The 273,332-nt window shown below is 40.3% G+C and overlaps 5 protein-coding genes across 11 annotated transcripts; 4 read left to right on the top strand and 1 right to left on the bottom strand.

Annotated features, from left to right (window-relative positions):
• The first annotated feature begins 38,046 nt into the window (after window positions 1-38,046).
• Window positions 38,047-106,675, top strand: RNF19A (ring finger protein 19A, RBR E3 ubiquitin protein ligase). 5 transcript variants are annotated; one of them, XM_063327269.1, is made up of 11 exons: window positions 38,047-38,184; window positions 46,718-46,816; window positions 85,038-85,792; window positions 91,675-91,883; window positions 93,863-94,007; window positions 94,563-94,725; window positions 99,420-99,534; window positions 101,612-101,773; window positions 102,439-102,652; window positions 103,919-104,062; window positions 104,450-106,675. In XM_063327269.1, exons 3-11 carry the CDS (start codon window positions 85,176-85,178, stop codon window positions 105,138-105,140), a joined length of 2,460 nt encoding a protein of 819 aa, XP_063183339.1. In that variant the 5' UTR covers window positions 38,047-38,184; window positions 46,718-46,816; window positions 85,038-85,175; the 3' UTR covers window positions 105,141-106,675. The 5 variants fall into 5 exon arrangements, with proteins under 5 accessions (XP_063183339.1, XP_063183340.1, XP_063183338.1 ...); XM_063327270.1 differs by lacking the exons at window positions 38,047-38,184; window positions 46,718-46,816 and adding an exon at window positions 47,854-48,112; XM_063327268.1 differs by lacking the exons at window positions 38,047-38,184; window positions 46,718-46,816 and adding an exon at window positions 47,854-48,121.
• A 5,562-nt stretch (window positions 106,676-112,237) lies between these two features.
• On the bottom strand, window positions 112,238-156,987 carry SPAG1 (sperm associated antigen 1). Of its 3 annotated transcripts, none has more exons than XM_063327266.1 (19): window positions 156,859-156,987; window positions 153,768-153,909; window positions 153,013-153,172; window positions 152,520-152,645; window positions 147,883-147,950; window positions 145,644-145,762; window positions 145,038-145,143; window positions 139,391-139,521; window positions 138,623-138,729; window positions 136,104-136,266; window positions 130,399-130,827; window positions 129,916-130,015; window positions 126,809-126,961; window positions 122,238-122,413; window positions 120,333-120,474; window positions 119,304-119,430; window positions 115,884-116,048; window positions 113,575-113,937; window positions 112,238-113,427 (listed from the first exon to the last, which is right to left on the bottom strand). In XM_063327266.1, the coding sequence occupies exons 2-19, from the start codon at window positions 153,905-153,907 to the stop codon at window positions 113,296-113,298; spliced, it is 2,907 nt and encodes a 968-aa protein (XP_063183336.1). In that variant the 5' UTR covers window positions 153,908-153,909; window positions 156,859-156,987; the 3' UTR covers window positions 112,238-113,295. The 3 variants fall into 3 exon arrangements, with proteins under 3 accessions (XP_063183336.1, XP_063183334.1, XP_063183337.1); XM_063327264.1 differs by lacking the exon at window positions 156,859-156,987 and adding an exon at window positions 155,438-156,030; XM_063327267.1 differs by lacking the exon at window positions 156,859-156,987 and adding an exon at window positions 155,211-155,285.
• Window positions 156,988-169,549: 12,562 nt separating this feature from the next.
• FBXO43 (F-box protein 43) lies at window positions 169,550-173,599 on the top strand. Its single transcript, XM_063324040.1, has 4 exons — window positions 169,550-171,024; window positions 171,959-172,061; window positions 173,074-173,259; window positions 173,351-173,599. Exons 1-4 carry the CDS (start codon window positions 169,550-169,552, stop codon window positions 173,597-173,599), a joined length of 2,013 nt encoding a protein of 670 aa, XP_063180110.1.
• A 13,239-nt stretch (window positions 173,600-186,838) lies between these two features.
• RGS22 (regulator of G protein signaling 22) lies at window positions 186,839-253,449 on the top strand. The gene is made up of 27 exons (XM_063324039.1): window positions 186,839-186,863; window positions 187,508-187,536; window positions 194,294-194,356; window positions 202,283-202,504; window positions 206,304-206,389; window positions 208,195-208,357; window positions 208,666-208,841; window positions 212,396-212,659; window positions 212,774-213,022; window positions 213,586-213,747; window positions 214,677-214,857; window positions 216,530-216,606; window positions 217,161-217,266; window positions 219,157-219,282; window positions 220,832-220,933; window positions 226,792-226,986; window positions 231,240-231,332; window positions 231,855-232,021; window positions 235,148-235,310; window positions 235,920-236,078; window positions 239,948-240,109; window positions 243,090-243,269; window positions 244,812-244,952; window positions 248,751-248,849; window positions 250,496-250,598; window positions 251,066-251,175; window positions 253,398-253,449. Exons 1-27 carry the CDS (start codon window positions 186,839-186,841, stop codon window positions 253,404-253,406), a joined length of 3,612 nt encoding a protein of 1,203 aa, XP_063180109.1. The 3' UTR covers window positions 253,407-253,449.
• Window positions 253,450-266,755: 13,306 nt separating this feature from the next.
• Window positions 266,756-272,704, top strand: LOC134512157 (cytochrome c oxidase subunit 6C). Its single transcript, XM_063327263.1, has 4 exons — window positions 266,756-266,879; window positions 267,883-268,010; window positions 269,641-269,779; window positions 272,578-272,704. Exons 2-3 carry the CDS (start codon window positions 267,897-267,899, stop codon window positions 269,758-269,760), a joined length of 234 nt encoding a protein of 77 aa, XP_063183333.1. The 5' UTR covers window positions 266,756-266,879; window positions 267,883-267,896; the 3' UTR covers window positions 269,761-269,779; window positions 272,578-272,704.
• The last annotated feature ends 628 nt before the right edge of the window (window positions 272,705-273,332 follow it).

Below are 273,332 nucleotides of genomic sequence, written 5' to 3'. Positions count from 1 at the left end.
GTATAGTCATAAATGATAGAGCTTTGCTTTTGTGTCTCATGCAGTAGTTATGTATTTGATCTGAGCAGGGACTTCCCACAGAAAAAAAAAGCAAGAATGAGACTTCAGGCTTTCAGCTCATGTGGTCATCAGGCGTCTTGTGACAGTGGCGCTTTTGTGTGTGGCAAGAGGGGCAGTGGTAACTGCAGTTTTGGAGCAGATTTTGTGACCAAGATTAGAATGCTTTCAGTGATAAAGACTGTGGTGTTATCTTCCTTGCATCATTCAAACAGTGCAAAGAGACATGAATCTATCCTAAATATCACATCAAATCTTTGTTGGCTGCGTCTTCACCACCTCTTTTGCCAGAGATGGTTAGTTACAACTGGAAAGTGCTCCCATCTGCATGATAGTGTCCTGGACATCATCCTGTTGGCCAAGTCTGAGGAGTGAACATGAATTCTTATTGCTGTTGTGATTCTTATTGCCTCTCTTTCAGTTGAATACAGACTGCATTCAGCCAAAAATTTGATATTTTAGCTTTCCATTTTAATCTGCCATTGCAGTCATGAGCTCTTCTGGGTGGGCATTGCCTCTGCCTGGCTGACCAGTGCCTATCACAGCCCGTTCCTGGCCTCTGGGCACTACTGCAATGGAGTAATACTCATCCCCAGCCACCCAGATGTGGGCACAGTTGTACTGTGGGTAGCAGTGATAGCAAAGTAAGAACCAGGAGGAAATTATTTTTATGCTGCAGGTGACACAGGGCATTTGGGGAGAGCATCTGGAACAGGAAAATCCATGCTGCCATGCTGTATGTTAGCTATCAGTGTTATACTATGCTGTCTTGAATGTTATGAAGACTTTTTTTCCAGTTCCCAATTGCTTGGTGAATATAGGGAAGGTTATGCTGAATGGATTTGATGGTCAAAAATTGACCATCGTAACTTGTAGCCTGTAGCTTGGGTGAGTCCCAAGGAGGCCGAAAGCTGCCCTTTGCCACCACAAGCACATTTTGGAGTTCCCAAGGAACCTAAAGAGCACTTGGCTTCCCACAGCCACCCTGGGAATCCCAGGAAACCTTTTGTTACAACATGTTTGCTGTCTTGATTCTGGTTCTGCTCAATCGCAGATCCTGGATCCTTGCTTTGACCCGCGGATCCCACTCCCCTCCCCGTTCTCTGGCTCCTGCCCCAGCCCTTTGCGCTGGCCTTGCAGCCCGCCCCCTGCAGCCCACCCCTGCAGCCCACCCCGCACCCTCCCGCGGTGCCGAGGAGGCAGATGGCCCTGCCAGACCCCTGACAAAGGTTTGCTCAGAAAAAGCTTCACCACATCCAAAGCCAGGATGTAACTCCAGAGAAAAACGCTTTCCTGAACGGGGCCACTGTGCTCAAATCAGGCAGGGAAAGTTTTTAAATAGCTTTAGCAAAGCCTGTTTACCAAGCCTGTGAACTGTCAGGCCATGAGAGGGAGCTTTTAAAATGCTTTTCATATACAGGAAAGCCTTTTGTCTTCACGAGTTCAACATGGCCCGGTCCTGGCTGCGCTGCCCAGCTCACCAGCAGGCTCCCATCCCTCGTCCCTCTGCTCTCCGCTGCCTGCTGAAAGGGAAAGATGCCGGCAGCGCGCAGTGATGCAGCCACACGGCTTTGGAGCAGTTCTTATCTCGTGTTTATGCTCTCGGCGTACAGTGCCCGGTCGCAAGAGAAGCCTGCTCCAGATCTGCCTGCCGTGCCTGGCGACAGAAAACGTGCTGCCCGATGCCTTCAGAGGGGTCACTAAGTCAAAGGGGTTTCGTTTGCTTTCCGTCGCCCCAGTGTTTTCATTTCTTCTTTCACTTTTAATAAATCTTCAAGTTTCGAGAGACGTTGTGTGTGAGAGGTTATGCACAGTTTGGCAGAGAGTGTTAGTTGTTAAGCTATTAGCCTTAATAAATAGTTTTGCCTCACGGTGATAAGAGCAGTATTTCTGATAAGCCTATGGCAACGGACATAAGAAATCTCATAACCACAGTTAAATAACAAGAACTTCTTAGAGCTCAGAGCCAGGGGACAGGGTGAGGCACCCAACTGCCACGGCACCTTACATTTTAACAGTCAGCTATGCCACCGGGGTAGTTGTCACCAGGGGCTGATGTTAGACACAGTTATTCTCTCCTGTGGCCTCGTTTCATGTCTCTGTAACCCTAGGGTCTTCGCCAGGGAAAAGATCGATGTGATACAGCGAGGAGCAAGGCAGGGTTTGAGATATTTGAGTTTCTGGATTATCCTGTGTTCAGCATTGGAGAAGGTGGTCTTATTAAAGGTGTTTAACTTCTGAAGTTTCAGAATTTCTCCTTTGCAAAACAACCCTATCATGTTTTTTACGTTTTGTACCTGTAGGTGGATATACCTATGTAACAATCTGAGGCTCAGCTGGAGGGATTATTCTTCTCGAGCTTTTGGATGGAAATCTTGAGCTTTTTAAAATATTCATGACTGGATTATAACATTTTGGTATGTGGTCTTTTTTTTGGAAGATAGGTTGGAATGTTTTTAAGCGTATGATTTTCCTTACTGTGCAAATCTCCCTAGAGGAGAAGGCAGATTTAATCTTTTTAAGAGGTTCCCTCACGCTCCTAACCACCACAGGCTGTATCCTATATGGGGACCCTTTGACAGTGTCTTGGACCTGCAGACTTATCAAGCTCAAATATCTGATCAGTTCCAATAGAGACAGCCTCTGCTCAGATGCTCCAGTGTCCACCCAGTACAACTTGCTTCTCCTTCGTTTGGATCAATAATGGCTAATAAGGATGAAAGTAACACATCAGGCTCCTTCAGCGGACTATTGCTGCTGTCTGACAAGCTGTTGGCTGAAAGGAGGGACCCTGCAGGCAGTTTCTGTTAAGAAGAAAAAACAACAATAAACAGGTTTTTTTAATGCAATCCCTTTCATTTAGAAAGCATGTGCAAAAGTCTGTTTCTTTTAGAGCAGAAAAAAATCAAATAGGAGTGACAGCGTCTTGGAGCTGGGAACAAAGACATTATCTTTCAGCCAAAAGTCTGTGGTAGGGTGGGGGGATTTTTCCTGCCATGAAGACGTCTATGTTTGTCTGCACTTCGTTGCTATCTTTTTTTCTCTGCTGTGTCTGCATGTCTTTCACATCACACAAACCACCAGAGATAGCAAAGGAGCCGCTCTGCCTTTGTTATGAAGCAAAATCTTTGTTGTTTGAGCGATTTGGTTCCAGAAGGGAGCCTAAGCCTTTCTGTAGCGATGGGATGTGGCTACGTCCAGCCCCTGATGTTTTTTAGCGTTGTAATAGCTCTGAAAGTCTAAGGACACAGACAAGGAAAGGACTGCAGATCTAGTTTTTCATGAAACCACACACTCAAAACTATACATAGACCTTTGGGCAACCAAGTTTTTTTGATAGGTCTGAGACAGAAGCTGCAAATTTTCGTGGTACTGGTTGGTAACGATCGCTTTGAGATCAGTTTACTTTCAATAAAATAATTTTAATAGACTAAGGTAATGACACCCGTGGACCACAGAGGGTGTTATGCTTGGGGGAGATGGTGACAGGTAGGGAGCACTTGAGGACTGAGAGGGATTAGCGCGTGTGGGAGGTGTGAAACGTTGCAGGATGATGTGGAGCAAACGTCTCCGCTGATCTGCTGATTTCTAGTAGCTAGTAGAGGTGAATATTATTTCCTAGCCTTATTTTTGGTACATCTTTCTTGCGACCTGGCGAGTAGAGATGGGGTAGCTGTTTTGCAAAAAATGTTGTCTCACGGGAAGCTGGGTTAAAGGTTGTCTTGGAGAGGTCACCCCGCTGGGCAGTGGCCCTGGGCTCGCGTCTTCAGAGACCGCGGCACATCGCAGCTAGAGTCTTCTCCCTCAAATTCTGCACTGGGGAGAGTAGTAAAAAAGGAATCCAAAATACAGTCATGTGAATTTTCTAGAGATTTTAATTATTTTTTTTTCTTGTCTTGTCTTGTCTGATAAACTTGTCCAGCCATCCCCAAGTAATTTTGAGTATCATTTCTGGCACAGATGAAAAAAACACACGCTACCGATTCCCTTCAGGTTAGTTTAGCTATGAGAGGGCGTGAGTGTGGTTATGTGTGGGCGTGGTGCATGCGTACGCTTATCAACATCAGATAACACCAGAAAAACTAATTACAACTTTTAACTGTCGTTGCAATCTCTGCTGTGGAAGAGAAGTTTTCACATGAATACTTCTTGCATTAGAGGTGAAATCAGATCCCCGTCCCGCACTTGCTGTGCTTGGAGCATTGCCAAAAAAACTCTTTTAAAAGGCATTCCTTCTGGAATATGTCACGGACTATTCCCGCTCCCAGCTCTGACGGGCTTCAGACGGGGAGCTGGAATGCAGACTTCCCACTCGCACACAGGAGTGGCGGCATTCGGGGGGCTCCCGTTGCAACCTAGAGAAAATAAGCACCAAGGCAGGGGCAATTTCGCATGAAGATGACAGGGAGAAATAAGCAAATGCCATGTGCTGTGTGTAGGGAGCTCAGCAAATCCACGGCTCTACAAATCTGCGTTTAACGCTAGCCAGAGCTTAAGTCAGTGGAATGATTAGCTGGAATTTACACATACGTACTTCTACTAAAAAGTTATTTTTATTGCTTTAAAAGGCAATATCCCCAGAGTATAATGGGCTGCCTAAAGAGTACAGTGAAAAGCAAGGAGAGAAGGAAACACCTGAGCTGAGTAAGGTGAGAATTAGGTCATGGAAAATTCTTTAGGGCAGAGCATTAGATGTAGAGTCCTCTTCATTCATCTTCTGGTTAGCCCATCTCTCCTAAAACTGACTACCCTGCTGAGAAAGAAGTGTAAATGTAAATATTCTGAGCTAGGGATAATTTCAATTTAGGTTCTTTGTTTCCCAGGATTATTTTAAACAAGCAGACCCACCCCCTCGCAGTAAATGTTTCCTACTTCCTTTGGTGTCATGTCAGATTAAACCTGGAATATCTTTTAGAGATCATGTGAAAATGGTTCTATTTTTGGCGGGTAACTGTCATGAATATCAACAGACTGTGATAATAAAAATGTTGATCTCTGCGGCTGCTGAAAGAGCGACATTAAGTGAACCTCTCTGATATTTAATTTGCAAACTGTATCGCACCTATTTAGAGAGGGGAAAAACAGCAACGCTCATATTGATGAGAAATTCTGCATTTAAAAACGTTCCTTATTAATGATTCAAAACATACAGTTCCTAGGAGCTGTAAACAAGTTCAGTATTCTGTACACTAATCCATAACCATTATCATATGTAGAGAACAAGAAGTTACTCACAAACAGATGTTCCCTCTGCCAAACCCATTCATTTAATGCACATTTTACTTTCCAAGTCCTAGTTAGCAACTTTCTGTGGTGGGCGGGTTACATGAAAGGATGGAAAAGCAGGGATTAGTTTGCCTGCAAAGGAGCAATCTCTTCATGTTTGTTCTGGAGCCTTTTCCATCTTGTCTTGCAGTGGAAGAGTTATTCCTCTTGGACTTGCTCTCACTGCCCTGGAGGGCACTGAGCTGTATGTTTCCCGGCACTGTGAGGCACTACAAGATGCCAAACTTGTTCTATTACCAGAGAGCCGCATCATTAAATGTGCTCTCTGCACTGACCGGTAATGAAGCCTGGCATTCGCAAATGCTTATGCCCAGAGAAGGCAATTACCTTGCCTAAGTTACAGGTGAGCTTTCAGGGAAAGGTATGCCAAAAGCTAAGGGTGGAAGAAGAATTACTGCTCGAAGCATGACTAATTTCAGAGTTTCTCAGGGCCTAGTTCAGTCAGGTTTTAAGTATCTCCAAGTATGGAGATTCCACCACCTTTCTGGGCAATCTGTCCCACTGGTTACGTTCTCCAATGAAATTTTTTTCCTTATGTCCGGGTGGAATTTCTCTTGCAACTTGTAACAATGTCTACTGTGCTTTTGCTATGCACTTCCAAGAAGCATGTAACTCAGTCTTTGCTGGAACTCCCTCTTAGGTGGGCGTAGGCAGCAGTAAGACCCTCCCTCAGCCTTGCCTTCACCAGGGTTAAACGAATCCAGTCCTCTCAGTCCCTCCTCCTACACCATGTGCTGCAACACCATGACCATCTTGGTGACCCTCCACTGGACCCCCTCCAATTTGTCAATGTTTTACTAGGAGCCCCTTGCTAGACCAAAGGCAGTCAAGTGAGTACTAAACGGAGGGGATCCTTACATGGATCCTTACAAGGAAAGGGGCTGTCATGAATTAAAAACCAGACCAGGCTGTGCTGAGCTCTCTGAGAGCTCCATCACTGTAATTATTTAAAGGGGGCTTATAGGAAAGATGGGGACAGATGTTTTAGTAAGGCTGCTTGCAATAAGACAAGGGGTAATGCTTTAAAAGTAAAAGAGGGAAGATTTAGACTAGATACAAGGAAGAAATTTTTTTACAATGGGGGTGGTGAAACACTGCAACAGGTTTCCCAGAGAGGTGGTAGATGCCCCATCCCTGGAAACATTCAAGGCCAGGTTGGACAGGGCTTTGAGCAACCTGATCTAGTTGAAGATGTCCCTCATTGCAGGGGAGGGTTGGACTAGATGACCTTTTAAGGTCCCTTCCAACCGAACACATTCTATGATTCTATGATTCAATTAGCATGTTGCTAACCTTTCTGTTACCTGAATGCTTTCTGAGCAAGCCAAAGAAAAGAAGACGGAGACAGACTCTTCTCAGTGATATTCAGTGAAAGGACAAGAGACAACGAGTGCAAACTGAAATACAGGAAATTCCATTTAAACATAAGAAAAAAATGTCTTACTGTGCAGGTGGTCCAACACTGGAACAGCTTGCCAGACGGGTTGCGAAGCCTTCATCCTTGGAGATACTCAAAACCCAACTGAACATGGCCCTTGGCAACCTGCTGTGGCTGACCCTCCTTTGAGCAGGGGTGGGTTGATGAGTGGGTCTCAAGAAGTGCCTTCCAACCTCAACTGTTCTATGATTATGTGAACTGCTAAGTGAGGCTGAAGAAGCTATACGTTTAGGACAGGTTATAGGAGGAAGGAATTTCAGTTACCCACATTTGGATCAATGCCTCATCAACATAAAATGCAGAGACACAATAAATGATTATTTCTTAAAAAAACTAGCCATTGAACCCACAAAAAGATGCTATTCTGGATTTGGTGTGGGGTGGTGCACAGAACCTACTTCAGGTGTTAATGGGAGAGCAGTTCTGTGATAATAATCATGGTATAGTTACATCAGTATTGCAATGGGAGAGAACAACCCCAGCATATTCAACCCATGGATATTCAGTTTCAAGAGAGGTATATCAAAATGAGATTTAAAGGAAAAATAAATAAATAACCTTAAAAAAAACCTTAAAAAGAGCAGTCCAAAAAGCAAGAAAGGAACCAACAGCCTAGATGCTGTTAAAAAATACTAAATTAAAATCCCAGGTAAAAGTTATGCCACAATTTAAAAAGAAAATAATGATGTGGTCCGAAAAGGCCATTTCACAGCTCAATAGCAACATTAAGGATGCTATTGCAGGCAAGAAGTTAATGTTTAAAAAATGGGAAGCTCACCCAAATTAGGAGAACAGGAAAGCCCACAAAATATGGCAAGTCAACCATATACCAGAAATTCAAAGGGCTAAAAAAGAATGTGAGTTGAGCCTTGCAAAGACTCATAGTAAATAATTCTTTATATAGCAAAGGCAGGAAGCCAACTAGTTTAATGACAAATATGTAAAAGGGCACTTGGGGAAGACAAGGAAACAGCAGAAATGCTCTGTGAGTTTTATGTACCAGTCTTTCTACCAGTCTTTCTTTGGGGCATTCTACCAAATGCCCCAAACCCAACATATTCTTGATAGCAATTCATAAAAAGAGCTAGAGCAATCTCAATTGAATTCACAGACATACCAGACCAAACAGATAAGCTGGAGGTCAGTAAACCAGCAGGACCAGGCACCATTTACATGATAGTTCATGTATGAAGAATGCCAGAACTGCTGGCCAAGGTGTGTAAACTGTCATTGCAAATGTCTTCTGTGCTGGAGGAGGGCAGAGTTGCCAGTGTAGCTCCCACTTAGAGGAGTCTTGGGGAACAACAGACGGGTGAGTCTGAATTCCAGCAGAGCCATAGGATCACTGCATATATGGGGAAACGTGATGTCGAGGGGAGCAGGCAAAACAAATTCTGTAAGGGACAATCCTGCCTCAACAGTGTGCTAGAAGTCCATGGAGGTGGTAACAAGTAGATATCTAAATTCGAGATAAAATGTTTGGATTTTCAGAAAGCTTTTGACAGTTTCTCAACAAAGGCTATGAAGATACCAAGTGACCATGGACTGTAGAGAAGGTTCTTTTGTGATTTGAAGGTGGAAAGAAAAGCTTAGGGATCAACAGTGACTTTTTAGGATGGAGAAAAAGCAGCAACAGAATACCTAGGAATCAGTTCTGGGTCTGGAATTATTCAACATCTTTTCCAGCAGCCTGGAGTAAAGGTGTGTGCCATGGCGTGCCCAGGTTTGCAGTCAATAGGAAGCTCATTTGCCTGCTGAAATGCTGAGCTGTTGGTGAAGAACTTCAGGACGACTTAGCAAAACCAAGTGAGGGGGCAGAAAAGTGGCACAGGAGCTTTGGTGTACAAAAAAGCAAGACGATGAACTTGGGGATACTGCTGGATGAAAAGCTGGACATGAGCCAACAATGCGTGCTTGCAGCCCAGAAGGCAAATTGCATTCTGGGCTGCATCAAAAGAACCATGGCCAGCAGATCCAGAGAGGTGATTCTGCCCTGCTCTCGTGAGACCCTACCTGGAGTACTGTGTCCAGCTCTGGAACCCTCAGCGCAAGAAGGACATGGACCTGTTGGTGTGGATCCAGAGGAGGGCCACAAAGATTATCAAAGGGCTGAAGCACCTCTCCTATGAAGATAGGCTGAGAGAGCTGGGGTTGTTCAGCTTGGAGAAGAGAAGGCTCCAGGGAGACCTTATAGCGGCCTTCCAGTACCTGAAGGGGGCCTACAGGAAAGCTGGGGAGGGGCTGTTTGCAAGGGCATGTAGCGATAGGACGAGGGGCAATGGTTTGAAACTAGAGCAGGGTGGGTTTAGATTAGACATTAGGGTGAAGTTCTTTACAATGAGGGTGGTGAGACACTGGAACAGGTTGCCCAGAGAGGTGGTGGAGGCCCCGTCCCTGGAGACATTCAAGGCCAGGCTGGATGAGGCTCTGAGCAACCTGATCTAGTTGAAGATGTCCCTGCTTACTGCAGGGGGGTTGGACTAGGTGACCTTTAAAGGTCCCTTCCAACCCAACACATTCTGTGATTCTATTCTATGATGTCTTGGGTAGAATAATCTGAACCATGTTGACATGGCACTGAACTCACAACTAGTAGCCACCACTCAAGAAAAAGCTCTTGGAGTCACCATTGACAGTTCCCTGAAAACCCCATCTCAGTGTGCCGTGGCAGCCAGAAAGCCAGGAAAATGGTGACTGTCCTCAGTGGGGCTACTGAGAAGAAGAAAGAGAGCACCATTTTGCTGCTCCAGTTTGGTGCACCCACATGTGGAGCGGCACGTGGGGTTTTGGTCTCTGCATCTGAAGAATGATACAGGTGGTTAGAGAAGGGCAACCAAAAGGGCCATGGGGATCAGTTTCCTTATGAGGAGAGACTGTAAAGCCAGAGTTGCTCACATTAGAGAGGAGATGGCTGGGGCATGGCCAAGACTTTTTTGTGAATTTATTTTTCAAAGAACAGAGGTGGGTGCGAAATCTGGTCTCCTGGCTGTGAGGGGGTAACTCGCTAAAAAGAAAAGCAATTGTTTCCAGGAAGCCAAAGGCTTTGTTGATGGTGTAGGTAGTCCCCCAGAGGAACTTGTTGTCACAGGGACCAGGATTGCTCCTGTGACCTCATCACACCCTGTGCCCAGGAGACTCTGCAGATGGCTAAGGAACGTCCTCTGTTCTGCAGGAAGTCAAGTTTTTGCTCTGTCACTCTTGAGCCAAGGACTGATCCCGTCCGTGGGTGTGCAGTAGTGCTGGAGCTTTTCCTTGAGAAGAAGCAGAGGCCCTGGGATCAGCAACAGGGCTGAGGCATTTCCATTAGAGCCAGGCATTTGCTCTAGTCTTCTGGCCAACTTGTTTTGAGTGTCTTTTGCCATTATGTGGTTTGCAGTTTTGTCCCAAAGGCCAAGAAATTATATGCGTGCCCTTTATGCTCTTCACAGTATATTAAAAAAAAAAGGGGGGGGGAACCCTTTGTTTTGAGTTTCCTTCCAAACAGGATTTTTTTGGTTGTCTTTGGATTTTTTTGCCTTGTTTTGTTTTACTGGTGAATGTCATCATTCATCTTTCCTGTTTTTGCTGTAGGACTTCTTAGATGGTTCACAGATGTGCACTGGAAATTCTCTCACTGGAAATAAAAGGTACCATGCTGAATCTTGAACACAAATAATCTTTGTTGGTAACTTGACTTGTTATTGCTCACAAAAGCAGACAGAAAAGAGATTTCACTAGATCTTGCTGCTTTGGTTTCCCTTTTCCCTGGAATTTTTAAAAACTGCTTCCCAATACTTGCGCAAGACCCAAAATAGGTTTTTTACAATAACATCACAGCTCAGTTGGCAGCTTTCCCCTAAACACATCTTTCCTCATCCCATACTTTCTTCAGACCTTTGGTAAACGCAGTGGAACTTTCTAATCAACAAAACCTGTTTTTTTTTCTTTTCTTTTCCCTTCATCTCTTCCCATTTAAAGCAGCTTGTTGCCCAGCTCAAGTATCTCTTTATGCTGTTTACTGCAAAAAGCCAGGATGATTTGTAGACACATTTCCCTGGTTCTCCATGTCAGCTGTTCTTCTCAGGACCCCCTTCATATCTGTTTCTCCTTTCAAGCTTGGACTTGAGCTCCCAGACATGACTCTCTCTCAACTTTCCAGGTCTAAGCAGAGTTTCTGCCACATCTGCTTCACATACTGAGCATCTTTGGAGATGCTGAACCTTTTACCTTTCCTAATTTTGCATCTTCCTGTTTCAGACAGGACATCCTCTTTTTAGCAGACAGTCATGACTCTCTCGGCCAACAGTGACAGCCCTATGCCATCTGCCCTGGTAAAATAATATTCCCAACTATTTCTATGTCTGTGTAATATGTCATATTTTCTTCATAACACGTGGTAAAAAACACTTGGTTGGAACGTGAACTATTCACTGGAGATGGTGGCAAACATCCCCATGCCTGCTGTCCCACCAAGTGTTAATCACGTTCCTCCAGAAAAGCTACATGACAATTCAGCAAAGAAAGGTGGCTGAGTATCAAGTGTATCGAGCATCTCTGCAAATTGTATCATGTTGTTTTCATTAGTTTCCAACCTTGGTCAGCTGGGATTGACTGAATGCTCTGAGGGAGTTCAAAATGAGCAAGGCTGAATCACAGCAGACTCGCTGGAGTGATCGAAGGAACTGCAAACAGAAATCTGCCTGAGTCACCCTAAAGAAAGAGGCCAGAGAAAAGGGTGGGTGTGCTTTGTACAAAAGTACATAACTCTTCTGGGAACATGAACTTCTCAGGAGCTTCTTCTGCTTTCCTATTCTAGTGTAAATCCGAAGGGAATCTACTGATTTCTATGAACTGCTCTAGATACGGATGAGCTCTGCTGGGAACCTGAGGTACATCCCAAGCTCTTACACCTATTCTGTCTGTAGACCTGCCTTTTTTCTACATGCTGCAGATCCATGTATGTGTACATGGGAAGGCATCACTCCAGAACAAAGGCCCAGGGCTGAGCAGGGACAAATGTGTACCCAGAGACATTATGGGACCATGGCCTCAGCTTCTTCCACTGTGTTATCCCGAATGTGTGGAGAAAAGGAGCTACTCTCCTTGGGCAGGGGCTGGGAGCACAGTGCCTCTGGCAGTAGGGCCGTGCCTTGCCCTTACGTTGCTGCTTTGCACAGCCTTTCTTTCTTGCCCCTTCTGACTAGTTGTGCCGTTTGCCCTTCCACACCTCCCACGCTTGCCAACATGGGCAGCAAAGAGGACTATCAAGAGCTAGTTGGCTTGGCAGGGGGATGTGTGGCATTTTTTGTGCAGATCGAGGGACTGGCAATGCCACGAAGGGTGTTGGTCTGAATCCCACACATCAGCAGTGTCCCAGCACCCTCGCACTTTGACAGGAGCTCTATGGTCTTTGCAGAACTGGTGTCATCTAGTTCATAGTAAGCAGCTGCCTAGTAAACACAGCCGCCACCAAGCCTTTGCTTGAAATCCCAGAAGGGAACTAGCTGCCCCAGCCTCTACCTATCCTGCGGTTGTTTCTAGAAAGGTTGTGGTACGTCTGCCATCCTCAAACCAATTAATGGTTCCTGCTGTTCGTTTCTGGTGGAGAATGCTGTCCCTTCAACATGCTGAGCTGCTGGTGAGACCACTCCCGAATGTCCTGTCGCAATGAGCTGGCTGAGACCAGGCAGTTTAAATCATCTGTCACCTTGATAATTTGGCTCCTTTTGACCCAAGAAGGTGAGGGATAGCCGAGATGAATACCTGCCCTAGCAGTCTCCAGTGCACGGAGCGTGAGCAGCCAAGTGTTCGCTCACGTGCTGCCTGACGCTGAGCACTGGGCAGTGTGTTTGAGGGACCCCTTCACAGTCACTCCAAAAGCTTCCTCCAGCCAGGCTGCTTCTGAATTTTCTGTTCAGGACACCATTAGCTATAAGGTGTTGTGCTTCCATGGAATGGTGCAAACAAAGGTCTCAAAGCTCTTTACAGGTGGAAATGATCTCCATCTCAGCAGTGACCTTCCAAGGTGGGGAAGCATCCAAAGCCTCAGCTTGGAGCTGTAGTAACGGAGCTGTTTATCTTGGGGGGTCCAAGGGTGCACCACTCTACCTCCCATCAATGGCAGGACACCCCCAGCTACAGCCAGTGGCAGAAAGAGCTGAGGACATTCGGCACACTGGCAGTATGGGCTCCCAGCTTGGCAGGGAGAAAACAAAGGGCAAAAAGCAGCCAGCCTGTCAAGAGCATCCCACAGTTATACTCTTGCAAAGGTGTCCACAGAGAAACCTCAGCACCTGCAGATACCCGTCACTCCTCTGAAGGAGCCGCTATCAGGGGGCTCAGGTGACAGAAACAGTCCGTCCGCTGTCCCACTCCCCCAGCTGCTCCCATAGCTCACCTCCTCTCTGCCTGGCTTTATCTTCCTGGGTTTGTTGCTTTTGCTGCACTTTCTGTTTGTCACAGGAAAAGCACCAGCGTGACCCTAAACCCTGCGTTCCCCTGTGGCGAGACTCGTCCACAATCAAAGGAACGAAGTTAGGCTGATATTTACAAGAAATATTCTAATTCCAGCGTGTGAAACCATCGTCTTGACAACAACTTTCTGTGGCTAAGCATTAAAATGTTTATTCAGACTGGACCAAGGTCTATCTCAAGTCAAAACCCCACAGTCAGACATTCCTGCATCCTACAACCGCATTCCCTCAAGGCGACCGTGACAAGGCAAAGGAGACTGTAGGTGCCCAGAGGACGCTCCTCTCCTGCCCATGCACCGTCCCCTTGTTTCTGAGAAGTGATGCACAGTGACAGTCAGGGCTTTGGTCGCTCAGTACCTAAGAAACATTGCTGCTCTGCACACGAATGAGTGCCCAGCACTTCCAGGAAACTACGAGATGGGCAGTTCCCCTTTTTAATTCCCTTTGATGTCCAGTGAAAACATATATAGTAAAATATATTTTACTATATATTTTCTAGTTTCCCTGTATCCTATATTTTACCATATATTTTCTATTTTCTTTGTATCTTGTTGTGAAAAACTAGTGTCTGATGAGATATGAGAACTGTTTTTTTCAGGCTCTTTTTGGCTTTTTTAACCACATTAATAGATGTCTCCCAGAAAGTTCCTCCTCATGATCTTATGGTATGAATACTCTTCAGCGTATTATGGCATGCATCTTCCCAGACTAGTCCAGGAAATGTAACCGGGTGAGCAAACAGAAGTATAATTACATATTCCTGCACCTTCTATACATGTAAGGGTCCAATAGGTATGTAAAAATACAAGGCTTGCATGTATAAATATGATAAATGCAAAACCAAAGGATATTCTCTGTAGAGAGACACTGCAGTGACCTGTACGTATGTGTACGTGTATATTTGTGCCTTCCTGTTCTGGATTGCGGTATTACTAACTTGGAAAACCAAAAAATAACAAGAAAATATTACATTTCTTTAAAAATGATGAGATTTTTAAAAAGTCAATACATAGTGAATCCTCTGTCTTCCACTTTTTCAACCTTCAGGTTTTGTTCTGAGATATACTGTCAAGCTTAAAAAAAAAAGCATTGTTGAGATTCCTATCTAATCAAAACAGGGCTTGAAAAGACACCATTTGTCATGAGCCACACACTGAAGCTGTGAGAGCTGGCAGCAGTGACAGTATTACAATTAAAAATAACATTTTTTTCCAAATAGGATAAACACCATTTGTCACTTCATAAGCTTTAGAATTTGAAAATGGAACTACAACTATTTCCTTTTCTCTTCCAGATGTAGATGATGTTGCTTCATCTTCTGACATTGCAAGTATTAGTAGACATCATTAAATGATGCCTCTTTCTTCTCCCCTCCCTTATTCCCCAATTTTGACAGTGTTTTCCTGAGCATTAACGTAGAAGCTATCCAAGTGCTTTACTACTGATTGGTTATATCACTTTAGATCGAAAATGTGCTATAATAGACAAGAAAGATCTGAAAAGGATGACAGAGAAGTCTGTGGGAATACTTGAAGTTCTTAGTATCCATACTGGAAAAATCTGGTATTTGTTATGGCAGCACATTTCATAATTGCAGGTCTAGGGTCTGTATGACAGAGGTAAATTTGCAGCTAAATTGGATGCCTGTGTATCTTTTTGTTATGACAGTTGCACCCTGTATAGAAATGCCAATAAATCTGTTAGCCATTAGTTCCATATGTCAGTGAACAGGAGAGGGATGTGACCGTGTCCACGGGTGCAGCTGGGAACGCTTACCGCAGCACTGCGGAGCAGAGGAAACCTAGAAAGGATCCCTGCTGGGATTTCCAAATATTCACAATTCAATAATCTGGTGCGCATCACCCAGGAAAGCTGTGGGAATGCTGGACGTTCAATGATTTTAAACACCTTTGACAATCCATCGGCCAAAAGTGTGTCACGAAATAACTGTAACTGCAGGGCGCTGGATAGACCACTGTTTTTCTCAGCAAAGTTAAAAAGAGCTTTTTAATGACAGCAGATAAATAGGATCCAGGTAATGCCTCTTACTGCTGAGATGGCATAACAGGGTGTCCCCTAAGGGACACAGAAGAAAATAGGCCAAACAAACAGCCAGCAGCACTCCCTGTAGTTCTCATGTCTTTCTGAAATCTCTCTCCTGTGGCGTGTGCCCGGCTCGGAGCCACAGGGGCATTTCCAGGCTCCCCAAGCTGCGGGGCTTCTCAGTTACCTCCCCCAGGGCCTGTCAGAGCTCTGCTCACTGGCGTGCTCTGCTCCTGCCTGGGCTCTGGGCGCTGACAAGTCATAATATTTCCAACTGTTTTTCTTTTATTGGTCTTGATTTTGATTCTTTTTTTCCCCAGGCAGTGCCCTCCAAAGCCTCTCCCCAGGTGAGAGGCAGCCTGGGCGCAGATGGCCAGGCCAGAAGCGTCTCCCTCTCGGCAGAGCCATCGCGAGAGATGTGCAGGTCCCTTCTGCCCACCCCTGCCCTCACACTGGGAAAAGATGGTGGCCTTGTGTGGGGAGAGAAGCGCTGCTGGGCTACTTCCCCCCTGCCCTCCATCGGGGAGACTGTCCCTTCTGAGCCCCAAGTCGGTGCCTGTGTTAGCCTGCACTTGATGCTCCAGCGAGGAGCAGCATAACGTGAGTACCAACAACTCGGTCCACCTAAAGGAAGGTTAACTTAAAAGAAAACACTGCATTTAGTTATGGCTCCAGAGAGAACAACATCCTGGAGCTACTGCTAGGAACAAAGCAACAACTCAGTGGAGGACAGAAATCATATTCCATGTACATGAAGATGAGATGAAAAATTGTTAGAAACTGCAAAGTGACATACCCCAGAAACCTAAAGTAAATGCTGAACCACCTCAGCTTAATTTTGTGCGTTACAATAGCCTCCTCACACTATCACCCATGAAGCCTTCACCAAGGCACGGGCACACGGTGATGGGCTGTGAGTGAGACAGGGGCTGTGCCCAAGCTTCACCCCACAGTTCAAGGCCTGGTTCCCTGCCCCACGGGCAGCCCCAACCTCGCTCTCTGCTCTGACCCCCTCTGCTCCGACCCCGAGAAGCAGTGCCCTCAGGCAAGGACCTCTGCTTTGTCCCCCATACTTTGTCCCCCCAGTTCTGAGGAGAACAGGAACCAGCCAGAAGAAGGACGGACCTTTCAGCCTCCTCTGTGCCCGAAATACCTTATTTATAATCTTAAAACAGCCTGGGAACTTGGCATCTCCACTGTCTTTGATCATCTGACATTCACTCTGGCTGCCTGCAGTTTCCAACCTGGGAAGGATGGAAATTTCATGACAGTGCCCCTCCACTTAAGCCCTTGCCTGCCTTGGGGTTGAGTCATCCCTGGTGAGATGATTTGCAAAGCAAAGCCTTCCTGACTGGAGCTCATTGAGGTTTTTGGCCTCACCACACTGCCTGGCCCCCGGGCGGTGAAAAGAGCACTCACACGTGTAAGTTGGTTTGTGATGCACAATCTCAGAAACAGCAGAAAAAGCATTAGACGCCGTGTGTCAAGTGTGCTGGAGACAGATCAGCGTGTGGCAGCGAGAGGCACAGGTGCCTCTTTGCAAGGAGGAAAAAAGAGCATGGCAAGCCTTTTGATGTGTCCCAGAGAGTGAGCAGCGACGGCAACAAAGACAGGGAAAGATTTAGAAAGGAGTACTTGTAATAACTGAACACAAAAGCGTCCAAAAGTGGCAATTTTGACAACTTCGGAGACAGTTTGCTTTGTGTTGTGCCTGATTGGCCTGTCATTTCACATAATAAGAAAACTTGAAAATAAGGCATAGACAAAATGTTCTGGAGAGGTAAATGGCTGATTTGTTTCCCCAGTGCTGACATCCTGCCTGGGGTGAACTTGGTCCATTCTGCAGTCAAAGGAGGGAGGTGTCCGTAGGATTCAAGATGGGGACAGTTTAGGCTGTATTATTCAGGGCACTTCTGAGACAGGGGAGAGACAAAGAGATGGCAACAATCCTCCCCTTTTACCTGAAACATTTCTGCTTGCCCTCCTGCGGTGAAAAAATCTCCACCGCCATTATCACCCACCTCCACTGGCTTTGCTGTGACCCTGGTCCAGGGAGTCCTCAGCTGTTTAACCAACAAAGTCGAGCAAAGCAGAAACTCAAATAAAGGACTGTGACTAATTAAGATGTTATCTTGTGAGCAAGTTCAGATGAAAGTTCCTGGGAAGAGAATACAAAAATCCTAAGTAGCTGTAAAGTGGCTCTTTTCACCAACCTTAAAGCACAGTACCACATAATAACTCACAGCTGCGCATATTAGATCATCATCTAGCATCAGCTCATGCATTATTTACAGCCTTATTACTGGCAGAGGAGCTGGGCAGAAATGACGGTAATATCTGGTACACCTGATGGGAGACGAAGCATTTTGCATAGCTCACACTTGTTGCGGAGCACAGCCCCTTTGCTGGGAGAGAAAGGCAGGGGAGGAGGAGCTGGGAAAGCAACTGAGCTTGGAGAAACTGGAGCCCTTTAGAAATCAGAAAAATGTGAAGAGGGAAGCATGTTTTGGAGTGTGAGCAGGCACTCGATGTGTGGGAGAAAGAAAGAAAACTTGCTCACTTTGCCTCTACGCAGTGCTGCAGCGAAGAGCAAGTGATGCATGGAGAGGCACAGGTGGGAAGTCCTGCAGGATAACAACACTTGAAGCATCTGCACACTCTCAGAGTGAGCTGAAGTCTTTGCTGTAGTGTTCTTTGATTGACACTTGATGGCCTATGATAAAGGTAAGGGGTCAGGCAGGTTTCTTGACTACCAGCCCAGGGCTCCCTGGCACGGAGCCCTCTGATCAGCACAGAGGGCCCAGGCGTGCCCCCAGAAGAGGCGGTGAGGCACACAGCACCCCGTGCTGCTCAGGCAGCCTCCTGAGCCCCGGGACAGCTGTCACGTAGCCTGGTTGTGGAGGTGGCTGGTGGCAGCTTTTGCATGGATGACAGCCCATTGGCAAATGGATGGAAACCAGCAATTACACTCTTGCAAAGCACCCGGCAGATGAAAACTTTCCCTCCTTTCCAGGGAGGTCAAGAACAAAACCATGAAAAGCTGTGTTTTCTGTGCCTGAAACCTGTTCGGGCTCCTGCAATGCTGTCCCATGGGCAGCCTGGAACAGATTATTTCTGCTGTCTTAAGCCACTCCGAAGTCCTTGCTGCGCAGCAGGGACAGCCTTCCCAGACAGGCAGCCAGACACAATGGTTTGGTGCCTCGTGAGGCTGGTGCCTCATGGTTATCACCAAAATGATATTCCAGGACCACATCCAGCTGCAGGCAGAAACAGGCAGGAAGCTAACAAACAACGTCTCATACACCATCTGCTCCAAATACCGGAATAAAAACCCCTAAGCAGCAGCCGTTCAGTCAGCAACGTGACTAAACCCAGGTCAGCTGAAGCCAAAGTCTCCATTTAAATATGCAGACCTCCAAATATTACTTCTTTGACACACGTGGTAGCACCACGCTTGATCATTGTGCACAAGATGAAACCAGCCTTTCTCCTGCCCTAAACCCTAAGTCAGAGGCAACTTTTCAATGAATCATGTATCGGTTTGTCCAGTTGTGTCTGACCCATGTGGGTCACGAAACAGGAGCACCACATTGCAAAAGCTCCATGTGCTGGCCTGGCTGCAGAGGAGGAACGTGAGTAAGGAGTCAGCGGTTCGAGGCTCACGTCAGGTCAAGTTCCTATATACATGGAAGGTTTGGACTGAAGTATGCTACCAGCTGCAGCCGCCCAAGGCAGCCAAGACTCAAGGACAAGCAAAACCTCTGTGGATGAAGGTCACGGGAAGAAAAAAAGGTCCAGAGCTGTACGAAAGCAGCCAGCCCATTTGGAGGACCTCTGAGCAGTGGCCCCCAGGGAAGGCATAGCTGCCAGTGTGCATAATTGCCAAGAGTTTTAAAGGGAAAACCCACAGCACAGCATGACTCTTGATGTTGTCCAGATCAAAGCAGCTTTGTGGTTTAGAAAATGTGTCATCAGAGGGAGGGGAAAAAAATTAATGGGAACCTCTTCCAGGACAGCCTAGCAGTAAGTTACTAAGGGATAACCTGCTTGGTAGAGACTCCCCATGTGAGATTATAGCCCTCACTGACAGCCTGGCAAATCACCAATGGGTTTGGCAAAAGAGAGTACAGTGTGCCCCACACCAAAAACAAGCTTGTGTGCATGAGCTAGGTTTGTAGGCTACACCACATCGCAGCTAGTTCAGCTGAATTCCCCCTTCCAGGGCACCCGGACAATTTTGCCTGGTCTCGCATCTTCTCTAGTGTCTTATGGTGATTTAAGAAAATGAAGGAGACGTAGCCTCAGCTTTCCAGGAGCTTCCCTTGCAAGGTAACCTTGCACAGGACAGCTACAGGAAAACTTATATTCCAGCCCTCCCTCCCCAAGTACTTCTGTGCAGAGGTGAGGTACAGATGCACCTCAGCATTAGCTGCTTGGAGACAATCCCACTTTACACCTTTATCTGACTCACATGATTTGCCATGGCTTCAGCATGTGACTGATGTAAGCGGTAGGACAAGCTTGGTGCAGGAGAGTATGTTTGTTAGCACATTCCGTCCATCCAATTGCCCACAGATGCCTAACGAGACCCAGGAAGGCAGCCATGAAGCCGGGCAGCTCAGCCCTCATCCATAATTGCTTCCTGTGCAGCAAGTTGCAATCATATGGGAGCTACAGACATTAAGACTATTGCCCCACCAGGAACACAAGCAGGAGGAGACACCTCCCTGACACGATTTTCGTTCAGTCATCTCAGGATCCACATGTGCCATGAGAATCACAATTAACAGGCTACATCCTGAAGACCTTGCTCAGTATTTTTTCTGGAATTGAAAAGCACTTGTGGAAGTTTACCTGGCTAAACGCTTTGAGACCAGGTGTCCTGCTTTCCCTCAGCAGGTATCTAGCACCACAAAAGCCTGCCTTGCTTTACAAAGCACAGAAGAGATAGGGATCCTCTGCCCTGAGGAATTCACAGTCTAGGAGGTGTCAATATGAGGATGGGCAGTCTCTTAGTCTTGTAGCAGATTAGTCTCCATTAATCTTTAGATCTTTCACATTTTGCCATTTTTTGAAACAAAAAATAAATAAATCCAGTGTTGTTGTGAATCCCTTTGGAAACCTAAGGTAGCAGCCCATTCTTGCATGTTTGCTGGAGAGACTTGACAGGAACGATGGGAGGGGAGTTTGGAGGAGCTCGTGCTCTGGAGTTCATAAAGCGATGGCAGGCGCTGGCTGGGGATACGTTTTTCAACCTTACCAGCAGGATGGAGAGAGAGCTGGGAAAGAACAGGCATGTCATTCCTTGCATTAAAACAGACAATTTCGGTACTACTTGGTGTAGAACTGTGCGTGTTCCGGCAGTGCCTGCTGAACCCAGGGAAGGCAGGGGGTCCTGTGGCACTCGGCGCAGGCACTTAGGCTAATAATAGGCTCCCCCATCATTTCTTACAGAACATGGCAAGAGGTCGCAAAGATGACTCTTCTGTTCAATATTTATCATTAGGGCTGAGGCTTGTTCAAGGACTCCCTGTCCTCCCCTCCCCAACGGGCTGAGGTCAAATGAGAACACAAATCTCGCTGATAAGGTTGTCAAAACATGCCAATTGAATGTCAGATATGATTAATAAGGAAGATAACAGTGATGTGATAGGTCATGGGGAGGAGACTGCTAAACCAGTTGTATTAATACATTAAAGAAGGTAGAAGAGCCAAGTCAGAGTGAAGGGGTTTACACTGCAGAGCAAAAGTCAAATCTGGGTGCTGGCACAGGAAACTTTAGTATAAGCTCACCGGTGACTATGGGAGGGCTTGGAGCATCTGCAGGAAACTCACCCTCTTATAACATCCGAATGGTTTTGGGATAACTTCCAGAGACACCTGTGATTTCATTGCCTTAATGTGTTGCATGGCGTTCCTTGGTATAGTGATATTCACCCTGGACATCTATCTAGCTGAACTATCTCTGAGTGGCAGTGGGATGTGTCCTTCAAGAGATTAATTCTTTAACACTGTGACTAGGGACGTAGGGTGGAGTGGAAATCCCCACACATACACCACTTGCAAGATTACAAGGGCAACGACACAGGCCACAGCTTCCCCAGTCCTTACCAGCATCAGCTGCTGCAGCATACATGCTCCAGGTCACCCAGGAATGGCCATTTGGCTCCTGTCACTCAGTTACTCTCATTTCCAACCCTACACATGTTTGCACAAGAAAGGGCTGGAGGCTGAGGTGGAGGAGGAAGAGAAAGGCTGGGCATTGAGTGCTGCACTGCTCCAGCTAAGCGAGTAGGTGAAGAGCAGGACAGGTTTTACAGTGCCCTTTCAGCCATCCCAAAGCACCTCTCAGCAGAACCAAGGGGTGAAGAGCACATCACCTGTAGATCAGAAGAAAGCAAGGCACCGGGAAGAGCTCTTACTTTCCTGGCTCATGATTTCTTGCTTATGCTGCTTCTGAGACAGTGGCCCTACACAATGCTTCAGGCACAGAACAGGCCACTTCACCCCAGTCTCAGCCGCATTTATTGCTTGGGATCAAGGTAACACTATTGTGAAAGAGTTGGAGAGGGCAGACCCTGGCAGCTCAGCCTGGCACACCCTTGGGCCCTTTGGGTACTGTGCCCGTCCAGAGGTACGCCCTGCCCCAGGCACTCTCTGTGAGCTCTGCCTTTCCCATCCCAAGCCCCTCCTCTTCCCCATCGCTCCTGTGCCCTGAGACCTGTGGGTCTCCACTGAGCCAGTGCCACCACCTTGGCTGAGCTGAGGAGTCAGCAGCGGAGAAAGCAAGAGCTTTGCACCCATGAGAGGGTGTTTCTATGTCAGTGGTCAGTACAGCAAGTTGTACTGATGCCCAACCCTGGCACAAACACACGCAGCCGTAACCTGCACACAACATAACTCCAGACAAGCATTAAGTTGATGGTGGGAGCTGGGGTTATGACAAGGAAGTAGGTTTCTGGCTACCAGCAGCAGAAATTTAGGTTAATTTTTATGCCAACAAAGCTTCTGTTTAATTTAGAGCGCTCTCATCTTTCTGCCTTCCTACTCTAAACCAATCATGCCTTTACCTACTGGAGACTCACCGCCAGTGAAACAGATGAAAAAAACATTTTTCTTGCAGTGTCACAAAGCCCCATTCTGGGGCGACTGCATGTGTGGAATTTTCCAGGTGGTTGTGATAAGCAGCCCATGTGTACAGAAAAATAAACATTACAGCTTTTAGAATTGCCCTGGATTATTTCCGCAACACCTGTACAGGCTCTTAACCAAAGCCTCTGCCTGCCTCCAAATGAAACAGGACTTCAATGCGATCAAGACAACCAAATGCCGAGCAGAGCATTTAGAATGTGTCAGCAAACAATACTGGAGTTGTTGGGATATTTAAAAGGGTCTCGAGCAGCTGTAGCCAGATAAAGTACATAAAAGGCAATAGCAATCAATTCACAGTGGTCCACACCACTGATTTAACGCACACAAACTGGAGAAGCAGGGGCCTAAATGTCATGCTCCATGCGTGTTTCTGAAGCCCAAGTAACAGATTTCCAGTTCCTTACCAGACACAGTAGAAAACAAATTGTGCAGTGATTTACTGCAGTGGCTGTGGAGTTAGATAACTCTACTATGAGGGTTTATTTTCTCTGATCCATAGAAAAATGAAATAAAGTTCCCTGCATCTATGCAAATACAGAAAAAAAGTCAGCTGCTTCCCTCCTATTGTTTTCTTGAATATGTTTTAATTTTCAGGTTTAGTTTAATTATTTCTAACTGGTGGTAAATTACATACCCAAAATTAAATTTCACAGATTCCTTGATCCAATCCTGCTTTTCTTAAAACCAACAGGAATTTTGTTGATGGTTAGTATGAGAACTAGTTCTAGTGCAGACCCTGATCATGAGATCCAACGTATAGGCATCAGAGAGGTGAAGACCCACTGTATTCAGTGTTGGTGCGGCCTCACCTTGAGCACTGTGAGCAGTTTCGGGCCCCAACATCGAAGAAGGATGTGAAGGTCCTTGAATGCCTCCAGAGGAGGGCAACAAAGCTGGAGAAAGGGCTGGAAGGAATGTCCCATGAGGAGTGGCTAAGGACATGGGGCTCGTCTAGTTTGGAGAAAAGGAGGCTGAGGGGTGACCTCATTGCTCTGTACAGCTTCCTGAGGAGGAGACATGGAAAAGGAGGTGCTGGTCTCTTCTCCTTGGGATCCAGTGACAGGACGCATGGGAATGGTTCAAGGGTGTGCCAGGGAAGGTTTAGACTGGACATTAGGAAGCATTTCTTTACCAAGAGGGTGGTGAAACACTGGTACAGGCTTCCTAGAGAGGTGGTCGATGCCCAAGCCTGTCAGTGTTTAAGAGGCATTTGGACAATGCCCTTAACAACATGCTTTAGCTTTTGGTCAGCCCTGAATTGGTCAGGCAGTTGGACTAGACGATTATTGTAGGTCCCTTCCAACTGAGTCAGGTCAGTTCTGTTCTGTTCTGTTCTGTTCTATTCTATGTGCACTGGAAAACTGCGTGCCTCCCTCCAACACATCTCTGCTTTAGCAAAAGGCATGGAAAGGGCATATGTAGAGGTCCATCCTGCTTCTCAGCTCAGTGGGGCTGCTTTGTTTGCTGTATGAACCAAATGCACCCAGAGGAGGTGTTGGGCAGTGATACAATTGCCCAAGCTAGAGAAAGGGCTAGAAGGCGCTCCTGGGATCATCAAGCTGACTGCCACAAGCACTGCATTTAATTCCCAGTATGAAGAGGGGATATACCCCCCTTCCCCTTGCACCCCAGCCCCATGACACCACACATCACACGGTGACCTGGCTGCTCAGCCCTTCCGTGTGCATGGCAGATGGACTCTCACCGTGCACCCACTTGTCAGAGCCCCTCTGAAATGTGCCTGGGGTTTTCGTGTGTTCCTGAAAAGCCTCTGAATGTCCTGGCAGTCTCATTCCCAAGCCGTCAGCATTAAGCTACATAAGGGAAGAAGGCTGTACACGTTGTTGCTCCTGCAGCCAGGCCTGTCATACTGGCCTCCCCTCCTACCCCTCTTGAAATCCTCGACTGCCACTGTCCTACAGTGGACCCCCACTTGACATCCTTCACAGCCTGCCCCACACCAAGGGCTCTGTCCTCCCTCATCTCCTCTCTGCTGCACACCCGAGCCTCTCCGTCCCTCATGTCTCCAGTCACTCACACTGTCACCCTGCACACTCCTTCCCCAGCGATCTTCTGCGCTTTCAGCCTTCTGCCTTCCCCATCACCTGGTGAGCATTTGGCTGTGGTGCCAGCTCCATGGCCCACAGGTGATCCAAAGGAGGTGAGAAGAGACCAAGCCCTGTTACACCAAAGCCTACATCTCCCTCTCTTTGCATGTACCATCATATGGGACAGAAGGGTACCAGAAAGGTGCAGGCATGGGGCACCATCCAGACACAGGTCACTTCTCTTCTGTGAATTGCAAGGAGGAAAAATTTCTGGGGTGGTTGTGGGTAGTTTCCAAAACCAGCCTCCGTGACCTTGTTCAGCTGGTGCTGCACCTCAGGTAGTCTTTAAAGGCTGGAGCTGAGGCAGCATGCAGCAGCTTGGGGCCCGCTCTGCGCGTGGGCATGAATTCAAAGGTCACAAGAAATGCAGAGGCTCTCGCAGTCACGCACAAAGCCTGGCTGTGCCAGCTGAGCCGGGAACAGCTCGCAGAGAGCAGACAGCAGAGCCAAAGAGCCTGTGAAAAAAAAAATCAGCCCGAAAACTTCAAAGGAAATAAATTTCTTACAAACCACACTTTCTCTGCAATGCTAACAAATTGTGTTCAAGAAATCCACCTCTTTTAGAAAAATTCACCCAACTTGCTCCTTCTCTCAAGAAATGTTTCCAAGCCCAAAGTGAGCGCAAACAGATGTGAGTATGTCAGAGGCTGTGAAAAGATGGAGAATCTTTATGGGAAATGGCAGCCCCACAGAAATACACTCAAGATTGACTTTGAAACCTTATGACGATAAGTCTGACCTGAACACCAGGAATGGTGTCAAGGGGGATGAGGTTCATGAAGTATGCAGACAGCTCAGCCATCCCACAGCTCACAGGGCCCCTGCTACCTTCCCAAGGGCCAGCAGCTCCGATTCTCCCTGCCTGGATGCCAAAACCTCCACCGCCGCTCCCAGGATGTAGCCCAACATTTTCGCTTTAGCATTCTATAGTGCAGTGACAATGTAATATTTAAGAGGAGGATGAAATTAAATGTGATCTCAAACTAGGTCTCCCCAGGAGTGCTGCACGAGGTGCATTATTCATTTTCATATTTAATTCATTCCAAAACTCCGTTTGTGGATCCCGTGACATGTGTTAAGCTGGAGCAGCACAGAATCAAGGTTTCTCACCACGGGACATACGGGGACACACAGCACAGGATGGAGAGAACTCGGAGAGCCTTCTTCTACTTCTTGGGTGTCTTGAACATAACTCCGTGGCACACGCCTGGGTTCCCATGGCTCAGCACTTGGGCCTGTGATCTGGGGTTTAAGGTCTGTCTTGGTGCTCCTTAGGCTTATTTTTCAGAAGGGCTGAGCACCAAACTGAAGTCTTCGAGATTTGATCTTTGAAATTATAAGTATTATTTCGTGATGGATACTGTGAAAAATTAGTCATATCTCAAACTGTGTCCTCCAAGTTTTTTAATTTTTCACCTTAATCTATCTCAATTTCACCAAATCAAATCTACATTACCTTAATCTAGCTCAGTTTGCCATCAGTGATGGACATTGCTCCCACCGAAGAGAGGATGTTCTGAACAGAAACTCATGAGGCACTCCAAGGCAATAGAGATGAGCACCAATGATAATAAAGAAATGAGGAAACAACAATTTCTTCTTGGCAGCGGGGTTTGAACAGCAATCAGTGAAAAGGATGTAAATTCATATGTGGAACAGTCAGGGGAAAACCAATCTTGCATCGTTGCTCAATAAGTTAGTACTGCACATTTCATACACTGAATGAGGCAATGAAAAGGGAAAAGCAGAATATATGATCAGGTAATTAGAAATATGCAAAGGAGACTGAATTAAAGTGGCACAGGACTCCCTAATCTTGGTCTTTCCTGTCTTTGCCTGCTTGACTTTGCAGCCTTAGTGTTCTTTGAACACAGATTTTGGGTTATAAATCAGTATTTATATAACAGGAATATCCTCATTTCCTCCTGAAGGCAAGATGCACCAGTACAGGCACAGCATCTGATCCAGCAAGCTTACAATACAAGAAGACTAGCATAGAAGGAAGAGGAGGAAAGAGAAATAAAATAAGCTTAAATGCATATGGCTCTCTGTGTGTGTATATATATATGCGCACACGCACAGACACAAAAATGAATTTATATATACATATGTTACATATGTACTGATTTAAATACTCAGCATTTTAAATATGTATGTATATGCATAGAGTATCTGCAGAATTTTATATATATATGTCTATATGTCTTCACTATTTAATGAAGCACTGCCTTTCCCTAGCTGCCTTGTAGCCCAGCAAACATACAATGGCTGGTTTTCCTGCTGGCATTGTAGTATCAACAAGCTGCGAGAGGCATGTCAAAGACAAGGCCTTCCAGATTTCTTCAGGGAGATGCTCCATGCATAAGGTGAAGTGCAGTAATATTGCAAAAATGTACGTGAAAGGAATGCGCAAATTTTCTGAAAGCTTCTAGGAAATTACCTTTCTAATTAGCTTTGGCTGAAAAGGTTTTGAAGAAGCATTTCAATGGGAAATGATTTTTAAATTTCTTCTATTTACTTGTCTTCTGTAGAAATTGTCCATTTTGCTTACTCTGTTTTAAAGGAGGCAAAACAAACCCCAATTTTTATTTTCCAAAATGATTTGAGTGTGCATTGCCTGAAAATTGAGACTTAATGTATGAATTTTAACATAAAAACCCACTTTTTCACTGTGAGGCTGACCAAGCACTGGCGCAGGTTGCCCAGGGAGGTTGCAGAGTCGCCTTCCCTGGAGACATTCAAAAGCCGTCTGCAACCAGCTCGAAGTGGCCCTGCTTGAGCAGGGGGTTTGGACCAGATGACCTCCAGAGGTCCCTTCCCACCTCAACCACTCAGTGATTCTGTGATTCTGTTCATCTAACTCTGATGATTTAGATTTCTCATTTATATAACGTCATTTACTCTCATCTGCAAATGGCAAAAGTGGTACTCAGTAGTTTTCAGTTCTTTTCAAATCATTAAACCCTAAATGTTTTCCAGTAGAAATACAGATTCATCTTCAGTGAAATGAAACCTAATCACAGGAAGTTTAATTTTCTTACTCATGGTTTACTGAATCTCCTGGTCCTGGGTCAGAGGAGCCCAGCAGGGCTCCAAAGACCCCAGTAATGTAATTGTTATCATTAATAACTACTTATTTTCTTAGAGGGGCTTTGAGCTCTACCAGGCACATTCAAATATCTCCCAGTAAGTAATATTTATCGTACGTATGTATTGAGGCACATGGCACTACTCCCATCCTTCGGGTCCGAACAGAGATGCCCTGTAAACAGCTGTGGGCTATTCTTGGGACGCATGTATTTCCTCGTCAGTCTCGCACACAGCAACCCTTGCTTCTAACCTCCAGTGTAGTTTGTTTCTGGAATTTCATTGATTGATATTTGAAGCGGACAATTAGCTATTTTAACCAACCTTACCAAAATCAACACAAGGGTTTACAAGAGCACTGAACGTCCCAGGAAACCCACGTAAACACTCTCTTGCTTTCTTGAAAGCCTGATTGTGCTGTGTACAGCTAACAAATCAAAGCACCTGCAGCGGTGACTAATGCCTCCCTTGAAGAAAAAGACTGGTTTCGTGTGATCTGCTGTACTTAGCAAACCTGCCTTTCCTCATACTCACCAGTGTAAATAAAGACTAATTCAACTGAAATCAGTGGTTATACCAGTGACAAACTGGGATGTAGTAGGATCTGATCCAAGCCCACGGGGATGAAAATACAGTTGTTGACAAGTGCGCATATGACAGGCCTCAGCTTTCAAGAAGACTGGGAAGCTTTGAAATTGTGTATTGCATCTGTACCGACTAAAGCCTGCTCTTTGAAATACCCTTCTCACCCTGACCCGAAAGGGAAAGGAAGAGAAAAATCCCCCTGTTTTCTTCATTCTGTTATCAGTTAGCATTTCTCTACATATTAATAGCACTCAAAGTGCCCACCATTCCTTCAGGGCCTGCTGTGAAGGGGTGAGTGAGTGAAGAATAATTTTTCAGTGGAGGAAATGGATGGACCGATGAATCCTTCCAAAACATGTGGGGAAGACAAGGAGGGGATGGCTGAGAGGAGGCAATCACTCACATGCCACTTGCTTCCGAGAGTCTTTGTGAGTCTCATTTTTTCATTCAACCTTATTTCACAGCTGCATTCAGTTGCTCTAGCCTTCGCACAGACTTCCACGAGCACAGTTGTCAATCGGTGCCACAAATGGTCTAGCTCTCAGTCTGCAGTTGTCTGCCGTCACACAGATTTTGTATTAATCCTGGCTGCCTGGAACATGTGGCTGAGTCCCATCTCGAGCACCTTACCTCAAGTCTGAGGTTAAACGCAGGGTTTTTTTACCTATTTCTGATATAATCTACTTGAAACACATGTACTCGACTCAGGAAATTTCTGCTACTTTATATTCCTTGATAAAGGCATTTCCAAAAAAAGCACCTGTGTGCGTTGCAGTGTTTGCTAGAGGCACACCAGTAAATGGGTACTCTGTGTCCTTTCGGTTGGCATTAAAATTGTAATGAATCATTGATAAAGCTAATAATGTACTCGGTTTAATCTAATATTACAGCACAGTAGCTGCACCCAGTGCTTACAGCACAGGAATATACAAAAGAAATTAATTTTTCACTACTGAAGCTAACTGCAGTTGAACCTCTCCAGGTTATGAAAGTTTGCCAAAGCGAGTGGTGAAAATGATCACCATAGACGATGCAGGGGCTGAGTTTTAAACAGCTGGGACAGACTCAGTGTCACTTTAACAAAAGAGGATATAATACACATCTGATGTATCCCAAGCAGCCCATAAAAGAGCTATTGACACCTACATGTGAAACTGAGCTACATGGGAGCATGTTTCAGGCAGGCATTGCTGCTTCCTGAGTCTTTCATGGTGCATGCTGGATGTTTACTTTATGAGCAGACTCACTTCATTTGCAAAGTAAGGATAGATAATATGGGTCAAAAGTGATCATAGCCCTGAAGCCAGTCCCTTTGTTGGTATGTACCACAATAGCTCTTTGATGGAGTTACACAGTCATGGGCCAGCTGAAGCTCTGATCCACTCACTCCCTGAAATGGCAAACTAAGCATTTTCCATTAAATTAACATTTTTAACTTAAATCAGAATACTATACTCCAGGTTACTATATCTTTAAGTAGTATCCATAGACAGACAACTCTCATCAGGCATCATATCCTACCCAGGTGGAAAAATTTAGTTGAGCTCTTTCCTATAACAGCAGAAGCCACAACCCAATTCAACCCAAATTTATGCTGGTCTGTGGATCATCACAACGCAAGACCTTCACAAGGGCATTTACTGCTACCTCATTAGCAACAACGCTGCATTTTCTGCCTCTTCAGAAACTATAGCATTAGCTACAACATAAGAAGCAGGGTAGAGTGGGAAAGGAGAATGCAGGACAGGACAAGTGTACCTGACTGGTTTGAGCTTGTGAGGCCATCAAGTCCTGTCTCCCACCACATATAATTCTTTCCGGAAATGTTTCCAGCTAGGAGACTAGCATCAAGTTACCCATCTGCCAGGCTCATTCTCAGGGGCCATCAAGGAAACATCAGCTCAAGCCTCCAGACAGCCTCTGAGGAAAACCATCCTCTTCTTACCCAAATGCCCAGCATGTCACATCTCCAAAGGAAAATCAAACAGATGGACTTGACCAAACAGGAATTTATTGGGCAGGAGAGCTGAAGAGCAGAAAAAGCTCCCCAAAGATAAGCAATCATCCCACAGCCCCAGATGAGTAAGGGCTTGCCTCTTGGTGGAGGCCTGTTAGGCCAGATGGCCACTATCCCTCACTGCATAGGGCAGGCTGAGCAGAGATGTCCTTCTCCTCAGCGCCCTGCAAACTGCTCCACTTTGACTGCAGCTGTTCTGCAACAATTTGGCGGTGTGCAGGGAGAGCAGTGAGTCCCCTGCCCGGGAGGAAGGCTTGCTAAATGGTGTCACTTTCACTCCTTGTCCATAATTTGTTTTACCTCAAGATGAGAAGCTACAACAGCAGTTAGTGTTACTACTCACCCTACTCATGTGGAGTTGGTTTGCCCTCTGATATCATAACAAAAGGATGTATTTCACAGTAGGTTATGATGTGGCTGCTCTTCTTCCTCAGGCCTCCAGGGCTAGGTCAAGCCAGACATGCTGGAACAGAGCTGGGCATCAGGTCCTAGCAAAGTCAACAGTCCCCAAGAACATCTACCAAGCTCCTGCGTCATGTTTAGTAGCAATGCTAAGGAAGCAGGAAACCTCTGTGGAAAAAGTAGTCAAAAGACAGATATAAAACGTTAACACAGATGGAACAACATCAGGAAACAAGAGTACTGTAGCCAACTGAAATAACACTGAACATTGGAAAAATGATATTAATCTAAGAGACAGCCTATCAGAGCTGAACAACAGGGCTTCAGCAGAGTCCCCCCTGATTTTACCACCTCTTTGTTAGAGCTTTAAAGCTAATCTACTTTGGTGTATTTATTTTACGAACCTTGTCCAGCTGGGCCATGGATGACTTTTACAGAGGAAGTTCACTGCGTTGATCAACAACGTGGTGAGTTTTGCCAAAAACACAACTCTGCTGGCAGTATGTTGAGTTTTATAGTGATAGTCATTTTGGACTGTTGTTTTCAGCATTGTACTGTGAAGCCTTTATCACCAGGACCTGTTGTTTAAACAGAGAAGATTCTTACAACCACCCAAAGTGGCTTTTTAACAGGGAAAGTTTCTACAGACTCACTGTTTTATCTCTAAAGTTGCCATAAATTTACATCAGCTACTTTCCTCTCTCTTTAGAGATCTATAACGATAGCAACAATAATAATAGATTACAAAAAACTATGAAAGGTCCTAGCCAACTCATTTCTATCCAGAAAGATAGGACTTGCTTTGACTATTGTCCCTGTTGTCCACAATTCCCTTCATCAGTTGAAGTCTCTTCTGTTCCTGTGCTCATTTTCTTGCCATTTGGCCTGGCTTTCTTCAGCTTCTCTTTGGCTTTGCACAGAGGGAATAAAAAGAGAAAAAAGAATAACGAAGAAAAAAGACCCAATTGCTTGAGATGATTTTTCTTCTTGGTGAGAACGTCTGTCTCTTCAGAGACACCAATTAACATTCTCATCATCTCTCTGGACCTAATCTAAATATGAATAAAATATCAAACCCTTCCTAAAATTGTTCTTTGTTCTTCTTACCGCACTGAAATTAACTTTTTGACATGACGCCAGGCAGAACTTCAATGCAAAATGCACGATTCCTCCCCCTCCACATTTGCATACCGAAATGCCACTCCATGTGTCACTGGGCACTGCTACTGTAACAACGGACACGCAGTCTTCCCCCCAAAATCCCAGTGGTCATCTGTAACAATTCAGGACTGTCCCCAAAGTTTGGGGGGTTTGGGTATCTGGATTATGACACATCATTTGTTAACATACGACAGACTCTTTGATCTAACCACACCTTTTTATTGGCTTAAAGAAAGAAGCTTGTAGTAAGCACTGAAGATGTCATAGAAAGATGAAGAAAATCTTGTATATGGGAACATTTGCAAAATTCTTGCTCATTTCTGGCTAATTATGGTCATTTCCCCATGTAATTACCCAAATTGCTCTTGCAATCAGTGTAATTGTGCTAAGTTGTTTAAAAATCAGCCTCATTAGATTTTGCCTGGTAAAATATACTGTTTTTCAAAACCTAAATTTTGATGTTATGTTAGCTGCCAACAGGCCTTTAAAAGTAAATAGGTTTTCTTTTGTCTTCCTCCTCCCTTTTTTGTGTGCCGGTGTGAGGTTTTTTACATTCATTACAGCTTAACTGTAGTCAGAAAATTGTCTATAACCTCCTGTAAAAAGCTATTATGTGTGTCTGCAAGTTATTGTATGGTTCTCTTTCATTTTCAAAACTGTAAAATCTACTGTATTTATGGCTGTGGAATTAAAAGAATATTTCAAAATGTGAATATTGAGCATTTAGGTAATTCAACCCTGAGTCTGCGGTGGGCTGGGTATTCATTATTATGAATAGTGACATAATAAGCAGAACTGTTCCCTGACTCCTGCTACAACCACATAACCACGTTTGGGAGGAAGAGAGCAATATACCAGAATCATGCTCTCTCTCAGTGGTATCGATTGTGTTTTCCTAGGATATAATACACTGCCTGTCCCTACCTGCAGCATCTCTGCCTGGCCATCCACCTTGCTGCTTTCATTTCCTTTCCAAGAAGTTCCCTCTCTCTACTTATTTATTTCCAAGGAGAAGCTGTAACTGCAGTAGGGTGCCCTACGTGTCCTTAACTGCGGCTAGCACTGTTTCATAGGACCTGCTCGGGCTGTTAGCAAGCATTTTGGCTGGCATCATAAGCACCTGCTGCTCAGAACTAATGAGAAGTGGGGCTTGTGCTCTGGGAAGAGAACGGTGCTGGGGTGAGAGGGAAGAGCGGTGCTGCGGAGCTGCCTGAGAGAAGGCTGAGGCTGGCCACAGCTCTGCCCCAGCAGCACATCAGAAAGACATTGGCCCTTCAGTGGTACGTTTAACCTCACTGGCACCCTCCGTGGTGGGAGAGCCAGCTCTGTATCAGCTCAGCAGCCCTGGGTTACGCCAGGAGGTGATAATTGTTGAAAGGGTAGCACTAAGTGCCATGCTGAGTGTGAACATCCACTGATACGCCTCCGCAATCCTCTGTCTGAAGGGTACTTTTTCGCGTCATGTTTTCTTTTGGAATAAAAGTTATTTGCTCATCAGTAGTAGCCACTTGAGTCTCTCTTCTCTGTTTTATTTTAGCTAAAATAAATCACTTGTAGCGCCAAGGACATGCCAGGGTAAGGATTTGTTCTAGAGAGGAAGGCACGAAACAGGAGAGGAAGAGAGATACAGAGAGAATAGTATTAAATAGTACCTTGAATTTGATGTGGGGTGCTGTCTGAGTACCGTGAAAGGGGCTGTAGCGTGAAAGGGGCTCTCCCCAGCTTCAGTGCTCGGAGGCAAGGGGGGTGTCAGGAGGCTGAGCCACTCCACTCTTCAGCCTGCAGAGCTGTCCCATGGGTGCAAGGGCACGTCTTCTTCTGAAAAAAAAAAGAAAGTGACGAGCCTAAGCACAGCTACAAGTAAATTTTCTCTTATCTGAAGATCTGTTATTTTCCATGCCTCCCTTTGATTGTAAAGGAGGTTATGTTGGAGTCATCTGTAACAGCTGCATTGTAAAATACCTCAGTCATGTGGTTTTAAGCAACCCAGACAGAGAAATCCCAGTTCTTTAAATAAAGATACATGTATTCTTGTGACATTTCCATACAATCGCAATTTTCAAGGGAATCAAACACTCATTACTACACAGGCTGTTCTTTAGGGGCCAAACCTGACCTTTAGTCAGATAAAATTCCCATTTGGCTAGGCTTATTCATACAGCCTACAGTTTTGTTTGAATTCTGCATTGACTGAGAAAATTTTAAACTAGACTGGAGAGGTAACTAGATTAAGAGTAAGACTATTTATTAAAAAGTCCTGCGTCGGCAGAGAAATGGCCCTGAGTCAGGAGCTAAGGATCTTATTCTACATGTAGTTTCCAGGGATCTAGATTTACAGGAAAAGTGTTTTGTAACAGTGTGTTGCAATTGTAGGGAGGAAGATGAGGGTAAAGAATGGCCCCGAAGAGGTTAATTGAAGTAGGACTTAAAAGGCCACTCAAATGTCCAACTTTCCCATATGGTAGATCACAGGTCAACAGAGAGACTGTCTTGCAAAGTCTGTCTCCCCTGCTTTCAGGGTTGTGGAGATCATCTTTTCTCCAGTACACATTCACATAATACCCCTGGGGCAGCCATATTCGTTATTTCTGTGGAATACCATTTTTCCCCTGCTTTTATTAGAAGCTAGCAGCTGGAAAAGATGAGGAGCCAGCAACATGTGATTAAACCAGTCTGTGGGGACCACCAGGCAGCTCTCCATAGATCGCAGTTGGATATTTCTAGACAGATTGAAAAGAATTGGTCTCACTCTTGCTCTCTGCACTGACAGAGACACTATCTTTAGTCATGCCAGGAAGGATATTTAGTAGAGTATTATATGGGTTGTTATGGTTTTTTTCTGAATTTTTCTGTTAATCATCTAAAGGCAGGCACAAACAACAGGCAAATGAAAGTTCGCAGCATGCAGTATTTACAAAGCTGTACTGAAGTCTTGGCCTTTTGGATAAGATGTTAGTAAGCACGACTATTCATTTGAAAAACAAGAAGGGACAGAAAAAACCTGCAAATCACCAAGGGAAAATAATCTAATTAAATTGGAAGGGATATAAGACTTGGGGAAGTGACCAAGCTGCAGAGAACTGGGGGTGCATGGCAGGGCTGTGCTCTGGCAAACTCTGCCCAAGCCAGTTGGAATAGCTCCCTATGTTTTCCAAAGGAAAGTAAATGCCATCAACACTCTCCTCGAAGCCTATTTGTGCATGTGAAAGAAAGGGAAGAGTCTTCTTTTCATACAGATATTTTCAAACTGTCTTTCATTTTACCTGGCTCTAGAGAATGTCGCTAGGATTAGATACATACCAAATGATTGGTTTTATTTATTAATCAAAAAAAATTGCCGTGATACATTCTAATGTGAAGACATCTTTAGGCAATATGGATGAAGGAACTTTGAAATGGAAAATGCCCAGAAGGTACATCTAGGTGCTTTTCCTTAGCAACAGGAGCACTAGGCAGTTTGGATGCCCAAAGATTTGCCTAAATCCTGTTAAAACATTGCATATGGTTTTCTTCTTGTCCTTCTAATTCATTCCATACATTAATTATTGTGAATATTTCTTTGACAGTTGGTGTAGAAGTACCTTATATTCTGCTATTGTCAACTTCAGTTTCAGGAAACATAATTGCTTAGATATTATGGATTATTCTTCTTGCAATTGAACTATCTCAACAAGTTTAATTGCTCAACTTGTTTAAGCTCAACTCCATTTGTGGCTTAGAACTTCTGTTTTCTCCAAAACAGGGTATACTTTAGTGAAGTTCCACTTGCGCTTCATTTCCCCTTTTCTGTAGATAACAATCTATTTTCTCTAAGCATTTTGCTTAAATTGATTTCTCAACTGAATGCAGCATTTTGTCATCTTCTCCAGAATTCTGCAATACTACTGAGATGGCCAGAAATGATAGCCTCATTGCCCTCGTTATGTATGTGTGTCTATGTGTAAAACAGAACACTAGATCTTGCAACAAAAATATATATTCAAATTACAGGTTTACTGGCATCATGTCTTCATACTGTGCTAAAATAATCTCCTGCAGTCTATATTCAGTGTTTCTATTTATGCATCCTGTATTTTGCTTAGCAGTAAGACAAAAAGAAAGCAGGCCGACATGGGCATAGCATTATGAGGATGTTAACACTCTCCTCTCCAGAGTCTTCCTAACCTATCTGTATTGAGGGTGATTCTTGTTTTTAGCAATATGTTTAGAATTATGCTTTTCTGGCTTCTGTGTGGGGAACGTGGGCTTGGACTGAGAACAGTGATGAGGCTCAAGAGCAGATGCTCCTGAATAGCCTTCTGTCTTCTGTTTTTATATCATTCACTTGCTCGAAGCCTCAGCTATAACTGAAGGGAATCATGGAAAACCTCTTACTGACAGTTTATTTGCTGCTGAACAGCCCTAGCACTTCTCTCTGAGGCTGGCTTGGAGCCCCTCAACAACTACACAGCAGAGCCAATGCCTGGGAGCTGTTGGGTCTGGGTGCCCGTGCCAGCTGCATCCTACACACGCCAGCCCCTTCCCTCTCTCCAAGAAGGAGACACAAATGGTCTTTTGGGGAGCTGTACCTCCCTTAGTTAGCTTTATAGCTCAGCCTGGACCCTTCAGGAAAAAGGGATTCTGAAAAGGACAAAAATTAGTTCAGCATGGTGTGGAGACCTGTGATCTTGTACTTTCTCCTTCTACTCATTCTAATCCTCCATTAGTCCTGACATGCTTTAATCCCACATGTGGCCCTCTCAACGCCTTTACTTGGCTGTAGTGTCTCTTTCTTACACATCTCTGGTACTGCACAAGCACTAAATCAAGGTTTCATGTGCGATAAAGAGGAATAAAAGACTAGAGGGAATAGATTAAAACTAGAGATGGGTCAATTCAGATTGGACGTTAGGAAGAAGTTCTTCACCATGAGGGTGGTGAGACACTGGAACAAGTTGCCCAGAGAGGTGGTGGATGCCCCATCCCTGGAAGTTTTTAAGGCCAGGCTGGATGGGGCACTGAGCAACCTGATCTAGTGGGAGGTGTCCCTGCCCATGGCAGGGGGGTTGGAACTAGATGATCTTTAAGGTCCCTTCCAACCCTAACAATTCTATGATTCTATGATAAAAGCTACCAACCAGCTAGCTCACATCTTTGCACAGAAAAAAAAAAAAAAAGATGCTTGCAAAGAGCCCTTACTGCTTCTCTCCAGTTGCCTGTTGTGATCTGGCTGACAGGATCCTCCAGCTGGGGAAAAATTGGTTTAAGGGTCTTAGAAATGGGATAAGAGTTTATTTGCAAATTAAACTACATAAGCTATCATCACTGACTAATTATAGCACTTTGCTTTTAAGTATGAGCATTTATTATACCAAATAATTCTGCAAGAATCACTATCTAGATTTTTAGTAATGCCGTAGAGGAAGGAAGAAACAAACATTTGATATCTTTTCTGATACTTGACTAATCTGAGGGCAGAATTCAGCTTACCTAACCTTAACTGTTCAAATGGTAAGCATGAATCTAAGATCATAATCTGTGCTTTCTCTACACTGAAAGAAGAAAGACAGACACAGCCAGAAGGTGATTCATACAGCTTCTTCATAGACAACTAGTTGATGTGAGGCTACAGTACGTCATGGGAAAATGGCATGCCTCAGATATATGATAAAATGTTTACATCAACCTATGACTTCAGTGTCAGAATCTAAACTGTTTAAGTATCTATCTCGAGCGTTCAGAACAGTATGGTACGCCCCTCATATCCTAATTGCAGGTTCTCAGTCTCCAAGTGTTTTGTCTTACCATGGTAAGTAAAAAAAGATATTAAAAAAATCAGTCTTCGTGCATTCCTATTAACAGATGATAGAAACACAATTTGTGAGCTGGATTTTTTTTTCCTTTTTTGTCAACAAAACTAAAATAAGCAAGCATCCCTCCATATCTTTGACAACTACCTTAAACTCACTTTTGGGGTGGGGAGGTGTTTCACTGGTGTAAATTGCAACCTAGTAAAATGTTAATGGTGGCACTGGATTCTAACTTCTAGCAGCACACAGAAAGAAATTGCAAACTGGAAAGCGATCACATCAGAGCAATGGGAAGTTACAAGCAATGAAAAGATTGAGCCCAAATAAACGTAAAATCCTGCAAAAAGGAAGAATAAAAAATACAGAAAGCAACGAGGAGATTGCAAAGAATCCAAAGATTTCAAGAAAAATAAGTTTATTGTCATTTTGTCTTCCTCTTAGGCAGTGATGTTGTTTTTTTCAGGTAACCACGCAAGAGAGTTGTCACGAGGCAGGTGGGGAGTCAGAAGCAGGAGTGTGTCATGAGATCTCTGCTGTCAAGCTGTAATTCAGCCCTATGAAAAGGATTTAAATTGACGGCATTGGAGTATCTGTCATTATGACTCAGGTAATTACTCCATTGAGCCTTGTCTCTAGCAGTGGGCAATATCAGAGGCTTCAAAGGAGCTGCTCTACTATGAAGACTGAATGCACGCACGGAGGTGCAAACTCTTCCCTGGTCAGTGGTTAATAGATTGCATCATTTGCTTATTGTCTCCTTCAGTTCTGTTGTTATGTGAATTTCTTATCGATCATAACATCATCCAGCCTTTTGTGAATGTCAGCTAAGTATCTGGGTGTAATAATGAATTCCAGTCACCAATAATATCAGATTCTATATTGCCTGGCCCAGATCTGACAGATAAATAGGTGGTGAACTGAGGCGACCTCAAGCTTAAAACCTCCGCATGAGCAGAGACATGTGTTGCCAGTTACTGTTCCAGGGAATAATTTTGCACCAAATCTCATAATCTTTGCTTTTTTCTAAGTCAGCATTCCCTACTGAAGCAGAAATGGCAAGACTAGAATCTCAAGGTCTCAACCGACTCAGTTACTGCCAGTGTTAATGCTGCAACAGCACAGAACACTTCGCAGCCCGGAAGGCTGGTGAGCTGTTTTTCTTCCCTGGGCTCTGTGCTCTGTGGTCGCAGAGCCGGCTGAACCCTTGTAGAGCTAGCTCAAGTGCATTTACTTACCTTGCATTATAGATAAACCCCACAACAACATCAGAGAGACTGCTTACTGCAGGGTATGGCTGCCCTTTCGTTGCTTCTAATAGAAACCTGGACTATCTCAGTGGTTAAACTTTATAGAAGCTTGAAACAGAAAAAGCATTGAACAAGTTTCAGTGTCAAGTGTCAGTTCTAACCTTTAGGGATAAATGTGGTACAGAAACACTTTCCAGAAAGCAATGAGTAGCACTGCAGTCTCCAGAGAGGACTCACTTCTGCAGATCTTGTGGTAGACTGCATCTGCAGTGAGTACAGGATTAGGAATGGTATCTTAAGGAGAAAATGATCTCCCAAAAGGCAGGTGAAACCCTAACCCTTCCTTCTAATCATCCAGACTTTGTGACTTGTTACCCTTGGGTGAGAGGAAATCTCCGTCCGTATATCTTGGCCAGAATTGAGTGCAGAGGGTGGAGGGGGGGCAGTGAGTGAAGTTTTAGGTGTCATGTGTTTAGCTGATCTAATGCAAAAATAGAAAGGAATCAAAGGGAAAGAAACCCTGTGAAGACAAGCCAAGAAAAAAAAAAAAAGGAAGCAACACCAACATACACAGTACCTTCTGCAGAACTTGAGCAGACACAGTCCTCAGAGAAGGCAAATCCACTGATTCCTGCCTTGATTACTTTGGGATAGTAGGCAAATTCTAGCATGAAAGAAAGTAAGAGGCTAACTCAAAACACTTGGTTTTAGAAATTAACAACTGTGGCCTAAACTATATGTTAAATATGTTTTAAATCAATTCAGTTGATTGTTTGTTTTTTCAAGAAGGACAGGCAAAGTGGGCACACCACCCAAGAGCTGTATGGCAGAATGGCAGAGGTGAAGCCAGATAGAGGGCCGGCTCCTGGGGACCTTGTTGGACAGCAGGGAGAAGAAAACGTATCACAGCATTTTCCTCACCTTGCCATCAACGCAAGTGCACATAAAGTCCCCTGTGTACAAACTGCATAATATGTGTTCTAGTTCTATGGTTTTGAGCATGATAAAGAGACTGAACTGGAAAAGACTCCGCAAGATCTGGTTCAGAGGATTATCCCACAGCTGATTCAGAAGGTTGTTAGCACGGAAGCTGTTGTGGATAAAGACCCACTGTCCATTCTCGAACCATGCACAGCTGATTCTCTCCCAGATACCATGGTCAGTAGACAATCTGAGATATTCCCAGGAATGTTCTGCCAACTATGTAGTTAAATGGCTAATGGATAGCAAAATCTAGACCTTCTCAATGAACCCAGTGGGATTCACATCTTGCCTTTCATGGATCCAGAGCACATCGGTTCTTTCACTGAGTAAAGGTGGCTCGTTCATCCCTGTGCAGACAAGAAACTGAGATGTCAAAGGCTTCTAGAATGCAGAAAGGAGCTAGAAAGTAGACAGAAGTACTTCAAATTCCAAAACAAATATTAATAGTTTGAAAAAAAGCTATTTAAAATACCCTTTTACCCATGAAGTAGGTTGGTCTTTAAGCAAACTAAAAGAAGAAAGGACATCCATAGTGTTCCTGTGGCCTTCTCACCCCTCACAAACCCTCTCGGTGTGCAGTCTGACTGCTATGGACCTAGAAGGAAGCAGATTGTGGGACGTGCTCCCTTCCTCTCTCTCCAGGCCTGGAACTTGCAAAAGCTGCCCTTGAAGTCCCATACCAAACACTTCGTAGATCATCTGCTGGTTCAGATTCCTTTCTTGCACATGTAGGAGAAAAGATTCCCATTGGGGATGGATCTGCAGCTGATGGTAATACTGCTGGAGATAGCTCTGTTGCCACTCCTCTGCTGGGATTTCCTTCAGGCCCCACTGGAGCATGTCTCCTGAAGATACCTGTACCCTCAGGGCCAGCACTGCAACCTTGCATATGGATGCAGGGATTTGGCTTTGCAGATTGCATCACAGGAGCATTACTTGGAGTTGTTCTTCAAAGCTAACTGCCCAGGTATCTGGGAGAGGTGTAAGGAACTGAGACTCAGCCCTAGACAATGCACATTTCTGTGAGCACCAGCTTAGTCTGGAGGATAAAGAAGCTTGGTAGACAGAAGGTCCCTGTCAAAGGTTTGGGGCATTACATTAATGGTCTTCATTGATATTTCTCTGTAGCCTGGTCTGAGTGGTGACTAGAGACTGAAAACCTTTGGCTGCTTCAGATATTTCCCTTGCATGTGGAAAGGACATTTGAGACCACCAGTTATCTTCCAGTCACGTTGCCTCATGGCCAAACTAGGCACTTCCTGGTATGCTGCCTGCCATGAATCAAAACTATTTAGAGTTCTCCGTCAAAGATTTAACTATGTACTTTTCCTGGGTAATCTCATGGCCCTGCAGTCACTGCCCTCTCTCTATGCAATGACTGCACCAAAAGGGCCTTGAAATCTTGGGAACTATTGTAGAGATTATTAGACTTGGATGCTCCTGACCATGGGAAATTGCTGTTACTAACTTGTGTCTTGAGTCAGCTTCATGTAAGGAAGCAAGAGGTTCCCACCTCACTCTATAGCTACTCTGGGTGGCCTGCTCCCAGCCAGCCTGAGGAAGAAGAGGCAACAGAGGAGACTTCTGGGCAAGAGGTAAAAGCCACAATTACTGCTTCATGAGGGTCACACTGAGAATAATCACAGTAAACAGTAAACTTGCCAGAGACATTGGCAGGAAGACAGCCATGGTCACAAGTGCAATGCTCATGGCGAAACTGCCACCCTGGCAGTGGCTCAGCATGTAGAGGAGAGCGGCTGTACATGGCATGGAGAATTCACCCGCTGATGCTGGGGAGGACCAGGCTGCCTCAGAGTGCCCTGGTCATCTCCTCTGCCCTTGGGCAGTGGCTGGGGCTGCAGGATGTTTTATTGCAAGCGGGAATCGCCAGACAACCTGGTAGAGCTGTGTGTGCAGCTCCCCATGCAGAGCAGGCAACTCTCCCCCACAAATGACCCGTCTGCCCTGGTGAGGCCAGGAAGGATGACGCAGTTCTGGAAAGCTCTCCCTGTACAGAGGTCCTGTGTCAGTTGGCTCTCACAGACTTAGCCATTGTATCAGAAATCTCGTGCCCTCTATGCGGGGGCTAAAGGCAACCACTCCTCACTGACCCCCACCTCTGTCCTTTTCCATCACCAACGTGACTGCACACATCAATGCTCCCACCAGAGCCCTGCTTGTGTGAGCTCTTCTTGAAGTCAGGGATGGTCAAAGAGATGTGGAGTCTCTGCAGAAGGGTGTGTTGGGGCCCTGAGGGCAGCCACAGCCCTGACTGTCCCTGCCCAGGGACCTTATTTCAGCCTCTGCCCTGGCGACGCTGAAGCAGGGACAGTCTCCAGCTCCCTCGGCCCTGTCTGGCCGGGCCATGGGCCCCACCGAGACAGGCCCACCTGTGGGCTCATGTCCCGGCCTGGCCTCAGCCTGTCCCCAGGGAGGTGTCCGATGCCCAGGGCTGGGGCTGCCCTGGTGCCCCCCCAGCTGCCTGTCTCAGGGCTGGGGTGGTGGGACGGGCCCTGCCTGCCAGGCCCTGCCTGCCGCCGTGGGGAGCCTCTGGCCTTTCCTCACTGACAAGATGGTTTTGTGGCCATAGGAGAGTCAGAGGTTGTACACTACAGGTCCTCTGACGAGGAGGACACCTCCCTCACTGTCTTTATCCAACACATGCTCATGCCGGACATCCAACGCCTGGCACAACCGCAGGTGATAGCGTGTGACAATGGGTTGTGTGGTGTCATGCCTGACTAGAATCTCCTCACACACTCCAGGCTGGCAGTTGTCACCCTGGGTGCAAACACATGCTGCCTTCAGGTCCACTGACCTCCTTCCAGTTGACCTGAGGCATCTCACCAGACATTGTCAGGTGCTCGTGGGGAGAAGCACTCTCCTTCTGCATACCCCATGTATACCCCATGGACACGGTGACAGAGGCTCCCTTTGGCCCCTCGTTGTCACACAGATGGCACATTCTTTTAAATGCCTGTGAGTAACTGATGATACTTAACTGTGGCATAAGGATATGCAGAGAGACAACGCCTCCTGACACTTTTGGAGGTCCTGTACTGTCAGTAGCAGACTATGGCCATTGTGTTCACTGAGGTGGGAACCCCCATGGGCACCAAGCACCTCCCTCACCAGCCTCCCCCATCCAAGTTTATTCGTGAAGGAACCTGTAGGTACACTGCAGATGAGGCACCCCAGGAAGGATTATGCGGTAATGGGACAACTGGTGGACTAGGACTTTGGGGTACAGTCAGCGTGTCACCATGAAAATATGGAGGCACTATTTGTGACTCAAAGGACAGATAAATCTGACCAGATATTAGCTCCTTACGGAAGGGTAAGTCTAAATGTTCTCTGGCTCTGCCAAAGATGGACCGTACGTGCTGCCTGAAGGACCCTCTGACTGATTTGAGACCAACTTTAGAAAAAGTATAGGCCTTTCCTGAGCAGGGTTATTTCCACCAGGACTTTAATCTTTCCACATTTAGTCATGTTGATGAAAATGTTATTTGGAAAACCCTCAAGCACTTTTACCTTTATGCAACTTTTCCCCCTACCCCGCTGTTCTCACACTTAAAACAGCAAAAACATTCTTGCTCAAGCTTCCCAGAAACATTTTCACCTTTGAGCAGAGACAAAGCACGTAACTTCTCAACCCAGAAAAACAGAAGTTTCAGGCTGTTCTGAGTAACAGAGGAGGAAAGCCCATGGGACTAGAATGGAAACAGTGTTGTACAATAGAAATGAGAGTCTGCTGCTTTTCACAGTATAACTAACTCTTATTTGATTTTCATTTCTTTTTCTAACAAATGGAAGCTACCTAAAGATACAGACAGTGATAGCAACTGACCTTTAAAAAGGGCTAGCTCCAAGAAAATACACAGGTATTGCACGTGTGTCTTGCAACTCCTCACCTTTAGGCACCTGATTTCCAGAATAGTCTCCAGATCTTAAATATTACATCCAGGAATGGAGTTTTAGATATTCAAGAAATGTTAAGCTCATAAACAAGTCTACTGCAGACTTTCGGAGCCTTACAAGTTGTGTGACATCCGATACATGTTCAGGAGCAACTTTTTGAACTCAGCTACACAGGGTTAGGGTTGGAAAGAAACCTATTTAATTGATTTAAACAGATTTTCTTTCTTGCAGTAGGCATGTTCTGGGGCCTGTAGTTCTAGATATCTTAAATTTTCTACCCTTGCTTTTTCTTTGTTGACTACTACAGAAACTGATTAGATGAGATGATGTAACTCTAAGATATCTGGGGTGTTTGAAACGGCTATGGAAGCCTTCATCTTTAATGTTTTATGATATGCCAACAATTTGAAAAGTTCTCAGTCTGCACTTTGTTTACTGGTGTCTTGCTGCTTTGTAACTTTTATCAGTGAGGTTTCATCTACATTAGATAGCTCTATCTGACACTAATCCGTTACCCTAGGCTTCTCATCGTGGTACCCTTGTATTTAAATATCCTGTCATTTTATCTTCAGGTTAATGATGCCTTTTGAGAAAATCCTAATCTGGATTTCTTCCAGAGTATGTATTTTTTAATCTACTGCGCTCAATACAATTGATGAAAATCCGTGCATGGCAAATAATCTTTCACAAAGGGTAAACAGAACCCTGACAGAATTCAACACCTATTCCTGTCCCATGTGATTTTTATCTTAGCTATAGTCATATATAATAAGATATTTATCAGTTATATGCTGATAGTTATTAGCGTTACCAATTTTTGTGTGGCCAGTCTAAAGACATGTTTTGCTATCAATGGATATTGCAGATATTTTAGTTCATCAAAGGCTTTTATCCTTCTTTCTTTAATTGCAAGTCAAAATGCATTTCCATATTATATTTTCTCCACTGGCAAAATTGATCTAGACAGCTCTCTTCCTTCCCTATGCCACTTCTTCCTGCTGCCACATCAATCTTCTGCTATGCTTTTTGTGCAAATGCAGCCATCTGTGGGGCAACACTGTAAGACAGATCAGTAAAATCAGGGGTGCTAAAAATAAACTCTCCAGAAAAAAAAAGAAATTGGCAAGACAGTTGAGCTGGAAAATGTAGGAGCGTTGTGAATCCCCAAACAAAGGGTGCTCTTCAGAACAAGATGAAAGGAAGGTCAGGGACACAAATGTGTGTGTCAAAAGGGGAAAGGTTGAGGATGTCTCTTTTTCCCCTAAAGAGGATGGACTGGAGACCAGATGATGGCAGAGGCTGCAGGAAATATAAACTTATCTATAGAAAAAAAGGTTGGCTTTGCCAATTTTATGCTGAAGATGATGGTTGAAATTTCAAATAAAGATTTCTAAGAGACACTGAGATCTGGGATGAGAGAGATGGAAACATTTACCCATCATATTTCATATTTTTCCAATGTAAGTTTAAAGAAAAAACCATAAACACATCAAATTCTGGCCCAAGGCACCGGATTTTACAGTACCCTTTCCCATGAGATAGCAGTGTTGCATATGTAAATACCAAAACTATACTGAGGCCAGCAGTCCATACAAGCATAGATTATGAGAAGGATACACTAAATTAAGATAAGGTTGTCCATGTCATACCCTTTCTCCATTCCCTCCCACTGAGAGAAAAAGCACCTTTCTTCCTCATTCCTGTCTGCTCACCTTTCTTCACGCTGATGTGATTTTCCCCCTTCCACGTTTGACAGCATGTTGTTGTGTGCTTAGAACGTACCAGATGCTTTGCTTGGAGGCCAGTATTTTTGTATTCTGATATGATACTTTGTACTTTTCTGCCAGCAGCTGAATTAAATAGCCAGAATGTTTCAATCCTAGATGTTGTCCAGAAAGTGTTTTGGAAAGGCAGGCTTGTTTGTTTTCATAAATCTTGTATGCTTCACAAAATGCAGCATGCATGACGTATTTCGTCTTTGTTAAAGGGTTTGGGCAGCCCCTACTTTTCCTTAATACCTCTTTGACATCCTGTTCTATAACAATAAGCAAGCAAGCAAGCAAACATATCTTCGCTACATATCAAAACAAACCACTGTCAGTTTTTGTGTATAGCTTGCGCAGAAAAGATTCTCTTTCCTCCCTGTGCTTTCTGCATTTTGTTAATCGACTATTTTGAATGCTTCTGATGAAAAGCACCTACTTGGCTGCAGGCTCTCTGCTGCAGAGCTCTCAGAAGGGCGGCTGGCTGGAGGTTTCCTTTGTCCCTCATCAGCTTCGGAGAAACCATCTGACCACCGCAGTGTCCGCTCAATCTCCCAGTGCAGAATTTTAAAACACCTGGGCTCCGTAGCCCTCCGGTTCTCCACCATTAGCTGAGAGACTTCAGAACATTTGTACTGATTTGCTGGATCCCTCGGGACATTCAAAAAGTAATACATTACTGCATTGCTTTGTGTTTCTTCTTGCTGTTTTTTTGTTTATTGGTGGTTGCACATTTGAGTTGGTAAAATGGTTTACTGTTCCTTTTCCAGGCAAAATTTGTTCACCTATCCTATCGTGCTATTCTATACACTAGTCTGTCTGTTCCCCCTTCGTTTTCTTTCTCTCATTCATCTCTGCTCTTGCTGTCCCTTTTTCCCCCCTCATTTTATGAACTTTAGTTCTCCAATTCCATTTCTCGGTACCAAATCTCACATCAGAAAGTGCCCAAGACTTTACCCTGTAAACAGTTATATGTAATATTTTCTTGCATAGCTTGTACAGCTGACTGCAATGGCACTGCTTACATGCCTTAAGTGACATGTACATGTTTGCAGTGCTGGAGCCTAAGCAACTCACCTAGCTACCGGCTTTGACAAGCAAAGAAGAAGCTGCCATGGTTTGTACACAACATACATACCAAAATTCCAGTATAATCTCGTTGCTGTTACCCTCATTTTCCACTTCCCCTCCCTGTTTGTTGCAATTGCCTATTCTGTCATTTCAGATGAAGCATCGCACCATGGAACGAACTTGTATTCACTCTTAATTTGATGTCCTGGAGGTACTCCTATTGACTTAAATGGAACTATGCACGTAAATAAAGGTAAGTGTACGTGCAGGCCTTCACCAGACCCTACATTGCAAATCCAGCAGGGTAAGCATGGTACTTTTTATTCATTTTACAATATTTGCACATGTTAAATACAGGTTGGGTAATTAGTAACTTTTTCCAGAGTAAGACCAGTGTAAACGGAAGCACAGGATAAACTTCAGTTCCAGAGAACTCAGAGATGACACGAGACAATATGAACGATTAAGTAGAGAAGGAAAAAAATAAAAAGCACACAATTTAAAACCAATGCAGTATAAATGCATGCAAATAATTCTTAAAATATGCCAGAGGACAGGGGCGAAGGATTCCCAGTTGGCCCAGAAGGGGAGGTGGGGAGCAGCGGGCAGGCTGCAGGAGAGGGCAGCAGCCGGGGCAGGACGGCTGTCCCTGCAGAGGGAATCCCGGGAAAGGCGGGGTGCAGGTCGGTGGCGACAGCAGCCGGAGCAGTGAGCGGGGCGGGGGGGACGCCGGGCGGCACGACGGGACTTCAGCTGCGGGACGGCGGCGCCCGGGGAGCCGGGGGCGGCCGCAGCTGCCCACGGAGAGCAGGGTCACGCCGCGGGAGAAAAGTTGGGGGCTTCTGGGCAAGTTCTGAGAGAGGGCGCGTTTCAACCGGCACGAAGCGGGGCGGAACGCAGAAACGTCTGTATTTTACAGCACGAAATCGGGGCTTTGCCGTTTCGGCGAGTGAATCAGCAGCCAGCGACGTGACCCTACCGCAACGCCTACTGAAACAGCGCGTTCTCCGCCCTGCACGTTTACGTTTTAACGGGCGTGAAGTCCAGGGAACAGTAAATAATTACTCTGCGCTGCCGCCGCCGCTCTTGTCAGCGCTGCGGGCTCCCAGCGCGCTGACCGCCACCGGGGCGCGGATACACCGCACTCCCCGCGCCGGGCCAGGCCACCCCCGCGCCCGAGCGAGCGGGAGAAGGTCGCGGGGGGGGAGGGGGTGGTCGCCGCCCGTTCCCACCGCGGCCGGTGGTCTGCAGTGCCCCGAGGAGAGCGCCGTGCCCGCCCCACCCCACCGCCCGTGGGGGGAGGCCGCGGGGGCGGTGCCTCCACCGCCGTACGCGTGAGCTCAGCGCGTCGCGGAAACCAACGGCCCGGGTGCCGCCCCCCCCAGCGGCGGGCAGGACCCGCCCCGCCCCGCCCCGCCCCGCCCCGCCCCGGCCCCGGCAGCGCCGCCCCCGCTGTTCCCCACACACACACGCACACAGGGAGTCGCTTCCTGCGCGAGGCCGGGCCCGGGCGGGCGGAACGGTGGCGCTTCTTCCCTTCGACTCGCAGGTGCTGGGGGTAGGTGAGCCGGCGGTGGGGCGGGGGCTTCGAAGGGGCCCGGCGGCGGCGCGGGGCGTCCCCCACCTCAGGCCTCCGGCGGCGGCCGGCAGCCGCCGCCCTGAGCGTGGCGGAGGGTGGGGGGGTGGAGCGGAGCCGTCGTGCCGGAGCCGCCTCTGGGCGGGGGCCCGAGCCCGGGTGGGAGAGGGCCCGGGCAGGTCCCCGCTGCGGCCGGGGGAGACGCGGCCCAGGGGGTGTCCCGGGGGGGGAGTCGGCGGCGTCCGCCGCTGCTCGTCACATTGCTGGAGGGTGAAGTCATTGTGCCCATTGTCTCCCCCTCGGCTCCCCCCGGGCGGAGCGAGGGGCTCGTCCCGCCCCGAGCCGCGGCGGAGGAGCGGGGCACGGCCGGCCTGGGCCGCCCCCCGCCCGAGGGACTGGGGGAGCCGCCGGGTGGGTTTCGCTTGGCCTCAGCGGGGCGGGCGGGGGTGTGCGGGTGGAGCTGCCGCCCGCACGGGTGGGCCGCGACGCCGCGGGGGGCCCCTCGGCGGGCGCCTGGCTCCCGCCGCCCGGCAGCGGCACCGCCGGGGCCCTGGAAACTCTTGCACTTGAACTCTTAGGGCACGGGGAGAGCGGTGCAGGCAACTCCCGGGCCTTCAGCGCAGTCCGGGGGCAGGGTTGGCACAGCTCCCCGCCCCCCGAGAGTTTCTCTTTTACCTCTCCGTCCTCTGTTGTCCAGCCCGGATCCGGTGAACGGGAGAAGCGGAGGGGCCTGGAGTGACCGGGGATGTTGCATCTCGGCTGTAAAGGCGGTGGGGGGACAAGCAGTGGCGATAGCCGGCACCTTGCCGAGTGTTTTCCTTGCACAGGTCCTTCTGCAGAGCTGGGAGTCTTCCACCTGGCAGTGAACTATACTCACAGCAACTATTGCAGGCGCATCTTGGAAGGATAGGGAAAAATGGGTAACAAACAATCTGAAAGCCAGCGTGCGTGTAAGTGAGCTGAAGAGGGGATGGTTGGCAAGGTGTCCTCCTGCTTTTCCCCCTCCTGCTCCAGTACTCTCTGATGGAAAGAAATGGGGGCTTTGCCAAAGGGATAGTAGTGTAGATTTATGGGGATGTGCCAAAGGGACAGTAGTAGAATGTAGTTATTGCTGAGCAGAGAAATCAAAATTTGAAGCCTTCATGCCCTTGTGGTCGCTTATTGGAAATGTGCCTGTGTTTCCCTGTGAGGAGCACAACAAATCTTGTTTCTGTTAAAATACTGTAGTTGGCATTGGTGCTTTATCTCAATTGTCATCAAGGACGCCATTATTTTTAAAAAGCAAAGGGCAGTTTGGGAAATGGGCCTTGCAGGATTTAATTCTGTGGACAAAACTAACCATAAATTCAGTTTTAAAAATTAAATTTTTTCCTTCAAAGCTTTTTTTTTAAAATAATGCCCTTTTTGTCAGACAAAGAATCATATTTCAGTGCCTGATGAAATGTTTTTTACGAAGTTCATTGGACAAGGCGGCTTTCAGTTTAATATTCAGGCCAGGCTGAAGTACAAATTCTGAATTGCCCAGCTGACACAATTCATTTGTATGCTTAGAAATGATGGCTGTGTAACATTACTTAACGATTTCCAAAATCTTACCATTATTTAACTGTGAACATTTAAATGCTTGTACTTAAATCGTTGAGAAAGCTGATAAAGCACTTTTTTTTTTTTTTAGATTTCACGTGAACTAGTTGTATTTGGTCCAGAAAGTAAAAATGAAAGTTTCACTTTTGCATAATGGCAATAATGCTCCTCTTAAAAACTGGTTTGGTAAAAGGCTGATTTTTTTTTTTTTGAATATGCGTAACTCTTCTATACGTGCATTTCTTGAAGTATGACACAATTTTAATTGTGCTTTATACAATTCAGCATTTATAAAATGTTGAATTCTAGCTGTTATGTTTCTGTTGTCAGCTTTTTCTGTTTGAGGATATCAGATCATCGTTTCTAAAAGAGGGAGAAATGTTTATTTGTAGTTTTCTTCTCTCCCCTTCCCCTTAAATCTACCAGACAAATGACACATTTCTTATATAGAGCAATCATCAGATTTTGATTAGTTATGCTAGCTGAGGCTCAGGAGGAAGGAAGATGCTTGACAGGTGTATTTGTTTACCTTCACAGTGTGTACAGTCCTGGTGTCTCTATTAGTAAATGAATCATTTAAACTCTCTTAGCAATGGAATTCCCCGTTATCATTAATATATGCATTAGGAAGACTTGTTTTATGTTAACATTATCAACCTGTGAAAGAACACAAGCCCTCAAATTCTTTTAGCAGTTGGGTAGAGCCTTTTGTGATGGAAAGTGTGTATAGTTTTTTTTTCTGCTATTAATTACCATCATTTAGCTACTATTCCCCATGGCAGAAACTTCAGACTGAATTTGTTCAGTGGGTAGGTGATTCTTCTGAACTGGTCCAGTTTGGTTTTCTTTTTTTCCTGTTTGCTTGCGCCTTTATGATGCTTACTTAGTCTTACTAAAGTATTTCTTACTAAGATTTCCCACCCGCACCTCTCTCTTCCTGGCAAATAAAGTAGGATGCCTACATCTTTTCACAGGACTTGTGAATCCTGGTTTGGAAGCACTGAGAAAGATCTTTGAATTCTGAAGTACAGCTATACTGTTCTGTACCACTGTCCTCTGATGGCCTTTAGCCAAGCTTGTGGTCTCCATTATGGGGTCAGTTTACTCTGGCCTGTGGTCAGGCATCCATAATTAGCTTTGTGATTTGTTTTCTGAATTGTACGTAAACACCACATACCAGCCTTGTAGAATAAATTTTAATACCTGACTAGCATGAGTTGATGGATACATGTTTTAGGCTCTACTCTTCTTAGTGTGGTTTCTGGCTTGCAGCTGAGTTGCAAGTCAGTCTGATTCTTTTTTAGGGTCAGTGAGTGCTTTTGGAAGGACTAATAAAGATATTCACTCTAACACTAGCTTATGCATAAAGAAGTTGATTTCAGATTTTTCTCTTTTTGCATTTGTCTTAGCTCGTAAATTTCTATCGTCCCTTCTGTGTTAACTGATGGAAGATGTGTAGCTGAATGAATCGGTTTACGTAACACAGCTTCAAGATACTGAGAACGGTGTTGGATCTTAAATTGCTAAAAGCATCTGAATTGCACCTAGAGGTAGACTTCCACCAAAAAGGTAAAAAGTTATGTTGAGTCCTAGAGAACTGGTTGCTTTTATAGTGTTGCAGTGTATGATTTCCTTCTCCCCCTGAAGGAAGAATATGGAGGAGGCTGTATCAGGAGTACCTAGAAAACAGTTGGGTGTGTTTTTTTTTTTTTTACATGTTCACGTTTTTTTCACAAGAGGAAACTTCCTTTTATTTCTTATTCTACGAAGTGGAAGTTTTATTTGTGATTTAGTCTAAATTTAGTTAATTTCTTGTAGTTAGTCTTTTAAATCTCTAGTGAAATTGTCTTTATGGAAAAATTTAAGCCTTTTTGTGTTGTGTATAGATTAGATTTCAGATATTGTGTGTTCTGCTTTAACTCAGAAAGAAATAAAAGTCCAAATAAACAAGTGTGACTTTGAACTAAAGAGTAGAATTTCAGTCTTCCCTCTCAAGTATTCACTTGAAGGTTACTTCAGAAAATTTCTTCAGGCACTTTTTAAATTTATTTTATTTCTTAGTGATAAGTCATTATATAAGTAGGTATTTGGTCTATTGCTGATATTTATGGATTGACAGTTTTCTTCCAAACTTCTTTAAACTGATGTTCACCTCATTATCCCAGATTTTCTTGTAAGGTTATTTTTTAGTTGATGAGAAGAGACTTTGCTTATCTGAGTCATCAGGCGATTTAGTCTTCTTTCTTCAGTGATCTCCGGTTGTTCCATGTACATTTAGGGCAATTCTCAGGCACTGCAGAACAGTGGTTTACCATGGTTTTGCTTGCTTGGTCCTTCACTGGCATGGGTTGCTTGTTTTTTCTTTTTTTTCCTCTTAGTGCACGTACTGACTCAAGGACACAAAACAAAGCAATGGTTATCTAAAGAGAACTGTAAATGGTATGTAGGACTACAATCTTACAGGCCTCTACTAGCGGTTTTCTTCCTGTTGTGAGCATGGCTTATAACAGCTTTAGAATAGTCTTTGAGTTCTTCAAAGACAGTAGAATTCAGAGAAGGAAGGAAAGCCCCGTAGCCAAGTTGTGAGATCTCATTTGTGATATCACCCTTAGGTCTCTCCTCATTAAGGCAAGTGAGGAGGGTCTCGACTGTCTGTTTTGCTTCACTGTTCATGGAAGTCGTGGCACACCTCTGTGAAGAAATAACCTCATCTCAAGATTTATCCATGATATAAGATAAAACAGGAGTGCTTCCATTACCTTTTTGTGATGGAAAGATTACTGTAGGCTTTTCCCACTCTTAAACTGTGGCTTGAAGTCAGTCACCTGCTGGGTTACTCTTAGTATCTTGTTGGACAGGCAGCCAGAACACTGCAACTGTAATTGCCATTTACAAGATGAGAATAGCTGTAGAAAACATATTTTTTTTTTTTCTGAAGGGCGTGTTTCCAACAGGTTCACTTCACATCTAGATATACTGCACCAGTCTGAAAAGCTGATAAAAGAGTTGCTTTAATTTAAAGCAACTTAGTGAAGAGACCTAAAGAAATGAGCTTAAATAAAAGTTACATATACACAGGTGTTTCCTTAGGCATTAAAACTTCCTCTCTAAGAGGCCAGCATATCCCCATATGATGTCTTCTGCAAGATGCCCTTCAAACATCTTGCTGAAATAAATGTTTGTACCAATTCAGTTCGGTATAGACACTTGTGTTTGCTTCCGAAGTAGAGCACAACTCTCTTAGTGCAAGTATCCTGTTATTGTTCAGCACAAACTGTCATTGTGGGACTATGTCAGTTCTGTTCTGTTTCTATTTATAGTTGAGACAAATGACTGTTAAACAAACGTTTTTCTATAGGTCCTTTAGCTGCTCCCATAAGGCAGATTAGAGCTCTTGTTCTAAATTGGAGGCCCTGGCTGTCCCCTTCAATTGTTCCAGTTAGTGAATGAAGAACTGCTTCAGCAAGAAGACTAACTCTGGAGAAACTGTCTGCAGTAAGAATCATGTTGCTTTGTTCTCATTGTGTTTCAGTGATGCTGCATATCCCTAATAAATACAAGCATCAGTTTTAAGTTTCTCAGTTAACAAACAGATTTTTCATGTAAAACCGAACTCCGTGAGCCACATTGCGTTAATGAAGTTCTGTTTTTATCTGAAAATGCTTCATCTGTAAGACAGTTCCGGCTATACTGTTTAGCGCACTGTGTAAGGCTTTGGGTGAGACAGGTTTACCTCGTGTATGTTTTCAAGAAATGGTTTGTAGGGAGTGCAAAGTGGAGGTTCACGTGGGACTGAAGACTTTGGTTGAGGCATGGGGATTTTACAGTGCTACCTGGCTAGCGGTTTGGATATGATGACATCACGGCACTAGTGTTGCTGCACCTTGTTTTTATTTTTAAATATTTATATAAAATACCCTTGTTACCTGTCTGCTCTTGGGCAAATGAGAGTCTGTCTTAGCACCATCATGGTTGCGTTCCAGAGGAAGACTATTGGTGGTGCCATGCCTAAATGCCTCCATTCATCTATTTCCTTTGCTGAAGGTACATGGTGCACAGAATTTACAGTGTATTTCAGTGAAGCTGGAGAAAGGGAGGGATGTTTTGGTAGATCTTCTGCAGTATTGTCATTCAGAAAGTCTTGGGAAGAAACATTTATACCTTTTTCAGGAAATGAAAGGCTTTTATTATCTCTAAATTAGATAGTTGATGAGTGCTTTGGGCTTTTTATGACCTGAAAATTGGGGCCATATGCTCAGCTCATATTCAGTGCTGGAGCTCTTCCTTGTATCAAGATCTAAATGTACCTTGACAGTAAATGTTTTAGTAAGTATTAACTGAACATCTGTAGAGGAACTGTATATAAAGTGGAGATGCTGATAGAGGGTGGTCGTTGCAACATACTGTTTGGCTTTTCTCCTTCATATCAGAATGTTTTATGTAGGGAGCACCCAATTGTCCCTCAGACATCTAATAGTGGAAGAAGATTTGGATGGGAATAAATAGTGGCTGTAGTGAGACCACCCAACTAGCAAAGGTGAAGTCTGCTGAGAAACTCTTCTTTCTGATCAGACATTGGGAAGTATCTTACTTTGGGTCTGCTTTTTGTGTATCTGTAATAAGCAGTCTAACATGGCGATCAATGCAAAGAAACATGGCTGTAAGATGAAATGTGTTCAAGGTTAAGGACTTTATGTTCAAGGTAAGGACTATATATACTGGAAAAATAATTTCTATCAAAGATTTCTCTTCTGTGTGTCCTGATGGAGGTACTCTGACTTTGTGTTCCTCTATCTTAAAGGCTTTATTCTGTTTATACTTAAAATTACTCATTTTTTGCTGAGTTGAAGACCTTGCTACAGTTTCCTGAGAAGAGCACTTACCTTCTCAGTTTCATTTTACCTGTAAAGCTGCATCTGATACTTACTTTTTGGTTGACTTTGCATTTTCAAAAAAAGGAGTCAAGCTTTTCTTTATATGACACTGCTAAAAATACATCTTGGGAGACCAGGAGCCCTTTTACTCAGGGTCAGAGATAGAGGTATCAAACTTCTAGGTCCTTTTTAAGCAAAGAGATCTTTAGTGCCTATAGCCTGTGAAGACAGGCTGTTGCTTTCCTGAAATGTAGCATTTTGCAGTCAATGCAAGTACATCTGTGGGACAACAGAGAGAAGAAACCTGCAAAGCTACTGTCCTCACTGTTTCTCTTAATTTCACAACGCCCTGGTTTTAAGCCATCTCCACTTGGACTGAGGGATTTTTGTATCTGGGGACGAAAAATACTTTCCTCCTTAAGTTCCTACCTGACTAGTTACTTTTTCCCCCCCCTTTCTTCCTTCCCCTTCCTGTTCCTATTTGCTGTTGCTTTTTTTTTTTCCTTCCCCCCCTAATGTGTCAGTACACTTTTGTTCACTTTGTCTGTGGTGGTGGTGCGTAGCTGCATAAAAGTAGACTTTGCCTTCTGTGACCTGACACCAGGCAGAAATTCAGCCAGGGTAAGAATAGAAGAGAGGCCTGTAAGCTCAGCACAGGAGTCCCGAGTCTTTCCATTATTAACAATTAAAGATGATTCCAAGATGAGTTAGGTAATGGATTAACTAACTAATGAAAAGAGAACAAGGATAAACAAAGAGAAAGATCCTGCCTTGCAAGAATTCAGATTATTTGGATTACATGCTGCCTGCCTGTCTGGGAAAGGACGAACAAGCTCCCCTGCGTTCGTTGTTAATTTAGTTAGCAGATAAAGTATATGATGTGCCAGATAAACTTATCTTTTGCTGCTGAATTGAAGCTTTGCAAGGAGGTGTTGTTTACTGGGGAATGGGTTAAGAAATAAAAGCATCCTGTTTAGTCCTGCCCAGCAGCTTTTCAGCTTTTTCACTGAAACAGTAAGCAGTGAAAACGGTTTCTTCCCACCTCCTACACCCTGCCCTAATCAACATAATATCATGGCTGGATCTAGACCAAGCAGTGTTGTTTGAGTAACATATGAAGACAAGTGACATGGTTTTGTTTTTATTGTAGCTTTTTTCTGTTTTGTTTCTGAGGTGTGAGATATTGCTGTATTTTTTTTTTTTTAGGGCTATATAATCATATCCTTTTTCTTATCTCAAAGGTCAAACCTTTCTGTTTTCCGGGTAACAAATAATTTCTAAGTCTCAGTTTCAACCTAAATTATTTTCTACAAGCTGTGGGGATCTTTGTGCCTTTTAAAGCCATTATACAGAAAATGGCATATGCCCAATTAATGTAAAGCCACAGCATACAGCATTTATGGTATGGGTTCTCTTGAACCTTTTGTAAATTTGTTTTTGTTCATCTCTGGTGGTTAAAAGTAAAAAATAAAGAAGAATGTATTTTGATATGGTTTGTGTTCCTCCTGAAATGCATGAAAACACACCTCTAAGAGTAGGCAGAATAGTTTTATTGTGCAAAAAGTCATTCAGTAAGAGGACAAATTAAGAACTCTGAAAGAAGGGAGCTTCCAGTTGGCAGTACAGTGAACAAAAATACTTTCTAGAAAGCCTCGGTAGATTGTTGCTTTTATCTGCAGAAAAGCAATGTAGGTACTGAAGCTCTCTGTAAAATGTAGTCCTTCTGAAGTTAGAACTACTCACCTTTAAAGTTCAGCTCTCTGAAATGTGTGCTTTGCACAGTGTTACTGTAGACTAGTAACTGAATATGGGTGGTTCTAGAATATTTTGTGATGAAGATAAAACCTTGTTTTGGTGATTTGATTTCCCTCAAAAAAGGAGGTTATTAGATTTACTTTCATTATGACATAACTGTTAAGTCATCAAAGTAGTGACTGGAGTATGACTTAGAGTAAGTATTGTCTAACTCGATCTGTACTTGCAGTAACTTGTTTGGTGGGCATTCTGCAAAACAGTGCATTTTGTAGGTGAAGGATGGCTCAGGTATTAATAGTTGTGTAGAATGCAAAAAGTCTGTTGTAAAGTCAAGGAAGATGCCTTTAGGATGCTGGTAGGTTTGGTTTTGTGTTTTTGGTTTTGGTTTGTTTTTTTTTCTCCCAGAAACCATGATAATGAGTGTACTAAAATACTAGAATCAGGTAGGTATGGCTTCTGCAGCAATTAGATGACTTACTCGCCCTGTGTTTGTAATGGTGAAGGATTGTACATGTCAATAAAGTGAAATTGATTCTGCCATTGCATGCAGTTTACTGTCATTTCAAGGTTTCAGGTCAAATTCTCAGATGTTAAGAAATGCCAGAATTAAGGTTGAAGAAACAACTATAGTTTTATCACCTTTTGTGCCTACCTTTATTAAGTTATAGTCCTTAATTATACAGCTCTGGTTTTTTGGTTTGTTTTTGTTCCCCAGAGAAGCATTCATGAGAATACATTTGCCCTGTCCACTGGGGAGTCTGTCTAGCTTGGGCCAGCAATAAATCTAGTTTTGGGGGTGATTGTTCCCTTTGAATAAGTTTGGAGATATAATGCAAATAAAGCAGAAGACTGAAAATATTTTCTTCCTGCCTGATGAAGGTATCTGAATCCTGGCTGTGTATTATCAGTGGTATTTCTTTGTTGGGGGGGCGGAGGTTTGGTGTATGTGTATGCAGTTGGTACTGCAGTTATCTTTGAACATATAATCTGCTGTGTAATAATAGCCTGAAAGAAATTAACTTCTTGGGTATCTCAGATCAGGCTCCTGAGGTTGGTAAATAAATCCATCCTTAATCATATGCTTTAACATTGTAGCTGTTAATAGGGATAATAACCATGCTACTTCAGTGGGTTGAATATAGTATTTGACTATTTCAGCAATATTATTCTAACATATCAGTGCTCTGCAATGACCTATGATAAAATCAATTCTTGCTTTCGATGTAGCATTATATGCAGTATTCTTTTTTTTTTTTTTTAAGTTACAGGTAACAATGAATAAGAACAAACAAAATACTGAGTACTGACCTGATAAGTGAAAACCTGGCAAAGACTCCATTATGGGGAAAGGGATAAAAGCCGTGCAATTAAACCATCATAACGTATTTCAGCACTCATTTCCAAACTCCAGGGCTTAATTTTGTTTACTGGATTAAGTTATTTCTAATGTAGTTTGTCTGCTGTTTCCTAGCTGTTAAAAATAATAATTGCAATCATATCAGCAAGTCTGGAAGCTACTCACCAGGCAGGCCGCTGCTATTTGAGCTAGTGGTATCTAATAATACTCTGTCATGCTTTACAGGGATCAACCCTAGACAGTATGATCCATGTGCTTATGCAGAGGGTTTTGTGGATGTCTTTGGACTGTGGAGGATGAGCTCTAGAGGAAGGCATGCTTTGACAGTACAAGCCGCTTTTGCTGCTTTTGTATTTGTCATCAGCAGTGTACCTTTCACTTTCTGCATAGTTAGCAGTGTTTTATCCAAATCCTCCTATTCACATTTAGTCAGTCATGATTTTTGTTAGGCAGATATCTTAGCCAATCTAAATTCATACCCTTTTCAATACCTAATCTGATGTCTTTGTCTTTCTCTCCGTGGTTTGGAGATGCTCCCTCTTTCTCTTCCCAGCTCAGCTGCTCTTTTGTAGGGTCTCTTTGTTGTCCTTGCCCTGTGCTTGTTAGCTCGTTTTCCTCTAGTGTTTGTGGCCAGCCAGTCAGTTCTCCTGCCTCACTGCGTTTCTCATGAGATAGATTGTCTCTATTACTTGTGCCTGGAGTCCCCAGATTACTTTCCTGAACAACTCCTGTTGGCCTCCTTACTCTGCTAGTCCCTGTTTTTTCTTAGATTTTTCTCTCTGGCACTCTCTGATGGAGTCTATGTTCAGCTGTCCAGTTGCTGTTTTGGTGCAGACTTCAGTCACCCTTCTGACAGCCACCACTTCCACTGTTGTTAGCACTACAGCATGGTTTGGGTTCAAAGAGACTTTCAGAGGGCATGGAGTCCACCCCTGCTCAAAGCAGGGCTGCTCATAGGTCAGGTTGTTCCAGGACCATGTCTAGGCAAGTTAGGACTGTATCCGTTCTGTTTTCTTCTACCGTTGCCACTCAAGCCCCTTCTCTCCATGAGTTTAATCCTGCCCCCTCCACATTTGGTTAGAGTATCTTCTACATTGCTATTACTTAGTAGTGGGATCTTGGAAATGATAAGGCAGTTTCCTAGCTTTATTTTCTGGTACTTTGACCCAGCATATTGTGTATCTGGAAGAGAAAGGGAGATCCTGTTCGATTCTAGGCTGGATCGAGTTTGGGAGAGATTTTAGCAGATAAAATATATGCTCTTTGCTGAAAATCATGTATTATTCTCCCATTCCCCAAAACTTGCAAGCATGGCTATATTCATATTGCTGAAAGGCCAATAACATGTACATCGTAGATACACAGATCAGAATTCCAGCCTCAAAGTGCTGAATCTTTCCAGAGGGAATACTGCAAGTTTTACATTTATTTTCTTTTATAAGATAACTTTCTTCATTAAAGTGTTGTGGTTTTCTGGGATTTGTTTTTTTTTTTTATTTGTTACTGGCTTAAGTAGTTTGGTTGAAATAAAAGCCCTGAAGAAGATTTTAGTATGTAACTTTTCAGCCCAGTTTGCTTGAGAAGATTCTACGTAGATTTGATATAGGATGTCATAATGGGAAGCGTTAGGCAATAATAGTGTTACTAGGCTTTCTTTTAACGATAAATCATTGTCTCCTGAAATAAATGACTTACTAAACTGTAAAAATGAGGTGAGTCACAATGCATTTAACTTCTTATTACTTTGGTTTCTGTTTTCAATAGCACGCTTATATTTTTCCAATTTGACTTAATCTGACTGTCTGCTTACATTCTCCTCCCCCATAACATCTGTTGTTTAACTATGAGGTGCTATATCCATGGTTGCTTTAAGCCTGATGCTGCCTTCTGTAGGACTTTAGTACTCTTTTATGCACTGCTCGTATCTGGACTGTAGAGTAAGGTCTGGTAGATGATTGCCTTTTGGGAATTTGTCCCACAGAATAGTGTACCAGGCTACTTTGGAAGCTTAGCTGCTATTGTAAGGACATTGTTCACTTAGCAGTGGTTTAAAATGTTAAAGCTGTTATCACCTCCTATTTATTAATGTCCTCCTCTTGGAATTTGCTAACCTATAGCCATCAATATAATTAAATGAATGCCCTTGCTTCCATTCAGATCTGGAGATGCAGTTTAAAACTATCTTATAGGCAGTTTAAACTGAACATCTGACCTTGCTCTGAAGAGGGCAAGGTGGCATTTCTGCTGCAGGGTAGGTTAGCTCGCAACAGAAACAGCATGGACAATTACTTGTACTAATGTAAACCTTTTAAGCTAGTTCAGCGGGAGCTTCATCTGTAGGACTCTCAAACTACATAGTGAAGCTTACTGAGCAGAACCCCTCTGTACGAGAGCCTCTTGCTCTGGATATTGGATTGCATTCCCTTTAGTATTCATAATTTTAAAATAACTTTGTATCTATCTACATCCCTGTAGAACTTATCTGCCATGTTTCTTTTGGCATCAAGTTGCTTTGTGCGTTGTTGTAGGAAATTTTGTTAAAATATAAAAAAAAACCTGCAAGCTGCCTAATTGCACATTAATAAAATTTTGTAAGTGTATTTTTTTCCCCTGCAGAAATAGATTTTTAGTTATATATATAGCTTAATTAGTCTTAAACAACTCCCGGTATTATTGTACCTGAAGTGATAACTGATTTATAAAATAAGTAAATTTGAACTAAAACTGAGGGCACAATGAAAACAAATGGCATAGTATCTTATGGAATTCTGCAGTCTAGCTCAAAGTTTCTTTTTTTTCTTTAACTGTCATGTCCCTTGGCATTTTACCATTTAATTCTAGTGATGTTTTCTTCATATATTTACAATTTGAAGTGACGTTGCTATTTTCCTGGCACTGTGATATTTAATTTTGTGCTTAGGGCCATAGAGCAGTGCTTGCTAGTACTGTGGAATAATACACTATGGTTGCTTTCCTTTTGTAGAGTAGTAAGATAAATATTAAAGTGTGTCTTCCAGCAAGTAACTTAGGGAAATGTTTGAAGGATCACTGTGCTGACATAAAGTTCCTTTTTAAGAATCTTAAATAGCTTGTCAATGAAATTATACACCTGCTTCCTCTAATGTATTTGTGTAACTGTTTTCTTTGGAATTGTAGGAGGAAATAAATGGTTCCAAATAAACAGTGAAGCTCCTGACTTCAAAGAACTTCCTTCAAAAGTGAAATAACTTCACTTTCCTTTCTCAAATGGATAAAAAACAAACATACCTTGCCTTGTTACATTTTCTTATCCATGTGTATAAATCTACGGAGACTTTCATCTTGGGTCTTCTGTAGAAAAAGAATTATTAGTGTAGGATACCTTGAATTAGGTTACATAAGGAACATAGTTTAGTGGTGGACTTGGTAATGTTAGGCTAATAGCTGGACTCGATGATCTTAAGGGTTTTTTCCAACCTAAATGATTCTACAATTCTGTGAATTACTGTTGGAAAAGATTTACTGGATTTATTCTCATCCGTTGCATATCACTATTACGGTGATGTAAAAAGAAAAGTTCCCCTTGCAGATGAACTCCCTGGATGAGAAGAGGCAATACAGCTAAATTTTTCTGCAGTGATGCTGCAGGGCAGTGTCTTTTCTTCTTCAATGACTGCTTACCTAGAGAATCCCAAAAATAGACTAGATAGTATCTGTTCTCATGCTCTGCTTAACCAGGACATTACTTAAGGAATATAATTAAAATATAATAGTTTTTACTGGCAAAGGCTGCTTAATTAGGATGCCTGCAGATATCTGATCTTCAAATAAGCTTATATATACACACAGATCAAATGTTCAAAAGTGTTGGACACCCATTTGTTTTCATTGTTCTCATTATAACTACAATATTGAATGCTCCTGAAATTCTGTCTTGTTTAGATTTCACTGGCAGTTCATTTCTTCTGCAAATCTGACCTGTGAGGATGGCTTTTCCCCATCCTCTTAGGATGCCGAGCGTGTGTGCTCTTGTTGTGTGTGTAAGTGTATGTTTAGTATTTTCAAAAACTTGGTTTGCTTTGGTCTGTTACCAAAACTTTTTATTAAAGTGTGCTCATTTTAATATTATGCTCTGTAATACAATGCTTTCAGCAACTTCCTGGAAATACCAGCATTTCTAAGACTTATATCGGTTCAGGTATACTTCACAGCATTTTTTGGTAGGTTCAGAGAAACATTTTCCAAGTCCATGATTAGTGAAATATTTTACTCTTATTGACAAGCCAGACCAGGTGTGAATTACATATGAATACAAGGACTGTGTTTTATATACCAAATGCTCTCCCTAGGTCTGACTTCCTCTTGCTTTTAATCAGGGCATATTATTAAATGTTATAGCATCAAAATCGCTAATTTATTGGGGAAAAAAACCCAACCCTGTTGCAGCTAGACAAGAATGTGCTTTGTTTCATTAGAATAAAGTTACTTTAATTCTTTTTTTTAAGGAAGGTTTTCTTCACAAGCTTCTTTATTATTTAGAATAGGGTTAGTATGCTTACATTGTAATAAAATACATCGCTTTCCATCCTGTATCTGGTATTTTGGGAATGATTTTTTTTTTAAGAAAGTATTTGTTAGAAAACTGAAATTCTAATGTATATTGATGTGGCTAGAAAATTTTAGCTTCAGGTTATATGTTTGGTTTAACACTACTAACAAGCTTGTTCTAGATATGAAGAAGTTTGCATTCCTCACCAAAAATTATATACTAAAACACTTTAAAAGGCAGATTTGAATTACTGGAGCATCTGACATCCAAGGCATCAGCTTAAAAAACTTCCCTCTTGCCAGTTGTTAAAATAGTGAGGAAAAATTAAGATTTAGAGTAAAAATAATTCTTTTGAATAATCAGGTTGCTATTACAATATTACATAATTTTTTCTTTAATTCAACGATTTTGATAAAAAGTGTGGGCTATTTTAGATGTTATATCTAAATTTGACACTGTCCCACATGACATCCTTGTCTCTAAATTGGAGAGACATGGATGTGATGGGTGGACCACTTTGTGGATAAGGAGCTGGCTGAATGGTTGCACTCGAAGAGTTGCAGTCAATGGCTCAATGTCCAAGTGTAAGGTTCTGTGCCTGGGTCAGGGCAATCCCAAGCACAAGTACAGACTGGGGGGAGAATGGACCGAGAGCAGCCCTGAGGACGGGGACTTGGGGTTGTTGGTGAATGAGAAGCTCAACATGAGCCCGCAATGGTTTATCGCAGTCCAGGAACTCAACTGCATCCTGGGCCGCATCAAAAGAATTGTGGCCAGCAGGTCGAGGGAGGGGATTCTGCCCCTCTGCTCTGGTGAGACCCCAACTGGAATACTGTGCTCTGGGGCCCCCAACACAAGAAGGACATGGACCTGTTGAAATGAGTCTAGAGGAGGGCCATGAAAATGATCAGAGGGCTGGAGCACCTCTCCTCTGAGGACAGGCTGAGAGAGTTGGGGTTGTTCAGCCTGGAGAAGAGAAGGCTCCAGGGAGACCTTATAGTGGCCTACCAGTATCTGAAGGGGGCCTACAAGAAAGCTGGAGAGGGACTTCTTACAAAGGCATCTAGTGATAGGATGAGGAGTAATGGCTTCAAACTGGAAGAGGGGAGATTTGGATTAGATATTAAGAAGAAATTGTTTACTGTGAGGGTGATGAGACACTGGCCCGGGTTGCCCAGAGAAGTTGTGGATGCCCCATCCCTGGAAGTGTTCAAGGCCAGGCTGGATGGGGCTTTGAGCAGCCTGGTCTGGTGGGAAGTGTCCCTGCCCATGGCAAGGGGGGTGGAACTAGATGATCTTTAAGGTCCCTTCCAACTCTAACTGTTCTATGATTCTGTGTAATCAGAGGGGAATATGGGAATAGTAGGGAGTTACTTCACCCTGTGCTGTAAAGGAAAACAAAGGGAATTCACCTCTGAGTCAAAGTGTGGTACCTGGTTTAACTGTGTGTACCTGGTCAGGTATCTAAGAAATCTGAGTAATACAAACTGTACCAGAATACTCCTGTGTCCTTTTTTTTGTTGTTTTCGTATCAGATAATCACGACTGGCAGGAGGTCAAACTTCCCCTTTACCTTTAAAACAAAACCAAACCAAATCAAGTCCCTTCTGCAGCTCAGTCTTGGATTTGTACAGAAGTTACCATTGGGTTAGGGAGGCATGTTCATTTCTGACCCCTGCAGGTGGCCGGTGAGAACTTTGCAGCCTGGGATTAAATCACTGAAACAGATACCAGTGTCAGCTGAAACGCATTCAGCATGCTCCAAGGGGATTTTATCACAAGTTTAATAATGCTTCACAAATGAGAAAAAAATATGCTGTCAGTTTGCTGTAAAATTTATTTTTAAGACAAAAACTGTACCTGGTCAGGATGCATTTCTATTTGTTTTTTTCCCTGTAGACTAATTTTGATTATGGGGTAAAAATATCTTATATTTTAGTCCAAAGTTGAAATTCAAGTGATTACTACAGTATCTAGTTGGGGTTATAGCCTGGTTTTGTTCTTCTGTATATGCATTAGACAACTGTCTTAATGTCCTGTGACATCCTTAGTCAAAATAATTTGGTTTTTTACTGTCATTTTAATTTTTTGTGGAAAGACATTTTCCTGAATAGTTGGTTTCTCTATCTTTTTTTTTATGTGGTTATTTTTTTATTCCTCTTAAATAAGAGATGGCATGGTCCGGAGGAAACGGTGCTCAAGGATGACAGGATTTTGCAGTTGCACGAGAAGGTTATTTCAGAACTTGAGGTTAATTTTTTGTTGTTGCTGTCATTGTATCTTATTTTTTCATTTTCTTTGAAGGAAGTCTTACTGCATTTCCATTCCACTATCAACAGTGTATCTGTAAAACGGAGGCCCAGAGTTGTTCGAAATAAAGCCAGTCGTGTGGCAAAGCTGGAAAGAAAATGAAGGGTTCACTGTAATTTGGCTCTAATGCTTATTTGGCAGCCTTCCCGTCTTTTGCTGTCTTGGCTGGTGTTCCATCAGTCAGTGCACTTATATATGGATCGCTTAAATTCCATTTTTTCAGTAGCCAGCTGAAAATGTGATGCATCCGAAAGACTATGGAAGAGACCTGTGATATGTTATAATAAAGAAAAACACCCAAATTTGTTTTCCTTTTCTGAACAATCCACAGTTACTCTACTATCTATTAAAGTCGTGATTTTTTTTTTTAATCAGTTTGTCTGTTGAAGTTCCTGTCACTTTAAAAAAGAATGAATCTTATGTAAGACCAAAAAATTTCATGGTGTTTCTTCTCAAGGTTTATTGTTTCAGTCTGATTCATTTCCTGTTTTTCTGCTAATGCACTGACAAAAGCAGAAATAAGTATGCTTCAACTGTTTGTAAATCTAGAAAATATGTAATTTACTGTATTAAAGTGACTGTGTGTAGCTGTAAATGATGCAGAGATTTATACAGTACTTCCCTCTGTCAGTCCCTGGTCATGCACTTGCTTCCCTGGCTAACCCCAATGCTCCAAGGCTTTGTATCTCTCGATGGCAATTCTCTTCTGATACGAGGCAGATGAAGATAAGTTAAACTTCTGTTCTCATATCATAACGTGAGAACAAGGAGATAATCAGTGAGATTAGTAGCAAATTAAATACTGATTTTAAAGGAGTGATATTTTTGAGCTGTGTTTTGTTAGGCTGTTGAGCTTATTACCATAGACTTTCTTGGGGATTCACAGCATTGAGAGGGAAGAGATTTGATATTTCTATGGATGGCAATATACAAAGTGCTAGAATATACTGGCAGGGAGATAAACTTTTTTGGATTTGAAAGCAGTCTGACAAGTTAAGAATTCACGTTTAGGACGTGGGCCCAGTGGCAGATTTCTTTCACCCTCTCTGCACCATGGAGTCTTACATGCTCTGGACACAGGATCCTGTACTTGTGGAATCCAGTAGAACTGTTCTTACATTCTGGTGAACTTTGAGGGTAGTTAGGAATGTCGATGATTATTCAAATGACAGTGTGGTTTTTTCATGGTTACTGATATTTTGAAATGTATTAAAATTGTAACACTTTAATACACTCTTATAAAATTCATGATGTTTTAGTTATGTATAGATTGGTCTTTATATGATATATATTAAAGGTATATTGAAAGGGTATGTCTTGCATAAAAGCTAAAACCTGTTCCTTTCAAGCAAATGCCTGGAAAAAGAAAGCACTTCCAACAGGGTATTTTTTTAATGCTGATGTATGTAGTTCATGCTGTAATTCACAAATTTATGAATGAGGAGACAGTTGGAAGTTTGCAGTTTCTTTTACAAAATGTAATCAAATAAAGTAATTGCTTAAATAGCTTTTTAATTAAATTTGGGATTACAGTAGTCTAGTCTTTAAATCCTTTTTGAACTTGTATTTCAGAGTTTGTATGAGTGATAGGCTTGGTCTTGTGCGTGTTTGTTTTCTCAGTTAAGGAAGACTTTGGAGAAGCAAAAGCAAGGCCTTCATTTAAATTCTTTTTAGTGAGCTTTTCTATGTGTAGATTAAGTTTTACTAGGTGTTTAACTATAGAAAATTTCATCTAAAAGTATCAGCCTTTCTGTTACAGTTAATGAAGTTAGTACTGGAAGCGTCATTGAGTTCTTTGTGATTGTGTTTGTCCTTTTTTTTTTTTTTCTTTATCAAGTACTTGTCTTTCCTTCTAGATATGTGGGTCCTTCAAGGATGAGAAAAGCATACTCTTGAACGGTGTTAAATACCTCCAGGCTACCATTACAGACTGTATTTTGCTGAGCAAACTAAAATTTAAGGGCTTTTTCTTCAGTGATGTCTGTCATATGGAGGATACTCTAGTGCAAAATGAGCAGTGAATAAAGGGGAGAAACATAATCGTTTTGTACTGACATAGTCTATGGATATTTGAGAGAGACTACGGGAATACTGTGATAGAGGAAAAAAACATGCTTTATTTCTACTCCAAATGGTAGTGGGATTTATAAATGCTTTGAAGGATAGCCATGGTGATGAGAGACTGGACTGGTGTGCTATTTATGTTAGAGTACAGGCAAATGAGTGCAAGTTGTGAAGTTATTGTGGCTTAATGCTTAGTAGCCCAGATGTAGCAGGCTGACAGTTCATGCAATCCCAGGATGACTGTGAGATAAGAAATATTCTCCTCTGTTCTGTGCATTGTCTGTGTGAGTTTGGCAAGTCGTATAGTATCTGTCTGCCTCCAGCTCCTATCTGTAAAATAAGAGCAATGCATCCTTTCTCTCCGTGCTTTGTTTTTAGAATTTACACCATATATGGAAAAACACACACATATGCTAAATATATGATGTAGTTGAAATGGTCCTGTTAGCTATTCATTTTGACTGGGGCCGCTATCATCAAGTAAGCAACAAAGAATTCATCTTTTTAGGGAGTGTATGGGTGTATGTGTATACAATGCTTGGAACTTAGTGTATCTTCTGTAAATAAGATTGTTTAATACTTCACATTATGAAATCAAGCATTCATGGTTTTATTATTTTTAATTCAAAATGTTGTTGGTCTGAAACACTTATGTTTTGTTCCTCACCAAATACTGTTTATGAAAACACAAAGGAAAGGTTTCTTGTTGTTTAAATATATAATCTGTTGCAACTGCTCTGAGGAAGCTGTAGTGACAACCAGAGGTGGTTGTCTCTTTTTTTCCTTCAAGAGAAGCCTTGCTCAGTTTTTATTCTGTCCCTGTGAAAATGTGCAAAGAATGGCAATTTTTTAGAAAAATGTTTTGAGCATTTTCTTTAAAGACTGGTTGGTGTGGCACCTAAATTCCTGAATATTTCACATACAACCAGACTTTTTTCAGTCCTTGTAGCTATTGGTGAGATACTTAAATGTTGTTGCCCAGCTGCCAGGCATCAAGTCAGTAATGAGAGACTCAAGTGAAACTGGGGAGATACTTCCCCTGCTTTTGACTCTCTGATGGGTTGAGAGGCTTGAGATAAAGTGGAGATGCCTACCTCCAGTTCAGAGGAGGTATAGGAAAAGCTGGTGGAAGGAGATAACAGAGGAGGGCGAAGTGTATGCCTCGAGGAAGAGTAGGAAGAAAAGGCTGCATGCTGGGATACAGGAATTGAGGGTGGTGAAGGCTGAAACTACTGCAACAGCTGCTTTAAAACTTTTTCATAAAAAGAAGAGAGATTTGATCTGATAGCTTTCCTCCGCTTTTCCATTATTGTTCCCCTCCTGCCATACCTGTATTTTTGTAGCTCTCAAACTTGAGCATCTGCAAAAGAAAATGATAGAAGGAAAGAGGGGACTGTTCACAGGCATGATCCTTAACCCCTGCTAAGTATTGGCCAACATCTGGGCCAGCACAGTGTCATGTGGGTTTGGTTCCTGGGGAGGGAGGGATGGGAAGGCTAAATGAAACTTAGCCCTAGATAGCCCTCTAAGCTGTCACCCCATGTGTGTTGTTACAGGAGCGTGGATTTATTGCAGTTTCTTGTGTTCCTCCCCTGAGATCTAGTTCAAAAAGCACTGCAGCAGACTGTAGTCTCCTTGAGGGAAGGTATTCTTCTAGGTTTGTTTTCCTCTTTAGAAACCCGTTAGCCAATATTCATCAAATCTATTATGGGAATAGAAGGCTCAAAAAGAAACTAACTCTAGCTAATGCTAGCAAAGTCCTCTCATTTGGTGTCTGCACATTACAAAATTGTATAAAATTTGTAGAAGACAACTTTTTCATGCCCTAAGCACAGGAAAAAATATTGTTGATATTTAAATCATTATAGAGAACAGCTACATTTTTTGGAGAGTGCTGGGATATAAACTTAGGATGGGAAATACTAGAATGAGGAGTCTTGGTAGTGTGAATTGTAGAATGTTTTATGTTTTTTGGGCAAGGGCCTTATGGAGTAGTTAGGTGTTTTCCTGTATGCCCATCTTTAGATGTGTGGATGTTGAGCTGCAGGTAGCTGCTGCTGTCAGTGCTGAGCATGAGTTTTGAATCTATACAGGTCTATACTGACCCAAAACAGCCTTACAACTTCGGCAGCTTGCAACATCTTAATCGTATTTCACATGGCAGTTTTAGCCTTGGCGTCTGTTTTGAAAAATAATCTTCCATTGTAGAATTACTGTGAAGATTTCACAGGAGTATTCTGAAGATTGATTTGTTAATGTTTTTGAAGCCATTAGTCTGCCATTAGTCTGGGAAAAATGGCTTATAGATTTGTGTGGTATTTGTGAATTCAGTGTTTTATAATGTTGTTGTAAAGCAAAAAATGTATAATACATAAGGTATGGGGTCTCATTTAATAGGGAAATGAGAAATAGCCATCCATGGAATGAGGCCCGCTCCAGAAAAATCAGTATGTCTGTGTGAACCACCAGGAATTTCAGATACGAGATCCAGCCTATAGGATACTTCCATCTGGCTTGGTGCCCTTCTCCCCAAGACCTAGAAGTGGTTGCTAGAGCACCAAGTGGCATCCAAACAGCAGCAGTTCTTCCATCTTCTCTTGCTAGAGTTCACGTACCTCGTGCTTGTCCCTGTAGTAAGCAGCCAGCTCCTCGGGTGGGAAGCAACTGGCCCCACTTAAATTACACATGAGCCTATAGCACCCTGATGGTTGGATCTCTGTTGTGGACAGGGGAAGGGATGTCCCAATGTCCCTGAAAGTGGTGGCAAGGATCAAATACTCGCATCCAGCCATCATACATGCTGAGATTGAACCAGCATTTTAATCGCCTTCCAGTGCGTCACCTACACAATCCAGTGGATGGACAGGGATGCTGAATTTATTTTATGTGGACAGCTTGCATTCTGATATCCTTAACTTTTGAGCACTCATTTGTGCAATGTTCCAAGCAGTTCTTAGTGTAGTTTTGTGTGCCTGTATTTTCCATAGAGTATTTGTTAATGTATGTCAGATGCAGATAACATATTTTTGGGGCAAGGGCTTTCTGGGAGGCAGAAGGAGGATAAGAATTGTGTCTCCTGTAACCACATTAGCACATGTGATGTCATTACTATTGCCATGAGTTGCTATTGCTGTGCAATTCCTGCCAGGTGTGGCATGGCTGTATTGGACTTTTATGTGGTATAGTTATAGTTCCCATAGTGGGAAATACTTGATTCTACATGAAAAAAATCTTCTTAATACAAAAATTTTATTGTCCTGGTTGCTAGAGAAAGACTTGGTCTCTGCTTTCTTGGTGTATCTTGATACTCTAGACAAATGTAAAAGGATTAGAAAAGGTGTCCTTATTGCAATAGAAAGTTAAAGTAGGAGCCCTAGTTGTCACAAATACTGAAACACAGGCGTGATCCTTGTATATTAATTTCCTCCTTTGTTATCCAGCCAAACTTAAGGAGGGAGTAGATGATGTCACTTACACAATTATTTTACACCAGGCTAAGAGAGTACCTAATGAAAGAAGGGCAACTTCTAAAAAATGATTACTTTTGTTTTTCTTATGGTCCTGGGAACAGTTTGTGTCCCGTCTTCCCCTTCTTTCCCTCCTCTCAGTAATTTGTGTGCCAGTGTTAATGGTGAGGTGAAATTAGTGAATAATCAATATTGCATCAATGTGCCAGTTGGAGAGAGTTCTGACTTCTCTGGTAGCTTATCTTTTGCTCCACCCATTTCATATTTCTTCTGTCTCTCTTGTTTCCTCTCCCCGCTTCTGTCTCAGCAGCACAGTGCTCTCTAGGTTTGTGGTTCCAGAGGTTACTCTGTAGCTGGACATTTGGAGGGCATTAAATAGAAAGGAGAGGGATTGTATGCAGACAGGGAAAGCTGTTAAGTTTTAATAACTTGCTAGTTGTTTCGGACACAAACTCTTTCCTGTTCCATTGAAAAGCCACAAATGTAGCTGAAGCTGCTGTAACCTCTCTAAAGGGGAAGTGCGGGCGGATATAAACTACTCTATATCAAAATTTAAACAAAGCAGTATCTTCTTGAATGTGGCTGTTATCTTCCTAGTATGGAACAATGTCAGCCTGACCAGTAGTTATTTAAAAGGGCTGCACTCAGCATACACTTCAGTTTGAGTTAAAGCCTGCTAGTGTAAGTAAATAATGACAGCCTGGTGATGCGACACGGAACAATTCCTTTTTGGACATAGTGTTGTAACATGCGAGTTGACTTGACAGATTGTTTTTCTAATTTATTTGCATTTATTATTCATATTCCCTACCTGTTTTGATGTTAGAATCCTTTAGTGTGCCTAGGCCGTTCTGCTTCCTTACATTCCATTGCACAGCTCTTGGTTATACAACTGTGATAGCTACAACGTGATGATTTTCTTTTGCTGGGTGACAACAGTTTTGTTCTTCCAAGGAGGATTCTTTAATAATGCTGGCTAAAAGTTTGCAGCAGAGTACTTCTGTAGTTGAACACAACTTTAAAAGAGTGAGGAATCGTTTATGTTCTTTCAGTCCAGTATTTGATAGCTTTCAATTGGTAGAATGATTTGAAGATGGGCGCTTGACAGTGGGATTGCAAATCAGAAGGATCAATAAGGACAGAAAGGGAATTGTCATGAATGCTTTTATTGATAATGGTGATCCTACTTAAAAGATAGGTGCAGGAGAAAGACTTGAGGAAAAACGAAGGAAAGAGCAGCTAAAAGAACTTCAGAATTAATTTGAATAATTTTTCAGTTACAGTTTTTGTAAATTGTGTCAGTATCTACTGTTTTGAATCACAGACTTGAAGTTTCTAAATAACTATCAAATCGTACAAATTCCCATTTTCACAACTTCTCTATGTTAAAATGATCTGATTGGAATGTCTCAATTCTAAACTCCTAGAACTTTTTTGACACTTTATATGCCTTCTTTTTTGGGTAAAGTTGTTAAACTTCAAAATCATTGAAAAAGTTGATCCCACACTGGAAACAGATGTGCAGCTGAGGTTTTTGCAGGGGACTTTCATTCCTTAATAACACTGATCGGGCCTGTTTTATTCCCTGTTTTGGCACTGTTACAGCGTATGATTCATTTGTCTCATGCTAGCTGTAGCAAGGAAACCACACGCGTATTGCAACGTAATAAGGGTAGAGAAGTACATTTCAAATCACATACAGAACAGTCAACAAGGCTATTTTTTCATTCCGTAGAAGTTTTGCCCTGTATTATAAAGCAGACTTGGGGAAAAAACTAATCTCTCTCACAGATGTTTCACCTTTGCTGTAGGCAGTTCTGTGCTGCCTGAAGAATGGAGCTGGTGATAATACTCCATTCTTGAAACCTTAAATAGTTTTGGTGTTTGTTTACCCTGGCTGTTTCCTCCCCCTCTCCCCCCTGAGAAAACATACTGCATTTTTTGAATTTGTTTGAATAGCCAGCGGAAAGGTCTGGATTGAGACTAGAGCCTAGGGTTTATACCTGTGTAGTGATCCCTACAGCTGAGGGGGAGGAAGCTGTGGTAGCTGGACTTCCCAGAGAGCAGCTGGCATCGTGTCCAGGTATTTTTGTATTGATCTTGCTGGGTTTGTCCAGATCACAGTCCACTGAGTTGGAACAGGATCTCTTAGTAAACTCAGTTAACTCCAGGTAATGTTTGATAGTGTCACCAGGTTATCTAGAGGCAGACGTGGACCTTTGTGAGTATGAAACTTGAAGTTCTTTGCGTTAGGTTTTCGTTCAAATGTCAATATCATCTCTGGTTTGTCTGGTTTCTCTGTCAAATGCTCATTTTTCTCTCAGGAGCTGATTTTCATTCAAGAACAGAATGATGTTGTCAGTAGCTGCAGAAGCTAAATGTCATTATCCTTGAATGTTCGTGTGCAGGTTTGTAAAATCCATGTTTTAAATGTTTCAGCTACTGCTGTCCTCTGTGAGGGTTCTTCTCTTTCACGTGGTGCTCGCTATATGTGAGGCAGAAGCTCTGGTAGAAGTGAGGAGTCTTTTATTACAAATGTATGGGGGTAGCTGAGAGTAAGGCATAAAGACAGCTCACAAGGTCCTTGTGCAGTGAGGTGACTGCAAGTGTCCTTTTGCATACAGGATTGAGTTTGAGGATATGAGCTGTCATGCTCGTGAACGTGCCTTCATGTCTGTGTGTGGCTTGCTGAGAGTGAATGCTGCCTTTCTGAGTAAAAATTCAGAATGTTATTGGTGTTGGGTTGGAGCAGAGGTGGTCCCTGTAGCTGTAAAAAGCTGAGTGAATGGAGGAGGCTTTTGAGTTAATTTTTTGAGATCTTTTTAGTGTTATTTTTCGTTCCCAGATAGCCAGTGTGAGGTATTCTGCCACCATCATGGACGGCAGGCGGTTTCAGGAATCCCTTAGTCTTAAGTGATCTGTAGAGTATACAAACTGTTAGCTTTGGCTCCAGTTTCTGCTTTTAGAATAATTCAAATGACTGTTTCTTACTCGAGGCATCTGTTTTGTTTTTGAAGATGGAAAAAAAGACAAATGCACTGCAGTCTGCCCTTACTCTGTCTGGGTCAGGCTGCCTGGCCCGAAGGGACAAGGTGTGCTGAGGGTTTGTGCTGCTTCCCTGCCAAGCCACTCTGCCCGGCCGGGAGCACACAGGCAGGGCAGCAGGCTGTCCCTCTGCCTGCTTGCTCTAGCTGACCTCTTCGGCTCTCCCCACCGCTGCTTTGTTTTCTTCCTGGCTCTGGCTGATACAGAGAATTCACCTGAAGCCTGGAAAACGAGCCAGTCACACGGGGAGACTGTGCCTGATACAGCCGTAGTCTTGGACTGAAAAATTTAATTTGCCCTCCCCCTCTTCCTGCTCTTCTGCATTTGTTTTCCGATTCAGGAATCTAACCTCTGAGTTACATTAAGTTTCTCCATTGTGCTATGTTACTACTTCCAAAGCATCTGTTGGCAAGAAAACTTTGACGTCAGCAACGTTGGGGTGAGGTTTTGCATTGCGCACGTTCAGTCGCTCCGGTTGGTGCGGATAACGGCATGCTGGAATTCAGAGTTTGGAGGAGGGTGGAGGGGGGCAATGGGGATCATTGTGAGTGGTGTTTGCAGCCTGCCACTCAGTGTATAACTTCTGTGGGTAGAAAATGTACTTGACAAACTATGTATTGTCCTGTTTGTTTGTTACAGACATTTCAGATTATTTTGTAAATATTTGTGCTTCTGGCTTGCAGGAGATTGCTTTTGGCTCTTTAAACTGGGATTACAGTTAATGGTTCTTTGCTAGTGTTCTAAGAGAAGGTATTTTTCAGACGCAAACTACACGTATTGCTCAAGGAATTTTTTTCCAGTGTTTACGCTAGGTTTAGTTAAGCAAAAGGAAAAGAAATCGGTAATCATCTACTGCAATTTGAAATTCATAATGGTTAACTTGCAAGTAGAAAAAAAGCAGGGACTTAAAGTCACTGTGTGAATTCATGATCTGACAGAGAAAGTGGTATTTTATTTTACAGAGGATTGACTTTTGTTATTGCTAATTAAACAAATGTCTTTGACTTGGAAATAAATATGAAAGCCTGTGTGTTAGATTCAATTTAAGATACTTCCTTCATCTAAGATTTTTCTGGATGCAAACAGCTCAGGAGAGCTATATTTAAGGCCATCAGAGCAGAACTGTGGGTGTCACTGTGACAGGATTCAAAGTGAAGCTGGAGGACTGCAGCTGATTTAAAAAATAAGAAGCATTTGTAGTGTTTACAAATTATTTACTCTGCTTTTTAAAGGAAGAAGTCATCCTGACATTTGAAGACTGTGTCTCAGGTTTAGCCTAACAAGTACTCTTGGCCTGAGGCAGTGTCTTCTGTACTAATTCACTGTTTCTGTGGTCTAGGAAGCTTTTAAATCTGACTTAAGGTGTTGGAGTTTAAGTTCTACTAAAAAGGGTACAGTTGAAGGCATATACTAGTGTTACTATTTAAAAACCACGAAGTACGTTTTTACCTCAGAACCTGAAATAACACAGGTTTGTTTAGAGACTATAATTAGAAAGTGTTTAGCTGTTCTAAATAATGGAGAAAATAAGCACAGTAGCTTTTCTAGGAATTGCATTACTCTTGCTTCATTTTTTTCTTTTGTGCCTGTAATTGTTTGAAATGGATGATGTGTCACAGTCTGTCGCACAAAGGGGCTTAACTAATGATGTTTCCATAATTGTGTATAAAGAGCTTTTAAGATGTTGTGTGGAGGAAAAAAATAACATCCAACACAGTGTATTTAAAGATGTGTTAGAATATGTGAGTTTGCATGTGTAAATGGGGGGGGAGGAGTGGAGGGGGAAAGCGTTAGCGGGGGAAAAGGGGATTTGTATTTCAGCAATACTCCCTGTGTTGTGCGGCCTGGCAATGGAGGTGTCACTTGCTAATTTAAAAGCCGTGGAGTAAGTGAAACAGTGCAAATACATCTTGACCCGCACTTATTTTTCTCCTTTCCAGCAGTTGCTCCCCGAGTGTGTCACTAAGCACTGCGGCAGCACTCCTCAGCTGGCAGGGGAAAATCACTGTAGGTCCCGTGCATTTTTGCCTGACTCTTGTATTCTGCTGTTAAACCTATTAAGCACAGCAGGAAACCTTTCAGTACTTTTTTTTGTTTGTTGTGAAACATTCTGACAATCCAGAATGTCACAGCATTGCCAAGGTTTCATCAGCACCGTGTGACCTGGAGTTATATTGCCTGATGTGCAGGACTGTAGGGCTACTGGCTGATGCACAGATTCACAAACTCCCCGTGTTGCTTCTTGCTTGGATGTCATTAACGAGGCAATGAGGACGAAGAAAGTTTCACAAGAGTAAGTCTTGAAAGCCATGAGTCGGTGTTCTTGCACTAACTTTTCTAGCTGTTTGAAATACAGGTTTTTTGCATAGAGAAACTCTGCCTAGTCCTCAGTCTGTGCTACTGTTACACTGCATCGCTGTCAGTGAAAAATGTTTGGAAAAAAAACTCGCATCAGCCTGCCTAAATCCTGCTGTGTGCTGACATAGCATATTTTTTGGCATAGTATATGATGTTGTTGTAGGTGGAATAACTCTGCCGGTAGAATAACTCCTCCTGTTGGCATATGTTGTATTTCCAGCATAGGTACAGCATGGGTTGTACTTTTAATGACAAGTATTCAGCTTTTTCTTGCTTTATGCCTTTTAACTAGTATTTACGCTAGTTATAATGCCAGTGGAGTCTGTCTGTAAAGGCTGCTAGATCATTCCACTTCTCTTGCCCTGTCTATACCGAATGGGCTGTCTTTTCAGCCATTTTTTATTTATTTATTTATTTTCAGTGGGACTGGAAGAATCCTTTCCGCTAATTCTTTCCCTCAGAGAAACATCAGTAGGATTGAACTTTTCACCTCATGTATTTGTAAGCAAAGTTCTGTGTGTTTGGTGGCAAGTTGGTTTGTCTTTACCTTCCTTTTCTAATGTTCTCCTTTCGTTCTACATTAGGTTCAGCTGTGAGATAAGTTTTGTGGTACTGCTGCCATTTCCTGACGCCAATGGTTTTTCTGGAGGGAGTGAGCGTTTCCTGTCTGGAAGCTAGAGGCAGTGTTCCTGGCAGGATGGAGTATTTTTGTTTCCCTGGCTAGACCTTTCCCTGTCTTTGTTTTTGTCTCTTTCTCTCAGTTTTTCATCCTTTTTTTTTTTTTTGGTCTTGATCTGTATTTGAAATTGCACCAATTTAACTAGAGCTATCATTAAACAAAAATGGAGTTGGTGATTTGACATACATCCATGCAGGATTTTTTCAGTTAACATACTGGCAGAATAAATTCATAGGCCAGGCAGCAGTAGAATTGGACACCTTATACTAGGTTTTGCACTAATCTTGTTTTTTGAGCGAACAGGAGTGGTTAGTTACGCTGGTGTAACTTTGTGCCTGACCCGAGGGCAGTTTCAGCAGTTACAGCATTAGCCATAACAGAATTCAGAAAACCCTGTCATAGTTCCCTTGCTCTATCCTCGTCTTGCTGCTGCTAGAATAGACTGGCTTGGATTATTCACTCGGTCACCCGAGTTTTTCTGAAAGTTTTATATTGAATTGTATCTACCAAAATCATTAGTTTCTCTATGAAGAGACTTCGATCAAACGAGACCCGTGCACAGTAGCTACTCAGCTCTCAAGGGCTGAGATACTGTCATTTTATAGTGGCTTAGTAAGTCGCTGTGAGTTGTTGCAGTGTATTCCAGAAACTGTGACCAAGTTCTTATCCCATTCCGTGGTAAGGTAACACAGTCTAACTTGATCTCACTGGAAGAATTCAAAACTCTTATTAACTTCCTCTCTCTTAGTTGCTTTAGTCAGTTTGCTTTATAAGTTTTATGCAAAGTATATCTGTGTATCAGTTTGGTTAATAAAACTGGTAAAATAACACCAGAGGATTAAAAAGTAATCCATTAATGGTTTCCAGCACTTCTTATCTTGAGGCAAAGCTAGATGAGTATGTATTTTTGTTGTTGTTTTGGTTTGGGTGTTTTTTCCCTCCCCTGCCCTGAAAATAGAGGTTAGTTACACCAGAGGAAAAAAAGAGATGGAAAATGCTGCCAGTCAGCTGGTCAATAATATCTTTCCTCAGTGCAAGACAACCCCCTGGCTCTTGCTGAATTTTAAAATCAATAGGAACTGAGATTTGTATATCCCCCTCAAGCTCCTGTTTCTACGCTCTGTCTGTGTGCTCTCTCTGGAACTCCTGCTCTTAGTTTCATATCCCTCTACTACAATACTTGTCCCACCTTTTATCTTGGTACGTATTATTTGGTTTATTTTTATAGTAGGGCAAACTTTAAAGCCTGCTTGAAAGCAAAGCTCGTCGGAATTCGGTATGTAGCCATTACTGTTTGATTGGGTAAAATTACAGACTTGAAGTTACATCTGTGTATTCTGGAAATTTGTGAGTCTTGGTTATTTTCATTTTGGAGCAGTTCTTCTGTAGGAATGATCTCAGCATTCAGGAGTGTTGGAATGTTTTCCACTTGCAGGATTGGTGACACTGCAGGAAACAAAACTTTCTGATATTATTTCACTGGTGTATGTATTTACTCTGATTATTTTGCAATGTAAAGTTTATAATAAAAAGCAGCTGCAGGAAATTCTGAGGTGTCATTCAGCAGTAGTTTTTTTAAAAAGAGTAAAACCAAAAGTGGGGGGAATACTTGCTTTCAACTGAAATGTAGAGCTAAATTTAAAAAAAATGAAATTTTTCTTTGGGATTATTTTGCTGTTGCCAGATAATTTCCTTTGTTTCACTTATGCTTTTGTTAAGACTGCATTGATGAAGTATCTGCATCTGTTCATACTGTATAAGCACTCTCAGAAAACAAAATTCAGAATTAAGTTCCTTAGCTCTTTTTATATTGACTGCTCTTAGAGATCATAGAGTCATAGAATGTGTTGGCTTGGAAGGGACCTTTAAAGGTCATCTAGTCCAACCCCCCTGCAGTAAGCAGGGACATCTTCAACTAGATCAGGTTGCTCAGAGCCTCATCCAGCCTGGCCTCGAATGTCTCCAGGGACGGGGCCTCCACCACCTCTCTGGGCAACCTGTTCCAGTGTCTCACCACCCTCATTGTAAAGAACTTCTTCCTAATGTCTAACCTAAACCCACCCTGCTCTAGTTTAAAACCATTGCCCCTTGTCCTATCGCTACATGCCCTTGCAAACAGCCCCTCCCCAGCTTTCCTATAGGCCCCCTTCAGGTACTGGAAGGCCGCTATAAGGTCTCCCTGGAGCCTTCTCTTCTCCAGGCTGAACAACCCCAGCTCTCTCAGCCTGTCCTCAGAGGAGAGGTGCAAGATGATAAGGATTTTTAAAGGCAGAATTTACAGTATATTTTACTTTAGGGATGGGAAATATTTTAGGTTTATGGGAATTCTTATCTCGGGCAGGTTAAACAGTCATTTGTCAATCTGTGAATGATCCGTTCGTACAGGCTAATTTTCAGCTGGTGGTCAGAAAGAGTGCTTAGTTTAAATGAAAGTTTTACTCTAACTGTATTAACACTTTTTTTTTGTGCATAGGCAGCTTGTGCAGTTTTTAATCCCTTAGTGTTTCTTCTGCTTTCCAGATGACCATCTAGTCAGATGTTTTAGAACATTACTTTGATGTATATATATAAATAAATACCTCCACAATATTCAGAAGTGAAAATTCATCCCCATTTTTGCACAAAGAGTATACATTCCCATCACGTATGCAAGAAAAAAAATTGTACTAGCGTGAGGATTTTGATGATTAAAGGATTAAAATAGTTAAATGTTCTGATGATGCTTTGTTTTTCCTTCCTTCCCCCCCCCCCCCCCCCCCCCCAGTGTTTCCAAGACTTTGGTTTCTGTTGGCTGAGTCTGGTGTACATTTGCTTGCAGTACAGTGCATAGAGGATAAGCTTTTGACACAGTGAGCAAGAGCGTAGTTGAACTAAGACTGCTCTGCTCAGTTAGATAAGGGAAAATTGATCCCGTTAGTCTCATTTGCAGCAGATGTAGGCCTGGAGATTCATGAATAGAAAGCATCTCTCCACTGAGTTCTTAGCTTTGGTAAACTGTTACACTCAATATACTTAGATTTAGTGGTGCTGGTTTGGAAAATTAACTTTTTAGAATTTAAGGAATTCTTGCCTGTTTGCCATTTGTTAGCAAGAGTACAATGTGGGCCCTTAAGAGGAGCTCCATTTTACCATGGCCAACCTTCCTTATGAAAGCGCTCATGAAGTCTTTTACTAAACATTTCAATCATAAAGGGAAAGATGTTTCTCTTCTAAGCAGTTTTGATTATGGCATGTTTCTTTAGCATTTGAAAGGATGGTGATAGAAAAAAAACCCAAAACCTAACCAGGCTGAGGGGAGGCACTTTGTAAGTGCACTCCCTTCTTGACAGGTGTTATCTGCAGGAGGAACAGCTTTGCTGGAGTTGTCAGTCAGTTGTTCAGAGACTTTCAGAATGAGCTGAGCAGCTTGTGAGACTTCCTTTCCTAATACCAGCTGTCATGGACACATGACACAGGATGTATTGCACATACATTTCTAAGGAAGAAGCATAACTCTTTTTTTTTTTTCTTTTTTTAATAAGCTGTTAAAGATTTTTCTAGCTGTCAGGGTTGGTTTGTCATGTGCTACATTCTGTTGTGAATTTTAAAACAGAACGTTGTATATCAGTTAACTTTTGGCATTTCTGCAGTGTGTACTCTGCAGGCTTCTGTGTATTTTAAATACTGTCAGTCTTTAGATTTTGATGCCTGGTCGGTCTGACTGTCTCAGGCTTTGAGCCCAAGCAGGTTCATAGTTTGTCTGTTTGCTTCATTGTTTTACAAACAATATTCTTTGTTCTGTAAGTGAAAATAGTATTTCCAGATAATTGACACAGCACTTAATTCTGATTGCACTTTATTTGTCCTTAAACTTGGCCATGGTAATAGTGCTGTATGTAGATTTTTAAGAGTTAAAGTATCTGCCTCACAGGTGTGTTCTTATATAATAGTCTCTGTGAATATCAGGGTTTTTTTAATAAAATGATTTAGAATATGGAGTAATAATCTGGACATAAAGTTGATTAGAGAAACCATAGTGTTTTACTTTCATGTTTGTTGAAAGATGCTTTACAAACAAATAGCAGTCTTGGTCTTGCTTTAGTGAACATCCCAGTTGAAGTAGCAGATAAACAGCTGAAAAGAAAGGCTTGCATGTGATGAGGGAATTGCTCTTACCTTTTGTCTGCTTGTGCTATCTAGTCTTTTGTTTAATTTTTACAAGGCATTACATAGCATCTCTAAACTAATCCTAATTATCGAAGACTTTCCTGAAGTAAACTGACTCTGCATTATAGACACTCCTGTATGTTAAAGCAAGTCCTTTTGCTCCTGGAAGATCCCTGGTTTCCCATTCAGCATTGGTCTAATGGCCTTCTGTGTCAAGCTGGCTCCTCCCAGAGGGTTTAAGTTCCGTACAATTTAGGGATAAGGGCCCTACTCTGTTTTCCTTATCAGTTCTTTGCCGATACGGGCATGTCCCAGGTCTTGTCAGTGCCTTGACTGAGCCTGCCGCAAGCTCCAGTGTGAAATTAGTGACTGAATGCTTGGTATGGTACTTGTTGGCAACTCAACTCCCAGTCTTTTGAATTTGCATAAATTAAAAAAATGAAATTATTTCACTGAAGCTGTTCTTCTGTTGTTTAAAGATGATGTGTAAAGTTTGAGACTTGACATGGCAGATTTCTAAAGATTTTGAAAAACTTGTCTTTGCTCGGTTGTGGATTTGGGAGTCCTATTTTTGAAATAATGACTCCTGCAGCTATCAGTAGTCTATTGTAAGCATAAAGAAATGAGAGCCAAATTAACTAAATGATCAAGTAATTTTCACTGAAAAAGACTTACTACTAGTAGAAGCAACTCTTGTAACTTTCATATTGCTCTTTTCCTGCAAAATCAACAGAGTTCCACTCAGCTGCCCTGGTGTGTTTCCTAAAAGTTTTGAAATTGGTAAGATGAGAGAAGCAAAGATATTTTTCACCCCAGTCATCTCTGAGTTGAAAACTTCTCCCTTTGCAAGATTATTCCCATTTCCTTTCTTTCACCCTCCATTATATGGTCAGTGATAGCATTTACTTAAAGCAGCACGGTCGAAAAGAATTGTAGAAGGAACTTCACTGCGTGTTAGTTAAGTTTCCCCAGCAAACAGTTTAGGAAGGATTACTGAAGGAACAGATAGCAGTTAAGTACTGAGCTTTACGTGAATTACATTTGCAAATGTCACTTGTGCTTTTGGAAATCTTCAGATGACAAGGTGTGTTTGTGCTGTGGTAACCGGTGTTTTGTGGTAGTCTGTGGCGCGAGCAGAATGCAAAGCACGGCTGGAATTTGGGTTTGTGGTAGGGCTTTAGGTATGGCGGGAAGCCAGAAACATGGTCGGTAAGTGCTTTTGAGGAAATGTTGAGGACAGTGGTGAACTCACATTTTTAGGAGTTATGCTCTGCGTGTGGTTTTTCTGTCCCTTCACTGTTGCCCATACTAGTTTCTTCTGTATGTTGACAGAGTTTATACTGGTTGGTGAGAGTGGTGCAGGACTTGCGATGAATGTTGCCTCTCAAAATCAGATTGTTTGTTATTATTACCATAATTGTGTGTCTCAGCTCATTTCTAGTCTTCTGATTTCAGAGCTTCATTTTTCACACAGCATATCTCCTTCATGTGAATTCATTGTTACTGGAATAATACAGACGTTGTGTTCTCTGGCTGTACAGAATAAGATATTTTTTCCTTCTCTTTGTCAGCAAAAACATACAGATGCAGTGTTGGGTTGGGCAATATGAGAACTGGCCAGTGCTCCAGATTGCGCTAGTAAGGCTTTTATGATTTTATACAGCTCTGATCGTTATTAGCTTTGTAACATTTGTCTTCATTTTTTCCTGTAATAAATGATCTGCTGAATCTTTTCACTTCAGCAAAGTCATCTTTGAATGTCACTAAAATGGCAATCCAAAATCACTATATAAGGAAGAGTATGGCTTTTAAAACTAGCTTTATGCATTTAAATCTAGAGACCATAATTGATGATTGTCTGAAATAACTGGCAACTTCTCTATTCAAAAATCCTGTCAAAGCTTAACCATTTTCTTTAGAAGAGCAATCTGCTGTTTCTGAGAGACTGCTTATCAGATCCCATTACGCAAAGAGAACTATAGGACATACTGGTCTCTTTCTTTAGAGCACGGAGAATCTTTGTTTATTTAAAAAAAAAAAAGTAAACTGGTTCATCACCAGAGCTGCTATTTCTTGATTTTCTACATCTGTTGGAACTGGCAAAAATGCTGTAATACGCATTCTTTCCTCTCCAGAGAAAGGGAGGAGGGGAAGGATTGTAGTCATAGGCTTGGCTGTGTTACTGTGTTTACTTCCTACTTTTTTATATATTTAAAAAAAAAAAACAACCAAAAACTACCTTATTGCCTGAAATGAGTGCTTTGATTCCCGTTCATGTTGTGTGTGGCTTGGGGAGGATGGCATGTTCCACTGTCCCGGTAGCATCTGTGCATACAAATATTAGTAAGTATGTAGTTATAATAATGCTTTCAAGGTTATTCTTGCACTTCTAGACATATATAAACTTAATTTATTGTCAGACACGGGCTATAGGATTTGTGTATCTGTATTATATTTCAGATACCGCCTACCAACTGCATGTATATATGATACAACATCATGCCAAGATCCTAGAGAGGATGTTCCCTTCTGTTGTGATTGCTGAGCAGTCTTTTCAGTTTCCCCTTTTTTCTTTATCTAAAGGGAATGTTTTAGTTCATTTAATGAGAAACAGCGGCTGTGAAATGATTAAATTTGTTTTGGGAACAGAAGCAGGTTAAAGCATCCAAGATTCCTTTTGAGTACACTTTAGGCTGAAAACATTCCCTTAGGAGGGAAGGCAAAGTATGTTATGTTCTTGAAATATGCTTTGTTTGAGACAGACCCTGGGAATAAAGTAAGAATTTTTGCATAGTGTTCTACAGAGGTAAGATTTTCCCAGGGGGAGGGAGAGAAGAAGAAAAAGTAGTAATAATTCAGCATTTGAAAAAATAAAGTGGCTATAAATTTTTTCTTTAAAAAAAAAATGATAATGTAAGACCCAAAAATGTAAGACTTCTCTTTAGCAAAACCAGGGGATGTGAGAGGGTTTTTGGTTGTGTTTTTTGTTGTGTTTTTTTTTTTTCCTTTTAAATTCTTTCTCTTGAGGAAGGTAATATCTTCTGAGGTGCTACTGTACTGCATGGTAGTAAAAAGAGTATTGTTGACTTGGCTATCTGCGAGTACGTATATATTATCAAGCTACAGTAGCCTCAAGAGGCCCCAGCAGTGGGTTTGCACACATCTCTGTGGTGAGCTGGACAGCCTGTGGGCTATTTCTGTGTTTCCTCTTTGGAGAGGGATTCCTGTTTCCGCTGCTGGTCAGTCTTCCTCTGAAACTTCCTACTCTTGACCCAGTCATCTGGGTGATCCTGTCCCAGAGACATACTGCACGTGGTTGTTCTTCGGCCGGTCTCTAGCTGGTGTGCAGGCTGCCTGGGCTCTGGTAAATAGAGACATTCACCTCAAGCAGTGTTAGGTTTTTCACCTCCCTTCATCTTCTCCGTAACAAGATGTGTAAGTTAGAAATTATATTTTTGTATCATCATCAGTGGCCCTCTACATTCGTTTGTTTCTATCTTTTGACTTATTTTTAGTATCCAGTTTCTGATTTTTATCATTCTATGGTAAAATCATAAAAACCCAGTGTGCCCATTTCTGGGAGGTAAGTTGGGAAACACTGAGGAAAGAAGCGGTGCCAGCAGTAGTTGCATCCAGATATGCAACACTGGTGTCTCATAAGAAATGCTTCTCATTCTTCTGTTACAGCAGCAGTTCACTGAGAGTTAGAAAAATTCCTCTTGTACAATCAGGCTTGCGAGAAGTGGGAATATTTGCATGTTTGGGGGAAGTTAGTGGTTTTCGTTGGAGGTGATCTACAACTTCTTATAGTAGTCTTCTCTGTCAGAGGAAAATAGGAAGACACCTTTCTTTTTCTCTGCTCTTGGAGCCAGTCTGTTAAGCAGCAGGGAACAGAAGGAAATCCTTGCCATCATCTTGCACATAGGGAATAATCGAAGCTTGATATGTGATGGGAATCAGTTTTTTGGAGCTTTTTTTAAATAAAAATCAGTATGATGAAAAATTAAAATATCACCACCTTAACTTTAGTCTTTGCTTGAATTGTAATATGGAAGTTGAAGAGCAAGACAGTGTTGGCTGTCACTCACTCTGCAGCTCTGCTTCCTGAGATATTCAGGTACCTTACATTATAAATATGCATCTGCGTACTTCTCTGAGAACCCTTAGGTTTTGAGATTATCTCGAGCTGTTTAGCTACAGTGACTTAAATTCTGCTGGCAGTGTAAATGGATTCAAAACACACACAAAAATCTCTCATTTCTTTTAATTAACTATGTTGGGTTTGTACATGACCTTGTCACATGTGTGGAAAATGTAAGGTAGAGAAAACAGAAAAGTTTCCAATGCTGTAAGCCTGTTACTGTGCTTTATAGAAGAACTTGTTATATGTTTCCTTAGTTGTCACCTTGGGTTATGGTAATTTCCACATGTGTGTACACACACACACACACACACCCCACCGCCTTAGGGCGCAGTGGAGTGAAGATGCTGTTCTCAGCATTGCTTAAGTGTAACAAAGATATTACTTGGCCACAGGGAAATTTCAGGCTTGTTAAGATGAGAAGGATGTAAAGGATAGAAAAAGCTGACAGAAATAAGTATTGGTTAGATGGTGTGGAGAAGATGGTAGTAATATGAATAACAGGTCATTAGAGTGCTGTGATCTTTCAGAACCAAAAGTGATGGATGTGATTCTAATCTACCTTTTTTTCATCTTCCCTCCTAATATAGGGAATTTCTCTGAAGAATTTGCTGGAAGCGGATACAAGTGAATTTTCTGCATGAAGACTCTCAAACTGGATTACGTAATAATATGCCTGTATCCTCTGACTCTATTATTGTGATCCTTAAAAGTGCTTAGGGTTGTATATGAAATTTAACCCATTTCTGATGAGTGACCTAGACATGAGTTTACATCGGCAAATGGGCTCTGATCGGGACCTCCAGTCTTCTGCTTCCTCTGTGAGCTTGCCATCGGTTAAAAAGGCACCAAAGAAAAGAAGAATTTCATTGGGCTCTCTCTTTCGGAGAAAAAAAGACACAAAACGCAAGTCTAGGGATTTAAATGGAGGTGTTGATGGAATTGCAAGTATTGAAAGTATTCATTCAGAAATGTGTATGGACAAGAACTCAATTTTCTCCACATGTACCTCTTCTGATAACGGAACAACCTCTAGCAGCAAACCAAGTGGAGACTTCATGGAATGCCCCTTGTGCCTTTTGCGGCACTCCAAGGACAGGTTCCCGGAGATAATGACTTGTCACCATAGATCTTGTGTGGATTGCTTGCGTCAGTATCTCCGGATAGAAATCTCCGAGAGCAGAGTTAATATTAGCTGTCCAGAATGCTCAGAACGATTTAATCCTCATGACATTCGTTTGATATTAAACGATGACATCTTGATGGAAAAATACGAAGAGTTTATGCTTAGGCGATGGCTGGTTGCAGATCCTGATTGTAGGTGGTGCCCAGCTCCAGATTGTGGGTATGTATTTTTCCGTAATATCTGTAAAAAAGTGACAGCATAAATAGATAATGTTCATAGCTTTATGATTTTTGAAAAGCTAATTGCTTTACTTTAGCATTTTGTTATGTGTTGTATGAGTAGGTAGCAGGCAGAATTCTCTTAAAAAAAAAAACCAAACACCAAAAAACCCTCACCAAAACAAATGAAAACCAGAACAACAAGAAATGCCGAACAACCAAGCCTCAACCCACCTTCCAAAATAAAACCCTTCAAGTAGGATTCCCCCACCCCCCCACCCCGCATAGAGGGAACTTCAGCAATGTCATGAAACTTATTGGTAGGTGGTTGCTATGTATCTACTGCAGGCAAAAATAATTAGATGTTGCACTGCCAAGGCAACAGTGCAAAGCTCAGACTATACAGAATTGAAAATTTGATGACTTAGTCCATTTATTAAAGCACATTGGGTATTTGGTTTTGGTTTTGTTTTTTTAACTGTGAAAAATGATTGAAGGTTTTCTTTCAATGAAAAGGCCTCTCCAGCTTCAGATATCTTCCATCTTGTGGTGTCTCAACCAACCACTTGTTGCCCGTCAGCAGGATTCTGATGTAAGATAATAATCAGTTTGTTCCTGCTTATTATCTGAGGAATGTAATGTTTTAACATTGCTTTAATACTTCAACAGTTCTGAAACCATTCTGAATTCTGACATGAGTAGGCTGAGTACTACTGAGCAGCTCATCACGCTTTTCTGCTGTTGGTGTCTCATAATGCCATTCTTCATCAAGTTGCTTTTTTAGAGATTGTTTACGTTATCATAATGTCTAAAGGTTATAGCCATGACTGAGATCCGGATGTGCAGTACACACTAAAAACTCATGGAAGATGACATCTCTGTTTCAAAGCCTCACAGATGAGCAATAAGTAGAAAGAAGAGAAGGAAGAATGATGAAGAGAACAAGCAAAATAAGACTATTCCAATATTAATGTTTAGGAGGCTTTCAAATTTAAATGGTATGTTAAGAAACATACTTGAAATACAATTTTGCTTTCGTCCTTTAAATGAAACAGAATTTGCTAATGTGGGTGAACAGTAGGGACTGGAAAGGTGGTTGTTTCTGCAAATCGTTTGGTCCAAAGTGAATGGCATAGCTGTGGCATAGTTGGAGCAGAGAAGGAAAAATGACTTGAGAAATGGATTGGTTGCATGAGCTTGTAACAAAGTCACGTGGACAAAACCAGTACAGCTTGCTCTTAATATTTCGATGCTACAAAAGAAAACAACCACTAGAAGGCATTATTTCATGGGCAGGAGTATGCTTTGCTCAAGTTTCCCTGAGTTTTTGTGTTCTGAACAAACTGTTGTTACTCAAGGTAAGGGGAAGCACGTAAGAACTGTTAAACCATATTTCAGTGATTCAGGTACTTTTTTAGTACTTCAGTAAGTAGACTAAGGCACATTTGTTTAATGGAGACTTTTCACCTTGCTTATTTCTTGTGCCTCGCTTTCCTCATCTGTTTTAAAAAAAATCCTAATTAAATGGTCAGAAACTGCAATGATAATTGCTATAGGTAATACCATTATAAAAATAAAAAGTGGGTCTTCAGAGCAAGGTTAGAGTTCCATGCAATCGTGTGGGACCACAGCAATCCATTAGTATATAGCAAATATTTAAATCATTGTTCCAGAACTGACTACTGTGTGCTCCTAACTCTGAGTGTGGAATCCTGTGGAAAACACAGTATATTGCCAGGCAGGTAAATTACGTCAATGTTTGTGTGTGAGGGGAACAAACTAGTGCTGTATGGGTGACCTTAACTGTACCTTTGATGGCATGACTTTTTCCTAATACATTTTATGTGATGGGGAAATGCTTTTCGGTGATAGATGGATTCTGTTTTTAATGCACAGATAGTACCCCCTCACTGAATTCTCGTTACTAGTTTGAAATCGGATCAAGATGGTTACTTGGATACTTCTCAGCAAGATCGTTCTTTATGGTTGTCATCATAACGAAACAAGAGCTCCTGCGATCCTTCTGCTGATTGCTTTTGAAACCTTTAGCACCTTCAAATATGTCGGGTGGAGGGGGTTGAGTGTTCAGCATAAGCTAATCTAAGAAGTTTTGTGGGGAAAAAAACCCTATCATACTTGAGCAAAAGAGAGACCGTCAATAATGCCTCCAGCAAGAGAAATACCTGCGTATGAATCCTCCATTACCTTTTTAAATTTGGTCTTCCAGGCAGCCACTGCAGCACCACCTGGCAAGTGGGATGTGGCTCACTGGGAGCCTGCTGCAGCACTGGTCTCTCGCCTCGCTGTTGGCCAGGGGAGCTGGGAGAAGCACCCAGAGAGGTGGGAGGGAGAAGTGAGAGCGGTATAGAAAGTAATAATGGGGATTTAATATTGTTGTGGGCCATAGGAGGAGGATGGAGGAAGGAATTGTTCAGGCATGAGGTCTAGAGAAGCAATCACTATTCAGACTTTCACTGAACAGCCTATGCTAGCAGTGTTTAAAGATGAGGTATCACATACAGATGCACAAACTTCACATCAGCAGACACTTGCTTTAACAATTACATGGTACAACAGTAGTCACAGTTTCTAATTGCTTTGGCAACTGTAATATGCAATTACAACTGAGGGCTTTTTTTTTTTTCAGAACAGTTTTTGATGTGTAGTACTGGCAGAATGCATTAGGATTGTGATGGTAGTTGACCAGATTTTTAGCGTGGATCAAATATTTCATGGAATGCATTTACTAAATTTGCAATTAATCCCAAAGCAGGAGAGGTGCAGTAACTTCAGAGGGTAGCATTATTTCCTGAAGTTGTCTTTAAAGTTAGAAGCAGGTACTGTAATAAGTAGGAAATAAGTGCAAAGTGAGCATTTTGGTAGAAAAAACTTACTGCACAAATAGGTGAAAGAAGGAACTGAGTGGCTGGTGCATGACAGTGCTTCAGCTCTCCTCAGCACTGATCAAACATCCCATGTAATACTGTTTCAGGTTTTGGGCATCACATTTGGACAAAGATCTGGACCATATAAAGAGCAAATAGTTATTAAAAACTTTGATCCCCGAGAAGGAATGAGGAGGGAAAAAAAGGAGGGAAGTTATAGTCTGTTATAATATGGGTTTTGTACATCATCAGTGCCTGTGTTACCAGAAAACAACAAAGAATAGTTAAGAAGTAAATATCTGTTTTTCAGCTGTCTTTCACTCTATTTGGGTCCTAGAGATGGCAAAACCGGAACCAAACAGATCTTGAAACAAAGTTAACCGCAGTATTAAGTGTATTACTACTTCTCCTGTCCCAGTGGAGAACTTCTTATGATCTTCCCATCGAAGGAACTATGGATTAGTTTGGAGGAGAACCTCTGGTGCAGTAGCTCTGGACGAGCTGCCTGGGAGCTGTGGGGCCTCTGCCACTAAAGCAGTCTAATGCCACAGATGGTCCATACTGCTGGCACCATGGTCCTTCTGACCCCAGGCCACTTCATCCTTGGCTTTTGTTGCAAGCTCAAATGCATCCTGACTGCTGCTGTTACCTGAAATACTGTGGTAGTCTGGTCCAGCTGGTGGGGGATGCTGGCAAATAGGTGATCTTTCCCTGGGGAAGGAGCCATGGGTAAGGGAACCTCTTGGGCTGTGTTACAGACTAATTTTTTGAGATTATGTTTCTTCATATCAGTTTTCTGATGTCATTTTAAGAAACCTTAGTAAATCAGTATTCTGAATATGTTCTGATTTTTCTTCTGTCTGAATTATTTAATGGTTTTGCTCTGAGATTGTATTGCTGGCATTATTAGAAGAGAGTGGCGATTCCTAGATTTTTCTTATCTTTGTCAAGCAAAAAGCAGATTTGGCAAAACAGTACAAATTCTTCATTCCTCTTCTTACTGTACATCCTTTCTTCTATTAACTGCTCTTTGCCTCTGGTTTTTGTTTTACTTGTTATTACTTTGAATTTGGTTGATTGTCCCTTCTCTCAGCCTAACAGGAACTTTTTTTTGGCTTTCGCATCACCTGTGAAATGAATACGAAATGTTCAAATTAAACCTGTAATCTTGCACAGTTTGAACTGAGATTTGCTCTAGTCTATAAAGTTGCTTTCTAAAGGTATGCCAATACATGAATCCCAAATGGGGAGTGCTTCCAGGGATGTGCCCGATCTTTATTAGCAATAGGAGGCAGGACATAAATTGATGCTTCATTCGCTGGTCTATGCTTGAGATTCTTTGATACAATGTTAGTGAGTCTTGGATGTATCCCTGTATATTGCAGAAGCGTTTGGATCAGAATCTCTTTGTGTACATACAAAGCAATTATCTGTTCAGTTGCTGTATGTGCGAAAATAGAGCTGATTAACTTGGCAACGACGTAGAAGAGTCTAGCGATTATTGAAATGCATTTTTATTTGGAAAGTAAGAAATATTTGAAAATAAGCACATAAATCAGTTTTGTTTGTAACTGCATTATCTGTAAATTAAAGGTAGAATGCTCCTGTTTGTTTGTGGATCTTCTAGGGTGGGGGAGGGAACCCTCAAACATGCTGTTTTAAAACAATGAGAAGGGCAGGACTTGCATTAACTTTTTACAGAGCTTACTCTAAAATCAAAACAGCTAAATTTTCAGATAGATATGTCAGTGGTTTTAGTTAATTTTATGCAATGGCTGTAAATTGGGCAGGGTGTAAAAAATAAACAATTTGGTCTTTTAAGACAAAATTGCCTTCATTTGAACAGCCATAAATTTAAGCCCTGCTGCATTTATAAATCTGTTGCAGTCTATGCAGGGGGACTCTTCACATGAGTAAAACTGTAGATCTGTTTTAAATGTTCATCAGTGGACCTTGTGTTGTTTTCTATTTAAAAGAAAGCTATTGCATAAAACCATTGAAAAAAACCTTACAGTGGGTAGGAATGAAGGTGCATGTGTGTTTTTATTTAGTGTATTTATATTTAGTATTGATATGAACTATATTACACATTGTATTTTTATCATCTGAACTTTAAAATGCAAACCTGATAGAATTGAGTTGTGGCGACAACTCTGTCATTGTATAGAATTGTTCACGTAGTGTCTGATTACAAAATAGTGTAACACAGTTTTGAAAATCTCAGTGGTTTTGGAGCTTTTCATTCTGTAGTATTTCAGAGTAAAGGTGGCAATGAGGCCCTGAACTCTTCTCAATTTCTGCATTTACAGTTTGAAATATATTTTTAAAAAATGGTCAAAAAAATGAAATTGTCTTGAGAAACCAAAGCCCTTATTTATTATAAACCAAAGCCCAAAACCAAAGTAATTGCTTTGTTATTTTTACATTTTAAAATATAAAGAGTAAACTATTTAGATAGTGGTGTTTGTAATAAAAGACAAACAGTAAAAGACTAAAACGTTGTGCAGTATCAAGTCATGCTTTTACAGTAATAGATTACACTACAGATCACTTAGCAGGGATCCTCCCAGATTATAGAAAGGGTCACGCTTAGACATGCCCATAGTGACTTTTGAAACTCTAACCTTTTCTAGTTGCTCAGATACATTTTTTGGTTTTATTGTCCCGCTCTTCTAAACTGTGGTTGTTCTGTGACTGTACACCATACAGTACTGCATTCAGCCATAAATACAGTATATTTCAGCACTGCACTAAATTATTCAGATGGGTAGAGCAAAGTGTTACACTGTAGTATTTCTAAACAGTCTTAATCTCATGCAATATCGATAGAGTTGTGGAGGGAGGTGGTAAGGAACCTGTGATGGCCATCTAACATCAGCTCCTCATGTCCACTGCCGTTTACCTGCTTCATCTCTGGCAGCTGTCTTGTCTCCTTCAGTCTATAGATCGGACTGGTTTTATTAACAAACTTTTGTCTTGCCCCTCTTGATTATTCAAGATATGCTGTGATCGCTTTTGGATGTGCCAGCTGTCCCAAACTTACGTGTGGACGAGAAGGCTGTGGAACAGAGTTTTGCTACCACTGTAAGCAGATTTGGCATCCCAACCAGACCTGCGATGCTGCTCGCCAGGAGAGAGCTCAAAGTCTGCGCCTGAGAACAATTCGTTCTTCATCTATTAGTTACAGCCAGGAATCTGGAGCAGCAGGTATTTATTGGGATTGGGATACCGTGTCTGTAAAACATCTTTTTAGTACATTTGCACAATTAACTCTAAAAGTGAAAGAACTGAACAGTAGCATGGTAGATACTAGCTACTTTGTGTTTCAGAAACATAAAATGTACAATTTTAAGTTTGAATTCAAATTTTAAGTGTTATAATGTCAAGTACTCTGTGACCAGAGCACCTGAATTCAATCTTAGAGGCATGTCAGCATTTTAAATTCTTACTTTGTAGCTGAAAAGTATGAAGTCAAAGAAACTTGCTGCAAAGCATTCTCTGTGTTTGGCATGCTGACTCCATTAGTTGTTTCACTTACACACTGGGAACACTTATTTTCTCCACTGTAGGTGAAATTTCCCAGGGTTGCTAATAATAAAAGCCCTTAAAAATAAAACTCAAAAACACTGTTTTTCTCCTTTCAAAATAGACTGTTAGTCCGATGCCAGCTCTGATGTTTGACATCTGTGTTTGTTAGTACTAATTTCTGTTTTTGCAATAAAATACTCATCTTTCTAGTCTACCAGAAAGCAACCAATTCCCTCTTTTAAAATTGAGCTTGTTTGTAACCCACCAAAAAAAGAGGATAAACTATTGAGAGTAGTACTTTGCAGAGCAAGAGTCCAATTTGCTGTTGATAAGAACTGGCTCTGAATTGCTCTAAACTCTGATCTATTTGGCAGCTTTTTTGTCTGCCTGACCAAACAAGGTAGATACTTGAGGGAAAGAGTCTCTCTTGCACCTTGTTAGAGCTGTTGTCCTCCAATCCAACCCTACACTCGGGAGTCTCTAATTTGTTGTTTGCGCTGGCTTATTTTAACAAGGCACCCCACGTTGCCTTAAGAATTGGCATCTTGCTCTAGTTTTTCAAACACATTTAAAAATAAACTTTAAATAAATGCGCATGCTAGCTCCTGTCCTTTTCAGTCCTTCCCAGCATGAACAGCAGTAGCTCCACCATACCTGTGCTGTAGGAACTTGCTCAGTTTAGTTACTGCCCTGTAGGTTGTGCATCGGTTCCCATCTTGGAATAGCTAGTGCATCTGTTTGGCTGCTCAGTGTCCCTGTGCGCTGGAGTTCGTAGAGGTACTGTTTTCTGCTGGTTCTGCACCTCTTTGGGTACTCTTTATACCAAGTATAACCCTTCTTTTCCCTTTGTCCTACCTAGTAGCACAGAGGCAGTAAACTTGGACTTCTGCCCTAGGAGCTGCAAGTTATTTCTGCTGCTCTGAGTCAATAGCTTGTCCCAAAGCGCAGATGCTAAGCAGTAATGTGAAGGAATGAAGATCACAACTGTGTTGTGTCAATTTACAAGTATTTCGCAGTTGCTCGATGACCCCTTGTTTGTTAATGATAGAGCTAGTCACTTAACTGCATTTCTCAATATTTGACTTGGGAACAAGGAGAGCCCTCAGAATTTTCTTTTTACCGTAGTATTTTTTCCTAGGGATTAAGTAATTAGGGCTGTGAAAAGGACTTGAGGAGGTTGGTGATACCAAAGAAATGCACTTAATGTGGAAGGGGAGATGGATTTAAGATAAGAAGAAATAACAGGGTGGAGACTGAATATTTGACTAAAAGATTCATAACAGCATGATATGTAGAAGAGGATTATATTTAAAGAGACCATATTATCAGTCCTGTATTAACATACATTTTTAATGTCCGACTAATATATATTGCATTAAATTTAGAAAAACCTTGAACAGAGTGTATGCATTAACTATTCAATTACTTGAATGTGATCTAATATGCCTTGTTTTCATTAGTTTTACTTGGTCCAAGGTTTACAAATGCAAACAGCTATAAAGTCATTGCCAAATCAAGATTCGTAAAGCAAACTTATAATACACTTCTTCATTTTTTCAGATAATGGCTCAATCAGTTTTCCCAAACGTATGTCTATATTTTGATTGAATCTGCTTGTCTGAAGAACTGATATGATCTTAATATTCATTTTTAAACAGCTGATGACATAAAGCCATGCCCACGCTGTGCTGCTTATATAATAAAAATGAATGATGGAAGCTGCAATCATATGACTTGTGCTGTCTGTGGCTGTGAATTCTGTTGGCTGTGTATGAAAGAGATCTCAGATTTACATTATTTAAGGTACATTTAAGAAAAAAGATCTATGTGGTTGGTAATTTGTTTTCTAAAGTATCTCGAAGTAGATTCCTGGGTGCTGTAAGTTTGGCTTTCTTCCTGTTGGAGTAGAGAATCACAGTTGAAGTGTCTGTATCTGAGAATGAAGTTAATTTTCAATGTGTGTATTTAAATCAGTTCTTTGTTATTTTTTACTTTAAAATATTTTTAAGTTTCATGCATGCAATGTATATTTAGCACAATAAATGAACTGCTTTAGATGAACATACCCACTATTTTTATTGATGTCTTAATACTGCTGTATTGTCTTTGTAGTAAGCAATACAACCTGTGAATCACAGGTTGGCATGTGGTCATATACAATATGCTTCTTTTTATATTGCAAAACATGCTGTAAAGGCAAACAAAAAATCCGAAGAAATAACTGATGATTTGATATCCAAAACATCTGTAACTTGAACCTAAGAACAATAATTTTGTAACTAGAGAACAGTTCAGTAGTGTATAGTTATGTTGATGTATTTACAAGTTCTTTACAATTTTCTTACTTCTTTCTATTAGCCCATCAGGTTGCACATTTTGGGGAAAGAAACCATGGAGCCGTAAGAAGAAAATATTGTGGCAACTAGGGACGCTTGTCGGAGCTCCTGTAGGAATTGCCTTAATCGCTGGTATTGCTATTCCTGCTATGATTATTGGAATTCCCGTGTATGTGGGACGTAAGGTAAAATGTGCTACAGCTCCTAACATGCTTCAGGTTTTACCTTCTTCGTTGTACGTCTTGGGCAATACTACATTCAGTTGGCTATCTTCACCAGCCCTTAAAAAAAACCAAAAAAACCAAAAAAACCAAGAAGCAAACAAAGCAGCCCCTGAATTGTTTAAGGATGTTTGTTTCAATTGTACAGGAAGGAGAAGCAGTGTTTTTAAGAACGTAGTTCTTCTTAAAACAGGCAGAGCAAAACACCAAACAATTTCCAATTTCTACATCTTGCAATGGAAGTTCTTGCATACTTTTTCAAAATCGCTCTTTTTTTTTTAACCTCTACTTTCCCTTAGAATTAAACAATATTCAGAGGAGAGGAAGGCAAAATGAAAATCCTTATTTTTCTTAGAAGCAGATAGTTACCAGTATTTTAGTATAAAATTCTGCTAGTATAGGTTTGTGCATGCACACATTTAAGCATTTATACTCAGCAGCTTGTTAACTGCCTTAGGCCAGTCTAGGATGTGGAGCAGTTCAGTGCAGGTAGCGCAGCATCTGTCTATTTTAGTGTTTGTGGGAATCGACTACAAATGACCATGTTAATCACAAGGCAGCTGATGTATTTCCTTTCAAAAATATAACAGATATCTTTTAATATAAAGTGACAAATTGCAAGGAAAACAAAAGATAATTACATCTCCTATTTGTAATTTAGGATAAAAGGGAGGGGGGGAGTGTTTTATGGGCTGTTGCTGCTAGACAAAAAGTCCAGGGATGTAGCTCTTCCACTGTATTATTCTTCATCCTTTTCTTTCAAGCAAGTACTCCTACCTTCTACTACAGTTATTTTTTGACCTTTCTATTCTGTTTTGTCTTAGTCCGTACAGTCATTGCAGCCTTATAAATGATAAGAGGAAGAAGGCAGCAGTTACCTGCTTTGAATTACTATTGCATGTTCTGCCTTTCTCATTAGATTTTGGGATTGGTCCCCATGTATTCATGGTAAAGTCTCAGAAGGTTACTGTGAGGGCATCCCCATGAGAATATCCATTGCTCTTTCTACACTAAATTCTTATTGCTCTGTCTTCAGCTGACATAAAGAATCCTTTTGCTTTGCCGTATCCCATTACATATTTGATGATTTTTTAAGTCCACTTTCATTCTTATCTCTAAATGAACCTAGCGTTTCCAGTTTTTCTTGACAAATTGTCAAGAAAACACACTGGTTTAGACCTCCAATTCTCATCCTCTTTTCTGGACTTCCTTCTGGTTGTTCATACTGCCTTTGATTTTGTCCATTTTCAATATAGCAGTGAAGCTGAAGCATTAGTACTGGTGAGTTAAATGAAAGGGTCATCCTGTGCATATAACTGCCAGTTACCTCTTTCTCAACAATGTGCTATTTTCATTTTGTGTGCTCTAAAACACATAGTGTTCTGCATCGTATCGGTAATTAGGCAATTGGTCTCTTCCTAAGAGTAGTCTTGAACTCATTACCATTGTGCTGCATCTTAGTCATTTCAGGCCACTTTGTCAACTTCTCAAGAAGAGTATGAGTTCTGGCATTCTTGCAACCCTGCCAGATTGTATTTATTGGCCTGAAATTCAGCACACACATTCTTTTCCTTCCGTTTTCCAGGTTAATGACAATGTTGAGTACTCTTGGATCTAGGGCATATCTGTTGGAAAAAGTATAGGGTAAAGAGTTGCAATTTGGGGACTGAAAAAACCTAATGTCAACTCAGATGTTTTCCGTCAGTTTTATGTTAATAGTAGATTTCTCTAGTCTGTTTTCAGACAGACTCTAGCCCAGATGGACTATTACAACCTTTTTGAGTGTCATACAAGAAAATACCAAAATTTTGTTCAAGTCAGCGTGTGACATCTGTTTCTCCTCATCCTCAAGGCTAGTTATCTTGTCACAGAAGAAAATTCAATCAATGTGACTTCTACTTGAGAAAAATCAGTGTGGCCTCTTTATTTCCTGCATTTGCTCTGGTATCTATAAGTTCACAGTTTTCAGGAAACTAAGGTTCAGTTCTTTGGTCTTAAATTCCTCAGTTTTCCTTATGGTTTTTTTAGACATCTTCAGTGAATAATAAATTTCAAAAATTATTGTTAGTAGCTCTGAAATAGGGCCTGCTGAGATTTTTTTTTTTTTCAGATCAGCTCGTGTAAGAACACTCTAACCTGCTGTTTTCCTACAGATCTTACTCCTTTGTCACCAGTCACAGGGCTCACAGTTGATCTTTAGTGGCAACTGAAAGGAAAAAAAAAAAATGAACAGGCCTCCAGTTTCATCCGCTGGCTGTCTTTCCTTTTTGTTAAATAGCAGAATGATCCATTTTGGTCCTCCTCTTACTAGCAGTGTACTTGTAGAATAATTTCTTGTTGACTTTGATGTCCTTTGCTTTTTGTCTCCTCTATTTTAACCTTTCTGATTTTGTCCTGACGCCCTCATGCTGTTCCTTTGTACCCATTCATAGTAATCTGACCTACTTTCTATTTTCTTAATGCTGCTGCTTCTGTAAAGGAAGCTTCGTTGTTCTTTTACAACATTCTGTCTGTCTTCTGCATTGGAAGAGTTTGTGCTTGTGCTCTGATAGTTTCCTTAAGGAAGTGCTAGTCCTCCCTTCTTACAGATACAAGTCTTGTTAACCTAACAGTTTTTCGGCATTTATTGAAATCCCTCTTCTTCTGGACCAGTATTTTTATTTGGATATTCTTTGTTCTTTACTCAATATTCTGAAGTCTCTTATTTCATTGTCATTCTTTCCAATGTAACCTTCTATCTTGATGTTTTCAATAATTTTCTTCTCTGTAATCACTTCCTTCCGTTCCTTTTTGTTGCTTTATCTTTAAGGAATCCAGTAGCCTTTATAGATCTCTGTGTGTTGCCACGATTGAGAGACGGGACGCTGCTTGATGCAAGCAAGATGTCCATTTATTAGACGCGTCGGAAAGCTTTTTATACAGCTACTTAACAGTTACATAAATTACACAAATTCTATCATTTCTAATTGGCTTAGCTCTAAATGTTTCATTACAATAATCCCTCCTACTTGCGGTTCCGCTACATGCTAGAAGCTACAGTTTTGGAATGTGCTAAAAGCTACAGTGATAACTTGTTGCCTAACTCCCTACTTCTTCAAGGTTATTTATCTCAGACCTGCAAGGCCAGTTGTTCCCTGGCTCCTCAGAGTTATTTGTCTCAGATCTGCAAGGCCGGCATGCCCTCGAGTTTCTTGCATACTTGTACTTTTCCGTTAGCCGCCCCGACAGTGTGTCATATGCCTTTTTTTTTTGGTAGTTAAAATTGCCCATAACAGTAAAATTCAGTACCTGAGATGATCCTACTAATTACTCAGAGCCATATGAAACCTGATCTTCCTGGGTTTGTAATTCTTACATGCTTGTACTATGAGAGTGTTCATGTTTGATTTTTCCTTTTTAATCCATGGGTATATTCTGTATGCAAGTGCTCCCTTAGTCTGTGTTGCTTTTTTGTATAATGTCCGTCAGAGCAAGTAAATGTATTCTCTTCAAACGAAGTGCAGTGCCTTCTCTGCCCTTTCCCTGCCTGTCTTGCCTGAACACATACAAATGCTTTAAGTTTATTCCAAAATGAGAGCTATCCTACTAAATCTCTTCCTGAAATTACAATTTAGAAAGCACAACATTTACTAAAAATTCCAGCTCATTTTTTTTTTTTGGGTTTGGCTTTTTTTTGCAGTAGCATATTGATATAAAAATATTGCGATTATCCTCTGAAGACTCCTTTGTGTTCCCCCTTAGATGTAGTGAGGATTAACTTAGCCTTATGATGACAACCATTAAGATAGTGACCTATTGTTCCTTTGTAATTACATCTTAACCAAACGCGATGACAGATGAAGCATATATCCCTGAAAAGCCGTGTTCCTAGAGAGAGTAAATGAAATTCATGAAGTGGGAAATCTCTGTGAAACAGTGATCTTCAGAGGTCTTTCAGGTTCACGCAGGATTTGCAGCAGATAAATTTGAGGCAGTCACATTTCAGAGTTATTGCAGAGTTGAACCATCAGTAAAGGTTTTGGTTAGCAGATTCCTCGGTAAACAGTAGCACAGCTAAAACTCAGGTTTGCTAAAATATTTCCTGTCTCGACAGCTTGTCACGAGAGGGTGCCAGAGCAACGAAGCTCTTGCTCTGCCCCCCTGCCAGGCTATGTTTGGTGAAGGCTGCCTTTCTACAAGGTTTTCATGGCTCTGTTATGTCAGCCTCTGTTTCCATAGATCTAATAATCTGTGGAAGCTTCACTCAGTGTTGTTCAGGGGAAAGATGGCTGGGAATAAGAAGTGTCAATTTGATCAGATGCGGTAATTCTTTGATCCTCAAAACTGTCTACCTTTCCTAACCATGTAAGCTGGAGTAATGATTAAACAAATAAACAAAAGAAGCCTGTTCAATGATTTAGCTCTTTTAACTTGAGGCTGAAAGTAAATGCTTACTTGCTGGATGGGAGGATTTCAGACTTTTAAGAAGTTTCCTAAAATTGGGGAATGTGTAGATTTTCTTTATAAGGAGTAAACTGTGATTATAGAATGTGGGTCTCTCTGGAAGAGAACGGGGTACAGATTCCAAAGTACTATATGTCAGTTCTTCCATCCTTGCAGCAATGTATTATTGATGATGATAATACTCTAAAAACCTTTTCTTCTTTTCTTCTCTCAAGATTCACAATCGATATGAAGGCAAAGACATTTCAAAGCACAAGCGAAACTTGGCTATAGCAGGTGGTGTAACCTTATCTGTAATTGTTTCTCCGGTTGTAGCTGCAGTAACTGTAGGTAAGTAAATGCTGCTGTTTTGTGTATTGGTAGCACCTTGCCACCAGAACTCTATAAACACGCATGAATAAAACAGCAGAGAAAAGTCCTATAGTTTCCTTTTGTAGGTGAAGGAACAGAGACAATGAGGAATCTGAGGTTATACATTTATTGGGGCAGAAAGGAGAATACAGTACTTCAGGAAATGCTGCATTAAAATGAATTAAATAATTTTTGTCTTGCAAATTGAAGTTTCATTGTCATATCTGACTTTTAAAACTGAAGTACTGAAAGCCCTTTTAAATGACTGACCAAGAAAAAACTGTTGCCACAGAGTCTGTTTGTATTTGAATAACTTCATATCAAACTTTTCTCCGCACAAGAAAAACACAGTCTCTTACACCTAGCATGACAGTCGTTGTCAAGCTATTTGTTATGCTCTGGGAGTCAGTTTGAATTCTATCACATTCTTTCTCACAGGGATTGTTGAGGCTAGCAGTTGAGGAAAATCTGGCTGTACGTTACAAAATACTTGTCATCTTACCATGTAACTTCAAGATCACTGTAAACAAACCCTGGGTTTTCTTTGAAAGGAGTGGACATGCCCAGCGCTGCCTTGCTTCTCCTTTGTTGCAGCACAGGCATCTTTACAGTTGCGGAGTAAGCTGCCGTGGATAACTGATTCATGTTAAGACCCATCATTTAGTTTTAGGCCGGATCAGTCCCCTGATCCGATTCATCACGCAGTTGTGCGTGCAGTTGTCCCCCTTGTGCTAGAAGTAATGCTCAGAGAGGAATTTGTGAGCCCAGGAAGACAGGGCCGCTTTTAGTAAGCGATGGTTTAAATTGGGCATGAAGCTGTGGCTTAAAACTGCTTGTTAATGGTGGACCACTGTGCAAAGCCAGATATGCGAGTCACGAAACTGCCTCCGGTGTGTGTCTGCATTGCATTGTTCTCATGTAGCTGTGGTGCCAGATCCCTGCTAAAGAGGTAGTGGGACACAAAGTCTCACAGATGTATCTATAGGTCTGTTTTACCTCTTTCTTTCGAGCTGTTTCTTATTTCTGACCAGAGATAACTTGGCTTTTTAGGGAAAGCGGTTGGATTTTATTTTGTGGAGTTCTTGCTCTTGCCCCATTGCCATTAACACACGGCCTCCAGTCTCAGGGCATTATATGGCTTCCAAAATAATGACCTCAAGAATATGGATTTCTTCCTTGGTTGTGGAGAAATTTCTAGTGAAAGGAACTTCCTGTAACTGGAACCCTTCTTTTAGGTTAGCTGAGGAGCCTTTGCATTGGGTCTGCCTCTGTCCTGGCTTTTTCAGGACGTGCCAGTTTGCCACTTTTCAGTCTGCTGTGTCTCTGTACCTCCTGTGTACTTCCATCAGCAAAGGTTTAATTCATGTGCCAAAGGAGTAAGTTTCATAGTCCACTAGAAGTGGTGGGGTGGATGTGTGTATATCTGCGTGTGCTTTAGTCCATAGTTCCTTTCACTGGTTTCCCTTAACTCTTGCTGCCCTGCTCCACAGAATTATTTACTTTCAAGGAAAACTTGTATAACAAAAATTTTTTAACTTGAATCAGTGTGACACAATAAGTATGAAAGATCCCACGGTAATAATAATGTAAAGTCCTATTAAATTGATAGCAAAGCCCTGTCTGACTTGAGTGGATGCAAAAATTAAGCCCCTTATTAAATTAGTAGAATTCATTTTTAATTGAATAACATTTGAAATAGATCTCTGCTATTTCTGCTTCTCAGGTGGAACATTATTACAGTCCCCAATGGAGCTTATATGAACCTTTAAAGTATTTTCCTTTTGTTTGTAAAAGATGTTATGGACATACTGGAAATATTAATTAATCAAGCATTAAGCTTCTCTGCGTACCAACGTTAATAGAGGATGTTCTGCCTGATGAAAGTACTTTCCTGTTGTTTCACCATAGTGATTTACCAGTATTTCTTAATTTTGCTCCCTCCGGATTTTCTTTCAAGTGCGAAATACTAAGTTAATCATGGAAAATGAAATTGCTTTTATGAGAGGCTCCAAAAATATAAGTCACATTTAATGAAATACTGTACTTTCCTCTGTAGGTATTGGTGTTCCTATTATGCTGGCTTATGTGTATGGAGTTGTTCCAATTTCCCTCTGCCGAAGTGGGGGCTGCGGTGTGTCAGCAGGCAATGGAAAAGGTGTCCGGATAGAATTTGATGATGAAAATGATATAAATGTTGGTGGAACAAATGCAGCTGTAGGTAAGAAAATTGTGTGTTTCATTTTATATAAATTTGGGCTTCGTGGCTTATATTTGATGGCCTTAGATACTAGACTACTTGTTTGCAGAAGAGGTACAATACAGTTAGGATTACCTCCAGTTGCTGCTGAAAGACCAGCTCTCAGATGATGACAGCTTCTCTGTGTTTGAGTTGTGCTGTGCTGTGATACAAACATTAAAGCCTTTCTTGCCCATTTTAATCAAAGCCAGACTCCAGTAAAGCCTTTTCCATAGGTAAAAGTTTTAAGATAAAATTAATGCTGCTTTTTCAGAATACTGGTTTGTGGAAGTTTGCTGGCTTTCTTCTTATCTATAATAGGGGGAACTAAATGCTCATCTGGTGCTATTTTTATTTTAATTACATGGCAGTATCCTTTGTGGTAAGGTCTCTGTTTTCCTTGGCTCCATGTTTCCTGTCCTGTTGATAGTTAACTTTTTGGTATCTTAAGTATGTGATATCAGGTATAACCATTATAGCAACTCAACAGTCCCTTTTTTTTTTTTGGACAAAGTTATCTTTTTGTCACAGTATGTTTCATAAATTCTTTTTCTCAGCATAATTTCAGGAACAGTTTCCATGGTCACATTCTAGAAACTATGAAGTTTTGCTTCCATGACTGACAAGCCGTCTTTATTTCTGTCTAGATACCACTTCAGTAGCAGAGGCACGTCATAACCCCAGCATAGGCGAAGGAAGCGTCGGAGGACTGACTGGCAGCTTGAGTGCAAGTGGTAGCCACATGGACAGAATAGGAGCCATTCGAGACAACCTAAGTGAAACTGCTAGTACCATGGCCCTGGCTGGGGCTAGTATAACAGGGAGTCTCTCAGGAAGTGCGATGGTTAACTGCTTTAACAGGTAAGAGCTGCTTCCTACTGCACAGTATCCTGCTCTACGTGTAAGCAGAGGAAGTGGTATTAACTAGGTTTTTTGATTTTTATTTTTTTAAATTGGTCCCTATTAAAAGGAATTGTCTCTGGGAGATAGACACAGTTCATCTCTGACAAACTTGCTGATTTCCAAGAGATTCTGCCAGACTACAATCCTCAAAGAAGAGTTTGATTTTTTTTTTTTTAGGCTGAATGGGGCCTGAGATCTTGTTGTCCTGTGACCCAGAGGGAGGTGCCTTAGGGTGGTTTCAAAATGGACTTAGGCAGGAGAGGAGGCAGCTGGGCACCTGGCCTTGCCGAGGTGGCAACTTCTTGTCACTTAGTGCTCAGTGCCTCCTGTGAATTAGGGCCTTGCTGTTGGTTAGCTGTCCTGCACCCTGAAGAGAAGGGAATGTCTGGAAAGGATTGTTAACATCTAGGGTTCAGGACGGAATTTGCTCCTTAAATCAAGTGCTAACACTATTCATTTTCTTTTGTAATTTGGAAGTCCAGGCTATATAAAATAAGGAGTGCAGGGCAGCATCAAGGGTTCCCTTATGCTGGGACAGGTGTTTCAAGTTGCGGCTGCTAAGTGAGGAATACTTATCCTCTTTAAAGGGCTGAGAGTGGAAAACAAAACAAAACAAACCCTTCTAATTCACTGTCAGAACATCGATAAACAATGCATTTGGAAAAAAGCTTATAATTCAATTTCTAGCTTACCTGTTCAGCCCAATTTAGGATTGCTCAGGTTTCTATTATTGCTGTTGCAGTTGATAACAATACAATATAAAGCAGAGTACAGAACACAGCTTTCTGCCTGTTGTTTCATCAGTAATAATTTTGCATCTGGAGAAACATGGGAAATATGTCTTGAATTGACGTACCCTTCTGATTGCTTTTTCTATTTTTAGAGTACAGTACACTATCTGCAGAAGAATTGTAGCTAAGCCTGGAAATTGTTCTTGTAAATCTCAGGGAGGAAAGAATCCAGAAGCTCTGGTTAACATGCAACATTTTGCTTTGTTGGGAAATTAATGTGGCTTTGCTTCGGGGTGTTCTTGGCTTTTTATTAAAGTCATTTTTGACAGGGGCAAGAGAGAACCTGTTTCAGTAGGGTAAATACGCACATCTGCACGGGAGTGACAAACTTACTACTGAGTGGTGGTGAAACTCTACAAGGTGACACCAATTTTCAACTAGTGTGCTTTAACTGTAGTAGCAGTACATGCAACTCTTTACTTTCTCTCCCAAGGCTGGAAGTACAAGCAGATGTCCAGAAGGAACGGTACAGTCTGAGTGGAGAATCTGGCACAGTTAGCTTGGGAACGGTTAGTGACAATGCCAGTACCAAAGCAATGGCAGGATCCATTCTGAACTCCTACATCCCTTTGGACAGGTAAGAGAAATGTGGTGAAAATAGAAGATTAATAAGCCTTGCCTTAAAAAATATTCTAAGCATGCCTCAGCTGTTCTACTTTAATGACTACCCTTTGAAACTGCAGATTTTGTTACAAATTGAATTACATGTGACTACTTAGATTTTGCCAAGGTTATTTCCAAAGAACACCACAATTCGCTGTAGCTCAGTGAAGCGTTTGGTCATTCAGACTTTGTGTTTTTCTTTGGGCTGTTTTTTTTGGTTAAACACTAAACTTCTCTAAAAAAATTTAAATCTCTAACTTTCTTTGCTGTGTATCTTGGAAAGCAGCCAGAGTTTGGTTTGCTGGGTTAGCTGGCTTGTCTTAGATGACCACTTACACTCACGGATTCTTTCTTCTTGTAGGGAAGGCAACAGTATGGAAGTGCAAGTGGATATTGAATCAAAGCCAGCCAAATTCAGACACAACAGCGGAAGCAGTAGTGTTGATGACGGCAGCGCTGCAGGTCGTAGTAATGCCTGTTGTTCCTCAGCCTGCTTGCCAGAAAGCAAATCTAGTGCCACCAAGTGGTCCAAAGAAACAACAGCAGGAAAGAAATGTAAAGGTAAACTGAGAAAGAAGAGTAGCATGAAGATAAACGAGACAAGAGAGGACATGGATGCTCAGCTGTTGGAACAACAAAGCACAAACTCCAGTGAATTTGACTCTCCCTCTCTTAGCGATAGCATTCCATCTGTAGCGGATTCTCACTCAAGTCATTTTTCTGAGTTTAGTTGCTCGGATATGGAAAGTATGAAAACTTCCTGTAGCCACGGTTCCAGCGACTATCATACTCGCTTCACCACAGTCAGTGTTCTCCCAGAGGTGGAAAATGATCGCTTGGAAAACTCTCCACAGCCAAGTGGAATCCCTGTGCCTGTTCCAACAGCCCCAAGCACTGATGTTCCACAGCTGAGTTACATTGCTGAGGAAAGCATTAATAATGGATCTTCGACGGATGTAGATTTAGGTGTTGGTGAAGCACTGAAAGAAACAAACAACAACCATTCACAACATGCTGTGGAATTAAGCACTGCTATTCAGACTGAAATTTAAGCCTGTAAGTGCTGCAAAAATATACTTACCACTAAAGAACCCTGTCTGAAAGCTGGTTGAATTACATGCGACTTCCCTAAGTCTCAGGTGACCAGCAGAAGCAAGGTTTTGATACAACTGCATTTTATATATACTTGTCTGATAAGGTGAAATACTTCATGTGGATCTTAGACCTGTGTGAAGAGACATGAAGGCTTTAACCAAGTGCATTACAGCAGTACAAATACGTCCATGTTTTGTATTTTTGCCACAACTTTGCTTGAAAGCATATTCTTGATGTATTTAGATAAAAATTGGTAAATTCTTAATATGTTAAATGCTGAAATGAATAATACGTGCTGCACTGTTCACTTGGAAAACATGGGTTTTCGGATAAATGGGTGTTAGCTGAGCGTTAGTGACTTAAAACCATTCTTGTGTGAACTCTATTTAAGGGAAGCAAAAGTTTTGCAGAGACCTGTACAAACATATTTCAGCAGTGAATATTGGTAATGATAACTTTGGTAACTGGACGTGCCGTATTTAGAATGCATGTAGAATGAACCGCATTATCTTCCGAGGGATGTAGCCTGTGTCAGAAGCGTTTGTATGTGTGTACACTTTGAGCAAGGTTATGGCATTTTACGTAATTTTGAAACAGAAGAAATTGGTACTTAATATATGGTGGAGTGGAGGCGTCACCTGTGAAGAACAGTGGGGTTACTTATTTATTCATGCAACCAACCATGCAGCAGACAAGGCTACTATATAGTGTATAAAAACTGTAAAATAACAATCCAGTGATTTATAAGCATCGTAGAAAAGCAGATGCAGTCACCTTTCATTAGGGGGGAAAAATGGTGCCCCATCAATTCTTGGTGCCTTTGGAAAAGACTGGGTTTGAAGTGCCTGGTCGTTTGAGGATTTTACTGTAATGTTTTCCAGAATGTCCTCTTTGGCCACCTTGGATCGCAAAAGAAAATCCTAGTGAATAAAATGACTGTGGTAGATAAATGTATCATAATATTGAAGTATTAGCCTACCAAAGACTCACTCAGGCTTTAGTGGACACGACATCTCTTTGCAAGACATGCATATCTTCAGTCCCAGAATCAAAGTGCAGTGCAATGACTGCCCAAGTGCAAAGATGGGTTCCAAATATGCTGGCTTTTTTCTTTTTCTTTTGCGTATGGAAGATGTACAGCTGAACACAAGCTGAAGTTGGCCAAAGCGCCTGCGCTGTTACCATTTTTTTGCGATGTAATTCACTAAAATGAAAAAAAAAAAAAATTGTGAATATCAGAATAACAGTTAACGATGTTCTGTCTTGTGTTTCATGTATTGCCATTATGGTGCTACTGGAAGTTTGGTTGGGTAAAAAGAAAATGCCATGAGCTGCAGTCCTCTTCCATGACTTATCCTCACCAGTTTTGGTAATATGCTTATAACACTAGTGCCAGTTATGTTATTTGGTAATGCTTGTTACAGTATTTGTATATTTGCAATTCAGTTTTGCTCAATAATATGCGTGTAAACTGCGTATCTGAAATAAATGTCTAAATACTGACTTCTAGTGGTCCTTTTAGTGTGCTGATTAGCCTTAAAAAAAATGGCATATGTTCCCGGAAGGTGCTGCTTTTTTTTTTTTTTTTTTTTCAGTAAGGTGCTGGCTGCTGTCATCTCTTGTTGCCTTTAAGCACTTTCACTTTGTTAGGTCTGCTTTGGAAGTTGAATGCTCTGCTACTTTGAAATAGAAGATCTAACGTTAGTTGCATTTTGTACAGGACTTCAGCCTGATTCCATCTGACAGAACAGCAATCCGAGCTGCCTCCGTGGCAGGAGGACAGTAAATGGTTTTCCGAGAGGATGTGGCTCAGGCATAAGCATATTACTCTGTAAACAAAATCGCACCACCTTGGTCCGAGCGGACAGGCTCACATTGCTGAGCTGAACGCAAACTCTGCTTTCTCCGTGTGAAGCAATGCTTTTCTCGACTTACGCGCTCTGTAAGAAGTTCGTTCAGAACCACTGCGGAGTTTCTGGGTAACAACCGGTATTTTGTGCTTGGCTGAGCTGCCCGGTCATGAGGCTCAGTTCCTCACCTGCACCGTGACAGGCTCGAAGTAAGAAACTAAGGCTGATTGGGATGCAGTACAGACGAAATAGCTGGATCTGCTTCATCCCAAACCCATACGTAAGCTACACTTATATCGGAGTGAATAACAGGAGGGTAATTGTTACGCTGGGTCAACTCTAAAGCTACAATTGGAGCATTGTTTATACCATTTCCAATGGCAGAAGAAATGGGAGGAGTAAACGTAGCGTACCCTGGAAAGGGTAGCAAGGCTTTGTAAGGATAACCAAGCAGATGGTTGAAAAACATTAACTGGATTTAGTGAACTTAAAAATAACTTCCTAATAATACTTTGCTTGATTTAGGTGTTTCGGGGAGAGATTTTAGATCCTTTGCTGACGTTGCACTGGAGGTTTCAAGAAATGAAAAGGTGCCGAACATGGGGAGAGGGGCAGGAGGTGGACAGGTGCAGGGAGCTGAAGGAGGCAGGAGATCACCTTCCACGTGTCCTGGCAGATGAGCGGTGGCAGCACATCACTGTAAAAGGCACCAACATCTTTGGATGCCTCTGCCTTGGGTGGGGACTGATCAAAGTGCAACTAGAGCCTTAAGTGGTCTTTCTAAAGATTATTTTTATTATTTTTTTTTTTAAATGGCAGAAATTCTTAGTGGATCCACTGCCACAGCCTGGGATCTGGTGTGGATCCTGCTAACCAGAGGCAGCCCTCCCTTGGGAATAATACTATTTGCCTGTGCCTACTGCCATCTTGTTTTCTGGCAGTCACATCATCTAAAACTCTTGTTTCTTTGAGTGTAAAGGGATAAAAGCTACATGACATCCTCTTTCCTCGAGTGTTGCTTTGGGAGGAAAAGATACAAATATTAATATTCCATCTGATTCAGGTGAAATTGAGGCAGCTGAGCAGAAACTGTGGACGGGTGAATGTGATGTCGAATGAAGAGCTTCCACATCTCCCCCAGGAGGAGACACGGTCGTGCACTGTCCTGCTCTCCTGTGTGAATGCTGCCCTCACTACCAAAGCTGCCAGGGACCCGCGGGGCAGGCGAAGGAGGTGAGGTGCCTGGGAGCGCTGCAGGGTAAGAGCATCCCCTTGCCAGCCTCTGGCTGATCCCTGAAATGAGATCAAACAGCTGCACTGGGCTTCCCTGGAAGTTTCAGGTTCAGCTGAGGCAGCAGAGGGAACAGGTATCCGCCTGCACAAAATCCAGCCTCCTCGCAGCAGCTGGAAGCTCAACCACAACCGTGAACCTGCTGTGGCACCTTGCTCGTGCGCCAGGCCAGGCAACCGCGTGTCTTTGAGACGTGACCGCTGCCGGCGCACGGGAACCTGCAGAAATCACAGTGCCGGGCAAAGCCAGCAGGCTGACAAGACACAGCTCTCCCTTCGCCAGCTCCTGGTGAGCCGGCTTGACAAAAGGACTATTATTGCTCACCATCCCCACAATAAGGACATTAAAACTCACACCAACTGCAGTTAGAGCGGTTGGGTTTAGACACCAGACCAGTGAGTGCTGGGGGGGTTTGTGTGGCTCGAGCTGCCCATTCCTCACAGGCTGTATGCTCAACACTTCTGAACGCATGCTGGGCCCTGGGCACTTTATCCCTCTATAATCCCTCTCACTTACTAGCAAAAACACTCTCGTGTTGCTGAATTTATTTACGAGGGTGGCATTTAGAAAGCAGGACCTGAGAAATAGCACCCGGCTGCAAGGAAGTGACACCGGTGCCCTGCCCGCCGCGGCTGGAGGCTGTGTCTCGCGCTGAAACGTGTTACATCCCAGCGGGGAGGCAAACAGGGACCCAGGGAATGATGGCCACTCATGGGTAAGTGACATGTAATACCCCACTGGGGTTTGATACCCAGCTCCGGCCGCCTGCCCTTTGTCTCCTGGGTGGCTGCAGCTTGCGGGCGGTGAGCGGAGTTACACTGACTCAGGTCATAAATCTTGATTTACAAGTGGGGAAGGCGTCTTGCTCCCTGCTGTTCAAAAATACATGTATTTGTTTATTGCGAAGAACAAGTCTAAAATCCTTCAGCCCGGCAGCCACAAAGAGTAGCTCTGTATTTGTGCAAGTGGGGTATACAGAGCAGAGCGGTGTGCGATGAGTGGAAAAACCTTCTCAAGTAAGATGAGCGCAGAGCGTGGTTGCCTGTAGCTGGGCTCCCGCCGGCTTCCACTGCCTGTGCCACTGCGCAGGGAGAGCAAAACGAGCGCTGGTGAGGATTCTGCATTAAAGCAGCTTTTTGGCCAGAGAAGCAACCGCCCCACGATGATATTCATCCCTGGTAGCACCTCTTACTGTTGCTCTCTCCTACCTGGAGCTGGCTTCGACTAAAAACTTCAAAGATGTGATGAAAGGAGCAAAATGACACCAGCGCCAACCCCCATTCCCTGGCACGCGCTATTCCCTACCCACTAGCCGCCTTCTCAGCGGTAACAGAAAGACACTCCCCATCTCTCCATTTGCGTTAAAAACAGGGATTTGTGTCCATGAGCAAACGCGTCCCTGCACGCCTGGTCAGCTCGGCTGCACGGGTTAGTGTCGCTCTGCCACTTGCTGTGTTGGGGCTGGCCAGCTGACGGCCACTTCGGGACCACGTTTCATTGACCTGTGCCCATCACCTGAGTAACCAACGTTCTCCTCCTAAAGCAGGTATCATTGTGGGTTTTGGTTTGTTCGTAGTTTTGTGTTTATTGGTTTTGGGGTTTTTTTTGTTTGTTTGGTTGGTTTTTTTATTAAAAAGGTGGATGTTACTGCTAAGGGGGTGAGTGACAAGTCCCAGAGAGAAGCACTGAGCTGCCATTTGGGTCTCCCCGCCACAAAGCTAGGTGTGCTAGTTGAGATTCTCTTGCCCTTGTCTACAAAAAAAAAAACAACAACTTTATTCTTAAAAGGATGTAAGAACCAATACCAATAAAACAAAACAGGTCCCCCCCCCGCCTTGTCCACACTATTGTTGAGTGAGGTGATCCTGCCTTTGCTGTTATGCTGCAACTATTGAGGGCTCCGAGGTTTCTCCCTCTGGCCCTGAGGATGTTCTCCAGACTAAGACAAGAGAGACACCTTCAGGCAGCCCTTACCTGCCAGCGGAGTGGTTTTAGGAAATCAACACCTGAAATAAATACTCCCTTTCACACCTCTAAAATGATTTTCAGTGGTGTAACGCTGCCCCACAAAAGGTGCAGGTTTTGGAGCCTGGTGGCCTTGGCTTGAGCTGTTCAGGCCAAATCAGCAGCAGTGTCCCTAACAAGGTTCAGGTGCTGGAGGAAACTGGGACATCTCCCAGAGTGGGGCTGGTGCCCAGGATCTGCTGGGAGCTTAGGCCCAACCTGGGGGGCAGTCCCAGGAATGCAGGACTTCATGAAAGTGAATGAGCTTAAAAAAATTTTGAAAACAAGTGCTGGGAATATACTGGATCATCATTTGAGATCAGTGTCAAGCCATACCAGAGGAGCTGCCTCCTAATGAGTGTTTGGGGTAGGTTGAGGGGTGTCTAAATACTCAACCAGCCAAACCTTCAACCCGCCTTAAACCAAAGGGGGTCAAACTCATCACAGGGAAAGCGAAAACCCACCTGCTGCCCAGGGTTTCGTTAGGACTGAGTTTAAGCTTTCTAGCCAAACTTGCCCTCTTATTACTGTCCCCCGAACAGAGAACAGACTCAGCAGCAGCTCTTCGCTTTAGAAGATGGGTGACTTCACGGCAAAGTGCAGGTTTTTCAAATGGGGATGTTTGTTACCTGGCTGGCTGCATTAACACATGAGGGTACGGAGCTCGGCTCCCTGCCCCCGGCTGGGTAACAGCTTCACTCACAAACATTGCTGCAGTTCTCCATTTAGAACATCTTAACGAAGGGTAATTTTAGCTTCCTGATCTGCTGGTCTCTGTCATTTTTACCTCAAACTGAGTTAACCTCTGTTTCAGCTGACATTCAAGCTGGAAGGTATTACAAGAAAAGGCACCTTCCTGGACTACTGGACTCCTTTCCCCTGCACTACTTCTCGGTTTCCAGTTTAATCGCTAGGGATTGATTAATACTGTCCTAATCCTACCTGTGAGACTGTATACCCAGCTATGAAAAACCATTTGTCTATTTCTTCATAGATAAATGATTTGTCAAGAACGCTCCGACAATCTCTGGTCTTTCAAAGCCTTTTTGTCTTTTCAATAATGTCTGATTGTCTCTTAAATTTACTAAATTATATTTTTATTATGGTTTACTGCTGCAAAGATTCTGATTTTCATCTTCATTGTCAAAACAAACTATACAAACGAGATAAAAATGTTAGCAGTCAAGACTGCTGCTTAGATCTCTAAAGAGCTTTTAACCCTTGGGGTTTTGGGTGGCACAGAGAAAGATTTAACTTCATCAAGAGCTTTTGTGATGTGGTGGCTTTTGACATTGGCTCTTACTCAACTACAGTTTTCAAGCAACTAAGACTATTTTAAAATTACACAGCTGTTTTTTAGGCTTTCTTTTACCAAAATAACTTTTTCCTAATCCATGTATTATTAATACAATCCTCCAACTTATTGTTATTAAAACCACTCTAAACTCTACTAAATCAAAAATTGATTAAGTTTTCTACACCATGTCAGTAAGTTGCACGCATACAATGTATCTGCTCTGAACATGCTAAACTGCCGTGGAAAAAATAAAAAGACTGAAATCACGAACACCAAAGTTAGTGGATGTGAATACCTTTCCCCCACAATTGGAGAATGAAGTTGTCCCTGTGTCGGTTAAGTGTAATGGGTTAGGCACAAGTTAGACGAGCGACAGATCTCTCCTGAACACATGACAATCTCATAAGAAGGGGGCATTTAAAAAAAAGTAACCATCAGTTGTACTGACAGTGCTTTAGGAATTAAAAGCCTCATTCTCCATACTCCAAGACAAAACTCATAATGCACATGTCAGAATTATAAGCTTAAAGAGTGCGGAACCAGAAAAGAGAATTCCATACTTGTACTTTTCAAGAAAAAAAATTTATTTTTTTAATTAATATATACCTGAGAAAAATTTTCATTAAAACAACATTCTTAATATTTCTGCAGTGCTAGTGAGTTTGATATACATTTATATCACATGTGCAAAGAAGGCATTTGGGTACTTGAAAAATTTAAAAGCTTCATCTTGAAAAAAGGAGCTTTGTCAGAATCAAATACAAAACATAAGTACTGCCTGAAATAAAAAAAAATAATCATACTGGTCCACAAAATGGTTTTACTTTTAGCTTTATGCATACATCTGTAAACAGAAATAGCTGGTGTTTTAAATAATCTGATTACAAAACTCAAGAGTTAAATATTTTTATTGCTAAGTGCAGTCACTTCTCCTGTTTACCACTGTCACTCCAAAAGCCACGCAAACCACAGAAAAAAAATAATTCTCTGTGCACTAAAATTACTCACTTGTTAATAATTTTAAAAACATACCCATTTATTTAACAATTAATTATTTTGATTCAAAGTGTTCCAGGACAAACTAATGCATTATCCATTCACCTTTGCTGCGAAGCTGTATTGCACCAAAAATATTTAAATCTGTTTTGTATAGAGCAGGGATAGTGAAGAAACGGATGGCCTCTAGTAGTTCATCTAAAAAACGTTAATACTTTTTGTAAACTCATTTTAGCAAAGCTATTGCTAACTGACCCGTTTATCTTGAAGACACTTCTTTATCACAAGAACATACAACTCACAAAATGGTATAACAAGTGATGACTAAAAGTGTTATTATCTATCGTACCATCAAGATATTTCACATTATATTTATAATGTAAAATATATTTTTATATATATATAGTTAACACAGTCTAAATAAAATCAGTACGCCAAATAACATGAACTCTGTTACCGAACACAAAGACATGCATTAAATTTGAGAGATTAAAAATGTATACAACCACAAGAAAAAGAGAGCAGCAAGTATTAAATGTGCATATGCTGTCAAAACAAAATAGAGTTCATACAGTCTGGGTAAAGACCAATTTCAACCCATGCAAGTCTGCAGAATTCATATATCCACCTCATAAACATGAACTGTATGCATGCAACCAATGAATTTTAACTTCTTAAAGTTCATAAACCGTTTTAAGGCTCTCAAGATCCTCCAAAGAGTACTGATTATTCCGGTTTTCTGAAAGTAAATCAAACAGCTGCTGAACTTGTTCTTTTTCATTTTTGCTAAGAAGGGCCAGCACCACCTGAAAAAACAGATTATTTTATAATTAGCACAGGTTGACTGAAAATTTCGCAGAGATAAAAAATCAGGGCATTGTTTCCTTTTAAGATATGAAAATGTCCTTTAGATTTCTCTTCAATTTAAGTATGCATTCAATCTAGGTTCTTACCTTAAATCTTTCTGCTTTGCTCAAGTAGAAAAGATGCTGATATACAAGGCCAGGATCTTTTCCAACTACGTAATATTCCAACGACTGGATAAAAATCAAAAAGGTTTCTCCTTCAAGTTTGTTACTTAGCAGCACTGGCAATTTTTTTGGATCAGTAATAGTTAAAAGATCTGCACAAGCAGCTTTATCCTTATTGGTATTCACTGCATTTATAATCTGACCAAAATCATAAGCATTAGCTGGTTCAGAAATATGCAGTTTCTCAGAGGTCTTCGGTGGCACACTCTTTTGAACTGCTTCGTTAGAAGCAACATGATCGGTCACAACATCTGATGTAGCAAACTCTTCCTGTTCATCAGTCACCTTCACAAAGAAAATGGCGACAAATCATTTTAATGTGGACATACAGATAACCTGAACCTTCATAAACTGCATGCTTATATCCATCAATAATGTCACTAAATTAAAGTTACCATTTTACTCTTTGTAAAAGAAAGGCACCTATGTTCTTTTATGTCCTACTTCCCCCCAGAATAGTACCTCTCTAATTCATCTTTAAAGGTTTGTAGTTTACATTTCCTTTCACTGCTTGGCACTCCACTGTAGAAAGACAACCGAGGACCACTGGGAGAAAGCTAAGGATGATGTATTAAACGTGACGCTGCAGAAGACAAGCAGAACTGAAGTCAAGTCACCAGATACCCATGTTTCATTTCACTGCTGTGCCTTCAGAATAGTACGGGTAACACAGCAGCTATATCAGGTTGCTGTTGGGAGTCTTGCTGCGGAAGGAGAAAGCTCAGCATGGTCTAACTGCCTGAATACCCACTTAACTTCTCCCAAGTTTGCAGCCTGTACCGAGTTTCATGAATCAGTTGCTAGAAAATTAACCATGGGTTCAACTACATTTGCTAAAATCCTTTTCAAGCTATCAAGCATTGTGGAATTAGTACAAACTGACTAAATTCTTACTGAACGTGGTCTTTTCAACAGAGGCGAAGGTTTTTGAAAAGTCTGAAGATACTGTACTGCATAGTACAGTGTTGTGCTGTGAACTAGACTAGTCATTTTTGGGAAATACTGCATTGGGCTTATAGACATTTTGTTCTATTTTTAAAACAATCCTTAGTATCAAGAGAGAAATCTCGACTGTCTTATATATAACGATTAAAATGCAATAATATTCATAAATCCCAGCTTCTAATCAAATTTTCCTTGCTCTTCTCTGCAGTCTGTTTTCACAGAACTACCTTGTAACTACAGCAGATAAGACAGGGAAGGCTCTCTAAGGGGGCAGCTGTAATTATGACAGCAAACAAATGCTTCCTGCCCCACCCCTGGAAAAATTACCACTGCCAGTAATGTAGTTAGCTGGTCTCTGAACAATGCAGTCACTTCCCAAACCTCCTCCAAACGCTCCCCAGGTCCCTTTGTTTGTCGCAACTCAGAGCTTAACCAACACTGTACCCGGCTTACACTAGTTACATAAAATCCCATGAACTCGTGACAATGTGAAGTGTTTCAATAAAACAAATTGTTTCTATATTAATAATTGCAGTTTCCATCATATCACCATTTTGAAAGTACATTATCAAATTACAGTATCACTCTATGGAGTCGTAACTATGTGTTTTAACTATATATTTTAAAATGAAAAGGAAAAAAAAAACCCGTTCTTAAAGGACCAGCAAAGCTACAATCCAAAAATATCTGATGACTGAGAAAATCCTTTCATCGCCTAATTCTACCCAGATCTCTGCAAGGCTAACATTTTGATCCAGTACATAACATATCACATATTTCTTTTATAAGATCCTACAGATGTTTTACCCATACTCTTGCTCTTTAAGGCAGGGTTTCATCCTTCAGACCAGTAACTTTACTACTAGCACAGGAACAGCCAGCACGCCTGCTGACAATGAACCTTTGCCAGCATAGCCCTGGAGGCTTCCCGAGTAGCACAGACTTTAAAAGCAAGATTGCTATTTAACAGCCACATTTCATAAAACAGGTAGTTTTTGTTTACAAGGAGCATATCCTCAAGTTTAGAGCGGTCTAAATGCACTTTTTTCTTATTTCTGCTGTGGTTCTGAATACACTTCAAAGCAGTCCAGGCTCTACTACAGAACGTAATGGACACTGAACACATCATATGGAAGATTCCTCCAATATGCCCTCAAAATAACAGGAAAAATACAACCCCATCCCCAAAAAATACAGAGTTAAGAAATGCAAAAGAAAAGCTTTAGTACTATCTCTTAAAATGTGTGGCTTCTGTGCTGCCTGCTTTTAAAAATGAACAGGTATACCTCTTGTATGGTTATTTTCTTCCTTTGCTTTTGCTGACTGCCAGGTAGAGCACTGCTGTGAAGGTTAAGCAGTTGGGTTACCTCCTCTAGTTCATTTTTTGCTTCAAGAACATTCGGATCTATTAGAAGTACTCTGTTGAAATCATCAACACTGGCTTGATAATTCTGTAAATAGATGGGAAAATTATTTTTTTCATAAGCACATCATTAGAAAAATAAAAATGCTAGGATCTTGACATTAAGCACACAAAAATAATCTAAATACATACGGTGTAATTTCATTAGAGGGAATAAAGGAAACCGAAGATGAGTTTGAGTTACTATTTTGCAACTAAATACTTCCCTATTAAATATGTAATGTGAAATAATTTATTCCGAGAAACAGAATTCTGTATCAGAGGATAGATTATTGAAGATTGCTGCTTTTAAGCATAATTGCTTACAGTGCAAAACTTCCTCAAGATTAATACAATGTGAGCCAATCAACAATTTGCATACTTGCTTTGCCAATAAGAGAGAGTTAAATCACGCTTAGATTAAAAATATATCTAATCTTCGTGGGCTTCAATCCCACAGACCATCTCTTAAAGTTTGAGAATTGAAATTTTTGGTAATACATGAGAAGATTTGGATTATGTTACGAACTCTGGGATAAACAGGATTAGAAAGACAAACACAGCGAGAGAGTGGCATTAGGTCAAAGTTCCTCGATAATCAGACTTATCATTTGTTTAATGGTTTTATTTCAAATTTTGACATTAGGAATCACGATTTTTTAGACTAAATTTTCTGGAGAGATAAAGTTAGTAGCATCAATTCTGAGGAAGACTGGACTATCACATAGAAAAATCAAGACACCTTGAGGGCCGGAGTATCATCATAAGGATGAAATCTAGCAGTAAATAGTAGAAGACCATGCACACAGTAAAGGATCAACACAATTTCTTTGTGTGAGGGACCCAGTATTTCTTCTGTTCTCAAGCAGTATCATAGTGTTACTGTAAGTCATTCGTATTATCATGAAAAAAATCCTCATGTGCCATTTGAGGTACTTCCTCAGCACCTCAGCTGTAATAAAAGCACCAGTGTACAAGTCACTCATATTCTCTTTCCTACACGGAATCTTTTGTTCGATACTGATGACCAGTATTCAAGGTGCAGTGACATTGCAGTAAGCCTGTAAGTGAAGTCTGCTATATCATGAAGGAAGAACAAGAGAACCAGAATTATTTAGACCTATCAAATGACTGCAGAAAGGGGGCAGACTGCTTTCATCAGAAAACAGCTAATAAGGCTAAACCATTTGAATTACAGTTGTGAAGATTCACAACTACAGAGAAATGAAATTCTGGAACAGACTTCTGAAAACAAGCAGAAGGGTCAGCAAACAAACAACCCTCCTGGATTTGAACTGCAGCCTGACAGACTTCTCAACAAAAATCATACAAGATGGTTGCACCCAAAGCAAGAGACTGGACTATCAGCTGTAGGAGATGCAGTCTGGGGTCCTGTGTCCTATGTTACAGGCCTAATTCATCACACAAGCATGATTTTTTCCTGATCTTCCCTTAACTACATCTCAGTAAATCTATAAAAACCCCTTCATTTACTACATTAAATTCCACTGCAGCTTTTGTGGTTAAATATCTGGATAGTTATATAAAAATACCACTTCCCGGCTTAGTTAGGACTTTGCCAAACTACACGCTTTTAGCTCTTAAAATTTTTCATTACAGAGTCATTTGTCAACCTCAAATCACTTTTGTTGCTTCCTCTGGTTTTATGCATCACTCACATCCCTGAAATTAGCAATAATGAAGGCATTAAATCCAACCACAACAAAACATTTTGGGAGTCTCCAGATCAGACTGTTCTGAAGGAATCCATGAAAAATGTGTTTCAGGTTATGTCTTCAATAATACAAAAATAACATTTTTTTCTAGGATATTCAAAAAAGCAGAAGTTATTTCTCCAATTCTTGACATTTTTTACTAGTGTGTAATTCCCTTTTTTTGACTGGTAGAATCACTATGTACCTTTGCTCATATTTATACTTTTTTTTGTTATCAGCTTCAACAACATAAGGTTACAGATGATTAACACCAGGTAGCTTGGTACAGTTACAGAAAAGATTTTACACGAAATAAAGACTTTTCACCTGCTTTCAAAATTAATCAAAGCAAACTTTTAAAATTTCATAGCTACTATAACAGAGGAACAAAATTATCCCTAATGAAAGATCCCATGGTTCCTACAACTTTCACTTGGAATTGTAACATTGGATGAGAACAGGCTAAGCACAGACAGGTTGTCCTCAGGTGATTTATAAGCCGAGAAGCCGAGAGACAGCCAGGTAATTTTTTATTGAGGCATGAAGCATAATGGAGGTCTGAGGAAAGTATTCATTTGATGGGCACTGCTGATATTTGGTAGATGTTTGGAGTGATCACCTCCAGTTACAAAGAGCAACATGGGAGAAAGTACTTAGGATGCTTGTTTGAAGACACCGGTAAAATTTATTACAAAATAGATTATGATAGCTGCCATCATGAGCCAACAGAAGTGTAAAGCTCATAATTCAACAGCAGGTAAGAGATGACAGGTAGGGTAAGGATTGCTTTGAAAGAATTATGAAGCGTAGAGGCTAATTAACATCACTGAAGAAGAGGAACAAACAGAGGGATGGACAAAAAGAATGACATGGTTTAAGTGATGGAACATGAGATTTGCAGTCACATTCAGAATGGATGTGAGCAATGTAAGTCTGCATTAATGACGATCAGGTAAAAGGATACTCAAAAACCAGTGTGTAAGATGAGTGCAGTAGAGACACCACCACCACCGTGCAGATAGAAAGGGAAAGGTTAATTACCAATACTGTCGAGAGAGTGAGAAAGTAGATTACTTACAAAGGTTCATAACGTGTTTGGGGAAGGAAGAGAGAGAGAACAAAAATAATTAAAACCCTGGTTTAATATGACAAGCACTCAAATATGAGCAGATGCCAAAAGACAGCTTCAGACTGTAGTTTGGACAGATGAAGACAGACTTGGAGAGAATCCATTTGTCATCAGTAAAGATATAGTAAAAACCCTGACAGAAAAAAACAGACTGGGATACCCAGAAGAATATTAGATCATTAGAACAGAATTGAAACTTGCTTAACCAATCTCCAGTCAAACCTAATTTATTCCAATATTCTTGTATTTTCTCAAATTATTACAAGTCAACATGCAGGTTTTTATGTTGCAAAAATATTTATGTAATATTTTATGTATGTCTAATACTCTACAAAGTAATAAATCATCAGCACTGCACACTTTTTTTGTATTCACCCATTGACTGCAACTACCTGATTGCCTTTGAAGAGGATAAGCAAGTTTAGAAGTGCTTAATACCTGCCATGTTCTTTTTCCTCACCTGTAATCCTTTGTATGCTAGCGCTCTTCTATAAAAAGCTTTAATATTAGAATCTTCTATCTGAAGAACATGATCACAATCTTGCTTAGCCTCTTCATATTTATACAGTTTCAAGTAACAGAGAGCTCTAACACAGAAAAACAGAATACACTGCAATATAAGTAAATTCTACAGTGCTGTAGTGCCAACAGCACCTGACTCATCAATGTTAATTACAATACTTCACACAATTCAGTCTCAATGTGGTATTTTTTGAAGTACATCAAAACCAGTAAGTATTAATAACATCATTGGATGGATTTAGAGAGTGCCAATTCCTGCAATAAAAGTCAAAATTCCAAGTATGACTAATGCTTGAAGTTAGGCAGATATGTAAGTATTTTAAAAGCACAACCTATGTTAGTATAATATGATAGCAGAGTAGTTGATGTAGTACTGGGTTTTATACAGCCATTCTGGGTAAAAAAAGTGCTCTAGATTAAATAAGCAATACTGCTTTCTGCACCTAATTATTACTTGGAAGTCTCCTATTCAAGTACTGGCCTACTCAAATCCTTCTTAGTTTGTGAAAGCTGATAAGATTACAGAATAAAGAATTATGCTGCAGAATTAGGTCAACCTTTAAAATAATGCTGTTGTATGACCGTGTTCTTACTTTAATTCTCTCATAATGTACATTTTCTCTTCATATTTGACATACTGCTACTGCCCGTTAGTTTTAAATTAAAATCATACCAGTATTCTGAAAAAATGCTGCAAAATGCTACGCTAATTGTAACTTTTACTATTGCTTACTCTATTTATATAAAGATTTTTAGATATATATCGGTGACATTAATACTTACTCCCCTTGGAAAGTAATGTGGCTTAACAAAAAATTGATTTTGTTATTAGAAACAATCACCAAGTAGGAAAAAAAAATAATCCTTTTTTTACAACAGTGACTGAAGGGATGCGATATCTCTATTTGCAGTGAGAAAATACAACTATTGTGATCCCACAAAGCAGGGTTAGATTTTACATCTTTACCTGTTAGTGTAGATCGTACATTCCTCGGTATTTAACTTCATGCATTCGCTGTATTTATTTACAGCTTCTTCATATTTACCCTTTTTTACAAAATCGTTCCCTTCATTTTTTAATGTCTTGAACTTCTCCTCAGCTTTCTCACCTGCATTACGAAAGGATCACAGTGTTACGTAAGAAGGTCAGTTCATTAAGGGTAGCTGAATAATCTACCCAGACTAAGAATAAATGCCTGACAACTGGAGTATCTTTATTGGTCTGTGCAGGAGTGCACTTCATGAAGACCGCGATGGCCAGTTTTGTTAACTTTTCTAACCGGCTAAAACATGATCACTAGTGTTCTCAGGACCCACTTATCTATGCACTTTTCACTACAACGATCTTCAAATTCTCTCTCTTAACAAAGTTACCCAAGGTTATATGGATCCAAATTTACTACTTAAAAGGTTAAATAGGTTGCTTACATATTGAAATAAAAACCCAACACGTTGTATTCCATAATAACAGAAAAAGCCTGGAGTACAATCAACAAAAAGCACTTTTCAAGCAAAGCATTTATGTTTAATAGCAACAGTTGTGCAAGATACCAGTTTTCTACTTCATTTGAAAAAAAACAAAAGTTAAACCCAATGGCTGCCCAATCCTTAAGACTGATGATTCAGTAATGACACATACTGACAACAACTATAATGAAAATACTTGCAACTGGACGTTTTTAAAAGTGTAGAGAAAGATTTTTATCAATTTAATTCAGCTTAAATTATACATCAACATGCCTCATGTTTCTTAAATGAAAAATAATTTTCTGCAGCATTACTGAAATCTAGTATGTACTACTATTCAAATCATACATTACAAGTTTCTAGAACTATGTTGTATTCTCGAGAAAAACGTCCAATTCTCATCAACACACGTTTGCAAGTTGTTTGTGGTTTTACATCAGGTACAAATAAATTCAATGCTATCTGAAAGATCACTGTAAAGTCATTAAATCTGTAGTGCCCAAGAGTGCAGATTATTTGAGGACATGCATTATTGCAGTAATGCATTACGGACAGATAACCCATCACTGCTGCATATTTGGCCAGCAACCCAGTTATGTATTGCAGCCTTCCCTGTTTTAATCAAGGGATTATCTTCAGCACTACGTTTCTTTATATTGAAATAAACTCAAAGGGGAACCAATTAATAGTTGAGTAAAAAAATCATACAATTAAGGCCTTTCCAAAAAGAATGTTTAATCTCAATAAAAACTCAGAAACGTTCTTGCACCTGATTTACTAGAGGAGAAAAATGGAAACTGCAATGAAGGGAAAAAAGGTCATGAAGAAGACAGCGTCCTAAAGGAGTTAAGCACTCGGTGCTTATGTGTAAACAAGTCCAGAACTAACATCTGTGAAAGGTGACTACTAAAAGGCCACTGTCAAAGTTAGAATCCAGCGTAAAAAAAAAAAATTAAAAATCAGGAGTGCTTTCATAAAAAATTAAGTGACAACTACAGATTATGCATCTGATTATGTTACTGAGGATGGGTGTTTGTTTGGGTGGTGTTTTTTTTGGAGAAAACTGTTACAACTGTAGTATGATGTCAGGGAAACTACTGATACTCGTGATAGGACTCAATATACTGCTGATGAGTATTTCTGCTGTATTTTCTTTTATTTTATATAATTTCAGAAATTATATGCTGCAAACCACACCGCTTGGCTTAAAAACATTTACCATAACTGTAGCTCCATAAAGCACGTAAAACCCAATCATGTAAATGACCATAAGCTAACAGCTTTTCACAAGGGCCTCTGATAAATACTTTCTAAAGCAGCTTCTTTGACATCATTAAATAGTATTCCATTTTTCAACTAAAACCATTTTCTTTTTTGTCTACATATTTGCATTAGCTATACATACGATCCATCTGCAACTGTTCTTCTCTGGTGATATCTGTAGTACTTTTTGGCTTATCCTCTGAAGTAAAGTTTCCTCCATCCCACCTGTGTAGCTGGGCAGCAACTGGGACAACTGGAATTGGTGGCAGTTTCTCCCTCCAACTGGAACCATCCTGATCTATTAAAGTCTTTGTTATTCTGAAAGAGAAAAGCCACACCAACATGACTTTCATATCTTTAACTCATGCTTTAATAACTTACACCCAAATTAAATAATGCAATGTTCCAACTGTTCAAAAAACAACTGAACCATTATCCTTAGGACTAATTTTAAAAAGGATTGTCGCATCAGTCAATGGTATTGCACTCACTTGAGATTTAGACTTTTTCAACTTTTTAGAGTATTTATACTAGCATTTAGAAAACAAGCAGCTGACTTCAGCATGATCTGTAAATACTTAAATGACTGATTTTGCAACTAAGCTCTAAATGCTGCCTACTACATGCAGTAAAAAAATAGGAAAAAAAATTATTTTGTTTACTTTTCTCAGCTGTTCATAGGTGTTATTTGTAACAAGCGTAGATTACAATATCAGACAGTGCGGTACCTAAATTTGCCAATGTCAAATGAAACCTCTTACACAACAATTCTCTAAATAACCAATGCAGGTCATAAAGTAGGTATTAAGTTGCATTTTATGGAACAGTCAGAAATTCGTCAATCAATCATTCTTTATCCCCATTAAAAAATACTAAGAAAATATATAAAAACTGCTTAGTCTTTCCTAAACCAACACATACATATATAGGTGAACTATTTCGTACATGAGAGGTTCAATCCAAAAATCCATCCAAGTGGGAGTTTCTCATTGCTGTGATACATTTTGGAGAAAGACCTAAGCAAACATAATGAGCAAAGCCATACAAGATTTCATGGTTCCATTACAATTTTTCTAGTGTGTTTTTTTTAAAAAAACAAACAAATATTAATCAATTTTGAGAATAATAGTGAGATAAACATCTTGTAGTCTCAAAATGAACTCAAGAGTCAAGTTCAACTGATGATAAGTCTAATATCTACTTTAACAAATGAAAATTCTGAATTGAGTAGTAAAGGAAGCCACATTGATGCTATCACCAATAAACACCAATATAAACCAATAAAAGTTTGTATTTTAGGTGCATTTCCACCTAACATGGGTGTAAAAAACATACTAGATGAATACACATCCAAAAAAAAAAAATTAAGAACCTTGAATGTGACATGAAGAATGAGACAGAATGAGCATAAATTATCCAATCAAGTGTTCCTTCTTAGTTTTGTTCTTTTTAAATATTTGAATAACAGCTGTAAAACAAACAAACAAACGGCCTCAGTATAATACTATGGCAACAGAGTCAGAGCATTCAGGAACAAATTCTTTTCCCAGTAGGGACTGATAGGAAAAAAAAATAAATACAAGAAGCAGCACCTATTCTAATCTTCTTTATTCTAAAACAGAAATTACCAGAATAGTTTAAATAATGATACAGTCTAAAAAGGCTGTTTGTAGAGCTATATAATGTGTGATTTTATGTATTACATAATGCTGCATGAAACATACCATTTCTTGTATTTTTGAATTGAAAGGAAGTTTCTTCATACACAGAATATCACATTTCATAGTACGATCTAGTTGCTTTACTTGTTTTCTAAATGAACAAGAATAATATTTTTCTGTGTGTAAGCTGCGTATGCCCTTCCAGGGGCTCTCCTCTACCTGTATCATTCCTAAGCAGTATTTTTGTAGGACATACCAATGAAGCGGCTTATTCAAGTGCTGTTTTGCTCTAATTGTACTAAAACTTCTGGGATTTAATGATAGTCTGAATTAAATTGTTAAGAAAAATGTGGCACACCATCATAAATTAAACAGCCCTAAAATTTACTCAGCTTATTTTATTAGAGAACAGAACTGTACACTTCATGTTAAAAAGTCGATTCATTACATTTTGTATTTCCCATAGAAAGTAGCAGAATAATTCTACAATAAACCATGGTCCCACTGACTCCATTTAATTTTTCTCCATTTATCATAATGGGCTTTAAAAGTTGGAGAAAAAAACAGATCTAATTCATCAATATAAACAGAAAGGATCCTGCAGTATTTGATGATCAATCAACTTGTAATATAATAACCTAAGCATAGTCTTTTGCAAAAATTCATACCTGTATGCCATGGTTAGTTTAAAAAGCACAGTTATCTTACGAAAGAGATGGGACAAATACACTCATTCCCTACCACCAACACCCAAACTTGACCCAACAATCCTGCAGTTTTGGAGTTTACCACAAATTTCTTTGTACAGTACAATACTCATATTGGACTTTGTGATAAAAGCTTCCAACCTATCTAATGCAATTTGCAAGCTTCTATTAAGGGAGTTGAGACAACTGGAATGAAACTCCAATTTAGTAAAGGGAAATGCATAAACACATTGTCCCACATAGAGCTTTTGTATTTCTAACAGCAAATAATAAAATACTCACTCAAGAAGAAATTAAAATACACAAAGTAGGAATTCATTGATGTTCACAAAGGTAGGAAACTGACGCTAATTAAAAGTGTGCTTGAAATGAATTCTCCTGCAACTTGGCACAGACCATTACAAGAAACAGTCCTTTCAATTTATCTAAAAATCACCTCAGGGTAACCAGTAACACCAATAACCAGTATCATCTAATCAACATGATAAACACTCAAATAACTCTTTATACTTGTTTTCAGTTCACTTTTCATAAAAGTATGTACTTACATTCTTAATTATTTCCTTTTGATTGCAAACTGATCAGGTAAAGGCTTTATATTAAAAATTCTACTTGTTTTTTACATGAGAATTATTAGAAATATTAGACTGAACACTCATTTGATTCTAAGATTTTTGGAAAGCCTGCTTAGTTAGGTAAGTACAGAAAGACAAGCCTTAACACAATTTGTCAAACCCTTAGACACGAGTAGGATGATGAGTTTTTCCTGTCAGCTTCATACAGCATCACCATCCAATTTCCCACAGGAACTTAAAACCAAAGAAATCCTCCAATAAAAGCAGGTTGTTAAGACACGATATTCGCAGTATAAAAAAAAATTTAAATTACATTTTGGGGTTGTCCCTTTCAGTTAAAAGGCAGTAAGGGAACTAACATTTTTTGTTAAAATTATTTTTTTAAAAAGTCTATTACTTTGGAAATGAAAATGAATACTTTGGCAAACAATTTCAGTTTAATTCATAAATGATAAAATATTAAAAAATAAATTATAGTAAAATTTCAATTACGCGGGAGGTCTATGCTTTAGAAACTAAGAATTTGCAAGCAAAAATGAATTACCAGCAGAAGAGAAGAAGGAAGAAGCAGCTGAAATAAGGTGATGGGTTGCCAGGGAGGAAAGAGTAATGAGCAGTGAAGCTAAAAACATAAGGAAGGCCTAGAGAGGAGAAAAGGAAGAGTGTTAAGGGAAAAAAAGGAAATAAGCTTATTACTAGGCAAGTTACAAGTCAAGGAGAAATATGAAAAGAGTATCTGCAGATAAAATAAGCCAAGATGATTAAAAAAAAGTATATTAATCACACAGATACCAGGATAAGCAGTTATCCCACCAATCCAAGCGCTCTATTATCTGCGTAGATACAGGAGATCAGTAACAATTTGTTGTGTTATCAAAAATAAGACTCCTAAGAGGAGATAGTAAAGTGTTGTGATCTCCTTTGTCCACCTCTAGTCAAATAAGCAGAAGATATTACGGACTTTTTAATGAAGTAATAATGTAAGCGCTCATGGCCTTGCCTTAAAAAGAAAAAAAGTTACTAGATTCCATTGTTAAAAGTTGCATGCATGTGGGTTGGTCTGCTTTCATAAATACTTTTTTTTGCCCATTAAAAGAAAAAAGGAATGAAAAGGAAGTGGAAAATCCTATCATTCACACATTTAAGTATTTGCAGTATGTTAATGAGAACGCAATTACAATAGTGTGTATACACTCAATTTTACACTATTAAAATAAAATTATAGAAATTGAGATGTCTGTCTTGGCATCGAGAATTAATGTTGGATGTATTAACACGTAATTTAAAAATGACATTTATATATTTTTTACACCTCTAAGCTTTGTAGCTAACCACTGTATCAAGCTACTTCAGTGTTTACACAACTGCAGCATACGGAAGGTTTCACACTTAACATAAATCTCCAACTGACACAGGAAGACTGCTGATATGAAAAGGAAACAGACATGTCAGAGAAAAGGTATGGACCTTAAAGTATTACTTTACATGGCAACAAATACAAGTTAGGAAAGAAAACAAGCTGAAGAGCCAGTAAAAAAAGCCTTTAAAATATTACATTTTTAAAACATAAAGTGACCTACTGCTGGCAGAGGAAAACTGTGAAGCTACGGGGAAACAACTAAATGAAACAGCCAGTCTCTAGTTATAACGCACTAGTTGTGACAACCCTGCCTCTGAGGGATACAGAACAGAGGGAGCATATAAAACAAACAAAATTGAATTCTATTTTTCTACTTGGATGAGTATCAGAAAATTTGTAAGTGGAGTTACCTATTAGCACTATCATTTGCTGCTTGGATGCTGCTGTCTATTTGTAGGACTGTTTTATAATCAATGTATGCCTGTCGATACCGCTCCATGGATTCATTTGCCATTGCTCGTCGCAGGAGAGGCTTAAGGGAAAATGGCTGAAGCTCCAGAGCTCTGGAGAAAACAAAAGAAAAACGCAGAATTGAAACAGAGTAATTGAAATAATATTAATAAAACTGTTTTATGATATACACAACTATACATAACAACTTTGTGATTTCAGATGGGCCTTACAGTAACATAATCAAGGAAAATGGGACTAAGTGGTTTATATTAATACCCTGAATGACATGCAGTTATGATACTGTCAGTGCTTTTACTACAACTTACGCTACTCAAATCCCTATCTGGAAAACTGCTTTCATCACCAAGAAAGAAGATCTATGTAATGTCAGCTGTTTAAGAGCAAAAGCTATTTTTCTTAAGTCATGCCTAGATCTATGGGGATTTGAAGTATATGGTATTTTTGTCTACATGATTTTCAGTTCTTCTTCCTAATGTATGCATGTAAAAAATACATTTAGTGAGACATGAATATACACCTGTCTTTTTTTGGCTTTTAGGTTTTTGCTTGTCTTGCCTGTTTTCTGATTGTGTGCCTGGTCAACACTGAGCTCAATCCCTGACACTATGCAATCAGAACTCCTTCCAAACACCATGCGCTTTTCCAGCAATATTAAGAAGCAGGCGACAAAGGTTTTATTTATTTGAGATTACCTTTTATTAATCAATGATTCTTGCTAAAGAAAAAGAGAGATAAACTTTGAAGTACTGAAATTAAGATGCGTCTAGTCAGATTTCATGGAATCATGAAGTAATTCAGGCTGAGAGGTCCCTAGTCCAACCTTCTGCTACAGGTAAGAGTCAGCTTTGCGATCACACAAGGTTGCTCAGGGCTTTATCCAGTTGGGCCTTGAAAACCTCCAAGGGAATCTCTGCACAACATTTTTGGGCAACCTGTTGCAATGCCCACCACTGTTCATGGGGAAAAGGTTTCTCCTAATACACAGTCCAAACCTTGTGTGGGTCAATTTTGGCTGTTGTCTTGTGTCCTCCCACAATGCACTGCACCAGAAAGCGCCAGGATCTCTGGATAATCTCCTCATAGGTACTGGAAGGCTGCTGTTTAGACCCCTGGAAGCCCTTCTGCTCTAAGCTGAACAAACCCAGCTCCCTTGGCCTCTCATCTCCAGGCAAGTGCTCTGGAGTTCACAACCACCTCAGTGACACTTCACTGAACTCATTCCAGTTGATCACTATCTTTCTTGCACTGGGAAGCCAAAAAACCAACACATTTATCACAGATGTTGTCTAACAGGTGCTGAGTCTAACAGGATAATCACTTCCCTCAATCCACTGGCTGTGCTCCTGTTTATGAGCCCAGGAGGCGGTTGCAGCATTACTCCTCCTAAATGCTTGACATTCTGTAACTTAGAAGAATATTAATGCAATTTCAGGTTCCTAACATCAAGAATGAAGAAAAAAACAACCATAAATAAATTCAGGGGAAGACAAGACTACTTGAAGAATAGCATCAGTGGGAATGGAAAACGACATTTCCAGGGTAGAATGCAAATATAATACAGCCAGGGACCAAACCACAACACAGTACTAAATAAAATAACATTAGTGCATAGGGGTCCTATTTCACTCTCTGTAACAAGAATCAAAGACTCCAAATCAGAGTCTTGAGACAAAGAGAGATCCAGCAAAGAGTTTTTGATACACTTCTAAGCCCTAAATAGCTAAAACTTCGTAAGAGATAAATGTTCAATACTTACTTTTATATCACAAATATAAGCACTACACCATTTTTACTTTGAAATCAGGTAACCTATTCATGGGTGATCCTTTATGTCATGTTGCCTAGAGAAGATTTAATTGACATTGCCTAATTCATTTGTGTTTGCAGTTCTGTTTCCCAGTCTCTAAATTATTTCTACCTCTGTTGTGCTCACTAAGAATCATGGGTCCTTGTGTATCCAAAAAATATGTACGACATTAAGGACACTATCATTAAATAGTAAGAAAATAAGCTTCCAATTGGTAAGAATACAAAACCCAAATCCTTTGTATTACTGATTTGAGTTGAAATCTTACATACTTCAGACCTACTGAACAGAAAAATGTGATGGCTGTTAAGTATGCCATCTTGTTTTATCAACCAGCTGCCTCTGGTTCTACATCTGTTTTAACAAAATACTGTTAACAAGTAAATTTTTTCAGATGACATTTTCATAAAACTTTTCTATCAGGTGGAATATATACAGTAAGTCAAATATTTGGTTAACACAAAGTTATATGCGTACTTTATTTTTAGTTTTGTGGGGTTAACAGTTGGGTTGTGCTGTAAAAAACCCAACTGATTCATTAATATGATTTCAAACTGTCTTGGGATCCTTTTTTGCACCTTAAGCCTCAGTCTTACTAACACTATCTATGAAAATATAAAAAAAGGATATCTAGAAATACAGTAATACTGTAGTGGAAGGCAGTGTTTTGGAAGTTATTCAAAGTGTCTGATCCTCTCTAACTCCTGTATCCTTAAAAGCCACAATAAGCAGAAAGGATTTTAGCTCAATTCCTGAACAGCTGTAATTACTGTTTATAACTATGTCATGTGTATATTTAAAAAAAACAAACCAACAATGAAACAAGACAACAAACCAAACACAGAGAACACACAAATATACACCGTACACATGCCTGAAAGCAATTTCCAACACTGTGATAAGCATCTGGCTTTACAAAGCTTTTACATATGAGTTACTACAGAACATCACTGAAGGAAGCCTGCTTTTATATTAAAAATTTTAACCCTGCTATCCATTTCTGTGTACTCAAGAAACTCAATAACTGCCCTCACACAGTAAGACAATAATTTAAAAGTTACTCCTTTCCTAGGTTCCATGTGGTTGTTTACATAACTGACAGAGATACCTGTCATTTAGACAGGGAAACAGACTTTACTGGATTGTTCTAAGTCAAACTGCAATAACAATGTATCAATTAAAATGTTTAATCATCATCAGGAATGTTGCTGCTCTACATGGGAAGTTGCAATTTACCTGTTACAATCCTGGATGCAGGCACTGCAGTTGCCTTCTTTGAGATAACATGCTGCTCTGTTTGAGTACAAGACACTTAAATCAGCTGGACTTTGTTCTCCTAAAAGAAGTCACAATTAAAATCAAAGACCATTACTAAAATGACATTCAAGAATTAAACACTTGCATGCTGTAAGGTGCACTGCAGTGATGCAGTTTGCTGACAATGCAAAGCTGTAAGGAGCTTTCCTTTATCATGTCACCTAGAATATGTAATTATTCAACACTTAAAATAAAAACTAACAGCTCTGCCCCAAGGAAGTTAACAGATTATTTTACTCATCTTCCTATATTTTGTACCATGTGAATTATCCTCTACTGATGACAAAGAATTTACTGCACAGCAACTCCTGCCAAAAATCCAGGGACAGGCTAGTTCATTTGTAATTCCTTTAAATAATCTAAACAATAATCCTAGATTTAAGTATCAAGTATTGCACTCACCTAAATCGATGACATATTCAATCGCTTCCGAGTATTTCAGCACAGCTTCTCCAAACTGTCCACTCTTAAACAGCTCATTTCCTTCACTTTTTAGTTTTGCTGCAGTAGGAGGAAGTGAAGTAGAACTGCCACCACCAGCCGACTGAGACCCTGCTCCCTGAGATCCGGAGATCTTCTCAGCTTCAGAGCTTTCACTCTTTTGATCACTCTGTAAATAACCATTAACTTCACCTTCATGGTCGGATAAACGCTCTTGTGTTTTTTTCTCCGATGTGCCTTTTTTTAATCCGCTCTCAGTGGACTCCCTCTGCTTCTGTGTCTCTCTGCCTTCCGCCTTACTAGCACCTCCTTTGCTGTGAAACTTTCTCTGCGCGTTCCCCATGGCAGCCTCCCCAGCAGCCGCCTCTCCTGGAACTGGCACGCCAATTTCTGCAAGGAAGTTAATGAGCTGAGTTAGAGCTTGCATCATCAGAAGAAACTATCGTCCTGGCAAAAGAGGGGTGTACAGCCAAAGAACACGGTACCAAATCCTCCAGGTATCTTAATGTTACAAAGATCTATTTTCCTCAGAAAACACTTCCAAGAACACAGAAAAAATCCTCCTTAATGTAACTTGGAATTATCACTGAGAACATGGAACTAATGAAATCTCATTCCTCCTTGCCTGGCACATTGTGAACCCCCGTTCGTAGTGTCAGAATGGTACAGAGTTCACCTTGAAATTAACTCTTTCAATACTGGCTGTTACAATACTGATACTTTGATTTTCCCTGACCAAATCAAAATGCTTGCATATTAAAATTAGAACACACAGCTAACAAACCAGTGGCAGTGCACACTTCAAAACTCTCCTCAAATATAACATAGAATAGGAGGGATAAAATCTTATAAATCATTCTCAAAAGGGTTTCATTTAAACATAACGTCAAAAAGCCTTTATAGAGAGTTCAGATCATTCAATTTTCACTATTATTAATTTAATTAGGAAAAAAACCCATACAATAAGAGTATCAGATATTAACCTATATAATTCCCTTATTCACCTGAATTCCCAACAGATTACCACCACAATATTCAAGCATCTATTTCAACAGAAAGCCTGACTCCTGATTGTACCAGTCGCACAAAGGCAACTCCGTGTTTTTGTACTATCAATTATGATGCTGGTGTTTCACCTTCCCTTAAGTTGATGGGCTCATCTGTCCAACAGAATTTTTCCATGCCCTTATATATTGGAGTGGTACCTCCAGTTGACTCAAAGTAAACTTCTGAAGTTGACTGAATACGGATGAACTCCAGGTCGTTCCAAATTACAGAAACTATTTTTTAATGCACAAAATGTTACTGAAATCAAACTGAACAGGTTGGGAAAGAATGAGATTTTATAAACAATAGATTCTCTAGTGCCTAATAGACAAAAGCTTCAACTGCATCCTTCCTAGTTGCGGTCTCTGTTTTTGAAATACTGCATTTAATAATAAGTTCAAACTCCACAGTGGGAACTTCCTCAGGATACATACTAAAATACTTTTACGTTACATACACCAAAACAGAGAATATTATGTATACCCTCTATGGGGGGGAAAAAAAAGAAAAAAAAAAGGAAAAAAAGAAAACACAATTTTAAACGTCACAGACAAACGGGTCATAGGACAAGTTTTTAGAAAAAATTCATCAAAACAGCAAAATTCTTGAAAAGCGTCCCAACTGCGAGAGACAAAGAAAAAGCAAGAAAGGCAGATAACGTGTGATGCGAATGTGAATGTCAACATTTCCTGATTACAAGAGAAAATTTGCTAAAGATGAAGTGCACAGAACCAACCCTGGATTAAACAGGAAACATTTATAGCATTTGGAGTCCCACTGAAAATAAGAATACTTGTAATTAACTTGTTTAGCTGTCAGGTTATGCTAATTGCCTAAATATTTCTGCAGTGAGTAAACACACAGAATTGTCCACAAAATTGTACAGATATATTTCTCAAAAATAATTCTGTCTTTCAGTTTCAGTGTTTATAACATAAACAATATTCCTGTATTGTCTCTACAGAGAAATGTATGCATGAAAGCCATATTCTGGGCTTTGCTTTAAAAAAAATAAAACATTGCTTATGAGCTTTTCCAAAAAAAAAAAAAAAAGCTAGGTACATCATAAATTCCAAAGACAAGTTAAAGAAAGGTACTGAAAAGCATGGATACGATTTTGACCAGAATGACAACAAATACAAACTAGAAAGAATTCATGTTAGTACTAAACTAACGAACTTAAAATGGAAGGACTGTCGTAAAACAAAAGCCATTGAATACTCCAAAAGGAATATTTGAAGTGGTTTTTTTTTTTTTTTATAATGGATGACATCACCTTTCATTTAAAATTAATTAAAAAGGATTTATCCTCCAGAAGCATGGCACAAAAATAGTGGTGGCAGAGTGAAAAGCAACATATCTAAGTTTAGTTCACAATGAATTTCATATAATCATAGAGAAGCCAGGAAACATTACCAAGTCTTTAATCTGCTCTGGACTAACTACATATGAAGGCAACTGGAATGGTCCAAATCTCCACAGATTAATTTTTCATAATTTTAAATATTTTTTTGCTTTTGCTCCACACACTGTCACCAAATATCTGTTTTGTATTACATGTTCTTGGTTTAGCTGATTGAGATTGTATCTGGCTTGTTCTGAGCCAAAACATATAATGAGCAGATTTCTGAAATAACTCTGGTCTCTGACTGCTTAGGAGCAGTCTTTGTTCATATAGAATGAAAAAAGATTTACTGGTTAACATTTATACTGACACGGTAATTGAGGAGTTTTCTTAACTTCAGGATATGCACTACACATGCAATTCTAGATTTAATTTTCAATGCCGTTTCTTTTAACATGATCTAAATTCTCATATTGCTAGCTTGCAATAGAGCCTAAAAGCCACAGTAGGTTGGGCCCTATTGTGCTGGACATTATACAAATTAATTATAAATGACAGCTCCTTCTTCAGAGAGTTTACAATTCTAAAATTCAAAAAAAGCAAATGAACAAGCATACTAGAAAGAGGATCAAGGAATACAGAATAACTATTATATTGGATAACAAGGTGGCCACATGTCCTCATACAAGACCTCATCAATAAGGCTTCTAACCATAAGGAGAACAGACACTGTCAATTATTCAAGGCTACAATGGAAAAGAAACTTCGTATTACAGTCACATTCTAGTCATAGAGATTACTACAAATTAAGATTTGGGTAGGTGCAAATTCATATATGGCATAAAGGCCAAGTGAGTGAGGATACAGAGCAGCCAGTAAGCATTAATCAAGAGATAACACCTCAATTATCTTAGAGCCTCAGCAGTAGAGAAGAGCAGAAAGCAATACCAGGAATGCCGACAATACAACAGCAACCACAACTGATCGCTTGAGTAGGAAAGAGCTCTAATTGCCTCCTACCCAATAAACTTTGCTTCTCAACAAATCAGGAACATCAAAATGCAATTCTAAAACCTTACTGTTCTCTGTGGGGGAAAAAAAAAAGACTGGAAAAAAATAATTCTCTGTAGCCAACTGCTGTGACATCAAGTAAATATAACACCACATAGGCAGCAAAACTAGAAGTCAGATGAAGGATTTAATACAAAGGAAGAAGAGGCTCTCTGATAATTCAGTATCAAGTGTCAGTGTACCAAACCAGCAATCTCAAGGTGTAGAAAACAGGAGGACACATACAAAAATTAAAAAAATACATCTCCTGAATTGGGAAAAAGGTTTCATTCAGAAGAAGAGTATTCTCTTCACCTCTAAAATGTAATAAATAAACCATGCACAAAGAAAACACTCTACACAACAACTTTTCCCATGGTCAACTCACAAAACGTATCTTCATCTGTTAAGAGGTTTCTTGTATGCGCTCAAAGTACATCTTTTAAAGAGAGATCTGTTGTCAACTTTGTAACAGGTTGAGAAATACTAATTTTAAAGCTAACTTAGGCTTTTTTTTTAAATGCACTTTCCTTTTTACAAATAAATATTTACTAAATTTCAGAATTGTTTACTACAATTTTTTTTAAATTATTGTAATAGATCAAGTAAATCGAACACAATTAATCAAACTTTTATTAATTAAAAGGGGCTATTTAAAATATATTTATTTTATTTATCTTTAAACCATATTTATCACTTGAGATTATCACTTCTCTAAACATGTCAAAATATCAGGCACTTTGTCAAGTACATACATGATTTTTAGTTTTTACAGTACCTTTATACTAGTTTTTACAGTCTCTAGGACATAAGCAATTTTCCATTTCTGTTGTACAAAAAGGATTTTATTTACTTTTGCTTTCAGATACATAGAAGATGAAGAGACACTACACTCTTGATTTAGACTGTTTTGTTCAAAGATGAGAAATCAACTCTTCAGAGCTAAAGGAAAAAAAATGAATTTGTTGTTTTCTTCCAATCTCTAAATTATAAGTTTAGTAGGAATGCATGAGGCTTGCCAACTAGGATGTGAAATAAATGTAACTACATGACTGGACTGCATGGACTACTGGACTGACTGTGACTACATGTCTAGATGTACAGAAAAGATGTATAGGATGCTTAGTCTACTTATTGCTGTTACGTTGACAGAATGTATCAGATTTATTCAATAACTGATTTCATATTTGTTTCCAGTTGTACATTAAAACACAGAGTAATCTATGAAGATGCTTGCCTCCTACATCTCAAAAATACTTATGTATATCACACGAACACACGTGACATTGACGTCAGTTGGCAGTCTTCCCTATGTTTAAAAGCCTAACCTTTCATCAATGGAATGGGAGTCTTCCTATGGAGCTAGAAGGCAATTAGTCATCTGAATGCTCCCAACGGAAAGCAACCCCAAATTAACTAATATTTAAGGCTAGGGACATGATCCATCCTTTCTTCCAGGGTTTTAGCTGAGAAGACTTATTGGATACCTACTGATTTTGAAAAATGTATTTTCCTTAAACGTGTGCAAATAATGCATTATTAAATCAGGCATATACAGTCTAATATTCACAATTAAGTTGGAAAACCCACAGACTGATTTAAATTCAAGATAAAGAACTACGTAGGCCATGGGAAACACAAAACCCACAGTTTTCATGCCACATTACCTTAAAGAGCCAACAGAAAGGGTGAAAATCAACCCAGGGATGTTATTGTGTTGCAGGCTGGAGCCCAGACATGCAGTTGAATCTAAAAGCAACCTGCCATTGCAAGCCTCAGTAGCCCCTGCTGTCCCACTTCACACCCTTTGATCCAATCAAGGGAGAAAAAATGCAGAAGAAAAATGTGATGGTGGGAAGGCAGAAGAGCTGTGTGAGAAAAAGAGCTAAGGAACACAAAATGTTCTCTAACACCAGAAGAAATTCCCAACTGGGTCCACATCAAAGGACAGGTATAAAATTACACAGGAAAGTAGGAGATTTATAGCAACATTTTCCATCTGTCTCTGTTATACCCATTATAGAAATAATTCCAAACATGTAATAAAACTGGATTCTACATTTCACACACAGATCAACTTTAAGTAGTGAATGTAATTTTAGTCTTCAAACAGGCAAAATTCTTTGCAAGCAAATATAGATGAATTGTGTGAATAAACACTGCAATATCAAAGAAATGTTTTTTTCCTCTGGTTAAAATTAAGTAGGAAATGACATGACATTACTTTTATCTCTGCTGCATCTTTCACATTCTTCTGTATTTTCGCCTCTTTCTTCATCACCTTCTGAATCCTCTATATCTTGAATAAGTATTCTTTTTCCTTTGCATTGAGTCTCAGATACAGGCTTTAAACCTTTCAGTTTCTTTTCAATCTCTAGCAGATTTTTCTGCAACAGAGAAAAACCAGCAATAGCAGAAGCCTTTTTTCTATAGGTATACAAATGGTACTTTATATAAAGAAAATACATTCTGTTAAATAATCCACATAAGATGCTGAAGAACTATTGAGATAAATGTTACCAATATAAAAACAGAGAATTAAACGTGACTTTTTCCAAAAGTCAGTACCAAAACACTCAATTTCTCTCTCTTAGAAACTCAGAAGATATTACACAAATAAATAAGTACCTTTCTCGAATGAACTGCTTAAGCAAAAAAAAAGTTAAAGGAAAAAAAGTAGATTGTACTAGTGTGGTATCTGGCATGGTCTACTCAGAAGAGACACATGGAAAACAGCGTCTTTCCAGACTCTCCAAAAAAGCCTAAAATCAGTTTATCAAACTTTATGCCATGGAGAATTTGGTGTCCGATGGATATCTGATGGAAGTGTGTAACTGATAGAACTAGGACTAGCAGTGTAGCAGAAGGACACTCTTGAATAATGAAAAGGTTTGCTCCTCTTGTAAGAACTGCAAATTAGATGATCAAACAGCTTCTCATTCCATAAACATTTTTGATTACTCCAAAAAACCCTCCAACTGCACCTTACACTTTGAGAGCAGAGTAAGACACACCCAACATTATGCACTATTCTGAATTTAATCCAATGCTGTACAAGGAAGTGACATTCAGTACTGACTTCCTCAAAAAAAGATAAAACGAGGACAGAAACAAGCAAGATTCATGTAGACAAAGTACCTTGAAGAATTCCAGTTACTGACAAGCAATTTACCTTTATTTTAGTGACTCCGCACATAAACATTCACTCTGCATGTGTACCATACATTCATATTTAGCTCAAGAGGGTTTTGAGGATTCTCCAAGCAAAGAGCAATTCAAAAAATGTCCTGCCAAGCACTCTGTCACCTCTAGATGTCTCAGCCAAGGCACAATAGCTGTTACAGATAAGGACAAAGTACAGACATCTGCTTTCAGCTACAGAAGCATTGCTCAGCAAAGCTACTAATGTATTTGGATCTCTGGATGAGTGTGCTCAAAATGAGTAAGTATCTTATGTCTGGTACTATAAGAAGTCTCAGCACAGCATACTTGATAATCTTTTCACAAAGACTGTTGCAGAATTTGTCAACACAGACTCACAGGCTATTTAGTGTTTCAGTCTTGTAAACAGAAAAAAAAAAAAACAAACACAAAAACTCCTTTAGAACTCAAATCTAGAGAGACAGGTGTTTAAAAAGAAAGGAAGAAAAACCCAAACCAACAGGCACATTGATTCCTTGGTTGATGTGAAACTCAGCAACTATTCTGGACAGAAATCTAGCTCCAAGAACACCCTAAAAGGGATAAACGCCGTATGTAGGTAGTGAATTTGAAATAACAGGCTTAGGCTTGTCTTACTGGTGCACGCAATAGCAATGATCAAATAAGTCCATGGAAAGAAGCTGCCGGTGGCTCAAAATGTGCCAACAATAAGAGCTGAACAGAATTCAGGAGATGAGGCATTTGCACAGCATCCAAAAGTCATACATAAAATTGGGAAGGTAGCAGTATGATGGACTCCTAACTAACAGGAAAAGAGCAGTTTAGTATCAGAACTGCCTAATACTGAAGATTCTCAGGACACGTAGAGTCCAAATCCAAGGACTGGGTTCTAACCCACAAAACACCCAAAGAACATACCAATGAAATGACATGGACCAGTCCTCCCCTAAATAGCTTAGGTAATAGTAGTACAAGGACTCATTCTGACCTTGAGTTTCCAAAGAAAGCATACAGCTTTCTTAGATCCATAATTGCCTAAGAAGGGTACAGATTCATCAGGGGTATGAAAGGTTTTTCATTCTAGCCTGGAGGTGAGAAATGAGGATAATAACATCATGCTGAAGTGAGGACAGAACACAGATCCTCTCCTTTTGGGTCACTACAACAACAAAAGCTTGGCATCTCTTTTGAATTTTTCTTGTGAATTATGTGTCAAACTTAGATACACGTATCCCAGTGGATCTTTTTGAGAGAAATTTCCAAATAACTTTCATCATCTAAGACACTAATGCTGTAAGCAAGTTTAGCAGCATACTTTTAGGCACCAAAATTATGTTGATAGAGAAGACTTGAGTACCTACGGGTTCTCACAATTAAGTAGTGAGCAGAAGATCTGGTCACATTCAAGTACCTAAGTTCTACCACAGGCATCTACGTGGTCTTGCAAAACTGATCATTGGCACAGTAGACTGAGTGTGTCCTCAAAACTCATATTCAAATCAAACAATGTAAACTGTACTCACTTTGTGTTACAACTGCATACAACCTTTTTCTAGTCATAGTCAACTCATTTATCTTTACCTTAGCTATAGCGTTTTCTGGTTCAATGCATAATACTTTGTTCAGATCCTCTATAGCTGTCTGGTAATTCTGCAGCTGATTGTGTACAGTGGCACGGCGCACCAGAGCTAGAAAAGAACAAAGTGTATTATTTATGTATTTAAAGCATAAAGTGGATAACAATACTCTATTTTTTCTAGACATATTAAGTGTAAAACAGTTTTTAAAATCCTGTTTTACTTCATAATGACTGTATTAGTAATAACTGTTCTTCTGATCATTTTCAAAGATGCAATTTCACATGACACCTTTTGAGATAGCAATCATTAATTGAGAAGCATCTTTTAATATTTTTCCAATTTCCCCCCTCTTCCCATACAAACATAGTTAGCTACATTCAAGCCCTTGTTTTCAAAGAGGATTAAATCAGCAACTTTCATTTTTTTCATGTCACTTTTAAGGTAATTAAATACTTCAGTGTGGGTATTATGGAAACAATGCTCTGCACAAGTACAAGAGGGCTCACAGTCATCACACAAAAAACAAGAGTCAGCCCCATGCTACTGCATAAGAATTCCCATTACCGATCAACAGGATGGACTGCAGAAAACTTCCCCGACCCCGAAAATACTGTTAAAATTACTTTGGGGAGCTGCTCTGTTTCCTTCTTTGTACTTGCACTCAATCTAAAGCTCACTGAAGTCAACTAACAACATGAATGGACATGTACCATTTGATTTGCTAGAAAGAAAATAATACATAGAAGGGTGAGTTTATGTTCTACTGTACCTTTTACATTGCCAGGTTCCATATCTAGTACCTTCTCACAATCCTGCAAAGCACTGTACCAGTCCTGAAGTTTGATTTCCGCTTGAGCTTTGTTGTTATATGCAGCTGCAGTGGGTATTACTGATATACTCCTGAAAAAAGGGAATATTGACTATAGTAAGCTCACAATTAGAAAACCTGAATGTAGAATCACTTCACTATTGGAAGCTGAAAACAGTATTATAACAATATTAATACTGATATTCTAAACACAATAGTGGTTAGAAGCTCCTTCCTGCGAGACCAGAGACAACCACCCACCAACTAGATTTACCATGTTCAGAGGTCTGTTGCTTGCCAGGATTTAGAACTGAGATGTTGCAGAGAAGATGCCATGGCTCATCTGTCCCTTAAACTATTAATTCCTGCTGCCATCCATGTAGACTCAAATGAAACTGCCAAATTAAACCTTTTAGAATATCAAGAGCTACTGCAGAGCTCTGGAGGCTATGATGAAGAGCATGGAGGGCCACATGGGCTTCTCCTTGATCTTGCTTGTAAAAGGGGAAGACTCAGGTAGCAGTGGTTGAATCATCCAGGTCAACATCTGGCTGTGTGGATGGTATTGTAGGCAGGGCTTTAGCTTCTATAACAGAATCATCTCTGAGGAATAAGACAACTGGCATGCATATGACAAAGTGGTGCAAGACGATCTTTGCCAACACTCTGTCTAACCTGGCAAGAAGGACTCTAAACTATGTTCACTGGGAAGAAGGGACAATAGAGAAGTGCCAGGGGGACAGCATACTGGAAGAGACTCACACTTCCCTTGTGAAAAAAGCATGACTGGAGGACAATCTCAAGTGCTTGTGCACAAATGCACAAAGCATGGGAACCAATAAAGAATATAAGGTCTTGCAGCTACGATCTCATGGGATAACAGAAATGTGATGTGATAACCTGTGTGGCTGGAGTGCTGTGACGGGGGCATGCAGGCTCTTTAGAAAGACTAGGAAGGTAAGGAGGAGGAGATGCATTCTAATCTAAGTGGCAATTAAATGTGTGAAGGTTTGTCTTGAACAGGCAAGAGACTGACAAGCCCATCAAGAGAGCTGATGGGTAAGAGGTCAGACTGACATGGTGACATCATGGTAAGCACCTGCTTCAGACTGCCTGATGAAGAAGAGCCAGCAGATGAAGTCTTCTTCAGGCAATTAGAGGAAACCTCACAATTAGAGACAGGGTCTGGTTTCCATGGGGGACCTGAACTACTGTGGTATCTGCTGGAAGTGCAAAATGACAAGATTTCTGCCCAATATGAGATTTCTGGAACGTATTGAAGACAAATTCTTGACACAATCAACAAGGTGATGAGGGGAAATGCTCTGCTGGAATTGTTACTCACAATCAAGAACTGGTTGGGAATGCAAAAGTGGATGACAGCCTTGGCTGCAGCAACCATGAGATCATAGAGCTTAAGATTCTGAGGGAAATAAGCAAGATGCAATGAGCAAGAAATGAGCAAGAATTATAGCCCTGGACTTCAGAAGGCAAGATTTTGGCCTGTTCAGGAATCTGCTTGGCAGGATTACAGCGATAATGCCCTGTAGGGCAAAGGGTGCCAGGAAAGCTGGTTGATCTTCAAGGCCAGCTGCCTCAAAGCACAAGAATGATCCTTTCCAATATGCAGGAAGTCAAGCAAGCATAGAAGGGATGAACAGAGAACTCTTGACTGGGCTGAAACAAAAAAATTAAATACACAGCAGGTGGCAATGGTGATGGCCTACTCAGGAGGAATATAGAGACACTGGCTAAGTGCAAGCGATGGAATTAGGAAAGTAAAAGCTCAGCTGAAGTTGAAACTAGAAAAGGGATATGAGGAGCAACAAGAAAAGTTGTTTTGTTTTTGTTTTTTTTTTTTTTTAAAGGTCTATCAGCAGCAAAATAAAGATTAAGGAAACTGTGAACCCACTGGTCAATACAGCAGAGGACCTAGTGACAAAGGACGTGGAAAAGTTTGAGGTACTCAGTGGCTTCTTCGCCTTGGTCTTCATCAGTAAGGTTTGCCCTCAGGCTTCCTAGGTCTCTGAATCTAGAGCTAGATTCTGTAGGAGTGAAGCAGTACCCCACAACAGAGGAAGATAAAGCTAGGAAACACTTAAGAAAATTGGATATACATGAGTTCCAGATAGCATGTTCAGGAAGCCAGCCAATGTCACTACGAAACTGCTCTATATCATCTTTGGAAAGTCACGGTGATTGTGACAGGTTCCTGGTAAAGGCTAATATCACATACATCTTCAAGAATAGCAAGGTGGAGGACCTGGGAAACTACAGGCTGGTCAGAAAGATTATGGAGCAAGTCTTCCCAAATTCCTGTCCAGGCACAAGAAGGATAAGAAGGTGACTGGCAACAGCTAGCATAGATTTACCAAAGGCAAATCATGCCAAGACCAACCTGATAGCTTGCTTTGCCGAGTGGCTCAGTGAAGGAAGGAAGAACTGAGGATGGTGCTTACCTTGACTGTAGCAAAGCCTTCAACATGATCTCCCATAGCATTCTTATAGCCAAAGAGGTAAAACATGGACTAGGTAAGTGAACAATAAGGTAGACAGAAAACTGATTGAACTGCTGGGCTCAAAGAATTGAGCAGTCCAACTGGTGACCAGTTACTCATGGCCTCCCTTTGGGATCAATAGTTTTTAACACCTTTATCAGGAGGGTATAAGATGGAACAGAAGGCACCCCCAGTTAGTTTGTCAATGATACAATGCTGGGGGGCGAACAGTCAGCAAAACTCCAGTCAAAGGGACCTTAACAGGCCAGAGGAATGTGCTGGCAGACTTCTCAGGAAGTTCAAAAAAGGCAAGTGCAAAATCCTGCACCTGAAACAGAATAACTGGCAACAGTACAGGCTGGGTGCCAACTAGCTAGAAAACAGCTCTGCAGGAAAGGACCAGAGGGCTCTGGTGGACAGCAAACTGAACAGGAGTTAACAGTGTGCTCTCAAGGCAAAGGTGGTGTACCACGTGCTGGACCATATTACAAGATCACAGCCAGGCGCTTGACAGAAGTGATTCTTCCCCTCTCTTCAGCACCTATGAGACAACAGGTGGAGTACTTGTGTTCAATCTGGGGCTCTCCTGTACGCAAAAGGCACCAAAAGACTGGAGTGAGTCCAGCATGTCATGAGGATAGTTAAAGGGGCTGTATTACATGCAAAACTTATGAGGAGAGTCTGAGATAACTAGGTTTGTTCAGCCAGAAGCAAAGGCTCAGGAGAGGTCTTGTAGCTGTTTTCAATTACTTAATGGGGAGGTATGGAGAAGACTGAGCCACATCCTTCTCAGAAGTACACACTGATAGGACAAAAAGGCAACAGACACAAGCTGCAAAAATGGAATTTCTGATGCCATTTTAGGAAAAAATATTTACTGTAAGGGCAGTTAAGCACTGCAACGGGCTGCCCAGAGAGGTTGTTAAATCTCCATCCTTGAAGATATTCAAAACTTAACTGCACAAAGCCCTGAGTAACCTCATCTAACTAGGCCCTGCTTTGAGAGGTGGTTTGCAGAAAATATAATTCAGAGGTCGCTTCCAACCTGAATTATTCTACGACTGCAGTATAACCGTAATGACTAAGCAGAGTGATTTCACTAGAGGTATGCAGAAAAATAGGCAAGATCCATTTATTTTAAAATGACATCAGCATAACAGAACTATGTCAGAGCATGTCCTCTGCAAAAGTTTTGAATCTCCTCAGAAATGAGAGAGAGGTTTAAGGTTTTTTGTAAAATAGAAAGTACTCCCTATGTTCAGCTTAGAATAGCAGGCCTTATAACAAGAGAAACAGAATGAATAACTGTACCCTAATTATTTTTATATAGAACTGTACTCTTTTTCCCTTGTTAGCCATACACAAATAACCCCTTCAGACTACTATGAATTTACTCCAAAATACGTTTTATTTAAATATTTCTAAATGTAAGAAAATAGGAATTTTCAGATGGTATTATTAGAAAAGTGCCCAGTTTGAACAGTATGCAGTGTCAATAGCATATATATTACAAAAGGTGTACAATGCCCCATGGGGGTTGAATATGGAAAGACTTTCCATTAGGAAGAATTCTGTCCATCCTTATTAATTAATACCTTTATTTATGCCCCCAAAGCAGGTACTTATTTTTATATTATGGATTTGTGTTTTATTTATTGTATATGAAATAAGCTATGGATGTTTTTTATATTCATGTTGATGTATTAAATAAAACAAACAAGGAAGATGTTAAGCCTGCAAGTCAAGAACGAAAATAATACACATCAAATGCCTCAGTTTAAACAGCCTGTACACTATGAATATCAACAACCTTTGTGCACATATATACATCAACAATCTCCAGGTAAATTTTCATAAGCTGTTCTACAAAGCCTTGCCTCCTTCAGTGATAGTATGAATAGCGCTTCCTAAACATAAATCTGTTCAATATTTTTTTTATTGCTGTTGCAAACAATTTATTCCTATTCACTATTTTCTCCATACTTGTCTGCACTGACCACAGACATATTAACTTCCTCGTAAGTGTTTTTTGAGAATATCCCACTATAATATCATAGCCCACGAATTATCTTAACACTTCATCTCACAGAAGTGCTGTATCATTACCCTCAGTTTACACTAGCAATTAATACATCAGGATCCCCATTTGGTCTCAATTTTTAAGTGACAACTTTGACACTTCTAGGGCTTGTGGGTTTTTTTAAAGTCCTTATCATTTTAAAGCGCAGAATTAAACATGAAATTGAGTTTCCTTTAACATTAGTTTTATGTGGGAGCATCAGCACTTTTGCAAGTCAGACCTCTAGTGTCTCAAGATAGGTAATCTGCAAACGGGAAACAAATGTTTGTCTCATGTGAAAATCCTGGTTTGTATAAATGGCATCATATTTGAACACTGTGAAAAGGACAGAGAAAAAAATTAGTTCTCCCGAGGCACCATTCAAATACCTTAACTGAAACACTATCCTTCTCTTCCTGTCATAGTCAATTCCTTTTACCTTGAACTTTTCTACTTTTGAAACAAATACAACAGAGGTCCTGTAGCAACAACCTCTGTTTATATAAGCAAAGAGAAAGTTTGAATGTACTCCACTGTGCACTAAATAAGGCAAGCAACCTGTAAAAGTCTCTTTTTTTTTTTAATCCTGTGTTTATATACCTTTTTTCTGGACTGCTACTAATTACAGACAGTGTTGTGATGAAGCTGCACACAATTATTTTTCTTTCTGCTAAGAGGAGGTCATTAAATCAATTTTATTAACAATTGAGACTATCCTACTGATACTGCTTATCATTTTATTTTTGTAAACTTTCCCTTGAATCTCAATGGTTTTGAAAAATCTGAAAAAGTTTGTGATTGCAGCTCATCACTATCCACTTCTCTTCCTGATAAATAAAAATTTATACCATGATACAAGTGCTTTAAGTATTCTTCTGTCAAATATTTTTGCCCTTTTGAAAATAATCTAATTGTCGCTAGTTGCTTCAGTAAGAAGTTGCTTTAATTGCACTGCTTTAAAAATAATATTCAAAAGTAACAGTGAATATTATTTTATTATTTTTATTATTTTATTTTATTAAAATAAAAGAACACAACAGTATTGACTCACCGAGTGTAATAAGTTACTGCTTCCACATAATCGCCAGTGGCAAAGGCTTCATTGCCCTTTTCTTTTTCACGAGTAGCGATAAAAATCTTCTCTTTCTTTGTCATGCCTAGAAAAAAATATTTATACATAACAACAACTAACAACTTGCATTGATGCAATCAAAACACTGTCAGCTAAAATACTTTGAATGTCATAATCCGTATATTATTTTTTTAAAATAACATGGCTTACTAAAAGATAGATTTGTATTTTATTTTCTATAATAAAAACCTAATTCTTCTGATAGCCATACAATTCAGAATGCAAGACAGAAGTGGTTGGCAAACTTCTACCATTGCTTTATAATAGCAGAAGTATGCTTTACTTCTTTACCTAGCACTCGACCTAAACAAAACATAAATGTTTTAACTGATTATTAACACCAAGACTAGATTATTTCCAAATACGGCTTCAGGCTCAGTTAACTTCCTAACAACTTTTACCATCTCTAGGGGCTAAAAAATAGATAAAGACATTTTTAACTCTATAATATGCTGCTTCAATTTGCATTCACACTCTACAACACAGTATTACAATTAAAGAAAAATTATGTTTCTAAGACATTACCAGTTGTGTCTATTTTCTTTTCGATTACAGGGATACTTGGTCTACTAAAGAATCTTGCTTTTGAGTTATTTTCTTCACAGCCTTCATCGATTTTAGAACACTCCTTTTCCACATCAAACCTTAAATTAATTAAAAAAAAAATAAAATTCAATAATGCTGCATAGCAGGACTCCTCTACTAATAGAAAGGCATACTATATTTCCATTATAAACCAAAGGAAAAGAGACATAAAGGCTGTGTTCAACTATCTACGACTAGTTAGGAAACAGATGTTTAGTCTTATCTCCTTTCCTTGTGTTGTGGCTTTTTTTCTGTGCTTCTCTTCCTTATACATTACCTCCCCTCTTCCTCCTCCCTTCTGGTTAAAAACAAACAAACCAAATGAAGAACCTCCTCGCCATCCTCCCAAAAAAGACAGGTAAAATTTAAGAAACAGTATCACCAGCCTCAATTCCAGCCCTATCAAACTTTTCTATTAACCTTTGCCAAAGTACCTAAGAAACAGCCTCAAAGCAATTTATACTATAAACACGAGAGAGATTTCAAAATAGTCTCAGCCACTTCCAAGGCTACTGAGAAGCAGTTTTTGAAAACAGTGTTTAGGAATTTATTTCAAATAAATATTACTGCCATAATCTTATAAAACAAATACAGTAATAACCAATTCCTACACTATCTAGAAACACTACACTCACTGCTTTTCTGTTTAGGATTTAATGAAAAATAGCCTTTGCTTTCCACAATAATCTTGACAATATGAATAATTTCTATCTAAAACAGAGATATAATTTTCAAAATTTATCCAATTCAAAATGTTTTCAGGTAAGACTAATTGCTCTCCATTTTGATTCTGATCTTTTGCCCACTTAGCTTTACCTTTTTATTATAAATTAGCCACATTTCAAAATAACTGTTTTTAAAATATGAAGTGAAATATTTTGTTCAGAAATTGCCTAAACAATTATTTGAAGGTTTTGAAATTATCCTCAAAGGGTTCTGAAAACACAATATGCTTCAGACCAGAAAATTTCTTTCAAACAACTTCTGTTTCAGTATACTCGTATAATACAAAATAAATACATTATACAGGAAAATGCACAAACTATAGTATTATCAGCATGCTAAAACACTTAAAGATTGAGTACATAAAACTAAACAAAATCCTCAAACGATTACTTTAAAAGATACAGAGGAAAGAAAGAATAAATTGTTACAGAAGTTATTTTAATAACCTATCTCGTTTGTCCACATTTGAGCAGGAAGGCCCCAACTTCCGAAACATACAGGCAGGAAAATAACTGATATGCACAAGTGTGTGTAAGAACAGCATCTTATGCAGGCAGGGGATTTGCAGGGGTTTTGGGGTGGAGTGAGACATTAACAGTTTCATTACCCATACCCCACAGTCTCTAGAACTAGCTCCCCGTCTACTGCACTGGAAACATGTGCCTCCTCACTTTCATTCTACAGCATCATATTCCAGATTTCAGGACCTAGAGAGAAGCCGCTACCATGCAAAACTGAGAAGTATGTGCATTTCCTCCTCCGTGTTCAACAATTTGGGGGCATCAATCTGTCAGATAACTTGGGAGGGTAATATGCCACCATTATATGATGCAGAGAGTGTCTTTGTATCAGGGCTCCATCCACACTAGAAATAGTCAGTTACTGTTTAAACCTCTGATTATGTGTAATTGAATCTGAGCAAACTGATGCACCTGCCTCAAGCTCATTCTTTGAGGTCAGTGAGGCTCAGTGCAGGAATAAGGATTCATCAGTTTTGTTTTTAATTTAGAACCCTGGCTTTAGATACAGAGAAGATCAAATAAGCCCATGTTAAATAACCCTAGAAGTGCTTTCAAAATGATAAATTAAGCTAATGGTAATTCCTTGGTTTTACATACCTACATAGATTTTATATCTTAGATGTTGAAAGGAAAAATGAAATCTGAAACAAAATCACTTATTTGTATTTTCTGCTGACTTGCTCTATTCCACGCAGCTTGTACAAAAGTATAGACTAAATTGTTCTCAGCTGTTAGCATGACGATGCATTATTTGCATTTTAACAGAACACTTATTATGAAAAATCTGTTTCACCAACAGTGTTATAATTCCCTGAAATGTTGACCTTAATACTATATTTCTGGAAAATACTTTGAAAAACAACAACCATGTTCCGTTATTAAACATACAAATGAGATTCAATAAAAACTTAAATATAAAGGATTTAACATACTTGTCCCATTCACTGTAATCCCGTGGTATGTTTTTCTTGTTTCTTTGTTTGTTTTGTAATTTTTTGTTCTGAAAGAGAAAAAACCAGCCTGTAAGACATTTTATTAAAGTGAAAATTCACAGCCTTTTTGTTTTGTTTTGTTTCTGCAATACATATTCCTAGAAACTAACACTATTCATAACTAATCTCAGCATAGTCTTGAAAACTTGTCTTGCCGTAAAGAAAATCTTCATGTATTTTACATATTATTGTAATCTGAGGAGCTCACACTTTCTCTCCACTGCCCTGTTACATGTCACAGAGGCACTGAATAAAACTTTTAGATAGGAGACTGCTCTTCTTAATTAGTATCTTGTGCTGCCATGTTCCAAACCATCCTTTCAACACAGCAAGGGAGAACTCAGTCTTGGGAAAACCCAGCCTTGTGATGAGTTTGAGATTTAATCAGTAACCTTAGTTTGGGCTTGCCATTCCCAAGAGCACAGATTTTTATAGTCCCTGGAACCCTCACAACAAACTTACAAATGTTTGACTTCAAAATAGCGTCTGGACTTCTTTTGACTGTTTTACACACTCCACTCAAGCTAATTCCCAAGATGATTTACACTCCTTCTAGCTTTTAGACAGGCTCCATCATTGAGGTTTGCCTTACTTAAAATTTATCCTTAGGACCTTCATGCAACAATCAGTCACAATAACAGATTCAACTGACTTGTATTGCAACCCGTCTTCCTACACTAATGGAACCTATTTCCACAGCTGGCACCTTTGGCATCTCTTCTACCTCTATCATGAGACTGTATTTCTGATATGTCCCTCCCTGCTTGTTGACTTCAACAAAACTTAATAGCAAGGTGTGGTTTCAAACAGGTATTCCACAGTGGAACAGCCAGTTCAAAATATTCCCACCTCCTCTGTCCTAGCCATTCAGCCCTCCTCTTACCTTGCAATCCATCATTCACTGAGTTAGACCAATGTAATTTTTCGTGGAGTTGCAGATTTACAATTATCGTGGTTAAAATAAACAATTTGATAGAGATTACAGTACAATCCCTAAATATCTGTACCAGTTCAACTGAGTATGTGATAAACTGGACGAAAGAAACAAGCAGCAACTTCTTAAACTAGCTTTGCCAGTGGTGACGCTGAAACAAGGAAATACTTCTGCACTTGGATGTAAACACCTAATTTATATAATGCAAATGTGACCCTTCCTGTAAACACTTCTAACTATCCATAATGTTAGGTTACACAAACTTTTACAGTATATAACTTCAGAATTACTCTTAATGTTCCCAGTCTTTCAAGAAGCTAGACAAAATGACAAATATATTTAGTGATCAGTGCATGTTTGGAGGAGGTAACTCCTAAACATGGCTCCCAGAAACATGAGTTATCATTATGTATGCATCCTGGTGTATATTAAAACTTGCTAATGTAATAAATATCAAATCTTGTTTTCAAACTATAAGTCCTTAACTTAAATGAGCACAAAAATAGTGAAAATGTCAGAATAAAACTCCTAAGGTATTTACACTAATGCAACTGTAATTTAGGGAAAGAACTACAGCACATCCTTTTAAGGAATAAGGCAGAAATGTTGACTCAGAAAAGCACAATTTTTAAAATTCTAGGTCTCATATTCTTGGGACCATTGTAAACAAGTTGCGGCTCCAGCAGAGTCAGGAATTTCTCAATCAGTAATTATTTCAGAGCATCGCATCCAAGAGACTTTGATGAAAAATATACGTTTGCATGCTGTGGAACCAAAAAAAAAATAAAGGATCTCTGTCCTTGTCATTTTGACCTGCAAATTTTGAATTTGCCCTTCATTCTCCTCTGGGCCCTGTGTGATGGCCTAAGATTGCCATTGTGTGTCAGATAACCAGTATTCTTTTTCAGTTCAGAGTATCCAAAATAATATGAAGGCTATAGAGATGCCATCACAGTGGATTTTTATAACAAAAAACTTGGAATGTGTGTTGCATGCCCTGGACTGTAGCACAAAGAGGTATCTGAGGACAGAATTCTTTCTCAAAGAGTATCAGGAAACCGTGTTTGGCAAAGGAACCTAAGTCTGCTGAAATCCCATACAGTCTTTTGGAAGTGAGTATCTTTAAATCTACGCTTTAGTTTTTTCCTGGAAAAAGTGAGGCAGAAAAAATAATAATTAAGCAATGTGGACAGTTAAGAACAGAAAAACTCAAGCTGTCTCTCCGGACCTCTTTTAATTTGCAGTATAGATGTAACCTCGAAGTCCTGGGCAGTGTGAAAGAAAAACAGGGGTGTAAGACAGAAATTTCCACATTGTGTTAAAGAGGGAAATATTGCATAAAGTTCACTGTTTTTCTATTCATTTTTGGAAAATATTCCCCATGACTTCACAGGAATAAAAAGAAAACACCATATAGAGTTATAAGCTCTTAGTAGAGAACTGAAACTCTACCTACATTTAATATCAGCAAGAAAACGGGGTTACAGACACAAGATGCTTCCATTTACAAAACTTGTACCCACTGGTGCAATCCACTGTTTCAGGGTCAATAAGGATTTCCAGAATTGTCTTAATTGAAGATAATGAACTTTTTGTGCATCAGATCAGTTGAACAATCAAATAACACCATAAAATTATAGAAGGGTTTATGGATTTCTTTCTAGCAGAGGGGAGAAATTTATGATGCCAACTTTATACTTAATACCACATTACAAAATTATGTGACGCCAGTGTAAAAAAATAATTACAGTCGTAACTGATTAGCAAAACATGTTTAAAAACTATAAGATTACACATAGTTTTATCAGCAAGAAAGAAAAGAAAAAACTGATTAAGTATATTAATTGATTTTTTTTTTGAGATTTCATATTACAGGTATAAATTTAGTGTATACTACAGAAACAGCTTCTTTTTATTCAGTAGTGATCTAGTAGTGGTATAACTGCACTGCTACATAAAAAGACTGAATTCTAAAACTGAATTCTAATTTCAGGCCTCCCTTCTCTTTTCCAGGACAGGTTGCAATTACTTCAGAGGCCATTTGCTTGGACAAAAGGAATGGAAATCACATAACACAGATAAAGCATAAAGCTGTATCTAGGTTATCTAGGTTTCCTGGGTAACAACGGTAACACCTAAACCTTGTGTGGAGAACAAAAGTGATAAAAACTTGACCTGAAGACTGCTGCATGGTTTAAAGTAGGAGAAAAAAATCTGAATAAATATTTTGTCTTTGAATGGAGAATGCATCCTCTTTAGTGAATCTGTATATCTTACATTTCAATCCACTTTACACCATTTTATGCTTATATTCTAATCTGGATTCACTGAGTTCACGTGATATTTTATTTATCATTTTCTGTTCTAGGAAACACTTATACAGGACATAAATCAAGAGTAAAGTTACAGTGACACGCGTCATCTCAACAAAATAGGACAGTCGAGCAACATACATTGCAAAATGTGAAAGAGGACAGATTAATGAAAAAAACACCCAAAACAACAAAACAAATGCACACCTTAGTCTCAATACTAACCACTTATAAAGCATTACGCTGTAATTCCCAGCCTCTTTGTATAACACATAACGGAGAGTGCCTAGTTATTACAAATGTCTTGGTCTGATGCCTGAGTACCAGCTGACAGTAAGAAGCAGCTTCTGACAACACAGGAACATAAATCAGGCATTTACTAATACATAATTATTCCAATAAAATTTGTGAAATTAACAATTAATAGGAAATATCACAACCTGTAAGGATCCTTTCATAACATTTCTCACTTCCACAAAGAAAAATCCTTCCATGAGTTTGTTGTAACAGCGTCCCAAAATTCTAAAGAAAACAGTGGGAATCAGGCTGAAGCCATCCATGATAACATCTGACAATTCAAAAAAATCCCATCCCAAAGCTACTTTTCTGACAATCCCTCCAACTGCACTTCATTTAGTATTAGTAAGAAACGCTGGTCACAGATAAAACAGATTTCAGGCAGATAAATAAAGGGAAAAAAATGAGGAAACTAATACCTAGGAAAAAATGAAAATGCTTATTCTGTAGTTCTGAAGATTTGTTAAGTACACTTTATGGCTACACTTTATGGCTAAAGCTGGAATAACAACTCAAGGTATAAAATAAGGGGAATCACAGGCTACACATACACCACTGCCACCCAATATAAAAACGGCTATAGAGTGAAACAGTTGGTGCAGAGGGTCCAACATCCACACTGTATGTGTTTCGGGGTATTTGTTTTAGACTAGCTTCTGTCTGGTCTCATGGAACAAAAGCCTACTGACAGCCGGAGAAAATTTCCTGGCATAATTTCATCCAAAAGGAACCTAGTTCCTATGCTTAAACACCACTTTGAAATATGATTCAAAGAACATAAAAGGGTGTTTAAGGAGATTTGCTCCAGAAGTGAATTCTTGATCAGAATTAAAACATTATTACAAGACACATGCTAGTACTAACAAGGCACTTTTGTTTGAGCATTGGTCTCTTGCAAAGGAATGTAAAGGTTTTTATTTTCTGCTTTACAAAATAAATCTAGTAAGAAAGACTCAATGACTAGAAGTTTGTACATATAAAATTTCCTGATTTTAGAATGACATATAATTAACATATATTAAAAAACGAGATACCTGATTATCAGAAAGACAGCTGCTGGAACAACGAATAGGAGGCAAGTTATCTTGTCTTTCATGCAGTGTGTCTGTTCTCAGGAACTGTGGTTTCCTATCATCTTCATTCATTTCTGTCACCCAGCTCTAAAAATAAATAAATAATATATCTGTACCATAAAGCAGTAGAGCAGATATACTTCATACTCTAGAAAGACCCTAACAACTATCCTTATTGCTGCTTTTAATGGGGAAAAGCAATTAAGACAAAAAGCAATTGTGCTTCTTTGAACAAAATTAATCTACAAAAAAACCTATAAACTGTTGAGCTAAAATGGGCATAAAAGATTTAGTGACATTAATTCAAGAAAATAATAAAAAAAACCCAACATAATCCTTTGATCATTTCCTCATTTAATGAAATAATTACATTCTACTTAGGCACGAGAAGAGGAGGATTGATATATCAAAGTGATTATATTACTGACCATTATAAATTAGAGTTATACTTTACCATCAGTTCACTATTAATTGTCTCCCATTCTTCAGCTGTGAAATCAGAAGGTGTGGCTGCAGCCTTATCTTTTCTCAAAGCTCTACTCCTTGGATCTAAATGCTCAATACGCTTTTCACAAAACAATGTAAGTTCAGGATAACATCCCTCTTCACCAGACCTTTAAAATGCAAAGATATAAAAGTTACAAAAAAAGAACTCAACTGCACTGTGTCCTCCATATTTCTCCCCATGTGTAGTCTCTGTGTAGCCACCACAGTCACTGCAGAGGACTATTTTCCTGTTACAACTGAATTCTGCTATCATCTAATAACATTTTGATCAGAAAATTCCAGTGAGTTAACCTTCAACCACTTTCCAATGGACAGACATTCACAGTTCAAAATTATCCTCACAGTGCTCATAAAAAAATGCTTGTGTCTTATTCAGCAAAAGTTAAATAGGCATGGCATCTGAAATTGCCACAAACAGGCAGGCATGATGGCTTCACAACAGAACAAAAACCCAGCAGCAGCATTTGAGAAAAACCTGGCATTGACTTACTCAGACCTTTTAGTTGGTTAAAACAGGACTTCGATTTCTAGCATTATCATTTGGACACTTTTAAAATTATTACTTTAACTTTGTATTTTAATTTTTAAATTAGAAAGTCACAAAGAGGTTCAAGACAAATAGAGTATTTAGGTACAGGTTCCTTCAAATTTTACAGAACAGGAATATGATTAGTAATAAAGTTAAGAAAATATAATGTTTACCTTAATACCCTGAGAATCTTTTCCAGGTGTTTAACATCTGTGCATTTTTCAATGAACTTGTAGTCCAGATGACCAATAGGTATTTGATATGTTTTAGTGGTTCCTTGGTCCAGCAAAAATGGTACTGACTCATCGCCCATAGCTAAATATTAAAAGGAAAAAAATTGGTGGTTTTGTAGGCACTTGGTTATATTTTGAAGCAATGCTAATTTAAGGAATAACACTGCTCATGCTCCAAAGCACTACTGTTTCGCAAGCAGACCTATTGCCACAAAAGAAAAATTTCAAATTTGAAGACCTGATCACACAAACTGTTCTTGACAGACGTTTACTGACAGAAGTATGGCTATACAAGAGATATGTTTTGTACAAAGTATATGTACAACTCTACTGCTTCTGCAAGGCAGAACAAGTCAAAAAGACTGCTTAAAGAAAAATTGCCAATTTTTGCCTACCACATTCTCTATTTTTCTTTAAGCATGCTATGGTATTACCTATTTTAAGCAAGTGTAGTCAGGATGAAGGAGAAGATGGTGCAGGACTCTACTATTTTCAGAGGGAAGATGTCAACAAACTCTGTGTATCTAATGGAATGAAAACTTTTACCTTCTCTGTGGCCAAAATAAAACCAATTGTTTGTCTTTCCTCACTAACTGCATTTTCTGGGCCTCTTATTATATTACTGTACTAATCTGAATCTTTTCCAGTAAGTCTGTAACTGATGGACTGAGGTGTTCAAATTGGACACTTCCTGTCTCCCTGTACCTTTGATATGCTTATTTGCATCTTTTCCTATTTCGGTTCCAAGCTCTATAGAGCAGATTTTTTTTTTTCTGCAACATGTTATATAGTGCTTAAAGTGATCAGTTATTTTTAACAAGTAGATTAGGGCAGCTAGCTAGAATGTGATAACAACTGTGTATGGATATAAACCAAATTTAAATAATTGTGTTCTAATGTCTAGCATAATTACACATATTAATTTGTAGTTGCACAAAAACGTTTCCAGTACAGTATCACTTAAATAATAACCGGTCATAATCAGGTATTGCATAAAGACAGGATTCTGGCCCAAAAATTTACAGTTTCAGTACAGAAAAAGAAACAACATGCAGGGAGAGACAGACAAATGCAGGAAATTATGGGACAGGAGTAAAAAGCAAGAGAACCACTCATCACAAAACTGCAATATTTTCTCTCGTATTTTCATAAACGTTAGGAACAGGGAATAAAACTGCTCGTTTCTTCGAGTGCCAGAACAGCTCTTGGGCGACACGGTAACAGGGAGAGGAGACCTCGGTCGCACGGCGGCACAGCACCGCCTCAGCCCCAGGCCCTCCCCTCCTCCCGCCGGCTGCCGGCAGCTCCCCGAGGCCGCAGCGCCGAGCCCTCCTTCGCGCCCGCTGACAACACAACTTTCACCGCCCAGAGTCAGGAATTTACCTTAAAATCCCACAAAAATGGGCTCCCCTCACACCACAGCCGGAGCCGTGGCAGCGCGGCCAGCCCGTGCCTAGCAACTGTTGCTATGTACAACATGGCGGCCGGCGGCGCGTGCAGGCGAGCGGCCGGGAAGCGGGCTCCGGGCTGCCCTCCCCAGTGATTCCCTTGCCAGGCTCCCACAGAGCCCCGCCCAGCTCCAGCGTCGTGTGGCGGACCTCAACACCCACCTGCCCGGTGCGAGATGTCTCCGTGAGACGGACACGGCCCGGTCCGCGCCTGAGGCGGGGGACGCCGGCGCCTCACCCGCCACTGCGCACGCGCGGCCGGGCTGTGGCGGAGGGACCGTGTGGGGGAGCGGGACCGCGGACCGAGCTGAGGGACCGCCGGGACGGGCCGCGGCGGCGATCCCCGCCCTCCGCCTAGGCCTGGCGGGGGACAGAAATGCAGCTTTAATAAAACATCACCTGCTTGTTTCCAATGTAGTATTTTATTTCGAGTAGAACAGGCGGTCCCCCTCCACTGCCTGTCGCCCCAGTTGCCTACACCGCCATTGCCCGTTAGCCCAACAGGCCCAGCACTGGTTTCTGAAGCAGGTCTGCACCCATTCCCAGGGGTCTGGCAGAAAGAGGCACCCAGCCTGTCCGCAGTCATGGAATCAGGAAGGGACCTCGAAGATCATTGAGTCCAAACATCAGCCTGACACTGCCAAAAGCACCACTAAACCATGCCCCTAAGCAACACGTCTACCCATCTTTTAAATACCTCCAGGGATGGTGATTCCACCACTTCCCTGGTTGGATTCACCATCTAGTAAAGCCCAGTCAGCCCACAACCCAGCCAAACCCATCCCCTGCTCCCACCAGGCCTTCTGTAGCACTGGTACTGCCCTCTCTTCATGGGCAGCCCTCGAGCTCACCCTCCCATCAGTCACATCAACAGCTGATGCCATGTCATCAACTTGCTTCTGTTGTGCAGGCACGTGGTGCACACTATACATGCCCATCTGGTCAACAAACTGATAGCAACTGTGTAGTAGAAGTGTTATGTTTATACTCAAGTGTATCTGGCTTCCAAGGAAAAACACAGATAAGGAATGTCATAACAGCTAAGATCAGATAAAAGAAAATCTAAACCAAACAGCTCCCAAAAAACCCTTCAAGAATGCTTTTTTATCCCCTAAAATGACGCACTGTATTTCATTTGTGAGCCAGTACATGGTCACGCAGTCTGTAACAAAGACACCTTACTACACTGATAAGAGTTAAACACATTAGCTCAACATCAAAAGCATCATTAGCACCACCAAAATTGATATTTGGAAGCATTTAAGGAGGCTAAATTATCATCAGGCACAATCCAGCAGTATTCTGCAGTACACCTTAGTGATATGGGTATTTTAGTATTACTTAACACATACTCCAAATAGACAGATGCGAAAAGTTTTGGCTTATCAATACAAAGTAAGCACTTCGACCTTTTTAATACAGACCCCCAAGAAGTCATCTGAAAAGCAAAACAAGACACTGTTTTAGTTTTGGGACACTAACCAAATTACCTTTATAGCACAAACCTAATTCCTTCCTTGAGTACAACCAAGTCAAGAAGCACTTTGGGAACTTCTGTTTACACATTGTTTCTTAATATTTACCTTGCCTCTCTCACCTCTTCTTTTCTGAGAGATGATTTTTTTTTGACACTTCCTCCACAGCTGGGTGCCTCAATTGGGTGCTCTCAAGTCTTTTGAAATTTGCTCTTTTGAAATCCAGGTATGGGTTTCAGACGTAGCTTTGTGTAGCCTTCATTTTCAGTCAAATTTATTCAAACCATAGTTATGCAGTTCATAGGGGTCCGAAGAACATTTAACAAAGTTAAAATGCAAATAAAGTTTAGATGAGAGTAATGAAGGCAAGGTTAAGTCAAGAAGAATACAATACTGCTATATATTCTTACAATTTAACCAACAGCTTTAGAACTATATTGCTGGAAGACAGTATAGACAAAATTTAGCATCACAGTAAACTTTAATATTTCAATATCTTAAAACACAAATAATAGCGTGCATTTGTACACCAATGGATTTACAGAGCAAAGTTATCAGAAAGAGTAAACTGCAGCATAAAGTCACTACATCTTTGGCAAAAATCATCGGGCATCAAAAACAACCACTGGAATAGTGCAGTTAAAGGAAAAAAAAAATTATTGAAATGGTTGAAAAAAGATTAGGGAGAAGAAGGAGGGGAGGAAAGGGGAGAAAAAAACAAGAGAGACTGCCTAAATCTAACGTCACAACTAACTATTTAAAAGCATTTCAAAACTCATCTTTAATTAATCCCACAACACTTTCCTTTTGTTAAAAGGCTGACTCATATCAACTGTTCATAGTACATCACCCAGCAGACTATCACAACTTACTATATTTTGCATAAAAAATTGAAAAAAACAGAGAAAGTGACAGGACAGAAAACAAGATCCCCAATCACACTGCAGAGATTTCTCTATGGTACTCTGGTCTGCTGTACTGATTTTTGACTTTGAAGGATTCTTACAGAATTACTCAAATCTTCCATTTGGTTTCCCTTATAGACCTTGTCTCTATCCAGAGATTCCCAAATGTATTCAAGCGTCCGTGTAAAAGGATACATCTTTTTGTTCTTTTCTTGTACATTATTCTGTAGCCACATTCTCTGCATCTGATAGGATCTCTTGCCTTTATTTCATTTTCTGTATGACATTCTGATGCGATGAAAGAAAAGAAAGGGAGCAGGTAAAAAAACCAGCATTGTTAATGCATAGATAACTTTCAAAAGTTGTAACAGTCAAATTCCTGTTTGTGGCAAACAAAACATAATACAAAAGTAATTGTAGTGAATTTGTATCAAGAGTTGAATGATATCAAGATACTGTGCAAAAAAAATTAGCAAACTTCACTTAAATTAAGATCAAAGAGGACCTTGCTAGAAATCACTAAGTTATTGCTGCGCAGAATACATTCCACTCTTGATTCAACTAGACTGTATACTAATGAAAACTTCAGCTCAGCCCCCCAAAGCCCCAAGTTTATTTTCTTAAAAGACAAAATATTTCAGAGATTCCTGAAGTGACAACTCAAATTCACCAATTTTTAAGTTGTTTGCTTATATATAGATAAGAGAGAATCTGACTACTGCACTTCGATACAAGCTGAGTGACCACACAACATTTTCAAAAAAACTCTCCAAGATGTACTAAATAGAAGGTCCACTATCTGCACCACAAGCAGACACTTGGAGAAAGCGTCCTCTGAAGATGGAGGACTTCCACGGAGCAACACAAGCTCTAGTGAATTACTTCCAGATCGCTATCCATTTATACCCCATATATGTGGTACCATCAGTGTGTAAAGCTTTAAAGAACATCAGGATCCACACTGCAACTACTTGTATTTAGGTACTCTTCACTATAATGATTATGCATTCTTGATTATTAAAACACGCAAGTAAAACAGATTAAAAAAATGCACTGACGTCTTGTCTTTACCTCCACAAATGTAAATCATTGGCTGCTGCTTTGGAGGTTGAACATCCTTCTGTGAATCCATGTTCTAAACAAACAAAAAAAAAAAACCACAACATGCACACCAGTGTTTTGTTTTGGTTTTTTTAATTATTTTTTCAAGGCCTACCACAACCATTTCAATATTGGGGGCCTACAGTAAAGATGGAGACAAACTTTTTAGCAGGGCCTGTTGCAATAGGGCAAGGGGTAATGGCTTTAAACTGAAAGAGGGGAGATTTAGACTAGACATAAGGAAGAAATTTTTTACAATAACGGTCGTGAAACACTGGCCCCGGTTGCGCAGAGAGGTGGTAGATGCCCCATCCCTGGAAACATTCAAGGTCAGGTTGGACGGGGCTTTGAGCAACCTGATCTAGTTGAAGATGTGCCTGCTCATTGCAGGGGAGGGTTGGACTAGTGACCTTTAAAGCTCCCTTCCAACACAAACTAGTCCACGATTCTATGAATATCTCAATCTAAAGCTAACTGAAGATGAAAAACTTCCTTAAAAGTAAATATAAACAAATTCCATCTGTATTTGATACACAGGACACTGGATAATTAATGTTGGAAGAGACTTCAGAAAGTCATCTCGTTCAATTTCTCAAAAGCAGAGTAATATCAGGTTTCTCAGAGCTTTGACAATCTGGTATAGAAAACCTCCAAAGATGGAGATGGCACAAACCAGGATTTTAAACATTAAAGTCCAATGAATATTTTATTTCCTCCCTCCTGCCAATGGTAAGAATTTCCTTGCTGGAAACATAAATAATTTCTTATATATCACTCATATAACAACAATGCTATCATAAACAAGATAAGCCTTGTTATATCCCCCCTCTCCCCCGATACAACACTATCTAACCTAATCTACCTTTTCATTGAACAATGGGATTAGAAATCCTGGGAACACACTGTAGGTAGAAGAGTAATAGGAATTTAAAAAACCCCAAACAAAAAAAATGAAGGGCCAGAGAGAAGAAATTCCAGCCTAAAAATCCTAGCATAGGCGTGTATCATTATCAAACTGATCAAGAGTTTGGTAACTCAGTGGTACCCTTCAGTCACCTCTTAATGCCCCATAATGGTTTTGATTGTTCAGACTTATTTGGATACAAATATTCCTTCACAGTATCAGACTAAATAGTTACATATACTCCACAAACATTCTGTCAAGCTCACAGTAATCCTTTCCTAATACGTAAATATGATCACAAACATAAATTTTAATGTTGTTGCTGTAACCACTAGATATAGTAAACCCTTTTTTTCCGCCCAGTGCCAGTCTATACTAGAACGTGAATATCTCCTTGTAGGTTTTTTGGAGGTTGCTGCTTTCTGTGTCGCTGTTCTGCCTGACATAGAAGCCAACCCTTATGTCCAGTGAATAGCCTTCATGATACTTCTTCATGAGCATGACTTTCCGATGCTTTCGCTTAATATTACAGTAAGGATTATTTCCCTAATCTTCACAGTTTGTTTCAGTATAAATTCAACTGGGAAAAGTAGGGTCTTGAAAACAGAAGGACAAGCTTGACAGAAAAAAATCATTCTTTTGTTTAGGAGAGTCTGATCAGCACTTGACAAACCACTTTGTTAAAACACCCACTATGCCACTCCATTTAAGAGAAACTTAATCCACGTGTGTTGTAGTCTTTTTATCGGTACATTATAGTAGAATATAAGCAGTCATTCATTAGCACTGGAAAACAGCAGCATCTCCAAAACAGAACGCTGAATGAAGGAGGACCACGGTTACAGCTACATAACTTGAGTTACTGAGCTCCTCCACGGCCCCCTCAGAGCCTATGAAAGAGGTCTAGTTCAACAAGACCAAATGCAAGGTCCTCCATCTGGGTCAGGGCAATCCCAAGCACTGATATAGGCTGGGCAGTGACTGGCTTGAGAGCAGCCCTGAAGAAAAGGACTTGGGGTTGCTGGTGGACTAGAGGCTCAACATGTGCCGTCAGTGTGCATTAGCAGCCCAGAAAGCCAATCGTATCCCGGGCTGCATCAGGAGAAGCATGGCCAGCAGGTCGAGGCAGGTGATTCTCCCCCTCTACTCTGCTCTCGGGAGACCCCACCTGGAGTACTGCATCCAGTGCTGGAGCCCCTACTACAAGAAAGATATGGAGGTGCTGGAACGTGTCCAGAGAAGGGCCACGAGGATGATCAGAGGGCTGGAGCACCTCTCCTATAAGGACAGACTGAGAGAGTTGGGGTTCTTCAGTCTGGAGAAAAGAAGGCTGGGAGGAGACCTTATAGTGGCCTACCAGTATCTTAAGGGGGCCTACAAGAAAGCTGGTGAGGGACTTTTTAGGATGTTGGGTAACGGTAGGACTAGAGGCAATGGATTAAAACTAGAGATGGGACGATTCAGACTGGACGTTAGGAAGAAGTTCTTCACCATGAGGGTGGGGAGACACTGGAAGAGGTTGCCCAGAGAGGTGGTGGATGCCCCATCCCTGGAAGTTTTTAAGGCCAGGCTGGATGGGGCTCTGAGCAACCTGATCTAGTGGGAGATGTCCCTGCCCATGGCAGTCGGGTTGGAACTAGATGAACTTTAAGGTCCCTTCCAACCCTAACAATTCTATGATCCTATGATGCGCCACCTTCCTCGGCGGCCCCTCGGCTCCAGACACCCCATCCCGCCCCAATTCCACACCGGGGCCTCCCCTACCGCCCCGCAGGGCTTTTACGCAGGAGGGAAGGGGGCCACCGACTCCAAAGGGAGAAGCCCAGAAGCCCCGGGGGAGCCCCGACCCGCGCCCACCTGCGCAAGCACCGCCACCGGCCTCGCCGTCTCCTTGCCGCCGCCTGATGACGACACATCGGGCGCCGGCGAAGGCGGGGCCGGTGGCGCCGCGTCTGTCGGTGCGCGCCGGTCGGTGCGCGCCGGTCGGTGCGCGCCGCTGTGTCGCCGGCTGGGGTCCTGCTCCGTCGGCTCCGGCCTCTTCCCCGCGGGGAGAGTAATAAAGACTCCGCTACCGGCGTTACCCACTTTGGGGAAAAACACAGAGCATTTGGTGGCGTTTGTTAACGGAGAAGCTTTCGTGTGAACAGCGGCGCCGGTCCCCTGGGAGGAAAGAGAGAAATAAAATAAGAACCGCCGTTGCCGGTGTTTTTGTTTGGCCGTACCGGCCTCGGGGAAGAGGACGCCCCGTGCCGGGCCTGGCCGTACGGCGGCGGGGTTCCAAACCGCATAGGTGTTCGACTCCACCGTCCGGTCCGTTTTCAGAAGCGTTTTACCTAAAATCCGCGGATAAAAAACACATCTCGGTATTTTAATCTGGTGGGCGGCATCGTATGTACCCATATTAAACCAAAGTGACAAGCCGCGATACTGTGTGTTTTAAGTGTGCAAGGTCGTATCACGAAAGGAGTTTAACTCACGGCGATTCTCGCATGTACGGAACCGAAGTAGTGCAGACGACTAGTTAGTTAGCTCAGGTTAGTTTCACTAGTCTGACACGGTGCCGGCTGCTCTCAGTCACCGGCTCAACCTCACTGGTGGTGTGAATTCGGAATCTTCGATAGGCATTTTGTAGAATTAACTATCTTTGCTTCATTCCTGGGAAAAAATGTTCAACAAATATTGTGTTTTGTGAATACGCCGATTTAAATTACTTCAGCATTTAAAAGGTTCCCCGCTTAAAGGAAAGGTCTTTCTGTTTCTGAATACTGAATAAAAATCATTTCCTAGGTACCCAAATGCATTGATATCTACGAGGTCTTACCAGTTGTTAACTATTGGTGTTGTTCTCATGGTAGCAATTCACCTTCATGCATGACCTATAGCTTATCTAAAGTAAACTTAAGGAATAATAAATAGTTGCATTTTTCCTAATTTTGTATTTAAGTTAGACAATGAAAATACAGTAATGATTTTAGGCAGCTCACCTGCTTCTCCATACTATCCACTATGTGTAGATAAAGTTAAATATAACTCTTGGAGTGCCAGAATAAAGCACATGCGAGAAAAACGACATGTGAAAAGCAGAGTTATTCATCTCGATTCTGACCTCATCATGCCATCACTACCCGCCTCCTCTTGTCTTCCCGCTCCTCGTAGGGGTGGATGTGCACCAAGAGTTTGAAGGAGAGGGGGGAAAATAGCCTGAAACCTGGTAAACGCACACTAAGTAATTATCATCTCATGAATAAACAACAACAAAACAAAAAGCCCCAACCAATTGGTATTATTTCTACAGGCTCGTTTTGTATTTAAAAATGCGTTTGACAAATAGATAATTTTAAAAGGACTCAGTAATAATACAACCGTGAAAAAGTCATTTAAAGTTAATTCTGTGAAAATAAGGTCTCCACTATTAAGAAAGAAAACATGTAATTGCTTGATTATTGGCGTCCTTTAACTGTTCCCTTGGAAAAATAGGATATTTTACCAGATCTTCGGTTACTTTAGCCGTTTCTGACAAAGTCCGCCTCCTTTCAGCAGAGCGCTTTAACAGTAAAACTCCCATTCTGATGGGCCGATAAACACCAGCCCTAAAGATGCTCCTGCGATTTGGAGTCGCAGAAAGTGTCGGGACGGTGTGGGACACCTTCACTGCCCCGCCAAGTGAAACAGCTCCCGGGTAACTGGCAGGACAGCGTGAGGAAGGGCTTGCGGGGCAGGTGGGAGCCGCAGGGGGGCTTTTGAGGTGGGAGGGGAACGCGGCCGTAGCCGAGCGCAGCCCGAGCGGGATGCGGACTGTTTCACCTCGTTTTGTTTGTTTAGAAGCAGCGTTGTCAGGTTTGGGTTACGGGTTTGTTTGTTTGGTTGGTTTTGTTTGTTTGTTTGTTTTCTGGTTTTGTGACGCTTTTTGTTAAATCGCGTTTTTGGAGTGTATTGCATTAAATGCCACAGCTACAACTTGTTACACTTCTTGTATGATTTTGATCCAAGTCACATAAATCCAACCATGTTTGAGTGACAGAGAAAGAACTTGCAGCTGCTGTGTCCCGCTTTAAGGAGCTAACAAATTGTCAATTTCACAGACAAGGCAATTTATTTTATAAATAAATACAACGTTCTGGAAAAGAATTTCTTCCAGTTCATGTGAAATAGATGATACTATAGAAAGCACTTTCAGAAAACTTATGTTACTTTTCTGAAAGTTTCTAATGATTTCTTCTTCTGAAAAGGAAGGGGGGAGATATCCCAAGAGCCTTTCTCTTTTTAGCCGTAACGGTTACCTTCTAGTCACGTAAAATAATATTCTTTATCTAGAGATGTCAGGGTTTCCCCCGGCTCTGGGTAGGTAACTTTTAACTCCGGTTCCCCTCGGGCCGCCGGCTTGGCTGTGGCAGGCTGCAGGGTGCCGCAGGGGAAGGCTGCACATGCCGAACCTCACCTATAGGAATTATGTTACCTAATTTCGGCTTTTCTTTGGAAACCTTCTACTTTGCTTCTTTGGACGTAGGTGCTGCTTTTAGAGTCGCACACGACGTTTTGAAATCTCTCGTTCAGATCGGACGTTGTCCGGGTGGAGGGAGAAAACTGGAAGTGTAAACAGTGAAAGACGCAGAAAAAATAGGGATAACCCGGGTTAAATGTTTTATTAGTGAGGTGAAGGAGAGTAACACCCAGCGGAAGGAGAACAAAACGATGATTTATTTGTCCGTTCCTCTGTCACACAGACTCACAGAAGGGTTTGGGCTGGAAGGGACCTTCAAAGATCATCTACTCCCACCATCCCATCAGCAGAGACACCTCCCACTAGACCAGGCTGCTCAAAGCCCCTCCAACCTGACCTTGAACACTTCCAGGGATGAGGTATCCACAGCTTCTCTGGACAAGCCGTGCCAGCGTCTCACCGCCCTCAGAGTAAAACAATTTATTCCTTACATCCAATCCCGCTCCCCGCCCGTGGCGGCCGCTTCCCGCCGGCGGCAGCGCCCCCGCCTGCCCGGGCCCGCAGGTGGCCTCCGTGGCTGTACCGAGCCCTGGAGAAACAGGCAACCAAGTATTAGGTGTTGGGTTCTTTTTTTTTTTTTTTTTATACAGTTTAACTAAAACACGGCAAAAACTAGGCGCCATCACTGGGCATCTCCCACCCGGCTGACAGCTGACTGAAAGGAGACGGCACTTGACAAACCCTCTGTGATCCTGGGCCGTCGGGTACAAATGCACTAATTAACTCGAATTAATTAACTCAAGCTTAAAGGTTGCCGTGCTGATAAGGTTCGTCATCTGTGAAAGCCTTCGGCTAGCCGTGATCGCCCATTGCCCCTGAAGCCGCCCCCAGGCGCTAGCGCCTACCGGCAGGGAGCTGAGGGGGCTCCCGGAGAGGCGGGAAAACCTCACCCTCCTCAGGCACCTGAGAAGCAGCAGGGCGGGGGCGCAGAAGGGTGCAGGGGTGCTTTTAATGGTGGGCCGGGAGGGGGCCGCAGAGCAGGGGTATAAAGTGTGAGGAGAGAGACAAGCCTCGCCGGTACCTCTCCATATTCCTGAAGAGCGGGCTCTCCCGTTCGACGGGGCCGTTCTCCTTGGGCTCCCGTCCCTCGTCCCAGGGCGGTGCCGCCGTTCTCCCGGGGCCCGCAGCGCGGAGGGGGCGGGGGAGGCAGCGGTTGGTAAGGGCGGGTAGTTCAAATCCAAGCGAGGGAAAGCAGCGGCGGCCGCACGCGAGGAGCCGGTGTGGGTGGAGAGAAGCGAAGCGGCTCCTCGCTAAGGGCAACGGGCCCCAGAGCGGGAGGCGAGCTGCTGAGGCGGCAGGACTCCTCTCCGGCTCTAAGGGAGCCCCGCCGGCCGCCTCAGCTGTGGTCGGTGGTGCGGGGCCTCCGGGCTCTGTTCTCTGGGCTGGATTTGCCAGATGAGGAGGTGAAGCTGTTGCTTTGCTCGTGTCTGGCATCCCAGGTGACTGAGAGACCCTCCGATGCTGGTCCCTGGGTAGCCACCAATAACCTTCATTGCTGGGTAATTAGAATTTGCAGTGAATGCCTATATAGACTGCCTGAAAACCGTGTCTCACCTGGGTAATGTCTCTCTTGCACCTCTCTGTCTTCTCTCTGCATCCCTTCTCACTCTAGGTTATCAGTAAGGGTAAACATTCCTTTGAGTACAGCATCTTTGCTTTGGAAGATCTCAAGTTGCTTCACAAATTAGGGTAAGTGACCCATATTTTACAGATAGGACTTAGCTATGCCATCGTATGTCATGTTAATACCTGTGAAGGTATGAATGACTTCTGTGTCTTTACATCTGGGTGCTCAAAGAGCAGAGTCTTCAGATAGTCAGTTTTACTGCAAATAAGGTATCTGTTTAAATAACGAAGAAAATATCCTTGTATCACCAAAACTTTGCCTTTATCTGTTTTGTTAACAATGGTGAGCAGTGACAAACAAGGACAGAAAACATCTTGTTTGAGGCATAAAAGTTCAGTGTGTGTTACTGGGGAATGTAAATTAGTATCAGGAACAGGTGTGACTCCACCCTAGAACTCATGTCAAAGTTACAGGCACCATTTACATTGCCTTCTAGTAACCAACATTTTTACCTCTTTAGAACACTTTATAAGATTAAACTTGTTAGAAATTATTTCTTGTCTAAATATTTGAATCCTGTTCTTAATTTAGTTTGGGTCTCTGAATATGAAATATTTTATTCTGTAAACTGCCAGAAAGTTTGCAGTTGGCTTGTTGATCAATTTGAAAACTACAAAATTAGTAACGATAGATATATTATTACTAATATACATATAATAATTAGATACAAGAAATATATAGAGTACATGAAACTACACTTAGCAGATATGGATTTTATTCCTTCCTCTGTAACTGACTTGCAATGTGACCACTCTTTTCTTCCCTGCACATCTGTTTCATGATGTCTAAAACAAGGTTAACAGTGCTTTCAGAAATTATTTCAAGATTCCTAAATGAAAAGGGCTTAATATTATGTGTCAAATCTAGTAGATAAAACTTTTCTCCTGATAAAAAAGGAAGTGCTCATAAAACACTAGACAAGTCATAAGAGGTCTTACTAGGCAATTCTTGTGAATATAAGTAGCATCTCCTTCTACTATGAGAAAGGCTTGAAAGGCTTTTCTTTCTGTAGTGTATTTGTAAAATGAGACATTGTGTTAAATTAAATCTTAATTTGTACAAGTAATACGTTTTGGGGAAAAAAAAAAAAAAAGAATGTGTATACCTGAGGTGTATACTGGGATTTCCTGTAAAGAAGTATAATGGACATTGCTCACTGCATTTGCAGTGCCTTCCCTACAATTTTTTTCAAAATTGTTCTCTGTCAGAATAGTAAGCCCACAGGCTCCTCCTGCTGGACGTTGGCGTATCTACAGCATGTTTTTGGCGTTTACTTGAGTAATCAACAGCTCTGCTATTCTGTTCTCCCCTACATGCAAAAACTTGCATTTCTGTGATTTTGTGTTACTTGAAACATCAATTTGCTAAAATTCTTTTATAGTGTATTATTTTAAATTTCCTTTACTCCAGTTGTTAATAAGATTAGATAATTTCTTCCATGGAATATCTGAAAATGAAACTGCAACCGTGAGTTTTCCTTTTGTTGTTTCTTCAGTATGCTGCCTGAACATCATGTTTCTTCACCTGCCTGTGCGTTTTTGTTAATTCTGTGGTTAGTTTGACTGTGTTTAGGGAAAATATTAGTTTTTCTAAAGGTAAGTGTAGGCATGTGGTTAGTTGGTGTTCTTTTGGTGGGATTGAGATTTTGAATAGCTGTCTCTAAACAGTATTCAAAATTTAAATCTCTGACCATCAGCATTTTTGGTAGGAATATCTCCTGGTAATGTTTGCTACCTAACTGCAGTTCACCAAAATTCATCATAGAAAATGAAACCTCTATTCTTTTTGTAGATTACACAAAGATAACGTCCTTTTGTTACTACAGGTCTCTTATAGGTCTTCTTCCCTTTACAAAAAGAGGCGCTTTGGTGTGGTCCTCCGCTCATAGTGTGAACAATCAACTGAAGAGCAGCAATGTACTACATAGAGTTTTTATACCTTTTTCCTGTCTTTTAAATGTTATTTCCTAGTTCATGACACAGCATTTGTAGAGGTAAATGGGAGAGGGAAAGGAAGCAGGGTTTGTTGTTGTCTTGGAATTATTTTCACATATCTTTCTTTCCTGGAAGAATTTTTCTCAATTAATGTGGATGAATTTTTTTGTTTCATATATACTTGTTTTCATACTGATATTAGCATGATTCTGTAGACCTTTATGCCAAGCTCTCACAGTCTGCTCTTTAATACCCTGTTCCTTTTGAACTTCTATATGTTGCTGTCTCTTCACAGTAGAAAATAACCCAAAGCACTTTCTATAATGAAAAGATCATATAAAGTGCCTTCAGCATGGCAAAAAATGCTAATTAAATGACCCAAGATCATCAAATAATAGTGTGTTGTTCCCTCTCCTCCACCTCATTCCCCTACAAATTGTGTTCCCACTGCTTGTATTTGGTGGCTTAGGGCTTGACAACGTCAGGACTGCTGGGATATTGGCAATGTCTTAATATTTGGTGTTTAAGCCACCTTTTAACAATTCCTATTTTTGTCTGTTCTGAAAAGTCAATGACTGGAGATATTAAAAACCCGCTTGGATGCGTTCCTGTCCAGCCAGGGTGTTGGACTAGATGATCTCCGAAGGTCTCTTCCAACGCCTACCGTTCTGTGATTCTGTGATTTCCAGGCTTATGTTCCAAAATGCCAGTTCTAGAGGCCAGTAACATACCCCAGTAAAAGGCGCTGATTCCAGCTTTGAAAGTCTTGTAACACTGATGTGAACTACTATGGTTTCTGTGAGAACAGCCCTCATGCTGTCATTATTCATGATATCTTTTACATGGTTACTATGTCTTGTGTGTAGAAAGCAGTAACCTATTGTTACTCTGGTTAGGGTGTAGAAACTGCTATGTATGAGTAGGGAAAAAAAGTAAGTCTGTATTCTTACATCTCTAATTTAAATGGGTGCATCAGCCACTTGTAACTCTTCTAGGAAAATATATAGAAGATCTTAAAAGCTTTTATGCTTACTACGTTTAAAAGGAACTTTCTTTCTGTGTACATGTTGAGAGGATGTATAATCAGTCCATCAATTTCTTTACACTTTAAAGCTTCAGAACATTCAGTTTACAGGCAGACCTGAGCAAAAGCAGAGAGCTCCTTTACAAAATAATATTTAAATATTAAGGTAGATAAGAATGCACTGTTCACTTTGGAAATAGAGGTCAAGTTTTATTCTCTCCAGGGACTGTAGGGATCCAAATAATAGTGAGACCTGTAGACTTGTGACTTCATGATTAGTCCTCTCGTTTTCCTTAAGGAGAAAATGCCTTTTGTCTAAACTCATCTATTGCCTGAGCTGCTGCTAGTTCCTGAGGACTCAACTGTTAGGGTTGAATGAACTAATAACACAGTGCTAATGGAAAAACTAGGTCCTATTGGAATGAGAGGGAGTTCTGTCACAGATTTCAACACAAATGAGACTCTAGTTGCTGTGTCGCTTATTTGAAGTGTTTTTCCTTGGATGAAGATTAGCAGATCAATTAGCTAACTGGATGTATGTTTTAAGTTGCCTCACTTATGGTGTACTACGCATTTTAATCACTCATTCTAACCATCTACTTGATTGTAACTTATCTTTGTGTTCATGTATAAGCACTGTTGATACTAAGACTAATGAAAATACTTTTGCCATGGCTGCCATCTTGGTAGACTTACACAAGGCTTTCTCACTAATCTGAAGGTGTTTTGGTGACTGCTTTTATCATTTGTTTCAGAAATAACACTGGTATCTTCACTTACAAAGTCAAAGTGCCAAGCAGAAGATGTCAGACAGTCATTCACTAATGTTCAATACTCTTAAAAGAAATAGATTAACATCTCCCAGCAGCAATTTGAAATATTCAAATTTTAAAGACACATGTTGCACTCCAATATTTCTGCATAGCAGATGCAATGAGTCAGTAAAAGATCCTGATGTAGAACATAAAGCAGCACTGAGTGTAACGAGTTTATCATTGCTACAAGAGCATTCTGAGCACATTCATCCAAGTGCCCTCTTTCCTGTGTTGTCATCTGTTGAAAATGAAATGAATTCTATCTCCTTATCAGAAAGAAGAGAGGCAAATAGAAGTGCAGATTTTTTTGAAACTCCTAAAGTGAGTAGAAAAGGCTCCTCACTACGCAGGAGACTGCTTTTATCTAAGACTGTTCCAGCTGGCACAACTGCAGGATGCTGTGAAAGACAGCCTGGTTCTTCAGGAAGCATCAGGAAAAAAATATTCTCTTGCATTTTGAGCTCTGAAGAAAGAGTTTCACAAGCTGCTTCAGATTCTCCAAGAGATAAAAGTCACAAACCTCTGACAGCTAGCGCTTCAAAAACCGAGGACTCCAATCCTGATTGCCCAAAACGGAGACTTTCCTTTTCACAACAAAGGACTTCTACACTAGATGAGTCCAAATGTAAGGACTCCTTATTGCTAGAACCAGAATGTTTATCTCCAATTCAGTGTAAGAACGTTATTGCTAGTAACACTAATGAATTAAATGGAAGTGTCCTTGCGAGTGATGGGTTGCTTAGGACTTCTAGTTACAATGTGTTACCTGAGACCAATGAGGGTAAGTTCCTGACTTCTGTCAACAGTCTTGTAGAGAGCTTTAACTTTGAACTAAGTGAAATAAACTCTCCCCCTGTCAAGCTGGCAAGTTACCCAGATCTTTCAATACCTGAGGACAGTGGATATAATTCACTTCATCTGGACAAATCAGGAGACTCATCATCTGATCATGAGGGATCTTTCCGAGAGTTCTTCCAAAAACATAAAGAAGGTTCCAAAATTCTGGATAGTAAAAGACAGACAAGAAAACTTGAAAAAGTTAGAAAGTTATCCACTCTTCAGGAACAAGGCTCACAGTCAGAGACAGAAGATCATCACAGCAGTCCTTCTACTTCAGCATGTATGTTAACAGAAGAAAGAAACTTTGACAGTGAAGACCCTGCATTAGTTTTAGAAGAACATCCTAGTGGTGACCTAGTTGTAAGTCATGGAGATCTTTCAAGAACTCCAGCTCTGAAAATAGTTCATGAAATTTGCTTGCAAAGACAAAGATCAGACCAAACTCAAATATCACAGAATATTGGTGGAACAGAAATATTTGCATTAGAACATGTTCTTGCTGGACTTATTGGCAAGAAAATGGGCCTTGAAAAATTAGATATTTTAACAGAATTAAAATACAGAAACTTAACACATGTTCTTGCTATAGTTTTAGGTGCTTTAACAGTGGAAAGTCTGTGCAGGTAAGTACTACTGCTTTTTATTTTTTCACCAGAAAAGGTGAAAATCTGTATTTCTGCATAAAAATAAATTATAATAACTTCTGGAATAGCAGATGTTGTCAATAGAATTTGTTTCTGGGGAAATTGAAAAGTTTTGTCACCGTTAACCAAGTGGCTATTTCTATGTAGTTCTAAAAATATATTGTATGGGGGGAATTTAAAAAAAAAACAAACAAAAAAAAAACCTGACAAACTAAACAAACAAAGTGCCAAATATGGGAAGTAGTAAACTTAAAACCAAATCACAGTATTTGTCTGTTTTTAAATATATTAAAATGTCTTTAAGCATAGAAAGTAACTTCTTCCCATTAAAAGTGCCCCAATAATACATAGTACTCAAAACACACTTTCTAGATTTTTTTCTTGCATATTTAGTATTCTGTTATTTCTAAGCACAAAGATGCTGAAAGAATTTGACTTTGTGAGTAATGTTCTAGATTAATTTTTAATCAATAGAAACTGTCATTTATTTCAAAGAAATTAAGAGTGCTGTGGGTGTTAGTTATAAAGGGAATGGAAGAATGGATGAAAGTATAAGGGCATGGATGTTTTTAGAACACTTAACACACAAAAATGTGGCTTTAGAAACTTGGTAAACGGCTTATGTGGAAGGAAGAAACTTACTTAATCTTCTAAGTCAAAGCTATGTTGTGTTATTTATATTGCAATTCTCTAGACTCTTCTATTATTCTATGCAGTGGTGCATAAGAGTACATGAGATCTATGTTTCATAACAATATGTTGAACTTTCGTAGTATATAGCAGTAATCTGTAAAATGACCAATAATATATGAAATCATGCAAAAATCTTTAAAAGGTAGTCTTACTATCGTGACTTCTGTACTACTTGGCAAAAATGCGGAAGTGGATAACTTAATTCATCCATTTATTGCAGCATTTGGAAAGTGAGCAAAAACTGGCGTGAAATCATTGTGCAAGATAAAAGTGCAGATAAGAGGAGAAAGTTGTACATAAAACAACTGAAAGAAGAAGCTGGGGTAAGGTTTGTTTCATAGGTAGTATTTTTTTTCCAAGTGTGAAAGACAGGTCAGAGGAAAGAGGAAACATCTTGTAAAGCTACAGAAAGGTAGTTGATGGTTAACAGTTGGATTTGATGATCTTAAAGGTCTCTTCCAACCAAAACTATTCTATAATAGAGGCAGTTCCAACATGAGTACATGAAGGATTCTAACAGGAGAATGTAACAGCTTTTATTGATCCCACCCTCCCCCACTCCAACTTTCCACAATTTGAGCACTAGTCTTTCAATTATGGGAGACTTTCTTTTTCATTTTCTCCACCCCTCCAGCCCCTGCCTTGGGAATCCTGTAGGATCCCTTCCTCAACTGATTCTGGCTTTAGATCTTAAACCCTGTTCATACCTTTGTACCATGCTGTTCCTCGTTTTCCATTTCACTCTAGCCTGCAGTGCTGTAGGACCCACTCTAGGCTAATTCCTGATTCTTTTCAGGACTGCTTGTGGCTAAGCTTCTTCATGGTGTATTTGTGACCATCAGAAGGATATACAGAAGTTTTTTAAAGGGTATCTAGAAAAGTAACCATATTAATAGCAGTCTATTTTTTTCATATCCTCCACTTGTGTATACGTGCACATTTCAGTATAACTGTGGTTTAATTGTGACAAAACTTGTTTGCTATTTCCATGCTTGCTATTGAGATGTGTCCTAATTGAGAAATATGAGGACCAGCAGAGAGTGCTAAAGGAGAGTTGGCTTTTTACCTTGCTCATGGGATTTTGTTTTTAATGGTTTCCATCTCTTGTTCCCTTGTTAAACATAAACTTCTAATGGGAAATACATGACCTATACACAATTTCCTTTTCTAATGTGCTGTTGCAGAGGGAAAACAAAAAAAGCAAAAAAACCAAAACAAAACAAAAAACCAAACAAAAAAAACCCACCAAGCTACAAATCCCAAATGAAATGCAACCCTGATTTGCTTTCTTTTGTGCATTTTTTTCCTTTTCTTTATAATTATAAACTTTAACAGGAATATTTATTGAAAGCTGAAGATGCTGCCACAAGACTTAATGTTCTCAATAGATCTGCTCTAAGGCCTGTTCAAGCTCAAGCCAGAACTTCTGTAGTGCAAACACCAGCTTCATACACTGAACTTGCACCCAGGAGATGCCGTTCTGTTCCCCATTCAACTTGTAGACAGGAAGAATACGTAAAAGTAGGTAGCTAAGAAATTCTTCACTTTCAGTTTTTAGGAAATTTTCATTTACAAGAACTAAGTAGCTCTTCTCTCCCTCCTCTTGCTACAGGTTGCTAAAACTCTGTTCACTGATGAAGCTCTAAAACCCTGTCCAAGATGTCAATATCCTGCTAAATACCAATTGGTAAAGAAACGGGGACTATGTAGCAGAGGGGCATGTGCATTTGAGTTCTGTATTTTATGTCTGCATGCTTTCCATGGGTCAAAAGAATGTAGCAGTTTGTCTGCAAAATGGAAGAACAAAAAAGATGCTCCTCCAGGAAGTGCCCAAAGCAAAAGAAATTTAAAAAGACTCTAAACTTGTAAGGCATGTAAGTCCTCACATCTAAATCCTTTTCCCCTTCTCCTAGATTCCTGATCTTGTTCATATTCTTCCTAATTATATGCATTTTGAAAGTCTCAGTCAATGTGTTTTTGCTGACTTATCAAGATAACTTCTTATGTATATATCTTAATCAATTTAGAATATTTTTGTTTTTGAAAAAAGTGAAGATTTTAAAACACTTTGTCTTGTTTTACCTGTCGTGTTGTAGCTAGGCATTTACTAACATCTTCATATTTAAATAAAGTATCTTAAATGTAGTCTTCAATATCTAGCTTACACCACCTCATAAATGTTTAAAAATGTGATTCCTGTCTTAATGACAAATTAAAGAAAATATTTTAAAAAAAACTTTTTAGTGGGATTTATTTATTATTCACTTTAAATTACAGTAAATGTTTTTAAAATAGCTTAAAGTGGGGCACTAGGGTACATATGTAAAGAAATAATTCTACCTATATAAATTATGATACCTCAAAAGCAATATATTAGTTGTCTGAATTTTATATCAAATAATTATTTTGTTGTTCTCTTAGCCTCTGTAATGCAAGACAATAGAATAGTAATTTCTAAATCAAGAAGATACTGTGTGGATATTCCATTGTACTTTTTTTTTTACAGAGTTTTTTGTCTTTACTTGAAAACTTCAGGTGATATAGAATATATTCACATACCTAGATATGCTGTTGCATTACCCTTGCTGTTGTGAACTTACCTTTATACTTAGTCTGACTTTACTTCAGCTTTCAGATACTGGATTATCTTCATATTTCTGCTTGATGTAAAGGATTACCTACTGCTAGGAATCATCCTTTCTCTATCTGTAGATTTCATTAAGGGCATTCACTGATTTTCATTTGAACTAGGTATGCTGATCCTTTACAGGAAAAGAACTCAATCTGCCTCTCAGACCTCAAATTATTTTTGTGGTTTGTTTTGTGTTGTTTTTTTAAGAAACCTCCTAGCAATTGTAAACAGTTTGAAATACAGGCAACAGAAGTGGACACAGTACTTGCTCTATGAAGATACAATAACAAATTACTTCTCCAATTCAAGGAGTTCACTTGTCTCAAGTATCTTGCAGAACACCGGTAGTCACCTGGTGTTTCTTCCCCACTCTCCCTCTGATTTTGTCCTATGTGTTATATTTGTTGCAATTTTACTGTGTGTATTTGTAGGTAAGCCTTATCACTGGGCTATTTAAAAAGTAGTCTGACTAAAGAAAAAAAAAAAGCTTTCAACTAAGCAATAAGCTTTGTATTTGCCTCTGTTAATACATATTCACATATGCCTTTATTTGTAATTTTTAGACAATAAAAATAACTTCTGAGATTTTTTTTCTTTCCACACAATCTGTAGATGTTTAAGACAAATGGACAAGGATAATTCACTTCAGAATGTTCTAGAAACATCACTTCCTATTTGTAATCTCTAACTGTTGTGGTTTGTAATTTGGTCAGTACTTTTAGCATACTTGATTTCTGTGACAGTAGCTCCACATAGCATTTTGAAGGAGGAGGAACAACATGGTTAATAAAAAACCATAGAAATTTAAGTTAACCAATCATGGTATCATTAAAGAAGGGATCAACCCAATGTATCTGCCAGAAAAATGTGTTTATTTCGTGAATAAAATAATCAATGCATTCATTCCATATTATTTGCATTTGCTAAGCCTTTGCATTATTCTTGTCTAGGGTTAAACTGGTAGAACTTGAACTGGAAGACTGAAAAAGAAGTTTATATAGAGTCTATTCTGAAGGAAAAATTGAGGGGAAGAATTTTGGGGCAATCTAGGGAATATAGAGGTATGTGTGTATATAGTTTTTGTTTAGGAAGAATGATAATTCATAGAGGACGCAATTCAGAGGAGGAGACTGCACGCAGGAAAATAGCTAAAATTGCTAAATTATAATTTGTTTAATATTTACATTTCTCTAATTGTTTGGAACTTGAAGTGTTCAAAGTCTACTTAAAAGTTAATTTCTTTCAGAGAACTATTGGATTGGTTCTTTTATTCTTAGGTATAAAGTAACTAACTATACATTTTCAGAAATGCTTAATAGTTTCTATTAAAAGTTAAACTGACATAATGAACAACTTTCTAGGCAGGAAGTTATATTATACAAGAATCTGAAGGTACATAGTTTGTAACTTTGATAACTTAATTTTAGATTAGTTTTTGTTTCTTGCCACTGAACTATCAAATAAAATAGGGGATGGTAGTAACTGCAATGCAGACTAAGTACAGCATGTTATAGCATGTGAGACTGCTATTGGCATCACTGCATTTTACCTTTGCTAAATATCAATGTATTTTGTCTCAAATATTAAAAAAAAAAAAAAAAAAAAAGAAAAAACGAAGCTTTAAATGCATCCTTGAAATTGATGGGAGAGTTAGGACAGGCAGTGAGAGGATTTAGCCAACTTTCTGATGTGTGGAATTGCAGTCCACTCCAGAAATTCATGAGGTGCAAGCCTTGTTTTGAAAACTTTAGCAATAGTTCTGAAAGTATTTCTGAAACAGGTGCTCCTTTGGATGGAAAGCCAGTTTAAGAATCAGTATTGTTTCCCTTTGAGGAAAAAATTCTGGTACAGTGTCCATACAACAAGGAGTAGTTTTGGAGGAAAAAATACTTGAATCTTATGTCACAACTTAAAGTATTTTTGTCTCTGTTTTGGCATGTTTAAAACTTTTTTTCCCTTCTAAGTCTGCCCCAAAAAACCTCTTGAATCAAACGTCTCTTGTTCAGTTAGGTCTATCATGAATGCAACTATGCTCTGGTGTTCGGGTGATGCGAGTTCTCTGTTATTGTCCACTGCTACTCCAGAGGCGGGGGGAAGCGAGAAAGCCAGACTTCTCGTCTATAGGTAATGGTCCTCTCTGACAGTGGATTTTTTTTTTTTTAAAAAAGAACAAACAAACAAGTTTTATGCCTTGACATAAGGGAGAAATAAAATCGTGATATACTTAATGTGTGGGTAAAGGATAACATATCATGATGGAACACAAAGTATGTTATAGTTATCTAATAGCCTCTAATAGTTTGGGTGAAAGGAATCAATGTTTTTTCCGGATATTTGATTGCTTTATTGACAGAAACAAAGTCTTTTGGATAGGAGAGTAGAATAATTCTTTTTTGGGTCCCTGTTAGTAAGCTTTTTTTGTATACTCTATTCCTCAATTAGTCTCCATCGGATACCACTAAGTTATATGAGCCTGGACTTGAATGAAACAACAAAGCAGAACATAGGCTCCTACTTTTTAAAAAAAAAAAAAAAAAAATCCCCCACAAAACAAAAAACACAAAAACAGTCCATGAGTGTCAGGGAGTCTAGGGATTCATGTCCCTACGGCTGAATTAATTCTCGGAGAACCGAGGTCAGGTACTAAAACTTCTAGCTAGTACAGAGAAGAAGGATGCAAAAGTGGTCCTTGGGTAGAAATTGTAATGGTGAAGAGTTTCCTAAAATATCCTGCCCATAATTATTCTCCAGCTCAAAAATTTTTCTTGCAATTGCCAACACATTGTTGGAAAGGGAAGAGTGAATTGTCTTTTGCTCTGGAAGATGGGGATAATGAGATTAATGTTCAAGGTAATATTGGGTTTATTTGCTGCTGAAAACCTTATTTTTGCAATCCTTATTTCCCTTCAGACAGACATGATCTGTAGTGGGAGGAGTGATATTGCCTACAAAAGATGCCTGGGGAATGTGTTTAGATTTCTGAAGGTGATGGTTTGAGACAGGGCTGTGGGTTTAGATTCTAAAAAAGAATTTTTAGAAGTAACCATTTGCTGCTGACAGATGTTGCTGCAAGAATTGTACTTCATAAATCTTTTTTTTTTTTTTTTATTTTGGAGCAGCAGCCATAAACCTCAAGTGGTCTGTGAGAAGGAAATTGAAATTACTTAAGTCTCTGATCGTTCTTTCCTTGGTGACAAGTATGGAAGAGCTTAGGCAAAAAAATGTTATAAATCTTTAGAATTGTTTATAGGATAGAGAATGTTAGTGTGTTCTATCACTAACTAGCAAAAAATGATATAAAATTTTGTTTGAATTAAGGAACTCATCAACATCTGTTAGATTATTTTCCTATTCCATATATTGGTTATTCATTGACCTTAAGCAATTTAGGTCATGTAGGTTAATTTTAATACAAGATATAATTCCTTTTCTTTCTGTTTTCATAGGCATATGAGGAAATACAGGAGTGCCAGATTAGGGACTCCTGGAGTGTAGTGCCAAACTCTTATGTGAACTCATCAAGTTGTATCTTAAGACTGGATAGAATACTGTCTCATGACCTTTATGTTGGAGACCTAGTCCAGATTTCTGTACTATTCACTTCATCAGTTGCCTTTTTTTTCCATAGCATTGCTATTAAAATAGCTGTTCTATACATCTTGTTCCTCCCCTTAGACTTTTCCCCCCGATGTTATGGTTGTGTAGTATACACCCTCACTCTTTATTTCATTGGCAAAAAAACTCTGAACTTAGTCTTGTTTCTTAGATACAACCTCTGTCTCTTGGATTGTCTTAATGACTCTTCACTGCTTCCATATGAATCTATTCTTTGAATCTATGCAACCAGTATTCCAGGTTAAACCTCCTCAAGACCTTGAATAATATTAAAGCTTTCTTTTCTCTACCAGAAATACTTTGACCAATGCATTTGGTCAAAGATTAGCATTTTTTATGTCTTTCACACACTCGCAGTTTAGTAACTAGGTGTAGTACTCCCACATTCTTCTCTCACAGATTTTAAAAAGATCCCAGTTTTTTCCACAAATTCTTACTGAACCTTAAGTGTATAATGTCATATTTTGTACTACTAAGCTTCAGGCCTCTTTTCTTTCTCTACTTCAGTCTTGTTGTAATTTAGTATTTGATGTGATTATATTACACTTCTATAAGTCCATTTTTTTTCGTCTGTAGTGAATCTTAAAAGGATTTTTTGATGCAAAACATCTAGCAGATTCTGTTATCACTTGTCAGATGCACCAACAAAATCTGACTGCTTCTTGAGAATGATGTATTTAGTTTTAGTTAAACAAAAACAAAGCTTGCTTTTACTTTCTGACTTTCTGAGATCTGATTAGTTGAAATTCTCATTAAAAAAAATTCTCATTACAAAAAGAGTTAACACACTTTTTTTTTTTTTTCCTCTTAACTTTGACAAGCCTCTTAGGCTGTACTTAGGCAAGTACAGTGTTAGAACTTGCCTAAACTTGTTGGAAGCCTAAACTGTAAGGCCTTATTGACCTGGTTGTTAATGGATGAGTAGTAAAGAAACCATCTCTTCAGCTGAAAATAAGGATGGCATGGAGTTCTGAACGAACTCAAACTAGAAGCTTCATATAAAAGTAGATCTCTGACTTGGATACTGGAGTTCATGCATTAAAAGCCCCTCTAATCTTTCCCCTCTGTGTTCTAAAGCTTATTCTGAAAACAGTTTTGCAGGGGTTACTGAACTGTTGTGTCTTAATTCTGTAGGCACCTTCAATCTTTGGCAAACGGGATGTGGAAACTGTGCCTGTATTTTGACTGCTTCTTTTCAGTCCTGAATCATAGTGAAAAACCTATTTCTGTAAGCTGTTTAAGCTTAGACATTGTGTCGTGACTAGAACCAGCTGAAGTGGTAGAAGGATAGTAACCTCTGTCAAAAGAGGGGCAGCTAGATGGGAAGTGATAGTTCCCTAGATAACTTTTAGCAAGCGTTAATATGTTTATCATTAGGAGCTGCAAGGCTATTGCAGAATGAGACAGCAGTTGTGCAGTGGTCTTCCACTTTAGCAAAAATGTTAATTATCATCCTAAAGTGCTGCTGTTGCCTAAATGGAGGATTCCTACTATCTTATATTCACTGAGCAGATGTTAAAGTTCCCTAAGTACTGAATTAATTGTTATATACTGTTTGGGGCCTGAAGAACACATCTCCTGGAAATGCCTTGTTCTGCCAGGACTAGGTAACTTAGTACCTAGCCTGGAAGTAGACAGTTGGGATACAAAATGAAGTTTTCCTCTGGTATGAATCCATCACATTTTCCTGGTGCATGTTTCAATAGACCGCATGCTATACAGATTGTGGCAATAGCAACATTTTTGGCTTTTAAACATAAATTTTGGTTGTGTTGAGAACATTCTCCTGGTTTTGGAAAAAATCTTGTACAAAAGAAGCACTCCCACAAAATATTGAAATTTCAGGTTCAATTTTCCTTTACACTTTTCCCATTGTGTACTCTATGGCGTACAAAAACTATTATTGGGATGCAGTTATTCTCCAGCCTTGCTGTTGGAAGTGTTTCTGTCAAGAATTTGTTCCAAGACTCTGTATCCCAAATGGGCATATTAAGAGGGAGCATGATTTTTTTTTTTTGTGAAGGGCAAGATATGGGTCCTGTTTCCTGCTCACTTGTGCACTGCTTAAGTTCATGTTCTGGACTTTTTCTGTAGTTTAAATAATTGTAATAAAGTATTCCAGGGAGAATGTCATACAACACAGAATGGATAACAAGAAAACTAATTAATTCTAGAAATACTTTGCTCAATTAACTAGCTTAAGTGTTGAACTGCTTTTCTCACTGAAAATAGTCCTTTATTTCTTACATCCTGTTGATAAAAATATTTTATCACAAGGGGGCACCAAAGATTTTTGTTACTGACAGAATGTTAGTTGTTTTTCTTCTTGCTTTAACCCTTACCCACTAACTCAATGTTACAAATGCAAAATGTTTTGAATTGCTTAAAGCAAGGCTGACCATAATTCCTACCCCCAGGAGCTGCATACCAAAATCTTCAAGTGAAGATTGGCATCCTGGGAAGCAATTCAGATGGTATTCCTTCTCCAGAGCCTCCTTTCCAGGGTGAAGCTGTGCTGGGCACACAGCCAGGTCCTACAGCAACTGGGCAAGATTGGCCTAAAGAGTGCCTGCTGGTTCAGTTCCTCCCTCAGCCATGGATGGCAGTCTCCATGCCGGCCTGGTGTGGCCTACAAAACCTAACTCTCTCATGGAAGTGTTACAGTTGAAGTATTTGAGAATTGATAGTTTCAGGAGCTGCACAGCCTGGACTTTTATTTCCCAACTACAGAAAATGTATTTGATAACAAAATCAAATATAATTTTGCAAAGTACAGATAATCTACAAATGCCTCCTCAGTCAATCACGATTTAAAATGATCACAGGAAAATTTATTGTATGCATTTTGTTCATACATCATTGATGTTGTGGTGCCTTTAGTGAACAAGAAAAAAAATTAACTTTTTTAAACTCAAAATTGGGTAGGGGCTAAGTATTCCCACATAAGATATTCTAAACAATATCAGAAAGACAGTGTTTATTTTTGGGGGGGGGCGGGGTGGTGTTAGTTTGTTAAATGGAGACCGGATGAGAATTTGAGCACTCAATGTGTTCTTTATTCTTTAACTAGGTACTTCTGGAGTCCTGGAGAGCAGTAGGTAGGAAAGTAGAATACCTACAAAATAAGAAGGCTCTAATTTTGTGTGCTTTTCTTAAGCATTACTGAAATCTTAAGGAGCATCTATTAGTTATGGATTCTTATACCATTCTTCACACCTGTTGTGTTGACACCACTGTGTTCTGGAAGCTGATGTACATGAAACCTTTTTCGACTTTCCTCCTGATTTTTTTTTTGTTTTTTTTTTAGCTGGATCACTCTCCCAGTCTGCTTCATTATACAGCTACACAAGCAGCCACGGCAATAAAACACAAGAAGCTGGGAACTGGTGGTCAGCAGGTTGTGCTGTCTCAAACAACACTGCTGCTATCCACAGGCTCAATGCATCACTAATATCTTACATGGATAACTTAGCTCCTAGATGGGGAATCCTGGGTCTGGGGTTTGTTGTTGATGTCTGTTTGATTGTAGCAGCGTGACTGGAAAGACTTGCATGCATTTTGTGTTTCTTGTTGGGTATATGCCACGTACTGCCAGGAGTTGATCTTAAAGGATGTGTTTGGCATTATTGGCATATGTGATTCCTATCTGCTGAAGCTTCTTCATATACGTCTTGCATTGGCCCTTTAATTGGGTAGAACACCTGTTAAGCCTGGATCAAGGAATTGGCCTGACTTACACCAAGGGACAAGTAACCCCAGAAAAAAAACCTATCATGAAATTTACCATCACTTCTTACTTCTAGTTGCGCAAGCAAATTTGCAAAGCTTAAATTAGCACAGCCAAAATGTATTACAAAACATGACTCCATTTTATCTACATGAAAAGTGGAGAATAGACAGTGACAATGCAAGCTTTTGTACATAGTGCCAAAATTTGATACATCCCCGATAGTGAAATCTCTGTGAGATATAACTGTCATAGTTTCTTCTGATCTGTATCTTATGTTTCAGGTGAAAGCTATGCTACGTTAACTGTAGTAGGGCTGCTAGCAATAAACTCTCTCTGCCTTGCTGTAAACTTAGGCACCATGCCAATTTTTTTATCTTGTATGTGGTTTGATAGATATGGGTCTAGTAGTTCTTTCCCGATTTTCATATTGTCTTCACAGAATGACTTTATTTCTAATACACTTCTTCAAACTGCCACAATCTTGCTGAATAGTTTTTTCAATTAAGTTTTAATGCTCCTTTCAAAAATCAGAAAAGATAGTGTGGTGCTCTCCTAAAGTTCTAGCAGTTATCTCTTAAGACACTAGTACAAATTTCTGAAGGTATCAGATGACTGCAGGTATGAAGTATGAAGCTGGCATGTATGCGTTAGCAAGTGTACAAATGTGTATCACAAATTGGTAAGTGGTCCTTCCAAATTCTGATTCACTTTCCAGGTATGCCTCTGTATTCCCTTTATCTTTCCCAAGACCCATACTAAGCAAAGGGAAATTAAACTTTGTTTAAAACCTTTAAACTTGATAGAACACCTCTACTTTGTCCTGGTAGAATAAGATTGTTATAGGAATCCTCGGGCCATTGGTGACGTGGACAAGTGAAGGAATATTCTCCAGTGACTAACCCAATAGGACTTTTGTAGAGGTCAAGCTCTTTGGACCTGCATTCCCTCTGACAGTCTCCTCCACTAGTAAAAGGTTCCTAACGTTGATAGACTAAAGCTGTGTCACATCTCTTCCTTTACTACTTAGCCCTTCCTATCTTACTTTTAAGTACCTTCTTTTTTTCTCTTCACCTAGACTATCTTAAGAATGTTTGGGTGTTTGTTTGGTTTTTTTTCCTCCTTTCAGAATTTGCTTGAGGTCTCATATGTGCAATAACTGTTTCCTTGGGTGTCTGCATTAACTTTTTCTGACAGCCACAGAATTGCATTAAACTGTGCTGTAAACTAGAACTATCAGATTCAACATACAGAGGCTGTACTACCACAACAGGCAGCTTCTGCCATTTTGCCAACAGAAAAAATTTAAGGCACTTAAGGGCCAGCTATCTGATGATCAATTTGTGCTTTCCTCTCAGGATCTGACTCCCATCTTGGCAGTTCTGCAGTCAATATTTAAATAGGTTTCCTAGCACCTGTTTCCAGTTTATGAGATTGCATCTGAAAGCAGCAAAAGCTAAAATGTATGTGGCAATCATCCAAAGAAGAAAGAGTAGTTACATGTAAGCGAAGTTGGATTTCTATAAAGATATTTAGGTACTAAAGATATCACAAGATGAAATGACCGTCTATATCTCAGATAGGGACTTCCTATTGAAAATCCATGGGAATTAGTTCATAGGTGCCCTTGGAGATCCCTTTAGATGCCTATCTGCATTTATTTGGTTGTTTGTTTGTTTTTTTTTTAAAATAGTATTTGCTACTTTTGGAATGAGTAATTAGTTATAGGGATGTTCATGACTTCACTGTGACTACTGCCAGGAATCAAACACAGGTTAGCACCTAAAAACACAAGTGCACATTTGGATTTAATAAAGGAAAGCAATTTATGTCTTGTCTTGAGCAAGTCGCAAGGAGGAGACTTGTTCACTCATCAAGCTGGCATAGCTTATACATTTGTTTTTTTGAATGCAAAGTTGTCTCAGCAGTTTTGGTCTGATTTGCCTGGCTGATGCTCCGAAACACTCCCTGGTAAATGTTTGAAAGCATAAATTTCTGAGAAGTGTGGAGGAAAGGAACAATGCCAGATTAAAGTCTTGACTGAAAGTTCACCTCTCCAAATGGCTCTTCAGTAATGAGCAGAGGAGGGAGATGCCAGTAGGGATGGAGAGGACCAATCTATGTTTTTTTCCTCCCATTTGTCTTGCTGTGCAGATATCTTCCTGTGCTGGCCTTCTGCTAGATTACCATTTCTCAAAACGCTAATAACTTGAAACCTACTTCTAGTCTTTTTGCATTCTCTTTTCTAGAGTTTTGCTGGTATCACCTTTTTGAGAACTTATTCTCCATCCTGTCTAGCCATTCATCTTTTCTACAAGATCAGATGCTTTTTGGGAGAGATCATGGCTTTGACTATATTTAAGAAGCATTCTATAGGTCTGCAGTTCTGCTAAGATAAATAATTATCAAAATGAAAATGAGAGAAGAGCATGGAAAGAGAAGAAGAGGAAAATGAGACTAATCTTTATATCTCAGCTTCATCAGCTGGTGAACATTTAGCTGGCAATATAAAATCAGCACACACACACAAAATATTTGACCTAAATTAGTGTTGTTAACTAAGATAATGAGAAAGTGATGACAACTGCTAATAGATTTTCTGTTAGAGAATACAGTGGGTATTTCCTGATGAGCTTAATCTAAAATGCAATCTTTGAAGCACATTATAAAGAGAATAAAGACCTGAATTTTATATCAAAATATACCAGATGGCGGAAGGAGAGAAAAAGGACATTTTTTTATTTTATTAACTTATTTGCAAACTTCAATTCTAGCTAAACTGACTTGTGGCTTCCATTTCTAATTTTAAGAGAGACACATTTGTCATGTTTCTGTTGTTTTTTCTTCAAAAATTACAAGCAACTAAGGAAGCTTAGGAGAACGTTATACACCAAGAAAGAAAAAGGGGCAGGGGGAAAAGGAGCGGAATGAGTATTAGCTTAAATATTTGAAATCATATTAAATAGTTTGGTGATGAGACAATGCATTTTCACGTACAATGCAGTGCAGTTCTACCTGTTGTAAAGGTTTCACTTTACATTTTATGGGCTATCTTGTTATATGTATTTCTCTTATATATACATAAGGTATACGTATTTGAAATACTTCATAAGCACAATAGAACGTATCCTGATACATGGCACTAAGAAATCATGTGTTTAAATGTATGCCATTCAGTTTTAACCTATTGTTTGTCATGTCTTATTGAACAGAATTTGCATACAGAGAACTTTAGGGTAGTTAATACTTCATCAGAATACTGATAATGCTATTTAAATTGTCCATTGCTCACTTAAGTTTAATCTTTATATTTTATTCTTTGCTTCTGTTGAATATGCTCTTCATATATATCAAACTTTTGGCTGAAATGTGTATCTTGGCTATGATAATATTCAGCTTGTCTCTTAGGTCTTTGGAAATACTGTTCTTCCCTCAAGTGAAAAAAATCCCACAAAACAGTTCATCCTGAAAAGCTAATCAGACACCTAACAGCATTCCACCAAGATAATCAGAAGAGACGTTATCCTGGCATTTAGTAATTAGAGTGGTGATTTGGGCAGGCAGCCCCAGGAGTGGGAAAGTACCTCTAGAGCAGAGGGTGCAAAACATCATGTGTTTCTAGGAGATGAAGCAGTTTTCCCTGCCTCTATGATATTTGATTTGCTGCTTATTCATTTTTGAGAGTCATCGTTTCCTGGACTGTAAGCTGTAGTCCCTGAGAACATGCATTTATTATGTTGTTACTTGATCATGGATTCCACCAAAGTCATGTATGAAATAAAATAAAACTTTTTCACAGTTGAAGAGCATGACTGCAGATACTAAACAGTTCTGTGAAAGAGGGCACAAATGACAGAATTTATTGGGAAGGGGAAGATCTTGGTGCATTTTTTGTGCACTTCCTGAGCACAACTGATGGATCAGGCTTCTCAAAGGAGCCCTTCATGTAACTTGCACACATGACGTTTTGTACAACTGATGCCAGTGGGATTTATGCCAAGCCACTGAAATCAGTGTTGTTCTGGAAATAAGCAGCAGTAGAACCTTTGAGGGAACTTTCATGCCAAAAAACCTGAAGGTGCCTGAAGAATTTAAGCAGTTCTAGGATCAGATACATACTAGGTAGTATGTTTTCAGATCCCAGTTGTGGAATACCTGAAGTTCACCAAAAACATTAGACAGGAGCCTGAATTCCTTCTTTGTACACAGCTTCAGATGACCAGAAATGTGACTTTCTCTCATATCCTGGGATACCCCCTTGAGCTGAGGAAGACACGTTCTGGGAGTAGACTCGCTTCTCTGTCTCTTAATGTCTTTTTGCCTTCCACATACTCTGTCTATAAACTCCCTAACTGAAGGAAAATGCAGCTGCCTTTGGATTTCTGCTAGGTCTGGGCCACAGCAGCAGGAAGAAGGCTGTTACCAAGGCTGCAGGTTGTGTTTCTGGTACATCGCAATGGAGCCATTTGTACCTGTGAGGAAACAGCACACATGAGAAACATCTTGGCCTTGTCAATATGAAGCTCCTTGTCTTTTCTTACTTAGTTGCAGTGGAAGTTCTCTACCATAGGTAGGACTGATTTTGTTACTTGGGATGAAGCCTCACAATCTGCTTACAGGTGCAGAATTATTTGATACATGATGTAAATCCATTGGTTGTATGTTTTGAGATCTATTTGTTTTTTTAAGGCAAAATCTCATGTGGTTTTGCTAATGTTGGAGAAGGTAGAATATCATTTTGGACTAAGAACTGCCTAGGCCAGTTAAGAAAAGAGCATTTAATTTTATTTTTTGCTGCAAATATCCTCAAACTCCTAGTTCACAGGCATCTCTTTTGGGACTATATCTGCAGTGTGCCTGATATCTGAATCTGCTTTGCACCAGCAGTGGAAGTATTTGCCTACCACTTGGCTCATCCCGTGCATTGTTTGCAGTGCCATAGCAACCCCGCTTGCTGTGAGCCACAGCAGCAGAGCCAGCCCGCCCTGTTGCAGACCAGCAGTCCCCAGGCAGGCCCGGGAACTCTGCAGCTTCTCTTTCTGGTCTGCGGTCAAGGATTTCACCTTTGCAAATGAGGTCGTAAGCATGCAGGTGTGGATGCCGGCTATTACGTGTGTAGATCCGGGATGCGGTCGAAGAGGCTTACCACTGGTAGGTAGTGCTTTCCAGGCAAGGTGGTGGACCGACTCTGTGTCATGCCAGGGTGATTGTCTCAGGTGGAGAGACGGTGATACAAAAGAGGGAGATTTTGAACTGCTAGGTTTAAACTGGCCCAGCAAAATTTATCAATCTGAAGAGAGAACTTTAGTCCTTTCAAATGGCGTCACAAAAGATGAAATATTCTCCTAGAATGAGTGAGATTTGGTTATCTGGGAACACCCACAATTACATTTTTTTTTAAAATTTTATTATATAATTTGTAATAATTGCTGTTCGAGGCTCCCAGAGTCTTGTACAAATCTGAGTTTTCATTAAAAACAGCAACCTCCTAGTAATTAATTTTGCAGAGAAAAGCTGACAAGAAGTTAACTGATATGTATGTGAAATAATTTAGTTAAATAATACTTTAATTATATTTAAATCATTCTTGTGATACTCAACCTTTTTACGCGTGGGTCAACATTACTGCATTTTGTTAGAGTTTATTTTGTTTCCTCAGACTGAGTCATTTTATTTCAGAATATCCAGGAAGGTTGTCATGCCTCACTACTTTTTGTTTCTATTCAGTAATCATAGTTGAACAAGCTTGATTGTATTGCTTGGATAACATATGATATTTCATTTTTGTATTTCAGAGCCTCCATGTATAACAGAAGAAGTGTTTGTAAGTATGCTTTATAAGGCTTGATCATTCATTTTGTCATACAACTGTAGAGCAAAAAAAAAGTTTGCAAACTGTTGTCTGGTTTCTCATTTCTTTCCTCTGTGTAAGTATGGAGTACTGAGTAATTTCTTACAATTTTCTAAGACAAAAAAATACTTAGTTTGGAAATAATTAGGAAAAAAAAGGTAACAGGAAACTATGTAGAATAAGGATGGAAATGGAAAGGAAAGTGAAATAGGATGAAGGAAGGAAACAATCAACTGGAAGGTTCAACATGACAGGTTTAACCATCTTCTTACTTTACCTTTTCTGCCCTTTGCTCATAGCTTATTGTAGATTTCACTGATGTTTGTCTTCTCATTTGAAGGGTAGATATGTTTGAAATGACACCTTAAATCTTGCAGCTTAGGTAATGTTTACCTCTTCCCATTTTGGATGCTTTCGTAACTGTGTATTTTAAAGTATTGCTATTCCTTTTGGGAGCCTCTAGATATTATTTTATTTATACTGTTTATTATCATAAACAGAATCAACATGAATTCAGGTAGATGTAAACGATATATATAGCAGATATTTAGCATGCGTAAATACGTATGTGAGAACATCTCTCAACTGCATATTTACATCGCATTAAACCTTGATTCTGCAGGCTACTTAATGTGACTAGATATGTCTGACTCCAGGACATGAAGCTGTCTATTCAGGATTTGGGTTTTATACTAACTTCAACTTTTGATATTTAAAGATACCATTTATTATGTATTTTTCAAGAGTGGAGAGGTATTTATTGTTTTAGTACTGAAATGTGAAATGCAAGCATTTCAAGATGGTGCCACTTTTACCCACATTCAGCTTCTCCTTTGGTGGCTAATAATAATTCTGTGTTTCTGTACCTTTTCATGATGGCAGTAATAGAGAAAGCTATCAAATACTATAAATAGAAATTAGGTTTGTTTCCACAAAATATCTGAGAAATGGTTGTATACCATTGCCAAAATGATTTAAAAATCCCTTTCAATTATAAACGAGTGACAGAAATCACACCAGGATATTCCTATTTGCACACAAATTGCATGAAGGCAAAACTGCAGTTTTGGACCAATTTTTAGCACACCTTGATGTCCAGCTGCAATTATAGAATCATAGAATCTTCATGGTTGGAAAGGACCTTTGAGATCATCGAGTCCAACCATGCACACACAAAAAAACCCCCCTACAATCTCTGCCACTAGAGCATGCCCTGAAGTGCCAAATCTACGCATTTCTTAAATACCTCCACGGATGGTGACTCAACCACCTCCCTGGGCAGGCTGTTCCAGTGCCTGACCACTCTTTCAGTAAAGTAATTCTTCCTAATATCTAATCTAAACCTCCCCTGCTGCAGCTTCAGACCATTTCCTCTGGTCCTGTCATTATTTACTTGGGAGAAGAGGCCAACACCCATCTCTCTACAACCTCCTTTCAGGTAGTTGTAGAGGGCAATGAGGTCTCCCCTCAGCCTCCCCTTCTTCAAGCTAAACATGCCCAGCTCCCTCAGCCTCTCCTCATATGACCTGGTCTCCAGACCCCTCACCAGCCTGGTAGCTCTCCTCTGGACACGCTCCAGCACTTCCATGTCCCTCTGGTACAGAGGGGCCCAGAACTGAACACAGCACTCGAGGTGAGGCCTCACCAGTGCCAAGTACAGAGGCACGATCACTTCCCTACTCCTGCTGGCCACGCTATTCCTGATACAAGCCAGAATGCTGTTGGCCGTCTTGGCCACCTGAGCACACTGCTGGCTCATGTTAAGCTGGCCGTCCACCAGCACCCCCAGGTCCTTTTCTGCTGGGCAGCTTTCCAGCCACTCTTCCCCAGGCCTGTAGCGTTGCTTGGGGTTGTTGTGACCAAAATGCAGGACCCGGCACTTGGCCTTATTAAACCTCATACAGTTGGCCTTGGCCCATTGATCCAGCCTGTCCAGGTCCCTCTGTAGAGCCTTCCTACCCTCAAGCAGATCAACACTCCCACCTAGTTTGGCGTCGTCTGCAGACTTACTGAGGGTGCACTCAATCCCCTCATCCAGATCATTGATAAAGATATTAAACAGAACTGGCCCCAAAACTGAGCCCTGAGGGACACCACTGGTGACCGGCCGCCAGGAGGATTTCACCCCATTAATCACAACTCTCTGGGCATGGCCATCCAGCCAGTTTTTTACCCAGCGAAGAGTACACTCGTCTATGCCATGATTCGGCAGTTTCTCCAGGAGAATGCTGTGGGGGACGGTGTCAAAGGCCTTACCAAAGTCCAGATAGACAATGTCCACAGCCTTCCCCACATCCAGAAGGTGGGTCACATGGTCATAGAAAGAGATCAGGTTGGTTAAGCAGGACCTCCCTTTCCTAAACCCATGCTGGCTGGCCCTGATCCCTTGGCTGCCCTGCACTTGCTGTGAGAGCTCACTCAAGATGATCCTCTCCATGATCTTTCCTGGTACCAAGGTCAGGCTGACAGGCCTGTAGTTCCCCGGATCCTCCTTCTGACCCTTCTTGCAGATGGGCGTCAGATCAGCCACCCTCCAGTCATCTGGTACCTCCCCTGTTGACCAAGATTGTTGATAAATGATGGAGGGAGGCTTGGTGAGCTCTCTTGCCAGCTCCCTGAGTACTCTTGGGTGAATCCCGTCCGACCCCATACACTTATGTGTGTCTAGGTGCAGAAGCAGATCATTGACTACTTCCTCCTGGATTATGGGTGGGTTGTTCTGCTCTCCATCCTTATCTTCCAGCTCAGGAGGCTGAACACCCTGGGGATAGATGGTCTGACTATTGAAGACAGAGGCAGAGTAGGCATTAAGTATCTCAGCCTTCTCCTCGTCCTTGGTTGCAGCTTTCCCCCCCTGCATCCAGCAAGGGATGGAGATTCTCCCTGGCTCTCTTTTTGTTGATGTATTTATAAAAACTTTTTTTGTTGTCCTTAATGTTAGTGGCCAAGTTGAGCTCCAGCTGGGCTTTTGCCTTCCTAATTTTCTCTCTGTAAAACCTAACGAGATCTCTGTACTCCTCCTGAGTTGCCCGTCCCTTCTTCCAAAGGTGGTAAACCGTCCTTTTATTCCTAAGTCCCATCAAAAGCTCCTTGTTCATCCAGACTGGCCATTTCCCTCGCCCTTTAAACTTGCGACACTTGGGGACAGCCTGCTCCTGGGCCTTTAAGATTTCCTTCTTGAAGAGCGTCCAGCCTTCCTAGACCCCTTTCCCTTCAGGACTATCTCCCAAGGGACTTTCTCAACCAGTGTTCTGAACAGGCCAAAGTCCGCCCTCCGGAAGTCCAAGGTGGAGGTTTTGCTAACCCCCCTCCTTACATCACTACAAATTGAATACTTGACCATTTCATGATCACTAAACCCAAGACGACCTCCGACCACCACATCTCCCACTAGTCCTTCTCTGTTTGTCAACAGTAGGTCTAGCGAGGCACCTCCCCTGGTAGGCTCACCTACCAGTTGTGTCAGGAAGTTATCCTCCATGCACTCGAGGAACCTCCTAGCCTGCCTGCTCTCTGCTGTGTTATATTTCCAGCAGATATCTGGCAGGTTGAAGACTCCAACCAGAACAAGGGCTGGCGATTGCAAGACTTCAGCCAGCTGCTTATAGAATACTTCATCTGTCTCCTCATCCTGGTTGGGCGGTCTATAGCATACTCCCAGCACAAGATCTCCCTTATTTGCCTTCCCCTTCATCCTTACCCATAAACACTCGACTTTATCATCACTGGAATCTAGCTCTATACAATCAAAACATTCCCTAATGCACAGAGCCACACCCCTGCCTCTTCTTCCTTGCCTATCCCTTCTGAAGAGCTTATAGCCATTCATCGCAGCATTCCAGTCATGACAGTCATCCCACCACATTTCCGTGATGGTGACTACATCATAGCTGTCCTGCTGCACAATGGCTTCCAGCTCATCCCATTTGTTGCCCATGCTACGTGCATTCGTGTAGATCCACTTGAGCTGGGATACCGATTTCACCCCTATCCTTGGCCCTTTATCCCTAGGCTCATCACTAGTGGGCCTGGTTTTATCCCCTTCCTCCTTCGATTCTAGTTTAAAGCCTTTAAGTCCATGAGCCTTGCTAACTCTTGGCCTAGTACCCTTTTCCCCTTTTGGGATAGGGTTTTCCTATTCTTAGCAAGCAGGCTCAGTGTCCTGTAGATCAAACTATGATCATAGAACCTAAAGCCCTGATGGTAGCACCAGTTTTGGAGCCAGGTGTTGATCTGTCCGATTTTCTTGTTTACCCATTCGTCAGTCCCCAAAACTGGAGGCACAGAGGAGAACACAATTTGTGCTCCCGAACCCTTGACAAGATGTCCCAAGGACCTGAAATCTTTCTTCATTGCCCTCAGACTTCTACTCTCCAGCTCATCATTGTCTACCTGTAAGATCAAAAGAGGGTAATAATCTGAGGGCCACATCAGGCCAGGAAGCTTCCTGGTTATATCCCTAACACAGACCCCAGGGAAGCAGCAGACCTCCCTGTGGGAAGGGTCCGGCCTGCATACGGGACCCTCAGTTCCCCTCAGAATGGACCCCCTTATGACTATTGCCCTCCTCATGCTCTTTGCAGAAGCAGTTTTAATGCGTGGAGCTGGCTACTTTGGCAACTCCCTGGATGGGGCTTTATCAGCATCCTTAATTCCCTCATCATCTATCTCCAGAAGCAGCTTCTTCTATTCATAGTTTGGACTGTGCAGCAGGAAAGATGGCATGGGAAGATATGAAACAAAATGCTTCCTGACATGAAAACCTAAGCTATAGTATTGTACATATAACTCCGTAACCTACAATGTGCAAATATGAAAGTGCAACTATGCTTTCAAATGAAAATGACTGACCACAAAAAACCCTCCAAAACCCAGAGGAAAGTATATTGTGTATAGATGCAGTAAGATTAGTAAGTAGTAAAGCTTGCATTAATAATATCATAAACATTTTATTGATTAATCAACCACTGTGTTTACATTTCTTGCTGTTATATGGGACTTCAGAGAATTATATGCTTGGCAAATTAAAAACGTATGTTACCTGCATATTCTTCAAGAGCTTATACTTCAGCCAGTAATAAATGAATTGTTTTGAGTAAGTTATTTAAAACAATAAAATATTCACATGGGGTATTATATCTAGCCATCTTCAGATTCATTCAGTGCCAAATCCAGTTGTGCATTACCCAAACCAAATGTGAGGCAGACTGCAGCTTGTTTCTAATGACTTTTTTTGTTCATTGTGTTAACACATGCTGAATTGAGATTTCTGGATCTGATTGATTGCTTAGCGACATTAGCGAGAGGATTTTCTGTTGACTTCAGAATGCTTTGGGTTAGACACTTTGGTAAATTCTCCTATTTAATCAGTGCCGTAACATCTCTAGGTCCATGACACTGCAACTGCATTGGACCATGGCCCTGTGATTCAAATAAAGCACAATCTGTGTGATGCAGAAAGCCTTGCTTTCGGTGTTGTCAGCGTTTTCCAGGAATGAGCATGAGATAACTTGCCTGTCCTGTATTGGTCATAGCAGCAACCACAAGTGCTAAGGAATAAATGTTGGCAGACTATGGCTGGACAAACACCATCATGTCTGGTTCTGTCTTGTCATGCAGCGCACAGGGGCCTTCCTCAGCTCATATTAAATAGGTTAGCTCAAGATTTCTTCCTTACCTAAATACAAGCCGTCTCTAATTAGGTTAGACTCTGTGGAGTTTGTATCAAGGTACTGCCTGCCTACAAGTGATACTATGTACACTGTGCATAATCTCTCTTTAACACACTGTTCCTCCCTAAAACATTTCAATGCAATGAACTGAAGAAAGAGAAAAAAGATTTGTGTTGGAAGACCTTTACTGATATCAGCAAATGCATTTGATTTAGGTGCATTCTCCTTGTGTTGCAAGGCAGAAATAAAAGAATATTCAAGAAACTGACGCTATTAAAAACTGTTCAGGAGTCTTCATTATACCGAAGACAGATTTCTGAAGACCAATGGAAAAATGTCCTACTTTTACCTTCTCTTGAATTGAAATGGGAGTGGTGGTGGTATTTAGTGCAATGGAAGTAAGATTGGGATCCACATTTATTGATTTGTCAATAGCAAAAAAATTTTTATTCGGAAGTTTTTGAGTCTTATCAACAGGATTTAAAATGCAGGGGTCAGAAAGGGTACAAAGCCACCTGCAGATGCAGTCTTCATTTCTAATGAGATCAACAGGATGCATCCGAGTTCTGTCAGATTTCAAGTACGGCATATAGTGCTTGCTTGGTAAGCCGCATTACAGATCAGTGAACTCCCTTTTATGCCAAACATCCCCCCAAACATCCCCAAGCAGCAGTGTGGGAGAAGAAGCAGGCTCTGCTGAACTTTTATTCTCCCCTTCTTCCCAGATGTGAGAGAGAAAAGTATAATGTGGGGAATTTCTAAACTGTTAGCTTATGCACATTGAAGCCGCTGGGTTTATGAAGGCTTTATCTGTAAATATCTTGGCAAAGGATTTACCTTCGTGTGTGTTTTTTAAATTGCTAAGGACCTCAGTAATGTGCAATGGCTAGAATATAACAAAGTTGCAATGATTATATTCTCAAAAGTGGGACATAACATTTTGCAAAAGTTTGCGTGTCATATCTCATGGAAAAGTCATTGTTTGAGGTAACAGTGTATTCAAACCATGTTATCACAGATTAGTACAAGCCTTGCTTTGTGTTTTTTTCTCTCTATAGGAAGAATGTTTAGCCACAGATTATACACTTGTGGACTACTTTAATGAATTTTTGAGTCTTCCGGTAAGTACCTTACAGAAACTCCTTGCAAAACGCTTTTATTCCAGTATCACAACATGCCGACATAACAAATGTTTGTCCTTTGACAGTCTTCTGGCCATGCACTCAGTGATTAATAACAACTTTACCTCAGGAACAAACTCTGTTTCTCTTCATGGCTGTGAAGACCTCAAAGTTGGTGCTCCACTTCTCTTTCCCTCTCATCTGCAGCTAGGAGGATGCAGCCTTACGCTCTGTTCTGTCTGCTGATCTGATTGCAGTCAAATCACCATACCCAGTGCCCTACATTTAACCAGTTGCCCTATATTTTGCTCCTATTCCCCATCAACTACCCTGCCTCCCCACACTCTCATGGGAGTCATATGTATTGTCCTGCTCCCTCAAAGCAGCAACCTCACACAGCTTCATCTTAGTAGTCTCTGCCCTGACTATCCCCTTTCTCTCCATCCCCACACCTCATGTCCATACTCTCTTGCAAGGCAGCACAGACCTTTCCACAGTGAGAGAGAAAAGCTCATAGCTCCCATGGGGCCCCCAGACTATTTACCCCAGAGCTGCCCCACACCCTCTCCCCCTCCTAAAGCACTACAGCCTAACTGGCTGCACTATGAGAACATAGACACATTTCTGCAACTTGCTTGGTAGGAATCACCACCAGCGTTAGGAAGGGACAGAATATTTCTTGATGCTCCTTGGAACTAAGACTATGGTGCAGCCACTATTGAAATAAATTCAGTTATGATTCGGGTTTACCAAACTGAATTTGACATAGATGTTCTCTCTAAGCCATATTACAGATTCGAGTAAAAGTACCCATGATAGGAGTTGCAGAACTAAGGGTGGTACAATGGGCTCCCCGTGCCAATTTTTTATCTTAAAAGAGAATCTGGAGGTATTAACTCTATATCAGAGTGTGGGTTTTGCGCACAGCAGCGATACTGACTTCTCTCAGGAGCTCAGCCTTTACAGTCACCACACTTCAAGATTCCTAAGAATAATTTTTACAAAGCTAGGGAGACACAGATGGAAGAAAATGTGTGGTGAGAGGGCTGTGTTTTTTCCTCTTTCTTGCCCACCCCTCCCCCCTTGCAGCTGCTTTAGGATATCTCCCTAAATCGAAGCCTAAGTACATAGTTTTTAAACCCAGGCCTCCTTTTGTGTGCCAGATTGTTCTTAGCACAGGAATACCATCTTCCATGCCTTTGCTACTTATTTGGAAACTATGCTTCAAGTTTTCCCCAAATCACAGAGGATGGAGCGGGTAAGAAGTTCAGCCGGCTTAGTTTCTGGGTCTCCTTGGACATGCACAGATTTCAGGACATCTATTAGAGGCCAAAACTCTCCTTGGCCTCACAGGGCTCCTCAGCCCGCAGTCCTGGCGCAGCTCAGCAGCTCTGAACTGCAGCAATTGTCCAGGCACTCCTCACGGCTCTGGAAGCCCACAAAACAGAGTTCACAGACACTCCTCAGTAAACAATGTTTTATGTTGGTAATCTTGGTAGGTTTCTATGATGACACACGGTCTCTCTTCTACATATTTACATATCTTCATGAAAACAGATGCTCTATTAGCTATTTTTATCCGTAATGTTCTCATAATTGGTTTTATTTTCTCTTTGATTTTTTTTTCCTGAGGATTTACCCTCTTCAGGATTAAGTTCTATTAATGCCTTGAGTTCTGTGGTTTGAATACCTTATATTCCCAATTTCCCTCTCCTTCTCAGAAGCCTTCTACTAAAACACCACATTGAAATTTCCATTGCTTTATTCTTGTTGTGCTTATACGCTGTTGCCTAGAAACAGTATTACCCAGGTGTGCTAGTAGTTAGGCAACAAGTTAAACTGAAAATACTGTGTGACTTGATACAAGAAATCAGGGGTAGCATATGCTTATTTTAAGAGACAGCCTCTGCGTTGATTTATTATGCACCACTAGCGTATGGAAAATTGTATCACTGGGGACTTGCTATAGCAGCAGCAGATTTTTTTTTTCACTTTGATTTACAGTATATCCTTTAAGTGATCACGTTGTCATAATAATATTCAATACAATCTGACACGAATATCTAGGTACTCCAAAGATCTACCTACTGTAATGAAGGGTAGTTTGTACAGAAAATATATCTGAAAGATAAAATAATACAAAAACCCTCATTAGGGCACTTCTTGCCAGTATCATAGTGATTTCACAGTAGCAGAAACAAATTACATGACATACAAATGAGTTATACCTTCCTTAGTAACTAACCTAAAATGAAAGATTTAAGAGAAACATTGGCCTGGATACATTTCCATTTCTAGCCTGTCAGGCATCCCTAGAATTTGAGTCTTTGATCCATGTATTTAAAGCATCCAAGAACATATTTATCCATCAATGAAAATTCAGAAATCAGAAATAGCCTTCCAGCTCAGTGTTGGAGGCCTCAGCAAGAAAGCGCAATAATGTCAACTTGTTTCTCCTCTGCTCTACAAGCTGCCTGCTGCTCCTTCCACCCCAAGCCCATGCTGGGGTCTTACCCCTCATTTTCCAGTTACCAGTGGAACAGGTCCTGATGAAGATACACCCCTCCCATTTGGAACCTTGAGGAACTGCACTAGAGACAAAAGAGCTGACAGCACCTCAGTTGAAGCATTCAAGAGATGGCACTCTTGTTGGCAAGTCCCTGTCTGTGGGCTTCCCTCGCAGTAGAAAGCTACCAAGTGACCACAATTTTATGAACTTCAGGTTTGAACACGACTACGTTTGAAAGTCATTCTCACTATAAAAACTCTCTGCTCAGTAGTCTAGGATCCAGGATTTGATACAGGTGATGATTCTGAAAATAATTAAAGCTCATGTAATAAAGTTTGGGCCAATCGGTCTTTCTGAAACCAGTGTGGTCCTGAAAATCTGGTGCTGTCAAGAGTAAAATTAGGCCTGATCTATGAGTAGCAGATGATGGAAAGGGCAAAAAGCAAAAAGCAATCCACTCTGCTGTACGGTTCAGGTCCTTCTCTGCTTTGAAGATGGTTGTGAATAATTCAAAGCATCAATTCAAGACATCGATTCATGCTCATTAGTTTTCTCTTGTCTTTTCCAGGTGTGTGGAAGGAGGCTGCACGTGCCAATACAACCTCCCTTAAAAAGGCTTTTACATCAATAAGGCCCTACATGCATGTTGAGTCTTGCAAGACAAGATTCAACAAGATGTCTTGCTTGGTATCTTTGACATTCAAGGAAGCAAAAAAATCCCTCCTGACTTCTTTTCTTATTGATAGTGGGTTTACCCAAAATGCTCTCCTCTTCTCTCTTAATTAGATCGTGGTATGTGATTGTGACTTGTGTCTTATCAACAGAAGGGAAATCCTGGATTCATTATAGTCAATGGGAGATTTGCCATTGACCACATGCAGTGTGAATTTTCCAGGCACTTCCTAGGGCTGCTCAAATTCCCTTCTGGTCTGGACTTTCACTGCTTTTATTTATGATACACACATACCCATCTTAAGGAAGTTTTGGCAATGCTCCTGGATGAGGACTCTATTCATTCCCACCCTTTCAGGGCCTTAACCTAAGAGGCGGCCAAGCTGTGGTCATTCTGTTTCTCTTGGGATCAAACTACATTACTCGGGGTGGGATGTGGCGAGCATATTTACACATTTGTTAAGTGTATCTGGAGTTAAGTATATCTGAAAACTATTAAAGCAGAGAACAGTGAGATTTATATGTCTGATATCCTGGCAACATGGTGATGGATGCTGTTTTGGTTTCTGTTTTGGGAGGACTGAGGGAAATTTGCCTTCTCTTCAGTTAAGTGTGTAACTTTAGGTTTCAGAATTATTTATTCTGTTTATTCTTCAGCTGAAACCATAGTCAATGTGCACTTGACAGCTAAGAAATTTTATTGCTGTCAAAAATGTACATGCGATTATTTCATTAATAGTATTGCTATACCACAGTGTGAAAGCAGCTTTTTGTTTGCTTGGAGATTTTTTTCTGAAGCTGAGATTACTACACTGTTACATTGATTATACTGGGTTCAAAGGGAGAATTGCCTGTGAGTGAAACAATTTGCAAAGTCTGTAGACTTCTTATTTATTGGTATTCTCATGTCTTTGTTGATACTATTTATTGTGCTAAATCGATGATGTATGAATCCCAAGCTTCAAGGCTCCTGCCAAAACAGATTTATTTTTTCTTAACATCTTGAGGTATAATTTGGCTCTGGAGTTTTCCCTCTGTATCTTCAAAGGATCAAAAATTGGCCCAAACTAGAGAGAGAATGTAGGGAAGAATGCATTGATACACTTAGTCTTTGGTTAGTGTATTTTACTTGTCTGTAAAAAGCCAAAGCACTTGCCAAATGTAGGGTAAGAAAGATTTCCTAGTATATTAGATTGGCATGGATAATTTTTTTCCCTCCTTTATAGCGTAGGCTATCATCCACTCCTTAACAAAGGCATCTTCATTGAAGATATTCCTCGTTATTGCAATGACCTAGTATATTGGTGGTGCCATAAACCTCTCTCATTATTGTCCTGTGAAATATTGTAGGATTTTACAGCACTTGGCTTCTGTGGAAAAGGTTTAATGTTTGCTACAGGGTATTGAACAGGGTTGTTTGGGGTTTTTTTTGTGGCTTGTAATGTATGGGAATGGTTAGATTGCGTGTTTTGCTCCAAAGTATTTCATGTACTGAGAGTACTGAGAGGGAAGTGGATTGACTGATCCTCTCTGTCCTGTACTGTAACTGGGAAAAGGTTTCCAACAAGGAATTGGGTTACTTTTTTTTGTGTGTTGTCACAAATTGATTTTTGTCATAGTATTATCAGTTTTATTTTTGTGGTGGGGATGAGTTAAGAAGGTCAGGACTTACCTCTTATTTTATTATGCTTATAAAAACCATTCTGATTTATCATTTCAGTTTTCTTAAGTAAGCAAATGAAATACTCTTCTCCAGAAAGGTTTTAACTATTCTAAAATGCTTTTATATGATAGTTTGACGAGATGCTCTGTCTGGTGGAATTTGTCATTTTTACAGAATCATAGATCACTCAGGCTGTACGGGGTTTTGGGGAAGTCTGTAGTCTGGCTTCCTGCTCAAAGCAGTGTTGAGACCAGGTTGCTTGGCATTTTCTCCAGCTGGTCTTGAAAACCTCCAGCAACTGATTTCATAGTCTGTCTGGACAGCCTGTTCCAATACTAATCATCCCACAGTTACCTTTTTTCTTACATCCAGTTGAGACCTCTGTTGTTTCAGTGTATGACCATGGTCTCTTGTCCTCCCACTATGCACCTCTGTATGAAAAGCCTTGGTCTACCTTCTCAGTAACTTCCTTGTAAGTACTGTAAGACTGCTGCTAGGTCATACCACAGCTGTGTCTTCTTCAGGCTAAAGAAGCCCACTTCCCTCAGCCTCACAGGGCAAGTGCTCAGGCTCTGACCATCTGAGTGGTCTCCTGCTGGACTTACTCAAATATATGAACATATACTACGTACATGTACTGGGGACCCAAAAGCAGATGCAGTATTCCAGATGCAGTCTTACTAGTGTCAAGTAGAGGTGATCTGCTGGCTACTCTGTGACTGATACAAGAAGTATACATGCCTCTTAACGCGCCTAGGGATAGGTAACTATATCTTGGCCCAAAACACAAAATTTTGGACCAGAACCACCTTCTTCAGTCAAGTATATAGTGTATGAAGTCTTAATCTTCTTATCCCATCAGTGTATGTTCTTTTGCTCCATTAGTATATGTGTCTTACAAATGATTTGTAGTCAGACACACAAAATAGCAATACACTTTACATTTTAAAAATTGTCACCAGCATCTGTTTCACTACATTACAGTTGCCGTATGTTTTCTATTCAGTTAATTAGACTGAGTATTGAAAAACCTAGATCTAGAGTAAGTTACAAAGGACTAAGTAAAAGTAGATGTGTGATAAACTAATGTTGTCTTTGCTTGGTTTTCAAGCTGAACAACATGGAACTAAAATAATCTGGTCATGTCTAGTTACGTAGCCCTATATTATTTGAATTTTTTTGTTCTTTTTCTGCAAGCAAGAGCATTTAAAATCTTGAGAGACTTAAACACCTTGTTCCTTAGTGTATTTTCTTCTGTTTCCTTTTTAAAAACATGAAAAAATAAATAAGGCAGAATACATTTGGAGATTATTAAGGTTGCACAATTAGTCACTTAAAAGCTGGTAGCAGCCCAAATTAGGTTTGAAAGTAAATGAAATGTACACACAGAGAATTGGGATGGGGTCTAAATGAAGTATAGAGAAATCTACTTACTACACATAAAAGCCTCTTTAAAATGCTGTTGAGTACATCTGGAGAAAAAGCACTAAAACCTGCAGAGTACCCCGGAGAAAATTAATGCCAAAAGAGGCACAAGGTGTCAGAGAACAAAAACCAAACCATGATTTTCAAATAAAGTTAGGTAACTAAAGAGACTAATGCAATTCAATGCATGGCTCTGAGCAGTGACAGTCTAATGTCATAGGCAGTAACTGTACACTTAAAGCTCTCATATGCTATGTGCTTTGCCAGGCTGAGCCTCCACAGTGAGACATTATAGGATAAGTAGGGAATGTTGTAACCACATGTTGCAGCCACATGGTTCAATCCTGGGCATTGCTCTACAAGTCATTGATAACAAGGGGGCTTCAAATAGAAGCAACAAAATAGTTGACACTGACATGGTTACTTTGGACTTATACAGATGTGAAGAAGAATAAAATTGGTCTGTAATATATTTCTATATTATACATAGCATATATTCAGCATATGTAGTATGTATATGAGTTATGCCTATGCATGTATATATGTGATATATGAAAATGTTCAAGGAAATGAAAAATACAGTGCTCGAAAAAATAAAATAATCTTATTAAGTGCAGGGGAATGACAACTGTACAAACACCAGGTGGGATCCTGCCTGGAATGAAGCCAAAAAGAATTCTGGCACTGGGTCTGGATATGGCCAGGATTTTCTTCAGTTCTTAAATACAACATGCCACCTTGTCCTCCAGCTCAGTGCGGAGATGCTTATATGCACTGGTTGTATATAATCTCATAATCATAACTGTCTTGGGTATCCCCCATTACTTCTGTAAAATCCATCCATACTTTTCCTCTTCATCTCAAGTAAGAGAACTTGAAAGATAGTCTTTTAGAAGAAAAGCCAGGGAAATACCTAATACCAGAGCTCAAAAGATGAAAGATGTCTCTGTTTTAATGTGTACACACGCAGTGGGTATTTTGGAGTTGACAGAAGTTACAATTACATAGCTGGAGATGAAGTTTGGTCTACCTCATGTATTATAAAATATCTCACCAAACTAGTGATGTACAATAAAACTTACTACAGAACCACAGGTTTTGGTAGGTGTTTGACTTACAAGTAACAATATGGTGAAAAGCCTTTCCTATATATGGAAATCTTCACATTCACCCTCCTCAAATGCATCTCACATTTAACAGGCCTGCTTCATTGCTAATTTTTTCAAGCCTTGATTTTTTTGTGGTAATGAATGGGAGAGTAACACTGGAGATCTGATCCTATAGGTAAGTAGCCTCCTGCAGAACAGATTTTAAAGTCACTGCGAATTATATATTCTAGACATCTGTGTACTGGATCTATTATTTAGATGTGAAAAAGGTCTGTGATCTAGAATGAGTTAAATTCTTGAAAATTAAGCATAGCTGAGGCAAAAAGTAGGAATGCTTTGGAAAGCTGTACAGTGAGAGACTAAAGAAAAAGAATGCAGAAAAAATTACTATTCCAGGCCCTAAAGACAAACTACAACAGGCAAGAGAAAGAAGCCTCAAAATACCAGCTTGCATTCTGTAGGATGCTTCTATACTATAAAAAGTAACTTTCTTAAATGAAGGAGGTCCCTTAGTACAATGTTATAAACTTTCCAAACTTCTTTTGCAGACTTTTGCCCAGCCAATTAAGTTTAACTCTGACTTTGGGGTTTTTGAAGTAGTTAATGATGCCCCACAATGCCTGGAAAGCCAGCCGAAAAAAATTCTACATGATCAGAAACCTCCAAACCCCATTTATGATGTTCTAAGGAAAGCAAAGAATGATGGGCAGCTCTCCAAAGTGCACAGCGATTCTCCAGCTTTCAATATTGATCCAAATTACAACACTATGGTAAGCATCTTATAGCCCTTGAGTTTATATTTAGATCTCACTGTAGAGATACTGGCAGTAGTTATTGTTGTGTTTGGCTTGGTAGCTTGGGAAAAATGTTAATTTATGTTAGGAAAACATAATGATGGGCCAAATTATGCCCTGCAATGCACATGTGTCAACCAGACAAGTGAAGGGAATTACACTTATACATCCTGTAGCACAAAATTTTGAAGATTTCGTAGAGCAGGATTCAGTTGTGTGGTCTGAATACTTTTTAATATTAAAAGAAAAAATATTATGACAACAGTTACTTTACTAGTGATCCCTGGAATGTGCAAATTGACTGAAACTAATGCATCTCAGTCTTTCCTTACTAATTAATTTCTTTGTGTGGCTATGAGCTCATCTGTGGTCTGGCAACACATAAGTCTTCCATTAATTCCCAAAGGATTTACATGGTTAGCATCAACTGAAATGGCCAGAGAAAATAATCTTTGGCCACAAAAAAGCTAAATTAGTGGAAATATAGGTTGGATTTTAGAAAAAGATTCCTGTTTCAGACTTGCTCAGACACTATCCATTTTGGTATTCTTACCTGGTTACTTTCAGCAATTTCTTCAGCACCAAATTAAGTAGGTTAACGTTGGGAATTGATGCACCATATATACCTGAGGGACTACAAGACAGCATAATCAGTTGTGGGAGTTTACCTTTAAACAATAGCTCTGGAGGAGAAAAAAAATTTCCCTGGGATACTTGGTGTATTCCTTTCTTGCTTACTTTGCATTGGTGTGACTGATGTGACTTTAGTGCATTTCATTCAAGGCCAGCCTAAGGTCTTGCTACATTTTTAGAGGCGGCTGCTCTAAATTATGTCATAGCTGGAAATGTGAGAGAAAAGCAGGGAGTTATGACAGACTGCTGCTTTACCCACTATTACCTTAATGATTTTCAGAAAAGAAAACAGTTTTGAGAGGGGTCAAAAGGCAATGCTGTTTAACAAAATGATAGTAATGTGAGATTGCAATTACTTGCACCTAAACTGGACAAATGCTAAAATACGACAAGGCTCACAGATATCCCTACCATGTTAAATGATCATTTTCACAAATACTTTGCTTGAGAGCACAAAAGCAGAAGAGCTATTATTGATATCTTATTTGCTCTCAGGATTCAACTGAGGAAACGTTATGTGCTCGTGCAAGTGTGGGTAACGCTCTCTGGGATAACCTCACATCATTGCAACTCTGGATGGCCTTTCTTGACAAACTCAAAGCCATTTCACTATTACTGACATCTCTCATGTGGTTTGGAGCAACAGGGGTCCTGTATTATTTAAGAATGCATTTCTTTCTCTGGGCCATTTTCCATAGATGGGAAGCATTATGGCTTTTTGAGGAGCAGTATGCCTCAATATATTTTCTTCTCCTTTTGGGGGAAAAGGGTCATATTTCTTCTTATTTTTGACTCCTCCTTTACTGGACAGGTAACCTAGTTCAGCTTGGCATCTCAAGGCTGAGCTGAAACAAAATGGCTTACAAACCATCATGCCAAAAAGTTGTTGCTGCAACTACACAAGATGAAAGAAGTCAGCTTCGTCCATGGTACTACACTACGACTGAGCCAGAAGAAGTCACCCCAGGCCAACTCCATCAAGTAGTTCAGTTAAAATCAAATAGGATTTGATCTTTCAGGCATTGGGTGATGCAGCCTCCTTTGCTTTGACTGCTTTCTTCACACTGACTGGAGAGACTGACCATTGTTTGAATGTTACATTGCTACAAAAAGTCACCTTGAGTGGCCATCGTTGGCACATTGGTAATGAAAATGAGCTACGATTGGAGAATCCTAGTAGGCCTTTCAGACTACAGCCTGAATTTAAAGACATCCTGCCTAAGAAATACACCCAGTGGTATTTTTCTCAGTGTTTTACTTCCCTCTCAAACTGTCAGAAATTTACAGATAAGCAAAAGTTATCAGTACGTGTGCATGCACACTTGCAAATTATTGATATGGAGGTAAGTATCTTCTTATCAGTAGTCAAAATCAACTTGGCGTAAAATATGTTAAGAAAAATACCTGTGGAGTTGGGTAGAACTGATCACAACTATGGAAAGAAACTGGCTGGCATCCCACATACCTTACTTCAGAGAAACCCCAGTTCAGCAAAGCACTTAAGTATGTGTTTAACTTTAATCAAGGGAAGTTAAACACATGCTTAAACTTAAACACGTGCTAAAAGCTTTACTGGATTGGGTCCCAGCAAGGCCTAAGGCTGACTGGGTAAGGAAGATAACCAACGTAACAAACCCCATCAGATTAAATGTAGCATCTTTCTCTGGGGAAGGGGAAAGAGTAGAGTTTCTTTCCTTCTGATAGTATACATAATTTTGTGTACCAGCCATGTACAGACATGAACATGTTATGAATTACTCAGATAAAAAACTGGGCTGTGAGTCAGTAAATACATAAATATTAAATGCCAAAATAAAGAGACAATCTTCTGTACTCCAAAAAAGCTTGTCGGTTACCAAAAGGAGGCATACACTGTGTGGTTGGGAGTAATTAGTCTCCATCTCCACAAATTACATTGTATGAGCCACTGCCAACATAAGCTTTCCATATTTTGAAATATTTTCTTCGCCCTAAATGAAACCACCCACTTTCTAAGTAATTCAGATTTTTTTTAATCCCCTACAGATATATATGTGGCAGAAATAACCCTTGTCCCTAATGGAATATTAGCTCATGGAAAGAAAATTTGAAATGTAATCTACGTGAACCTATTATTTGATATAGCAAGTAGCATCTATCCTTGCCCAAACTTCACCTGTTTTATGGACAAGGGGAGTTCCCACATTCTTCCAGATCATCAGCATCACAGTCACTAAAAGGAAAAATGCACCTCAGATAAACAAAACAGGTCATCTCCTAAAACTGGAAAAAGTACACTCTTAAAAAAAAAAAGGTTAAAAAGTGTGCTGTGTGTAATTTCTAAGGGAAACAGCTATAGATTACTGTGGCCAGTAGGCCGAAGGCTTGCTCTCTGTGTAAGACCCCAGGCATAGTTTTTTTGGTTAGCTGGCTCTGTGTAGCTTGCTGCTCAACACCTCCCTTTAACCCCCAAGCCACTTATTGGAGTCACCTTCCTTTCTGCTTTGATGAGACACCGAGACTTAGACTGCCTGAGCAGAAAACTGTTATGGGCCACATTCATAACACACTTAGGTTTCCACTATAAAAGTTACTGTGTGCAATGCAGTTATGCAATGCTCCAACATAAAAGCAGGAAAGATGATAACTGATTGGCTTTTTATTTGTTTGATTTTTTTTTTTTTAATATCTACAGCTCTCCCATTCTGGGAGTACAATTTAAATTAGGAGTTCCTTATTCCTCAAATTCTTGAGGAAAAATGAAATAGTGGTTATTTGTAAAATGTGATAAAGTCAGAAAAATTAGCAGTTTCCTATTGCAGAAAAATTATGAGCATCTAATTTGCATTTGGAATTAAACTGTAAAAGCATGATTCATACACACATTATTTCTGAAGAAAAGCCACACATGTTTTGTTAAAAAAGTTGTGTTCTTATAGGTGAAATCAGATTTAGACCTTAGTAGCTGTTTATATGAAAGTAAATTAACACAATTGTCCTATCACAATTAAGGTTAAACTGAATACCAAGGTTGATATGAATTGTATATTTGTCTTCCTGAGACAATGTTTTTGTAGAAGACGAATGGAGAGAATCAGTTACATGGCAAACAAAATGAGAAAGTCAAGAATACTGCAAGTCTTTGGCATTTCTTTTTTAACAGTGTCTTGATCGAGAACAAGCAATTGAGTGGATTAAGAAAGAACGACTCCCAGCATTTCTACAAAGTGACTGTTACTTTGAATACAGGTATTGCAATCTTATATGATGTCTCTTGGTTTTAAATTTGTCCATCGTTATCTTCTGTTTAATTCATCTTAACAGTACCCTTAATATGTTTTCTCCCACCTCTAGTCCCGTTTGTTTAATTTTAGCATTTTAGTGAGCTGGATAAAGTAAAATCAGTGGCTTCTTTCACTCATCATTCTGTAGTTTTCCTTGACCATGAATTACAGACTATATTATACCATTACAAAGAGAGTAAGAGTGGGATTTATTGATTTCTGAATCTCTGTTCCACAGAGATATCATGGGAGCAATGCATTTCCCTCTAATCAATATGGAGGCCATATAAATGGAAGATATGAGCCCATGAAATCTATTTGGAAAAAACAGCCAGTCCCTTTTATTTCAATTATTAATTTTGTGCCTTTGGGTCTACTGTCAGACTTCCTTTTGCAAGGTTCTCTATGGGATGCCGTGGCATAGTTGGATGATTTACTGTTATACACTTGCTATATTTTTCCAGATGTCCTTTCAGCAAACGTTCAGGAGGTTTAGTGTGCTTTTTGGAAAGATCTTCCTCTACATCCCTTAAGGTTGTGTCTAGATGCTGATAATTGTAGTGTGTTTTAGGGGTCCTAAAAGGAGAGCCAGCCTGGCATTAGGGTTCACAAAACTCATGTTTGTTGATTGTAATGACAGACTAGTTACTGGGGTATAGACTTCTATATGAAAATTTTCAAAATATTTTTAACTTTCAATATCCTGAAGACTGCACTTAAATTCAAGGGGAAAACTGTGCAAAGAATAAGTAAACCATGAAAGACTGCTCCATTTTACCTGTAGTAGCATCCTGCTTTACAGGTATCTGGGCCTTGTGAAACACTAAAAATTTGATCTTCTGCTATAGCAAAGTATTTCCTTGATCAAGCAGAGTTACCTAAGAGAATTACATAAACCTAACCATAAGCATGTGCCTAATTTCCACTGATATCAATATTTTAAGTTGCTTTCCTGAATCAGGATCAAGAAAAGCTGAGATGCTAGAAGAGAAACTGGTGTTTAAAGACGAAGATACCCCAACATTAGAATGAAATCCTATTTGCCTTCAAATAGCAGGGCCAAACAAAATTGGGCATTCAGCTCATGGACATAGGCTCAGACATAGGCTGCTTCTTCCCTTCAGATGCACCTTGATTGGTTTTGTACTCCTTTCTAACTGTCCCAGTTCTTGAGCTCAGAGCATCCTTGTTATCATCATGTGGTTCTAAGATTGCTTGTCTTGAACATCACAAGGTTCACACAAGCACAAGGTAGCACTGGAGTGCTGTTCAGTACTATGAAGTCCTCATACAGCAGCCAGGTGAACATGGTAGTGCCAGCTGCCTTGTTATCAGCTGAAAGTTCAATTAGTATGATCACTGCTGTGGCATTGCTCATGGAAGATTGCTTGTATCAGGACCAGGAAATGTAATGTCTGGTAATGACCAAGGGCTTCTGCAATTTGGGAGAACATTTCCACTTTAGCAATCAAGGGATTCTTGGCAGGGCTTGAGACTCCATAGACACATGCAAGATCATCCTGACAGAAATCAATTTTACTGGTAAAGCTTGATAAAGCAAAGCAGGCCACCAACTGTAAAGCTGGTGGACTGTGAAATGGCAGTACTGGCGTTTATATATGTGATATCAGGTGAGGGGTAAAATAATCAAACGGATCATGAAGTTCCTTGTAGCAATTTATTTTTAGAGTTTATTCTAAGGAAAAAACAACTGTTTCTCTGACCAAAAGCTAAAATCAACTATTTTCCTGTCTCAACATTTAATTTCAGGCTAGCTAAATTGATATCACAGGTAGAATGGAGCAAGACTGGCATTAATTTCATTATAGATAGTGACTATTATCCCTGGATAAAGAGACACACAAATTCTCCCTCTCCTGAGGAGGATGACACTTCGTTGACTATGAAGAAATTCTACATATCACTTGGCCAGGTAAAATAAACATGTTTAGTGGGTGTAACATCAAGCTAGATTGAATGCATTGGGTTAAATTATTGCAACTGAGGTCACAACCTAACTGGACAGCTGATTCTCTGAATATCCCTTCTTTTCAAAGCTCTTTGTACTATAGAAGAAGGTTGATGGGTTCTAATACAGCTTAAACAGAACTGGGGACTATCATTATAGAAATCTATACAAATGGAGTGCACAAAATGACTACAGACAGTAAGCCCTCTGCTCTCAGAAACACTGCAATAAATAGAGAAATTTGAATTATTCTATGACATCTCTTTTCCTAGGCCACGGTTTCTCAGACAAAGGATTGGTTTACATTAGCAAAACAAAGTGAATCCATGAAAACTACAGATTCATTTATGCATCCTGTAGCTTCTAGTCAAATTCAAGATATTCAGTGTTTACCTGAGCAGCATGAAAGAGACGATTCATTAAGCGAAAAAGATAGCCTTCTGGGTAAGTAGCAGGTGCTCAGCCATAGTGTTTATAACATAAGTCTGACTAGGTGGAAAGAAAAGGTATTTCAAGGAATTTCTGCTAACTTATTCTCATGGTATCTTAGGCTTCAGATGGGGGTTTGTTCCTTTCCATATCCACAACTTTAAATTAAAATTTGTGCTAGTAGACAAGTAACTTTGTAATAATAGAAGTCTCTTTTCTTACATATTTCTGTCTCATAGATGTCTGTAAGTTTCAGCTAAGGGGCTTTTTTTTTCATTCGATATGTTTTGAAAGACTTTCTTGTCTGGATTCTTTGGGTATTTGATAATGTATGATTTGTGTTGCAGCCATCTTCTTAGGGTATTTATGTTAGGTACTTAAGTGCCTTTTGGCTGCCAATTTTTAGGAATCTTATAGAATGTAATCATTTGTGACACTCCTATCTGTCAAATTTAACTGAAACTCTTCAGCAGGTTTCAAAGGTATTGGGAGAGAACATACAGGTGCACATATGGACATACCTGATCGAATAGCCTTGCTTCTGCTGTGTAGGCAGTAGCAAGATGAACAGAGAAGTCTCAGCTTATATGTTAAGGGGTTCTCTCGCTCTTATTCTCAGAGGAAAAAGCAGCCATTCCGCTTTGATACTTGTAGTGCTGGGACCTCGGGGTCCAATGGCTGAATGGAAAATTGGAAGACACGGTAACTGCAGAAGTGTGTGGTCTTCCCCAAACCACAGAATCACAGAATTGTAGTGTTGGAAGGGTCCTCTGGAGATCATCTAGTCCAACCTCCCTGCCAGAGTAGGGTCACCTAGAGCAGGTGGCACAGGAACGTGTCCAGGTGGGTTTCGAATGTCTCCAGAGTTGGAGACTCCACCACCTCTCTGGGCAGCCTGTTCCAGGGCTCTGCCACCCTCAAAGTAAAGAAGTTCCTCCTCATGTTTAGGTGGAACTTCCTATGCTCAGGTTTGTGCCCATTACCTCTTGTCCTGTCCCCGGACACCACTGAAAAGAGCCTGGCCCCATCCTCCTGACACCCACCCTTTAAGCATTTATAAGTGTTGATAAGGTCCCCCCTCAGCCGTCTTTTTTTCCAGACTGAAGAGACCCAAATCCCTCAGTCTTTCTTCATAAGAGAGGGGTTCCAGTCCCCTAATCATCTTGGTAGCCCTTTGCTGTACCCTCTCCAGCAGTTCCCTGTCCCTCTTGAACCGGGGAGCCCAGAACTGGACACAGTACTCCAGGTGCGGCCTCACCAAGGCAGAGCAGAGGGGGAGGATGACCTCCCTCGACCTGCTGGCCACACTCTTCTTGATGCACCCCAGGATGCCATTGGCCTTCTTGGCCACAAGGGCACATTGCTGGCTCATGGTCATCCCGTTGCCCACCAGGACTCCCAGGTCTCTTTCCACAGAGCTGCTCTCCAGCAGGTCAGCCCCCAACCTGTACTGGTACATGGGGTTATTCCTCCCCAGGGGCAGCACCCTACACTTGCCCTTGTTGAATTTCATAAGATTCCTCTCTGCCCAACTCTCCAGCCTGTCCAGGTCTCTCTGTAACCCATGAGGACCACCTCATGAAATCCATTGCTGATTCATTGATTATTAATGAAGTTATTCAAGTTGCACTTGTTTGCAACTCATTAATTTTTGCAGTGCTTTGAGCAGATAGGTCACAAGTGCACCATTTTTGCAGAGCATCATAACTTACCATCGCTCTGTATTGCAGTGGGCTGGGCATAGGCCTATGGAAAGCCTCTCTGTCTCTCCCTTTGCTGCGGTTGTCCTGCAGTCAACAGGATTTTGCCTCATTGAATATTTTACATCTTCTCTTGAAAACTTTATTTTATAACATAGATCTTCATTTTACAGTGCTCATTACTCTTCTTTATGGTTATTTCATGGGAAATACAACATTCTTTTGTTCAGAAAATGTTTTTAGGCACAGTATTCACCTGGTGTAGGTGTCAGACACTGGAAGCAATAAAGGGCATCAGCTAAGTTTCTCAGAGCTAGCCTGCAATTAGAAAGAGTTCAATAGCTGAAGGTATTTCCTTGGACAATCCAGTTTGAATTCCTTGCTCACCACTTCAGTTGGATCAGGGTTGTCAGTTATTGTCTTGAGCAAAACCCTGAGCCACTTGGCTTTTGATTACTCAAGAGCTGTGTATCTCTCTCTCTAATTCCTGCAGGTCCTCTGAAACCATTCTTCATGTTTCAATTTCACAGAACAGTGTTGAGAAGCTATAATTTTTGTCAAGTGAAAACATTTGAAATAGTTTAGAAATAAGAAAAGATATTTTAAATCACATGATGTTTTTATTAATGTCAACTTATTGTGCCATATGTGCTTCCACAAGAAAGTATGTAAGTGCAGAGCAGGGAATCTCTATGCCACATTCTTAATCCAAGTGTCTGTCTGTGACAGTGGCCAGCACTGGTTAGATGTGACTTATTTTCAGAGGAAGATGGAAGGAATGTCTAACTGCCATTGCCATTTATTGACTAGGCCACCATAGAGGGTTGCACCAGAGGTTATCATGTTACACACCTGATAACATTATAAAGGCGAATTTAGTGGATCTGAGAGATTTAGCCCTTTTCTATTACAGCCTGATGTAGTGCACGTGCTCAGAGTTTGTAGCAGCCTCCTCAGTGACAATGTTTTGCCTTAGCGATACAATAGAGTATGGAAGCCTACATCTTAGCTTTAGGGAAATACTGAAGATTCAGTTTATTCTATCACTTAAACACTGGGTTGATATGAAGATATTCTAGAGCCACAACTGAATTATGACTTTGTTTATTCTTACTTTCACTTAGATTCTGCTGCTGTTCACTACAGAATATCTGTAGTTATTCTGCTCAGTTTTACAAGACTGACTTGTTAGTTATGAAAATCTCTAAATGGAAAGGAGCCATTTCTGGGTGGCAGACTGGACTGCAGGATTGTTAAATGTTTCCAGAGTCTTTGACATAATCATTTGTTTTGTCATTCTTCTATGTATGTCAAGATTTTACTCAACTGACAGAGGCCTGTTTGATGTTTTAGTCTTTTGCAATAATCAACATAAGCAGACAAAGAATTATCACTTACTAGCTTGCCTGAACAAAAACCAATGCTGCTACATACTGTGACTTTGATCAAATGATGACCAAATGCTCAGGAAGAAACCAGGCCTTGCAGCACAACAAGGTGGTTCAACAAGTGCTGAGGAGCTGGGATACTCAGCTGAGTAAACAAGGCAACTGATTCCAGAGAGGGCTGTTCCTGAACTCTGCTGGTCTGCTGGAATTCCACAGACAATGAGTTTCTGTGTCATGGGGCTGAGTTTCTAGCCAGATAGCAACAGCAGAACCATCTCTGCTATTCCCTGCTCTCCAGCGTGACACGGTCTGATAGTTCTGCAGCAGCACAATATAAATATGTTGCATTTTTAAACTTGCAAATGTTGATATGCAAGAGAACAGTCCTAAATCAAAAGGGTGTTCAAAGATATTTTCTTATTTAATGCAGAATCACGATCTCTGTCTAAGGAATACCACCAACAGACTTTCCTTTCCCCTCCAAGGACAGCGTCAGAAAAAAATGACATTATTAGGGAGACATCCAGAGAGGCTGAGAAGGGTTCTTCTGTGGCCACTGCTGAACCTCCTTCCCACACTCAGTTAAGAGTTTATCTAGGCCTGAAATGGGACAGTGCAGCACAAGAAGAAAACGGCCAGGAAAGTGCAACTTTTCAGACAGCGCAAGAATTCATACCAGCTTATACTCAATTTGTAATGAAGGAATCCATTTCAGAACTGACCCACCAGCCAGCTGCTGACCTTGAGAGTGATGTGGATTTCCACAAACAACCTGAAGTGTTTATACATGATTTAGCAGATAATGAATTTGCTCATGGTACTGCAGAGTCATTTGTTTCCCAAAGTTCTTCTCCATTTATTGTTTTGGACGCCAAGGGAGATATAAGAGAACAAGATACTGAAGAAGTAAGCTTGAGATCAAGTTCTGAAAGTGATGGGGCAGACAGTAGGACTGCCTGGTGTATTAGTCACAGGACTTACGACACTGGCAACAGACATGAGTTTGAAAGATTCAAGAAGTTCATTAAAGGAACACCTGGGGAGAGGTACTGGTGGCTCTGGATGGATATTGAAAGACTAAAGGTTCTTAAGGACTCTACGAGGCAGCAAAGGTACTTCCCATTATTTAACAGTTATTCCCATCATTTTAATACTTGTAACCCAGCTAGATCAATGCAGGTTTTGAGATTTCAGAATAAATTGTAGTGTTTGATTAGAACAGACACAATTAAAGTAATCATGAGTGTTCTGACAAGGTAAGTCAGGAATGGCTCTGCTGAAGCTGATAATACTCTTTTCACAGAGTCATGTTTGCAAAGCTTACATGAAATCAGAGTCACCTTAATATTAATGCTTTGTTAGAATGAGAGTTGGAAAACAGATGGCAACAGAAATTAGAAAAAAGAATAAAAGAACTTAAATTCACAAGTAGGGCATTCAGTATAACAAACTGCTTTAGTGTAAGGCTCTGCTGGATTCAGGTTGTCTATTCTAGGGCACTGTATATTTTATCTGATACACAACCTGGCTCTAATTCGCAGAAAAATTGTTTTGGCTTCTGTCACTTGCAATTGAAAACATGTTGCATGACAGCAGTTTAACCAGCAGGATGAACTGTAGTTAGTTCTGTATAGCGTCTGATACATGCTTATGTGACTATTTTTGTTGACTCGAGGCAACTAAGTAAGATGAAAAAACTCTATCTGCTGAGCAGTGGAGACTATTTCCTCAGTCCAGAAGTGTTACTCCGACTTGATCTACTGCATGGAGATCAGTGGAATATACAACATTTAAGACAGATTCAGCCTGAAGTATTGAAACCTCTACTTCTTTACTGGTATGAAAAAAATGAACATGAACTAAGATTCTATTGTTTAACAAATTTCCCTTTTCTTTGATAAGCCTATTAGGTTTATTTCATCTCACTTATCCCATTGCAATTATGGGAAGCAGTGTCATTGTAAATACTAGCAGATGTTGCCTCTGAATTTTTAGTTGAACCTAAACTACACTGTGATCTGCTGAGAAGTCAGGTAGATCTGTCTTACTGAGCCTTTGTTATTTTACTGCCAGAGCATCTGAGCTACTTTGTGTATAGCTGCCTTGGATACCATTCAACTAAGTTTCACTGTAGAGAAATCCCTTCTGGCACAGAAGGTTAATTCTGCCCTAACCTATTCCCCATATTGCCCTTCTCAAGTTTCTGAGGATGCTCTGTGTATACCTCTATGTGGAATTTGACCCTGAGACTTTACTGTTCAATGTCTGTCATACAAAATACCTTTTACATATTGACAGTTTAAGCGAGGATACAAATTACAACCTGTTTCCAAAACATAAGCTAGATTTTTGAAGGTCTCTCCTCCCTAAGGGGAATCAATAAATTGCAGGCATAAAAAAATAACTGCAATTGTGAACTTTGCTGTGGGACCTCATGAGAGGTGTGATCTATGTCCTGTGACCTACAATCCTTTTCTATTCTTTGCTGTAGGATGGACGGAGCATATCCTACTGCAAACTCATACAAAGGCAACTATGTAATGGTGCAGAATTTGCAACCTAAGTTTATTTATGTGTCTCTTGGTTTTAGATTTGCAAGACTGCAATGTCTAAACATATCTCTAACACTAACTGATTTTTAATTCTAGGTGCATCCAGCACCATATCTTAATACAGTAAAAACCACCAAGGGAAAAAAAAAGAAACAAAATAGTCTAATATTTCATGTTCTGGGAAAGTTGTACTTACTAGCGTTTTTATCCCTAGGGGTCCCAGATTTTGTGTGACTCATTCAACAGCAATAGAAACTGCCAGTGCAAAACTGAAGCTCTGGCACACATGCCAAGAGAGACCAAGGGTGGACATTGATCCTTTTCCACAAATGGTATCATTGCTACCATTGACACCTAAGTCTTGCATGCCTAGGACACCACCTTCCCTTCCTCAGGTAGGTAGGATCACAACATTGAAAAAACAAAGCCTTGCCCCATCAAAAACAATGATAAAGCTCCTTGAATTCAATGGAACAAGAATATGGTACTTCGTTGTTAGGAAGTCAAGTTTTAGCAATGTGGTCTGTTGCAAATGGTTATGTATAAAAATGCATCAAATTTTTACTATACTTTGTGCAACAAGTTGCTACAAATTGAGTCAAATTATCTTCTCAGTTATATTCTGGCTATTTCAGAAGTTTTTTGGATAGATATTTTAGCTCAAAATTCTCAGAACTGCAAAATTATGGATCTAGCAGCATAGATTCTGTTCTTCAACCAGCCTTTTTTAAATCCAGAGTAATTCTTTCAACTTCACTGCAGTTACCCTGAATCTACCTGTCATGTTTGTAAAACGTGTAGAGTTCTATTCATTTTCTATCACTACAGCCCTTCAATCAGCTACAGAGGGCCATGAGCCACACAACACAGACCTTTTCAGAGCTTGTAGCTTGCCAATCAGTTTTGAGTCTTTTGTTCCTTGAAAGCCTGATTTTGAGAGGTAACTGCAATGAAAGCTGCAGGTTTTCAGCAACACAGTGTTAAGTCTCAGGACAGAAGGTACTTGGAGAATGTGAATCAAGACTGTGGTTCCAGTATCAAGAACTGGATGGTCTATGCCACAGATCTGTTCACACACACCTCTATTACTTTCAGTTGGATAGTTTTAGAGTACAATTATATTTTTTAAAAAGCTAATTCCTGGAGATAATGGAGGAAAAACAGTGGGAAAGATTTCCTGTTCAAAAAAAGCTGGGTTCAGGAGCCAGATTCCCGCTGATCACAGCAGGAATGGGAGCCAGAAGCAGCTGCCTCTAACAGAGACCTGTTCTGGCTTCACAAGGTGCGCTAATGACCCAGGACTTGCTATAGGTCAGGCAGACAGGATCCTAACTCTGCAGGTTTTCCAGACCCTGTGGAGTTCAGCACTTGAAGAAAACTGTGATCTGGCACCCACGAACCTCACACAATCATCTGATGGACCATTTCTTGCTGCTTTTCTTCTTTTCTTTTTCTTTTCCTTTTTTTTTTTTTTTCTGTGAGAAATCTGTACTTTTGAATCTTCCAGTTTCACTGTGCTTGCAAGACTTCAGAAAAAGCAGCAACTTTGAATTTCTGAGGGCACTCTGAATGCAACTGGTGTCTCCAAAAAGTCATAGCGTGATTTTGTTCAAAATAAGTCAGTGATGTGTAGCAGAATGCCCCCTTTCTCTCCTAGTCTGAGTGATTGTATCTGTCTTACAGTGAGCTACTTAAGGTAATATTAGTAAAGATTCACAAAATATGTTCACATCCTCTTTAATTCTGTACAAAGTGCATGTAACATTTCTACCTGTTAAAAATGTAATTTTTAAACTATAGGGGTTATAAAAGTGTGCTGAAAACTCTTGCAAGATATTCAGAGAAGCTTTTTTGCAATTTGCAGTTTTACATATTGTGATTGACAAGGAAAATGAGACCTGAAAACCCTTGAATGTTTTTAAGTAGTTGTTGAGAACATCTTAAGAAAACACAAAGCTAGAAAATTAATCTGAATTGCCTTATTTTTTCTGTTATGTCTTTTAGAAAAGTAGAACAAGCTCACCATCAACTTCATCAAAACGAGCTACGCCAAATTTCTCTTTGAAGAGATCATCAAGATTACCACCTACCCTGCCACCAAGTCAGAGCCCCCGAAATGATGACATTTCTAGCAGTAGAAAGTGGTAAGTACCAAAGTCTTGTACGTCTTGTACGTACTTGTACGTCTTTCTGGACACCAATATACTTCAAATATTTATGAAAGGCTTTTAGATCCTACTGTTTTCATGAATAATTTTCTTTAATACAATAATCTGCTTATTGAAGCACAGTTATGGTACAGATTGCGTGCATGGAGAATTCCTCCCTGCCTGATTAGTTTCTCATTTGTTTGTGCCACAAGACAAAAGGGTTAATTTCTCCAAATACAGTTGTTTTACCTTCTCTTGTATAATTGTTGATATTATTTACATACCTGCATGCATTTCTATTCTTTTAACCTGTCTCAAGCACTTGTCCTAAAAGATATGCCCTGTCAGTGATTTCCACAGGGCCACATGAAAAAGTATTGCTCTATATTTTTTACTTTTATTATAAATTTGAACTCCATGTACTTTTTCCTCTATTATTCGCTATGTCATTTTACCTCTCATGCCCCTTCTTAGCTGTTTATTTTATAAGCAGTCCTAGTTTTTTTTTTTAAATAGGTATTGAAAATGTTGTTTGTTTGTGGATCTAGGCCAAAGCCAGTGAGCAGAGACATGATTCATTGCTTGGCTTTGGATGCCACCAAGGACTCAAAATACCAGGGTCATAGAAAGTACACCTATGCTGAGCTGCTCCCGGTAAGTAGCGCTTGAAAACGTTAGTTGTCCTGAATCATGGGTTAAAACACTTTATTCTGTAGTATTAAAGGGGAAGTAGGCAACAAAGGGGAGAAATTTGTTTGATTATGTGAATGTCAATGCTATATGCAGAGGTATAATCAAAATGTCAGCATTTTCTGTGTGGTATCTGTCACCTATTCGATAGGAAATCATGGCACATACAGAGGTTTGTTTTCACTAGAAAGTGTTGATCTTTTCCATGGTGACCGTGTGTTCAGTAGGCTATTATGGAAAACTCACTGCATAAATGCTTCAGTGGAATTGTTGCCTAGGAAAGTATACCAGACTTACAGTGAAAACTGAATCTGCCCTATAAAGTCATTAAAATAGCAAAATTCAAAAGAGGAAAACGCTTCACTTGTACAACTCTTCTTTATTGCTTGTGTATTTCTTTCTTTTCTTTGTTGAATTATTGCCTGCTAGGCAGGCCCTCAATCCTGCAAACCTCAGGAGGGACGGGCTGCACAGAAGAGCCTTTTCTCAATAGCTGTTAAAATGCTGACAAATTGAGCACACGAGGTGTCAAGATTTGGCAATTTAAAATGTATACAAAACTTTTCACACTTGTGTTCTCGAAACAGCCTGCAGTTTCACCAATGTATTGATAACCATGGACTCCCAACTGAAAAAAACCCGACATATTATGAAATCTGGGCCTGTTTGCATATGCATGGAGTTTGCTGATCACTTGAGCACGTGATTGTTTGTTTTGTTTTTCACATCAAAATTATAATTTGTTTATTACTTCATTAGGATCATTTTACTTCTTTGTTAGTTTTGACATAAGAAAAAGCTAGTCTTTGCAATTAGGGGACATTTGCAGTTAGAAACTTACATTAAGGCAATGTTCACATCATGAACTATTAGTTTTTATACACCTTCACCATGCAGTTTCCCTCTGGCTGAGGGAGGAAAATACTATCCATTTACACTTACAAGGCTAGACTGGAACTTACAGTCAGGACACCAAATTTTGCCATCACAAATACAGTGCAAAGGGAGTGCAGGGATCCATAGTTTAACTTCATACTGCGGAGTGGGATCTTCCTGCTCTGATTCAGAATTCTGGCTTCCTCCTGCCCTTCTCCATCCCTGTGGTTGCTTGGAAAGAAGCTGGTTGTCAGCCACCACGCTCATGTGCTCCTACTTCTGCTATTAGAGACAGCAAGTCAGCCAAAGTTCCTCTCTTGTGATCAGCAGAAGCTAATTAACTGGTTTGTACTCTCCTCTGGTTTCTCCGTGACCATTGTCAAAATGGATGTATTCTTCCTCAAATGCTCCAGGAGCTAGCCACAGTAAAGGGCATGGGTGCCCTCTCCCCTAAAATGCTCACGATTTTGATGCTGATGTCAGTGCTGTAACCCCAGGAGACATATCTTTTGTTCCACAATAGCTAAGCATTTTGAGGCTTGACCAAATAACCACCTGTTAACTTCTGTTGGTGCAAAACACAGTAGCCTAAGCTGAGACAACTTTTGACAGCTAAGTGATATGGTTTAGTATCATTGGAATTCCCTGGATTTGGAGATAAGGAATTAATGACAGAATTAAGGCCAGGTTTGTTTTTCTGTTTCAAGTATCGAGGAACCACGTAAGGGATGCTATGGTCATTTTGCTACGCTGCATGCCTTCAGTCATCAGACTTATTCCACTGGATGTGAATAGTTAGTGGGAAAATGGTATGGAGAGCTATGATCAATTGCATATGTAGTAGAAAATGGAGTGTAGTTTCTTGGGACGAAGATACTAATTGAATACACTGCATGGCCCTCCATTGCAATGTACTGACATTTGAAAATAATGAAAGCCTGTTATTCCTTGCTGTATAACTATATTTAATTTGTCCAGGGGAAAAGTGCTGCTGGCAGTGTTGTCTTAGGGGGATCAAGAATGGAAAGCATGCTGCAGTCTCTTTATTTGGAGAACAGAGCAGGCTACTACTTCACACACTTCTGTGAGAAGTCAGGGAATAAGGTATGAGCATTTTCCTACCCTGTGATAATTTAGTCCACAATTGACTGAATGCCAAGTTATAGAGGGCAGCCAGACTGAAAAAAAAATGGAGAAAGAAAGATTGATGACTGGATGAATTATTACTGGTGAGACTCTGATCCCTCAACAACAATAAACTGTTCATGTGTATATTCAAACTAATGACAGGTCTTAACCAAGCTGTCAGATCCTAACTGTCTCAAACCTATCGGAAATCTGATTGTACCATCAGGGATAAAAAAAGACTAATCATTTTAAAAAACTAGCCTTAACTTGGCAGAAAAAATGAGGTCTTAACCCACAAAAACATTTTTTAAAAAGATGGAAAATCTGCTATGCTATTACTCACGATAATCTGCCTCCTTCTTACTTGTTGGGTTAGCGATGTCCAAAATCTCCAATGTTTTAAAAACGTTCTTCTGCTTCCACGAAGCTTCTTGGATTTCTGAGAAACATAACACTATTTCTTGTCTGCAGTCAGCAGATCCATCATTCATTGCTGGGTGTAAATTGAGGATTGGTTGGAACAAGTTATGAATCTGAGTCAGTGTTTAGTGGCTTTGCAGAAAAATTGAGTCTTTAGGGGCGATTTGAATGCAATCAAGATGGACATCTGTTTCACCGCTGGCACAACCCAGAATCCAGCAGCAGTAGCTAGAAATGCCTTTGGCTACCAGAAGTCAAGAGCCAATTTTTTCAAAGCTGAACGCCTTCAGCTAAAAACGTTAAATGTGTACAGATAGAAATCTAAATAAAAGTAACTTATTTTTTCATTGGAGATATGTACCCACCTTTTCAGGTGCCGGACTCCTTTGAAAATTATTTGCCTAAGGTTTTATCTACAACTGTGGAGCCTATTTCACTCATACACCAGCTCTGGCAGGCTACAATTTGTGGAATAAAGTTCCCTGTCCCTGTCTTTTTGGAACACTTTAGTCTCCAGTGATGTGGGTTTCAGGGTACATTTAAGATACAAACTCCATTAGCACAAGACTAAACCAGAGGACTTGGGGAAAGACCTAGACTCCTTCTTCTGAAAGATCTTTTTGATGTTTGTTTGAATTTATGAAATGACACCAATACTCTGTGCCTCAGAAATGCATGTAATAAAAATGTAATCATAGTCCCAGTAACATATGTCAAGTACACAATATTTAATTGTTTTGGTTATTGCAGCAAAATGCTATTTCACCATGGCACAAATTCTGCGCGTCCATTATCAGCATTTCTTCTTCAGTGCTGGCTTTATGCCACTGAGATGTGGTTACTCTTCAAATGTTAACTACAATGTTAACAATTTTAATGGCCAATTATGCATAAAGGATACAATAAAAGATACAGTATCACAGTGACGATGCCATTAAATATGTTGTCCTTCTGCCAGTATGTAAGAGAAGATTAAATCCGTCTTAAATTGAGCTTGATTTATGATGACCCCAAGGAGCTAAACAATTACTTGAATTGGAAAGTCAACCTTTTATAAAGCTGTGATATTTGGGTAGCAATTACTTACAGTATTTTTCATCTCTAGTTGTGGAAGAACAGTGCGTACTTTTGGTTTGACCTACAGGCTTATCATCAGCTTTTCTACCAAGAAACTCTCCATCCTTTTAAAATACGCAAGCAAGCTCAAGTAAGTTGTAAATAATGTGTTTTCCCTTCACAAGTACATTTGTTCATTTATTTTCATAAATACATTTGTTCTTTGTAAAGACTGAAAAGTAGATAGAAAGTAGAAAAGTTTCCAAATCTTGACAACCCACACCAAAGTAAATCTGGGTTGTGGACAATAAAAGAAGCTGTTTGGATTTTTTCCATGGAAGTTCTTTATTTAAATGTTAATCATGCATAGTTTGATTTTTAGGCTGTGCTGCCTGTTCCCAGTTTTATCTATTATACTCAGTTTGCCTAATCTCCCCTTTGCTACTCTGTGTCATATTTGGAAACCGCGTAGTATTAACATCAGAGATAATATATTTTTCCAAATCACCTAATTGTGCTGTACCTTCCCTTCCATCTCTTGTGTGGGTTAGAATTTCAGGTCTCACAGTCCAGACCCCAAATAATGAGTCATGAAAATGGATCCTTCAGTTGTCAGTCCTGTTTTATTTTTTCTGATTATGCACTTTTCGCAGTTGTCTTCCCCTCCCCCGCCCCGCCCCCACCATTTGATCTTTAGACCTTCATTTACTGTCAATTGGAATGGATATTTCCTATAAATGAGCATTCTTAATTGAGCATGCATTTTAAGTCAGGGAATAAAACAAAGTGAACTGGGTCACCACATGGGTGCTGATGGCTGTCACCAACTGCAGAACAGTCTGATATTGCCAGGGAAGGAGGCTGCAGCAGTGGTATATAATTAGAAGAACACCAAGCAACTTTTAGAATCACTTTGTGAGACTTCAGTCTGTTTTTCCTCTGTAAACCTTGTGTAGGAGTATATCCTATCTGCATATTTCAATATATGCTGTAATAGAGCAAAGCTACTTCACATGTCACTGGAACAAATAGCTGTAGAGAGCAGTGGAGAATAATCTCTTTGTATGGCTTTTGTTACTGAGCATCTGGATTTCCTTGAATTTGTCTTGTTTTCCTACTTGGAGATTTTACTGGGGCAAATGACAGAATTTTGCATATTTGTCCAGAATTCTCACCTGAATTGTGTTATTTGTACAGAAACTCCAAGCAGAGGCTGAGGGACGGATTCCTCCCTCTCTCCTGTCATGCATTGGCTGACTTGAACTGCTGCCCTATTTAGTTGTTTTCCCCTCCACCTCTACTTAAAGCCAGAGGCTGAGGGCAACCGACTGCACCCCTCAGGCAGTCTGTCTCCTGTATCTGCCCAGGCCTGTTTGTGGCCAGGGACCCTGCTCGCAACAGGCGTGTAAGTTAACTGTATCTAGACGGTGTCTTTATTCTCCGATATGTTTTGTTGCAGGCCAAATCTTAGGTTATGGTCCATGGTGGTTTTCAATTTGGTTTCATTTCACACCAGTTCACACTCTTTCTGCAGCGATTGCATGGCTGAAAATTAAGGCCCAGGTCATTTTTTACTTATCTTATTTCCAGTGCTGGCCTGGTGGTGACAGCAGAACATCGTGCAATCAGTGTTACCAGGCAATTGCAGTGTGCTACACACACATAGCCATTAAAGTAAATACATCAAAACGAAATATGTGAGACTGTTCCATTAGCACAACTAACAGCTGAAATGTAACATAACAAATCAACACATGTGCTGCAACATTTGGTATCATTCTCAAGCTTGCCTTTTAAGGCTGCACAAAAATTATTCTTGTTTTCATTGGAACATGGTAAAGAGTCAATCTGCATCCAATCTACAAGGTTTGCTTATGGAAGAGATGCCTTCCCAAATTCTGCGCTCACCTTTGGCACAATAAGATAGTAATTCCAAATACTCCTAAGAGAATGTGGATCAGATTCGCACAACACATTGTCATATATATTTAGCTATTTATTACAGAAGGAGACATCCAAAGTATTCTGTATGTGTTCTGCTTGCTTCCTGTTAGAAAAAAGAGCAAACCTGGATTGCTGTCTATCTGCTAGTCATTGTTTCATTTGTTAGGCATTTTTATCTCAGCTTTAGGATAGTAAGAAAATGCATTCCAAGGTGTATATTCATTCATCCAGGGAAACAAACTACAGTGAGAATGAAGTCTGATGGCTAAGAAAAACGATAAGTACCGGTAAACATCCAGGAACATATATGGTTATTCACTATAAACATATTTTACACAGGAGTGTAAAATAAATTGGGAAAGAAAAGCAATAAAGAAACAAATATTATATTTTCTGAAAAAATAGTTATTTAGAGTTAGAAAATTTAATACAGTCATGGGAAGTACAATATTTTAACACAGGAATCAATTTAGGGATTTAGGGAGTTATCATTACTGTGAACTTTCAGGGTCAGACACAAGATTTATGTTAGTGGAAAGTGATGATGGGGGTTAAGGCAGTTTAGCCTTTCCATTTAAGGCCAGCCAGTGCATTGTACTCTTCCATCATACGATTCTGTCAAGCAGCTGCACAAGCTGCTCATTTAGATCAGAGCAGTATCCATGCCTTTGGGCAACGATACAAAGCACCTGGACTTAAATCTTTTTCACGTTTCTTGCTTCACTCTAGTCATTCTGAGAATGCTTACCAAAGCCTTCTCATCTGGAGATGAATTCACACCAAAACCCAAGGCCTGGACAATCCCTGATTTGGAAAGTCATAAATGAGGCAAAAGTCTTAATCTGAATTTCCTAAGCATTTCCTATCTTCAGATTTGTGCCATTATAAGTAATTTCAAGATGCAACCTTTGACCAAATTTCCAGATAGGGTTTTGTGTTCAATCCATCACTTGGAAATCCATCACTAGGAAAATTCTTTGCCTTTTACAAAAGGAACAAAACACTGAATAAATGAAGTATGATGTGCACTTGATGTCACATGCTTAAGATTTTTGTATTAAATTGATAACTTTTAAGTTCGTTGATTTCCTCTTGATCCTTTAGAAGGCTGGCCAATACAACAGTTTCACTATTTCGCTGAGATTCAGAAAACCACAAGACTTCCACGACATGGCAGTCAGAAAAGGCTATGAACATTTCTTTTTAAAGGACACAATGTATTTTCTCCTTATATCTCGCTGACCTCATTGCCCAATGTTGAAAGCTGCGAACACAGACACTTTTCCTCTCTTTTGGCATGTCTAGAACTCTCTGCAGTTGGTTTTCCTGCAGCCCTTGCATTGAGATCAGTGCAGACCTGCAGATGCACCTGAACCCTCAGGAAGGGACACAGGGATGAAAGCTCCCTCTCATTTCTCCCCTATCCACAAGTGCATGCATTCACTTTGTCGCTTTGTGATGCTATCTTTTTACTTGGTGGGTCAAATCCCATAGCAATGGATTCTTACAAGAATTTAGGCAAAAAGATGGCATCATCCCAAATCCTCAGACACCGTAAATCTGCATCCTTCAAAAGTGAAGAGGCCATCCTGATTACAGCACTGAGGGTCTGGTCCTTTGAGTTTGGGAAAGTGCACTCCTACAGCTATCTTAAACACCTCTAAATTTCTGCTTCAAATGTATTACCAGCCCTAACTATTTTTTCTGGACAAAAATGTCAGTTACTATAATCCAGTCTTGCACATGAAATTATACAGGACTGGGGGCAGTTCTGCAGGTAGAACAGCTTGCAAAGGCAGTCCCTAGTATGGCAGTATATTAGGACAGTGTTTGTGTGAGCAGATTGTAAATAGTTTTTGGACAAAGCTTCCTTAGTCTGGGCAATTTCTGACTCTATAGGCTGCCTTTTTTTGTCATCTCTAAAGAAGAGTAGCAAATATACTCAAGTTAACCAATTTCATACAAAATCATAGGCGAAAGAAGAGTTCCTCCCAGGAATCTTGTGGAGTGTTTGTTTTGATTTTATTCATAAAAATATGCTAAAAATGATCAGCCTTTTAAGGAAATCGGTTAAATGTGTGTTAAAATATCAAGGACCTACTTCGGACTTTTTTTTCATCAATTTACAGATCCTTTGTGTGGTTTCATGAGTCATAACAGGTGGAGCGATGTAGCCCTAATGACAAATAAAATGGTTAACCCCTCTTTAAAAGCCTATTTTTAAAGATACCACATCTTTATATCATTGGACTGCTCCCTACTAATTTGGCTATTTTGTATGTTAAATGTTTTGGATCAGACTGGAACATGATGTAACTGAAACTTTACTAGTGTTAGGGTTCTTCGAAAGAACTTCCAACTTTCGAAATCACTATGAATCTAATTAATGCTGTCTCTTTTAAATTTAAATGTATTTGGTGATTTGCTGAGAAGGGCATAATTTAGGATAAGTGAGGTCTTGTTCTTCAGCCAGGACTCTTCCTGTGCATGTCCTCATTCTTTGACCTTACCCTTACACTTGGGGTTCTTTATTGCACTAATAACATGGGCCACAATAGCCACAAACTGTCTTTGCTTTCAGTGATTAGATCTAGGTAGAAAGTGGCTGGAATCCTGCATAGACAGTAAATATAGTAATCATAACAAGTTCTAACTGGGGGATTGACGTCAGCCATCATAGCCCTGTATTCCTCAGTGACCTGATATCGGAAGAGTCTAAAAGGTCTGTTTCAAATTGTTGAGGTCCAAAATAATGGGGATGTAGTCTGGTACTGTTGCTGTTTGAAAGAAAGAGTCTAATAAATCAGAATTTCATTTAAAACACACAGAAACACAATTAATTAATATACAAAAACATTCTCCCACTGTGCTTGAAATCTAAACACAAAAGTGTTTTATTACTGATTGAACACAGAGTAAATGTATTATTTTTTTCTTTTCTACTGCCTTGTACATCTGATAGTTACAGCTGGATCTTAGCAACTTAAGGAAAATGAGAATTATCAGAAACCTGCATTCTTCATTGTCAAAACTGTGTGATAATAAATAGTGAAGATGGGCTCCTCAGTGCCATCTTAGAGAGGAATTCTGATTTATGCTACTAATCTTATCCCCTGACCACATGTTTGAAAATTAGTTAGACTTTGACAATATGTAGAAGAGAAAACATTTATAAATATATGAAATTTATTATGGCAACATCATGATGTATTAGAAAGATAGATTCTTCTTCCAAGATATTGCTGGAAGAAAGTGTTTGTTTTTTTTTTTTTTCTGAGTTTTCAATGTTCTTTTTCATAGCAATTTATGAAACATTTGAAAAACAAGAATTCGACTTAAGGGACTATTTGGAAAAAAAATCCTTTGAAATAAATAAAAATATTACTCTATGCTTCAAGAATGAGCTGCAAGGGAGAAGGAAACATTCTCCAGGTTCAACTTTCTTCTTTTTGTAGATGTTGAATGGCAAACTCTGGGCTTCATAAAGAAGAATATTGTAATCCTTGCTTTGGTAAGGATTTAGACCTCAATTGTGCAGTGGTATCTCCTGTTATGGACTCTGCACCATGATGGAGTCTCACCAATGTGAAAGAACTGTGCAAGAGAATCTCCACACAGAACGAAATCTTGTAATTTTTCATTAATTTTAACCCTAAATTTACAAATTCTCTTCTATTCAGAAGTAAGACTCCTTCACAAGTTGGCCCAGCGCATATTCTGCAAAACAGCAATGCAACTTCATGAGGAATGCAGTTGCCGTAATGACTGTGGTTATCTGAATCTAACTAAGAATCAGCCATGTATCTCCAAGCAAAAACTACATTTTGTGATCTAACCATTTTAACAAATAAGAGTATAAATGGCAGGGAGGTCAGTTATGGCAATAACTGAATTTTGGACAAAATAGTAATATTGGTAAAAAAAAAGGCAGGTGTAACTAGATATATGTTCAGAATACACAGCAAGGCAGTGGGAGACAAACATGCATCAATTCTCTCCTTCAATGTATTGTCGCCATTGGAATGGATGATGGCTAAGAAACAGTTTTCTTCTGGTTTTTTGTAGTTCCTTTATGCAACCTACATTGCCCCATCTGCCAGTATGGACATTGGACTTCATCAGAGTAAGAAAAACATTATTTATCAGAAAATTGACCCAGCTTTTGAGGATCTTTTTGACCCAGCAGAAGAATATATTCTCACTGTTCTGCTAGAACCATGGATGAAGATGGTGGAAGCAGACAAACACACATACGGAAAGGTAACTGATCTGGATGACACTCTGAAAAATTCTTATGTCAGGGAAAAAAATCACAAGAGCCTTCATATGCAACCAATTTTACATTTATAGGCAGGACGTGAGAAGTATTATGGGATGTTTTGTTCACCCACTCTTTTCTATGCTGATGGGTGGAGTAGGCTGATCTTCCTGTGGAGAGCAGACTTCCCATCTGAAAGGAAGGTTCAGCCTTCATAGACCCCTTTCTCTGTGAATTAGGGAAGAATGCATCTTGCTATGGCAAAATTTCCCTTTGCACTCAGGAGGTGTCACGTTTCTGCAATCTTACCATTGATCAAAAGTAATTTTCTTATGATGGATTGCCCACAAGCCTTCTATGCTTTTAATGGTAAGCACAAAATAAGCTGGGTTTCTAGAGTGTCAGTACAGTGATGCTAGGTCCATATTAATTGTATCAAGTACTTCTTGGTGTTTAGAATTCAAGTGTAGCTACTGATTAGCATAAGAGGAAATGTGATATGGTGATACAGCTGTATTTCCCCAAAACACTTTTTAAATAGCTGCCCTGCTGTGTAAGGTTTAACTGCGTCCTGCAGGCTTCCTGAAGTAGGGGGCTCAGTGATATACTCCCAGAAACCCTCTGAAGGCTTGAATTGAGCAGGCTCAGGCAGGTCAGAGGAGATGGCTGCAATCCTGACTCTCCTTTCGACAAATAAGAACAAGAAATGGTGGAGGCAGTGGTGGATGCTGTGGCTCTCTGCTCTTTGTAAACTTACCTACATGTTACCAGCTGTAGCTCAAACTTCTAATGCCAAGTCTTCAACATCTCTCTCTTGGATATGGAAGGAGAAACTGGCAGTGAGGAATCAGGAGTTGAAGGGCAGGAAGTTAGTTCTTGTTCCTGTTTTTCTCCACTATGACCTTAGATGAAGCACCTCCATTTTTACAGGAAATACCATCACTTACTGCTGATACAGTATGCATGTATGCATTGCCCCCTGCAAAACATTTTGAAACTCTTTTGCAGAAGTTTTGTAATACAGTGTATTTTTGTTACCATATGCATGTATGAACAATTAGGAGAACAGATACCTAAAATCAAAGTTGAGAATGATCTAAGCCTATTAAGTGGTGGCCAGTATTAAACACTTAAGAACAGAGTACAAGAATAGAGAAAAACCATACAGCAGTACTGCCAGCTACAGCACTTTGCAACTGAGGAGGTTCATGAAGCAGAGGTCTTATCCATGTTTTTGTGTTTAAGGGTCTTTGATGAGGTTTTTTTTTCCCCATGGGTTTATGTAAACATGTCTTGAGTCATTTTATATCTTCAGCCTCACTGCAGTAGAGGGTTCCACAGTTTAATCATGCAATAGGAGAAAAATATGCTTATCTTGGTTTGTTTGCAAACCCCTCCCTGAAAATTTCACCTGGTGCCCTAGTTTAGTATGTCATGAGGAACAGTGAACAATTGTTATCTTGTCATATTCTTGATGTTGTTATGCTTTTACATGTTTCTGTTGTATCCCACTTCAATTATATCTCCTTGAAACTCAAGAATCCTAGGCTATTTGACCTCTCCTCTTAGAAAAGGCGTTCCATACCTTTGTTACACTTATGACCCCATCTGTATCTGTTATTTCATATTCTTTTAACGAGATGCAAGCAGTACTCAAGATCTGGATGCACTAAAGATTATTCAGTGGCAGAATCATGTTCTCTGTTCTGCTCTTTGCTCCTTTTCTAATTGTTCCTATGATTCTAATTGCCTTTTGACTCCTGGTGAACTCTGAGTGGATGTGCAAAATGTAAGCTAATAGCCATTGCAATGATTCCAAGATCTCTTTACTAAGTAATAACAACTAATGGAAAGCCCTAATTTGGAGCTCACTGGAATGACTTAATGTTTATTGTCATTGAATTCAGCTGCCCTTTTATCATGCAGATGGTAAAGTGTCCTGAAATCCTGCAGCTTTTCACAGTCAATTTAATTTTTTGCTCTGTGGAATCCTTTTGCAAACTTTGTTGTCTCCTCTCTCACCTCCTTTTCCAGATAATTTCTGAATGTTTAAAAAAACAACCTCAGCACAGATCCCTGTGAGACTCCAATAGGAACTCCACCCCATAATGAAAGTTATTTATTTCTTTATTTCTTATTTTCTACCTTCTAATTAATTCACAAGGGGACCTTCCTTCTCATCCTCTGATAACTTACTTTCCTTAAGAAACTTTGAAAGTTTGAACATTGAAAAAAACTTACTGAAATGAAATATACTAATCCAAACACATCTGCAAGATATTCTCTTCACTTTTCAGTATCTTTTCTAAGCTTTCAGTTAAATTATTTTTTCTAAGCTATTATTTCAGCTATAATTATTTATGAGCTGCAAAACACCATGTAACTGATCGATGTTTTCATTAATCTAAAATTTTATTTACTTTCTATCAAGCTAATTATACAGTCTTTCATAAATGTGTATTTTCCACGTGTATTATCGATACTAGTTGTCTTGTATCTATAGACAGCCCTCACTGAGTCAAGTCATTGACTCAGCCGAGTATTATACATCATTTTTCTATAAAAAGGACTCTGCTTTTGAATGCTCCCTGAATACAGTGTTTTCATTGCTTCTAGTGATGGAAGAATTCCTCCAAAGTAAGAACTGAAAATATAGTTTTGCTTTAAGTTACTGTGTGTGTCCCTTTTATACCTCCTTGAGTTAACTGAGGCATAATCTATTGCCCTTTCGGTTTAGATGATGCTTTTCTTTGCAAGTGTAGTTACGTGCAGACTTCTCAGTGCCTAATAACACAAACATCTTAATCAGAGCACGAAAAACCAGAACTGAATCCTTTCGAGTGCACAATACATGCACTCGTGAGGAGTTATAATACACAGACATAAACTAACCTGTTCTAGGAGGCACTAGAGTCTCTTTGTACTAGGCGCAGGCTGATGCTTAGGCACACTCCTTCCCAGCACAAAGACAAGGTCTGCTTTGTATTTTGTTCAGTCCCTGGCTCTACTTTTCCCCTTTGTTCCACCATACAGCAGGATATATTTGGCCCATAACGAAAACAAGATATTTTATCAAGAATTAGGTGAGTCCAAAATTGTTTATTTGGGACATGGTCAGTATGTATCTACATTTTTATCTTTAAACGAAACATGAAAACAGGAGAGTTCCTTTTTGTTGTTGACTCTCATCCTGCCTCTATCTGCTTTCTGTTTAAACTTTATGAAAAATGTTCTGAATTATTTTCCTATTTACTTTTAAACTACGTTTTCTTTTAAAGGAAAAAGTACCCAAAAGCACTCTATAACAGTGGAATAGAGTTACGCTGAGCCTGAAGGCATTCAGATAACACGCTGATTAGTGTGGTATTCACATTTAGACAAAAGCGTGATGAATATTACCCTAAAAACTCTCCTCTTTCTTGCACACAAACTCTGGTACAATAAGACCACAGCTTTCTAATCTTTGTAACGGGTGTGTTAATCAGTACAAGCATTGGCTCAATTTTGCTAAATATCCTAAACCCTGCATTTGAATGTTTTAGTCAGCCAAGAGGGTCACCAAACTATTCCTTATGCAGTTACCGATCGCCTGCACATAACAAGGAGAACTGCTCTAGTTATATACATAAGGCTTCTAATTAAGTTAAAAAATACCAATACTTTATGAGTTCTAATTGTGCAGAATTTATTATTTTAAGGCATTACCTGGTATAAAACTAAGGAAGGGGACAAGACTGAAAGCCTGAAAGTTTTCACCTTTATTGTTTAGATGTTATGGCATCTTTCTTGTGTTAAATTTCTGTTTCTGGAAATCTGTGGCACTCTCTCTTTTGACACTGAGAGTCACAGCTTTAAGAGCTGTTTTTCTGCTTCTCAGTGACACTTTGACATACAATTTGCTGCTTTAGGCAATCAGGTAAGTCTGACACAATATACACACTATATTATATACACAATATAATTTAGCAATTTTTTTAATACAAAGTTCTTTTCTTAAAGATACAGTTAGGTTATTTAGTGGTGTTCTGTAGAAATCTCCATGTGATCCTACACAGATCTGAAAATTTTGTTCTACCAGAGCTTTTAATTGAATTTTTTGTCACAAGGATGTGACTTTTAGTGTCTTCTAAAGATCAGTCTTATTACTGGCAAATGTATTCTTTCCTATCCACTGTCACTGGCGAGGTGCCTGTCCAGTTCTCCATCTTTCTATAATGTGTACTGTAGGGATGACATAAGATATTATTTTTATTAGGTGGAGTTGGTGGAAGAAACTCGACAGCTGGACTCCGTGTACTTTAGAAAGCTCCAGGCTTTGCATCAAGAGAGTGGTTCCAAGAAGGATGAGGTAAGACAAGTACCTACTAACAAAAACAAACTCTTTTTCTATCAGAGAGGGTTAACACTTTGAGTATCAGCAATGAAAGACTGACTACACACCAGTTTGGAGAAGCAAGTAGTTCGATTTCTGACATTCATTTTGAGGAATGATTGACAGCCATTGTGTTAATTACAAATACAGGTCTTCTGTCATTTACCTCAACATCAGACCACTGTATGATTGGAGTCAATGAGATAGTTCCCACTAAATGTATTTTGGGCTCTTAATCTGGAGAAAATACCTCAATTTCAAGTAAATTACAGGTATATATTGGTTTATTTGATCATGGAACCTGCGCACACTGGTATGTTTAAAGCAAACATAAAAATAAAGGTGATTAAGAGCTGGAGATTTAACTCAATATATTTTCTTAGCGATCAAAAAAGTGTTATATAGAGACAGAATTTATCTAATGCAAGGATTATTAGACTAAGCAAAATACAGACATGAAAAAAGTAGTTCTGCAAGTGAAATAATTTCTTCCCTCAGAGTACTGTTGCTGACACGGGCCTGTCACCCTGCCCTGATTCTCTCAAAGAGGAGCAGCACTCGCGTCAAGTTCCCAAAGAATTGGCAGGTCCTAATCTGTCTGACCTGATCCACAACACAGAGAAGTTAGAACAGTTCTGGGCTTTTCTTAATGAGCATTCTGCTGGGTATGTTTCTTTGTTATTATTATTTTACCCATTTATAAGTTCACAATAAATCTCTGCTGGCTATCTCAGTGTTCACAGATTTCAGTCTTTTTAAAAAATGTGTTTATATATTTATGAAATACACAGGCACATTGGTCAGAAAACTGAATTGTCTTAAAATTTTGGGGTAAAAATTCTCTTGTTATAACATGACGGTATTACATTTCTGCTTTCATTTTCTGCTTTGATTAGTGGCAAACCCCTGAGTAGAGCACTTAGCCTATAATGAGTAAAAGTTTCTTTTTTTTAGTACAGATTCAATTTAGTACATTTTAAAAATTAAAGCTGGAAGTTATAAAAACGTACAAATAGAATTCAGCCACGTTATTCTCACAGTGTGAGAATAACCACAGTTTTGCATTTGCACTGATCTGAACAGAATTAAGTACCAGCTCACAGTAATACAGTTTATGCAGGGTTTTTGAAAAAGTAAGCCCATTTGTTTAAAAATGAAAATCTAAACAGAAGTTCTAGCAGAAGTAAATGTGAGTTTGCCACCTTCCCCCACACCCCGCCCCCCCCCACCCCCCAAGCCCCACACTAATTTCTATTGTGTTTTTGGAAGAGGCAAATATACTTTTAAAGTAACTGTTATCAAGTCCTTAAATTATCACTTCCTTTAAACTGGGTTCCCATGAGCTGATGCTTTGCATATTGCCTATTGCTTCTAGTCAGGCACTGCTATCATTTTAGATTGGATATTGGTCAGCTTTTTCAAAAGTGTCCAGAGATGGACACCTAGCACAGGATTTTTCTGGCCAAGACTCAATGCCTGGTTATCATCACAGGTTCCCTTTGTAGTCAGAGAGAGAAATACACACTTCTGGACACAATTCTTCTAATTCTGAACGTAACATCTAAAACCAGTGTGGATGGATCATTCCTAAAGATGGCTATTTCTGTTCACTGACTACAAAAAAACTGTAGGTAATGAGTTCAGATGGAGATTCTTATGCTGTGGGTGCCTATGGTCAAGTGACTTCTGAGTTAGTTGTCTAGACCAGTGGTCTCCAAACTTTTTTGATAATGTACCCCCTCGGTAAAAAATTTTTGAGCATGCACCCTCAATATATGTATATTTATTTTTTTATAAATTATATGCTTGTGCTACTGAAGTTCTCATATTTTTTTCCTGCCCCCAATGAATTGTCTCGCACACACCCTGGGGTGCTCACACCCCACGTTGGAGACCACTGGTGTAGAGTTCCTCTCTATCTGGGGAAACGGTAGGAATTGTCAGAGAACAGGTCACTGGCTTGGATGGGGTCCTGGAGAGGTACGCTGAATTGCCTCTGGGACTTGCTGCCTCTCTGTTAATCACAGACAAGTCCAATCTTAAGTGATAGAGCCAGGCGAAATGGAGAAATTTTCTTTTGTAAAAATTCATAATGAAGAAAAACATTTAAATAAGTCTCAGAAAACAGAGCTGGGTCCAGACCTAGTAACTCTGAAGTCCAGCTGGCATGATAAATAAAAATGCTTAATGGTCCTATAAGCTGCAGGGATCCTAGAAATAATGCAGTCTGGAAAACTTCATCAAAAACCAACAAATATGTCATTTGCCTCTTCATCAAAATTTATGGTTCCGTTATTGTCCAATTGCAAATGATCCAAGTTTCAGGAAGGACAGACTGCTGAGTACCTCGGCAGAAATTCTGGTAACAAACTAAACAAAATTCCATTAATTAATATTTTGTTAAATATATAGGATATATTCACACAATTGCAGGACAATTTGTGTTACTTCGGGTTAATGGGTTACCACTCGTTAGTCTTGCCAGACTGACTATGCACATGCTCCTGATCCGTTGAAATGAAAAAGAAGAGTGTGCTAGGATAGGCCACCACTGCAAATGGTTTAAGCTAACACACTTTAAGATTATATATTTTGCTTTTTATATAAGATGGAGACATATTTGATCAGTTGTCATAGGCAGATACCAAGGAGTAACTCCATTAACCACAGTTAACTTGGATCGCTTGCATTTGGGTGAACTTATTCATGTCGTGATGAACTAGCAAATGAAAGAACTTCAGTCTCAATAGAACTTAGGTCTGTAAGGGTCTCAAAAGATTTTAGAAAGAGGGACATCTGTTCTTAAATCAGTCAGATGCTTTTGAAAGTTTTACACATAGACTAACGCTTTGAAAAAGCCAGTTATTAACTGAATGGAAAAGTGAAATAGATTTGTCTGAATTTAATGTTTCATATTTCCTGCTGCAAATACAGTTAATGTCATTGTTAAACTGCTCACAGAACTCCAGCTAATAAGATACTATCAGAAAACAGTCATATGAATTAAACTGAAATTGCAGATATGTCACTTATTCTGTCCTCTGGTTTAAAGCACAAACCCGATAATGTTCCATTAAAGAAAACTTAAATTGAAAGCATACACTCCAATGATTATGAACAATATATAGATCAAGAATTGCATATGGAGATTATTTGTCACCTACTATGAATAACGAAATAAGTAGTAGAATCAGTAATTTATGAAAAGGCAGCCCACAAAAAGCCCCAGAAACAAAATTTATCATAAATTGTTTTTGTCTGATTGACTGCAGACTGACTTAAGCTCTAGCACTTCACACAGGGTAGGAAGGGGGTGATTTCTGGGGCTGATGTTCCCAGCTGTCATCCCTGCTCCTTTCTCAGGCGATACAACGAGGAGGCAGAACAGGGGGTGTCGACTTGTCTCTTGGTGGCTCACAGCCTCTGTACTGCTTCAAATTCTCATCTGTTTCATTTTTCATTCCCTCTGCGAGCTCTGCACTATGGCTCTGGTTCACAGTCCCTGTTGGATTTAGCAGCTGCACATTGAGGAGGTTACTCCTTCCAGGGTACCCCAGAAGGGACCCTAAATTAGATCCTGAAGATGTGTGTTTGATCTGCCTGTTTGGTAAGTGCCATGGTCTCACCAGATGGTACTAGCAAAGAAAAAATGACATAAAATTTCAGTCCAATCTGACCTGGTATTTAGGACTTGAACACTTTGGTGGCTTGTGGTTAAACTAATAACTCCCTAGAATGTTGATGAAATTAACTCAACATTGTAATAACATTCTGTTTAAATTTGTTTGTAGCATGGATCTCATGTGCTGGCTAGATATCGAACAGTTCAGAAAGATGCACCACAAGGATAAAGAAGAAAGGGAGGAAAAATCTAAGGACATTAAAAACAAGTACTTAAACAAAAAATACTTCTTTGGACCCAACAGCCCAGCTACCAGAGAACAACAAGAACAGGTACCAGTTACAAAACTGTTCATAAAGAACAATCATGCTGAATGTGACTGAGATAAAAGTCCATAAGCAGCTTTACTCCAGCTTTTCCCCCTGCTATCTCCTCAAATCTTACCTATATTTTTGCCCAGAAACCTCAATCTATTCTGGTTGTGGGGATCCCCTCCTTCTTGTTCAGACTCTTCCTCCCCCATGCTTACAGAACATCTCCCTCAAACCCTGATCTGAGGCCGCCGCCAGACCATGCACAGCACTTCTCAGAAAAAGTGTGAAAATCAGGCAGAGCGACTTGTTCAGCTTTCTATTTTAGTATGTCAGTAAAGCCACAGACAGCGAGTCTGAGCTGTGGTACTCTGATATATCTTGATACTTAGGAAATTTACTCGGTCAAGCTGGGGTATTATTTGCCAGAGTCTGTATCCTATTATAGGTAGGGACAAATGTAATCTGTACCCTTTTATGAAAAGTACATGTGAGCCTTGGGTAAGCATGCATTAAATGCTTTGCTTACAGTTAAGCTCACGCTTTGCTAAATCAAGGATGTAGAGAGATAAAGGACTTTTGGTATACACAAAAGTTTATGTCATGTGTTATTGTATTTGGATTGCTTAGCTAATGCATTCAGGTGGAGGATGGGGACAAATCCTTCATGATCGACTTTCAGCAGCAGTTCTGCTAGAAATTCAGCAATGCGTCCAGAAGAGATTAGAAAAACAATGGCTGCCGTTGTTCCTGGCAGATGAGCACTACGGGGTGGACGGACAAGCAAAGGTAATTTTTTAACAACAGCAACACATCCAGGCATTGTTTTTTGTTTGGCTCATAATTTACCATTAGGATAAAATGCTTCAGAGGAAAAGAATCCCACAATTCACATTCAGTTTACATTGAAAGAGACGCTCTAGCATGTACAGGTTGAAGCATTTAGCTTGATAATTGTGAAGGCAGTTCCTCTGAAGGCTTAGTCTGGCTGACAGTATTATTGTTAGACCCTAAATCTGAAGGAGCTGGCATTAGCTCTGCTGCCAGCCAGGCTGCCAGGTCAGTAAACTAATCTTTGCTGTAGTGCTGCACTCTCCATATGCCATTCTACCCTAGCCATACACCTGCAAATGGAAGAAATGCTGCTTTGTGTAAAGGATTTGCCCAAGGAGACACAAACACAAGCAAATGAGTGGGCTTCCCACGCTGTATTCTCTCTCTCTCTTACACTGTCCATATTCTCCCATCTGGAGCTGCAGTGCCTGCAGAAATTACTCCAGAACTTGTGAAATTCTGCTGAGTGGGGAGGTTAACTGCTACAAGCCTTGTTTCCAATTGGTTACTTCAGAAAGTTGCCAGAAAATTGGGAACGAGAAGTCTTTCACCTCCTGCTGGCTAATTAGAAAGACTGGAGAATGGACAGAGCTAACACATGCCTTTTATAAGGGTGCCTGTGTGGCTGGGGTCTGTGTAGGGAGATCATCTTGTTGGTGACAGACGCAAAAAGACTTGGTTTTTTGCACTTCCACAAAAGCTCTGAAATGCGAATGTCATAGCAGAAGGGAACTTCACAGTTCTACCAAGTAGACACACAGGCAGACTGCATTGATTCCTAAAACTTGTTTTCAATGATCTTTTTAACATCAAGAAGGTTGTCAGAACTGCATTTGAACTGGACTCTTTTCATTGATTAAAAGCACTGATCAATCTGAAAACTGTAGGTTCTGATAAGGCAAATTGTAATTTTAATAATGATTATGGTAAAATAAAATTTCGTAACCCTCTGCCCTTTTTTACCTGAACTCTGTTTCATTTACGAGCTGTGGCACAAAACCATGTGATGAGGCTAAGTTGCTTCCAGGTCTGGAAGCCAGCTCATGCCTCTTCTTGCACCTGCTGCACTGTGCTGGCAGGGAGAGTAGCCCATGCAGATTGGAAAATGCTGTATTCAACTCTAATAAACAGTTTACAGGAAATACATACTTCTAATGAGCTTTTAGTCTTTTCCTAACTCCATTTATGTCTGACTGCTCTTTTCTATTTCTTACTGCAAATTCAGAGGATGAAAAGGTCCTTTGAAGAATGTATTTTACAAGAAACGAAACCAGATGACATTCTCTACTTGGCTTCATATTTCACAGTGACCAAACACTGTGGGCATGCTACGTAGTCCTTATTCAGAAAATCTGCCCTTGATTTGAGGTGTATTTTTGCTACAAAGAAGCTTCAGGATCAAGCCTGTGTTTCTGATACAGCTGTCCAAAGGAACTAAAAACATTTCATACAAAAAAAAGCTATAGCCCTAAATCTGTTCCCAACATAAGTGGTCACTCAGAACATTATGGGTAAGGTAAACCAGTGGAAGAGTTAGTTTTCTCTAACTCCCCAGTCCTAATGAGCACATGCTCATTTACAGCTGAACAAGGGATGGCGTTCAGTGTGGGTCCACAGCAAGTTTCAGATTTAAAGATCCAAATGACAATATATCAGCCATTCTGCCACTGTGGTTTCAATCATTAAAGGGCTGAACACGAAACAAGAAGATTTAAAAATACAGTTATAATCCTTTGTTCAACCATAGATAAGGGACATAACTGAAGATCTTCCACGCCCAAAACAGGAGAAGACAACTAGGATGTGGAAGGCAAGTGAAGTTTACTGTGTCTCTCGTATCTGCAGTTTTACTGTCTTTTCTGTTTGGACCTTGCACGTCTTTCACAATTTCCCTGCTGACAGTGTGAGGCCCAAATGTAACGCTGTCAAAAGCGGGCATGATTGTATTGGCTACAGTGGACTGATTACTCACATTACTGGTGAATTTAGCTCCCTGCTGGATGTTCACGGTAAATTTCTCTCCCTTCCTGGCTGGAGAGGTCACATTTGAAAAAAACATGCCTCTTGTCCTGGGCTTTGGAGCACTCTTAACCCTCCTCAAGCTGGTATCGTCCCTTTAATTCACATTCATCTGCATTTTTCATGCAGTGGACTTATTGGGACAAGCTGTTCATTCCAGCATCTGGTAGTTTATTTATTATTGCGAGTGGATTACGTGCAGACACAAAAGAGAATGTGAAGTATGCAGTGGAGTGGGCAGGTTTAATCATATCTCACAGTATCTGTTTCATTTAGAATTGTATTTTAATCTTACAGCACTGAGATAATATCAGTTTTAAACATCTTAAACCTTTGTAATAATACATTTCATCAGATGTTTGCCATTTTTTTCCTCTTGAAGAGCAGTGAACTCTTTGTGATTGCCAACATACAAGTTGTGTACATTTATTCAGTTGAACTTTTATTGTCTGTTGAAATCAAACTGGCGACCTGGTCACCAATTATCCACGCAAACCATTAGCTCAAAAGAGATCCAAAGTGCATGTGGGTTCTGTTAACTGAGTCTTCCCTTTGTCTGTTTGTCAGGAAGATGGTTATTTTCCATGTTTCTGCTTCAAAGTTGTTGACCCATAAAATAAGTAGTGCTCATATGTTAGTATAGGGATGGGAGCAATGTTTTGTTCTTCCCTTCACAAATATGCCCAGGAAATAATTTTTCCCAGAAGTTGCCTAAATCCTGGTCACAGGGGATAGAACATGTTTGGAGAATTGGAGGAGGGCTGGGAAGGTGCCACTAAGTTGACCCAACTTTCTTTTAACCAAAGGACGCTTTGGACAGCCACCACCCACCCCCTCTCAAGGGTAGGCTCTCATCCCTGGCAGGCTCTGTGGCAGGACACTAAGCATAACCCCTGTTTTTAAGAGAAGCTGCAGAAAGACCTTCAGCTTAGAATCAAGTTAGATTTCCAGGACTGACCACAGCAACTAAAAATGTTTCTGTCCCATGCTGACCATTGAACAGCACTCCATCCCTCCAGGACTTCAAGAATTTTATACCACTGTCAGAAGATAGTTTTCATTCATCCATCTGATAACAAAGCAGGGGGTTGTTTGGCTTGTTCCTCAGTGACAGCACAAGAACTGTTTGTTCAGGAAGGCAGGCCAGCCTGAACTTCATTTCAAACAAACCGTCCCTGCATAAGCCATCTTTCTTTCTCCACCCTTTCCTGGCTGCCTACCGCTCTGTGCTTCGCAGCATGAGGATTTCCAAAATGTCTCGATGACTTTAAATTCTATTTTACTATCGGTAGCTTTATTCCACAGAGAGCAAATGCTCCAGCTTCTGTTGGTGATCATGGCAACACATTTCAAAGCTCATTTTGTTGGTGAGATCCCTGTCAGAAGCATTTTACAACTCTAAGCTATGTGGTTTGTCTGTTCCTTTTTCTTTGTTGTTTGTTTGCACAAAACTCAAACTGTTCTCTAGAAAAGTAGCCTGTTGCCATAATCAATAACAATAGCTGTTTCCATACTTTATAGTATGTAGTCATATGGTCTAAATCATTGTCAGTCATTTCCTCTCCCTTCACGTCTTCCAAAAAATGTTGCCCAAACCAAACTGGAAAAAAAAAAAAAAAGAAAAAGAAAGAAAGAAAGAAATGAAACCTTGCCACATTCTATTGTATCCATGTCATAAACTCATAAACTACTGAAAGTTAGGGTCAGTGCAAAGATAAGAATCAGACCGTTTACGCTAACTAATGCCTTTGTTATTGCTTTTTGAAACAACGTTTATTTGGTGCATTTATTTCTTCTTTTGACAGCATGTGGACAATAAGTGTGTTTCTTCATCTAGTGAAATAATTGCTTTCCGCAAAGCGCTGTTGAATCCAGTGACAGCAAATCAGTTTCAGCGGTTTGTGTCACTGAAAGGAGACCTACTGGAGAATGGAGTGCTCTTTTGGCAAGAGGTACAGAAGTATAAGGTACGGTGGTAAAATGGAGCAAGGCGAATAAGCAAATGCATCCATTTCTGCATATTAGGAGAATTTTAACAAGAATATCACTAGGCATTTTCTTGTTCACGGTAAAACCTCTTTCACTTTTTAAACTGTTTTTTCTTCGATAAAAATCCTCACTTCTTAAGGGTAGCTATTTTTAATGACTTGAATGTATTATCCCTATATTTCTATACGCTTCAAACTGTAACATTCTTCTGAGTCTCTAAAGGACTCTACTAATTTGCTAATTCCCAGATTTTGGTATACATCTGTTGAGCAGTAGGAAACATGCAAGCATTAAAATGTTCATTCTGTTTTTATAGTTACATACTGTTAAATAATGGGATTATTGCTGAATTTGGTAATCCCTCAAAAATCAGAGAAAACTTTTAAATTCAATCAAATGTACAGATGTAAAGATAATATTTACCCCAAAAGCTTATATGTACAATGCAGCTCCCAGCTCCCTTGCACTCTCTACAGCCACATTTGACTGCAGCTGAGGATGTGGCCAAGGTGAAAGGTGATGGGGAAGTTCAGCAGGGATTGCCTCTCTCCCAATTAGGAGAATTTTTTCCCTTCATGAAATTGCTGCTGTGTGGGATGAAACACAATGGGAGAACTATGGAGTGAGGCTTTAAATCACACTGCAGCCTCCCGGTAGCACCCTGGACTGAATGCAGGAGCACCACAGATCTTTCACTTGTTCCTTTTGCCTCTGGGACATTGCTGATGCAAAAGTGCTACCGGAGTCCGGAGCCTGGAGATTGGGCTCCTGAACATAGCCTGTGAGCACATGGCAGGCAGGGAGCACGAGGTTAGCTAACATGCTCAGAAATTAGGAGGTAAACACAGTTGATAGTGCAGTGGCACTTGGAGATCCTGCTGCAGGCATGCGGGTGTATTTTCACTGTTTAATTTTACACATTTGAATCTGGGGTCTGCTTTAGTAGCTGAAGCCTCTCTGTTCCCAGGGGGCAATTTCTCTTCCTCACAGTCTCTGATCGCCAAGCAAGGAATCATCGGCTGAAATGCTCTCTGGGGCTGCTGCTGTCTCTCTCTTGGTTATAGAGTGACTATCCTAGACTAGAAACTTGACATGAAGGCACCTGACGTTCTCTGACATAAATCCTTCTCAAAATATTTGATGCTTTTTCAGATTTGTGACTCTTCATTGCTACATTGTGGAGGAAATTAAAACTTTCTGCAAATTAATGTGGAGTGTAGTTTAGACTGTTTTCTTTGTGGATCTGGTCTCTGAAAAATACCTTCATTGTTTTACGCCCCACCCGCTCTCCTTCATGTATGTTAATTTTCTTTGTCTTCTTATCAAGAAAAAGTACAATCTGACCGTATTACTACATGCACGTGATTTGTCATAGTTGTCAGTTGTTGCTCTTTATAGAAGCAAAGGGCTGGAGTAGTAGGAGTGTTGGGGTCAGGCTGAACTGGAAGAATATTGCCAAAGACGTGGGCAGCGCTTTGCACAGTGCATACTTGTATTGTCTGAGCCCTATCATGCCATCAGTTTAGACAGAAATCCCCTTAGGAGTCAATGACTGCATTGCTCCTCGTAACCCATCAGGCTGGCAGCACATCTTGGGACAATCAAAAAACAAATTATTTTTTTTAAAACAAATATGAAGAAATATAACTCTGTGGATCATTTCCATCTGTTCCTCTATGCTCATGTCTCATCCCTCTTGATATCATATGGCTTGTTTGTCTTCCCCCATTTAAGCTCTCTGCCTTTTCTTCTATGCTAGATGAGCGAAGGAAGCCATAATATATTCTTAGGATATATTGAATATGTTTTTGTATTGCCTTACTTTCCTCATTGTAGCTGTTATCATTCTTTTTTTCCTTCATGAAACTAAAAAGTATTCATAATAAAACAAGCCAGCTCTTTCACGTACCACATTTCTGGTTAAAAGCCCTGTTTTTAATTTCTTTGCAAAGTAAATATCTAGCCTCCTATATCAAAACTAAATGCAAATTCTTCATTTAGAGCACATTCTTCCTGAAAATCCTCCAGAGTCCTCATTGTGTCTTTAGTAGATGTATGTGATAATCTCTTAGTGTTATAAAAAATTCTTGATGTTTATGGATAGATGGAAAGTTTGTCGTTTCAAAGTGTTTGAAGAAAGTTCTTCAAATTATTTTTCCTTCTTGTCAAAGTCCAATAGTAGCATTGCCAGACTGTGAAAACAAAGTAATAACAGGTTTTACAAGAACAATTGGATCACATTAAAAAAAGTAGAAAACCCCCAACGTTTCCTTGAGATCTCACCCTTGTAAGTTCAGGTTTGTTTTGTATTTTGTTCTGCACGGAGTTATTTCAAACACTGAGCTTTTGGGAAACCAGAAAATCTTAATAAATGGGGAGACTAGATTTCAATGAATAGAAGATTGTAGCTAAAAAGCTACAAATAGATGAATAGCTAAAAAGATGGTAGCTGAAATTGTCCCCTCTTGTGCCAACATTCCTGGTTATAACACCTTGTACCTCCTAAATAATTCCCCTCTTTTCTTGGAGTACTTAGAGCATTTCTTTGTGTTTTAGTTACCATGGCTATGTAAGTCATAGCAGGCTCATTGTGAAAATCAGTGTATTTCACACCTGTAGGTGTGTTTCTCTTGTCAGAAATGCCTCCTATTTGCCAGTAATGTACTTAGACTGAATGCAGGACAAAAACTACCCTACTCCATCAGAACGTGCAGGCAGAAATTATCACCTCAAAGCAATGATCGCTGTATATCTGCATTTGCAAACAAGAAGTCCTACCCATGTCTTAACTATGTCTTTGACTGTGCACATTTGCTGTAAGAATTTTATCCTGCATACTGAAGAAATCTATTGTATAATTATTTTTGTATGACTATTACTCTTTGATCACTGGGCCCCAGTAAAGGGTCTGCATCTCTCTCTCTCCATTGACTGAAAATGCTCTTTTTCATCTTTCAGGACTTGTGCCATTCTCATTGTGATGATGCCACAGTCCAGAAAAAGATCACAGCTATTATCGACTGTTTTATTAATTCCGCTGTACCCCCAGCTTTGCAGATTGACATCCCAACTGAACAAGCAAAGAAGATTCTGGAGCACAGGAAAGAACTAGGACCCTACATTTTTAGAGAAGCACAGGTAAGAATTTGGGAGAATCTCTGTAACAGATCTGGCTAGAGTCTCTGTACTTGATTTTAAGGACAGTCTTTGTTGCTTATGTGAGAATTTGGACTCCATACATAAGCCTGGGCATGAAGGAGAACACTGTAGTCATGCATTTCAATGAAGATTGTACGGTGGAGATGACAGGGAGGCTTCAGATATTTACAGCTCAATAAACTGGACAATGTCTGACAGCTAGCTGATCCTGGAAAGGTGTTATCTAGGTCTGTGTTAGGAATTCTGGCAGTAGAAATGAATTCTATGTTTTTAATTGCTTGTTCTTTACCACTTGGCTAATGTCAGAGAAGTAATTCATAGTTAGAAAGTTTGTAGGTTTTGTGGTTCATGAAAAAAATGCACATGAGTAAAGCACGAAGACAGCTTAACTTACCGAATGTCTTTCCCTTCTTTATTACAGAAAATATGTACTAAATGGTTGTAGGCAATTTTCTCCCTCACCTTTGTAGTCATCAGACTGAACAGCAATTTGTGAACCTTTACTACAGACTTACTGTTTTTTATTCCTCACACTGTCTTCTCTGACTTATCTTCTAAACCCAAGAAAACTAGTTTATCTTCTTTTCCTATAAAATTGCCACCAACACCTTTAAACATCAACTGTGAGTCTGTAAAGTGTTCAGATCACAAAAGATGAATGGTTTTGTCAGAGAAAAGTGTTCATATAGGTCCTAAGAGAAACATGAAGTCTCATTTCAGCCTCTGTAAAAACCAGTGAACTCCAGAAATGTGGCACAAAACCAAGGGAAGAACTTGGCCAAAAAGCTGTGACTGGAACACGACAGTGACTCACGTGTCACTTTCAGGTCTGTTGAGCCAGAAGCAGTGAGGTGCTGAGCATGCTCGCCTCCTTTGAAGCCAAGTTTCTCAATGAGAATTAAACATCTAAATCGAAAAATGTGAGCCTTAGTACGTGCAGCAACAGAATTCACTGAGCCCCTCTGTTTGCTTTTCTAAAATTGTTTTTCTTATTCTAGTTCAAAAAAGACCCTGTGAGAGATTATATCATTTAAAAATTATCCAAGATTTGCTCATAGATCTGTAATGTGGTTTAAGAGCCTTTCCAGAGGCAAAAAAAGTATTTCCTTTCTCTTAAGGAGGGGAAAAAAAGCCCCTCTCCCTAATGAACTGAATATTTGAAATACTTGAGCAGAACAGTGGTGCAAAAGCAATTCTACTGGTGTATATTTTATCAGGAATACTTGTAAAAAATGATGGATGTTTTCATTAATGCAAACAATTGTTTAGGGAAATATAAAAAAAGAAAGTGCCTTTTAACTGTGTTTTAGGAAGATTTCTCACCAGTAATAAACACACTGATGAAAAGCATGTGCCGAGCAAAGCTGGGCTGAAATGTCAGGACACAGTACGTGGGAGGAACAAGGCTGTGTATTCAAAAAGAAATAGTTATTTCATTCTCACGGTAAACTACCTTTTATTTTACAGTAAACTCTGTTTTCTTAATATGGTCGAGATTGACTTGCTTTTCTTTCTGTGCAGATGACTATTTTTGCTCTTCTGTTTAAATTTTGGCCAAAATTTTGTAAGTTTCGAAGCAATTTGGCTAGCGACAAAATTCTACTTGCCTTGGAGAGAAAAAAGGGAAAAAAGATGCAAAAGAAGGCAGGCAGAACAGCAGAGGTAAGGCTCACAAAGTTTCAGGTGACAGCTGACAAACTGCATAAAAACTCTGTCATGAGCAAACATACATGAATTCAAATATCCCTTTCTCAGCCTGATCCAAAGCTACCGAAATCTTTTTGTTAGAATTCAAGCTTTACACGCGACTCGGTCGTAGGACGATTAGTTCCCAACCCTGCCAATGCATATACGTATGTTTAACTTGAAGCAGATGAGTCAATGGAATACTCCTCTTTCATTAAGCAAAGGGAAAAATGTATTTTAGTCATCATTTGTGCCTAAAGAAGAGCGAAAAAGAGGACTGAATTAAAAAAGAAATAAATCTTTGTATGGTCCATGTGTAGAATGGGTAATTGCAGACTTGTTTGCACTTTCATTATGTACTGTCCTCTTTTAGAATTTACAGTCCTGGGTCACTATTGAAAGAAAAACAAACTAAACCAGATTTCATACCTATTTTTCAGAAGGAGCATTTGAAAATTCTGCACATTATTTTAAAAAAATATTTATGTGCTAATTGCTTTCTATAGTCTTTGTCTTTTCTTGAATGTTTCTCAGCTTTGACCGTGAAATCGTTAGACTGTTCACAATGAGTTTCCAGACGGTTTCAGTGCATTAACAGAACTGTGACCTCTACAGTGGAATGCTTGCTTGTAAAATTGTTTTTCTTAGAATTTTGTTATTAAAATATAATGGCTTTTTTTTTTCTATTGATTATAGGCTTTGCAAAAGTTTATTTTTTACGAAATGTAATTGTTTGGCTAGCTTTGAGGAGAGAACATTCCTTTAAGGGCAGAGAAATTATTGGACTTGCAAACTATCATAAGTAGCATTAAAAGGCCTTCACATATTTTAAATACCACGTACACATGTGTTGAGATGTTACCCATGATGAGAACCACATGAGTACCTGGACAGATAAAGACATATATGCCTCTAAGAACATGTACACATTGTTATCCTCTTTTAGACACATGAAAACTGAGGACCAGTGAAGCATGTGTGAAGGCCACACACCAGTGTCAAGTGAGGTCTAAAATCCAAGAACTCATGTTCCTTTCTCCAAAGCACGTTGCCTCCATACAGATATGTCTGGCAAAGCCATTGGCAATACTTATAGTGCAAGAATGCAATATTTCAAAGTAATGCACTTTTGCGTTTTCACAGACTTATTTTTTCCATCTGTTTGTTGCCTGTCTATAAGATTTCTGATTAAGATCAAGGAAGTAAAGAGCAAATCTTGGCCAGGAGGGCAAAAGCCTAGCTTTTATGGGGAACAAATGGGAAAGGTGAATTACCCTTCTAAGCTGGGAAATAGGGTAAGAAATTTTAGAAAGTGACAGGCAGAGAATGCAGTTCGGTAAACACTTTGCAGACTATTCTCACAAAAACCTATCAGTAAGCCAGTTACCTTTTAAAATCTCTTGAAAGAATAGGTGGAACAGATAAGTTTTTGAAACCCTTTTATCCCTCTATTATTGTTTAAAGAATTTGCCATTCCCTGTTCTCTTGACTGAGACTTCTGTCGCCTCAGTGACAACATAACTATTCAAATTATTCGGTATCCTTGAAGGATACTGATAAGATTCATCCAACATAAGCGATAGCAGGTTCACTTGGCAGCTTGTAGAAGGTGATGATTTCTTGGCATTTAAAATAATGTCTATGCTCCTCTGCCCCACCAGGCTCTTGTTGAAGGAGAGAAAACTCTGGCAAGAGTTAGAAATGATATTTTTTTCTTATATATATTTTTTTTCTTTTCCCCAACAAATCAGTTGCCATTTTGGATTTATGTCAAATGGAACAATCATGGTCTTGGGGGAGGAATTTACTTTTTCCCTTCTCACAAATTTGTCCCTGGGATGCCCAATCTACCTGGGCTCACCTCACATTTTGAACCGACTGGATAAGAGTTGGACTTTTATGTAGTACGATGGAAAAAACGGGCAGACGAGGAGGTTTTCACTGGACCATGATGCATGACTTGGTATTATTTGACTATCTCAATATGTTTTGTGTGTGCACATTTGTTATTTATGGGGCAAATGCTATGAAGGCTTCCTGGCAATGGACTCAGCGCAGGGGAAGGGTGGCCGACTGCAAAGGGCGCCATGCAAGCACTGTACAATACAGACACCTCTTTTAAGCTTAGTGCCTGGAAGGCAGGGATTGGTAGGTAAGGGGGGAAGTAAGCTCGAATATTCAATATAATGTCCAATATACTGATTGGTTCAGTACTGAGCTGAAACTGTTGTTTTAAATGATATTGCCTTAGTAGAGTATGGTTTGCTTCTCTGTTTTCACGTATTTGCCCTTAGTGTGGCACAGCTATATAGGCTCATCTCTGGATACGTTCCTTTGTTAACTGCTAGATGCACATGCCACTCACTTTAAAAATATCATTAGTCACTTTTTGCAGATTGCCTTGATGCCAGTATTTGTAATTTGTTGTACACACAGTTGCATTTTACCTCAACAATAGATTTTGGATGTTTTGCTTTCAAGTGTACAAAATAGTTTTAACTTACACTGTAAATCTCTACTTGCTCTTTCCATGCCCTTAGCAGAGAAAAGTAAAACCTATTTTGGGAAAACAAAAATAAGCATTAATTTTCCTTTTCTATGTTTCCCTCATCTCTCTTTCAGCTTCTTAGCAGTAAGTTTATTTGTTAGTAAGCAGTGTAATGCCATGGGATATGATATTGCCATAACATTGCCTAATTTATTATGAGAAGACATTATCAAAGACCTCACTTACTTCACCATTCTCATTGTGAAAGCTAGCAAACATAAACTGTAGTATATTAATATACACACTACTTCTGTATTTGCTTTGGCATCCCTGTTGCATCAATTGAGTGTGCCACAGAAGTTAGTAAGCCTGCTTCTGGAGAGAAGATAAACATCACGCTGCCTCGCCAGTTCTATACCCAAAAGTCACCTTTATAGATGATGGGTTCATAGGACAGTGAGGATGATGAGGAAAGAAAAGGCACCTTGGGAGCAAGGAAGTCGAATATTCTGATCCTTCTCCTATCTTTCAAGGGCTTTCTGAGTGACTTTCAGAACATTTGACCTCTTTTTTTCTCACTTTCTTATTTGCAACGTGGGAGGGCTATATTACTTGCCTCATAGGGATGTTGTGGGGTTAATTATGTGAGGTTAAATATGACAATTGAGAAATGTTCATAAAGAGTTTTGGGATCATCAGACAGAACGTGCAAAGGTGCAGCCTTAGTAAAACACTAAACCAACATGAAAATGACAAGTCGTTAATCGCCAGAGCAGTTTACTAAGGGTTACAATGCCTTGTCCTTCACTGCAATTTTTTAAAATCAGATATTGACTGTTTTCCTAAGATGTATACTGTAGTTCATTCACAGCTACTGGACCAAGCTGGAATTAATCATGACAAATCCTACATTCTATGTTTATACCTGAGGCCAAGTTAGAGGATCACAAAGGCCTCTCTGTCCTTAAAACATGCTGTGTTGCAGATCTGCCCTCTCACTTAGCTATATTTTGGAGTAGGTATTGAATCTGAAAGGGAGATATTCATCAGGAGTGTAGAGGTCAGGAAACTCCAATTAGGACACAGAAATAATTTAAAAAAGCATTATCTTCTGCTATTTTTTATTATGACCAACATGATGAGTTATGAAACTGGGCATTACAAAACATTACTGCATATGACACTACCTCATTTCCAATGACAATTTTTGCTTCCTCAGACTTTGCTTTTTACTTTAGCTCAGTAACTATTATTTACATCTAATTATGAGTTCTTCTTATTGGCAGGGTAAAGAAGTGGGGACAAAACTCATCAGCGGTGCTTTGGTAGATGAGACTGATGTGGAGAGAAGACCAGCATCATTTTCAGATGGATATGGGTGGCAGGTGAATAATAAACATGTTGCTACAGATATCATCATTCAAGAGAGATAAAATGATCTTGGGAGAATGGGAAGTTTGAGTTTGGTTTTGAATACTGCTGTCACATGGGTCTTCAATTACTGTTCTTTCTTCTGTTATAAGTTTATCTACCTGACAGGTGGTGGGTTTTTGTCTTTCTTTGTTAATTTTTTTAAGATTAGGTTCTGAATAGTATTAATCTCAAACAACATATTAAGCCCTTTAGGTATGTAGATTTAAAAAGAATCTTTATGTAAAGATAAACTGAAGAAAAGGAAGTTCAATTCTAGAATAAGAAGCTTGTGAAATCCATATCCTGAAAGAATTCGGTTTAGGCTTGAGTTCTGTTCTGTTCATATGTCAAAAACTGGAGCTGAACTCATTTAGGACATCTAGGTATTTGGATAGAAAAATCTCTTTAGTATGTCTTCCAGAACAACTCCCATGATGCATCAGATCTGTAGTGGAAATGTAACAGTCATTGGAGAAACAGGACAAATAGACATGCCACCGTGGGCATATCAGGGACCATTCATAGCTGAGTTGACACTGTCATAAAATAATGTGGTATCTGTGCAACCACATAATCACAGCTATGTCATGCTATGCAGGAGTAAATTGCACTTCGGCCACTGCTTGTATTCCATAGAGCTCTTCCTGTGGCATTATGTTAGCGATGAGCAGAATATAAAAATAGACAGTCTGAAATACCTCCAAAATCTGAAAACCACAGTGCAAACTGCATAGGTAAGCTCACACTCTTATGCCTTAAATGGACCTTTTTACTTTTGCTCATACCTATTAAAAAAAAAAAAAAGAGTGTTGAGTGAGCCAGTATATCAATATCATATGCCCAAGCCCTCGAGAAGAGGCAGGTAACTGCAAAAAGAGCAATAATCTTTTATAGAGCAGTTTCTTCTCCAAGCCACATTCTGCTATAGGACTATACTAGACGTTCTTCTTCCTGAGTCCTGACATGACAAATTTGCCCCAAACTTCTCATGCTGTAAGGAAAAAAAAGGCCAAATAAAAGTATGGTTCCCATATTGATTTGGGAGAGTGACCTAAAATTTACATGGAACCTGAACTGTGTTGTTGCAATGTAAAGAGCAGCATTTGTTCCTTGGAAAAGGAAAGGAAGACATCTCCAGTCGATCTGCCTCTAATGGCAGCAGCATTCTGTGGGAGGGCGTTGGCAGAAAGAACCATGAGGTTAATGAAACCTTCGATGATTTCAAAAAGGACACGCTGGAAGGATACGGCAGGGAGATAAAATCAAGTCCTCAGCAGCACAAAAGACTGATATTTTGGGAGGGGAAGGTCTGCTGTATTTAGGTTTTGAAAATGAGAGAAGAGAGAATAGGATTCAGACCAGGAATGGAGAACAAACGAATGTAAACATCATATCTGTCAAACTTGCTTAAATTGCATTTCATGGTGTTTTGAGATTTGCTTATTTGCAGCAATACTTTTTTTCCCACGATTCCAGTACTGTCACGACAAAACTCCTCTTCTTAATAATTGTGACTATTCAGTAACAGGGATATAACATAAACAAATTTTTTTGTCTCACTGTTGAAGTGGACCAGTGATATGGTCTGGAGGCTGATGGTTTTTAATGGTTCTTGCAGGCTTCCTGGTCCTACTCCAAGTACATAGAAGCCTTGGAGCAAGAGAGAATACTCCTTAAAATGCAAGAAGATCTGGAGAAAAACTCATCATCATTCCTTACAGGTTGTTAACCAAGCTCTGTAGTTTAGGAAGACAAGCTTATAGCTTAGATGAAATTCTCTCAGTATAAGGGCTTTGTTTGCTCTCCTTTGGAGCTACATGATAAACCACTGCCTTTTTTATGCTGCAGAGGAGTTGCTCTCTGCACTTTACTCATGAATGATAAACTTTCTAAAAAAGGGAAAATTAAAGTTGCAGGGCATTGTCTTTACTGCACAGGTCCTACTGCAGAGAGAAATATGGCCATTTCTTCGTTCTGCACAGTAGCATGGCAATCCTATTTTGGGGGGATGTAAGTGGCATTGTCTCATCCTTGAGTTAGCTGGGTATATCCTCTTAGGTCTCCCCTGAGGATATTATGACCTGTTTGTTCATTAAATAACTCAATTTAGAAGTAGGGCTAGCAATAACACTATGTAATGTTAAAACCATTCAGTTTCCCATAATTTTAATTTTCATTCCATACACAGGTGCTTCATCTATATCCTTCCCAAACCCTGGAAACTCTGAAAAATCCACCATTTCTCCAAAGGGTAGTGTGATTTTGGAGAAACACTCAAATCTTCCCAAGAAACAGAAAGTGAGTACCAGACTGCCAACAAGTGTGCTTTGAAATTTGGACTCTTAAAAGCTAGTGTTCCTGCTGTCAGTGCTGATGCTCATTAGTAGCAAGTTATCCCACTCCAAATCACGTTTAACTGAAGCTGTACAGCCTCAACATGAAGGCAAGATTATTTTTCACTCCAACCATGGTTAGTGGACCTAATGTTGACCAGATGGAATTTCATTGCAAAATGGTAGTCTCTGAAATGTGGTTATCTAAGCTTTCCACTTAAAATATTTTAAATAAGAGCACGAGATGACTGGAGGAAGCTCAGACCCCATGGAGTTACTGGCAAGGGCCTGACACAGAACTAGCAATAGATCATCTCTGCTGAAGCCAATTAAACATTAGAATGGGAGAAAGAAGTGGGACAGCAAAGAGATCTGCTAAAGGCAGAAAAGCAGATTTTGCTTCAAAGCTTGAATTCCTAGATGGAAGAATCCCCTGGAGGTTTTGTTTTGTTTTTTTTTTTAAGCCTATGCTCAAATTAGATGGCCTGAAAAAATTAATAGAACTTGGACTATTGCTTCCCTTCCTTCTCTGCTCCTCTTTCATCTTCTAATTCTGTACTTCAGCACTACTATTTTAGGCAAGTTGGTGTCCTGCCCTTGCAGGTCCTCCTAAACACACTCTTCCTGTGGCAGCATTTTCTGTATGTGACTTCAGAGAAAACTTCAGCATTCCTTGGTCTTCCCTAATGTTCTCTTTCTACCCTCTTATTACTTCCTCTAGTTGCAGTTATTCACCCAGTCACCTTGGACCTTATGCACCTCTGCAGGTGTTACTATATTTCATACATTTATGCCTTTATGTACTGCAGTTCTGCTTCACACACAGCTATATCAGTGTTGGGAGGCCTTGCACAGAGGCTTTGGACCTGCTCTGTAGCTGAGAAACCTCCAGCTGGTCCCAGTGCTCAAAGAGGGTCTACAAGGTAGCTGCAGTGATTGCAAGCCAGCAGTCCCTGGCCCACCCTGTTATTCAAAACCTGAGAGTTGCGTTCCTGCCAGGCATCAGGCTGTGGTGTGGGCTAACCCAATGAGACGGTAGAAGTCTTGAGCAGTTTGAGATGCCTCTCCCACCAGCTTCAGTTGCAACTCACTCTCCAATACCACTGGAAATTTGCCTACCCTGCCCCTTCCCTCCCAATAGCTCAAGTGTTCCCACTGCGTTTGAGTGGTTTCCTCTTCTTCCATCATGACCCTCTGGTGGCTCTCCTCAACCACATTCTCTGCTGGTCGGGTGAGATATCTACAAAAGATCACTGCTGCTCTCGATGGGACATATTCTCTCCACTTTGTTACAGAGGAGGTCACACCTTATTTATCAGGTATAAATGGCAAGGTGCAGGCAGCAGGGAGGGGGATATGCTGTAGTGGTGGGCTTTTTGAGGAGGGCTGGGGTTGCCCTGTGCTGGACACAGGCAGCTCCAACCGATCCATGGCAGGGCACAGCTGAGCCCTGCAGCCACGATGGTGGCACCTCAGGCAAATATGTTTAAGAACGAGCAAAGAAGCCAGAGAGGAGGAGGAGGGAATAAAAAGAGTGAAAAACAACAAGAGGGAACACCAAGGCCAGAGGAAGAGGAGGAGGTGGAGACGGTTGAGGAGGAGGAGGTGCTCTGTGGTGGAGTAGATATTCCCTGCAGCCCATGGAGGACCCACGCCACAGCAGAGAAAAGGAGTGAGAAGGGAGAAGGGGATGCCCAATGCCTCACTCACCAAAGGGACCGAGTGTAACCTGTGGCAATAACAAGGAGGGAAAGAGAGGTGCTTGGAGTGAACTTGAACCTGGGAAAACTAGAGGAAAAGTGTTTTCTCTAAGTGTGTAAATGTTTGTTTTTCTTGGTTTTGGTTCCCACTACCTGAATCAGTAATGATTTCTTCTAATTGGCAATAAATTAATTTTCCCAATTGGAGTCTATTTTGCCTGCAACAGTAATTGGTAAGCAATCTCCTTGTCTTCATCTTGACCCACAAGCTTTCTCTTTCCTGTTTTTCCTCTTTTCTCCCCTTGTCCTGCTGGGGGGAAGGGTGGAGAGGGAGGGAGTGAGCAGGCAGCTGGGTGGGAGACTGGCTGCTAGTGAGAGAAGACCCAACCAGACCTTGTTTCTCTTTTTTTGATGCATTTATTGAAGAACTGTTCTGACTGTTTCAACTGGCTGCAGCACAGCAATGACATTCTGTTACTTTTTGCAGGCAGATTAAAATCTCTCTGAGGAAGGGAATGAAGAGACATTTAATGTAGGTGGGCAGGAGACACAAAAGTAATGTGGATGCAAGGTTTGTCCTTATGTTTCCAGAGCAAGGATGATGACTTGGAATATTATTAAGAACTATGGGACATTAGTCAGGGGTAGAAAATAAACATCTTCCAATGTGTTCCACATCAACATGATTGTGATACTGACTCTTGTGTTACTCATCTGTTTAGTAGTACACCTTGAGGCTCAAATCAGAGTAAGATTCCACCGACGTATGCATGGCGCAAACAATTAGGTGGTCTTGGTCCTAAAGATGTTATGATCAAACCCAGTTCTTCAGTGCCTGATCTAATAAGTAAAACACTGCATTGAACTGACAGACCTGAAGCGGTGTGTCTTGGCACAACATGTTCTCAGTACTGCAATTCACACAACTTCTGTTTGTCAAGGTTAACTCATGTGGTGTCTGAGCTATCATAAAATCAAACCCTGTTGTGGTTTGCTCCCAGTCCAGTCTGATTCCTGACCCGAAGTACACCTTCTGCCTCATTTCTGAGTTTTGATCTACATGAAAGGCTTAAAATATATCCGGACACAGATGTGATTGAGAACTTTTGTAAAACATCATTCCTCCCACAGCATTAGTCAATGGAAGGTTGCAGGAGCTCATAGCTCTTGTGTAGCTGTCCCTACTTTCTTCCTTCTTTTTACAACTTTAACAGTTTTAAAACGAATTTGGGCAGAGTTGATATTGGGACTAGGGCCAAAGGATTAATTGGGTAATTAAGAGGGGGCAGGGGCAGAATTAACTGCTAGGCAGGGGATGGGATAATGACAGACCTCTCCACATTTTTCAGACCGCTTTAAACACCAGTCCCCAGCCACAAAATTGTTGTCTCCATTCTTCTCTACATGTGTGTAACGCATGTAAGCGAAAGGCAGATCAGCGAGCTCCAGCTTGCTGAGTTCCCAAGGACTACCCCTGCGTTAGGGATGGGATTGTTTTCCACCACCCCTCCCAACCTCTTGGACAAGGAGAACAAGCCATGCAGCCTTGTCTCAGTTGTCAGAAGTAAAGGTTCTTCACTTGGAGCTCTTAAATCTTACTGCTAAGGACCATTCATGAGTGCTTTCCTCCTCAGTGTGGAGTAGCAGCTAAGGACAACTAATAGTCTTTTTTCTTTTTCACTCTTGACACAATGACCAAAAATTGTATGGGATCCATCGGGAACTGCTTCAGACAAGCTGGCAGGGAAGATAGAGACTCTCTTTTATGGATATAGCTGCCCTGCTCATATATCCTCACAGAAGGAGCAAGGGAGATCGTTGGTTCAGTTCCTGCTTTCCTCACAGTTCAGAGGCAGAGTTTGCTTTATGCTTATTTCCATTCCTTCTGTGTTTGGGTCGTTTGCTTGTGTGACATTACCTGAGAAAGATGTCTTGGGTGGAAGCCACAAGGGAGTAAAACATAAAATTCTTGTCCCTGTATTTCTTGTTTTCCCAAATTTCACAGATGCAGTAAACTTTAATGCTCAGTACATCTGAGGAGGGTTGAATATAGCATCTTGTAGTGATGCTACATCAGAGTACATGTGGTACTGTGTGGTCTACCACTCATTCATGTGAAAGGCAAAGAAGAATCACGGAATGCAATAAATGCAGTGATGTATGCCAGTCTAAAGAACACGTGAAAGGCCACCTTCTACTGCTGTAGTCAGTACAGTGCACGCAAACAAATGTTCGAGCGTGGCAGTCAGTTTCTGTTTTGTTGTATTCTTGCCTTCATGGTATTTTGAGTCAGTTAAATAACATGTAGGCAATGCTTATCTCATGGTGGTAGCTTTGACCTGAATCATACTTGGATTACTTCTAAAATGAAAAATATTATCCAGATATCTGTCACAGATGATAAAACTCCTTGTGAATATGTTCCAGCCTTGCCAAATTGTTAACAAAAATGTACCAGCGCCTACGCAAAAACTACTGTCCCAGACAGTTACTGTGATTAATACCATACATGTCTATCAAACTTAGAAAACAAACAAAAAAAGTACTTCATGTACTTCAATGAGTGAATATAATTTTGCAAATTGGCTGTATCCACTCAAAGTTCCGCAAACCAATGATAACCCTCAATCCAGTTTGCAGTTCTGTCTCCATGTTAACTGAAATATATATGTGTGTATATATATATGTCTATCTGCGTATATACACACACATGCACAGTTGTTTATAGGCCACGTCTTTAACATGCAACTGAGGAGGATCACATGTATTAGTAGTGCTAGGAATACATGTCATATCATTATGCCCATTTTATATGTTAATTTAAAAGCAATATTGAGCAACTGGGGACAGGGGATATACTAAGAGAGAGGGACCCTTTCATTTCTGGGTTACTGAATCTAATCTGATGCAATGGCAGATACCCCATAACTGCTATTCGGTGATACATCTGAAATGGAATAGTGGTTTTAGTCTCGTCCCAAGGGACCAAGTAATGACTTTTACCAGTTACAGCAGCGAGCCTGAGAACTGAACAGGTATAGAGACTAACTAATAGTTATTGTTCTAAATGATGACTCTATATCACTTCTGTGATATAGCACTTTCTGCTTGCACTGCTATTGTGTTTTTATCTTGTTCTTGAGCTCTGTTCTCTCTCAGGCTGATATACCACTCATGTGAGCTCAGCAGTTTTAAAGGGCTAGAAAAGTTTTACCCAACAAGCCTAGCACCTCTCCCTTTAGAAAACTAAAACTTCATTTCTCGTTTATTTTAACTACGTATACCTTGTGACTTTCATAAGCCTACAGCAGAACAACAGTTGTCTGTGGAGCTTGCTGCTACAGACAATAAAAACAATTATCTTTTCAAAAACCTGCAAACCTAGAAACTCTTCTGGATGGATTTATGCTCTAGTGGCATTCAAAATACACAATCTAATCATAGTCATTCAGACTTACTTTTCTTGTTTACTCCCAAGTAATGCAACATATTGGAACTATTTTGGAATTTTTTTAAGCCATCATTTGTATTCATAAATATTTACACTTAGATGCTATTACTGTATATTTCACTTTTCTCATCAGACCTGGCACGTTTATTAAAACATTTTATAATCTTTGAGGGTACAGTCCTGAAGTTGCTCGTTCAAATACTTTTGATAACACCACAAGCTGTGACTACGCACTTCACGAAGGGGCTTTATACGCTTTGCTTTGACTTCTCTCCTGCTACTGTGTGACATGTAGTATCAGACTATGAGATTAATTCCTGAAAATATGTAGTGCCAGCTTATGTTATTAAGGTGGACACTTACAATGGTTTAGAAGGGTGGTAGTGGTGGTCACCGGGCCGTTTAAAAAGGGGGAAAATGCTTTCTCATTTGTGTCTGTACAATGCTGCTCTGTCATTGCCTCCATACTCCTCATGATCTCTTTTTAGTGGCTGCTTCTTAAAGTACTGTTAATGGGGAATGGTCTTAGGCCCTGAGCTGTGGATTTGTTTGTCCCTTTCAAGGTGTGGAAATCTAGTGTTTAATCATCAGGCGTTGAAATCAGCAAGGAAGAGAAGTGCTTTGCAGACACAGCAGTAAACCAGATTCAGCAGACCCACTTTCAATTATTGGTTTTCTTATCATACAGTATTGGGTGGCCAAGGCCAGACTGGTTTGTGCCAGACCAGTTTGTGCCAGGCCTTCTACATCTTTTACATGAGAAGAATCATTGTGACTCACTTTGCAAACATGTTTTACTGAAAAAAAAAAAAAAAAAAGAGAAACCTGAATTAATGAAGTGTACACATAAAAGCATCAATGAAATGGTTATTTTCATAAATGTGAGACCTTCTGTTCCCTGCTGTTAAGAACACTATAAAATGGCAGATGTCCCTTCATTGCTCCTTCTGTGCCTTTAGCCCTATCCTGTATTACAGACTTGGGGACATTTTCTATCCTCTACCACTTGTACGCTTGTGAAATGGCCAGCCTCAATCCCACCCAACACTACTGATCAAAACTGTTGACTCCAGCTTGTGTGTGTGTAAAAATGGTTGAAAAGACATGTTTCAAAGTTCTGTCCCAAACTTGGAAAAGAAAATCCTTAAATTATTTATGTTTCTAACGTTCAATACTGGCCAGACTGATCACTGTGCAGCGGTATGTGGCCAATGGAGCTGCAGTAATCCAGCTTGAATTTGACCTGTTTAAACTGTCCCGTTACATTCAACCAATGATTTTTGTTACTGTTTTTCTAAAGGAATGCCTTTAGTCTGTCATTGTGAATCACGCCTGAATACAGCTAAGATGGGGTTAACTGGTATTTTTTTAAGCTTATGGAACATTGCTGGTTTTAATACATTCAGTAGTTGCTGTAAGAATGTTAGGGAAAGACAAGTTTGAACACAAATTTTAGATCTGGATCTGTACTCACAGTTCAAACCTACCTCTAATGGTCTGATTTGGAGCATTCCCAGGATTTCAGAGAGTTATAATTCACATCTGTGTTTCTAACTCCTTCATGCATGATTGTTTGAATGTGCACATTTGGAACAGGTCCATGTCTAATAGGCTAAATTGTAGTTCCCAAATCAGAAGCCACATGGTATTGCTATATAGTTTTTTATTTTTCCTCTTATTACGTAGACTTCAAATAAGGTTCTGTCAGTCCAGCACATCGGATTAATACAAAACACCAAAGTCTACACTTTCTACCTACCTGCTAATGAACTCACACATTTTGATTTCTACCAGTGATTTAGTAAAGCATTTGCACAATGGCCACAATGGATACTTCTCTTCCAAGTAATAATTTACTAGAGTGCTGGAGCAGGTTGGAATTATGGAGGACCCATTAAGCTGTCCTAGTACCGTAAGGGTAGACAAGGTATAGAGGAGATTCTCTTATTTTTAATATTAATTGAGCCAAGCTAACTTATACGTCAAGCGCAGGCTGCCTTTATATGGATTTTCCTCTATTTCTCTACTAATTAAAATATTTTAGTTTCATGGTAACATATGTGAAAGCGTTGACAACAGCATTGCTTATTCCACATGTTAATTATGTATTTGTTCAGAGTATGCTGATGAACTGTGTGCGTTTCTCATGTTAAGTTTTCATTTCATGTCAAAGGAAAAGTGGAAATGTAGTAAGCTCTGTACCATATGCGTTTGAAAAATCTTTTGTTGGCAAGAAGTTTAAAAAGAAAGTAATACTTGCTTCTCAGAAAAGGATTTTTGAACAAAGCAAAGCAATTGTGCCATTAATGAGAAAGTTAAATGAAACAAATGACAAGGCAAGCAAGAAAAAAACACAGCATCACACTCAAGGAATGCACGGGCACACAATAGCTTATGCAATATTCCCCATCTGTCAAAGTCAGTAAATACAGAGATTTCATCGGAAATATTCATTATAATAGGCTGCGGTACCTATGCCTTGGTAAATGCAATCAACAAGCTTTTAGCATTCTTAGTAGCTTTCACCTATAGGCAGCTAAATTAATTTCATCCCAGGTGAGAGACTCAACTGATCAGTATTAGTTTTGTAAGCCCCAGCCCCTGACTGGTTTGAACATCACTCATTCCAGAAAAAGGTATTTTGGGAATCGAATCTGTCATGTCTCTAGAGTAATTTACACCTTTACAGTTCTGTATTTGTATATGTGTGGGCAGGCACGTATACATGTCTATAAAATCTATACTTCATGGATTTGTCTGTGCTTGTATGCATGCATATATACACTAAACACATATATGCCTAAAATTACCTTGTTTGGTAAACTGTTTTACTGTCCTAATCACCTAGGGCTTAAGTTTGGTGTATATCATCTTTTTCCTAATACAATATTCCAACCATTTTCTTCCGTGTATTTTTTTTTAAATGAAGGTCTTCATGTTTCATTAAAATGTTTGCATTTGTACTCACTTGCATTTGAGAGGTCAGAGCCATTACACTTGCTTTGTTGAGGAATATGGCTCTTTACAGAGGTCTGTGCAGCTGCTGGAAAGAGAAAATAAATGCAATTATTGGGAGTCCTTTTTCCTCTAGAAAGCATATGCAAGAAAAAAAAATTCACTTTCCCTGTGTTTTTTCTCCCAAATGAGAAAGTAATTAACAGCACGTGTTGGGCCATTCACTAAAGACTATGATGAATGATTTACTATTTTCAAGCTAATGAACTGAACACTTGATCTAAAAAAGGAGAGTATGTATGATTGTGTTCATCTTCCAGTTATGACCTTCCAGTTCAAAGATCATCTCAACTCCTGGCTGCCTGATCCTGAAATTTGCTGAATATATTGAAACTTGCCCTCTTAATTCACGTCTCCAGAGGTGCTCAGCACCCGACAGTAGCAGGCCTTCAGAAAGCTGTCCAAAGGATGAAAACAGTGGTCTTTTGGGTTTTTTTTTCTGAGTGAAACGCCAGGAAAACATGGCTTTGTCACTGCAGCTCCACATGACAGGGTATTGAAAAAAACCCACAAAACCAAACCAAACCTAAAGCAAAACAAAATCAAAACACAGAAATGCATAGGTTTAGTTGGGCTTGCCAAGGTAATGTAGTACTAATCACAGATTGTATTCTGAGACTAAGTTAAGAGTTAAGCACTGGAAACAAACTGCCCAGAGAGCCATTGGTAGCCTTATTGTCATCAGAGGGGTTCTAAAAACAGATAAGATACGCACATCTGCCAGGAATGACTACGTATTTTCAGACCCATATTGGGGCAGGGGAGCGAGTAGCTGAACCCTTGAGGGAGTTATTTTCTCTGAATCCATATCCAGGTTGTTCTGAATGCAAAAGCTTAGCCTCTGCTAAAGAATCTTACGACAGTCAAGGGCCATGACACTTCATTTGCTCTGCACCCGAAACTCCCACTGAAGCCAATTATTCAATCTACTTTAACAAAGACCACAGCTTCTCTGGCTGTGCAACTGTTGGTAACCATCAACAAACTGATTCATCTACAATTGGGCCAAATGTTACAAAATCTGTTTCTGAGTTCTTGTTTGTACCCCCATCATAAGATTACACCAAAATTAAAGCATGCAGTACTTGAACTAACTTCAAAGGCTGAGCTTGCACTTCTAGCTAGTTCAGCCTTTTTATTGGTTCGTGTTTTCCATTTGGCTTCAGCATCCTGTTCCTTACTGATGCCCTTCTAGAGTTTCATTTACAAATATTACGTCCCTGGTTAGTGAGCCATGCTAATTAATACTGCGGTGGAGGCTATGGATTATAGTAATCTCATGCCTCCTGCTTGGAAAAACATTGCAGTTTTTCCAGACATTTACATGTAATGCCGTATTGAACATGGCCAAATTTGTCTTAGGAAAATGTATCCTGAACTCATTTAATCAAAATATATTTAACTAAGGTTGCTTATGCTGTTATCTATTGCCAGTTTTGTTAATCATGAAGCTCAAAAATTTCAATGCAGTAGAAACCTGAGATCCACAATTTCCTAATTAGATTATTTCAAACAAAACAGTAAAGTTAAAACAGGCTGGTTTAAGTATACATATTTTTTAAAGTTTATGCCAATAACAAGTTTGTTAAAAAAAAAACAAACATGAAAAGATGATTTGACTACTTTCTGGAAGCCTCACACGTCTGACTGTGCTTCACCTTTCAAACCTGGGACCACAATCTGAAATGGATTTTAGCTCCACTGGGGATTTTGCAGTCAGGGACCCCCTGGCTGCTGGGACTTCAAGTGTTGCCAAAGTTATGGTTATAAAGAAAATCTATTATGTTTTCAGTACCATCAAATATCAAATAAAAGCTATAAAGCCTTTACACAACACAGCAATCCTAAATCATATGTTCTTCCAACACCAAAATAAACAAAAGCAATGGCATTTTTTAGGAAGAGGGGATATCTTTTCTTAGACCAGGTGATGTAATTGGAAACAACGGACAAGCTTTCAGGCTCACAATTTGTTCACCAGGTCATAAAGGGGTCAAGAAATACATAATCTCTGGGGTTCTTGTTATTTTATTTTTGTTTTTAATTGTGTTCATGAACTCTCTTTTCATAAATGGATGCAATTTGGTTGACGTTACTGCAGTATGATACGAGTCCCAACAAATCTGAAAGAGGCACCCCCCAACTCCTTCTAGACTGCCATTTCAGACCCAGAAAGGAAAACTTGCCAACATCTCCTAACACTTACCATGTCATCACCTCAACGTGAATCAAAACAGACTAAAATGAGAGGTTTAGAAACCTATAAGAAAAGGACTAAAAACTTGCCACAGGGAACACTTGCAAAAGTGGCACTTTACACGTGACCTGGGACAGTCTTTTTTTGTCAGGATGTGCTCTGTACTGTACTGCGTTAAATCAAATAAAGGGCATAGATGTCTCTAGGTAAAATCCTACAGCTGCAAATTTTTAGGTGTCGCTCTCTCGGGGTGCAGTCCCTAACCTGAGCAAGGCCTCTTCCCTCCACGCAGCTCACTCCTCTGAGAGGAGCACACTGAGCCAAGAGCTGCCCAGAGCAAGCATCTTGAACCTAACCAAGGAAGGGGCCAAATGTAGTGACTTGTGGACAGTGAGTCCAATCTTCCATTTGAAGGAGGCTTTCCCACTTCACAGCAACTGTCTTACACCCACGGGTAAGTTGGTCTGTCATTTTCTGTCAGAATTAATTCCTTGAACAAAATGATAGCTGTACGAGCAGCAGCACTTGGCCACTTTCCAGTTTCCTGGAGGTCAGATGATCACCGGTCATATCTAGGAAAACCAGAAGCTAATAAAAGGTCTGGTCTAAACCCTATCAAGGTATGAAGAACACTGCTTTTTTCAATGTCTTTGGGCTACTGAAGGGTACCCATGAATCTTCTGCTCAGACTTACTGTAACGCATCCATGACCAAGGAGGAGAGCACTGGTCAATGTACCAGGTGCTTGTGTGTACAGACTCAGGAGGTCTGCTGGGCAGGCCACGCAGCCATTGTTTCCATATGGCAGGTGATGTTTGGAGCTAGAGAATTTCACCTTGTATGAAACTAAACCATCTCACAGCACATCAACCAAACTGTGCTTTGAAAAGGAGTGTGAAAAGCTCGGCCTTTTGTCCTCCTGTTGTGGTCCTTGCTTTCATTTTCAAAAGGAGGAACTCTGCTCCCGTGCCGTTCTTACATGGACACTCTGGATCTCAACCCAGGCTAGGAATGCTTGTGGCCAACATCTGATGGGCTGTCAGTTGCTGAGATGGGACTGTAGAGACCGAGTTACGTGTAACAATTTAATGTGTTGACTGGTTAAACTGTAGATTGGAGTATTTGTCTGTAAAGGTGGTTTAACTCTGCTGGTTCATGAGAAAACAAGGATGGGGAATGGAAAAACTTTCTCAGAGTAAGGTACCACTATGAAAATACAGAGGAGTAAAGGAACAGCATAAAAACATCGTCTTTGATGACCTTACTTCCATTGCACACAGGCTACATAACATTTGAAATCACAAACGACAGAAAAATACTAGCATCATTTAAAGGGCTTTGAGCAAGGCACAGGGACTGGAAGGAGGTGTTCCTGAGGGTGTGGTTTTGTGTTTTTCTAAGAAACCGGATGATAATGTAGAATGTTTCTGGCAATGAATGATGAAGTTAGACTTGTCTAAGTTAAACTTTTAGGCAAGAATGACAAATATATAGAGTATTACTTGTTTAAAAACGGAGTTTATCTAAAAAAGGTTTTCCTGTTGCTAAAATAAGCGGTGCATTTGTTTCAGATAGGCCCTCCGAACCTGAAGGACTCTGGAGTGAGAACAATTAATACAGAAGCATAGGCCAGAAAAGAAAGTGGGGGGAAAAGTGTCACGCGAATGTTAATGTCTCAGATGTCGAACTTGGTTTGTTTTCTAGTTCTTGGTCCTGAACACCCACATTAGCCATGTCTTGACCACCAGTTGGGAACTTGGGCAATAGCTGAGTCTTTTTTTAACAATATAGCTCATGGCGGTACCAAACACAGGATCATTCATGTAATTATAGCACTATTAAATGTGTAAAGAAATACTAAAAATCTGTCTCTTTAAGCAAAACTTAAGAAATTTCTTTTTTTGACGTCTTTCTATTTTAGAAGCATGCATAAAATCAACAAAGGCTTGTGAAATCCCTGTCCGCTCCATTTATTCTGATTTGAACTTTTGCTTTTTTTTTCCTCCTTTGTTTATAATGCCCTTTTGGAAGTACAAAAATATTTTTCTTCCCCCTACTAATTTTGACTTTTTCCATTTAGGAATCATTGATTCACCCTCATTTTTTTTGTACAGCTGCCATTCCAATTCTGTTAAATAACTTCTTGTGCCACAGTATCTTTGTTTGTTCCACAGCACCATTGACTGATGTCGACACAGCCGTGGTAAGACAGTACTCGCTTAGTTAATTTCTGGCACAGAAAGGGGAGGAGGAGCACAAATGTATGCATTTTCATATGTGGCACATAACATTGTTTAACTTCTTTTCTTTTGTGATAGAGAGGTAGATTTTATAATAAACTAAACTATTTAGGCATGCAGCTGGCTCAGGGGATTGCTGATGTCCCATGTGATCTTTTTCCAGTAGATTTTTGGTTCTAATTTGATCCAGATTATGACTATCTAAAGACTTTTTGTGGCACATGCAAAATCACTTGCTTGTCACAGTCCTATTCCTAGTCGGCTCCAGTCCACACCACAGAAAGCACAGTGCTAAGTATCACAGCTGGCACTCTTTGTGGAAAAGACAAGGATTCAGTGCCTAAATTTTCTCTCGCTAAAGTCAGAGGTAAATTTTATTTTAAATTTCAATGGAGCACAAGCAAGAAATGATTTAGCATTAATGCCTGCCTTCACTCCTGAAAAGATGATCCCTTTCGAGGACACCATGAAGAAGCGTCAACTGTTGCTGCCACTACAGCATTTTGGAGAGGGAAAGAGGACTGTGGATTCTAGTTTGGTAACTGTGGCACCTTTTGAGCAAATAGTCCTGATATTCATGTCCAAAAGACAACTGAAGCAGGTGCCAGACACCCCCGAGGCCGGGTGGACTCGGAAGAAAGTAACTGCTGTTGTTTCTGTATTGTATGCCTTGGTGTTTTCAGAAGGTTTATTTGCTTTGCTGCATTTGGATGCATGGGTCCAAAACCTCATTCAGCCTTATAATCCATTCAGAAACTGGAGTGATAGGAAGCAACTCCGTGCACTAACGTAACGGAGCTGATTGTCTCTGCCCTCCTTCCGTGGCTCTTCCTCCAGTGTATCCTCTGTCCTTTTTTTATCCCTTATTTGCACAGTCCCAAACTGCCCTTTATACAGAACAATAAGGAGCTGGCTGTATATTCCACAGTAATGACGTCAAAGAATAATAACAATTAGCACTTCATTTAGCATCTTAACTATAACACAAAGATGCCTAGCCAGCAGTATCTCAGGCACATGGGGAAACTGATCACATAGAAAAGAATTTAATGACCTGGCCAGCCATGAAGTAAGCTATTGAAAACAGCAATCAAGATTTTTTTATTTGCAGACCTAGGTCCATCCACCAAATTACTCTGTCTCACCAAGACTGATGTTTATAGGAAAATTCCTCATATATCATTTATAGCGATAGTAGCCATGAAACCTGCTACGCTTTTATTCCAATTAATTTCGTACCCTCTTTTTCTGACATTGCGTAATACTAGGGCAAGCTGAGTGGAGCTTTTAAGATTCCCTAGACAACTCTCCCTGCCATTTCTTTCCTGGTCTCACCAAATGACTGCATGAGCTCGCCTCGGGAACAGCAGCACCCTTCTGGACCCGGGTATTTCCTTAGACCCCCCCAATCAGGTTATAGATACATCTTGTCATTCTTTCTGCATGACATTAACATTTGGCTTTTCGTGTAAATCCACACGGGAAAAACTCTTGGACAGACATTCTTCATTTCGGTCTCAACTATTGTAACAAACTTTTCTTCAGTTCAAGGAACATTGTCCAAATTCCATCTATTCAGACTGCTGTTGCAAGGACCGTTCTCCCAGCTTGTAGTCACGGCTGTATGATTTCTCTCCGCAATTTTCTACTCACACTTTCTTCTTCTTTAATCCCATCAAGGAAAGCAACTTCTCTTCAGTTTTAAGGGCCTGTCTCCTCTCGTCATTTGATGTCCGGATCTGCTGGCTTTGGCAAGGGAATGCAAGGCTTGAATGGATACCTCGCTGCACAGGAGTGGCTTCAATTTTTTCAAGGCAGGAATTTATAGCATTTAGTGTAAATCCCATAGAAGGAAAACAACGACAATACCATATGCAGGTGGTGATTAGGTGGAAACCCTGGGCAAAGCACATGCGTGCCTCATTCCCAAGAAAGGTACAAAAACTGGCTAAGGAATATCTAGAAAGGATTACAAACTGCTTACTTTGTTTCTAGGCTTGGCCAATCATTCTTAGCAAACTCTACAAAGATTATTAATTCGTGTATTCTGTTTGGGTTTGGTGGCCACTGGAGATCTGGAAAAGCGACTGATGTGTACAGAAGACACGGTTTTGTTGGGGAAGTGGTGGGGCGGCGAGCACATAGCGTTGTGAGGGCTCTTTGCTGGCGTGAGGGCTGAGGGCACTCCATAGACTCACGGCATGGTTTGGGTTGGAAGGGACCTTTAAAGACCGTCTAGTCCAACTCCCCCGCCATGGGTAGGGGCATCTTTCACTAGATGGTTGCTCAAAGCCCCATCCAGCCTGGCCTTGAACACTTCCAGGGATGGGGCATCCACAACTTCCCTGGGCAACCTGTTCCAGTGTCTCACCACCCCCATGACCAGAAGCAGCTCCCTCAGCCTGCCCTCGTGTGCCCTTGCCCCTCACCATCCAGGCCCACACCCCACACACCAGTGGGACTGGGGAGACCAGGAGGGGACAGGGGAGTCCAGATGCAGTCGCCGAAGTAACAAATAAGAGAGGAGGAAGGCATTTTTACTGAGATTTTTCTTGGTTTATTGTTGTTTTTTTAATTGCTTATTGCCCTATCTTGACAAGAACTCATAAGGCCTCTGCTCGGCACAGCACTTGGGTGTAGCCTGAGCGCACCGTCGGGAGAGACCAGGGGCCCCGGCGGCGGCCAGGCCAGGCCAGGCCAGGCCGCATGGCGCCCGCTGCGCCTGACGGGGGTGTTGGGTGCCCCGGAGGCCTGAAGTGCTGGAAGGGTCCCCACAGAGCCCCTCGGCACTGCAGCGTCGTCCGGGTCGCCCTTCGGGTGGGCGACCCGCCCTTCCTCCTTGATGCGGCTCGACAGGGTGAGACCGATCGCCCTCCTCCCCGCTGCCCCTCCGTACCACACCGTCCCCTCCCCCCCACCTCCGCCACCGAGGGCGCGCGCGCGTTGCCGGGTTTGAGCCCCGCCGCTCGCCGTAGCCAGGCCACCGCCTCCGGCGCATGCGGGGTAGCGCGGCCGCAGAGGTGCCCGGCCGGCGGGGCGGAAGGACGTTGGTGGGGCCGTGCTGAGGTGAGGCCGCGCTTCCGTCCCCTATCCCGTCTCCCCCCACCTCCCCGCCGCCGGGTCCCCTCTCTTCCCCCCGCCACAACGCCCCAACGGCCGCCAGCCACCGCTCTCCCCTCGTCCGCGGCCCGTCGCGGCAGCCCGTGACCTCTGCGCGTCCCTGAGGGTGGCGGGGACGGGCCCTGCGGCGGCGGGCGCCCTGCTGGAGGGCAGCGAGGGGCCGGAGCGCCTTCTGTGAGGGGGAAAACCGGTGCGGGGCTTGTCACAGCGTGGCCACGGCGCTGCGGCCGGGCCGGAGAGGGGTCTGTGGTGATTTCTCTTCAGGGTGAGAGGAGAGCGATTGTGCAGGGCTATGGCAGCACCAAACGCCCTGGGGGCAGCTGGGCCACCACCTGGTTTTCCTTCCCGGGCCCTGTGAGCTCCGGAGGCCGCACAGAAGGCAGCACCCTGCGGGCAGCACGGCCTGGGAGCCGCTCCCTGCCCAGCTTTAACTGGTGTTAAAAGAGAACCGCCTGCTTCAGGCCTGGTAGATTTTTAGTAAAATCTTCCCGAATAGAAAAAAATCCTTTAATGCAATAAGGTCTGCAGTGATTTAAAAAAAAATCCTACAAACCACAAACTAATTCCAGCGGCATGAGCTTTTCCTTAGAAATTGATAAAATATAGTCAATGTTCTGAATGTTTTCTGATGTAAACACCAGGACAGCAGGCCTAAAGTGGTAGACCATGCAGGAAGGAAAGGGTTTAGTATGAATAGCAAAGGCCAGTTTTGATTCCATGAGTACTTGGTGTAAGGAGTGTAAAAACTTACTTAGATTCACGTCATAAATAGGTTGTCCTTGAATTTTGTCCCTTATATATTCCCATTGAGAAGTCAAATAGAGGAGAGCTGTTGCTTACGTTGTGAAGGTGATTATTACACAATAGGAAAAGCGCAATACAGAAGTTTAAGTAGAGCTTCTTGTCCCATAATTCTCTCTTTTTTTTGTTTTTCTTTGTTTTCTTTTAGGAAATACAATCACCATGTCGTCTGCACTGTTGCCTAAGCCACAAATGCGGCGCCTTTTGGCCAGGCGGATGAAGTTTCACCTATTTGGGGCATTTTTTGTATCTGTGGGATGTGCGGCTTTGTACAAGGTGAGATCTGTAATCATTCAATTACAAACTGGACTCATTAGAGTGTTTTAAGAATTCATAATATTTTTTTGTTGAGATTTGGTTGAGCTGCTCATCAGGAAGCTTTAGTAATATGTTTTTGTAAGCACGTTTCCAGAACATAAATAAATCTTCCTAATCTTCATTTGAAGAAGTGATATGAATAACCTGATGCCTTAAGCTGTGTGATCAAGATCATGCAATTCGTGACAACTTAACCTTGAGTCTCCTAGTCCCAGATGACTCTTAATCATTTGCACGATTGATGCCCATTAACTCTAGATAGTCTGTGTCTCTCTCTGTCATGGTATCCAAGACGCTAGAGTCGTCAAAGTCTTATTTTATCTCTAGACTGATTTCAGAAAACTTGCACATAAGCAAATTTGGAAAACCCATCCTTCACACTGAAGACAGCAGTGTGGGGTAGTCTAGTATGGTCCCTTTAGCCTTTCTTTTGAAGCATCGTGGGGAAATAGAGCATTACCCGGCAAAAAAAAACCCTATTTATGAATTGGAGTTTCATTTTTGTGGTCCTTAAGAGACTTCTGACAAAGATAAGATTGGTGGTGTTTCTTGAGTGCCTTTTACTAAATAATTCTCAGATCTCATACACAAAGTAATACAGTTTGAATTCCTGTGGAAGAAATGGATCTTGCTTTGCCCGTTGAACTCATTCATATACTATTTGCAGCATTTGAGTACTTGGGAAACCATTGATAAAAGTGACTAGAAGTTAATTTCAGTGTGTTCATCACTAAAATATCACAGTGAACTTAGACTCAGAGATCAACGAATCTCTATCAGAAACAATAAGCTTGCACAGTTAAAGCTCAGCATCTACTTAACACATCTCTTAAGAGGTAGGCAGGCTTGTTTGTGGTCAGACTTACAATATAATTTTATAACTTATTTGGTTTTATACCTTATTTGGGACTAGTAAGGCAGCAGACGATATTTAGAACAAGTAGCATGTGATCGCAGTAGTGATTTACTTGGTTACATGTTAGATACTGTTGAACAAACCCACCTTGGACTTCTCTTCACATTTTTGGGGGCTTTTTGAGCATATCCATGTCATTCAGGTGAATGAGCATCCAAGGAGTCAGGATTGTGTCTTTTTATGTCAATGAGCTGTAAGAGTGGCTTGGCAGCCTTGTAAAATTTTACCAGGCTTCTGTAGTTGACTTACAGTGTAGCTCAAATGTAATACATTGGTTTTGGAAGCCATTTTATCTGGAGTTATAGTTTTGCAGCTGCCCACAGGCACAAAACTTGCCATAATGGCATGTTTTATGTATAAAACTATTAGCAGGGAGGGCATTGGACACGAGCATCAACATAAGAAGAGTGTTCCTGTATCTGTACACATCTGTAATGTGCTGCTATCTTGTAACAGACTTTCTTTTTAAGGTTTCACTTCAGACATTTGTTTTTCTGACCAATGATCAGGTAGCCTGTACTGTGGATTTGAACAGGAACAAAGTAATATTTTACTAATTTGAACTAAAGGCTCTTTAGACTGATGTCCACTGATACAAATCATAGCACTAATAGAAAAAAAAAATCTGTTTGTAAAGCTTTGCAAGCTTTAATTTTTTGTGTTACCTTCCAGTTTGGAGTTGCTGAACCCAGAAAACGAGCTTATGCAGAGTTCTATAAAAACTATGATCCTATGAAGGACTTTGAAGCCATGAGAGCAGCTGGTGTGTTTGAGTCTGCACCACCCAAATGATCATAACCTGCATTTACAGGTAATAAGCTACTCTGCATTAGAACAAGAGGAAGGTAGATTGTTTCAGTGAAACGTTGTGCTATTTGGAGGTTCTTCCTTTTTGATCAAATAGAAAGGTGCTGTCCAAGAGAAAGGATACAAATTGCACTCGAGAGACCTTTGGGTAATAAAAACATGAAGAAATACAGGAACTGGGGAGCGAGGGGTAAGGGCAGAATAGAAAGCTCCTGAATACCTTTTGGGTATTGTGTTTAACTGGTGTGATATAGAAGACTTGGACAGAGTGATGCCGGGCCTTTCCCTCCTCACACAGCAGTGGAGAGGAGACAAAACTTTTGTATGAAGCTGTAAGATTTGCCCGATATCACTGTTTTGTTGATGCTGTCGCATCTTGAGCTGCTTGGCTTCTGGCTGCCTCTGTCTGCTACTTACGTACTTGTGGTAGAACAGTGAATGAGAAAAGGGAGAGGCTGTTTCTCTCTCGTAGCATCCATCTTAATGTAAGAAACAGAGAGAGCTTCTACATATCCTTTTGTCTTTTGAAGTTGGTGAGAGGGGGAAGCTAACTAGTCATGAGGGGAAATATATTTAAATACATATACATATATATAAAAATATATAAAAAAATCACAAAAGCATACAGGACTAATATTCAGATTTTTGCCGTACTGAATTAAACTTGAATACAACTTTGTTACAATAGTATTTTCCTAGCACCTTTTGTTTGGAGACTACCAAACTTTATTCTCCCTTACTTCTTGTTGTAACATCAGGGAAAAAAAAGTCTTGATTTCAACCTTGTCATAGTTATTAATAAGCACACTCACTAAGCTACACGAACTCATGATGTGACAACTCAATAAAGAATTCCTCCCCCTTTCTTGATCCAGATTTCTTACATTGAGTTCTCTGCTTCTCTTAAAATGACTTCAAACTAATCGAGAATGATAGCTTTTTCATTCTTTTGGAATGTTTTCATATTGTGATCATTACATGATAATCTGTGGCTCTAATTATCCTGGCCAGCTGGATTTTCTCAGCCTGTTTGCTTAAAGGAGCAAGATTGAATAAAAGATTTGTACTTAACACTATTAATACTAAATTCTGTTGTGTCACAATCTACAACTGTCTGGTTTCTGCATAACACAATTACATAAAAAAAGCAGAGCTCCAGCTCTTCTAAGAACTTTAAAAAAAAAAAAGGTGGCAGTCCCCTTGGTGTGTTTTTTGTTTTTTCTTTTTTTTTTGTGAGGGGGAAACTTCGATTTTTAGCTGTGACTGCAGCAAAGATAAATAATGAAATGATAAATTTACCTGGCTTTAATCCTGGTAATTCTGCCTCTGGTTCAATCCAATGCTAATATATAGGCACTTTTAAACTTTTCTTAGACACTAGAATTGCATTCTTTAGTCAGGTGGCCTTCATCAGAGTATTCTGAAAGGCCATCTGGTGGTAAAATCATTTGAAACAAACACTGTCAACAAGGATGCATGTTGAATATTTAATTGGAATCATGAGCAGGATTTTTTTCAGTGCAAATAGAGCTCCACTCTGAGCAGCTTATGTTCCCATTTGCAGTTAAAAAAAAAAAGTTGCACATTGTGTGCACCTGTTAAAATTAAATGTTTCCTAAACATGTCTTCCATTCCCTAATTGCACCAACTCAAACGAAAAATGTGAAAGACAAATCTTTATATGTGATTTTGTTTGAAGTGCTGATGCTTCTTATTCCTTAGCCTATTTAGATAAGAACTTAGATTTTTCACTCTCTTTCACTCACCCTCTAGAAAGAGGGGTTTTTTTTTGTGTGCCTGCACATGAGTACATAAAGAGAGGAAGGGGAAAACAATGCCAGTATTTAAAATGTTCTGAAAAGAACAAATACACAGAACAGCTGGAAGACATTTTCATTTGCCTCAGTGGCTTAAATCTTAGCTATGGAAGTTGTATGGAGGCTGAATTCGATGCCGTTTTTGGAATAGTTAACTAAAGGGTACAGTGGTCATGCAGGATCTACATCTCCCGTTTTATTGGAATATATTCTGTATGTGTCAGTAAATGCAGTGGTTTAAGCTCATGGAGTACTCACTCTGGAATGGGTACTTAGCCCCAGAATTGAGGGAAGGGTGGGGTAGGAGAATTCCTGAGTTGCGGTGTTAGCCTGGAACTCTGCACCAAGTTTTTTCCTGCTGGGCATGTAGGCAACTTGGTACCAATGTGTGAATTTACAGTTTTGCCTACTTGGCACGGATGTTGTGTGGTGATACTGATAATGGAAACCAAGCGCAAGTATAAATTTGAGGAGTCTCCTACCTCTACAGTGTACTAAGTAATAGAATAAAGGGGCAAGCTCAAGAGTTTGGTGCTAACCTCTTGCATGACTCGTGTCATGGAGCGCAGCTGGTCTTGGATTGCGTTCAATAAAATGTGGAGAAGCAGTTTGAATTAGGTTTTCTTCCTTCCTTGGTAGGTTGCCTACACCACTTGTTTCCTCTCTGGCTCCTATCTGAAAGCTGCATTCCTTTCTCTTTCAGGCCCTTAGCAAGATTGATTCAGTTATCAGTGCAGCATGTATAGTGAATCTGACGTGCTGTGCAGTATTGTTCCAGCTCTTGATTTGTTCCATGTTTCACTTCTGTTTGCCACATGAAGGGTGTGTGAATCTTAAACCATCAGGAAATAACAGGGGGAATTCCTCTAGACTAAACCACCACATAAACATTTCTCTCTATTGCTTTGTATTCGTACATACTAATATGTTTTCCTTGGAGCACAAAGTTTGTCCAGCATAACTTAATATTTTTTTTATCTTGCAGATCCCCTTCAGTCTAAGGAGACTTGATGACCGAACCTTATTTGTTCACTGAACTGTAAAGTGCAGTGCACTTCAATGCATGGCACGTTCTAATGTAACTCAATAAATAAAATACATATGTCAGTGGCGCTTGGTTGTCTTCATTAATGTCGAAATGCTTAAATGCTCAGAGGCTGGGAAGAGTGGTGGAAAGTCTTCATAAATTGCTCAAGATGACTAAGTTTAGTTTTCTTTCCCCCAGGAATTATTTGCATCTCTGTTTTGGCCAAATTCCGCATTTGGTAACAAAGTATATCCCTAAGCAGTTACAGCTAAGTTGTCCCAGTTGCTGAAGGGAATATGGGAGAGGATAGTTGTTACAGGCTGGATTTCTGAAGGGTCTGTGTTACCTCTGGCTTCACAAAGTGAATTGACCTTGAGATGAAATAATTTGGACAGGAATTCTGGAAACATACTAGCCAACTGTCCTATCTTTTTCTGCTGCCATCACTGTGTTGCCTTCCTTCCAGCAGCAAACTGTTTCATCAAGACTTAAAAACTGTGCAAAATTCCCACCCTTACACATGGTATGTTACTGATTGGAAAATGACTCTGAACTGCAAGTATGGTCACATCTATTTGATGTACAAGGGGAAGGAGGATAAAAGCAGACAAAATAAGAAATACTTTAGGATTTCACGGCAATGAAAATCTTTGCGGGCTGCTTCTAGATACGATTCATCTCCTTTTTAATATCTGGAAGTAGTCTGCTAAGCA

Source organism: Chroicocephalus ridibundus, chromosome 2, assembly GCF_963924245.1.
Source record: "Chroicocephalus ridibundus chromosome 2, bChrRid1.1, whole genome shotgun sequence".
NCBI lineage: Eukaryota > Metazoa > Chordata > Aves > Charadriiformes > Laridae > Chroicocephalus > Chroicocephalus ridibundus.
Note: the sequence above shows the minus strand (reverse complement) of the source record. Positions and strands in the feature narration are given on the sequence as shown.

Bases quoted from the DNA above. Each gene is read 5' to 3' on its own strand.
- RNF19A (XM_063327269.1), top strand. From the start codon at position 85,176: ATGAAATTTAACCCATTTCTGATGAGTGACCTAGACATGAGTTTACAT. The intron at 91,884-93,862 runs GTATTTATTGGG...ATTTTTAAACAG, and splicing joins CCAGGAATCTGGAGCAGCAG to CTGATGACATAAAGCCATGC. The intron at 104,063-104,449 runs GTAAGAGAAATG...TTCTTCTTGTAG, and splicing joins TCCTACATCCCTTTGGACAG to GGAAGGCAACAGTATGGAAG.
- SPAG1 (XM_063327264.1), bottom strand. From the start codon at position 155,861: ATGACTGCGGACAGGCTGGGTGCCTCTTTCTGCCAGACCCCTGGGAAT. The intron at 119,431-120,332 runs GTAAAGATGTAA...TTTCTGTGTTAG, and splicing joins TGTACGATCTACACTAACAG to AGCTCTCTGTTACTTGAAAC. The intron at 116,049-119,303 runs GTGAGGAAAAAG...ATCTATTTACAG, and splicing joins TAGCATACAAAGGATTACAG to AATTATCAAGCCAGTGTTGA.
- RGS22 (XM_063324039.1), top strand. From the start codon at position 186,839: ATGCGGTCGAAGAGGCTTACCACTG. The intron at 187,537-194,293 runs GTAAGTATGCTT...TTCTCTCTATAG, and splicing joins GTATAACAGAAGAAGTGTTT to GAAGAATGTTTAGCCACAGA. The intron at 219,283-220,831 runs GTATGAGCATTT...TTTCATCTCTAG, and splicing joins GTGAGAAGTCAGGGAATAAG to TTGTGGAAGAACAGTGCGTA.
- LOC134512157 (XM_063327263.1), top strand. From the start codon at position 267,897: ATGTCGTCTGCACTGTTGCCTAAGCCACAAATGCGGCGCCTTTTGGCC. The intron at 268,011-269,640 runs GTGAGATCTGTA...GTTACCTTCCAG, and splicing joins GATGTGCGGCTTTGTACAAG to TTTGGAGTTGCTGAACCCAG.
- FBXO43 (XM_063324040.1), top strand. From the start codon at position 169,550: ATGTCAGACAGTCATTCACTAATGTTCAATACTCTTAAAAGAAATAGA. The intron at 171,025-171,958 runs GTAAGTACTACT...CATTTATTGCAG, and splicing joins ACAGTGGAAAGTCTGTGCAG to CATTTGGAAAGTGAGCAAAA. The intron at 172,062-173,073 runs GTAAGGTTTGTT...AAACTTTAACAG, and splicing joins AACTGAAAGAAGAAGCTGGG to GAATATTTATTGAAAGCTGA.